This window comes from Thunnus thynnus, chromosome 13 (assembly GCF_963924715.1).
Source record: "Thunnus thynnus chromosome 13, fThuThy2.1, whole genome shotgun sequence".
In the NCBI taxonomy this organism is placed as follows: domain Eukaryota; kingdom Metazoa; phylum Chordata; class Actinopteri; order Scombriformes; family Scombridae; genus Thunnus; species Thunnus thynnus.
The window spans coordinates 7,352,731-7,593,211 of NC_089529.1; the positions used below are offsets into that span (position 1 = coordinate 7,352,731).

Here is a 240,481-nt window from a genome sequence, read left to right on the forward strand (position 1 = left end):
CAAAATCAGGAATTTCTGATCCACATGTCCATGTATTGCATTAACCAAAGGTGCATAATAAGGCAAAATAATAATAATAATTTCTCAACTTCATTCATTACCATTCAATTCCAAATATTCTGAAATCTGATTTACTTTCTAATATGAATTCATCTCTGAGAACAAGAAGCGACCAATAGTGTCTTGCAACAACAACGTTCTCAGTTGTGCTGTAATTGTAGCATTTAGTGTTTAGTCATTGCAAAGGATGCATCATTGTAAACACATCTGTCGTTTGCAGATGCTGAACATCTTATCTGCAACATACTTTTTATACATACACAACATGCAATGTTGTGTTAAAATGTGTCAGTGACAGATGTTTTTTTTTTTTTTTGAAAAGTAGCTCAAGTGTGTGCTGTGACAAAGACGACATAGAGTTTTGTTAAAAATTAGACAAATTAGACTAAGCTTTGGACAAGATTTTCAACACTTAAATTAATCTAATCTAATCTAATCTATCTAAATTAAGTGGTTAGAAGTCAAGACTCCGAATGTGTTCTTAATATTTTACCAAATGACATCTACTCCTTTATGGCTGCATAAAGAGTTTCAATATGGACTGTCATCCAATTATATGAAACATAATGAATGTTCTAGTATATATGAATATACAGCATATAAGTGGTGTTTTTGACTATTTCTGTCAAGTATAAAAACTTTGGTTGTATATTTGAGCTAAAGATATGTAGTTCTGGGACAAGAAAAGTTCTGCTATTGAAATAATTCCTTGATAATGGCATGCTGGCTATAATGTTTTGACATGCACTCCAGCAGTGGCAGGCTGAAGAGCAAAAGATCCAGCTCTGGCAGTCTGCAACTACTCTATTATATTCTAGGTTGCAGCAGAGGGCCACATAAAGATTACAGATCAGTGGTTGTGTGATGCCCTCTTGTGGCTGCAAGTGCATGACAAAACAAGCATGACGGAGTCAAAGCAACACAGTATGAAGAGTGCATCTGCAACAACAATAATAAACAATAAAATAGCATAGTACTATATTTATTGATTGGACAATTTCCACAGGACATCAAAGACAGTGAGTTTTACTAATCTTATAAATGTTGCTACCAAAAATAATGAATTAACATTATAAAAATGAATGACTGTAAGACCACAGCGATACACTTTGAGACAACAAAGACGTAAAAACATTAGAAAGTACATATGCTTTCCATTATTCAAGTCCTATACATCACTTAAAACCAAACATACAGTACAAGGATATCAAAATAGACACATATATATTATTATAAAACATGTTTCAAACTGCATCCCATTTGTATTGAGGAACAGAACACATACCATTTCTTATCAAAATAATATCTTGTTATCCAACACGTAATCTACAAATTCCACTCCAAATTTGTTGTGCAATTTTCACTGAAATCTCTCTTTTTTTTTAAGGCAACAATAGGACAGCACCACAGATGCAACCACTGGAGTTACAGGTAGGTAGTATCAAAGGCCACAAACACCCTCCCGAAGATTTTACAAGTATAATTTCAGAAGAAGACAAATGACTACAGTTTTGGGTCAAAAGTTGCAGGTTATGATCCTCAATGGCCTTCCTGAGCAGTAAAAAGGAAACTTAAAGAATGGTGTATAAGGATTCATAAGTCATCCATGATTAAGCCTGGCCTTTAATATTATAAAAATTTAGTTGATTTAATGTAAATAGGTTTTTAAATAACAATAGTATCATAAATACTTATCACAACGATATACCAGTCTTCAGATGAAAGACTTTCACAGTGACTCTTTGCAAAGCCTCCACAAATGTTCTTTGCATAGTTAATTGATTTTCTGATAGTAAACGCATAAAAAACTAAATCAGAGTGTAAAAGATGGTATCTAATCAATATGTGAGGAAAGTCTGTCATTTGCTAACAGAACAAAGTGCAAAATCTATACATGTTGCTGTGACTAGCACATATTCAAGATCGCTGTTAGCCTTACAAACCAGTTTTTATGCTTTTCTGATGCCGCTTGCCACCAAGGTTTCTCGCCTGGTGGTTACAAACGCCTGTTGTTTTTCATAATAGGCTGCCTCATTAATAAAAGTGGGATAGACGGTTCCAGAGCCTTGGTAGTGGATGGTCTTCCCATCAAACGTTTGGAACATAGGGTCACCGGGGTTCAGCGGCTCCCAGTCGCAGTCCTGAAACAACAACAAGCAACAACCACAGAAGAGTAACTTGAGTGTGTTGCTCCAAGGAAAACATCAACCAAGGATTTCTCATTTCCTCTTTCATAATATCTTATATTTACAGGTGCAATGGGTCAAATATGGTTTTTTTTAACCTGCAGATTGGGGTGCACCATGGCAATGATGTTTCCGTTGGCATCTCTGGGGTAGTCGATCCTCTCTGTGACCCGGAAAACTTCCACTGTACAGGGAGGGAACTCCATACCTAAACAACACACAGCACACAACATCTCTGATATTGTAAGCATCTTAAAGAAACCTGTTGAACACTGATGAAAAATGTGACTATCACAAAAAAATTCAAGCATTTTTAGCTTTTTGTAATACTTTTTCACAAGGTCATATTATCCTCAGAATCATGGCACTTATTCCACTTGGAGGAGAAAATTTTTTTTCAGTATTTTCAGTTATTTTGAAATAATGGACACAATCTGAGACTTAAAAAAAACCCAATATATTAACATAAGTAAACAAAAGTTGATGTTTTATGTGGGATACCATGATGTCATGTGATTTAAAAAAAACAACAACTGTATATGCAAGGCTGGATTACCAACCAGGCAAAGCGGCCCAGGGGCCCCAAAAGCCCAGGTTTGCTCTATATCATTTGGGTCTATTTTATTAATCAAAAAAATGTAACAAATTTGCAGAAGTAAAGTATAATATTAGCTATGACTGGTCTTCCGTCTTGTGGTCCTGGTCTTGAGGAGGGACTCTTTTATCAAATTGCACACACAAAACTGAGGGCCGGGTAATATCATTCCATCATAGAGTACTGTAAGACTGCAACCAACAATTATTTTCATTATTAACAGGTCTGACAATTGTCTTCTTTAATTATCAATTTATTGTTCAGGTGCTGGAAGATGGTAGACACTGCCAAAATGGCCCAATGCAACCTCAGAAACAACACAGGAAGGGCAGTGCTTTTTGAGTTCAGACTCAAATGCTTTGCTTTGCAACCTAAGTGAGACCACTCAGCTGTATTGATATGCAAGGTGCAGCATGGGGGTTCCAAAAGTCATCACCATTGCCGACTGAATCTATGCGATGGTTATTCTGCAGAGGAAGTCATGTCGAACTGTAACAGCAATGTAATCTCCTATAGCTTAAAGAGTTGTTTCGTCATGGTGCTCAGCTTCAGAGAGCAGGAACACCAATTCATCACCATGCCAGAGCATTCATCAGCACCAGTGTGGCCCCACGACAGAAGATTACCACACTCATTGGCAGCCAGACCCTAATGACATGGAAACTGACCAACTCCCAACAAGCAGGCCATTCAACAGCAGGCCAGTCGGGGGAAACCAACAGAACTGCAACTCACACTTGGCACAGACCGCTTGTTTACGTAAAAAGGGGAAGGAAAAGCTGCTTTGCACCTAAACATGCAAACACTGTTCCATGTTGTGGGGAAGAAAAGGGGTAGAGCGGAGGCGAAGATGAGGCAAATGCAGATAAATTTAGACTTCTGGGTGTAGGTAAATCAGACGGGCACCCATGAGTTATATGTCATTTCTCGTCTAGTTTCTCATTATACTGACAGATGTACAGACTGACCATGAAGTTACATAACACACAATGAATGAATCATAATATTAATCATCCCCAAAGAAAAATTCTAGAGACAGTGTAGTTATTTCCTGCAAAAATGGCCTCTTGCCATATAAACGTGGTATGTCATAACTTACATTTTTAAGCTGCTATGGTCTGCTTCCCCTACCTTCATTAAACAGATCGATGAAGTCCAGGGCATGTTTCAGTATTGCCCTCATAGCTTCAAAGATGTTACTCCTCAAAACACCTTGAGGCTGAGGACCCACTTCCAGACCTGCAATAAAACAATCAAAAGACTCATTTGCACATGTAAAACTATTTCCCACCAACTGAATGGACACCTTGGGAATGGCTTAAACGTTATTTCCTTTGTCCATAGTCTCCCTGAGCGATTTGGCTGTTCTTGAGAGACTCACCAACAGGGTGCTTGGCTACAGAGCGTGAAGTGGAATATTTCAGAAGAGGGTGTTCATTCAGCAGAACAAGACAGCTGGCTGGAGCGATGGCTTTCTGCAACACAAAAGCAGCAAAAACAAGATCTAGCAAAAAAATAAAAACACACCTTAACAAAGTCACATGCGTCACATCAGCCAGCTGTCTTAAGCAGAGCTACTTTAACTGTGAGTGACTAGTTTAAGCTTCTGCTCAACAGAATGGAATTAAATTGAAAATGACATTTGCACCAACTCACATCGCAACAAATATGACACATGCAATAAAAAGCAAACAAACTCAATGACCATGTGCATGAATCAAGCTTAAGTTGGTAGTCTGTCTTGGTAATCAGTAAAGGCACAAAATCATTTTCAGCACAAACAGCACTGTGATTCTTGTCTTCATAATTTATTGTTGTCAATTGTTGTCACTATGTTCTCCTGAGTTTAAGCTGTAGATAATTCAAATAATAGTAGATTGTTTGTGTTTATTTGTCTTGACTGAGGAGTCTCTGAATCAGTGGAGGACCCGAGTTGACTGCAGGGCTCCAACATCTCTCTGCTCAAGTCCAGACAAAGTCATCAGTACTGTCCTGTGCATTCTCCCCATTCTACAACACATATTATAGAAGCCTGCCTTTAGTCATTAGACGAGGCTCAATCCCTGTTGAGGAAACCAGTCTGACTCCGTTTCTGAGCAGAATAATGATTGCTGGCAGTTACCAGAAAGTCAGTCAAAGAACTCAAAGTTCAGTTTGTTATCTAACACACAGCAAAGAAATGAGTCATCATACAGCTGATGCTTGGTGATAGTATACTGGGCTTTATGCATTTCTGTGTAAGCATTTTGTGTTAGAACACGTTGCTCATAAGCTCTGTCACAAAGATACTTTTGGCTTTTCTTTTTCTCCCTGGTGTTGCTCTGCATGCCTTTGTTTTGTGCTGTAGAGCAAGAAAAGGAACAAGAACTAATAAGACACCTTGCACAATATATTCCAAACAGGTAAGCAAGCTAATGTAATGTTTGCAAAGTGAGGTTTGTATTTTTGCCATAAAGCAATTTGCACATTGCAGCAATGTGCCAAAACAAATGTTATGCTATATGTACCATCATCAAAGGCCCTGAACACCTTTGTGTATGTATATGAAACACATAAAGGCATCTTCTCACACTCATCTGCCATTTGTGGCTCAGAGAACATAATAACCAAAGAAAAACAGGTGACCCTCGGGTGTGTTTGGATGGTTGATCCTTTAGATGAGTTTGTCCAACACGTAAAGGCAAACAGATCATGACATTATTCACATAGGTTAACTGAACCTCTCCAAAGAGAGCTAATTTTAGTAAAACATTGACTCTTCAGCACACACAATGATTTGGAAGATAGATGTAAGAGGAAACCAGAGACACAAAGTCTCTAGCTGTCACTTTCTCTCTTTTTGAGAAGTTTAAAAAAAATGATACATGTTGCATTCTGTAAATTATGGAAATGGTTACAGCAGCAGATCCCCATAATAGCTAATGCTACTCCTACAGAGGTGTGTTTGTGCTGTGAGGTGTAAAGATTCAGTCAGATTTTAAACCTCTCTCCGAGGTCGTCACCTTGATGTAGTTCATCATCTGCAGATTGAAGTGGTCTTTGGAGCTTTCCAGAATTAGAGTGGAGCCCATGTTGGACGTCGTGTTGTGGAGGTCAAAGATGACATCGTAGGCCTCTGGGCTTCCTTTAGGTCCAAATATCCTGTTGATCTCCTGAGCTCTCTTCACCTCGTAGGGCAGGTCATCTCCCTCTAGGGCACTGCAGGGCACATGCACACACACACGCGCACACACGCACACACACATACACGCAGCATTAGAAAGCGGTCAATCAAAGAATTCATATTTGACGTCATCAGATTTATATCTTATCAGAAAGTTAGGCTGAAAAGAACAATGAACAATGAAACATGTTAATGATTTACACAAAGGTGTGTACTTGTCCAAGATACCCTGTAACACTTTTACCTAACTGTTCTGTCTCTGTGGATAGAAGCCTGCATGTTAACACAGTAACTGTGTGGTTAAATTAGAGATCATCTACAACAAGCGTCAAAAGCCCAAAAAACAAGAATTTCCTGTTTATGTGGTGAATGTATGCATTGTATTTCCAACAGTTTTTCACGTGTGGGTAACAGGAAAACATTAATAACTGTGACTGCAGATGATTACACCTATTTTGTTGTTAATGTAGAAAGTCATGACAGTCATTAAGTCTACACTGGGACACAAAAGCTGGATTCAACAGGACAGTGGCCTCCTTTTGTGAGCATTCAGAAGAAATTTAATCCACTTTCTCCACTTTCTCTTGCATGTCGGCACTAAATGATCCTTGAGAAGTTTGTTTTGTCCCCCGGGCTAAGCTTGCTTTTTTCCCTAGACAGACATTACACTGTATATGCTCTCCACAGAGAGAATGAGAGCTGCCCTTTTTCTCTCTCTCTTAGCTCTTTTAAAGCATTTCAAAATAACCCCTAGTCTAGGACATTCTCCAAACTACTGTAGAATAGCACCTCTGCTGCCCATATTGTCTCACCTCCCTCACATCTGCTCTTTAGACCCCATTTTCAGCAAATATCTGGTATTGTCTGGACTGCCGGCACATCAGTACACAGGCATAGTGTCAGCTACAGCTGATAAAGTGGTCTCCAACATACTAAGTTAAACTGAAATGACACACAGTCACTAAATATGGGGAAGAGCAGAGTTGTCTGTCTATTTAAGTTGAAGAAAATGACACTATGTGCTGTTTTTAGAAAGTAGTTAATCTTCTTATACGTTGCCTTCAGAAAGGCCAAACAGTTTGTAAGCTGGAGAGCGCTGAGAAGATCTTTTAAGAGAAAAAAAAAATCTGCACGATGAGGCAGTGACGGTCACTTCCCCCATACGATGAGAGCTTTCACAGAGACACTACTGAAAAAATGTTGTATATCATCAGAAATCCTTCAATAGTATCACTATTAAGTACACTTGTTGTCAATCTACTGTATATACTCACTATCCAAAAGTACCGTAAACACCACAATATTCCCATAACAGGAATATCAGTGATACCATATGATGGCAAAAGGTCAAGATTGAATAAATAAATAAGCCCACTTAAAAATATCATGGTGATAATCATAATTTCCCCTCTGGAAACAACAAACACACTACAATAACCTTGGGAGTGTTATTACATTGTTCCTATTATGATTTATGAATAGAGATGCTGTTATCCAACCACATTAGTAAATAGGCTGCTGTGCGTGCTCGTGCACACTTGACTGTGTGAGCCAGGGTTTGCATAAGACTTAATTTTACGCTGTAGTGCACACACAAAAAAAAGGGAGCGAAAAAAAATCGTCTTAAATCATTTGCAGCTCGGTCACGTTTCGCTCACGTTTTTCCTGCTGGCTGGCAGTCAGCTGAAGTCCAAGAGGAGGGGGCACGCTGCTCGGCTGTTATTGGCAGAGGCGCAGGTGAGGGGGGTGGGACGGGGTGGGGGTATGGGGGGCATGGACGATGGTAAACACAATCACACAATCACACACACACACACACACTACCTGTGATAATAACAGTATGATGGAAGTGTCCACGTGACTGTTTTACTGTAGGAATTCCTACAATAAAAGAGTATGAATCCTATATTCAGACGTCCTACACCTTGTTTACGTCCACACCGCGTTGTTTTTCATTCTATTGTGTTAACCATCATGTTCTCACTGAGAGATCCCAGAATCTTTTCCTCATTTGTCTACCAGAGCACACACATAAATGGTCAATTATGTCAATAATGTTACATAATTTAAGCTGTCATTACATTTTCCATCACATTTCCACTCACTGTGGCCCAGATCCTTTAACATAGATGGATCCTTAAGGAGATTCCACTGGGTCCCAAGCACAATAATTAGCTCAGATTTTAGTCATTTCATTCGCAAAAAAACTACCGTAACGGCAACATGTACTTACAGTAAGTAAGACCATTCACACAATGTCAGAATTTACAGCACTAGTATGCAAATGTGCCATGTTTTTTTTCAGTAGACCTATAATATTGAGCTCAAAACCAAATCCGAAAAATTAATTTTGTGGATCCGTGCCATGAAACAGATTGTGTTCAACACGTGACAGCAGATAGGAACAACAGCACCCAGCAGCGACACTGGCTATGACAGCAGGTGTGTGTTGTGTTTACCTGAGGTTTTCTGGTGTGAAGGCTCGGTTCAGATCCGTGTCCACATATCTGGTGCATTTCTCCACAGCCCTCGGGTTGGTGATGAAAGGTTTGGTCACGACCCCTTTCCTCTGTATCTCGGCGCTATTCTTCACCCACAGGTTCACGAGCGTCACGCCGGACATCTCGTTCCCATGAGTCCCTCCGAAAATCGCTACTCTCCTGGCCTCGTTCAAACACACGCTGTTGTTATAAGAAGACATATCTAGACAGAGAAACTGTGCAGAGCCTGGATGAAGACACGTTGGTCTCAACGGCAGAGGAAAAGTTTCCAGCTGGAGCTTCGCAGCCTCACTGTTTAAATGCCCACTGTGGCTGCGCGCTTACGTAACGTGCCCGCTGGGCTGTCACGATCAGTCACCGTGCGTAAAAGGCGCTGAGTTGTGCACGACATCTCGAGTTGCAGGCTAAACTCCGGTCAAAGAGGTTAGTCCCATTGACTGAATCCAAATGTCCAGACGCCACCGCACTTGCAGACTCGCGGACTTTGCGGGCGCGTTCCCCGTAAGTCTGCGGGTGCTGAGAGCTGTTCAAACCCGCATTTTATCAGGTCCACAAGTGCCCTCAAGCAGACTTTCTGCAGACTTCCAGAGTCCGCTCAGGGTGCAGACTTCACCATACCTCCCTCGGAGAGTTACCCCTAATCCTGCAGCAATATAGGCTATAAAATGACGATGTAAAGACAACTACTAATTATTATTATCAATAATAAAAACAACAACAACAACAACAACAACAATAACAATAAGCTTTGTAAAATGTGTACTTTTGATGACTTTTTTCACTTTTGTTGTGATGTAGTGAGGTATAATGTATACACACAGAACAGGCCTATAGGCTAAATAAAGTGGATTTGTTTTTTATAATCTGCTAATGTAGACGGGCAAAGGTTGGTTTTTTATCGGTCTACAATGTAAAGGTGCTTAGTTGAGTAAGTAAACCTGCAGTGTGGAACTTTTACATATAAGTGAACTTCCGTAAGAACTTGCCAAACAAGTTCACACAATGCTCATTAAGTTTATCACCGCCAGATAAATCTATCTGTATTTCACAGTACATAGTTTTTAAAATCTGATGTCTGTGGCGACTTTCCCGCGCTGGCGCACCGGAAGTGCTGGTAGTACACATTTCTGTGGCGGAAAATAGATATTTACCTCATTACTTCTGCCCTGGGGGTGGGGGGAACGACCTGTATGCAGGAGACGACAGCGTAGAGTGTTTTTGTAATTACTCACAATTCCAGAAGGGGGAGACAAAGGTCCCCCACCGCAGCTTCAATCTGAATATAATATTAGCAGTGTTCAGCAGGTCGTGCAAACGGGAAATCTCGCTGAGCACTGTGAACAGATTTGCTAAGTAAAGCAGCAGAGACTGCACATATCAGAACCATCAAGAACCCAGAAAAAACACTTTGAAATGAGTCACAGGGTCAGGAATTTCAATTTATCTCCATGGAAACACTTAAGGTTGAAGTCCCGTCTCAGTGCATTTTATCCCCTCGCGGCTCAGCGCCATCACAGACTTGATGTGCCGACGGTGAACATGTCACGGTACTGTAACTCACTGAAGTCTGCGAGGGCAAGTCTGCAAGTTTGGATTCAGTCTTTGTTTACCTCATCACTGTCAAATTAATGGAAAATACTAACTGGTTTCCAGTGACGTTCTTCTAAATAAAGTGTAATCAATGTTACGGGAGTGTTCAAAGTTAGATTTGACTGGACACAGTACTTCCGGTCATTACCTTCAAAATGAAACTGACACTTGAGAAATAACTGAGTGGACACAAGATGAGCACTTCAGGAGGAAATGACTGAAAGCACAATCACAGCGTTTCCCCCCAAAATGTCCACGTCACAAGATGTGCAGCTACATAATCTGCAGGATTAAGACTGAAACAAGGCTTCCGTAAAGCATAAATAACATAAAACATGTACCTGTTCCTATAGAGGTCTCAAGATACCATTTACAATTGCAAATAACAATTATCTTCAATATCGATTAATGTGACAATTATTTTCTTGATTAATCGTTTTGTTTTAAAAATATTAGGAAATAATAAAAAATGCAAAGTGAGTCAAAGGTGATGTCTTCATATGTCTTGATTTTCTGACCCAGAGATGATTAATCATAACATCACACATTTTTGCAAGCATTAGCTGAAATGAGTAAAATGATTATTTGATTATTAAAATATGATTGTTGATTCATTTTCGGTCAATCATTTAATTGACTTATCAATTATACCACTATTGATCCTCCTTATTAAATTTATAGCGTTCATGGTGTAGAAATAGGAGCAGACAAATAAAATTATTTTAAAAACTTTGACCCATCTGAATTGTGCAAAATGGAAAATGTCCATATTTGGTACATTAGTCTGTCAAAAGTGAAGTGAGCCACAAACACGCAGAAGCACAATCACAAAGGAAATACCAGAGAATGTTCCTTTCTTCAGAAAGTATCCCTGAAAATGTTTTACCCATAGTAATGGCACAGTATTACCCATTAACCTCATGAATGGTTCTAAAGCTGCACTTTGTTACAACTGCAAAAAAACACTGAGTCACTCAGACAGAGCAGATCATTTTCAGTAAAAGAGCAGAGGTGGCTGACATGGTGGAGCGGTTTCCTCAACAGTGTTGAGCAGCCCGAAATTTCCAGCACAGAAACTGACAATTACACCCTCATCATCATAAACCCTTTGAACTTTAAACACCATTAACAGAACAAGCACAAGTGTAGGGTGTAAAAAAGCGCTATCGTACCTTTGCAGCCATGAATATATTACGCATCAAATGTATGTCTATCATTTCTACTCAAGGAAGAGTTGCAGTGCAACATGCTCAAAACTATGCAAGAATAAGAAAAAATAAGTTTCTAGTGGTAAGAAAACTAGAAGAAAAATGACCTTGACTTTTCTTCCAAATGCCAATTAAATGTTCAGGTTTAAACCAATAAAGTTAAATTAAAAATATAAAATAAAAAGCATTGTCTAACAATTTGTTCCACAGTCAAAGAGTGTTCACAAACCAATTTATTTCAAGTTTTAATTTTCAAGTTTAGGAAAAGGTTTTCCTCCAAATATTGTAACTTTCCCATTCTGGAGCTTTTCTTTCAAAAAGACAAAACATTCATGGTTTGTTATGGAGTGTTATTGCTCAAGAATTTATCTCAACACCAAAAAGGTTGAGAGCCATGATAGTAAAAAAAAAAAAATGCTTTGATACAAAACAAATTATATTAAAAAACTGTCTCTGTGTCTTTGTTATACTGTTCATCTTGAAACTTAATTATTTACAGCTGCAGCAGTTTGTTTTGTGCATTCAGGTGGTCAAACTTCAGTGTTTTCTGTTGATCTAAAACTAATCAGTGCATGAGGAAGTCCTCACTCAGATTATAAAGTCTCCTCTTCGCTTTTATGCGCTTGTTTTTACTGATATTGTCTGAAGAGGACATTTCAAAACGTGAAGGAGAGTCAGTGTCTGGTAACATGGAGCTACTGGATATGAAACCGGGGACAGCAGTCGGATTATTTCTTTCCTTCTTTTCCTTCTTTTTATGTTTATGGGGCTCTAATTCAACAGATTCAGCCAACGATTGCCCCTCCGGCAAGACGTTATCAGTGCGTTTCTTTTTCATTTTCTTTTTCTTGTCTTTGACATCATTTAATGTCTGACTTCCAGGTACTTCTGAAGCTGCTATGTCTGCTGTTTCCTTGGCGGCTTGGTCAGAAGTCCTGCTATCATGGGATCTTTCAGCACTGTGACCATGTTCGTCCTTTGGATCCAGAGGAGAGGTGAATTGTTTTTTCTTGTGTGAAGTCAGCGTGAATATTTCTGATTCAGCATCTTCAATGTCAGTTGGTGGATTCTCTTTTATTTTTTTCTTCTTCTTTTTCTTCTTCTTCAACACAACAGCCTCATCAGTTTGCAAACATTCCACATCAGCTGCACTTTCCGTGGGGGTTACCGGCTCACTTTCCTCTCGCCTCCGTTTCTTCTTCCTTTTCACCCCACCGTCAGTAGTTTCGGGCAAATCGCTCTGACATGTTTCGTTTGGTTCCTCGAAATCCTGCTCGTGACCTTTATCTGACATCTTCCTCTTCCTTTTCTTTTTCCTGACCCCGTCGTTAGACTCTGCGACAGACAAATTTCCAGCCATTTCTGCTGATTCTGTCTCGAAAGCACCGGCGCTGACGGCAACAGCTTGCGAAGGAGAGCTTTTATCTTGGTTTGTTTGAGCACAGTTTCCCTCTGCATCAGCAGCAAGGAAGGAAGAGGCCCTCTTCTTTTCCTTTTCCCGCACAGACGCTGAATCATGTATTTGTTCCACAGTGTCTTCTGAAATATGTCTGCTCAATATTTCACTCATTCTTTTCTTCTCCTTCTTCTTCTTCTTCTTTTTCTTGGTCACCAGCTCAGCATCTTCGTCTCCAGTTGCTTTCTGGGTTTTGTCAGCAACTTCCCCAGGAGACGTATCTATCCCATCACACACATCGAAACCTGTTTTTTTCTTCTTCTTCTTTCCTGCCAGAGTTGCAGCATCATTAGACATGCTCACATCTACACCATCTTCTTCTCCAGATTGAGTAGCATCATTAGAGGAGGACTGTTTCTTCTTTTTGTGCTTTTTTCTCTTCACACAACTGGAGTCTAACGTTTCTTGAGAAGCTGCAGTATTTTCTAAACAACTCTCATGTTCTTCTAACTGATCTAAAGTTGAATTCAATACTTCCTCTGCATGTATAACTCTCTTTTCCTTTTTCCTTTTCTTCTTTTTCTTCTGTGTCTCAGCATCATCAGCGTCATTTAGAGGTTCGGCAACTGTGCCGGAGGATAACTGCTCAACATCCTCCTCTTGCTCACTGCTTCTTTTCCTCTTTTTCTTCTTCTTCTTCTTCTTCTTCTCCTCTGTCCCGTCACTCACCACATTATAGCTCACTGAAAACACAGAATCCTCCTCCATCCTCACATCACATTCTAAATTACCACACTCATCCTTTTGTCCACTATTTTCTACTGCAACCTTATTCTTGTTTCTCTTCTTTTTCTTTTGTTTTAAAGGGGGTATTTCTCTCTCATTGACACCATCTTCCACACTCCTCTCTCCTTCCTGTCTCAGCGTGTTGTCGTCATGCAACGAGTTCTCCATCTGATTGTTTTCATTAATCTCCAGCTTGCCGCCAGCCTGCAGCGCCGGGGAACCTGCATCTGTGATTTCCACATTCTCAGATGTTGCAGCATGCTGAGCTTCAGGCAGCTTGTCTTTACCGCCGTGCTCTCCTTTCTCTTTTTTCCTCTTCTTTACCCTGCTTTCATCACCATTGGTGTCCCTTATGAGGTGTGGGGGACTTTGCAGGAGATCTTGGCTTTCTCTGGTTCCAGATTCGTCCTCTAGTTGACCTGTTTGGGACGTATCATCTATGTGAGAAACATCAGCTGTCACAGTGGCCGATATCTCTCTGTCCAGCTGCGTATACTCCACTGGGCTTGTAGCATCACTGTCGTTATGAAGCTCTTCCTCTCCTGCGTTTTGGTGGAAAAGATTCCTCTTGCATCTCTTTGTTTTTGGCATTTCAGTTTGGGCCACAATGTTCCTGCCACTTTTTATATGTTCGTCACTCATCCTGTTTTCCGCTCTACAAGAAGACGCTCCATCGTCTGTGCTCTCTGTATCTGAAGGCGATAACGTTACCCTTGATATGGATCCCTTAGCTGGCATTTTATGCAGCATCTTCCATTGCCTTCCTTGTGACATTTCTTGACTGGCATTACTAGCTCTCCTCCTATTCCTCTGTTGTTTTACGTGGTTGTGTCTCTTCTGTGGAGTGTTCAAGGGTTGTGGGCACTTTGCTTTAGATGACAGCACAAAACGTTTCCTTTCCTGCAAGATAACACACAAACACACACACATTAGGTCCAAGTTCACACTCGAGAAGTGCTTCGGGATTCAAGATTCCATGAGTTACTTGCTTACCACCACTTTGATGTCCTCATCATCAGACTTTTCTTCTTCTCCTCTGTAACAGTAAAGATGTGATTAATTACACATGTCACTTCAAATAAGCATGAGTACTCCTTGAAATAAACTCACTCTGACAACGGAGGTATCTCCTCCCCGTCCACATCTACTGTTAGTAAAGATGACTCCAGATTATCTCCTCTTTGATAGCTCTCCCACAGCTCTCTGACACATTTAAAGAAGCCTCCCATCCCAAAATTCTGTAAACAGAAAAGACTTTAGAACATATACAACCCCCCCCAAAACCAGACAGCTAAAACATGCATACTGAACTCAACGTATTGGTTATCCTTACATGGAGCCTTGTATTCTGCTGGACAAACAACAGATTGCTCTTGGGCTTGCCCTTCCTCTCCGTGAGGAAAGGGAAGCTGTATTTTGGCAGTCTGTATTTCTTCTCTCTCCTCTCTCTGCCATCCTCTCTGTGGGGAGCGAAGCATGAATCCTCACCGTCCTCTAGATCTCTGGGAGATGTAGGGTCTGACCTCAAGGTGGAGTGACGCCGCCTTCGTGACCTCACAGCCTCAGGTACCGACTTCTGAGTTAGAAACAAGCTGTCCCCTGAATCACTGCAGAGACACAATTACACATTCGCAGTGTCAGACTGGAGCATCCTCAGGCTGCTGCAACACAAATAGGGCTGTTACACGGGTAGTTGCATCATCGCTGTGGCATTAGAGCAGTGGTTCCCAACCTTTTTGGCCTGCGACCCCTTCAAATAAAGTCTGCTTGGACCTGTTGTGACATGTTGCATTGTCTAACAGTTAAGTTACTGATTATTGTCTTGATTCATTTGTTAATCGTCCACAAAATGTCAGGAAATAGTGAAAAATATCTGTTAAAGATCCCCACAGTCCAAGGTTACATCTTCAAATGTCTCGTTTTGTCTGACTAACAGTCCAAAACCTAAAGATATTCAGTTTATCATCATGTCATCGATATCATCACATTTGAGAAGCTGAAACCAGCTTTTTTTATTTAGATTTTTGCTTTAAAAATGACTAAAATGATTATTCAGTTATCAAAACAGCTGCTGATTAATCTAACGAATTGATTTACCTTGCAGCTCTAGAAAAAGGACTTTTTGTTTTATGAGAATGACTAAGAGGCTTGAGGAGGTAAAATACAGAAATCCACAAGAAATAAAGCAAAATTAGAAGAAACCTTGACAAAAAAGAATCACACATTTGTGTCAAAAATATGTGGATCGATAGGATACAGAAAAAAATTCTGTGTCCTATCCTGTCCTATCATCTCGCGCCCACTTTGATTAATCCAGCGACCTCTTGTCGGGGTCCTGACCCCCAGGTTGGGAACCACTCTGATGATTGAGTAACATTGGTACCTGTCGTTAGCCTCTGGGTCCTGTCTGCTCTGTCCCACAGAAGACTCAAGAAACCGCGATATCTTCTCCACATAATCCGGAGGAGACGTTTCCAGCACAAAGTGACATGACTGTGATGATACCTCAGTGATGGCATCTAATCCACTCCTCTTTACAGGATGATGCCCTGCCTTCATCGTGCAACGCTAGTTCAGAAAAAGATACTAGTCACGGAAGTGGAGATTGGTGATACATTTGAGTCGATTCAATCTCCTTGATGCCTCCAACGTAAACACGCAAGAAACGAGTTGATTCTTGCGGTAATTGTCCGCTACAGATACATGATGATGTATAATTATAAATAAGAAAACATTCCTCAAAACACATGTGGCGGTATATAAACGTCATCAACGCGACGAGTGATCACCTGACCAATCACCAAAGAGGAGCAGAAGTCACCGAAATGAACGAGAGAGTTCACTGTGTGTACTTCTGTGTTCGACTCGATGCTGATTTTCACACAATCCAGTGATTCAAATGGACGAACAAACTAACTGAAAGCTTCACGAAAAGCTAGTAAGTAGACCATTGAGTTAAGACTTAAATCAAACAAACAAATTAATCTATTACTAATTTATTACAATATTACCCGTGAACAAAACGTTTATGAAATCTAAGCAGTTATAACTTAATCTGGCTGCACAGGCGAGGAAACACTATGTGGGATATCTATCTTGTTACACTTTACTCTTTGGTTGTACTTTAACCAGCCAGTAGATGTACCCGCTATAACAATCTGCTTCTCCTGCACTCTACAGTCAGCTGTTTTATGTCCAGCTTACAGTACAGTTATGGCAGATATCAGCAAAACTGAGAAGGTCCAGCTGCACACACCAGATCTGGAGGAACTGCGGGGTGGTAAGGACTTCAGCTTTGATATACAGGCAAAGTGACAGGCATGTTTATAATGCGAGTAATGTGTTGATAAAGAGAGAGTAAACACATTATTGCTGGTTGCAGTATTACAAACAGGACTGGAAACCAACTTCGCAGAAGTGCAGGTTTGTGTTGTCGAGTGTCCAGATCTCACCAAAGAGCCCTTCCAGTTTCCTGTCAAAGGTAAGAGCCATGTGTATTTCCCAGTGTGCACAGTTTTCAAATGTTCTAAAACTATGCCACACTATACATGTACATGCAGAATCCCATGAGAAGTGTAAAAATCACATCTCTCTAGCACGCCACCTACTGTACATGCATACATTTTAGCCACTGGCTGTGGATCAAAACACTGATTTAGGTCTGAAATACTAGTAATGCATGTATGCAACGTTGTACCAATGATCATGGCAAGAAAAACCTGTCTCAATGTTCATTTTGGCTCCTGACTGTAGTTTTAAGACAGACTTGAACAAATATGAACCCGTCCTTTAATATCATCTCTTTCCTCACACTGTAGGCTTGTGTGGAAATCCTCGTATCACTGATGTTGGTGGTGTACCGTACCTGATCCCCTTGGCTCAAAAGCACAAGGTAGTTTTTTCAACCACTCACAGCGCAGCATATGGAAATGATGCATGGAGATGATGTGTAATAACTGGTGGTGAATGGGACTTGTCATACTGTCTTCCCCTTCTGTCTTCTCAGGAGTACAACATGAACACTGTATCAAAGGAGCTGGAGCTGCCGGGAGCGTTCATCCTCGGTGCAGCAGCTGCTCCCTCCAGAATCACTGGGATGAACGCGGAGGTTAATCACCTTTACCACCAATACTTTCTGTGTCAGGCAGCTAATAGCAACATGTTGGCGTCACACCATCGAATTCTGATCAAAATGTTAGAGTGAAGTAAACCATAACAGCTGACCAATAGGTGCTCCAGATACTGAATTGTGTATAGGTTCGTTTTCAGCTTGCTCACTGCTCATTTTGTACTATTTACACTGTATTACACAACAGCTCATGTAAACAGCTAGTCACTGCAGCCACATGTCCTCCCAGTGAGTGAGATGCTGAATCACTGACCCTCCCTGCAGAGAGTGACAAATAAATCTTTAAAAAAAACAAAAACACTTGAAACACAGAAGTTGACGGAATAACTGTTCTCGTTCCCAGCTGATGCCTCTGGTTCTGACTGAAGCGGAGGGAAGGCCCGCAGTGAACAGCAGCTACTTCTCCTCCATCAATCCAGCCGATGGCCAGTGTTTGCAAGAGAAATACAGCGACAGATTCTCCGGCTGCAACTTCGCACTGCTGGGCAATCTTTATGCTTGTGAAGGGAGGTCCGGAAAGGTAATTAGACTTAATGGATCAAACAAAATCTACAAGTGGATGATGGGGTTCCTGCAAAAATGCATTCTCATTATTTACTTTGGTTTTTGGCAAATAATGAACTTCTCTGGTTATATATGAACCCAAACACAATTATCTGGGTGTCATTAACCAAGTTTTTGTGCATGAACTTCGGCCTTTGGACATGTTTGCTCCCGACATATGAAAGAAGAAACATTAACAAATGTAAAGTGACTATACAAGCTGAGTTGACATGTTCTCTTCATGTGTGCCCCCTTAGGTCATAGAGGTGAGGGCTAAGAAGAGAACAGGAGGCCACAGTCTTGTGACGGCCTTGAGGAAGACTCTTGAAGATCGTTACCCTGATAAAAGCCTGGCTCTGGGAGGCACCTTCATCATCCAGAAAGGGAAAGCTAAAATCCATATCATGGCAAGTATTGTCAACAAGAAGCGACTGATTGTTACTGTCAAGTTTCAAAGGAGGAATGGGTCTCTGTTCTCTGTGTATCATGTTGTTTTGCATTTAAATGGTTGTTCATGATCACTTGATTGTTTTCTGAGGATGCATATATGGTTGCCTGTTGCCTGGGGTTACAGCCAATTCCTTTTTGTCACCTGTTATAAATGGCCATCATTTGCAACAGTAAAAAAAAAAAAAAAACATTGTGGAAGCAAATAACACTTTCTTGCCTCACTGTCAAGTTTCAAACATTGATTAATTTCCTTGTGTTGACTCATACATAGCCTAGAGAGTTCTCAGCCTGCCCCCTCAACACCAACGATGAGGTCAACAACTGGCTCAAGCACTTTGAGGTCAGCGCCCCACTCATCTGCCAGTCAGTGCTCGTATCCAGAGATCCTGTAAGTAAAGCAAACACACTCATCTCAATGAGACAGATGAGATAAGATGAGTTCATGATTGGAGCACATTTAAACACTTAAAAAAGGACCTTGTATCTGGTTACAACTGCATTATAGTGTGTTATAAACAATTTATGAAGTGTTTATATACTGCTTATAAATGCTAAACAAGGGGGGTTAAAAGTGTTACTCTGCTGTGTGTTGTGTATTCAGGGTTTAGACTTGCGTGTGGAACATACCCACTGCTTCAGTCACCATGGAGAAGGTGGCCACTACTACATAGACACCACACCCGACAGTGTGGAGTACCTGGGCTACTTCATGCCTGCAGAGTTTGTCTACCGCATCGACAGGCCCAAAGAGACCCACACAGTTGGACGGGATTGAAACACAGTATAAACAGCAGCACAGCATCTCTTGATCTAATCTAAATTCATCAAGCAGCATGTGATTTATGTTAGGTCCTATGATTTATAAAATCCCACAAAAAATTTACAATGAAAATGATTTGTTAGCATCATTTGCTCTCATAATTCTTCTATTAACTTCTATTCTTCTATCTTCTAATAACTTCAGAAATTTTCATGTATTATAATAAAAACAATCTTGAATTTGTCTGTTTTGGCTCTTTTTTGTTTGTTCACATTGAAGTAGTACATTTTATTATTTGGGTAAATTCGGGTCCTTGAACCACATAGACTGCCAGCTCCATCATGATAAAATATTGTGCAAGACAAGTCAGACTAGACAGTCGCAGTAAGTAAAGACAGACAGAACTATCACTTTACACACTCATGGTCCTCCTATACAGTGGTTTTCACTTGCTAACCCTCTTGAGGACAGGGGAGGTGTTTACAAAATGTGCTTGATTGACATCTATCCAACTCCTGCACGTGTTGAGGTGGGATAGCAGAGATCTAATCAGCCAGAAGTGAAAACACCTGTGTATGTTAGCTATCAGAACCATACAGAAGAGAGCTATCAGAGGTTACATATGTATAACTGTAACCCTCATCCTGGTTTTACAGCCAACACTGGTTAAGTTATCCCCAGAGAAGAATTGTCATTTCTACACTCGTGGAACAATGTATGACGTGTGAACTACACATTTAAGGATTTACAAACCCACACCTTTATCATTCTCACTTCCCACTTCATTTTTGTCATGAAAGCAGTATGAACCCCATCACATTTGTTCCTCCCAGAATGAGTTTTAGTATTTTTTTACTCTGTTTCCCCAATTCTGTTTCATACTGTCGACAAAATACATTTTTAAAACATACCAAATTTTAAAAAGGTTTCAGGCGATTACAATAGGTTATAGTAAATAAAATATTGTATTGTGGTTACATTAAATGTAATTGGGAAAGCAGTATCACAGTTTGTCACTGTTATGATGGAAACCTTTGGATTTTACAGTCATGGTTATTGAAAAATGTCCCAAGATATACATTTAAGCAAAACATATATGTGAAAAATGAATTATTATGATAGAATGGTTGAAGGATTGCTTTATATATATTTTTTCAATTGCACATGGAAAAAATAGTCATTGTTGACAACATAGACATAAAAAAGAACACATTTAATAGTTTAACCGCTTTGTTGTTTCCTGGGGAAGAGAATGTACAGTTTGGTTTCATTAATGGAAGTAGGTGGTATTGGACAATATAATTACTATCTATCTATCTATCTATCTATCTATCTATCTATCTATCTATCTGAAGTAGATGTTAATGGGAATGGAGCATTTTTATAATATGGTGTAAATAAAAAGTGTGTCAAAGTCAAAAAAGTCTCTCTCTCTCTCTCTCTCTCTCTCTCTCTCTCTCTCTCTCTCTCTCTCTCACTGTCTCCCAAATTCAAATTCAAATTTGCTTTATGTCACAATATCTGTGACAGCAGCAGCAAAGCATCAAGAGTTGATGAAACAAAATAACATTAGCATAACATTAAGATTGACATGTATTAATCATATATAGTATATCTATGTATCTATGTGTATATACGGTATATTCCATGCATGTATTTGTGTGTGTGTGTTTGTAGATATAATACATATTGGGCAGCAAGATATGCCCTGTCTCCTTCTCCTGTGAGTATTTTTAATTTTGAGAGGTCATTAAGCTCTTTGAAATGTGAAATTTTAGAGTTGAACTTGCATGTTTTCTCTCTCTCTAGATGACCGTGTGCAAACACCGCCCTCTGCTGACCTGAGCAGGTAACACATCATTTCCCACAATGCTGCTGCCGCACCAGCCCGGAAGTAAGACGTTTATTGACAACATGGCCGCTGAATTGGGTCTGGATTTGGAGAAAATAGGAATTTGACAGCACTCACCGGGGCTGCAGCAGTAACCCGTCTCCCAGCTCAGGAGTGCACGGAACAGATGCGTGTGAATGAAGGGAGCCGTGAACCCACGGGATGGTGTCAGTGAGCTGAGGAAACGTTTCAGAGTGTGAAACCCGTCATGTCGTTTTTCAAGAGGAAAGGTGAGGACGCTGCAACGTCAACGGCAGCTAGCAGCAGAGATACTCGGCGGAGGAGGAGAGATTGAGGGTACTCCTCGAAAAGATGTGACTAATATGTGGCCGAGACTGCGGCTGCTAGTTAATTAGACAGAGACAGGGATGCCGTGGTGTTTGTGGAAATGAGCTGTCCCGCCGCCGCTGCTGCTCACCGCAGTAACACGGCTAGCTTAGCGGTGGCCTCACTGTCCTCCTACCCGATCAGACGTTAACCAGGGCGGCATTAAACACACCGCAGAGCATACACATTAGTACGTAGACGTGAAAATAGTGCTTCTTTATGGTCAAAAGTCTCTTATTTGTGATAGCTAACACTTGACACAAATGTCGAGCTGTGCTACGGCGGCTAGCTTTATCAAGGCGTTTCTCATACATACAGCCTCAATGAGCAAGAAATATGAAAAAGATAAAAAACAGTCCGTTATGTCTGAGTCAGAGTTGATGGTTATCATGAAGGAAATGTGCGTTGTTAGTCCTCATTAAGAGCCCTTAGCCGAAATGTTAAGCATCAACTTCTAAGAAAGAGGAGCGGATATGAATCGGACTTGTCCATTAGCTATTAGACATAAACATCATGACCAGGCATTATTTCAGGCCAACCCTCCTATAGTTTTGGCCACCAAGTGAAAGAATAGCCACTGCATGACGCAAAAATTGTGCCCTTGACACAGGGAAATATGTTATCCAGTTTACTATTGCTCATGTCCTTAAATGGTCCTTACTCACCTGCACAAAGCCTCACTGACTCTACCTGTTTGCTGTGCTGCTCCAGTTACACCCATTTACTAAATGATGAGGGACAATAATGACTTCCAATATATCAGTCCTGCAATAACTCCTACTTTTCATGAAGGTTGTAATGTTCAGTTTTTGTTCGGAGTGTTTTAGAGAGGTGTTTATTCAATTTCATGGTCATTCTGAAGGCTGTAGTTTCATTATACTGTGAGGTTTTTCTAATATTTTGTCCACGTTTGTGTACTCCATTAGGGTAGACTATTAAAACACCGATCAGTATATTGTAAGACAGTTTTAACAAAAACTAAACATTACAGTCTTCATGAATGTAGGATGTATTGCAGACCTGTTGAATTAGGCTGCATTTGTTCGAGCTACTGTAGGTGTACCAAATAAACTGGAAACTGAGTGTATTTAAAGAAGCAGCAACACATTTACTCACTAAATCATCCCAGTTAGATTACAAGAGACATTTTCACTGAGCCTTGCTTTGATAAAAGGGACAGAGAGGAGAGCCAGTGATTGTGAAATGGATTTCAACTGAAAAGTCTGCTCGTGTTTCATTCAGGAAATCAGCACAGTATCTTCACTGTCTAATCTGGCCTGCAGTTGTTCATTTTAAAGAGTGAGATTAGTGGTCAAAGCAGCTGACACAGCACATCTTCAAAATTAGGAAATGTTGCAAGAGTGCGCTTATAACGCTCTAAAGTAGGATTCAGGACTGACAGGAAGTGGGTGTGTTCTCGGGGATAGGCATGGTTGAAATGTCGTCAGTCAAATCTGTTTGCCACAAGTGAACATATTTTCATTATTACAATGCTTTTAATCTTAATATCTTCAGGTTGGTCATTCAAAGGTCATTGTTGTTTCTTTTAGTTATCTTGATCAGGAAGTAATCCATACAAGTTTTCCTTTATCAGTTTTAGCCACCTGTTGTTCAGTTAAGCATTTGTTTGTTTATAATGGGCCCATACAAAATTTCTTCCCATCTGTCTTTGTCCTAAAGCGCTGAGATTAAGCTCCTCCTTTTTTTTAAAATTCATTTTTATGTCCAAAAGTGAAAGTGTTGTTTGTTTTTTAGAACATCTAGAAAATCAATTGCATCAAGCCATCATGGTTGTTTGAGTTTTTATTTAGAGCAAAGAGACTGGTGCTTCAGTTAAGTACTGCAAAGTTTTTTTTGGAGCTCAGACTTTTTCACAACTCTTTCCTGTGCCTATCAGTGCCAACCAACTCTGACTTTTTGGCTGACATGCATTCACAAACATCTGTCCAAAATGTCTCTCTGAAAGATTATCTTCTGTACCATTTGCCCAAGTCTTACGGTCCATTATGTAATGTCATTGCTTGAAATTGATACTCGGCCTAACTGGTCTTTGCAGCAACAACCTAATCTGAAGATATGAATGTTGAGTCACTCTGATCATGTCTGCCAGTGTGCATTCATTCTACTGTAGTCTGTGTGTTTCCTTTTTTAATTTGACAGTTGGCCACAGAGGTTAGGAGCGGCGTCAAATATTTGTCTTGTTAAATAATTTTACAGTAGATCACAAAATTCTAGCTCACCCACTTGGTTGGCCTGTTTGCCATCTGAAGTTAGGATATTGTTTACTTTTTTTTTCTTTTTTTTTAATAGAAAAGCAGCAACTCCAGCTGTCTCACAGTCAACTCCACTCAGCTGAAGGAAAATCTATCTTTAAACTTCTGATGAACCAAGGTCACAAATCTTGTGAGGGGCTCTTAATGCCGATGTCAAGTATGAAAGCCCTCTCAGTTCTGCTTACTATATGGTGTGCAGGACTGAGAGTGCTTTCACATATCAGAACACAACTTCCCTATTTATCTCCTTATTCATCAGCAGCAGCATGGAAGCAGGTCCGCAGTAAATGACGTGTTTACATAGCATAGTTATTCAGGGTTGCTTGTACAGTATATCAGTTTCCTGACTATGCCTTTATCTAACTAGATAGTACTTTCCAGTCAGTGACACCACAGGAACCTTTCCCCTGACTCCACAATCACTCTTGTGTATGATTTTTTTTTTTTAAACTTGCTGGTCTCACCCTGTATTGTGAATGAAAATGCTGTACGCTTCTCCAGTAACAACACTGCTCTCATCTTTCTCCCCGCAGCTAAAAGCAAAGAACCTGAGAGAGTGACAGATGCTAAAGTCAACAGAGGTGAGTTCATCTTTACCTCTGTGATGTTATGAAAGTGTCATACAGTGTTGTTGAATTTGGAAATGTTTTGTTTCATAGAATCATTGAAAATTGTATGAAAACACTACAGACCTAGTAGATAATGTTCAATGATATCTGTGATGTATTAGCTGACTTTTTGCTTATACATGTTTTTGTATCTGTGTGTACTCAAGACTGAAATTAACATTTTCAAGGTAGTGATTCTTGCTTAATTTGGCTTATGTTTAATCATCACTGGTTACATTGTCACAAGGACCCACATTTTGCCCTTTAGCTATTAAGTGAAAGACAGAGCACGCAGTCAAATGAACACTGAGCGAGTCTGTCTTCTCAAACATGTCTCGCACCCCTGAGGCATCTGTACACAATGTGTGAGCTCTTTCAAAGACAGTTATTTCACTTTAAAAAAAGACCTTTTCATATAAGTCACCCTGATGTTGTACATTCAAGCCACTCAGGAATTTGACATTATTGTACTTCGCTCACAGCTCCAGTCAGCCCTCACTCTCCATCACTAGGACTAAGGAACCACCATGCCATCCAGGAAGCTGCGGGGCCCAGCCACGTGGCCATTAACGCCATCTCCGCCAACATGGACTCCTTCGCTCGAGGTCGCACGGCCATCCTCAAGAAGCAGCCGAGCCACATGGAGGCTGCGCACTTCGGCGATCTTGGTACAGAATTCACGTGTTGTACACTGTTTTTAGTGATAACATACAGAGGCCAAATCAAACATTTCACCATTTAGATTTAGGGTGTTTGTATAAATGTAACTATGGAGTTATTGTTGTAGATGGAAAACCAGCAGTTTGTTTTTTTCAAATGGTTAAATTCAAAATACAGGTTTTACCTCAGTGGTTAGTGCAAGTATTTAAGAAAACTTCATTAGTTTATACTTATTTGTTGTCTTATGATTATCACCTTGAATTTCCAGTAATTTTGCTTAGATTTGGTTAAAATGAATGCAAAGTATAGACATGAAAATGACAGCATGTATGAAGGGTCTGCCAAATAATAAAAGCTTGACATACTCAGGCAAATGAAATAAATGAGAAGTAAATGAAAATGAACAAAAATGAACAAATGTTTGCAATAAAATTTGCATAAACCATATGGAGATAATTAGGTTTGTCATAGTAGGGTACTGTAGCTACAGTATGCGTGAGTGTGACAGTTGCATCACTGAAATGGCTTAAACAACCCACTGTCTTGTGCAAGGGGGAAAACACTTCATTAACCCTATAAGGCACTCACATGACACGAGCACCCAGACCTTCAGCAACACGCAGTCCGTCTTCACGCGTTGTCACACGGTGAAGAAACAGCTCCTCCCTTTTTTTAATCTAAAATTAGATTGTGTGTTTGTGCGCAGGGTGCCGTGATATGAGGCAGCGAACGTGTAGAATGACTGACATGTTGAGTGACAGCAGTGGCAGGAACTGTACGAGCAAGTTGTCCAGAGAATAGCAGGGTTGAGTCAGACAGAGGTGGAGGAACCTGTGCCACAGGCCGGACAACAAAATCTGAATGAAACACATTGGGTGCCGATGATTTGTGGGCTGCAGAGATTCAATAGGAGGAGGAGAAAGGAAGAACGTCAGTGAGGAGGAAGGTGTCAGTGTCAGTGTCAGTTTGTAGGCAGTCGTGGCAGTTAATCCTAGAGCAGGTGGTGAAAGCCGTACCGTCCTCAAAGCGAGTGGGACTTAAACATTCACAGGTTAGTAGCCTGTAGGACTTGAGTGGCAGCATGAACCACAATGTTGGACATGATTCTATGATTTCTCTCGTCTCCTTTGATCGTGGTTGAAAGAGTATAGAGTAGATGAATCAGAATCAGATTTATTGCCAAGTAAGTTTGCACATTCAAGGAATTTATCTTGGTGTTGTGCACAATAATCAAAAAAATAGAAGACAAGAGAAAAAAAGTATGTACAAAATGAGATAAATACAATTACCACAAAAGACAGGTGGTATACATATATAAATACAATTTTACAATAAAGAATAAGTAGAAATATACTGTATGTGAAGAGAGCTGTTGAGTTTGGAATGTGCAAATGTTCACAGTATAAGCAGTTTAGGTAATATGCAAGTGTAATGATACAAATACAAACGGTTGTGTTAATGTAATGCACCATGTTAGATGTGATGAGTTCACAGATGTAGAATATAAGATAATAGATTTCACATTAATATGATGTGCAGTCACTGTGAGTGGGAGACCAGCTGTAGTTGGAGAGGAACTGTTCTTGTGATATGAGGTTTTTGGTCAGGATAGACCTCAGCTTCTTGCCGTAGGGGGATGTTTGAAAAAGTTTATGTCCGGGTCTTGTTGATGAAGCCAGCTGCAGTCGGGAAGAACCTGTTCTTGTAGTGTGAAGTTTTGGTCAAGATAGACTACAGTCTCTTGCTTGAGGGGAGAGTTTAGAAAAGGTTTTATGTCCTTGGTGGGAGGGGTCGGCCATGATCTGCTCGCCTTAGTGTCCTGGAGGCGTGTAGATCCTAGAGGGACGGCAGGTTTTAGCCATTCAGCCTCTCAGCAGAGCGAATGATACACTGCAGTCTGCCCTTGTCCTTGGCAGTGGCAGCAGCGTACCAGATGGTGATGGAGGAGGTGAGGATGGATTCATTGATGGTGGTGTAGAAGTGCACCACCATTGGCTTTGGCATGTTGAACGATTTCAGCTGCCACAGGAAGTACATCCTCTGCTGAGCCTTCTTGGTGAGGGAGCTGATGTTCAGTTCTTACTTGAGGTCCCGGCTGATGATGGTGACCAGGTAGCGGGGAAACACCACTGTGTCGACTAGGCAGTCACACGGGGTGATGGAGGTGGGTGGGGCTGGGCTCTTTCTGAAGTCCACGACCATCTCCACTGTCTTTAAAGCGTTGAGCTCCAAGTTGTTTTTGCTGCACCAGGACACCAGATGGTCAATCTCCCGCCTGTAGGCGGACTCATCCCCATCAGAAATGAGCCTAATGAGGGTGGTGTCATGTGAAAACGTCAGGAGCTTGACTGACTGGTGACTGGAGGTGCAGCTGTTTGTATACATGGAGAAGAGCGGAGGGGAAAGGACGCAGTCTTGAGGGGAACCGGTGTTGATGGTCCTGGACAGGAAGTTGTTGATCCACCTGCAGGTGGAGTCGGGCATGTGCAGCTGGGAGAGCTTGTCCTGCAGCAGAGCTGGGATGATGGTGTTAAAGGCAGAGCTGAAATCCACAAACAGGATCCTGGTGTAGGTCCCTGCAGAGTCCAGGTGCTGGAGGATGAAGTGGAGGGCCAGGTTTACTGCATCATCCACAGACCTGTTGTCTCCAGGAGTGGGTCGGTGATGGTTTTAAGGTGGGACAGTACAAGACGCAGATGTGAGGAGGCACTGCAGATTTTGAGTGGCTTTGAAAAGATATGCAAATGAGGCTGGTGTTTTTGATGATGTGATGCAGACACAGATGCCGCGCTGGTTGTTGTGATTTAAACAGCTTTCAGTGTCAAGGTGGCCTTGACTGTGTGATCTTCAGGAATGTGAAGAGGCAGATAGATAAACAACTCGCTGGGTGACACCTCTTGAATTTTATCAAGATTCAAAGCTTCAAAGAGCAAACATAACATCACGAAGCTTCTGCCCACATCTCACTCGAACTGCAGATGATGTGCTCAGATTTCATAATCAAGCAAGTGTCGGGTTTGTAGTCAATGAACATGCTGCCTCGTTTATTTTGCTTTCTGGGTGTGTGTGTGTTTGTAGTAGCTGTCCCCCAGGATGGCGGATGTTATTCAAACAGACAGTCTCTATTTGACACATTGTAAAGTCAAATACTTCTCTACAGGAATCTGATTACAATACATTCCATGTCACCGTCTGAGAGCTCAGACGTAGCTGGAGTTTGAGTCTGGTGTGATTTGACTGCCAAAGGTTGCAGGAGTGTCCACCGCCGGCCACTTCATATACGCATGAATGACAGGATGGACACGAGACACAAAGCATGATTCTGAAAAATTTCTTTGGGTTAAATCATCCGTGAAATTACATAGTCTAAGGCCACGTTCAGACGGAGTGCTGGAAATTCACGTCTTCAAAACAAATATCCAGGAGTTTAAATTCAGCTCACAACAGCCTTCAGTCTGGACTAAATTTTCAGTTGAAATGGGAAGGTTGAACACAGAAAATCCACCATTTACCTTTCACTACATCTTCCAACTTCCATCAATAAAGTACACAATTTATCTTCTTCAAGTATGAAAATTGAAAGCTGTACATTAAAGAAAATGTAGTGCTCAGTCTGGTTTTAAAGTGGAACTATTCTGTTTCTAATCTGTGCCTATTTGTGCCCGTGGCATATGAATGCAGAGGGTTTTGGTTTAAGTTTATATAGTGTCTTTAATAATATTCGAGCTGTCTGGACACTTGGATTACTAATACTTGTATGGATCACTACTATAAATGTATATGCTTCAGTGATCTCAGCCTTGCACACAGGAATTTCTACTATCTGTCCACAAGACCCTACAATTCATAAATTATCTTGGATATCAGTGTTCTTGTTTCCCTCTGTGTAATGACAGGTTTCTTTTTCAGTCAGCATAAGTACTTGATAATTAATGCACTCTTTTAAATTGAGATAAATTACATTGAATTGCACAGCAGCAGATTTGTAAAGCATCACATATCAGGATTGTCTTATGTTGCTAGAAATACACTGTTGACACTTATTAATAAAGTCTATAATGTGTCTTTCTGAAACCTATAGTTACCTCTGCTAAGTTTATTGCTCTGTTGTGTTTGTATTTGTATGTTCCAGGTCATTCCAGTGTAAACTATCAGCCCCAGGAGACCCGCTCTCGGCTGTCCAAGACGGTAGACCATGTCCTTCGGGACAACGTGGCGATGCCCCACTACATGCATTTCATGGAACTACAGGGTGCCGACCACCTGGTTCGGTTCTGGTTGGAGGCCGAGAGTTTCCGCTCCACTAGCTGGTCCCGGGTCCGAGCACACAGCCTCAATTCTGTCAAACACAGCTCCTTGGCCGAGCCCGTCCCTGCTTCTGAAGGTGGCTCGGAGCTCTCAGGGCTCGCCCAACACACACCCAACGCCCTCACCCGGGACTGTAGCAGTGAAGGCACTACAGTGCAGTCAGAGCAGCGGGACTCCTCCAACACAGAAGCAGGCCAGAGACCCGGCACCCCTCGAGCAGAAACCCCCAGCAGGCAGCCACCGTCCAGGACAGGGACTCCCTACAAGTCAAACAGCACCCTGCGAGACCTCTCAGACAAACTCATGAAAAGTGAGTCAGCTTTACACACGTCTTTCTCTTTATATTTCTCTAATTGTTTATGTTTTTCCACATACTGTACTCAGTGGCCTACTGCTGCCAAGTCGAATTAGGACGTTTTAAATTCATAAAGTGAATTTTCATTACACTGATGGAGAACGATTATGAAAAGCAGCTTTAATGACTGTTAAATCTGAAGTAAGTACTTTGTACTCTAGTGGCCCCAGTGGGCAACTAGATTGTTTAAATCTTTGAAAGTTTAAAGAGCTTCGTGCAGAGGGATTGTTTGGGGATGATGAGGAGAAACTTCTTTTAGCTACTGTTTCATTTCCCTCCACTTTGTGATTCAGAATTATCTTTTGCAGCTCTAAAACAACTGGAGAGAGAAACTACCTATCTTGTAGCATCACTAGATTATCAGCTATTTTTATGTTTTTTCAGGTATAGAGAAAGATGCAGTTACCATCTTCACTAAGTACATCTCTCCAGACGCTATGAGGCCTATCCCCATCACAGAACAGATCAGAAACGACATAGTTGGTAAGACGCATATCAGTGTAATGTAAACATGGTCTGTTTTGTTGCATTTTTACCAAAGCCCGACTGATTTGAGTTAATTCCTGTGTTTCCTCTGTGTAGCTAAGATATGTGGAGAGGACGGCATGGTGGACCCAAACTGCTTTGTTATTGCACAGGTGGTAGTCTTCTCCATCATGGAGCAACAGTGAGTTTCTATCTGTTCATTTTCTAGAAGAGTTAATAGTCACACAGAAAGGTTTTCCCCCTGTTGCCATATTTTGACATTTAAGATTAAAGTGTCTCCGCTGTCCTTTGTCGTTTTACCACCTTGACATCCACTTTAGCGGCTGCATTCACCTCCCGCTTGCTCTTTCATTCCCAGGCACTTCAGTGAATTCCTGCGGAGCCATCATTTCTGTAAATACCAGATTGAAGTGTTGACTAGTGGTTCCGTGTTCCTAGCTGACATCTTGTTCTGTGAGTCAGCTCTCTTCTACTTCTCTGAGGTGAGTGGGCCCAGTGGTTCCCAAAACATTGTTTTACACTGTTACTGTTAAACAGTTTTTGCTCCTGTCACAGACAATCTCTGCCTCCTCTTGACTCCTTACTATATACTTGTCCTCTCTTGCCACTGCTGCAAGAGGTTCTGTGGGAATGAACAGTGACAGTTAGTTTGCATATTTATCTATCTATCCTAGAGGGAAACTCCACTGTCACAGCATCAATAAACTCAGGACACAGTAACAAACACAAACAACTTGTGAATGCTCTCTTTACAATCTTCTAGCCTGTTGATATATTTATATGATACAGGGGTGATAATTATGTTAATTTGACAGAGTTAGTACACATACAGTGAATCATGACAGACACTGTCAGTTGATTTGTTCCATCTTCTGTATCTCCGTCCCTGCAGTACATGGAAAAGGAGGAGGCGATGAATGTATTGCAGTTCTGGCTGGCGGCAGACAACTTCCAGAACCAGCTTGCAGCTAAAAAGGGCCAGTATGATGGTCAGGAGGCCCAAAATGATGCCATGATCCTATACGATAAGTAGGTTTTCATGGTGCTGCTTTGCTGTGCTGTTGTGCTCAGAAATACCAGTTGTTTTTGTCAAAGGGATGGGGTTTGACTTGAAACTGTTCAGTGTTTACTGTGATGCTGGTTTTCCTGTATTAAATGTCATTTTCTTAGAATTACCGAAGGTCATATGGATTCGCTCTATTGTGCCTCATTTCAAGTCACAAATTTTTCAGTAAAGCTATTGAGGTTTTTTTCTGAACCAGAAGTAGTATTGTAGGTAGTGATTGAAATCAATATAAGTACCCTCATCTGAACTTGTTCATTGCTCTGTTTCCTTTCCAGGTATTTCTCACTCCAGGCCACCAACCCTCTGGGCTTTGGCGACTCTGTGCGGATGGAGATAGAGTCGAATATCTGCCGAGAGGGAGGCCCTCTCCCCGACTGTTTCACCACTCCACTCAGACAGGCCTGGACAACCATGGAGAAGGTCAGATTCTCTAAAAGCCACCCACCAAGGACTCCATTATTTTCAATATGGGTTTTCTCTTCTATTCTTTCACTACGTGAGGAAATGTAGAATATGCAGCTACATAAACAAAAGCAACCTAAACAAAGAAATACAAAGCCTTCAGTTCAGTTTCATTGTCCAGCAAAGTAGGAGAAAATTGTGATATTTTAAGATTGTGGTTCAATGGCGCTTTTGTCTGTACTCCATGAACTTCTTTCTTGAATTTAATTGAAAGGTTTTGTATTGTAAGTCACTGACAACTTGTCCTGTTACACCACTGACAAATGCACCTGCTTTAAGTTAATGAAATAGAAGTTGAACACTGTTGTTAGCACATAAAGGTCAGTAACAAACCTTTTAACTTGTACCTAGAAATATATCAGAGAGCTCATTATTTTCTAAGAGTTCACCCTGTCTTGTGTTTGCGCAGGTCTACATGCCAGGCTTCCTGTCTAGTAACCTTTACTACAAATACCTGAGTGACCTCATCAACTCAGTGCGTGCGGATGAGTTTGTAAATGTCAGCACTCCAGGTCAGGGTGGGCCTGCGGACAACGACCGTCCAAGTTCAAATGCCAGCGAGGGCTCTCAAACTCAGGTGACCCAAACCTTAACCCACATCTTCAGCCCCCGCGGGGGTGTTCTTCTGTCTGCTGACATTTAGACCTGTTCTGCCTCATTAGATGAATTATGAAGATATTTTTGTTAATGCCAAAGGGTCGTGATCATTTAGTTGTATTCCTAGAGAAAAAAATGATGTTACTTGTAATGCTGCCAAACATTCAGTTCATGGTATCTTCACTACAGCATGGTGTCAAAAAGGCAGCGATAAAGATCCTGAAAAACTTTGATGAGGCGATAACGGTGGACGTTGCCAGTCTGGACCCCGAGTCCCTGTACCAGAGGCCATATGCTGGGTGAGTGTTGCATATCTAATTAGGCTTTACACTAGTTAAATCACCTCATTTATTTTTTGCTAATTTACCTCAAGTTCCCTTCTTGTCTTTTACTTTTATGTTGCTCTCCTTTTAAGTTTCTTTGATTTTCAGACTGCTGTTTGGATTTAATGCTCCCTTGTGAAGTGTTGTCATGAGTGTACTTTGAAAAACAGAATTCAAGAGAAGGATCATACTGACAGACAAAGCTATAATATGTCAGATTTGATTTTTTTCTCCATAGAAATGTCAGTTATTGAATGGATACACACAGCTGTACAGGGATATGTACATGCTTGTGTATGTGTGTGTGTGCACCTGAGGCCCACTTTTGTCCCATTTGCTCTGTCTGCTCTGTTCATTGGTCTCCTCTCCTCTGTCTGCTCAGAAGGATGACGTTTGGGAAGGTGAATGAGCTGGGCCAGTTTATCAGGGAGGCAGAGCCAGAGCCGGATGTGAAGAAATCCAAAGGCATGATACACTCCCACTTTTTTCTCTCCTCTGCCTGTTAGACTCTCTCTGTCTTAGTATTCTGTCTTTGCCCTCACTCTGTCATATTTTATCTCATTCTCCTTGCAGTAAAAAACATCTAGCTTGTGGCTGTTTCCATTCTCCTAACAGCTCATAGCCTTCTGAAATATTTAAGAGCATTCCCTTAAAAAAAACAGCATCCACTACTCTTAGATTTCAGGGACACAAAATGACATAAAATATCTTAATTTATCATGTCTCTGAGTGTTTTCTCAAGGACTACAACAGAGTCCCAGACATGTTGACTGCAGAATAACTAGCACGAACATCGACTCTCATTCAGTACCGTTAACTGCCTGCTAAGAAATTATTATTCACATTTCAAAAGCAGAATCTAACAAATCACTAAATATGTCAGGGTTATCTCACCTTGAGTTAATTTTGAGAGCACTTTCCCGGAGAAAGCCAGATTAGCCTGTAGCTTGTAGCAGGGTATTCAGGTCAGTTTATGATGTCTGCTTAACAGATGTCGTCTCTTTTTGTCTCGCTCGGTCTTCTCTCTCTCTTCTTTTAGGTTCCATGTTTTCTCAAGCCATGAAGAAATGGGTCCAAGGCAACTCAGATGAGGTGAGACTACAAAATGTTAAAATGCTCATAAATGATTCAGTGGTCTGAGGCTCATGAATGGCATGTAATCAAATCCACTTAGCGGATGACGTATGATTTATTAAATAATCTAATGAAAAGCCCGTGATGAATTAAAGTTGTTTGTGCTGTGACTCTTGCTTTCAAGGCCCAGGAGGAGATGGCATGGCAGATTGCCAAGATGATTGTCAACGACGTTGTTCACCAGTCAAACCACGACAGCCCTGGCAAGTCCACCAAGGTATAAACTCTCAGTCAGTTGTCTGTTTCCTGTGCAGCGATGTGTGAAATGACTACAGTTCTTTTCTAAGTGTTTTCTTTTGTATGTTTGCAGTTATGACCCCGCTGAGGAACCAAAGGACCGTCACTCCCTGCAGACGCCGGCCAAGCTTGTGACAAACTGTACACAGGGTTCACCCCGCAATGAACTGCATTACTCTGAGAACGAACAAGGCATTTTATCACCTCCCCAACCACCGTGTGTGTGTGCGTGTGTGTATTTGTGCATGTGTGTGTGTGTGAGCGCGCGTGTGTGAGGCTGTGAGCTTGGGTGAGTAGTTGTTAACGCATGGGCTAGTGGAAAACTTGAAATACATCATTGTTCCAATCTTCCAACTCCATAACACTATAAAGGTACACATGTCATCGCCCAAAGCAAAGTCAAGTAAAGTAAAGCAAAGCAAAGCAAAGCGCATCATCTTGAGGTCACCTCTCAACTCCTGAGGAAGGAAACATTCAACATGACACTGGCACGAAGAGGCAGCATGTCAGTCAAGACCATTACTGCGTTGCTGTAGCCATACTGTTGAAAAATGTCTTATCTCGGACCTATGGAGGATGTCACAAAGACTGAATTACCCCCTGATGACACACCTCCCCACACCTTTTATAACCATTCCTTGTTTTTAGATGAAATTCTCTCCTAAGGGTCAGCCACTTCAGGCTTAAGCAGATGAAAATCATCGGTTTGGAGTGTCGTACAGTTTTTGCATATGCTTCCCTCATGCCTGGAGTTGTTTTGTCTGCTATTCACTGATGTAAGCTGTCCTACTTTGGACAATTACGTACTGTAGAACATCTGCAAATGTGACAATGAAACAGAGAAGGATCTGATTCTGTTCTTGGACTGGCCGACTTCCTATAGGAACCTCCCGGCACCTTTATAAAGCTTAGAAGAAGAAATACTCCCTAATGAACCGAACTGCTCCAATTGTGATGGAAAACTCCAATCTCCATGTTCTATATATATATATATAGTATATATATGTAGATTTCTGGTTTACCCCATATATTAATGTTAGTCCTTTTTTAATGGTGGTTTTTTTTTTGTATGCATCACTGAATCAAGCGTCAGTGATGGCTAGACTGGTCAACTGGATAGTGTGCTCAGTGAATTAAACTTTTTTTAATTTCTTTTGAGCCTTACCAAGATGTGGAAAAGAACCAGAAAAGAGTTTTGGTACTATGTACCACTAATGTTTTCTGACATGTATGTGTACTTAATCTATAATATATTTAAATTGTGTTTGATTTAAATACATATATTATGAAATGTTTTTGTCTGTGCTCTTTTTAAAAACAAAAACATATTGTAGCTGAAGTGCTGGTGTAATACTGCAAACTGTGGTTATTTTTTTTGATACAGTTAAATGTATTATGTTTACAGGAAGACTGACTTGAAAACAGTGTTATAGTTCAAACATGGGGAGAGTAGTGACCCCAGTACTGACAGCTTTAGGGTGGACAATCATCACCCTCCACCAGGCGGGGGCAGTGTTGATTGCAGTGCTTATGTTAAAGCAAAACAAAAGACGCCCACTGATGAGACTGTATATGATTTCTAACATTAAGAATACAACTTAAGTTATGTCTACTTTTCTCTAACAATAAGGCTACTCTTGGAGTAAGTCTACATGTCCAGAAAATCCACAAATTGTAAAATATAATTGAAGTCAAATGGCTCAAAGTTGGCCCTATGAATGTATTTTTAGAGGAGTCATTGTTGTCTCTCACTGTGTGTGAACAATTAATGGTACAACAGCTCTATATCTACTCTGTAAATACCCCAGCACAGTTTACAGCCAAATAGATTTGATTTACAGCTAATTTGTTAATTGTATGTATTTTCTCCTGGATAACACTAATCTACTAAAGCTAATTAGAGTGCCACATATAGCTGTGTGAAATTCATTTCACAGCATGTTTGCTACTTGCTGCTACAGCAGCTGACTGTGGTTTCCAGACTGAGGACACCTGTACATGCAGAGTCTGTCCACCTAAATATAAACCGACAGTCCCTGTCTTGAGTTCTGATTGGCTGGTATAATAATTGACCTACACACACTTGTAACTGCAACTTCTATTGTACATTTAGATGCTGTGAGGTATTTTGTTTGGGCAGAAAATACCATTTAATTGAGATTAAAAATGTTAAATTAATATTTTAATTCACTGTTTTTATCACAACAATGTGTCTTTATGAAATCAGTTAACATAACATTGTGCTTTAACAAAGTGCAGTGTGAATTTGGACAAACACCTGCTCTGTCAAGTGAGAAGAAGGCAGTGTAGGAAAATACTGGAAATGAAGTTTTTTACCTTCACAATAGAAGTAATGTTAAACAAGGGGGTCATAGAGGATTTCTTGCCACAGCTCTAACAGAAACATGTAGTGTACCCAAACAGACTGAATTTAACTATCGACATGTACAGTCTGGTTCTCTTAATCCTCAAACAAGTCACATTATGAGTTGACTTTGTGTTGTTGTGGTTGTGTGACAAAAACCTGTCGGTCTACCTGGATGTTTACATCCACTTCTCCAAAAGATCAACTTGTTTGAACTTGTTGATACACTTGAATGTAATATATTAACACACCACACTAGATTATTTCACATGATCCATCAATGCATCAATTCATTTTTGATACATGGTGATTTTTTGTTTTTCCATAAACTCAAGTTAGGCAGGTTTTCATTAGATATATCTTGAAGCAATTATCTTATCAGGCTCTAACCTGTCCTACCAACAAAGAGCTGGGATGATCCAATTGGACTTTAGTGTTACAAAATATTTAACATACAGTTTTGTCTCTTTTGTTGTTGTGAAATATTCAAACCCAACACTCCATGCTCTTTTATTGCCGTGCAATTACATTAGATGGAAATATTCTACATGTGCATCATTTTACACCCTTTCACCCCAAATTCAGCTCGACATATTTGGTGTCTTTGGAAATGCTGGGATCTCCATGAGAATTTACAATAAATTTCTGTGGGTCTGAGTCAAGTCTGGTTGGGCACAGCATGAGTTTGTCTCGACTAACCCACCAGAGGGCTGCTGCTTATTATGTAGGAACACAGTGAAGTTTCCACAATCCCTGTTGTGACCCACATCTCCCACTTTCTTCTGCCCCACATACTGCACTGAATGACAGCAATAACTGACCCAACCAATATTTCAGCTGACTGAACCTCAGCCTCCACAGAAGCAAGATGAGAGCCTCATTAGGGGGGTGGCGCTGGACCACATCTGGGCCACATTTTGTCCCCATAAGGGCAGCTGTTGTTGCTGTTGATAATATAATTGTAATTGAGACATTTCTCTGAAAATATGAATTATATTCTAACATTATTCCTTGATTTGCTGTGAAGGCTGACTGCACCGTCTCTCTCTCTGGATTTCACTTTGAAAATCACATCCGGAAATGTGGTCTTTCTAACCCCAGTGAGCTTGACGCTGTCCAGACGCACTCTTTCTGAAACGCAAAGTGCGTTGCTGTCTGTGTTGAGGCAGAGCAAGTACCTTCAGAGGAGCAAAAGGCAGACAGCGGTACAGGGAGATGTTTCTGTCTGTGTTTCTGGCTCTGAATGAACCTGCTCCTCCACCTGCACCGGCATGTCAACTGCGCAACCAGTTTTGGGTGTGACAAACATCTTGCGCGCGTGTGTGTCAGATTTGGGCATTTTTCCAGCCTGAGTGGACGCGCGGATGACTTGACTTTATTGTATCATCATCACTCCAGCTGCTGATGTGTTTTGGACGTTTTCTTAGTGTTTTCTCTTTGCTGACCAGATGTTCTGGACACACACGCGCAGGGCTGCGGATGTCCAGTGATTATTATTATTATTACTATTATTATTTGCTGATGTAGTGTTGATCAGGGGCTGAAGTTGAAGTCTGCTCTTGAAGGTGTGAGCTCCAAATGCATTCGCTCCTGGGCCGGGAGAAGAAAGAAGAAGAAGCCGGGTTTGGGATCGATCTGGGTCTGTCTCCGGGCTTTCTGCCCCAAGCTGCCACGATGTTCAGCTGTGTGGGCTGCTTCTGGGTGCTCCTCTCCTCCGCTCTGGTCGCCGTCTGCAGCTTCAGTTTCATATCTCCTGCCTGGATTGTTAAAGACCAGCTGAGGAACAACCACCAGCACCAGCATCACAACAACAACAAGGACTCCGTGAGCTTCGGCTTGCTGTGGCACTGCTCGGAGTCTCTGGATCACATGTACCGATGCTACACCTTCGGGGGACTGGGTAAATTTGCAGAGATCCCCTCCAGCTCCTGGCAGGTAAGCGTGCACACCCATGTCCGACACATGTGGATGGATGTGAGGATGTGGGTGGGTAATGCATGGCAGGCTGTGTGGCATCACAGGATCCAGGAGAGAACTGGGAGCAGGGCAGCGATCTTTAATGAGTATCTTACAGCAAAAATGAACAAATCTGAGCATCCAGACTCAAGCCTAATTACTGCTACTGATGATTTTACGAAATCAAGAGAATTACACCTCATTGAAATGTCTCTTGATTTAAGATATTTGATCAAACAAGATGATTTGTATCCATAATAAGTCATTCATCTAAAAAAAAAACACATTTTTAACTTATAATGGTAGTTTAAATGACTTGTTATAATGTATATTTCCCAATATCTACTCATTCATCAGCCTCATAAGTTGTTTTTTGGGTTTTTTTTGTAAATTCTGGGCTCAGATGAAAAAAGTGACCCTGCCATTCAGGTGAACTGACATCTCATGATGGAACTCTGTACTCGGTCACATGCTGTAGGCCTACATACACGCTGCACACGCCATATGTGTCACAGTAACTTGAGTGACGCTACAACATTATTACTGTGGCTCTGATGCTCCTCCTGAGTCAGTTTCTTTGAGGGAAAAAAAAACACATTTGGGGTGATGCAGAAGAAATTACTGATCTGGGGGTGTATCATACAGAGCAGCATCTGCAGCGCAGCATGGCAGACACTCATCAAAGCTGCTAAAGTGGCACTAGGTTGGCAGGCTGCTCACTGATCGGGGCTCCCTACTAAGCAGAAATTTCATTTTGGTCTCTTCTTGTCAAATTGAACCCATTTAGCAAATGCACGAGTGGCTGTTTTCCTACCCAATGCAGTCTCCCCACATACGGTGTAAACAGCTGCGGGGTTATATCCAGCAACAAACATCCTCACAAATGTCTGTGGGCCAGTGTGGATCTGTTTGAGACTTAAAAAAAGTTTGGAAAAGACTGCTTTGTTATCAAATCAGATTGTTTCCCAGTGCCTGAGTTAGAAATACAATAGGCCTTGTTAGGAGATTGTATCTGGGACGCTTACTGTTCATGCAAGTGGTGGAATAATTTATTTCATTATTACAGGAAAGCTTTTTGGACCCCCAAGCTTGGCAACCCCCACTAAAAGTCTAAAAAAAAAAAAAAAAACCTGCTACAGAATACCAGCCACCTCTGGAGTTACTGTATGATTTATGTATGAGGGGGAATTAGCATTTGAAAGGGAGATATTAATAAGTGGCTGCTTGGGTGATTGTAGCAAGTATCTGCAAAGAGGGAAGAATGCAACGCCTGGGATTCTTTTCACAGGGAAACACAGGTGTTGAAACTGCAGAGACAGATAGAGAGCAAACACAACAGAGACTTGGTCCTCTGTATGTATCTTTCATCTCATTCACATTCAAATATCAGCCACTGTGTGTCCTTCACTGAATCAAAGTTTTGCTGCGCTGTGTTTAAGGCTCATTTGGCTAAAATCAGCAGTCACTTTGCCAGTTGTCAGTAAGTCAATTAGCGAGTCTTCCAGTTATGAAGCTTTCCTGCCAGTGTGTTAGTGAACGCCTGGCTGATGGAGCTGCTTCTCTGCGCAGGGCTACACGTGTTATTACGGCGGTGAACCCGAGCGCACGATCCTGCTCCCACAGCCATTAATAAAGGTGAAGGGGCCATTAAGTTTTCATCAGAGCCACTTTATTACTCCACCACTCCTCGCTGATGTGCACATCATTTTGCTGATGCCTTCCATTTTCAACTTGTCAACAACCTGCCTGCACACAGAAACACAAATCTGTGTGTGTATGTGATAAATACACAGACGCAAGCCCCAGAAGCCATTAGTTCCACTCTGTGTTTGTGTTGGAGTAGAAGAAGACAACTATTAACTGTATATTGAGCTCCATCAGAGTGGAAGGGTGTGTGCTCTTGGCTCACTCTGAAGAGTCAAGCTGAGCTCTTGTTGATGCTGTGTGAGTGAACCAGAGAAGGACAGGACAGGACAGAGGAGGAGGAGGCTCCCAGAGAGACTGCCCTACTTGTGCTGGAGTTTCTGTGGGGTTTTCTGTTGCTACTCCATGTTGTCAAAAGCTTTTCCTTGGAACGCGCTGCTTTCCAGTGCTGCTGGCGCTTAGAAGCCCAGTGCTGTGAGCCGTCGCCAGGCTGGCAGGGACGGTTTAAGTTCAGCTACTGAAAACTGTTTCTTCTACATAGTGGTTTTCCATATAAATTATTCCTCGTCGCGTGTTTCTTCATATCACACTGCTGGGGTCGGGTGATGTAGAGTAGCGGCAGTGTGTGAGCGTGTTTGCGTACGTTTAATGTAAGTGTGTAGAAGTCAGTGGAAGGGTGAAAGCGTGTGTGCTGCGGTGGTGCACGCCAGGTTGGACGTGTCATTGGAGGAGCTGTATTGTGAGCTGCTGCTAGGTAAAGTGTGAAGGAGGAGGAGGAGGAGGGCGCCTGCCAGAAAACATTTTCACCTTAACTTGTTAAGAGCTTATGTGCTTCCAGCTGCTCCACAGCACTAAACACTGGAACTGGATTAGCTCGGCCTCTGTAGTAACCAGCCAACAGCTCAGACACTACAACTGTGTGTGTGTGTGTGTGTGTGTGTGTGTGTGTGTGTGTGTGTGTGTCTGGGCAAAGAGGTGCTGTGTCTGGGTGCTTTTGGATTGTTCTGTATGTGTTTTCTGTCTCTGCTGTGCTGTGTGTGTTTGGGCTTCTCATACAGCACGTGCCCACTGCATGTCAAGGTCGTCTTGTAGCCTAAATGAGTGGTGGCCGAGCTCCAGGAACACTGATTGGAAAATGTCTGAGTTTGTCCTCATCTTTTGTTGGTCTGTGCAGGAAATGGCAGCATGTCAAGGCGGAGATTCTGGGCTGTGAAAAAGGGATGTGATTGGCTTCCATTGAAATCCTTTAACACACTAGACAAAACAATCGGCCCATGTTGTCTCTTCCACGTGCCAAGAAGATGAATTATAGACGTTACTGGAGATGTTTTACCATGCCTAATTGCCAGCTACCTATGAAGAACACTTACTGGTGCATAAACCCTGCTAGATGCTCTAAATGTCATTTCACCACTCAGTGAGCCAGAACTAGTTTTAAGTAGACAGATAACTCATCTAATGAAATTCACATGTGATTCCTTTGTCTGGCTGCTAGTCAGCATTTGTCTTTGCCTTCCTTCATTTAATGTTAATATCAAGAGATGGTTACACTGTGAAAATAAATGTTAACGGGAAAAAGGATGTTACAGCTGTATTTTTAGTCTGTTGTTTGTGTGTGAGGATTATTTTAGGTTATTTTACACCAAAAAGTGTTGTAACTAGTTTACCTTTACTCGTGTTACATTCATTTGATAGCTTTTGTGCACTTCTACTTTTAAAGTATTTAATTTCACCTTTGATCAAGTGCATTTTTATCAGAAACTAGACAGCTGTGGAGCCGTTTACAGCAAACAGTCAACCAGCAGAACAAAAGAACAAAATAGTAATGCAACTTTGTTAATTTTTGACATTTTCAATGATTCTATCTTAGGTGAAAATTATTAGGGGAGTCAGAGAAGGAGGAGGGTGTTATAATTTTTCTTTTGGTTGAAGGGTAGACTGACTTTTTTGGGAGAGCAGGAGAGAGACTTATTTTTTCTTGTCATTTTAATTCAGCCTTCCTTTGCAATATAGTTAATAGTTGCATCAAAAAGACAACTTTCACTTGAACCACGTTTCATAAACATGCACTTTGCCATAAGCAGAGGACGGTCTCTGTATGCTTTACTGTCTCTGTGTCAGGGTTTTATTAACGTGTACATTGGTGGTGCCCATGAGAATTTCCATTAAGATATTTAGGTTTAAATTGAGGTACATGATTAAACAAATTGTACCAATCTAACACTGTTATATAATTTTGACAATATAATATATTTAGCAGGTGCCTCTAAGTCAGGAGGAGGGTTCAGTGGTAACATTAATAATGCTAGGATAGGGAGGGCCTTGCTTTTTTACAAAGTGAAAAACAAGGTTCTGTCTCCCTCACCGCCCCAATACGTTTTGTACAGTCCCTTAAAACAAAGTCGTAAAAGGTTTATCCTAACCTTTTGAAGTCATGAAGATCATATCCAACAATGACCCAGTAATTCAATAACATTTAGCCGAAGCATATTTTGAAAAAGGTACATTTGACTTTTGATCAAACAGATTTAAAAAAAAGTACTCGTATATAAAATATCTGTGAAATAAATATCTTTGTTACCTCAAATAGGAGATACTGTATGTGAATGCAGACAATACATTTGTTCACATTGTACTAAATCTAAGACTTCATCAACTCATATAATATATAATATAAAAATTTTAACAGATAAGATAAAGTTCTCTGACTTAAATAGACAACATTAAGACCATGACATGACCTATACTTCCATATTTCTTTTGTTATCCAGAAAAAACAACAGTCAAGTGAATGCACTGTTATTAAATATTTCTCTTTTAAAGGACCAGTATGTAGGATTTAGTGGCATCTAGTGGTGAGGTTGCAGATTGCAACTAACTGAATACCCCTCCCACTTCTCCTCCCCCTCCCCCTCCAAGTGTGTAGGAGAACCTACGGTGGCTGCAAAACACATGAAAAATGCGAAAAATGTGAAAGGCTCTCTCTAGAGCCAGTGTTTGGTTTGTCCATTCTGGGCTACTGTAGAAACTTGGCAGTGCAACATTGTGGACGCCGTGGACAAGGATCCGTTCCCTATGTAGATATAAAGGGCTCATTCTAAGGTAACGAAAACACAGTGATTCTTATTTTCAGGTGATTATACACTAATTAAAACATACTTATGAATATTATATTCCATTTCTGCCAAGTCTGTTCTGCTAGATGCCGCTAAAATTCTACACACTGCACCTTTAATAAGGTATGATATATGCCCTTCAGACCAGAGCATGATGCTCCTGGTGGAGAGCAAGTTCAGGTAGAGATTCACTGGTGTGTCTGCCGTCTAATATCAGAATGATGGACAAGGTCTGGCCTTTATCTGTCTGAACAACATGAGAGAGAAATGAAGGGTCTGTGCTCTGAGTTGGCCTCCACTGCGGGGGCCAGAAGGTCCAATGACACACACATACACACACACACATTCCCAAGAGACTCAATGTATTCGCTGCCACTTACTGACAAATACACCGGCTCAACAGAGGACCCAGCAGACTAGCAGAGGGCTGTGAAATCTCCGCTGAACAGAAAACCATCATTTCGTCCTTGATGCAGGCTCGAGTCGCTCCTTAGATTTAGTGTAGCAGTAAAGCTCCTCTCTCCCCTCTCTGCCTCTTATAGCCTCTCTCCTTTAATGCTAATGGGGAACCTCTGTGGTGAAAGCCATTTGTGTGGAAGTGTGTCTGCCTGTTATAAATGATGTTATGGGGTCTAATGCACATGTTGTATTCCTGCTTCCCCGTGGGGAGTCCACTGCCCGGTTTGCATGAGAGACAAAGACGGACTTGTCTGGATGCTTTCTCCTGCCGACCTCATTCTGTTCAGAGCTTCATGCGCAGCTCTTACCACAGAGGCACGTTCACCACGTACACAAGTATGACATGTCAAAGTGATGTGATGCACCCACACATAAACACGCACATATTTTTTTTTACACGCACATGCACGCACACGGTGAGATGAAAAGAGTCAGAGTGACGCAGACATGTTAACTCACAGGAAAAAAAAAATGCTTTCTCACATATCAGCGTGATCAAAAGAGACATTGATGTGATGTACAGTGGCTGTCCATGTCAGCACTGAGGCAGTAATTAGGGGTTCAGGGAGGGATGGCCGAGGGACATTAGAAAAGAAGAGAAAGAAGTAGACCCAGTGTGTTATTTAAATAAAAATGCTTCTTTTGCTACCTTCCAAAAAACTCAGCTATAACACATTGTCCATGCTAAAACAAGGCTGTATCCACTCAAAACCAGCGCCCCAGCAAACCGCCCCCGTTCACAGCACAAAGGAGCCATCATCCATTTTCACACTCAGTAATAAACTGAACTCTTTTCAGCTGATATCATAAAAGGAAATCCACTTGTAATGTCGCGGCCACCAGCTCCAGCCTATTTCCACTCTGATTCCCCTGTGACCTTTAGCCCAGCCTCTTGTTCGCACACTTACCTGTGAACAGAAAAGAAAGAAAAGTACAAAGTACATGGCATGGACCAGAGGAGGGAGCGAGCACAGGAGAGACACGGGGAGGTCAAGAGTCGTGTTTTACTACCGTCTCTTCTGCCGGGTTGTTTTTCAGGTGGCTGGTTAAGAGCAGAGCTACACATCATCTCGCTGCTAGTGGTGGCGTGCTGCCTGGCAAAGCACATAGCCCCTGCTTTATGAGACAAACACATCCTTGGCCCCCACGCTCAGCCTTATATGAATTAGTGGTGTTTTGTATTTAGTTGTCTGTTCACCTTGACTTATACCAGGTACATAAATAGACTCATTGCAAAAACTACAGTGTAGAGAGCAGGGGAAGGCGCTGGAACTGGAAAGAGAGATAAATGTTTGGTCCTTTGACAGCAAGTCTTGCGTGAAATGTGGTGTGCTGACTTATTATCATACGGCGCATGTTGACTTCAAGGCCACCTTCTGACTGGTGACAAAATGAATGGTAGGCAGTATGTATACAGAGGAGCTTTTTAAAATGATAGATTTGAGGATGAATGGGCCATTTGGATGGCATCCTGATTCTCGTTTTTACCCCCTCACATGCTTGTGTGTTCTCTTGTTTACCCTTCTGAACTCCCAGTGTTAACGGCTTCATAATGCATTTTGACTACAATATCTATTAGAATGAGTGAGACGCATATAAAGATGTGCTGAGATATCAGCTTATCTTTTATTTCACATTGGTCCAGACAGTGTTGTCTGCCTCTGATATGAGCTTTTGGAGAATTTGTCAATACCCTGCTGACGTCTATGGGAGGCATTTAAAGGATTGTACTACGGTAACTCTGCATTAATTACAAAACATACATACTTTATAAAGCTGCTCATCCTTTTTGAAAGCACATTGTGAGTTTTCACATTGATTTCCTTCCAAACAGCTTCTTGTTTCAGTTTATGTCAGCACACAATGAAAGTTAACATACAGAGACTTGAAACTTGCTTGAGAAAGGTAATCCATCGCATCACGTTGCCTTTATTTACAGTATTTGATCAAGTTATGTCATTATTGAATTCATGAAACAACCAAATTCACACGATCAATCTCAAAACATTCATTTTATACTGTACTGTTTGTCTTCTGGGTTTAAATTTGTGATATACAGCATACAGTAGCTCTTAACGTAATACCTTTTGAAATCTCACACTGAAATTTTGCACACAGTGTCCTTGAACGCCACGACAAGTAGGCTCGCAATGCCTTATGTGTTTCAAGAACATTTCAAGCCTCTGCAAGTTGAATTCATATGCTGCTCTGAGAAGAATAAAACCAATGGCTGCCTGGAAGGTAGGAAATCATTTTAAGACGCTTTTGAAAAAGTAGTTAACTCAGTTAAATTCAATTCACTTTAATGACCACCACACGGCTATCCTGGTGTAACTTGTTACTGGAACAGTTTGTAATATCACAAATACACACAGCACAAGTTACAAATGTGAATGGGAAATATGCAAAATGAATAGTATGTTCCTTTAAATTGAATTGGACTCCTCTCAGTTATGCATTTCTTACTGTATTGTTGCTATTAATTGCAATATTTTAGTACAGAGCGTTTGTATCTCCTGGTTTTAAAATGCATTATGCACATACTGGGAGCATTACAGGGGTCTTGCTCAAGGACAGTTTGACATGTAGAGGTGGAGATTGACCCACAAACTCTACAGTAATGGCTGAGCTGCTCTACCACCTGAGCTACAACCGCCCACTAGATGTTTGTCCACATGATTGAAAAATAGAATTTATTCATTTTTTTTAAGGAGTCACTTCTGCTACCTTGAGGTAGGGTGTGTCTCATCTAAATCCTGCATCTGTGGATTTTGTCACAAATTCCTAGATGTAAGATTTTGGCCGTGTGTGTGTGTGTGTGTCGGCTGGCTTTCGGAGAGGGGGGAGGGAGTGTGTCGACAGGCGGAGCAGGGCAAGAGGTCAGCGCTGCATACGGGAGAGGAATTGAAAGTGCAGAGGAACAGCTGTCCAGATGATGGATAGAACAGGTGGCTTCGAGAGAGATGATGAGGAGGAGAGAGGGGAACATGTTGATCTGCATATTATACCCACGGAGGTGAAATAGAGAGGAAATCAGTCTGGCTGAGGAGGAAAAGGATTTATGATCTCATCAGCCTTGATGGATGGATGCTACCTGCTGCGTGTGATCATTTTCTGCTGCTTTTTATATCTGGTAGTTGATATTCTCAAAGGAACTGGCACAGCAAAACACTTGCTCTGATGATGTGCACCTCCAAAAGACACTGATGGTCAAAACTGTGATTTACTCCGCCGGCAGACAGGAGAATGTTTATTCAAATACTGGCTGAATTCCCAACCGTGCGTTTATCTCTCTCTTATGAATTATACTCTTTGCTTTGGTGATATTTAAGACCCTCTGATCAGCAGTTCCCAGGTAGACACAGTGAGCTGTCTTAGTGATAGGAGAGCGGGAGTGATGGGGCAGCGGAGCGCTGTTTCCTTCGCCGGGAAACGTGCTGAGTCAGCGGTCTCCGGGAGGCCGCCGTCCATTTGTTAAGCGGCCTGTCACTTCCACCGCCTCCACTGGGGATCCTGCGGGTAGTTTATGTATTGATTTAACAGGGAGCCTTTCTCCATTTTTTAACATAAATGATGGCTCACTCGGCTCGATGCATACATGCCGGCTGTAGCCGTGCGAGCCGGCCTCCTTCAGTAATCAAAGCACAGGGGTCGCAGGTAAAAGAGCTCAGGCATACCGGGAAAAACACTTTGCTGCTTTCATACAGTAAGTCTACCTCCACTTCACATCTTAAAGCTGTCATTCTGTAGAGGGCAATGTACTAGGAAGACTTCTTTAAGAGGTGAAGATACTAGTTAGATGGAATCAATATATTTTTGTGATTTTTTTCCACTGTGGATGGATATAGTTTTGCTGCTCCACTTTTTCGTTTCTCTCTCAAATCCTGAAACATCAAAACATAAAGCTCCTGGGATCCAGCTAAGCTCCGAAACATAACTTCTCTGTTGAATCCCGGAGCGAGTTGTGCAGCTTCAGAGAGGAAAAGTCCCACGTGTGTAGACTTACTCAGAGTTATATAAAAAGCTTTAAAATATCATACTCTTATAAGCTCTTAGACAGTTTAGACATGTCATACATGACAAAAAAAAAAAGATAGCCCTTGGTTGGGACATGAATTGCCAGTGTTCCCCTCAAATGTTTAAGTTTTGGGTCAGAAGAAGCCTGCTGGTGTGCAGAAGGGAATTGCAGCATCTAATCAGATTTTCTGATCTTTCTGTGGGGAGTTCTGTCTTACTAGTAGAGGCGAAGACTTTCTTCCTCTCTCACTCAAACTATGATGATAGAGGCGGCCTAAAGGCTCATGTGGGAAACATTTATCACCACTCACTCACACAGTCATTGGGGTTAATGTTTTTGTGTATTAATGGTTATGTACTAGATGCATTTTTAATTTAGCATTAGCATTTAAGTAGCAGTCCCTCTTCTTATCTTGAAGTAATGTGAATTTTACTATGAATCAATTCCAGCCAACTTCACAACACAATATACTACAGCTGTGCATTGTTTCAGTTTGATAAATGGACAACAACATGTATTATTACCGTCTAATGTGATTGGTTTGGATGATACAAAGGCTTTCTCTTAGAGTGATGCAGATTGTCTCCAAAAAAAACAGCTGAGGGGGGAAAAATATTCCTCAATAAAAAGTTAATTTCCCGAACAGTGAAGAGTTTGATGTTGTGCTAATGTGCAGCTCCAAAGATGAATATGGGAGGATACGGGTAAAGTCTGACATTCATAAGAGAACATAGATGTATAATAAAGTCATTTGGATGCAAGTCAATTTGTACATCAGTGTAACATCTCATATTGAAATCTAGATTCTCGCTTTTAAGATTTTGGTTCAAGTGTTGTTCCTGCTCATAAATATAAACCCTGCAAGGCTACAAGAATAGGATTCCTGCATTTGATATGTATTCCCATGCAGTTATTAATGACTTTAATAAAAACTGTAGCTCCTAGCTGATCATCTCAACTCACCATTATTCCTGGAAAACTCCCTTATAGTCGTACTCTAAAACAGAGAGATTTTTATATATGTTCATGCAGTTTGGGAAAACACAGCACAATAAATGGTAAAAAAAAACAAAACCTGCTGAAATCTCTGATCAGTGTTCACCCAGCCAGACAGCAAATCACAAAAGTGAGTTTAATTAGTGACCTACTGTGTAATGATTAACTGTCACCATGTAAGCAGCTCAGCATGTTGTTGTCCAGTTACATCATTCTTACCCTAAGTCTCTGTAGACCAGACTCTGAGCTCCTTAACATGCTCTTTCAGTCATGAGGATGATACTTTATCAGACTGATGCAACTGTGATTCAGACCTGGTAACACACTTTATTTATTAGGCCTGTGGATCTCTACTTTCGTCTTGATTTGTGTAAAAAATACGCTTAACTCAAAGAAGATTCCTGACTTTTTTTTTTTTTTTTTACCGGCAAGAAGGTCTAGTGCTGGTTACCAATTCAACTCCCGAACTAAAGATGTTAATTAAACTTTTCTAAATATTGCCCTATAGCTACATGTTCATTTTTGGGGTCAGTGAGTTTGCTGTAATCTGAGTGTAACATGGACCAGTCTGACTTGCTGATGAAATGAAGCAGAGTGGTGGAGGCAGATATAGTAGCATTTCCAGTTGCTACAGTACAGTATGCATGAATTATGAAATGTGCACTTGGGACCAGCGGTAGTGCAGATCATGCATAAATGCAAGAACAAGCTGGGCTGTGCGAGTTTTTGAGGGTGTGAGTTGTGTGAGAGGTTTGCTGAAGGACGGCCTCTGCTGAAGCCCACACGCTCTCTTAAACTGCTCTATTACAGGTGGAGGAGGCCGGCCCACGTGGTCGCATTGTCTATAAGTTAGACTTTAGCCATAGACAAACTGATTTTTTTTTTTTAACTGGGGGGAGGTCTGTACTTGTAATCAAGCATAAATATGCAAGATTCATAAATATTAAATCCAAATTCTAAAAAAAATCGAAGTAAATTACCTCATTTTTCTGCAAACTCACTAGTCATCGGGGAATAGTAAACCGGTTCAAACTGGACTGTTGAAAGTAACTCATTCTTAAGAAGATGCTCTCTTCTACAAATCATTTTCATATAATCAGACTCTTCAGATTAATTTATTGCACTACATCATGTGATGATACAGTTTTTCAGTCCCAATATTTCCATATAACTGGCCAAAATATAACAGCTGTTGTTCAAATGTGGCTTGACTAACAGGCTAACATGTTGTTATCAAGCTAAAACAATCCTGTCAATTCTCATCCAGATAAGTTGCTTCTTTGATGAACTTATCTTGAATCTTGAAGTGCTCTCTACTGAAATAAAAGCACCATGAGTTGAGAGGGAAAAGTGCTGATTATATGATTGGAGTTAGATGAAGTAGGCGTGTAGGGAAACCTCCCAGCATGCACTAGTACAACAGACTCATGGACATTCAGCACCAGTCAAGCATTTGGACACACTCACTTGAATTAGAAGGTGTGTCCAAGCGTTTGACTGGTGCTGTCAGTCTCATTCAATTTGTATTGCTAAATTATTACTGCTGTTATTGTGGTTTACATCGAGCTTCACAATGTTTCCACTATTTCTGCATTTCCACTACTGTTAAGTAATTAGATAGCTAGCTCACTGCAAAATCTCATCATAAACATATTCTGATTACTCTATACTCTGGGTTCATGCTCTAAACTAATGTTGTGTTCGTTCCTTTTTTAAGTGTTCATCATACTTTGTTTTGTTGTATATTTTATCATGTACCTGTATAGGTGTTCAGTAGGTAACTCGTTGTAATTAAAATGATATTTCGCTAATTACACCTGCAAATATTGGTTCCTCTATAAAACTGCATGTTCTCATCTAAAATCATACTTCAACATTATATTACATTATAAACAAGTGAGTTGTTTGTGTCTCACACAATGTGTTATCATTATAACTGTGATAAGTCTGCACTTTTGCAGGTTTGGGTTTAAGGACTTGTTGCCCTGACGACAGTTTGAGATCAATTTTAATCTGGACTCAAATCATCAACACTCTAATCTGTTCTACAAGCAATAATTTGAGAGAAATCCTCGCTCTATACCCTGTGTCCTCATTCACCTCAGTTCAGGAAAATTGAGTAGGTGAGTCAGTGCTTTTTATTATGAGGACTTGAGTCATACATTTTGTCTACCTACTGGACTGAGTGAGCTTCAGCCTGATAAACAGATACTAGATGAATAAGTCATCTATTGTACAGATGGAGCCTTTCTGTATGTGGGCTGTAGTGTTATTATGCCAGTGTGAAAAAGTACAGTATTTCTTTTTTTCACTTTAAAAAAAAGGCAAAGTGCTCCCCCCTCTCTCCCCCACATCTTCTCCATATTTCTCTCATACTCCTCCATCCTCTCATCTCGTACTCTCCCCTCAGCTCTCTCTTGCTCTCTCCTACGGTGCCAATGTTTTTTGATGTAAAAAGATCAACCATAACTTCTCCTTTTGTACGCTCTGCTGTTTGTTGGGATGCCAAATATACGTTAATTCTAATGAGCAAACATGTCGATTAACAGTCATCATCTTGGTTTCTTTCATCACTTCATTCAAATTTTGCTTTTCATCCATTTCTTATTAGCATCTGCTTTCAAAGCCAAGAGACAAAACAAGACAAATTCCACGACTCGTGTCTTTTGAAGAGACTGAGGGGAGGAAAGAGTGGAGGGGGAGGGGAGGGCGTCGGACACAAAAGTATCATTTGCGCTATAATTCAATTACAGCATCTATTGAGAGAGAAGAGAAAGGAGAAACTTTGCCCGGGGTTTCTCTCTTTCAACTACCCATCAGCCCCCACCAACAGCAGCCCATTATAGGAGCTGAACAAACCTCTGGCCGGGCTCTCAGGATGCCATCATTAAACCGGCCTGTGAGGGATCCCATATATTTCAAACCAGCTATTTGATCCTCCCATCTGATCTGATCCGCTTGTGTGATCTATTATGAAGAAGAGTGCGATGGAGAAGAGAGAGAAGAGGCGATGTTCAGAAGTATCTCAACCTGTACACCCCCTCATCCCCTCCTCTCCTTCTCCAGGATCTCAACTGTGGTTTAATTGAGAGCAGAGAGAGCGATAAAGAGAAAAGAAGCAGAAGAAAAGGCTTTTGTGTTGCATCCTATTTGGATATTTTGCCCTGCAGGTATAGTAGATGATGACTCTGATCTGAGGCGGTAAAGTTTGGAGGCAAGAAGGAGGTTTAATGATCTCAATCTCTGCAAGCCCTCTGCTTTGGTCAGGGAGGTGCGGCTGTGTGAGTTGTGCATAAGCCTGCTGCTCTCATCTCTACACTGTGGGGAAACAGTGAGAATCAGTCATGTAGTGCTGCAGTGTGTGTGTGTGTGTGTGGGCAGGTGGTGCTCAGCAATGCCAGATGGACACTTGATCATTTGTCACACAATTCTTGATTAACCCATAAAGATGAACCCAGTGTATAAGCCCTCATCGACATCATCAGTGGATCATTGAGGGAATTTATGTGTCTCTTTAAGTTTCTTTAGCTTTTGATCTTTACAGCTTTACAGTATTACAGTATTTTGATATGAATGGGACTGCAGGGCTGCAGTGCTTCATGTAGTTTTGAAAGAGAGGTATTTTTCACGGAACAATGTGCCTAAAATAGAAGCTTTTTCTCCGTGTCCTATAGTCCTCCATCACAGTCTCTTACATATGAGTCATTGTCTGTGCTTCTCCACCTGAGGGTTTCATAAAGATGATTCTCCTCTGGGATGATACCAGCGTGCATCTATTTCCTCTCGCTGCTCCGCGGCTGATGTGAAACCAGAGCTGTGGTTTATCCCTTTCTCCAGCAGCTCTGGGACTTGAGCCTCACTGAAGTTTTTTGGCAGGTTGGCAGGTACCCGAGGCAGCTTATATTTGTACAACTTCTATTCATAGAATGAAATAAATCTTATTCTTTTTGAAAATGAAGAACATGATGGAACATAATGGTTTTTACTGTGCAAAGAGCTCCAGTAATCTCTCTCCAGAGTAATCTGTGGTCTAATTTTCTCTTTTGTTGGTGTACAAACATTTAGGCTGCCGTTTTTACCTTTTTATTGGCCATACAGTTCATTTAGTTAAAATCTGAGAAGCTATAAAATAAGCTATGCTATGGGGACATTACAACAGCAGAATCTATGTTGACAATCACAGTTGGAAACAACCTGAGAGTAGACTGTGAAGTCAGAAGAACACTGGGAAAAAGAGAAAAACTTCATTAGCACCTCACTCCTAAGATATTCACAGTTGCATACAGTCCTGATTCAGGGCGTATATGCAGCTGTCATTATTCAAACTCACACATGACTGGAATATGATCATTTATATTGGAGACATTGCACTGGCTGATAGCAGTCTGATAGTGATTTGTTCAAAGTGACAGGTCATAGTGCAGCTTTGGCTCACTGATGAACAATAATCTGGGTTTATTCATCACCCCAGAGCCCAGAGGTGAAGTTTGGTCTCCAGGTGGTGCAGCAGGTGGCAGTTATTAGTCTGGCAGGGAGGCAGCTGCCTGCAGCTCTCAACCAATCTCAGAACCCATCAGCTATCGTCTGACGACGATTTAGCCTCTGGGGGCGATGGCCAATATTTCGGGGGTTCCGGTGAAGCCAGCGGATATCCGGATAACTGATAACAGATAACGGATAACAGTTATTGGATATTGGGACCAAGACTTCCTCTTCTGTGCATCAGTCATTGTTTACAGTCTGATTAGCAACTTGCGAGATGCAAGAATGGAGTTGGAGTTGAGAGATGATGTCTACTACTGGATTGTTTCACAAGTAGTCAGTTTACACTCAGTTAACAGTTTTAAACGAAACAAACATCAATACTTTTTGTAGGTGTTTTAGGTCCAGATGACATATTGGTTCTGCCTCTTTCGCTCCCCACACGGACTGTTTACCTGCATTCAACCAAAGCATGTTCCTGTAGGAATTCCCAGAGTGGAAACAGAAACCAGAATGCTTCTGATCCCAAAATCTTGTCCCTTGCCTACAGATTCTGCATTCATATGCAGATATCTGTTTATAGAGATTAGCTCTGGATAAACTGGAACCACGCCAGCTACAGTGGACTGCTGTGGGCATGATCAGATTAACCTGCAAGGGGGCCCAGGGGCAAAAATGTGATGTTTCACTATATCCTCACACATCCAAACACCAACCAGTACTCCCATGCTGGAATAATACCACCTGGCCCCAGGTTTGCAGTATTAATTATCTTGAAGCTATTTGATTAAACACAACTTTCTATGGGCCACGTAAGCACTTTATAATCTAAAATTATTAAGGTTGTAAAGCTGTTAAAGCTAAACTTTGATAATAAAGGATCTGTCTTGATATTGTACTTTATAGTGGTGCAAGTTCCCACCTTTCCCGGGCCACTACCCCGGGCTAATCCAGCCTCAGCTCAGCTGTGGGTTGAGAAGAGAGATGCCTTGAAGATTGTAACGCAGTGTGTTCATACACAGTAGGGTTTCTGCTTTCAATACAAACACACAGAAAAAAAGCACTATGTTTGGTTGATAAATACAGTCCACTAGACAGAAGTTGGAGTAAGTTGGAAATGACAGGTTGCGGTTGTGTTCTTGCAGCCTCTGGAGATTCTGAACCAACTTCCTGGCCTGAACTGTGATCCAGATCAAACATTCACACGATATACATACTGTACAGTAAATGCCTAGAAATGTGAAGTATAAAGGTGTGTGTGTTCTCTTGCCTTTGGTGTGTTTAGGGGTGTTTCCTGGGCTCATATATGGCATTCCTCCCAGTTCATTCTACTGTCAGTGTGTGTGTGTGTGTGTGTGAGTGAGTGTGAGTGTGTGTGAAAGCGACACTCTGACTGTACGAGAGATTCTCACCATGTTTTCATTTAACATGACACCGAAGACTCAACACCACATTAAAGCATTGCTTTGCAGCAGGGAGCGTCCTGTCTGGGTCCCTGGACGAGAACACTGGATGTCTGATGACAATAAACAACTTTCTAGTGTTACTGTGTAACTTGGATGAGAGAAACTGAACACTGATACTATAAAGGAATAGTGTTACCAAACATAATTAATGTCACCATTCAAGGCCCAAAATAGAAGTAATTAAAACTATGCCAGGTAGTAGTGTGTACCCTTTCTGTGACATTTGGCAGAACAAGCACCAGGACTTAAGTAACATGAGGCCAAAACAGCTTCAGTAAGTCGGCCCATACGGTGAGATTAATCCAGAAAGTTGGCTACTTCAGACATTGGCTCAAAAAATCAGCTGAAATGCAAAAAGCAGTCCCTCAGAGCCTCGTTTTTTAAATTATTTAAGTATTCCATTTTTAAATTATTAATTTTAATGTCATTACTTTGATAAAAAATTCATTTCTCCCCATACATAATGACATTAAAACTGGCGGTCGATCTTATGTACCTTACCATCACAAAATTTAATAAAGTTTTCCTGTCTCACTCAGTTTTTTAAAGTTGCAGCAGGATAGGTTCTTTAGTCGCAGGATTATAGAAGTTTATAGAAGATTCTAGTCAACATGAACTTCAGTTTAACTTCAGGTTACCTGCACTAGCAAACCAGAGCTAACCAAACGGCCGACCCTTAGTGAAGAAAGAGGCTGTGGGTAACATACAATATACACTGGCACCAAATTGCATGGTAATACATCCAACTGTTGTTTCAGTCTGAACCACAAATGTCTGGTGCTGGTATCACTAGAGGACAAGTCAGGTGACTTCATCCTCCAGGCACCATGCATATCTGTTCCAAATGTCATGACAATCCATCCAACAGTTGTTGAGATACTTCAGTCTGGATCAAAGTGGTGAATCTACCAACTAACCAACTGACAGACCGATCCATCTCCATCACTAAAACTAAAACCCTGAAATGAATGATAGGACAACAAATTTAGGAAACAATAGAGGACATAGAACTGAAATCATCTGAGGGATTTTCCTTCCAAACTACTGAGACCATGCAGATAAAGAAAAGATAAAGAAAGATGTGTTACTGCTGGTGTTTTTTGGCCTATGTAATGTTGTGAAGGAGTGAAAGTATGTGTGAAAAGTATCTCTTTCTTGCAAACCATTGCTTGGATACACAACAGGAGGAAAGATTGTGAAAGTACACCACAAATGTATCCAGTATGGACACCAAAGGTCTTATTCTTGTGGAAAAAAATCTCTCTCTCAGAATGGATTCTCTTAGATTCTTGAACAAATTCACGGAGGCAGACTTCAGGCAAAAATTGATACAAGAATGAGGTTAATCTGAAATTCAATGCATTCTGGTACAACTGATGCATCCACAATATGATCAATCTTTTTCATCAAGAATGTTTTGTTAATGTTGGAAATTATTGACTGATGTTTACAGTTGTCATACAGTTTTTGTAGCACATTAAACACAGAACATGATATGTTCTGGGGAGGAACCACTCTTTAAATGGGCCCAAAAATAAATGAATGTAGAGGCACCTTTTGCATTTTGACCTGAACCAACAAGTGTTTTCACTGTGGCCGATAATCTTAGCAGCCTATCATACTTGTTGTGGGATTTTATATTATATCACAACCTTAAACCCTTACAATTATACCCTTACAACAAAAACAAAGGAATTCCCCTCTGAACGTACATGTGTTTGTATGCTAACATTGAGTGACTCTCTATGTGAGTCCCTGTGGGTGTGTGTGTGCTTGAGAGGGAACAGCTAAGTGCTCCTGAATGTCACATCCTATCTGCAGCCCGTCCCCAAGGTACAAATGGACACTCCATCCACTTGTCAGGTGATTAATCTCCGCTCCCATCCCTCCCTCATCTCCTCTCCATCTCGTATTCACTCTGTACACACAGCGTCGTCAGCCATTCAGAGGACAGTCACACTCACATATATGCACACACACACACTTACCGTACGACACTCCCTCTCCCAGTCTCCTCCCAGTGAAGATCAATGAGGAGACGGATGTATTATTCAGCACATTAATTTAGAGGTGGAGGGAGCTTTTTGTCTTAGTGCTCTGGCAGTATTGTCAGAATTCATCTGAGAGATGATGATGTTGCACAACAAGCAGAGAGAAAAAGTGAAGAGTAGAAGGGGAACGGTTTACAGAAACTGGACAGGTGAAATCAGCTGATTGCTTATGTGTGATGGAGCAGAAACACCTCTGGTGGCGCTGAGATGTTCAGGGAAGCTGTGTTAAAGCACTAATGGGCTTCTAGAGGCTGAACGTGTCAAGGCCGATGCTTTAGTGTGACCTCTGGGCTCTCACGCTGCTGAATGCTGATTAGAGATGGGAGAGCTGAGGCAAGCACACGCAGAGGATGAGACAGCAGTTGTGTGCAGATGGCATACCTGTACACATTGACAATGTACACCAAAGCACACACACACCTACACACACAAACTTGTCACATCTGCTTATCGGTGGATCTGCAGTGCTCTCACCTCACCCCTTGTCCTCCATAAAGGCGAGGCGTTCGATTGTAAAGTGGTGAGGTTATTTCTGTCAAGGGCCGGTGCTGAGCATTAAGGTAACATTCTCCTCGCCCCGGCACTTCTGAAGAGCAGAAACCTGTGTGGAAACATTAAGCCATTCAGTCCAGACTTGGGAAGGCAAAGTGCGTTTAATGAGACATGCCTTGCCATCTCCATCTTGTAACTCCCAATTGAGGAGACAATGAAATTTCATTGTCCTGTACAGTGTAATCCCTGACTTCCTTAATGTAATTGGAAATGAAAGAGTCCCCTTCAGACTGCCCCTTTATTACTCAAAGCAGCTGTATAGAGGGGTTTTTTTTGTTTCAGCGCAGTTATTGGGCTCCAACAGGCTCAGGATGTGGACCATTTATTGTGGGAATCCAATAAAGTTTCTTTACGACAGAGCCAGGTAGTCTTACAACATGTGTGTCAATGCCTTTGGCCCCTAGTTTTATCAGCATTGTAACACTTGTATGGTTATATTAGCGGCTGCTAGAGGCTTGTTACTCGTATTTCTGGATTAAATGATGCTTGTGGGTCAAGTCCGCCAGTTATTGTCTGTATTAATTAGGGTGGTGATGTAAAAGTTGTGTCCTTGTGCCTTAAGTCACAATATCCTGAGAGGATTGCTTTCTAAATCAAGTTTTCAGGCTGCAGCAGAGTGAAAGACAAAGAGATTAAGATAAGTCCTTCCTGTCTTCTGCCAAATGAAAACTTTGATTTCTTCTCACCACAATTCTCTACTCTTTCAACCCCTCCCCCTCATCGCTTTCCACTCCGGCTCCAGCTGTTGGGGTGGATCTACCAGTTATTCACACATAATTGCAATTTATTTAGGAAGCATCACTGAAAGGACCAGTGCAGTTAGCAGCTCATTTTCTACTAAATTAACTTGCTCAGAGCGACTAGGGCCTCCTAAGTTTTTCTGTATTGTCTGAGTTAAAGTGGTAATGATTATGAGTTTGTTTCATCAGAACACACTCACACAGAGACACAGAGTTGGGAGTTGATTAATTGGGACACCATTAATTGAAATGCTGGTTGTTTTCTGTAAAAATAGCTGTGCAGCACTCTGATAGCCTTTATTAGTCTCTCGGGCTGTGTTTAAATGGCACACAGAAAATGTCATGTGTATAAATCTATTACAGCTTGCAGATAATTGACTGAAAAAATGGGCAGAATACACAAATAGCAGCTGGATTTATAGCTTACATAGGGAAATATTTATATTTACAACCATTTTCAGAAATGTATTTCTCTCTTTGCCCTCAAACAGTCATGCATTTTTATGCTAATCATCTTTATCAAACTTAATTCAGCCGATCACAACGTGCCTCTTATTGTTTAGTCAAAGTAGACCTTATATAACTGAACACGGCTGTCCTCCCCCTCAAAGGCTCCACTCCCCTATATGACACATGATGCACCTTTAATGTGTCACAATGAATTGAGAACAGCAGGGTGGGAGGTAGGCTGCACACTGGGAGCCCACGAGGCACGCCGAGATCAAGCAGCAGGGAGAAAGGAGACATTCCTCTGCATACATGAATATCATTCCAGCGAGAAAGGGAGGAGAACAAAGACCACCGAAGTTAATGGCTTTTCTGTATCTGAGTGAACCGCTGTGTCTTCTCTGTCCTCTTGTAGTCACCAAGTTCAAAACAGGAAGAACAAGTAGCAGGAGTAGCAGAGATAAGAGTTCTTGTTGGCATAATGTTTTTTCTTTACTTACCATGTCCTTTTTTTGGTATATTAAAGCAGCTATAATCTATATTTTTGTAGTATCAATGGATCTCGTAACTGTGTGTAATGTGAAAGGCGTTGCCGTAATGATGAACCCGCAGGTAATTATCACCCAAATCTGCCGTTCTCCGCAGCTCTCAAGGAGCTTGATGGCATCTTTCAGCTCATTGTTTTGGTTTTAGAGCCCACAAACGTGCTGTTTTGGTTCAGTCTCACTGCTCTCAACAATTTGTTTTTGGCTGCAGCTTGCAGCTATTTTCAGTGAAAAGCTCTACAAAACCACAACACATTACCTGCCCAGCACGAAACAGCAGACAGGCAAAATTAGCAACTAGCTAGTGAACATATAGTGGAGCATATAGCTGCTAAAGAGACAGATATTTCACTCAGGAGTTGGTGGAAGCCAAAAAAAGAGCTAAAAGAAGATATTGGATTTTCATCATTCACCAGGTGGCCAGAAACACAAAAACAAATGAATGCTGATGTTGCTCCATATCTGCTCGATGTGTAAATAGGCAGTTGTTTGCTAACGTGTCCTTGGCACCTTAAAAGGTGATAATGTGGCACGCCTACTGGTTGCCACATGCACGGTGTGACGCATGCCACACACCACATAACCGCAACGTCCGTGTTTCAAATCTGGCAGTGGACTTTTGTTGGTTGTCCCTCCCCATCTCTCTCCCCCTTTGTTTCTTGTCATTTCTACACTGTTGCCATAATAAAGGCATAAAATGCCCCCCAAAAAATCTTTAAAAAAAAGGTGATAATGTATGAGTGTTGTGTTCACAGCTTGTTTCTTCTGCTTCTAAGTGGCCAGAAAATAATTGCTTTGAAAGGGAAACCACTGGTGTTGCTAAATATAATCAATCTCTAATGCTCAGGAGTTATTACAGTATGTGATGATATATTTTACTTGGTGTACTAAAGGATTTCTTAGATTTCCTAGAATGCCTTTGATAATAATAACTTTGACTGTACCTGAACTTGTTAGTTCAGAAAAAGGAAACACAAGCAGGTAAATACCTTCCAGGTGTATTTATTCAGCTGTGTATATACTGGATGTGTTAGTGTTTTTGACTGTACCCAAAACTGTGGTGCATTCTGGTCTGTTGCTGCCACTTTGGTTGGAGAAATTGGAATCTCTGCTTCTTTTATGATTTTATGATCTGTGTTTTATGATTATTCAATGGTGCTGTTGTTAGTACTGAAAAAAAGTTAGAAATAAATCTTTCTACTAGAGTCTCTTTCTAGGGTTTGACACTATCTGACAAAATGCTCACTGTGAATGTTTTAAATTACTAGAACACTTCTAGTAATCATTTCTCCCTGTCACTCTATTGTAGCTGCTGGAAATATTTTGATATAAAGTCGTGTTGTCCACTTTTCTCCAGCTGAGAACAATTTCACTGCTTCACACCAAACACCATTTGGACTTTATTGTGTTTGCTGAAACTTAACTATTCTCATCAACATCACCACATGTTTTTATATTTATTGTTTATACCTTGTGTCTTCCTGCTGGTTATTTTTCCTCCTCCTCCCTTCATGTCAAGTCAAGTCCAATTGATTTTATTTATATAACCCAGAATCACAAAGGAATTTAAAATCTGTAAAGCCTATGACACCCTTGATTCAGAGAAAGAAAAAGTCAGGAAACGCAACAGTGGAGGGGTCCCTCAAGGACAGGTGGACATGCATTAGATGTTGTGTGTACAAAGTCGACAGAAATAACAAGTAAAATGACACTATAGAGAATTATGATGATAATATTAGGTAAATAGAGTGCAAACACACAGTATATAAAGGAAATAGATACTGGAAGAAATGCAGATGTGGGAAAACACTGGAAGGACCTCTCTCAGGAGGGCGTGTGGCTCAGCTTTTGCAGATAGCAACCTCTGTACTCACTATGAAAGTGGGGAAAGTAACTGATTGACTAAGCTGGTAATGCGCAGAAATATTAGTGCAAATGATCTGACAGACTAAATTTATTTGGCAAAAATGAACATTGTGTTGTTTGCAGTGAGCTCCCATTGTTGTGCATCTCCGTCTGCTGTCCTCTGGCTCATCCCACTGCTGACCACCGATGTGATAGTCAAAGCTTGCATTTGTTAATATCCAAACAGTCATCACAGAGGAAGAGACTATACTGCTAGATGACTGACAAATGATCAACTGTGCAGAATTATGATGACATTTGAGTCATAGATTAAATCAAATTAAACCTATAATCTTTCTCTGAATTATTTGCAATACAATCCTGAAGGAGTTGTTCGCATTCTGCACATGCTCTTCCTTTGCTTAATTGCAATGGTCAAGGTGCCCTTGTGCAAGGCACTTAGCTCCCAGCAGTTCCCAAGGAGCTGATCCGTAACCCAGCTGTGAACGTGAAGAAGAACACACGTTCAGCAAAACCTGGACAAATAAAGGTCAAAAGAATAATCACCATCATTGCCACTAACATCATAGCACTTGAATATTCTCCTGCTCCCCTCTTTGCCTCTCTGCCAAACACCCAGAACAAGCTAATTAAATCTTCTGTCAGGCATGGAAATCGCTCTGCTTTCATCCTCCCTCCATTCACGTCAGTCACATCAGGGACATGCATAATGACACGTGTTTTAGGGCTGTAATTCCCTAGTGCGTGTTAGACATTTCTCTCGGATCGCCCCCGCCTGCATGCTAATCACTAATGTGGCGCTGTTTTCTGACTGCGGCAGTGTCTGTGTGTTGCACTTGTCCAAGAGGGACATGTTTTGAAAGTGTCCAGGAGGGTGTGTGGCAGCTTTGTAGTGAAGTGAAGCTGGAGAGTCACTTTGAGAAGCTATCCACATCAAACAGCACCACCAAGACACACAGGTTGTAGGAAACACACTCACACCTACACACAGACACACACACACAGACACACACTCCCTCAGGGCTAACGCACTATAGGGCTTTCAAACTTACCTGCCACTCGTCCAGGAATGCACACTTTCCCAGGAGACTCTTTGTAAGAGCAGAGTAAGAGGCCAGCTTAGCAGGTTGAGTGAAAAGCCGTCAAAACACTGACAGGATGCTGTGTAAAGAACTTAAATTTCTCACAGCGGAAGAATTAACATGCCTGCTGCTTTATGGAAGTGGTGATGTTCCATGTCAAATGCATGGCAGACATGCTAGTACAAATTTACATGTTTGCACACATTTGTACAGCTCATTAGAAAAGGTGTGAATGAATCTGTCATCTGCGTGTGTGTAGTAGTGCTTCTGTTTTGCTCCTCTTGCTCCCAGCATGTGTGTGTGATTAAGCGAAGATGTAATGAATAGGGACAGTGCCCTGTTGTTTGGCCATAGAGTGCTGTTTTCCAGCTGAGAGAGCCATTAACCTGTTAGGAGGATTGACTGTGAGATTACACAATCTGCCCTGACCAAAACACAGACTTCTGGCTTTTGGGAGTGTTTTCAAATGTAGCAATGAATCATAACTCTTTGACGGGAAGGCAAACACAGACATTTGTTTGTGGCTATGTTACAAAAGCAGCCTCTTTTCACAGAGTAGAGGAATTTGCAACCACTTGTTGTGCAGCCAGGTGTCTAACACAGTAGTGTCTGATTTGCTTTCAGTGAATGAATCAGGTAGTATTGATCGTTTAGTTAACAAAATGTCAGAAAATAGTGAAAAATTCTCGTTATAATTTCCTGCAGCCCATGGTCATGTGTTCAAATTGCTTGTTGCCCAAAATCCAAAAATATTCAGTTTAAACTTATGTGTGACAAAGAAAAGCATTGAGAAGCTGGAACCAGTGAATGTTTGGCATTTTTGCTTGAAAAATGACAAAAATGGTTGATCGTTGCAGCTAAGTTAAAATAACAGTGTTTTGTGTGTGTGTGTGTGTTCTTCAGACCAGTGCGGTGCTGTGTTCAGGAGGTTGCGCTCTGCTGGCTGTCAGCTCCCTCTTAGCCATCATCACCATCTTCCTGCCCAGTGGAGGATGTGAGAGGAGGATCTGCACCCTGGCTGGATACATGCAGATGGCTTCAGGTCAGTACAGACATGAATACACACACAGCAGCATACACACACTAATACTGGATACAGACAGATAGTACGGAGGACTTTCTTCTCACAAATAGCTAATAACAGCTTGTTAAGTCCTGCATCTGCTTAAAATTCATCATTTCAACACTCTGCATTGCCCCTGTGCCTCCCGAGCACGAGGCATTCTGCACTATCTCATCTTCCTTCAGTAGAGCCTCTCTGCAACAAGCCCTGACAGTGCTTCCTATTACCAGAAACAGTAAAAAGAAGCTGACTTTGTTGCCCATCAGTCAAAACACAAAAAAACAAAGGAAACAACTGGAGGACAGCTGCTGCTAGGCAACCAGAGTCTGCATGGCACTCGTAGGGGTGAACTGCTGAAGGGAAGGCGAGGGTAGATTTAGAGCCTGCTGTAAAAAGACAATTACGCCTCCTTAACACAGGTCATTGGTTCAGGGCTACATGTGACTTATCAGGCTGCCGCTTTCATTCAAACAGAGAAGTAGTCTCATAAACAAAGCATGGTCTTGTCAGCACTTCGGCTTTAAAAACCCATAATACACCACGGCTCATGTCACTGCTCGGTAGCGGCCTTCACACTCTTGCCTTGTGCATCGGACCATTTTAATGGCTGTTGGTACAAATGTGAAGCATTTTTCTAATGTTAAATGAGAGGTTCATGTGTGCTTTAGTTAAAGCAACATATTTTCTTATACGTGTCGCACCTTCACATTTTCCGTTGAGATACTGTGCATTTGCACTGTTAAAGATAAAATAGCTGAGCAGCAAGTCAAAAAAATGCCGTTTTCTGCCTTTTCTAAAGCTATTCATGCACCTCTGATGCCTTTTTGATTTAGTAAGTCTCAAGTCACTTCATCTATCCACTCTGTTTTTCAGGTCGACTGATTCACAAACCCTTAGTTGTTTATTTTTCCCTCTCTAATTCATTTGGCGTCAGCAGCAATTACGTAGCCTGTATACTGAGTAGCTAATTTGAATCCCTGCATGTGGCATTTAACTAAGCATAATTAGAAGCTGAATTAATTGGGCAGGTTAAATCTTTATTGACAAAGCCGGAACTTTCACAGGGCATGGTTAATGGTGTGTTTTAAAGTGGCGCTTATTGCTAACAGTCAGACCCTCATACTCCTCTGTCTGACTCCACAATCAGATCAATGTTGCTCTGGGAAGATGAGAGGGAGTCTGCAGCAAAGCAAGAGTGCTGAGCCTCTTGTGAATGTGTGTGTGTGTGTGTGTGTGTGTGTGTGTGTGTGTGTAATCCTGTTCTGTGGTGTAGAGCTGTGTGTCTTTCTCAGTGACAAACTTTGCTAAATAACAATGCAAAGCGAGGAGACGGGCCTTTGTTCAGTTTCCAGGTCGACTCTTGTCTAGATAGACAGAGGTTTCACAGAGAGCCCACACAGCCCTGAGGAGGGCAGATCAGAGGAGTGTTTGTTTTCCCAGCAATGCAAGTATGTGCATGAGTGCTATCAAAGTGGCCTGATAAACTGAAACAAGTAGATTAAGAACAATGGTTTTCGTTAGAGTGTGCATATTATCAGTGTTGCTGATGCCTGTTTTTACTCCCATGTTTTCTACAGTATCTCTGACAAATGAGGCAAAGGAGACGTGTGATGTTGTATTACTTCACTTACAGTATTACAGTATTAATATAGTAGTAGTTACTGTATGAGGGCTGAGTGTCACAAAAATAAAAAAAGAGATCACATATCAAATAGGAAGGGAAGGGGAGGTTTATGAAATGTTTGTGAAATGTAAGCAAAACATACACAAAATGTATGGGCATAAATGTCACAGTTTTGTGGGTGGAAAGTTAATTTGCATTTTTAAGTTGATAGGATTGAGTAATGCAAAAGGATTTTAGCTAGAGATGCAAGAAAATCATCATGTAGTAACGTGGTAGAAATTATTGCATAAAAATTGGCAATAGGTGAAAAGAGATTTTTTTTCATTAGATATTGGGTTTAATTACAGTCAGTCATGTTGTCAGGATTCATTGCTGTAGTCTGTTGCACTTATGACGATGTTGCAGATGCATGTGGAACAGTAACAATATTGTTTTCATAATATCTGTTTGCTATATGTTAGCAGTATTATAGTAGACCGGTGGTTCACAAAGTCACTGGGGTGCTTTAAGGACAGTCTGAGACAACGGAGCTGGCCAAAAGGATGAGGGTTAGGGTTAGGGTTAGGATTAGAGTTAGGGGTTAGAGTCCACCTCTAAAACTGACACTTGCTTTACAACATTTGCTGTATCACTTTTACTACATAGCTAGAACATGGGAGGCACAGCCCAGGAATGTTTGTACATTCTGTCAGAAGTAGAAGCACGTAACCTTGTGTCCTTACATTCAACAGTTCTGCACACACAGCAGAGGGCTTTTCGAGGTAAAACTGCCCAGCTCTTTGCTTTCTCAGGCCGGTGGTCCCATGGGTGAAGTCCAGAATTAGATGTGAACTTGCTAACCCCTCCACTGGTTTAGCTCAGCACTATATCAAGTGGTTCAGCTCCTGCGCCACCGAGCGCTGCCACCATCAATGTTTTACGCTCCGAGAGAGGGAGGCAGAACATTTCTGTGTGCCTAGGCGGGGAGCTTTTTCTCCTGTCATGCATATTTTATCGGCCTGTTCTTCTTAGTGGTCAGGATCCATAGGATTGGATGGCTCTTTGATTCGAGCAATGTGTGTCTGTGTGTGTGTGTGTGTGTGTTTGTGTGGAAAGAGTGAACAGAGAAGGAGACTTGCATAGACAGATTTACTTATCAGGGTAAAGAAATACATGCAACCATTACTTTGCACATAATTTTATGCATATTATAGATGTACAAACATGCACAGGTGTAAAAACACACAGCTGCAAGCTCACAAACACACCCACTCATTTATTTCATGAGTGTTACTGAATTTTATTTGAATTTCTGTGTATTTAACTTTCTAGCATTCCACTCCTGGGTAACATCAAATCTACCCTTCATTTTTGCTTTTTTACTTCAGTTCATATGCTGACAGAAGCAGCTGAAGACCACGTTGGGGTTTCGTCGTGCAACAACACTCAGGCAGATTCTCACAGTGCAGTTATCTGTTCAGGGCTGAAGACACGTCACACTCCGCTGAGTGTACAAGCACTCACTGCACAGACAAGCGTAATCTCAAGCTGCTTTCCTCCAGGGTTATAGCCATATTAACATATGGAGATCATTTACATTACATGCTCACACGAAAACGTTGGAGAGATTTTATTTGCTACCTTGATTGCCTGTTGTTTTCTCTTTTTATTGATATGACTGCCAGTTCAAAAAATGTTTTAGTGTGAAAATGGTTCTTTGGGAGTCTGGCAGGTTGAGGACTTAAAAGGTATACACCTAAAGCTGTGTTTTTCTGCTCTTGAAAGAAATATGAACCACAGAGTGTTTTTTTTTTTCTTACCTGTATAATCGAAGATGTTTGTGTTGCTCGGTCTGGAGCAGCAGCAGCTTGTGGTGTTTTGTTGTTACACAGAGAGATAAAAGGAGAGCAATGGCACTCAGTAATAAATGGGGAACCACAAGTGAAATCTGGCTCTGCTTTGAGCAATGAATTTGGCAGTGCTATTTGGTGACATTTTTTAAAATATGAAACCCAAACTGTTTTTTTTTTTTCTGATAACAAGGAACCCTGTAATTTAAGAAATATTTCATGTGCCGCAACATGAAAGTTTTCTTGTATGCTTCCCAAAATGTCAAGATCTTATTGAAATTCTTTTACCACAAGACTTCACACGTTGAGGAAAAAATCAAGTTTCCCAAAGTGGAAGCTTAGAAAAGTAATTTTTCATCTTAGATAGACATGAAGTCCTGAAGTAATGGACTTTTTTATGCTCTGATTTTCCTTGTTGATGTACAAAGCCTGGTATGTTATCTGAACATATTCTTTGCAGCTATCAGTGATTATAGTATTTCAAATTCTTTATGTCAGTAGTTCACAACTTTTTTGGCTTGTGACCATTTTAAACAAAGCAAACTCAACATATTTCTATGAGCTGTGAGCACTTTAAGAGCAATCAGATTTTTAAAATATCATGTACATTTCCATATTTATATCCTGGGGCTATATTGGAATATCTTTGAATGATTTACAGTAAAAAAAACCCCCTCTTTATTCATCTTATACTGACCCTTTATGCAACCCCTCAGTTCAGCCTCTGTCTGAAACAGGCCATTTTAGCTCCCGTCTCTTTAAGACTCCCCTCCCGATGAGCCCACTCTGTTCTGATAGGTTAGCTTCCAGAAGCTGCCCCTCAGCAGACTTCTGCTGGCTCCGGAGGCTACATCAACAAACCATGAAACAAACTATAGTAGAAGGATTTCATTTCTTTTTCTTTCTTTCTTTTTGAACCCGAATCAGATCCAGAATATGTGAGTGGACAACGCAAACAACCTCCAGAACAATCATAGAAACAACCTTAGCAACAAAGACTACAGAAAGGATGGCTGTTAGTGGCCATGAGTGAACAATCTAATGTCATCATGAGGAGGAAGTAGAGGTAACTTTGCAAGCAGAGCATTCAGAGCAGGTTGAAGCCCTGGCTTTTGGCTTGCAGGGAGCATTTTAACATACATTCACATCAAGTTTTGGAACTTTGACCATGTTTAACATAGTCACTCAACATCATAACAGTATGAAAATAACAGAAAATCACAAAAAGCATGATATATCCCCTTTAAGTCAAGAGGTAAAACTTCAGTATTTCACAGTCAGTTGACCTGAAAATGATGACTGATACATGATTTTATATAGGAGATATATATATTCAGTATATATATTTTTTCTAGTTAGTTAAGTATCCTGCAATCACTCAGATTTACTTTGGGGCCCTTTACAAGTTCCCAGGAACAGCGCTGGGCTTTGAAGCCAATTTCACATGATGGCCAAACTGTGGAATTACAACTTCCAGGTCCACCTTTGGCCCAAAAAGCATTTTTCCTGCACACAATCATGAGAAAAGGAACGGCTCTAAAACAGTGGATACATTTTTTTGAGCATCACAATCCCCGCAAAATGACTCGTTTCACATCAGAATTTGATCCATTCGGTCCGATCACATTTCAAAAGTCTAGAAGAGCCACACGATTGAATTGTTTTATCCACATTCAAGTAAGCCAGAGGGCTAAACTAGAAGTTAGCTATCTCAGCCTGCAGAAGTTTCTAGTGGGCATGCTCTATGGGTGCATTGGGCCCATAGAGTTGCACAGTATGTTTTCATCCAGGTCTTTACATTGGGAAGTGGCTTTTTTGGCTTCATGCACCACTGAGCAACTTTCATAGGAATGAATGGAACCCTCCGACACTGTATCCAGTTATCTTTTTGGCCCCTGACCCTTTAGTGGGAAACCACTGATTTACATCATTATTTGATATTTGGTTCATTGTGTGGAGAGGCAGGTTGAGTTGCTCATGGACACTTGGCAAACTAACCTCTTGTTGTAAAACAACTTGAGAAACAATACTCTTCTGATATCTGCAGATATCACAGTACTGTGTCTCAGCCTCAGGACTATATTTATATCAAAATCGTGACACTTCGGCTGCTCTTGGCCATGAATGAATGGATTTTGCAGTCACAGCAGAATGAATGAAAATGACTCTGTAAGGGAATGTTATCATTTGCTCAGTGGACCAACTTTTGGCTCAAAAAGGTTTCCAATTTGCAGCTAAACTCCATCCAACCCCAGCTGCACCCGCTGAATATTTCCCTTTGAAGATTCCCCCTATGCGACTTTCTGAAACTGTGCCTTCTTATCTGCATCCCCATCAGAGAGAGTCCTTCAGTGTTTTTACCCCGACGTTGGCTGCTTGGGAAACGAAAGAGAGCGTGTATTTTTGTGTGTGTGTGTGTGTTCCCTCAAGCACATACACTCACATCCAGTTTCATTGTGCTGATGCTGAGGAAGCCCGGCCTGCTGTGTCAGCTTTCCCTTGGGCAAAGCTGCTATGCAGATGTCCTCCGAAGCATGGTGATGAAAATAGGAAGTTGCTTTGATCAAAGCACCTGCTGTTTTATTTCAGTGCTGCTGTCGCCGCCGGAGCCCATATGGTACCTGTGCCAGCTGTCAATCATTTCTCTGATACAGATGAATACATTTTCCATATCAGGCTGGATTAGAGCTGCAGAGTCTATTAGCAGAACATGTCCCTCCAACAATTAAATTACACTTTGTGTGTTTTCCTTTCATCGCTGCGAAAGGGAGGATGATTGAACCATCATTTATGTCACCATCAGTATTCTGAGTAGTTTTCCTCTAAAAAGTCTCAGACTGAGTGAGAGAACTTTTCTTAGAGAGCAAACATCACTGAAACATTGTTTGATTATCTCTGCCATCTTTGAACCGCTTCCAGCTGCCTCCAGGCATAAAATCTAGCCAGTGCTGTCCAGTTTTCCATATTTCTGTGTGACGGGGGCAACTTTGGGTTAAGCTCCGTACTCAAACTGATGTTTTTGAGTTTTAGTCTTTCATGTCTGTTCAGGAGGCCTCTGCTCCACCCTTCAAGCTGCTTCCCTCTCATTTAATATGCTGTGTGTCTGAATGTGTGTGAGCACTGCTGTAGTAAATCCATGCTCCTTTTTCTGACCTATCACTCCTTCCTCTGCTTTTTTCTTTCACTCTCTTTCTCTCAAAGGAAAAATTCACCACTGTGAATATGATGATTTCTTAAAACTAGGTCACCTATGTTGAAGAAATGTGCAATTATTTTTGAAATCGGTGCCCTATGACTAGAGAAAACTGAGAAAAAGTTAAAGGGGAATCCTACAACAACCAAGATGCATTGTGTGTGTCCTGTCCAATCTACTGACGGGTGCGTTTATGGGATGCAAGTTTCAGAGACAAAGTTAGTAAGAAGCATTATATCTCTTTACTCATCAATTCTGGATATATTGTACTGGTGTGCAAGGATTGGTACCAGTGTGATATTCAGCCTTGTATCATGAAACTAGTTTTCTTCCAAATATGCTGATATTTTAAAGTATTTAGTAGTGATATTTTAGTAGTGATATTTTAGATACTTTTGCCTATCACAGGTGTAACATGGTAGACGGAGTTTTTTTGGAGACTCACCTTTGACAGTTTTTGAAGGCTCCACTACAGAAAATGAGGAAACTTAGTTTGTAGTCTAAAGCAGATCTCCAAAGTCTTTGCCAGCAAATCATTGGGGAGCTCTGGGTGCAGGCAACATGGAGGGAAGTTAAACATTGTTAATTTGCATATACTATTCACATTGTCTTAATCACGATCAGAACCCCAAACCTCTTTCTGCATGTTCTCTGTCGATCACTGGTATTTCATTCTGTTTCATCATGCGTCGGGCCGGCTCGAGGCTCTCACACGCCTCAAAGTGTTTTTTTTAGTAGGGAGTCTAGAACTTTTTCACCACCGAATCTCACAGATCTACCAAAGAAATCAAAGACAGAAAAGTCAATTTAACTTCTACACACGCTATGTTTTGTCTGTGTGTGTGTGTGTGTGTGTGTGTGTGTGTATGTGTGTGTGTGTTGACAGAATGTGACCCAGTTTAGATGCAGTGTGATGCTGACATTGTAACCTCTTCACCTGTGACTCACAGCATGCTGACAATAGACATTCAAGGAGTCTTGTCAGTCACAGTGTTCGTATGTTTTAGTGTCACTTTTTATTTAATCAGAGCTGCATCCTGCACACACACACACACACACACACACACTCACACACACACACAGTCTAAACATTTTCTCTGAGTTTGCGCTCTAGTTTTACAAACTTGTTAATTAAAAAAGATGGGAGCAGATTTACACTGGAGAAGCACCACACAGCCTTGTCTGCGAACTCGACAAAGCATTTACAAACATGCAACATGTTTGATTCATTTGTCATCTGTGTTACAGCAAATGGACCCAAATGGATAAACGAGGCCTAATGTCTACTGAATCAGCCTGTGTGTTTGTGTATTTGCGTATGCTAAGCTCACTCATTGGTCAAATCTGATGTCTACTGTAATTATGAGCATGGCGGCACTTGGCTCTGCTCGCTCACTGATACATTACCCACAAAAACCACAGTAATTGGCCCACCAGTCAATTAGAGCTGGACTGTGATTAAGACTGAACTTTCATGCTGTCCAATTCATCTACTTTCTTTAATTTACTAGAGAGCTCTCTTACAGACTTTGCATTGAAGCGGCTGTCTCAGATCAACAGTTCTTTTTTAAATCTATCTTTAATGTTGCCTTTTGAAAGCTGTGCTTTGATATTTTTCCTCCACATCAACTCTTGTGAACTCGTGTGAAGAAGCAAGAATACCGGCGTGTTTCAGAGATTTTGTCCTCTGATATTAATGTTCTTTACAATATTAATTAACCTTCCTTATTATCTGTATATGCTGGAAACCCTTATTACTGTATCTCTGAAACTGAAACTGCCCAAGCGTGTGGTTACGCCTCCCTGAGTCGTATCACGGTAGCAAGCAACAAATGACATGTTGACAGGAGGAAGATGAACAGAGCTTGAAAGGAGAGGAGGGGGAACAGCAGCACTTTCTTTTTTTGTTTCTTTTTTCCAGTGGACTGGCTGAGTCCTTTCCCTTCTGTCAGATGGAGAAGAACCGTCGCAGGGTCCAAAAACATGTTCGGCTGTTTGTTATTCCTCCCCTTTCTCCCTTCTCTTCCTGTTCTTCCGTCATCCTGCCATGAAAGCCCCGGTGAACACACTCACATTCGCACACAAACACACTCAAAGAACTAGTGGCTATGCATATTGCATGAGTCCTCCACTTCTGAAGGCCTCTCTGCTTTTTTTTTCATTTCGCAACTTACAGCAGAGATGATGAGGTGGAAGCCAGATTCTGCACTTAAGGGCTGCTTCCTTTCTTTACTGCAGGAAAACAGACCAGAAGCTGCTTATAGGAAACCTGCGACTTAAAGATGCTGTGTGCTGCAGTTTAAATCATCAATATGTAATTCTGTAATATCTTTGTGCAGTTGAGAGCAGGAAATTAATGAAACCCATTGCCTATTGATGTGCTAGTGTTTCACTGTAGTCAGACCACGTTTCCCATAAACCCTATGGCTTTATTTTACTCTCCGCTTACTTGACTTTGCTCTGCATGTCTGACTTTACAGAAGACGTTAAACATTTAAACTCAATAAAATCTGAAGTTTACTCAGACCCAACAAATGGAAAGTTTTGGGAACAGTCTTCATTAAACATTATGTTTGTACTAGATAGTCTGACTGCAAAGGGAACTGAATTGTCACCTGTGCTAACACTCTGGTGTGTGCCCTCGATGTTCAACTTGTTTTTTACTAAATCTAAGTAGATCTAGAAGCTTGCTGGTTAGTCACGCCAACAGACTGGCTCACTAATAGTCACTGTAATACAACTCTACACACAAAGTAAGTGTGTGTGTGTCTGTGCATCTCCTAGGAATTCCCACTAGTGCCCATTTGATATGAACAACAGCCTGGATGACTCATTGTTGTGTCTGTGGTTGTTGGATTGCAGCTGCTTTAGTCCTCCACACTGGGCCCTCAGCCGTAAACATACACACACACACATACACACACACTTGGATGAATGTTTGTGGGTGTGTATGTGTGATGTGTGTGTGTGTGTGTGCGTGATTATGTGTGCTTTCCTTTCAGTTTCATTTCTCCTATGTCGTTTTATCCTCCTCCCTCTCATGTGGTGATTGATCCTCCGCTCAGAGGCTTCTCTTGAGTGCGCGGTGATGAGTGGGAGCCGGTGCCGCGTTGTCATGTTTTTGTTTGTGCCATCTGTGTTGTTGGGAATTAGCTTTTTGTAGGCAATATGAAGGGTTGAGACCGCCGGTACCTGTCACATACACACACACACACACACACATACGCACACACAGACACACACAGGCAACATGATTGATTAGGCAATGCTGCACAGTTGCTATTGCTTTGCTTGTGTTCATGACTTCCTCATTTACATGAGACAAATGAATGTGTTTGCTCTGCTAAGTGAATTAAAAATACTGCTTTTGAGGATTGTGTGTAGGTGTGTACATGGCGTGTATGCTGACCAACCTATTGTTCCTGTACAGAATGTATACTGGATGAAATCAAGTTGGGAAACAATGGTATATCAAAATCGTGACACTTTGGCTGCTCTTGGCAATTGTCCTATCTATTTTATAACACTGACAATCACAGCTTTACTGAAGCTACATCAATACATTTCAGGTTTGAAAGGTTTTAGCAGAATTTGCCCCTAAATCATCTTAGCAGTTATGTAATGAGAGAACAAAAATCAAAAACTAATATCTATGTTAAAGGAATAGTTCAACATTTAGATCAACATCACTCTCATCTGTCAGTTAAATATGAAGCTACAGTCAGGAGCCGGTTAGCTTAGCTTAGCTAGACTGGAAGCAGGGGAAACATCTAGCCATTCCATCCAAAGGTAACAAAAACCACATACGAACACCCCTAAAGTTCAGTAATTTACATGCCATATGACTTCATGCCAAGCTAAGCTAAGACATGAGAGTGCTATCCATCTTCTCATCTAATTATCAGCAAGAAAGCAAGTAAGCATATTTCCCAAAATGTCAAACTATTTCTTTCAGTATACTAAAGGGGAACAAAAAGCTCTACAGTTTAAGGGTAAGCAATCACAACTTAAGTGCAGCAATTTCTGTTATTGCTGTGTACAACGCTGATGAAAAGCACACAAAATAAGACTGAAAAATAGTATACTGTTTGGAACTAGCAGGGACTGTTTTCTCTGTATGTGCCGTTGCTGATCCTGCAGGTCTGTGCAGAAGAAAAGAGAAGAACAGTAGCGATCCAGGACACGTTTGAGCTTTCAAGTGTCACAAGCAGCACAGGCAGAGAGAGCTGTAGAGGGAATCAGCTATCAGCAGCAGCAGGGCGACTGGAGACTGAGTGTACATTCAGAGTCAGCTGGATAAGAGACACATATCAGACAGATTCAGTGAAGATGGTGGGGTATATAAAGAGATAATCATGTGTAGTAAGGCATTGGTAAAGGGCGCATCACCTTTTTTACGAGCAGGCAGAAGACATTAGGACTGACAGGAAATGTTTAGACTCAAACACAAAGTGGTTTTGCCCCCTGAGGATTGCTATGAATCACTTTATTCTCCTTTTAAAAAAAATGCTTTGCACTTAATGGATGTTTGTTCGTTTATTGCTATGGTTTATGTTAATTTGATGCTGAAGTTGCCGCATCAACATTTGCGATGAAGCTGCACCTGGTCCAGTCCTGAACCACCTGATGCATGCATGCATGCAGCAGCTACACTTGATGCATTTGCAGCAACATGATGATCCTCAAAGGCAGAGTCACGCTGGAATGTTTTACTTATGCATCACTTCTGTACCTCAGGAGTTTGAGCCTATAAACACTGTACGTCAAGTTGAATTGATCCACATATCGCAAAATGTAACGTTAGTTCAGGCAGAGCAATGAAGCCATGCTTGTATTGTGAAAACCACAATCCCTGGGTCATATCCAGCTGTCTTCTAACACCCAGTTATATTCCTGCAGGTGCTTCTCATGTGCTTTTTTTTGGGTAGTGTTGATTTATCCAATATTTAGTGATCACATATATTTATAAATGGGGATTAGTTCTCCCAAAAAAGTCCTAGTTGCTGCTTGGATTATATGAGAGCTCATCAAAGAGTATTTTCATCTTTGTTCAGTTTTTGAATTGTGAACCCTAACGCACCAAATAGTTAACACAACTGGTAAAGAATCGTTGTCTTTACATTTTCACACGTGTTGCACAATAACTTTTAGGTTAAGACAAGCAAACTTCATCTTGTTTAATCAGAATAGAGATTTTAATGCACCACTCAGTCTCTGATGTGGAGCTGATGAGGCATGATGAAGTGATGAACACACAGCTGCTCTCAGTGCTTTCACATGTTCGGTGAAAAGTGAAAGTGAGACACGCCTGTCTGTCCGCTCAGCCTGGAGACCTCAGCATATTACACCAGTGAAAAATGGCTTTTTAAGATTATAGAAGCCAACTGACCTGGAGAGAGAGAGAGACTGTGTGTGTGTGTGTTTGTGTGTGTGTATTTGTTGTAACAGATTCTAACATACCTCTCCGTCTTTGTCAAAAAGTGGTACCCACAGGTGCATGTTGCTCTACTTGACACACACACACACAGACACACACACACAAATACACACCCATGAAAGTAGAGAGAGAGGACTCTTGACCCCTCTGGGCCCCCATACAGTTGGCCCGGTGCCTCCTTAAATCAAACACACACTCTTGGCCCTTTTCCACACACATGCTGACTTGGTTTGACTCTGTCTGAGTTGGTGCATCAGCCTAGCACGGCTTGGATTTGCATCTCCATGCAACAGGGCTACCCTCTTGAAGGTGTGTCTTTAACTGATGATGCGCTTGTCTTGAGTCGATGATGATTAAAAGCAGCGTCCTCTTTAGCGCTGTTTACCGTGGCACTGTGTTAACGGTTGTTGGTAGCCAGCTATTTATCGTCATGGATTTTCAGGCTGTTGTTATGATTTTTGCTTGAAAAACAGTGACGGGGTGACGAAATGGATCTAGAAAAGGAAGCTACCATTTGACGTTTGAAGAGAATGGCGAGAGAAAGAAGAAGAAAAACCAATATTGTGCTTGCGTACAAGTATAGGCTCAGCCACCAACAACAACTCATTGTTCAGACGGTGTGTAAAAAAGTTTCTTTGTCATCATCTTCATTCGGTTATATCTGTTACTATTTCGTGTACTGGATAGGTTTGGCTGTATAATCTGTATCTACATGTAACTAAGGTGGCTAGCTAACATAAGTTGGCTTCACTGCCTTCGTCCTCACAGAAATGCAGGTAGACAAATGGGTGAGTTCACACACGTCCGGAATGTTCTCTCTCTGTCTGACTTACACTGTATATATCACACACACACACACCTTTGTTGTCGGCCCTAAAGATGTGTATCTCTGGCTCTGTGGAGGAAGAGGATATGATATGTGCATCACTCTCTGAGGTTATTTGTAAGCAGCTATCATATCTCAGCATGAAGGTAGAGCTCAGATCAGTATTCTGGGAGAGACCACAGCACACACACACACACACACACACACGTAGGTGTTGTAAAAGCAGTCAGTTGTGGATGGTTCTTTCTCCGTACATCAGGACCAGAGTCGCATATTATTCTAGGCCCGTCCACATGTACACACACACACTGACAGAATGTAATGATTTCATCGATCATTTTTGTAATGAAATCTGTCCTCATGTTTTCACCTGCTGATCCACTTCTTCCATGCTATCGATCTATCTGGAATTCGAGGTGTGTGTGTGTGAGTGTGTGTGTGTGTGTGTGTGTGTTTACTTCTATAAAAATGACACATGGGTATTTATTTATTAGTATTTATCTTGAATTACTGGAAGGAAATGGCTTTATTTTCTCAGTGAGAGCTGCATATGGCTGCTTTTTAATGACGTTTCCATTATTTTGTCCAACTCCCTGACCTGCAGAGGACTTTCAAGTTAAGTGTAATAAAGAAAATGTGTTTGTTCTTCATGATAGTAGCATTTTATGAAACCCAATAAGGTTTGTGTAGCGACGTAAAACAAACACACCCTCAACCCATACAATTTCCTCCTAATTGATATGTCGTGTGTGTTTTGGGCTGCTCCTGCAGCTCACGTTGACTGATCTGCTGATGGGATGGATGCTCTCAAGCTTGTGATCTAATCTGTTACAGCAAAGGAGTACACACAGAAGATAGAGAGGATAGTAGAGAGAGAGAGAGAGAGAGATCTCTGTCTCTCCTCTCTCTCTCTCGGTCCCAGCACATCCCTCACCTCGCTCGCCTCCCTCTGATTGCAGTTTAAAGAGGGCACCTCACAGGAGCACACAGACAGGGGAAGAAGACAGATGGGGCAAGCAGCCCGTCTGGGACCAAACAGATTAAAGCACTGGTCGCCCCACCAGCCTCTCATGTTCATTTCATTTCTCTCATCGTGTGACTGTGGGGTCAAGATGAGGCTGCCGGGCAGGAAGTGAAGAATAAGATGGGATCACCCTGACAGCCACATCCCTCAACCACACCCTTTATTGTATGTTTAATTGTCTTGTTTTCGTACCCGACTTTGGCTCAGTTGTCACTGGGAAACAAAACATCGTCCTGTGTTCGGCCATGTTTCATGGATATTCTCTCATAAACAAACCTCTTGCCACAACCTATACTGATTGACTTTCAAAGGATAATTCTGATTTATTACAATGTGGGTCTTATTTTTGTAGTTTTGGCTATAATTCCTATCTGTAATAAAAATATTGTACTGTTCAAGTTAATTGGTGAGATCTGGGAAAATCGCTAAAATGAAGTCAGATGGGGCATGAAACATGATCATACAGGTTGTAAGTAAAGCTACAGTGTAGCCAAACATATTTGGAAGAAAAAAGTGAACAATGAAATGATTAACTATAAACATCCATCACAGTTTACATGTTTGTGGATGTTTGGAAAAAACATTGATGGATTAACACGCATAAGATATTCTCATGTTATGTGTACATCCCTTGGTGTATTTATGCAGAATTGACACTGGTTTCTGCCTGACACTATTTCTTCTGTAAATCCTAACATTGCTTATTTTGTTGAAAATGAGTCTCGATGTTCTCATGTGAACACAGAGCAGCAACTAACTTACTGTCCACTTGCGCAAGGAGATAAAAACTCTTTACGCAGAGAAAAATCACTGAAGGGTGCTGATTCTGAGAGGCAGACAGGTGAGACAACCTGACAGTATCAAAAACATGACGTATTCATAATATGTTCAATAAAACACCAAAAATGTCCTGTGTACGGAGATGGTTTTTTGCAGTTTATCATCAGTCCTTGATCATATCAATCATATCAATTCAACTGCTGTAATTGTTTCCACACGTTGCAGATCAAAGTTTTGAAAATGTGATTCTGCATCTGTCAGTGTTTCTATATACAGTATGCTGTTTGTTCTAAACATGTTTGTTCATACATACATGTATGCCCCCCTCCCACACACACACACGTACACTGAAAACCTGTTTGTTTCCTGCTTCGGCATGGTGATGTCATGTGTTCCCAGATCTCAGTGATGACTGTGTTGTTTAATATCGTCATAACTAATAGAGACAATGACTAAAACTACAAAAATGAGACCCAAGTTGAAACAAACCAGACTTTTCTTTTAAGGAAGTATAATAATAATATCAGTGAGGATTAGTATTTTTTGTGACGAGGTGTTGGAGGCTCTGAACATCCGTTAATCACACCTCTTGTAAAAACTGCAAAGCCTAATCACATAATCCGTCCAGCTATTTTCTCCATTATCCCCTCTCGCTGACAGGCAGATACAAACAGCCTCAGTAGAGGCTAATACTGTATCAGCGGGGCTGAATTGTCCATCCAAGGATAAGATGCTCGCCATCTGCTGTGTTTACACTTTCAGACTTTCAGACCGTATTCTTTTGACAGTCTTTGATGCATTAATGATTTCCCTTGTCTCCCTTCTCTCTCTTGGTTCGGTCTAGCCCTGTTTACTCTAGAGTTATCTGCACTCTTTCATCACAGCTGGAATTCCCCTGGTCCTCAACTTCTAACCAAAGCATGTCAGAGAGACGGGAAGTACGGAGAGAGAATATATTTTTGGCAGAGTTTGAGAAACCCAGGCTGTCATTCTCTTCTCGTCAGTCTAATGCTGTCGAACAGTGCTCATCTTCAGAGCCTTTTTAAGATCACCTCTGTGGAAATTCTGCTTTGTTAGGTGGAGAGAAAACAAAATTCATGAGCTGGATTTTAACTTTTGCAGTATTGTGTGCAACTTAACGTGCTGATGCTTCAAGATGCAAAAGCAGACGATGACTTGCTGTACTGCTGTTATCAGATTGGTTGCTGAATCGGCCATATAGCAACAGACTGTGATATTAAAAGCAGCAGAATGAGATGAGCTGTTCAGCTCTATACTGTAGCATTTCTTACATTTCCAACAAAATACGCAAGTTGTCAAAAAAGGCAGTTTTTAGCACCTCTTGTGATGAGATATGAAGTGTGGAAACTGGCTGCAAATTGCCTCTCTTTCTCTCTCTCACGTGGAAGCAATTTAGCGCCGGGAAGCTTCTCAGGCAGGAGACATAGTGGTAGAAGTATAGTATATATATGAGTATAAGTGATAAAAGTAGTCTCTTGTGAGAAAACAAATAAGAAAGACAAACAAGGTAAACTAAACCAGACGGAGAGAGAAAAGAGGGCGAGTGTAACATTTTGGAAATCTCCTTTTTCTTGTTTCTGGGGGGGCAGAGCGGATTGTATCTGAGAGAGCACAGCTCACATTCAGCAGGAGCAACAGGAGCAGTAGGCGTCATCGGCTCCCAGAGCCTCCCAGCACCCTCAATCTGTCACCACACATTCACACACAGAGTGGAGAACTCACACACGGAGCGAACACATCTGTGTGGACACACCTCGACCAAATCTATTTTTTGTTGTTTTCCATGTTAAGAAAACTATCTGATCAGTTTTTTGGCAATATTTGAGTTTTCTTCTTATAAGAAGTTTCCCCTAATGACTTAAAAAAAAGCTTAAAAACAATACGTTTGGATTGAAAAAGGGAGGCTTTTTACACCTACATTACGCTTTCATTCGTCATGCATATCTTATATGATGAAATCCTTCTGTATTTTCTAACAGAGACAGCCGTTGCATCTTATTCCCTTTTTAGAATTTTATTCATATTTTATTATTTTTCTTTTATTTGTAAAATATAATAACTTAAAATAGAATTAAACATAATATTCATATTCACAGAATCATTGCCAAATTTGCCAGATAAAAAGGGCTTTAGTGATCCCTGAAGGGAAGCAGAAAAGAATATAAGTTGGTGTTTTATTAATAAAGGGCATGAATAAAACAGTAATAAAGGATATAATGCAAACTAGGGCATCAACATTATAGTCATGAAATATAGCTTCACGACTAAAAGAGAGAAACCATGACGGCTTTTGACAGATTTACAGATTTGATGTAAGAATTATATACGGTTTGTCGTCAGTCTGCAAACACAAGGGTCTCTGTGATGGAGATAAGACTTTTAATGGGAAACAGAGGTGACACTGAGGCCCTAATCCCTCTATCATCTCTGCTTTGCCCTTTATAGCCGGGCTGTTTAACACAGTCTGGGCACGCAGAGGCCAGAGGAAGTCAACGACCCTCATGAGAGGTCACAAGGACAATCAGCACTTTGTATGGCTGAGGAGAGACACGTTATTCATCTAATCCTGAGAGAAATACTATCAGAAAAAAACCATAGTTTGACTGCTGCTGATCGTGGTATAGCACTTTCAGGTTTTTCTATCCTAGAACAGAATTACAGCCTGTCAGCAGAACAAACGGCCTCAGTCGAGCGAAAGGCCTTCAGCGAGAAGAGAGAGGGATGTTTTCTCTGTTGGAGGACCTGATCGTGATTTCTGCCCCGTCTTTACAACAGCGGGCCCTCCGCTCAACGTCCACACGTCGACCGCTATTTCAGAGAAAGACGGAGAGACCAGAAATGCTCCTGACAGCAAGAGTGTGGATGCAATTATCACCACAAAGCCTTACTTGTGTCTCAAAGCAGAGAGCGAAAGAGCTGTAACAAGCAAATGATACTCGCTTGCAATTTTTTTTCTCAAGAATATGTTCCCCTCTCACCCTCTGTGCTTTGGCTCTTTCTTTCAACTCTTCCTTTTGTTCCTTCCTCTTCTGACTTCACCCCTTCCCCTCCCTCCATTGTCTCTTCATCTTCCCTCCAACCCCCTCCCATCCTCTCCTCCCTCACCGCCCACCCCTTGCGCATGTCGTCTCCAAGAAACCTTTAAAATTCTCTGAAATTGAAATGTGCCTGGTGTCCTGCCCTGCATCGAGGACCTGAGACTGAAAATAAGTGTGGTTCTCTTTTCAAGGTTTATTGTTTTCTCTCTATGCAGGTGTCGATTGATGATCTCTTACAGTTTACACATATTTACAGCTGTTGCACAATTTCTCATCCTTGTGTGTTACAGTGTGTTACGGCACTGGACTCCCATGCTTGTGCTTTCCCCCTGTCGTCTCTGTGAGCGTTTGCATAATGCAAACACTGTGTATGTACGTGCTGTATAAGGAGAGTGCCATTAATCTCTGTGTCCCGTGAGAACTGTGTTGTTTGTGTGAGTAATGAGCGCTGTACGTCCACGCTGAGTCTCTGTTGTCTTTAATTGGTGCAGCGTGACTCTATTAGAGGGATCCAGCGTAATTAACGTCTTCTCCAGAATGGTAATCCAACCTTACTGCTTCATAGGCCTGACTTGTTAAGCAGTTTGAGGGGCTGATTTGCTCAACGGACAGCTGATCAGTGATTGAGAATTTAAGAGATTTTAATTTTTGTCGACTTTTACCGTCACCATTATGTATCGAAATGTGTCAAGTCGTGTCTGCTGTGTAGGAATGTACTTGTGTTTGCTCTGTGCTGTGTGTGTGTGTGTGTGTGTGTGTGTGTGTGTGTGTGTGATCTGTGTGTACGCCGGCAGCTTTTTCATACGTGTTACCCAGGTGTGTGAGAGAAGCCATACGGAGCTGATAAATAATAATGATACTCCCGTCTGGCCCCCCCCTGCAGCTTTTTAATCAGTACCTCGCACAGCCGCCTCTCCGTTTATTTGCTTGTCTACGCACAGTCGGGCTGACAGCGACAGCAGACCACAAATGTTTTAAGCAGTGTAGTTGTTCAGTGCTGGTTGGTGTTGAATGCCGCCACCAACACTGAGTTTGTTTTTAATCTTTATGATATTGCAGTATTGCATATACTGTATATGTTGCTATTTCAAGCTGTACCAGACAGTCTTTTATGTAGAAACACACCTGTCTTGTTCACATGAACCATTACTTGGGGCTGCAACAGAGAGGAGCTTCCATCCTCTTTGACATGTCACAATGACCTTTTTTTCCCACCTGAAATTCTGCGTTGCACACAGGAACTAAACTGAAAAAGAAAGTAAGAAGTTTAATTTTTAGGGCCCTGAAAACTCATTTTCTCATTCAGCTTCCCTACCATGAGTGGTTATATGCTTTTGGTTGTTACACATGAGAGATTTCTATATCTTGTTTTTTGTTTGGGCTATTCTTACTGGTTTGAAGCTGACGAGGCTCAGCTGGATAAAAAAGATGATGTCATTCGACATTGGAATGAAAACCTGATATCAGTTGGTAGGTTGTTTGATCAATCAAATCTGATCAAACCACACCCGCACAGTCCTGATGAAGCAGATTACTTGAGTTTTGGACTGTTAAACTCTCAATAAATAATACCTAAAGTTAGTTATTTGGACTTATCATAAGCTTATTTAGTCGTGAGTTTAATGTAATAGAGAAGTACGTTAGATTTAAAGTTTTCAGGGCTTTAAGAGCCTGACTCCAGACTTCACTGAACTCTGCAGTTTAAGGCCTGAAAGAAATGGTTTGGATGACATCTCTGAATTTTGAGGACAGTACTGTGTTTGTGGTTCTTACTGGTAAAAGGGGATCCATTTAATCGTTTAATGTTGGTCCACAGCCTCTGATGACTCCCTAACCTCTGTCTGATTGTGTCATATGACACTAAGCAAAGCATACTGGCCATATGATGCTACCATCCACTGCAAAAAACAAGCTTAAGTCTGATAATTATGTGCTTTACCACTGTTACATTACTGGATAATGAGGATAATGAAGTGAAGTTTGCAGCTGGAATACAAAATCAAATGTGAAAGTCAATAATAGACATTTTGTCTAAAAGCCCAGTGGTTATGAGTAGAATAAATAGATGAGTCACACATGAAATCTCTGGGTATTATTTCGGAACAGTGTGGTGCTCTGTGTGTGTGTGTGAGATGAAGCCCTGATATGTGATCTCCCTCCTGATCAAGGTGACTTGGATGGGTAGTGGGTTTTGGGTGAGGCTGGGCAGGCTGCCCGGATAAAGATGTCAGGCGACGCTGGCAGGTTTGGGACCGCTGTGCTCCCTGTGATATCACTGGCAAACACACTCCCATGCTGAGCCATGCATCACACATACGCAAACACAAACATAGACACACCCGCACACATGTACACACTGCTAGTTCAAATAGTCTTAGTCCCTCTGTTTGCATTTCTGTTTGTTTTTGTGTTAGTGTTTGTGCATGGACAGTCTGTGTGTCACCGCCAGTATCTTTTCACGCTCTCTCTCTGATGATCCGAAGCACAGTCGGCTTGGCACAGGCCTTGATGTCACTGTCATGCCAGCGATCTGAAATCTGAACCTCCCTGCTGCCCGTACCAGCCCGGGGAGGGGAGGGATGGAGGGAGGGATGGGTAGAAACAATAGAGAGCTATAAAGAAATTGAGACGTGGAGAGAAATGGAAGCAGAGGACAGGGAGGAGAGGACGGAGAGACAAAAAGGAAAGAGGGAAGGTGCTTCACCTCCTTGACATGATTCCCAGATAGGAGTGTGTGCAGATCAGCGCTCTCCTCCTGCCTCTCTGATCTCAGTTATTTCTCTATCCAGGTGACGAGGGTTCACTACAGAGGATGAATGGCGAGGGATAATCCCCGAGCTCACAGATAATCAACTTACACTCTCACGCTGCTTGTCAGCTCGCTCTCCATGTCCAGCTCCACTCTGAGTTATTGATCAAAAAGCTTTATTCTTGTTTATTCTACTCTGGAGCTTCACTCAACCTCATTTTATTTATTTATTCAGTCGGCAGGATGGTTGGGGTTTTTCTCTTAGTGTCTTCTCTGCTTGCGAGGGCCATTAAGCATCAGGTTGTGGTCTAGTGTAAATAATAGGACCTGATATGGTTAGTGGGTTCTGTGTGTGTGAGAAAGAGAGAGAGAGAGGGAGTGTGTGTGTGTGTGTGTGTGTGTGTGTGTGTGTGTTTGCTGTGCATTTCATATTCATCCTAAAAGGGGTAATGAGGTGGGAAAACTTAATGTGTGCATATGTCTGGTTGTGTATCTGCATCCTCAGTCTCACTCTACCCTTTGCCTCACCTGAGATGTTCACACACACACACACACACACACACACACACACACACACATACACACACACACACATACACACACACACATACTGTAAAATCTCAAATGAAAGCTAGTATTCAAATGTGTCAAATAAGGCTCAAATGTATAAATAGTAAATTTATAATGGTCAACACAATGTACAGTTCCAGCACTAATTCCAGCAGTTCAGTACAATAAGTCATACTCACTCCAGGTTCTGTGAGTGAGGATGACATTTTGCCATTAGCTGAAATATTGGGATTGGATGGTTGGATTTCAGGTTTAAAAATAGATTGATGACATCAACATCACTGGAACTTCAGATAATGAACAAAGCATTGGAGGAAGAGGTGCAACAGATGCGGTGATTGACGAGGAAAGTGGGTCACTGCGAGCTGCTAATGCTAAAACGATGCCTACCTGTAAGAATATGGTGAAGGATGCTAATGCTACTTGTAAACTGATGCTTAAAGACCCCTCCAGACATGTTTTGAGATGTATGTAAAATACTCTACTTTGAATAATAATTTGTGTTTAAAAAACTAAAAGTTAAAAAGTTTAATTATCTTGTTTAAGTCCTTAAAATGACATCTGTTCCCTCTATATTGTTAAAAGTTCCAGATCAAGAAATATGCAAATATATTTTATCTCAAAGTTAAATTGCTGGACACAAGATGTCTGCTTGTTCACTGTAAGTTCAAGTCCATTCTAAGTGTTTGTGCAATGCAGGCATCAAGTTTCCACATCAAGTTGAATATTGGACCAAGCTTGGCTTCCAAAGTATTTGTGATGTCACAAATCATGTTCACAGGCCTGCCCCTTAAAGCTGGATTTTCAGTGAGCTCAGAGAAACCTTTCACTTTCAGCAGATGAATGTGAAAACAGCCTTCTACTGTCAAACTCTGCACATACTTCATTCTGCACAGTGAAGCTCAAACATCCAACTGTAGGAACAAGAAGAAAAACACATTTTTGAGTGGAGGGGGACTTTAAGTGCTACAACCCATGGTGAAGGATGTTAATGCTACTGTTGAAGCGGCTCCCTGCAGGGCTGGTATATTGGACTACTGGATGTCTGTTTTTCAGCATTTAGAGATCATGCTAAGAAAATTGATGCTACATAGAGTGAAAGCTGAGCATTTTGCAGTGTTACTTTAGAGACAAAGCTGATGACATTTCCCATAAATTAGACTCTGAAAAGAGAAGACAAGTTAGAGAAAACAGTCAGGGTGAGACTGAGGAGTGTAATTGAAACCATAGTATTTGGTCGCCCCTTTCACAGCAGACATTTTACTAAGAAACGGGATTTGGAGTAACTTCAGGTTTAACTCTGGGTTTCAAGGGTTACAACAGTAGTTCAGGGATACATCACCATGGTAACTTATGCTGAACAGCTAATCTGCTCTGGAGCAGCAACTTCAGAGGATCAGATCACAACCTGTCAACCCCCCCGACCACTGACCAATCAGATGGCTGAAAAAAAAGGAGTCATCATTCCTACAGGATACCGACACGAACAAAAGTCCTGAGTTTACAATAAAGTGACAACTAAAAAAGAGAAATATATATTTTTATAGGTCAGTGGAAACATTTTGTTGTTCCAGGCTTTTTATTTCCTCTCTGGTTTTAAAACAGAGCTCCTAACAAACAGAGAGATCATTCATGAAACTAAAGACATAATGATGATGTTAGCTGCATTTTAATTGTGCAAAGTTGATTTTATGGAGTGAACAGCTGACAATGTTAATGATTTTACACTCTGATTCATCACTGCAGTCAGAATAACATGAGACAACTGTGTGATGATAATTGGAAATAAAAACGAAAGATTGTCTTTTATTAGAAAAGATTCCACACACTGTTAATTTGCTTCCATGATTATAAATTTAACATTTGGGTCAGACAGACTTCATCAGTCATTAACTTCTTTTCCACTCTTTACTTCAGTTGCAGAAACAGTCTGGCATTACTTTTAGGTTCTTTGATGTGACATATTCAGAATGTTTTCTTCATCAACCAACTAAATAGCAAAACATACCCACTCCATACTTAAGTCATGTATAGTAATTCCTACATGTATTTTAAGCCTTAGCCCACTTTTAATATTTGGAAATTATTTCTAGTGTTTCCACATCTTCTTATTCTGTTGTATGATTATAGGCTCATTTACATTTCATCTTGTTGAATGGATCTTTTTGCTGTCCTAAAGCAGAAGTTTTCTGCAGGTACTTTGTCTCATCAAACAAAGTACTTCATTCATGGTTTTGATGATGTTGCTTGTAAATAACAACCCTGCCTCTTTCACATGGACGCGCTTGTAGATGGATAGGAAAACCCAGAGTTGACTGAGTTGATAACCAGCTTCATAGCGCTGGTTATCTGGACGTCCAATGTTACACTCAGTGAAGCCAGCTAACGAAAAGATATCCTGGGTATGTTGAACTTGCTTCGTAATACAGGCCCCAGGAAAAGCACAGGTGTAAATAATAACATTAACAATGGCTCTGTTCCATTAATTTCCCCAGTAAGCCATGTCAGTGAGTGAGCATGCACAATACCAGAGCGCCAGAACAGGGTCACCTAAATGCAATGCAGCCATCGTTAATGTCATTATTCCACCTGTGCTTTTCCTGCTTTGACAAGTCAAAACATTAACAATGGCTCTGTTTTATTCAAATATCCCAGTAAAGTAAACACATGACAGTGTGATGGAAAGCCAGCATGCACAACAAATAAATTCATTATTTTTATAGTTACACCTGTGCTTTTCCTACTGTGACATGTCAAAAAGTCCTGTTAACTAACCATGAAAGGGGATGATTGTGCCCTTTGAGTCACTGCAGGGACTGTTGAGTTTCATTAACAGAAGTTTAATAGCTTTAAAAAACATCAACCTGCTGAAGTTAATTAGTGAATGAAAATAATGCAGCGGAAATGTACATTATCCTGAATTTTATAAGACAACAATTAAACATGGAGGAGGTTTGGAGCAAACAGAATCAACGGCAACTTCAAACAGTAGCAGATCACAAAATAGGCATGTTTTACTAAAAACATATATATAATATAAACATGATATAAAATGGGAGGAATTAGCCATAAAGGTCTGTCCCTCATATACACGTTACAATGAAAGGTTCTGGTTCTCTTTGCAGTTGAGGTAAATAAATGCCACTATTTACTGTATCTGTCTAGAGTTGAATGAACATACAAGCAAACACTGTCACCTGTGCTTAGTTCTCTACTGCCTCACACACACAACATGACTCACTCACCCATGGCTGCATGTCACATCCACTAAAACCTGTCGCTCTTCATGCACACTTCTCATACACACACAAACACACATGTGTCCTATCCCCACCTGGTGACAGCAGTGATGCCAATTCCCTCTGTCATGTACAGTCAAAGCCAATCACACACGCTTCCTGTCAAGTAGTGCCAAGGCTATGAACCACGTAACAACCGTATCAGTATTCTGTGTGTGTGTGTGTGTGTGTGTGTGTGTGTGTGTGTGTGTGTGTGTGTGTGTGTGTGTGTGAGTTTTCATTGTGGGCTCATTGTGCAGCATTGGAGTGTCTATAAAGCGGAGATGGATAAACAACTCTCCTTTGTTTGGCCCCTAGCATTGGCTGCACACATCCATTCAGCAAAAACACACAGTCTGTCAGTATAAATGGACACACACACACACACACACACACACAGACACACATGTTTATTGCCTATGTTCAGTTATCATCTCTATGATGACCCTATTTCCCCCTCAACTCAGCATGGCCTACACTTGGCTATAAAAACATCCCATTTAATATGTTCCAATTACAGATCTCTCCACACACACACACACACACACACACACACACACACACACACACACACACACACACACACAATACAGGTGGGTTTGTTTGCACTAACAAGACAAGGGAAGAGATTCAATCAAGAAGGGAGGCTTGACTTTGTGATGTTGGAGAACAAAAGTGCCATTAAACAAAAGAATATTTATTTATTTATATTATAATTTTGAACCAGCAACCACTTGTATGCTAAGGACTCTTGACTTATACATTACCATGACTGAGATCTGCTGTGATTTTGTTTCAACATGACCAACACCAACTGGAGGACAGATGGATAAATGACTCCAGTGCAGCATGACTCTGTTCACAATTTAATGTAACTCATGCTAAAGCTGCTCTTCACACGCTATCCTTGTCTTTAGTGTGTATTTGTGTGTATGTGAGAAAACGTGTGTGCCTACGTTTGTTCGCCTTATCGTTATACAGTGTTTTTAAGCTTGTCTCTAAATCCGCCCCCACATAAACAAAGTGTGTGTATTCAGGGATTCTTAATGATCGCTGTCATGGATCTAAACGCTGAGGAGTCTTTGGAAGCTTAAACGTCATCAGTATGCAAACACACACAAAACAATAAAGCTTTCCGAGCGGCACAATGTTACTCTCAAGACATCAGCTTCATATCACTGCTTCCCAACAAGCGCAGTGATTAACCCTCTCTCCCTCTGAATCTGGCTGACTAAAACAGACAGGGAGGGTCTGTGGCCTGGTATTTAACTGTATTTGAGGAAATTACACCCACACACACATAAACATGTACACACACACACACACACACACACAGTATGGTAGGTTAATCATGTGTGCTTTCCGCAGATGATCAGAAAACAGACTGAGCCTGCTTCTTGAGATACAGAGCTGTATTAGCTCCAACTGGTAAAAACAGGGACGCATATGCTTCAGAAATACAAATACCCTGAGGGTGTGTGCTTGTGTGTGTGCATGTGTGTGAGTATTTATTAGCATCTGTTGGTTTCTACGTGTGCGTGTGTGTGTGTGTGTGTGTGTGTATGTGTGTTTCCATGTCAGAATTATGCTTGCATGTGTTCGTACTGATGTGTTTCGATGTTATTACAGTCCCACCATGACTTTTCAGACAGGCTGCAAACTTTACTTTGAAATTGTATATAGTTTTCTAGATGTGAACAAGAGAACAAAAGACCACATGTCTTAAAGATACAATATAGAGTCCAAGAGTAAACAAGACTAAGACAAAACAAATCCCAAGATTGGTTTAAGTGTAATAACTTTGGTGATCCCTTAATTTTCCATATAGTCAGATGTTACTTTGTCTAATATGACCAAATACCCGCAAATGAACGAAAATCCCATCAGCCTCAGCTGTACTTTGTGTTAAGTGCTGTGTACTAATTGGTAGCCTCATAATATGGTGCACTAACATAGTGAACATGGTAAACATAACATAACGTAACATTAACATTGACATGTTAACGTTACCACTGTGATCATTTTAGCATACTGACTTCAAGATGTAGCTCAAAGCTCTGCTTTGCCTAAGTGCAGCCGCAAAGAGCTGCCTGTGTGACTGTACTTCATTTATAAGTCAAACTCTGTAATTTATATGGTCAATGGCTTTAAGCTCATTAATTAACCACAAATCAAATCAACTGACATAGTCATATAAATAAGTGTTCGTGTTGCAGTTTTGAATAGCAGTTTAATGTAATGCTATTGCTTAAAAGCTGTAACATTCTCGTCCCTCTGAGAAAAAAATCTGGCAAAGGAAGTGAACAGGAATTGCTTGGTAGCTGGAGGTAGCATGTGAGGCAATAGCCACCACAACTGAAGAAGAATCACCAAAAAGATCAAACCAAATCTCAACCTTTTCTCTATGACGAAAGGGCTCCACTGCTGCATAACTTTACCACTGCTCTCCATCCATAAAGTGGCTATCAACTCTCTGATCTGTATTCCCAATGGCTGCAATCTATCATTCCCTCTGTGTCCTCTGTCCCTCTCATGCTTACCATCTCCAAAACCCAATTTCCTGTTCTCTTCCTTTCCTGCTCCTGTGTCCAGACACTCCCTCAGTTTAGGAGGGGGTAAAAGCTGGGAGGTAGGATCAGAGGAGGTCGGTTAGCATTGTGGGAAGAGAAGGTTCAGAGGTGAAGAAGAGACTTATGATCCCTGTCAACGCTCACTGTCACCGGCTCACACTGAGAGACAGAGCAGGGAAACCGGACTCCATGAGATGTCTTACTCTCTGCTTGTTAGTGTTGGTGCCACGCTCTGTGGTGGGTGAGTGTGTCCGTATGAGATTGGTGGCGATTATGGTGAAGGAGAAGGTGTGTGCATCTGTGCTCGAGTGTGTTTGTGTGTTGTATTTACACAACATATCTTTGCCTTTGATAACTGCCCTTAAGTCATTGATGCAATCTCTGCAAGCCTCTGTGAAAACAGAGCGTGGGCCTCTTTCTTCTGATGCACAGCAGATAGTCACAGCTCACAGAGAGCTCAGAGAAGCAAAGGAGAAATAATCAAAACAACAGCACGCTACACGCCGCATCACATCCTTGACTACTGGAGGCAAGGGGAGGAGATGTAAGCAGGTGTGTACCCGGCATGTGTGTGTTTGAAAGAGTGTGTGTGTGTGTGTGTAGTGGGGGGCGCAGACAAAAGGGCTGTGCAACATCTGGATGCCGGTGATAGCTCTGCTCACATGCGTTACGAGCCAAATTAATCAAACCTGGTGGGGAGACTGTCGTGTGTGTGTATGTGTGTGTGTATGTGTGTGTATGACGTGTATTAAGAGTCGATCCACGTCCCGGACAACCTAGTGCCGACATATATAGTTATCCATGTAGGGTCGAGGGATGGAAAGAGGAGCGGAGACGGAGGGAGGAGTGAAAGTATAAAAATTGATGGGTTGACGTCGGCATGGTGACTGCGCTCGATACTGGAGTTGGTCCTAGTGAGAAGAGAAGCAGACACATTATGTTGTCGCCTTCTGAAACTCTTTTAGTCCCTTCAGAGAGGAGCTGTTAACCACAGCTAGCTTCTTTTACACTCTTCATGAACACAACACAACACAAACCAAGACAGCATGCTTACTGGTAGACTGATGGCCATGACTGTACATTGCATTGACTGTAAAAATATTTAGTCATTGCTCTACATTCTTTCTAGATATTTAGCCAGTGAGATTAGTTTTAGAGGTCAAGGAATGAGGCAAGATGCAGGGATTTGGAAATAACTTTAATAATACTATTTGGTACTCCTTAATGTTCACAGTCTTGGTCTATGAATGGTAATGTCAGCCATTTTGTCCACCACTTTGGTCCAGACTGAATTATCTCAACACCTATTGGATGGATTTGTATGAAATTCTGTACATTCATGGTGACCAGAGGATGGAGCCTAGTGATTTTGGTGAGCCCCTGACTTTTCCTCTAACGCCACCATGAGGATGACATTTTTGTTTTTTAGTAAAACGTCTGGACTACTATCGGATGGATTGCCATAAAATTTGGTCCACGCGGTGGCCAGAGGAAGAATCCTAATGATTCTAGTGATCCCCTGTTTCCTATAGCACCACCAGTGGGTAAAGTTATTAAAAAATACAGTGAAATACCGCAACATCAACGAGGTGGATTGATCAAAAAAATATAGATACAGAAAATGTCTCAACAACTACTGTAGCTTTTTTAGCCACATTGGCAGCATGGCTCTAAAGATGTAAATGTCAGTTGGTTGGTCAAGACTGAAATATCGAAACAACTATTGGATGGACTGCCATGAAATTTCGTACAGACATTCATGTTTCCCACAGAATGAATTGTAGTAACTTTGGTCATCCCTTTCATCTAACACTATCATCAGGTCAAAATTTGTCAAATACTTTGCAACTAATGACATTTCCATCAGCCTCAACTGTACTTTGTGTTTAGTGCTAATTAGTTAATCTTAGCATGCTAACATGCTAAACTAAGTTGATGACCATGGTAAACATTACCTGCTGAACATCAGCATCATCATTAATAATGTCATTGTAAGCATGTTAGCATGCTGATGTTAGCATTTAGCTCAAAGCATCGCTGTGCCAAAGTACAGCCTCACACAGCCACTAGCATGGCTGGAGTCTTATTGTTGAACACTAAATTACACTGAAGTTGAACCACTGGGTGTGCAAGACCCAAGTTTGCAAATCACTGAGGTAGAAGAACCGTAAATGTATTTAAGCCAGAAGTGTTTCTTCCCTTCCCCCCTCCCCCTCCTCTGACTGTGATGGTATTGGGAAGGCAGCAGCGACAGAGCAACCATCACTTATTTCCCGACTTGGCTGGAGGGTCGATAAGAATTAGCATTCCCTTCTAAATGAAACCTCCAGGGATTTACAAGCCGCTGTTCCAGTCACCTGTCTCACTTGCACACAGTTGTGAGATAGCTATAAAATACAACATTTTAAATATTCACCTCATAGATGCTACTTTCTGTTTGATATGATAATGATTCAACCTACAGTTTACTCAATTCAGTTCTTTAACATTTCACACCTAGGAGGTAAAATGTTTGTGGTTTGTGTGAAATAAACAGAAGAAGAACTTTGCCGTTACCAAGGCTCTGAACTCCACTGTTTCTGTCTCTTTCATTCACTGCCTACATACAAACTATGACGATGATGACATTTTCTGAGGGGGGAAGTTTCCTCTGTGGCCTTGCTCTGTCCCATGTTAATGTGAGTGTATTATATCAGCATTGATTTTCTCCCCTGCATTCCTGCTATCGACACATGAATATATCACGTTAACTGCCGAAGCGCACTGGGTCAGGGGTTTCTGCAGTAGTCAATGCGGCATCGGGAGGAAGATAAAGAAACTGTACAGACTCCATTCTGAGTCGAGCCAGAGGAGTGTTTGGCTCACAGCTCTTTTATGTCTCTCTCTCTTTGGAAAATCTTTATTTTTTTTTGCTAAATCTCCTTCAGTGTTGTACAGGGCCTTCTTAAAAACAAATCTATTTGTTGAGTTTGAGGTGAAGTCATATCTTTTGTTTGTTGGGAATCACGTAGGAGTTCACAGGAAATGTGATTTATCGACATTTTTAAACTGTGAATCAGAAGCAAACGATTTTTTTGTCTTACCTTAAAAAAAAAACAAGATTTTCAGACTCATCACCACACTAAACTGTACCGCTGTTAAGTGTTTTTCATGTTGGAAAGTCCCCTCAGATGAATGGTGTGTTTATTGTCATTATTTATCTCTCTCTCTTTTAACCATCCCTCCCTCACATTCTCTCGTCTGTTGATGAGGGCAGGTAGCGCTGACGACTGTGAAATTGAATTAAGTGTGCCTTCCACCCCCCTTTCCTCCTCCTCAACCTCCTCTGACATGCAAAGGTTTTAATGATCATGAAGCTGGGAAGCATTCCAAATGGCAAATACTTAATTGAGAAAAATGGAAGGGACAGCGGTGCAATTCATTTATCTAAATAGAGGAACGTGGGGTGCGGAGGGTCGTCCCGTCTTCAATTTCTCATTTTTTTCTCCCCACCTTCAGCCACTTGCTCAAAAGGGAATGTGTGAAAATTTCATTTGGTGAGGTGTGGGACAAATCAACATGACGAATCTCTCCGCTCACCTTAATTGTGTTTCGCTCAGCAGAAAAGCAGACGGGGCGCTGCTGGATGTTGTAGATGCTTTTGGTCATTTGGAAAAGGTGATGTAGCAAGCTGTAAATTGATTTGATTTAATGCAAAAGATATTTGTTGAGAGTTGAAGAAATATACCAGCATGGTGTGTAAAGTGTCTTTTGTCAGAGCTTTCAAAGATTATTCATAGCAGAGTGAAAAGTTAACATGTCCGGGTGCAAAGGGCTGACCTGGTAATGAACCTCTCATTAGTGACATCATTAGCTGCCGCCTCCCACGGTTTGAATCACACCTCAGGGACGAGCCTGTGGATCCACTTAAATCACCTCAGAGCTCCGTTCTCCATCTCCTCTCTGACTCTGGTTAAGGCCGTGCAGGGCTCCCTTCGCTAAGGCAGGGGTTAATGTGGGTGACCTTCCCCCCTCACCCCTCCTCCACTCAGCCCTCCGTCTCCCCTACCAGCTTGGCTCAGCCCATCACTCCCACCAGCCAACCTGGCCTAATCTGTGATTATGTGTCAGGCAGGAGGCCATTTATTCCAGATTAATTTATTCATCTTCCTAGTGTGGTTTCCGCTGCGGGGGATTGATGGCGCAATATATCTGAAGAAAAGAGAGCAGGAGAGGAAAGAGAGATCATCCATTTCTATCCTCAGCTCTGTGCAAAGGGTGGATATCAGCTTGTTTTACCGCCAACGTCTCCCCTCCCCTTCATGCTAACCTCCTGGTCAGGCCGTGTGTGACAGACAATTAATCAGCCAATTAAAGAAAAAAAGTCTATGAATCTTAGTAAGGTTCATTGGCTTACATCTTCATCTCAGTTATAATTGTGCCTTGCAGATGGGTCATAACTTGCTTGAGGAAATTGGAGAGTGTCAGAGAATCAAAGTCTTAATCTGAGCGAATCCTCGGCTCTTCCACCTCCTCTGTACTCTTATAAAGACATACCCTGAGGTTTTGGAAAGTCAGCCCTTTGATCAACTTAATGTTGCGCAGCGAGAACATTGGTAGCTTCTTCACGTCTTAGTGTTAAATTTTCTAGTGCTATGTTGCTCTTGAGATTATGTAAAACTAGCTGGTGTCCTCCATTGCCCTTAAATGTTACTGTGCTCTGTAGACAAAGACCTTCAACCAGATAGTCCTGGTTCAAGCCTTGGTTTTGGCATCAAAACAGTCATTTACTGTTTGTGTGCGAACTGAGTTTTTTTGTCATCCACCGTGTTTGGTCTTAGAAGGAAAACAGTGAGTGCAGAGGGTGCTGAGGTGAATACTGAGCATTTGTGAGCCCATAAAGAGGCTTATTCATTCATCATGGTGCTGATGAGCAGCATCAGGCCATATGTTTTGTTTAGAAGGGTGTCTAGAGAGTGGCAGCAGTTTATTTTATGGTTTCTCTCTCCTCCTCCTCTACAATCCTCAGCTCCTCTCTCTCTCTCTCTCTCTCTTTCCTGCCTATGGCAGATGTTCTGAGCTTCTTGGTATAAAGGTGAAGTGGATCTCCAAGACTGTGATGGCTCATTACAGAGCTCTTCCAATCCTGTATATGTGTCTTAGCTGGCTGATAGGAAAGGTGGTGGGTTTTTGTAGAGGCACACACACACACACACACACACACACACACACACACATGCACACACAGGCAGCCAGACACCTCGCTCCTCTTTCTTACACCTAGTGGGCTCTTGAAGCCTGTCTGCATGTTTTTATACTCCAAGTAAAATCTTGCAGAGGAGATGTCATTTCCATGACATTCCACTCTATGTCTATTGCTTGCTCTTGCTTTTGAGGGCCTTCAATGAAGGCGTTAAGGCCGAGAGACAGCCAGACAAGCAGCCAACTGTCAGAGGGGTGGGAGGTTGAGGAGACTTTTTAAGGTTGCCCTCTGGCTGCCTGTTTGATGGAGCTCCCAGGATAGCACTTGAATAGGGGGATAGAGGAAGGCCTTGCCTTGAAGCTGTACTTTTGTAGAGGGAGGGGAAATTGGTTATGAATCTGTTACACCCATTTAATCCCATTTAAACCTTCACTCTTTTATTTGTAGTCCCAGCTGCAGCAACCCAGTGGTTGTTTTCAAGAAGAACAACCTCTCCCCACTGAAACATTTACCTTTTCCTTCCTCTCAGTCTAATTGCTGTGTGAAAACGTTCACATGTTCCGCCTCTTCTTCTGAGCTCTTGTCTTTTTCTTTTTGCACCCTGCTGCAAGATCTCTCCATGGTCATAGGCATATTGTCAAGGCTGTTGCACTTGTTATGATTTGATTAAATTCATAGCTTTTTATACTCCCCCGCTTATTGTAGTTTGCAATGGGTATGTGCATAAGCAAAATACCTCGATGTCTCAAGTCTGCGTCCAGGTTATAATGGGAGTGTTTTTAAGTGAATGAATGTGAGGCGATGTGATGAATAAAAGTCAAAGATGAAGAATTTTTAACAGGTGACGCAAGGATGAAAAGATCTTAAAAATCTATTGCTTCATCTGGATGCTGGAGTACAAGAGAGATGAAATGACGACTTATTGAAAGTCAAGTCAAACATACTTCCCTCATCCCTTCCTCCTCTCTCTCTCTCTCTCTCCCCTGTCTGTCTTCTTCCATCTCTTCCTCATCACTCCCTCTCGGAGCTGCTGTCTTCTCTCTCCTCCGTCCTCCCAGATGTGCCACATTAAATCCACAGCTGCTGTCCCCATTAATGTTCACCGTCACAGCTTGCACACCCTCATTTTCAGCTTTTTCTGCCCCCTCACCCATACATAAGTGTGTGTGTGCATGAGAGAGAAGTGCAGCAGCTGTTAGCCCTCCGCTTCCTAGTAAAAATATAGTAGCAGTGGTGTGAGGAGGGGAAAGCAGCAGATTTACTCATTCATTGAGGTGTCATCAACAGCAGCGCTCATGCTTGTCCGTGACTCGTGCACGCAGACACACACACACACACTGACACACACACACACACAGCATCAGCACTACTACTCCCTTTCCCATTTAAAACTGCCCTGCCTGAGAAGATTTCAATAATCCCTGCTCCACAGTGGGTTGTTTTTCCAACACATTGCCCTGGCTATTTGAGCCCGATGGACGATATCTGTTCTTTACCTCCAGGCTCCCCCTAAGCCCACAATGCCCCCACCCCCACCGCCACCCCCACCCTGTTAAAACAACGTGTAGGTAGTTGTATATCCCAAAATATAGATATAAAAATAGATAAAGAAAAGTTCAAAATACAGCATCTAGCAGTAGTGCTACATTTTTAAAATTCTCACTGCATACACATTAATAATTAATTTGTTTACTTAACAGCTTTGCCTCTCTTGTAATTACGACTTGCTGGTTAATATATAAGTGGTTTTATCCTGGGCTCATTAAAGCCTGCGGTAAGTATTAACGCACTAAACTGATTTGTGTGTGAGTTTTGTGCCTTTTGCATATTGTAGTTGTATCTCTTTGCCTATTTGTTCTGTGCACGTCTCTCTCTCTCTTACCCTCTATCTCTCCTGCTAAAGACGGTTAATTTGAATGTGGAGGGGAGTAATTGAAGGTCACACCTTTGTGTTGGCTGCCCGGCTTAATGAAGGCTGAAACAGTCTTCTGGAGGAGTGCAGTTTAGAGGATTTTCATGCACTACACCTGGGATTGCTGCTGCAGACAGCGGTGATCTGTGTGTAATGGAAATTCCATCATTTCTTTCTTTCATTTTCATAGGCATGTAAGGGCAAAAGGGGCTAGTTTTAAAGTGGCACTCCACCAATTTTACACACCAAAATCAGTTTCTGTGGCTCTAGAGGAGCTTTGCCATGTCTGATAAATTGACCCTGTTGATGTCATCAGAGGTTATCTCGAACTGGGCTTGAACGGCACAAGAAAGATTACAAACTGGAGGAATGAAGTTTAAATGAAACTATCCAGTTGCACTATGGGAAGTGTAGGATCCATCATTTTTGGAGCTTGACCAATAATAAGGGCTAAAACTCCCTGAGTCCCTTAAAGCACACCCTGATTGAAGAAATCTGCAATTAGCATCGTGTGACAGCCAAAACATTTCAAATGTTGCCAGATAGAGTTGGTGGTGAAGTCTTGCATACTCCTTCCTCCTCAAATTGACATCTCATTTTTTTAGAGGACTATATGGTCCTCTTATTGCTAATGGCTGCCACTTCTGTCACATCTCTTCCTTGCTGTTGACAGGATGTTTGCTCTAAAGGATTACTGCACTGGCCAGGGAATCCTCATATACGGACACAAACTGACACACAGGCGGACATGTGCACACACACAAACACACACACACACACACATAAATAAACTGCAGTGAGCTGTAAGACTGATGTTGAATGTTGGACATGGGGAATACAGGACTAAGGGGACCCATTGTATCTGAAGCTGTGACCCAGCCCTGCCTGCCCCAGATAACAGAATTACTGCAAATTGAACTTTTTTCTCTCACGCTTTGCTTTTTCCTCTCTCCAAATCACTCTATCTTTCTCTCGCTGCCCATGTCACCGTCTCTGCTGCTTTCTCTGGGATTTACAACTTCTCAGAAAACCATCCTCTACTGTTCTGCCTGAGCCCGCTGCCCCCGGAAGAAAGAGAGGAGGAGGAGGAGGCAAAGACAGAGAGGAAGCAGGAGTGAAAGAGAAGAGATGCAGACAGGCACAAAAAAAGATGGATGGCTGTTGAGCAGAGTGATAAAGAGCAGGAAAGAGCGACAAATAGAGAATCAGAGGAGAAAGCAAAGTGAGACTGATGCGTATGGAATGAAACAGAGGATGGAGGTGAAATGTTGGCAACAGGAAGAAATCAAGTGAGGAAAAAGACTCAAGGGAAAGCTCTGCACTCCCCCGCACCTTCCTTAATTAGGAAATATAATATTGAGAGGATTGAGGTGGATCAAATGCGGGAGATAATGGTTTTATCTACGGCCACCACAGAATTATGGATACAACTGCCAAAGACCTTTCCAGGTTGGCTACCCGCCGAGAGTGAGAAGAGGTGCAGGAAAGAAAAGCCTGAGGCTATGATTTGCAGAATAGAATTTAACAGAATTGTATGGAATACTCTTGCATTATTAAACCGCCTATTAAAGTCAGAAAAGGAATAGTGTCTATTAACATAAAAGTAGATTCAGACCCTGAAGGGATGGGCAGACACAATGATAGAAATCCATCAAACTAAATGCTTTATTGTTGAAATGATTTATGTGTGTTTGTGTCTGTTTGCATGAATTAGTGAGTTTGAGTGAAATAAAACAAGGCTGCAACCAAGGATTATTTTCATTATTGATTATTCTACGTTTCTGTGATTAATTGAGTAATCTAGTCAATGTCAGAAAGAGAGAATCATGTTGTTTTGTCTGTCCAACAGATGAAAATCCAAAGATATTCAGTTCAGTGATATGAAAAAGAGAAAAGCAGCAAAAACAATCACATCTTAGATGCTGGAACCTGCTTGATTAATGACATAAACAACTAATCGATTCTTAAAATTTTGTGTGGTGATGGATTGAATGATTGATCTCATAATTGTTTCAGCATTGAAATAAAATGGTATTCTCAGGCCCGCTTCCCACAAGCGGTCACACCCATATGACCCTCAGCCTCTTTGGGGATCAAAGGTCATGACTGTTGTCCAGTCAAAGCAACATGTGCTCCGGCTGATAGGACTGAGGATACTCTAATGTTGGATCCTGGTGCTCCATCCAGAGAAATCTCTTTCACGGCAGCTTTAAGTACGCCCTGCGGAGCCTCCGTGGTCTCTTCCAGATTATTCCCCTCTCTGATTGAATTCTAAATAGATTCCTCATCCATAAACCCTCAACATTCACAGTCACCTTGAGTATTACAGCGGTGTGTACGCCATTCTTATATATACATGTCGCTCTCCATCCTTGCAAGATACCATTAAATACAGCAGTTAGTATTATGATAGCCTACTTGGAATTCATCTTTTGCACTTGAAGGAGGACTGGAGTGGAATGCGAGTTCTGACATTGCACACAACATTGCGCGGGAGACAAATCACAGAAAAACACCATGTGTCTGTCTTTCCCAGAATTCAGTGAGGGGAGTTGACCAGAGTGGCATATGTTCACCACCCTGGGTTCATTTTGAGGGTTTAGCTGCTATTTTTATTCTCCCCCACACTCTCAACTTCTTTGCTTGGTCTTGGTTGCTTTTTAGTCCGCTCCATTTCCATCCCTTTCTGTCCTCTGCCAAGTGGGAAGCTGTTGTCATCGTAACCACAAGTGTCTCTGACTTTCTCTCTCTCTCCCTGTCCCTGCTCTCCTGTTTTTCTCTGCCTGCATCTCTGTCCGTCTTTCTCTCTCCCTCCTGTGATGTGATAAATATTTATTTCCACGCCTCTCGAGGAAGGGGGGGGTTGGGTGGGTGGTATGGCAAGGAGGGCTTGAGTGCTTTTTAAAGAGCTAACGGAATTGGAATTGGTGACTGGTGCCCTGGTACGAGGACAGAGCGCACACACACCCTCAGAAAACAGACATGCATGGGTTGAATGGAAGGGAATTGATTGTGGCGGCAGCCCCATGCTTTTTTACAAACCTGTCTCATTCACAGAGGGAGACTCACCCTCCCAGGGGGGTCTTCAATATCTGTTATGGGTGGATGTGGAGGCCTGCGCCATGTGCCAGTCAATTTTAATCATATAAAGCTGTCTCGGCCTCTCACTGAAGGAATGCTGGCTTTATATTTCACTCCTCCTCGCTCTGCTGTTGAGCCTGAAATCGGGTTTTGAATCATGTGTGGAAGTTTTATGAGAACAAAGGGCAGTCAGAAACCTTAAACTCCATCTGATATATGCAGGATGATACAGATTGAAGCATTTCTCTATCAACTTTCAATGTTAGAGCATACTTTCATTCTGCAGTTTGGAGTAATGGACGATGGGTATTTACATTCTTGAGACATCTTCATGAAAACAAGGTCTGGCAGTGCTTTCCTGAGTTGTTTACCATGAATTCTTGTTTTTCTTCTGCTTTCTATTTTAAACTGAGTGCCACAAACTCCTAAGCCCTCCCATACTGCTCTCCCCAACCTTGTCTTTCCCACTGTTTCCCCCAGTAGGCCACAATTACAAATCTTCCTCCCACCATATGGGCCAAATCCTATAATAGCTTGAGCTGAAAGAGGTGTGTTTGCTCACAGTCTCCATTCCTCATTCGCACAAAAATTACACGCATTAGTAGCTGTGGGACAAAGCAGGGCTAAAGAGGGGGGACCTCTTTTAGGCTGCAGTGTGAGATGGTGCTGGGCCGGAGAAGAAGCTGCTGTTTTGCATTGCAATAGGCTGATAGTGTGTATGGATGAAGTCATGGGGCTGGCTGGCCATCAAACAGAGCCTGAATGTGAAGGAGGCCGGGCTCCATGGCTAATTGTGTTACCCAGAGAAAGCCCGGGCCGTCCTGTTCTCAGCCATTGAGTGGAGGCGCTGGTTTGAAGCCTTTCAGGAAAAGGTAGAATGGTCCCCGGGTTACTGAATGGACCCTTCCAGAAACTGAGAATGGCTGAGAGACAAAACGAGAGGAGGAATGTGATTATTGGATTGGTCCCTCTTTCACAGAGAGTAAACTGTGTTGGCAAACATACAGTTGAAAGAGTTCACTGGTGCTTTTGAGAAACTGATACTGTCACAGCCGAATGTGTGGTGGTGCAACAATGGCGCTAAACCATGGTGACAGAGTGAAAATGTTCATCACTCCTCGGTGCTAACAAGTCATGGCTATGGTCACGATCAGCTTTTGATTACCTTGTATTGATCCTTAATAGAAATCTATGTTTACCACTGTACTTTTTTGCTCTCAGCCACCTGGAGCCAGACTCACCAAAGGGGACTGACATTAATGACCTATCGAATGACCTCTTTTGATACAACTGCTGAAAACAAATCTCCCTCTTGCTATCAATCTATCGTCTTTCTTCTGTCTTTTTGTCCTTTTCCTTCACTTTTTTCTCTTTGCGGCAATAATTTACAAGGACCATGAAAATACTGAAAAACAGAGGATTTACACCCACCATATAAGAGTCTGTGTCTCTCGGACAGTTTGGTGGCGTCGCAGGATGAAGCACCAATAACCTGCTTGGCTCCCAGTATCATCTCCTCCACCTCGACTTTGCTGACCTTGGGTGCTGGGATATTTAACCACAGATATCCTTGAGCCCTGCTATTTTTATGTCTTTCCTAACCTTTTAAAAAATGTTCTACTCGGCCAGTGCCTCAGTTTATAATCTCCATCCATCTCTGTCGGCCGACAAATGCACCTCCGAAAGACATAATCGGATTTCGATGGCATTAAACAGCGAATAGCTGCAGTCATTGGACAACCTGCTAGTAACAGGTTTAGAGGGGAACACCACATTTGTCAAGTGTCAGGGCTGAGACCTAAACACCAGATACGGACATGTACTGTACACTTGCTCTCTAGTCTCGTAGGAATTTACACAAGCTGTTTAGATTGAGGGCGGGAGCTGTCTCATTTCATTTACTGTCAAGCTGGACTTACAAGTTAATAGGTTTCCTTAAGCCGAAATGAAGATTTTAAATGTAAACTCACTCAGGAACAGGACCTCTTGCCATGAGTTCATGAGCATTTATTGACAAGTAAGAAATCAGAGAAAGTGTTTCCTTATGTACAAACTGTCTATTTCCTCCTGCCTGCCTAGTGAGTTGTGTTGCCTGTGTTCAGCTGGTGATATTCATTTCAGATGTCTGTATTGTTTGTTCTGGAAATGAGAAATATGTATCAGACACGAGGCGATGTCTCATTCATCACTGGCTCCCACTGTCCGACTATCTCTCCACTGAAGACAGATAGATATGGCAGAGTATTGTCTATGGCTGACACTGTTGTCAGAAACGGTCATTGTGGATGTGAATGCGTCTCATTCCCGGGACAGATAAAGCAGAGCCCTCTTTCTTTTCTCTGTAATTGTATTCCGTCTCCATGCACTGCTGGAGATGTAAGTACTAGATGATATGAGTAATGAAAGTCCTGAAATGAGATGCTTTCCTTTTTCAAGTGTCATGCACAAACTTGTTTGTAGCTGGTTGAGCGGGTGGATGGATTATTTGTGTGTGTTTGTGTGTGTGTGTGTGTGTGTGTTTAAGGAGGGGGAAACAGTGATCGGTAATCATTTGGAAGGGGGAAATGAGGCGCCTCATCAATCACAAGGTGTTCGTTAAAGGTTACGTCGCCACATCTGAGGGAACGTATTCAGCCTTAGCGAGGGGAATAAAAAAGTAATTATCCTTTATCATCAGCCAGAGGAGACTTGACATAATTAGGTTTTTTTGTTTGAAGTTGATTTGGGCTTCCTGTCCTTGGGGATTAAATATATCAGACAATCATTCGACTGTTCAGCACCCATCGGGCCGTACTCATCTCCTAACAAAACCTGAGACAGGAAGTTGTCCACAGCTCCCTCTTTCAGCCACGTCTATTGATCAGCCGTGACTATCTGCGTTCCACCTGAGCTCCTACAATTTATCTCTTGGTTCGACTGAATTCTGCTGGTTGTCATTTGTACTCTGTCTGAATGTGTTGCATCTTCATGACCTGACGTAAAATGCTTCCATTCCTACAATAACATGATGTGAAGGGGGGGGGTTCGGGGGATGGCAGGGAAAAAGAATTTCCCTTCAGGCATCAATAAAGTATCACACTGTACATTAATAAAGCTATGTTATTATTGGTAGGGCCACATTACTCAGACCTCATTTTCACAATAGCTCCATCTTTGTAATTAAATAGTACATATCAATTTCGAAATGGACATGCAGTATGCTCTGATGGTGGAAACGCTGCTGTTCACAATTGCTTGTGTTTTACTGTTTTGTTATATTGATCCAGAAAATGGTTAGTAGTTAGTGTTGCTAATTAATTTAATTGTCTTTTTTGTCTTTCTGCCTATAATCCGAGTTTCACCCGCTGTCCTTCTTTGTTAACCCTTTAACAAATGTTAACTTGACCCTTGTGAATTAGACCCTTATTTTTAAGGCAAGGTTACCTTGTAAGACTGCTGGATTCTCAAGATCACAACATCATGTGAGAATCCATCTTGTCAGGCTTCAAGTTTTGCACTTGTGTCTGAACCACTGGTGGTTCGGACCAATCAGCATCGCAAACCCAGCTGCCTTGCAAAGTAAGATGGTGATAGATGAATGGTTCATCCAATCACCTGCCAAGGATTTTTTGAATGTGCCTGCTCTTATCCAAAAAATTTCCATGGACGACTTCTCAAATGGTTCTGTGTAACAAACCATCTGGCCTGTCAGGTTAAAGACAAGGCATTATTGTTGAAAATGACCACAAGAAATGAAGAGATGAGTCTAATCTCTTTTAAAGACACATACAGTATATTTCATGTTTATACATGTATCCATGTAACTTTTCATTGCTTTAGCAGTCTGTGAAAGTTTTACATAGTCCTTCACAATCAGTAGCATAAATTAGGTTTTTAAAAGTTTTACATTTGGCTTTTTGTTGCAATTAAATGTTTTATTGATTGTTAGATTTATCACTGTTGCCACCTCGATGAATACTCAAGGTAACTACACTTAAGACTGATAGATTCATATGTCACACCATCTGTCTACAACTTTACTTTAAAAGTGCAGGCAAATTTGTTTTAACCGACAACTACCAGTGTAAATAACAGTCCTCAGACATCCTGGCCACAGAGCCAGCTGTAATGATTTTGAATTACAGGAGGACAAGGACAAGGTGGCTTCTCATCCCACCATCATGAAGCTTCTAATTACCTGCCATCTCCCTTTGTCTTGTGGATTTCACGCTGGGTTGTAAAGGCAGAGAGAAAGAGATAGAGGAGAAGAAGAGTTATGGAAAAGGTGGCAGAATGAAGGAAGGGGGTTGAGAGACTGTAAGAGAAAGAGAGAGTGAAAGCCAAGTGAAAATCCATATACATGATTTATACTAGTGCGACTGTGCGCGGTAGGCAGGAGTTATCTTTTATTTATGAGGGCATCAGCGGCAAAGCGCCCAGATGTTAAGCTGTGTAGGGATCTCATCTAGCTAGAGTCGCTCTCTGGCAATAAAGCTAGAAGGTAGGCTGTTCGGAGCTGGGGAGGGCTGCGTAAGGATATGTGTGGAAGAGATAGACGAAGCTTTGTCCTCTTTGACAGAAAGCTTTAGGCTAGATAGTTGTGGCTGTAAGCGAGAGCCTTAAAACTTCAGTTAGATTTGTTACAATTTGTTAAACTAGAAACCCATGATAGAAAAAAAAAACCTGAAGTGCTAATGGAGTCATTTACTGGACTGGCTCATTTTCCACTGCTCCATTATTTATCTGTAGAAGACAAGACACGTGTTTTTTTTTCTCCTCTGTCAACAGCTCATCAAAGAGACGCTGAGGATTCATTATGGAAATGAAGCCCTCATTGTCAACCTCTGCAAATCAGATGCAAGATCTCCACACTGAGCATCATCATCATCAATCTAACCTCACATTAACACGGCCTGGATATGAAAAACATGCCTCGTACTCTAATAGCACTAATAAAGATGGTTGCTAATGTTGTACCGCAGCCACCCATGGGTGGAGGTTGCCGACAGGATGGCTCACACTTTACATGTTTCTAAAGTCAAAAGCTGTTTTTTTTGTAACATGGCAGTGTTGGTGACAAATGTCTCACAGCCTCAGGGCCAAGTGCAGAGAGATTTGTGAACTGTAACAGAAAGGGAAAGGTTACGCTCTGACCAGGTCACCCAAACCCTCCAGCAACCCAGCGGGTGCAGCAGTTGTGTTAGTTTAACTGTAGCTTCCATACAGCTCCAGCAGTTTTGGTTGGCCTTAACCACATTTCAAGCGTCATATAACCCCAGTGTGTTCATTTCATCACATACAAGCACAATAAGCCCTCATGCTGCTTTTGAGCTTCTCTGCAGTGTGTACAGTATGGCTCTGGTTCTGCAAGCTCCTTATAATGGAGGCTGTGATTATATTTACCAAACCAGCCTAGCCCTGCAATGTCAATGAAGATCTCATCCATCGGCTATGAAATAAAATAATAATGGACTGTCTGTGTAGATGACCTTGAGGAGTGACTGAAATGAGACAAAATAAAAGGCAGTATGACTGAAAATATTTAGTATCAGCTTAGGAAAACAAGTTTGGTGTCTTCGCAGGGAGACCATGGGGTGCGATGGGGGGTGTTAACTTGCCCTTCCACCTCTGCTCCATTATCTCAATTGAAGCAGTTAGTTACAGTAAATGGACAGTATTAACGTGACACTTCTTGGCTCCTGAAGCAGGTGCTTATATAAAACGCTTTCAATTCCAGTGCTGAGCTGAGGCTTCTTAATAGCTCAGTCCCTATTAGCAATTACTGGAAATGAAGAAGGTTTTGCCAAAGTGTTCTTTACTGCCAGTTTGGGATTTTAAAGTATCTTAATCTACGTTAAAGAGATCAAAAGGGGAATGAAGGGATCCCCAAACATTTCCAGTTTTCCACATGAGTAACCAGGGGCATCCAAACTGTTACATGCTTGATAACAGAAATCCATATAGCTTTCACGTCAGCTTTCTGCTGCTGCTGATGAAAGGTATAATCTCAGTTCCTGACAAATAGGGACTGTCGTCTGTCTGCTGGAGGAGCGTTTCAGTGTGTGCATGTGTGTATGTGTGTGCATGTGTAACACAGCAAGCTGAACGCAGGCAGACAAAGAGCCACTCCCTACTGGATGTGGAAGGCTGTTGTGTAGATGCACATCATGCTGAAACACTGAGGAAAGGCTGTGTCTCCTAAAATAAAAATAATATTCCACAGCACAGGGGATGTAGTGTAATATATGACATTTTATTGTTTATCTTCTATCATGAGACTCTTTTTAATATCAGGAACTGTGATGCACAGTTTTCTAGTCTAAATTAACACAGACAGATCTCTCTCAGAATGATTGATAACAAAGGTTCCTGTTTGACTTCTCATCACTGCAAATGTGAACATCAATTAAAGAACTAGAGGTGATTTTTCTTACCTAAATATTTATAGTTACATACATCAATATCAGAAGAGTGTCTACCAGTTAATTATTTTTCCATATCGCCCAGTCACAGCCAGTATTTTGTTAAATTTGAGTTCCCCGACTCTGGCAGACATATCTCAGGACTGAGGAAATGCAGACAAACACAAGTTTAATTCAATAATACTGGACAGCATACAGGTAGTAATAGTTTTATATCTAGATTTTACTGGAAAGCTGAAGTTTTAATCCTTGTCATATTTTCACTAGATACAGTTTGGTTGGGAAGTTGTTATAAAACTGCTAAATTACAAACCTCATCAGACTTTATATCCGCAAATGATGAAACACAGTGGTGCTGGTATCATTAAACTCGCTTCTTGCAGAGAGTTAGATGTGAGGGTTAGCTTAGCTTAGCATAAAGACTGGCAGCAGGGGAAAACAGCTAGCCTGGCTCTGTCCAACAAAATCCTGCTACCAGCGCCTCTAAAGCTCACTAATTAGCATGTAATCCCAGTTTGTCCAATCTGTATAAAAAACAAACTGTAAAAATGACAGTTTTTGGTTTTATGGGATGTTATATGAGGGACTATTTCTTGGCCAGGAGCAGAGACTTCCCGGACAGTAACAAGACTCCAGGAGAAAATTTGAATAAAGGAAAGTGAATTATAAATATTTAATTGAATAGTAATGGCATTCAATTTCAGCTGTCAAATACAATTTTAATTCATTTATTCAGCAATTTATTTGACATAAATCAGCAGTTCAATATGAACATGACAAGTTCAAATATATGTAAATACAATCTGACATTAATCTCCTTCCACCACCCTTCACTTCAGAACCCACCTGCCCTCTATTACCTCACTTTCTCACTTCCAATAAGAAATATGTGGGAAAGACAAACCATAAGAAGCAAATATGCAGCAGCGGACGTTAAATCAGATAAGTATGGAGGAAATGTTTAGATCAAGCTGCAGCGAGCCTAACCTATAGCCAGGCTGCTGTTATTATATCACCACTCACCAGACAGCACATCAGCCAGCATGGCATTTACTCCCCATGGAACCCCCCATTATCATAATATCCCTGGGTTTAGCACCCCATCCCAAAGGCCAATGAGGTCTCCATCTCACCACTCTAATAATGGAAAGTGCCTTAAAGCCCCACAAGACCTCCAGGTCTAGCCTGCTTAGTACTGGGCCATTAGGAATATTGTGAGGGAATGTGATACATGTGCATCTGTGTTTCGAGTGTGTGATTGTGTATACAGTATAAAAGCAGGGACAGATGTGAGATGGGAATAATTCATTTGCAGTAAATGGGATTTCAGTAGGAGCTTGTGTTGTTGACAGTTTACTGTAGCCGCCTACCGCGGTGTGAATTATTAAACAGCTTTGAATTCCTATTAGTGGTTGTGACAGTAGAGCAGGCCAGACAAAGAGCTGGACTCACAAACAGCTCCCACACACACACACACACACACCAAAAAAACCTCAGAGAAACAGTTACATGTTACTGAACTCTTTCTCATAATCACACAAAACTGGGCAAAAAAACCCCCACACTAACTCCAACACATTTTTGGAAATTTGTTTCGAGCAAATTAAATTAGTATTCACACATTTAAAGTAAAACAGAATTTAAATGGGGCTCAACATCAACTCCTCGCAGCCTGGCTACACACACACAGAAAACAAATACACACATATAACCAACAAGACTGAGGAAACAGCACTTCGCAAGTCACAGCAAGCCTTAATTTAATTTCCCAATGTTTGCTTTGACGTGAGACAAGGTCATTTGCATTTCTGCTCTGAGTGTTTTTTTAAGCTGCTTCTCAGCCCACCAGTAGAGCAGAGACACACGCAGGACAAGGGAGAGGCACAAATAGGTTTAAATTTTAAAAAGCATTGTGCGGCTCTGTGAATGTGTGTGTTGCAACTGCTCGAGGTTGTCTGTGTCTACGTCTTTGTCTGTCTCATTATACAGATACACAAGGTTACAGCGGCTGCCTGCTGGGTGTCAGTGTGTGTTTGGTGCAGTGTTTTACTGTCTGTTCTCAGCTTGCCACATGAACATGGGCATCGCGGACAGGACTATTAAAAGCCAAGGTGCGCTCTCGACCGAACTGCCTGTCAACGTGATTGGTTGGCTGTTTGTAATTGATGGAGCCTGGCCCACAGGCCAGCCACCTAAATCCATACAGACGGTTGGGAAGGATGAGATGGCAGTGGGAACATGGGCAGCAAGAAAACTATTACACACACACGCACACACACATGCAAACACACACACACACCCCCTACTCCTTGTTTAAATGGCTCCCCACTGTTTAAGACCCCATCGATCAGTTAGTGAGCGTGTGGCATTTTGACTTAAACCGTGCATGGATAATGGGCCTGGCAGGCATCATACAGATAGTGGGACAGCAGCCCAAGGAATTGGCAGAAGGGGGGCTCATTAATCTAGAGGCGTGCCGTCATGCCGTGACATTGCCAACAGGCTGCAGCTGGATTGAGGAGCATCTGGAGCACACCCTCCCATCACTGGTCCACCCCTCCTTTGGAGCAGTGGTCTGGTCTGGTCTGGTTCATTTTACTGCCAAGGCAGATGGTACGTTTGGGGGTTACAGGCTGGGCATGAGATGTGCATGGGCAGTGATGTGGGTGATGGAAGCACACAGACATGCTTTGGCTTGCGTTGGGCATACTGGTCATATTTACTTAGTGAGGGAGTGTAATGTGGGGTTCATGGTTGTGCATTTTGGGTGCCATTATGGGGCTGGACATGGGGAAGTTTTGGGAATTGATAGCCTGTAGAGACTTTCTGCATAAAGCCGGGATCAGACTACCCAATGTCCTGAAATTGACCTGATCCAACAGATGGACAGCACTGGGCATGACAATTTGTGCTTTTATCCTGTGTAGTGTGTCATAGGACAATGAGGATGCGTCTCATGGCCAATTGACTAGCATGTCAGAATTTCTTTGCATGCGCTCGCCTGATTTGACAGCTTCTACAACGTGCTCTGTGATTCTTTGGATGCTGTGGTTGTCGATATTCCTGATCAAATCCTTGCAGGACCATGATCACCTAATCTAATATAGCGACCATCTTGAAAGACATAAATGTCAAGCAGTCTGATCATTGCATAAGTTATATGCACCCTTAAAGCATGCAGAAGGTAATGTCTACAACTCTAAAAAGATGCATATCACACTGGTAGGTACTACTGGGAAGCATCCAGCAAAGCAATTATTGGCCAGTTGGCTTTACAGATGGTTTTATGGTGATATTTAATCCACACATTCATCACACTCTGCTGTCCAGATCTCTGAGTGCAGGTCTGCATATTCAGTTTGTCTTGTCTGTTCAATCAATGACGGCCCTGACGGGGTCTCTCACCTCTGTCTGGTTCTGCTCCTGCAAAATCACACCGTCATTACAGACTAAACACACACTCAGTGGTTCCCAAACTCAGACATCAATAAACTAATCACACACACAGTACAAGCCAAACGCCACGTCAATGAGCCGCAATTGCAAATGTCAACGCTAATGAATGTAAATGTATTCAGTGTAAACCTACACACACCAGTTGAACTGTTGGAGGGCAGAAAGGTGGAACAGTGAGCAGAGAGATGCGCTGTCTCTCAACCAGATGGCTTGGATTCAGTTTGACAATCATCCTCACTGCTGATGTGTCCTTGAGCAAGACTCTTGACTCTCTACCAGATCCAGGGTGCTTTCTTGTAGTTGAGCCTGATCTCTGACCTTCAAGTGGACATGGGAAAAAAACTTGTCTTTTGTTATAATGGTATCTGACTCAATAGTTTTGTTGTCTTTTCTAATTATAAGGATTCTTTTCTGCACATACACAGTCTCAGCACATCACCTCTCATTAGCCAAGATGGGCACCAAATTGAGCTGCTTAATTATCCCAAAACAGAGTGAGAGGAAAATTGCTAATGACAGGGAACACAATCCAGATTAAAATAGAGCATACACGCAAGCTTCTGTGCGTGCTCTTGTGCACACATACTGTATATCTGCGTATGTTTAGCCAGAGCTGATTCTTCTAAATACAAAGTGTTGATGAGGATAATCTGGACTACATATGGCTGCATCCTTGTAAACAGCAGACAGTTGCATCCTAATTAACCCACAAAATTAGAAAAACAGGAGGCCACAGTTTGCGCGGGTGTGCTGGACCAGTGCTATCAAAGAGAAACCTTATTGCAGTCTCATTGCTGGGACCCGAACTGTGGAAGGAGACATTTGATAGGCTGACTGTTCTCGCCACGGTGAGGATCCTCTGAGCCAGTCCTGTATTGTATAATCTCAGTGGGGGGAATTGTGGAGGAGAGACAGTGATGGTCTCATAACTGCTTTTTAGTGCATGCTAATGGATAATTAGGCATTTCATGACTAAAGCTGCATGGTTATTCTCATTACATGCTACTCAGTACTCCCAGAGTGCCGTAGTGTTATGCTGAGGATGGGGAGAAGTCGCACAGTGAGAAAGCCCAGCTTGGTTTTCAGTGTCTCACTGGAAAGTGTTATATTTAGTCTGTTTCTACAATCTAAACGCTAACTGTATTAGTTGGTTATTCATAGCTGTTGGATTTAATGGTTTGATAATAGGAACACCCCCATCTTACTTTCAATGGATGTTTATTTGACTGTTCAAAGTCTTTCTCTCTGACATGATAGAGGCCCCATAGATGCTTCTGTCAGCTTAAGTCCTCACCCAGGCTCTGGGTCATTAAAATGCTGTCTGTCAAACACCCTCCAAATTAGACACAGCGCCATTACATTTAAAGGGACAGTGTGTGTGTGTCCCTTGGAGTCAGTGTGTGTTTAAGAGAGAGAGATTGGGGGGTCGGGGGTTTTCTGCTGTTGCTTAGAGATAAAGCTGCAAATGGAGTAGCCACTGAAGATGTTAACCAGTCTTTGTGCTGTGTGATGAACACCCCAGTTATCATGATAATATGACACAAGGGAACCCAACACAGTGTTTATGTGAGTTTGTGATCAGTGTGTGTGTGTGTGTGTGTGTGTGCAGGCACAGGGTCACAGGGGCCTGTAATAACAGAAATCTTGTGTGTTTTTCTTGGTTTCAGTTTGCCGTGTCACTGTCCTTAAACATGGGGGTTTTCCAGACCTGCATGAGATGCTTTTGGGATGAGGGAATGTTTGTACACAGTGAAGATGTTAGGTGCTGCTTTAGGATCTTAGTAACTAGGGCTGTGCCTTGTTATTAAAGCATGACCAGTCAGCTTTGCACCTGGCTTTGTCTCCTGCCTATTCATCCTCTCACAGGCAGCGTGACAAGCAAGTGGCCCTGCTCCTCCCTTTGGTTGAGAATAGCTGCAGCTCCAAAAGAGAGCAGAATTTTTAAAATGTTTTCCTTATATTGAGTTTTTTCTCCCCTTGAGCTACAAGTGCCAAAAGGCCACAGAGACTATTTGAGTGGAGATAAAACTGTGTATGGATGTGTGTTTGCCTGTTGAAATCTTAGATTAATGCTTTTATAAGATCATTTATATCATAACTTCAACATATTACTGGATGACCACATTTTAAAATTTATACCAGAGAGTTTCTACAGGTGTGTTTGTATGTAGCTTGCATAAAATTTAAAAAAATATTGGGAAACAGAGCATTGTGCACGCTCATAAAAACACGCACTAAACCAGCTTCTGGAGGGAGACAACAGCTCTATTTACGCTGCTCTGCTTTCCTCACTATTCTCTCATAGCAGCTTGCTAGTGTGTGCGATCACCTCACCATGCCAGCTGAGCGGCCGGTCCCAGCGGCAACCAGTGGACAGAGATCTGCACTCAAGCACAAAAGTACCAACCAACTGTTCAATTTTGGCCAATTGAAGCCAAACCCAGACTTGGGAGATTAGTAGGATTCAGGCTGATGAGTTTGATCTCCCAGTGTTATACCCAGCGACCTCCCCGCCAAGCCCCCACCCACCCAGTTCACCTCTCTGACCTCACATCCCAGGGCGATGATGAGTTTCTCTCCTCCTCCTGACAATTTGCTCAGCGGGCTGGCCTGAACAAGAGGTGTGAACTGGCAGAAATTGCATCCCTCTCCACGCCAAATATGCTTGCGAGTGAATTACAGCTTGTGTTCAGTGGCGGCTGAGGTATATTCAGATTTTTGCTTTTGTTGGGTGGAAACATCAACAGCATCAAGATCAGTGGAACTAAAATAGAGACAAATTAACTGGATTCAGCCGATCAGGATTCGTAGTAGTATTTGGACCCCTTCTGTCATACTCTGAAAACTTTTACCTAAACGCTTTTGTCACAATTACCCAACCATTACACTCACACTAACATTCTCTCACTGTGAGTCCACTCCACCTATCAGCGTGTTGTGATTGTCGTGATTGAAGGACAATCAACATGTCTGTGTGTGTGTTTGTAGGGGAGGCGGTGTTCAAATTGAGTTTTGAAACCATGCGGGGCAAACCAGAGGGGTGCAACCAATCAGAGAACAGTGGTGTTTGCAATTATGGGCACACCTTGTGTGTGTGTGTGTGTTGACATACAATACTATAAATGATTCATGATGCCATTACGTTCTGTGAAGCACTCCAAAAGGATAAGCAAGCTGTCAGCAAAACAAAGGATACTGAGTCTGTAGGAGGTGTTTTTTAGTTTTCATAATAATTCAGCATCAAATTTCAACTATGTGGCCTACAAATAATGATACAGGAAGGTGTTGGTGTTGGTTAAAAACAGTTAAGTGCCTTTAGTCCATGATCTTTAGATTCCTTCTTTTCTTTTTAAATTTTTGCCTTTTAGCTTTCTCCACTACATTTAAATGTGCTATTTGATCTATTTGAAATATATGCTTTAAACACACACTAACAGTAATATACAATAACTTATCCTTCTCTTTACTACAATTTCAGCTTTGCCTGAGTTACCACTATCTCTAGATACTTTCTCTGTCTGTCTGCCTGTCTGTCTGTCTGTCTGTCAGGCTGTCAGTTTTGGCATGATACATAGATGCTCAGAGAGCAAAACAATAAGCATGTGTTATTAGGTCCCGGAGTCACGCCTGAGTGAACAGAGGTCACCCTTTGACCCTCACCACTGACACCCTGCGTGTGTGTGTGTGTGTGATCACATGAAAGACAGACAGAGGACGAAGCATTAAATAAAGGAGAGTGAGGCAGACCGTTCCTAAGAAGGGCCAATGCACATGCACACAAAGGCCATTGTGTGCGTGTGCGTGCGTGTGTGTGTGTGTGAGGAGCTCAACCACCGCTGCTCTGACTGCTTTCATGAAGGCTGCTGAAACTAAGGAAATGCTTTCACCACATTAACGCTCCTCTCCATTGTGTCTCGGTGGTCTTCTTGATTACCTCTCTGGTCAACCTCGTTACCTAAGCCCTCATTTACAGATCTGAAAGCATGTGATCGATTGAAGGAGAGACGGAGGCCATTTAACAGCAAAGGCTGAAGGCAGATTTGTGATTGGCTCCTTAGATTAAATAAGAGATGTGAGTGATTAAAGAACAGGATGAATGCTCTGGCTTTGAGCAAGAAACTACAGAAGTCTGATGAGAAGACACAGGGCGAGGTTGAGGGGAACTGCTAAAGTCCCTTTCTTGCTCCATTAGCACGAGCAGTGCTGCAAGAGATGTCATTAAAATGTGTGTGTGAGTGTGTGTGTACTTGTATGTGTGTGTGCACCTAAGTGTCATAGTTGGCAGAGGGAGGAAGGGAGAAGCTCATTAAAGATGTAAGAGATGCAAGATCAAAGAGTTTTAAAAGAATACACTGAGTCGAGGAGAGACCGACAAACACCAAAATAATCAAAATGATCCTGGTAGATCATTTCAGTTCTCCATATATGTGAAATATCAGATGACGGGTTGGAAGAGGAAAATGGCACAAACAAAACAAATAACAGGAAAGGAGAGTAAAAGTCAGGTAGCCCGCCCTCACAAGATGCACTCTCTACTCTTTCTGTCTGCAGGCCCTGCAAAGCTGGGCAGACTAACCAACAAAAACAAACATTATAAATCAGTGATAGGACCTGGAGCCTGTACTACAAAGCAGTACTACTACGAAGCCGGCTATCAACTCAGTCAACTCTGGGTTTTCCTGTCTAGCTACAAGCATGTTCATGTGAAAGAGGCGGTGTTGTCAATTACAAGTGACATCATCAGAACCATGAATGAAGTACTTCTTATGACATGAGATGAAACAGTGAAAGTACCTGCGGAAAAATCCTGCTTTAGGGACAGCAAAAAGTCATATTCAACGATATGAAATGTAAATGACAGCCTGTAATTATACAACAGAATAAGAAGATGTAGAAACACTAGAAATAATATCCAAATTCCTTTAATTGGATGACGAGGAAACCATTTTGAATATGTCAGATAAAAGAACCTAAAAGTTATGCCAGACTGCTTCTGCTACTGAAGCAAAGAGTTTAAAAGCAGTTAATGACTGATGAAGTCTGTCTGACCCAAATGTTAAATTTATAATCATGGGAGCCAATTAACAGTGTGTGGAATATTTTTCTAATAAAAGACAGTCTTTCGTTTTTATTTCCATTTATCATCACACAGATGTCTCATGTTATTCTGAGCTGCAGTGATGAATCAGAGTATAAAATCATCCACACGGTCAGCTGTTCAGTGGCTGCTCCTCTCCCTTATCACTTAGCCCTGGTTTCCAACGTTATTAGTGTTTTTGTGTTAAATCACTAATTTCAGTCTAATGTTTATGTTAATTTATCAGTCATGTTGCACTAATGTAAATGTGTTTTAGTTGAATAGTTTGTGTTTCATAGTGTTTTATTTTGTTGAAGGGCTTCGGTCCTGTTAATCTTTTGGAGTTTTGTGATGGTGGGCAGATCGTCTGCTTAATCAGTGACAGTGACAACACGTGTGTATCATTAGCTGCACTAAACAGTGAGTCACTGGGCTCTGTTAAGTTCAGCTAGGAAGGAGTTCTGTATTAAATTACGTTGTGTATAATTTGGTGCACTCATAGCTGTGCGTGTGTGACCATAGTAAATTGTGATTGTCAGCAGTAACAGAGAAATTCTACATCAGTGTTGTTTTATAAGTTTTAAAAGCTTTGTCTAGGTCACCCTGTGGTCACCTGAGTAGATGGTACGTTCCAGTCAGGTGAGGCTGAGAAGGTAAAAGGCTGGTCTCTGGTCATTGAGACGGAATAAGGAGGAGAGTAGGTGGCAGCTTGCTGAGGCTGCAGATTTTATTTGTTTGGTCTTTGCTCAGCTTAAGTTATTTTTGTTGAATTTCCTGGGGTTCATTTTTGTCTCTGTTTCATCAATATTTTTCTTAACAAATATCATTTTTTGTGCACGTACCCTGGCCTGCAGAGCTGCTTTTTGTAACATCCCTTCAAAGGTTTCCAGTGCCAAATACCATCTTCTGCCTTTCATATGGGGTGACGGCACTACAAACTATTAATTAAAACCATAAGAAATCACTAACACGACATGTGGTATTCCAGAGAGAAATAGCAGCTAGTAGCAGTAATAACACTAACCCACACTACACAATGCTAGCTCCTATGTAGGGGATAATGAAGTGTGTGTACCAAACTATCAATGGGCAGCAAAAGTTAAAAGCACAGAAGCCTCCCATGATACACAGGTAACGTTAGCATTTTTAAAACAAGTTAGCACATCGGCATATTAGATACGTGTAATGTATACAAAACTACAATGATAACAAACCATTAGTGCATGATTTAATAAGCATTACTGTATTCATCAGATCAGAGCTGTTTGTGCTTATCTGAAATGTTATAATACATTTCCATTCAAAGCCATCAGTCTGCAGCTTTATCAACTCTATCAGCAGTTTCTGTGCAAAACCATCTACCACCTTAACACCATTAAAACACCAACACCATTAAAATCCAGGGCTCTGACCAGATAGCTACATGCTAATATGTAATCCTGCTGTGAGCTAACAGTGAGGTTTCCTTTCTGGGAATATGAGTAACTTCCACCAATTACTTTTTGTGATTCTTCAAAACATAAAAACAACTTCTGTTGATTTCTCTTTAAGCTCTCTGTCAGTCTGGTTTGTGTTCTACCCCCTTCATGCACATCAATTATGGTAAGTGGCTGAATCTGGTGGTTAAGAGAAGAAGTTTGGTATAATTCACACAAGATATATTTATTTTTTGTGTACTAAGCAAATGCGGTGAGATGAGTGCAGTGTAAATTGTTATGAATATGTTTTTGTCCAATAAAATTACTAATAATTATGATATTGCTAGTCACCTGTTAACTGACTAGTCATTCTCCTAATCCTTCATTCAACCTTTAAACCAATAACGGAAATAGGAGTGAGAAAAGGCTAGAATAACAATAAAAAAAAGATTCAAAAAAAGAGAAAAGGAAACCAGAGCCAAAGGAGAGAAGCCCATCTTATCTGAAGGGTTCATCTGTGGCAGGCTGCGGTGGTGCTCCATTTCTTGTAATGAGCTTGATCCCAGAGATCTGCTGATCAAATGATCCCCAGCCAGCGGCACTCCAATTTGAGAGGCCAGCCAACAGTGGAGGACGCAGCCGCCACAACCGACGCAGCCCACAAAATATAATTTGTGGTGACTTAAGACAAAAGCCTCCCTTTTGTTCTCCTTCCCTTGGGGTACTGTGGATTTCGACACTTCTGAACAATGGCTTCAAGATGCAACTGAAAAACGTGATAAAATGCTGTGGAAATCACGTACACAAACACACACACACACACACACACACACATAGACACATATAGCTGAGGAGTGTGGTCTGTTTACTCTTTTGGAAATCCACAACAAACAAAGACACTCTACTCCTAATAAGATGCATTCAACCAAGGCTGAGCTTAGCGGGGGAGTACTGAAACACACACACACACACACACATAAAGCTGTTAAGATCCCTGGGCAGTTTTACAGACTTCTGCCTGAATGTGACTGAGAGGAAACATCCAATCTTCTTTAAAACCCCGTCCTCTACATCTTCAGTGTGTGTGTGTGTTTGTGTCTGAACTAAAGTATGTCTTGGCTAAAGCTGTTTAGATGCTTGTGAAGATACATTCTTCTCTTGGGCTTTACTTTACATGGCACCTACACACACCTGCGACAGCCTATCACTGTTGTGACAGACATATTCGTCATATACAGTAGCAGTCCTGTCTGGTCTGGATTCCCTGCTGTGCCCCGTCTCTACCTCAACCTGATTTATGTTTCCATCCTGAACCTACACACACACACATGATTTCCCACAACATGAGGAATACCTGCTCCACATATACAGTATATACACACACACATACACGCATGTCTGTTCCAGGTCTCCCACTTGGTTGACTGGTGAGGTGAAGGCTGAAGGTAATGGTTTCCATTTTTCCTTAATGCCAGTGGGTCAGGGAGCGATGGCAGGGCAGAGCTTCATTACAGCAGCCCAGCAGGCCCCCATATCTCCTGTAGGGATTCATTATGTTGCTGCACCCTCCCTTACACACACATGCACAGACACACACACACACACACACACACAACCCGGCTACATCTTGCACTCTTCATAAAGATTTCTATATGTTGTCAGATAATGATCCTCTAGGTTTGTACCAAGCAGGACTCCTCTGTTCTGTGAGGCTGCAACATCCTCTTTCTAGCTTTTTTTGGTAAAAAAAGAAAAAAAAATGTTTATACTCTTTTTGTTTCAGTGAAGATAAGTTTGTTTTTAATATTAGCAAAATGTCTTTCAACAAGAAAACATGGCTAAACACATGGTATTTTAGAGCATCTTCTGCACACTGACATGTAGCAGATGTGAAAATTTCGCTTTGTGCACATAGCTGAGTCCAAAACCAATATCGAATTGTGCTTTTTCACTGTAAAAACTGACACAATTTATTTCCACAGGCAGTTATACAACCTGTGATAGAAAAGGTTTTCTCTAACACTGTGATTATATGGTTTTATACTGTAAAAGCTCCTTAATATTTCACAAAATAACCAAAATCAGCTGTATTGAAAAAGTATTTTCCAGCAGGTTCCTGTTTTCAGATCTTGGATTTTAAAATGTTATTCTAACAAATCAAACTATTTCTTTGAATCAATAAGTATATCAACTACTACGCAAACCATAGAAGATCCCTCTTTTTTCTGTGTACAGTCCACCCTCTCGTCCTCAATCCAACACTACTGCCAGAAAAATACACACTACTGAAACACACATACACACACAGATAGAGATCAAGATTCATATAAACAAGGACATTCATGTATTATTTTCATATGTTCTGTGTGCAGACTGCACAAGCGACACAAAGAGGCACATTTGCAGCACGCACACACACACACACACACACACACACACACACACACACACACACACACACACAGACTGATTAATGGGAGTTCGTATATAGTTGCTGCGCCCAGGTGCAGGGCTCCTGATCTTCTTTTGTCTACAGCAGCCTTGTGCACATCACATTCATAATGATCCACTTTCTCTCTTTCACTGCTTTCATAATCAACATGCTGCCATGGTGACATTTTTTAAAACTGTCTGTGGATGCAAAATTAATTTACACAAAATAGGTGAATTCCTCTTGCAGGACTTTTCACATTTTCTCACTTGAATTACAGGGTTGTGTGTGTGCTGAGTGAGCTTTATAACCCCAGGACGTAGGAAACCCATTCAAAATACATTCTGCAATTTGAAAAATGCGCAGCAGTCAATTGGAAAATAAGTACCCTGTTCTTAGCCAACCTCATGAATTCATGCATTTTGCACTTTTCATTATACCTGCTGTGTTCTACAGTATATTCTATCAAAGAGCTAGTGTGGTTGTGTAGATGTTTATTCAATAAGATCCACTACATCTTCTGTGCTGTTTTCATGCATGTGTTTAGAAAAATATATGTTTTTTAATGAAAATAACCTTAAAGGGACAAAAAAAGTTGAACCATTTCCTCATTTTGTAGCTTTCATCTGCTTTACATAAAAGGTACATGACATCAATCAAGGCTTGTAACATTCATCACAGGCTTTTCTGCTCTACCTTTTCTCTTTGTCTCTATGACACACAGATTTGAACTGTGATGCCACAGCACAGCTGGATGTACAATGCACCTACCAGTGTCACCAGGTTGTTCTGACTTTTAAGGCTGACATTCCCTGTTGAACCTGCGGCAGCTACTGAACCCAGGAGACGTCTGGCTTAAGGGGCTTAGCCTCAGGGCCAAAGGCTGTCAACACAAACATGGGGTTAATGTCAGACACACAGCCGTACACACACAAACACACACACACAGACATCACCTTTTGCAGCCGTCCACATGCAGCACGAGAGCAGACCTTCAAGTTTCAGCAGATAAACCGTTGTTTCCGTCCAAACCACGGACTGTTTCTTCATACGACACACTATCGTCGCGGCGAAAGCAACTCTTCACAGTTGATTGATGTCTTCAATCTAATCGGCAATTTCTTTCCAGTATTATTATTATTTATATTCCCATCCATGCATGTGAAGTACTTTGTCTCCCATGCTAATTCAATCTGCGCGGTGGGTTGGATGGATTGAGCGACAGATTAGGTTTGGTTAGGTTGTACACTGACACAACCCCATGCTCGCTGTGGGCTGCCTCATAAGGGATAAGGAAGTCAAGGACAAGCAATTTGTCTGAGGTGTAAATTAATTTACAACATAAAAAAAAAAAAAAAAAAAAAAAATAGATGGCGATATGGAAATGGAAGTAATTAAGATGATAGATTGGATGCAGCGTGTGAGATTCATGTGTCATCGCTACAGTGCTCCCAGGATGGAGATTCACAGTCATAATCGTGGGTTTAGATGGCTCAGCATGCACACACAAAGTCATCTTACGAGGCTGTGAAAATGGTGTCCATCTTTTTGTAATTCTGTCATTCTTTTGTTGTATCTTTGTTTTGCTTTCTTTTGCTGATCTGCATATTATCTTATCTTCTTCTTTTAGCCTTAGTCAACAATTGGTATTTATGACATCATCTTGTTGAAAAATTGAGCTGCAATATCTCCTTATCCCTGTTACTCAAAATAATCCACACACCTCACTGTCAGTGAGTGTTATTTGTGACTTGGATGAACCCACCTTTTTAAAGGAAAAAATTTGGTGAAATACACTTATTTGCTTTACTTAGATGAGAGGATTGATACCACTGAGAGGGGCACCAATCTTCTCATCTAACTCAGCAATAAATCAAGTATATTTTTAAAATTAATCTGCAATCTGTTTACAACACCGCCTAGCCTATATTTCTTTATCTGTGGAGAGTATTCACAATATGCTCTCATACTTAACTGTTGTGTTATCTTTAGTTCTCTGTATCTTATCTGTGTCATTGTCTTTGTTGTTGCAGTGCCACAATCATTGAAGCTTCACTTAATCATCTAATATAATCTCCCAGATGCAAAAAGCTTGTACGAGTCAAAATCAATTAAGAGTCTATGAGACTAAACAAAACATCTGCATGCCCAAATGCATTCTGTACTGCGGGCTTTAACCACCTATGCAGTCCTGTGTGTGTGTGTGTGTGTGTGTGTGTGTGTGTGTGTGTGTGGAGAGAGCAGTCTGAACGACTGAGTGATAAACAGACCTATTACTGAGCTCTGATTGACCAGTCCACAGACAGGCCTGCTCGTTCTAAAGATAGCAGAAGCTATTTTATTGCCCTGCTAATCTCTCCCAACTCACTGTATTTTATTTCGTCGACTTTCTCTTTCTCTCCCTTTCTTTACTCTCTCAATCTTTTATATCTTTTTTTTGTGTGCAGAGCTCAAGGTCAACAGTTTTTTTTCCCTCCACTGACATTAGTGGACCATTTCCACTGAAAATGGTTTGATTTTCTCTTTAATGAGTTGCTTTCACATAGACTAAAACAAGCTTTGTAGACTCAGTGTCGGTTTGTCTCACCTCTTTGTCGTAATTAAACAAGCAAACTGGACCATACAAATTGAATTTCTCTGTCCTGTAACAGCTATTGTTTATCACAGCTGACTGATCATTAGATTATCTCATCATTGACTATAACTTTCAGTTTTAACGGTTTCAGATTTTCCCCCTTGCCTGGAGGATGTGTCCTTTCCAGTTGGACCAGGACAGCTCAGCAGCCTCTCAACTGTTTTCTTCTTGTAAACCTCAGTATGGTCTCATTTTTCCACAAAAGGGAATTTCCCATCCTACAGTTCTCTGTCATTCTTCTTTTGCACAACAGTCTTTGAAGAAAATGGAGATAAAAACACATGAACATCACATGAGCAGATGTATCTACCAAAACACTTAATTCAATGTTTTTTTTCTCTCGTCCTTAATATTTTCCAGAGACATTTATTAGGAAGATGTGTTTTAGTTGCCGCTGTGTACATGATCACCTTAAGCCCAACCTTTCGAGAAATGTACTAGGTAGTCGGAGTGTCATTAGCATAATTTCCCAGAGGCGCACTGAGCTTAATTATCAACATGGCTGTGTGCAGACTAGAGCACAGCTCATCACATTAGGATGGAGTCCCTGCTGTTTATGCCCACGCTCCGCCAGGTCCCAGCTGACTACCTGGAGATTCATTGCTGGCACAGCTCAACTCCCAACAACTCAGAAACTTTCCTCTTCCACAGTATCATTTCTCACCTTGAGGGCACGAGGGGTCGAAATAATGGAGCAAACTCGATGCACATTTAGATACAAGACTCTGGTGGACCATCTGTTGCGGTCTGTGTCCACAGCTTTGTTATTTCAACTGATTCCCTTTTAAAGATGGTTGGTTTTTCAGATGGAACGCTCCGTTGTCTGTGGTCTTCTCAGGTGTGCTCACACATTCTTCTGCTGTTCCTTTATCTTTATCTGTGGTTTCTCCTTAATGCACAGTCGCATCTATGATTTGGCCGTGCCTCTGCTTCCTTCTCCATGCTGCCAGACTGGAGATCGAGGAAAAAGTGTGTGCTCTCTATCTGAGAGAGAAACAGAAATTATCCCTCCCCATCTCCATTCGCCTGTAGATAGAGGAGGAAATGGAAATACTCCTTGTGTGCAGCCTGTGAAAAGCCATTTTCCTACAGACACACCACTGTTATGCATTGCCCTTTGTTATGCTTTCACTATGAGACAGACACACACACACATCTCCAGCAAATACAAACAGTGATTAAATTATGCAGTTTAGACACTAATCTTTCAATTTCTTTGTTAAACCACTGTTGAGCCAAGCATTGGCCCCCTACTCTCGTTACAGGGGCCCCTCTTTACCTGGATAGCCACATGCTCTATATGTATATATATATGCTCTCTTGTATGTGCCATGTATATACAATATAACAGTGTGTGTATGTGGGTCACGCTATGTGTTTACTGCCCCAGGCTGCTGCTGTAAATCAGCACCTCATCTACATCAGCTTGCCTGATCACATCTGTGTTATTATTATCTACATGGGACCAGACAGAGAGCAGCTCACCTGTTCTATTCAGGGAAAATGCTTACTCGTGGAAAAATAAGGGGGGGGCAAGATGATAGAGGATATAGTGGGGAAAGACACCGTAGAGAAACAGTAGTTCTGATGTATAGCTTTGGGCCTGCATCTGTAATTAAGCAATACTTCTCAGCATTTTCCAGCATATGTTTCCTGTCACTGTATTTCATCAATGACAAACATGGCTAGCAACTGAAACAAATGAGCGCTGTGTCGGCAAATCAAGATTTATTAAACGCATTTTGTTGTTGTTGTTGTGCATTCGCCTACAACTTTACCTGGAAGAAGGCAGGCGTTAGCTTTGGCAGAGAAGAAAAATGTGTTTTTTTTCCCCTCTAGTTGGTGTGTTGATGTCTTTGCTATGCGAGGTAATGTGACATCAAACAGGTCTGTGGTTATGTAAGGCCACGGTCTAATGTGTGTGCTCTTTCATGTGTCTTTGAAGTGAATAGTAGCAGCAGATAATGTCCTGTTTGGACCGCAGCCAGATAAGAAGTTTCTTTCAGGAGTGAGAGTAAAGTGACACAGAAGGATGCAAGTAACACCCAAAGATCCGGTTTGATTCTGCGCTTCTTCTTTTAATGTTTTTATATTTACACGTCTGACTGCTCTCATCCCAGTAGAGCTGGTGGTCTCCACCTGACTGTCTGTCTGCCATGTAGGTCAGAGAAGATAAGCAGGGCATTAGTCTCTTCTAATATATTCTAGTCCGCTCTTGCTGGCTGCAAGGCTTGAATATATATTGTGTAACCCGTCCTGTCTGATTTTTTTTATTTCAGTGTCTTTCTCTCGCTGACGTCTCTTTATAAAACACTTTAAAGTGCCTGTTCCTCGATAGAAGAACACACACAAGGCAGCATGTTAGTGAATTAAGCTGCTGCTGACAGAATCTTCACCCTGATCCTTACCAAGGTTTAACAATACTATATTTTTCAGACTTTGAATCATTCTGCTTCAGTACACTACTGTACACTGGGTTTTACTGCATGGTAGTTGTATAGACAGGCATCTCTCCGTCTGGGCCTGGGTGACAATAATCAGAGCGCTTAATATACTGTATGTAAGTGTTTGCCAGAGGGAGCAACTAGACAGATGAAACCATGTCAAAACAGGAATTAGGTAGCGCTGCATATACAGTAGGGGAGCCACCCATTTCCAATGAGTTTAATTCAACCCTTCCCATTGCTAACCAAATTATGAGAGTCAGCATGGGCTGGCAATAGAGTTTGATCCAAAGCAGAAGGCTTAGCCTTGTAATAAAAGGAGCCACGAATCTCACATAATGGAAATTTTTATTAGTAATATCTTGGGAAGAATAAAATTGAGGAATACTACATAGGTACAAGGTCTGTGAATGTCAGAGGTTGCAGTTTATTGGATTTCTGGCTTGTTCTGACAAGAGTAGATTCCAGGATGACCACCGCTGACCTCAGACGTTCACATTAAAATATGACAAGAGTAATCTTATGATGTGTGTTTTTCAAGGTTTTTGTAAGAACCTAAGCCATTTTCTGAGCAAGAGGCCTGTGATGAAATTGATTCAGTGTCACACTTGGACGCCAGGTTATCACACACCTTCCTGCTCCACAAACCCATTCAATCTCAGTCTCTCATTCTCACCGCTGTGAACCTGTTTCGCCATCTCTGGGAGCAGCTTTCCATTTCTCGCTACACCACTGAGAAAGAGATTCAAGGTTAATTTAGTTCATTTAGTTGGTAAAAGCTGCACTGAGCATTTGAATGGCAGCACAACGCTTTCTCCTCTTGTTTTATTTAATTTCACTTCTCTCCCCCACCTCCCTTGCCACGGATGCACGCAATAAAAACCTTTACAGAAAAATTGAGAAGCAAACACATAAAGGTATTTACTATTCATTATCGTACACAAAGGCCTCCACAGCCTTGTAGCTACCTGAAAACGGGCCAAATCTCATGAACAATGAAATCTGGTGCTCTTGGAAGCCTCTGGCTGTTTCGCCTTTCCAAATCGATATCTTACTCAAAGTCTGAGTGTGCCTCAAAGCTGCTGAAGTATGCATTCAGAAAAGTTGTCAGTCATAAGAAACACAGTGAGTTTTCAAGGATATTTTTTCAAAATTTTAAGTATGTTAAATGGTAATATCATGGGTGAAAAAGTAATTCAAGAAACTCAAAAGAATGTAGTACTACAGCATTAATCAGAACTGCCATTTCAGCTTCATACCTTTGTATGAAGCAGAAAGCACAAATTAATTAAACACAATAATGGCTAGCGACTTTAAATATCTGAGAAGCATCTGTTTGTTTTGTCATCTGTTCTGTGAATAAACACACACCTTGAAAGATAATAACCCCCTTCCTTTGCCCTCTGAGAAAAGTTTGCAATGAAACTGGGACACATTAGTGTCCAGCTAACTCCATTATTCACCGTCTCATCTCTGAGCCATTATGATAGCTTCATGGACTCAGCGGTACTCAGCAGTCTCATCTGATTGGGGCTGACTCACTCACTCCACACCTCTTCACTTTTATTCCCCTGTTTGGAGAAAGGTCTGGCCAAAATAGACTCTCCTCCCTGTATGAGTTCTTACAAATGCAGAGTGTTGATAAAGGGTTGGAAGGTTAGTAAACTGTCTGCTGCTTGGGTCTATTAGAAGATAAAAGATGGAAGTACTCGTAGCGTTTTACCGCCTGGTGGCTACTGTGTGGACAGCTTTTTAAACTTCCAAGAAATTCAACTCTGTTCGAGTTAAGTCAGAGCTGTACTGACAATGATTTTAACATCTTTGGTTTTGATTCCGTTACCCCGGTTGGTTTGGTAATTCTTCTCTTTTTCAAGTTAGAGGTGACTCAGATGTTCTTTGTAATTCTTGACAAAATGTGCAAGTTTTCTGCTTTCATGCGATCTCAGCAGCTGCTCTCCTGGTTGCACAAGTAATGAACACTTTCAGGCTTCAGTCTCCCTGCATGGCACTGTGGTGTCATGTCAGACTCTTTCATCACACTGTCCATTCCTCATTGGATTAGACCACCAGGCCATGTAAGAGCCAGTTGAAATGAAGCTTGTCCACCATAAAGTGGAAACTAGAATGCAATTTCACTTTTTCTCTTGCCTGAATTGAAGTTTTGTCACAAAACATAGAGCTCATTCTTCTGCATATGTCTCCCGTACAGTGTGTAATACAGGCAGTCATTAAGACATGTAAATGCATGTCAAGGATACATTGATCAGTTTTGAGTCTGATGTGAGGTTGATTTTACAGCTTTTCAATTCTTTTCTCAGTAAAGGCTTACAAAGATCCAGTCAGCCCGAACTGCAGCTTATCTGATCCAGACAACCACCCCTCATCCTGCTTACCTAACACTTGTTATAGACTACAGCCTGGATTTAATTCCTGTATTGATTGTTTGGGAGTAATGCTATGTTGTTCATCATTAATCCATTTGAGGTTTGGGCCCAAGTTTGCTTTATATACCATCATTTCAGTGTACAGTAGGAGGGAAGTGGGTTTGGGTTGCAAGCCTGCGCCTGTGTCTTTGTTTCATCCACAAAATCCAATGATAGTTTGATAAAGAAGGTCATTAAAGTGTCATTAGGCAGGGAGCTTTGAGACGCCGGGCTCCTGCAGATAAAACATGGAGCCATTCTGAGCGCTGGGAGGGCTGAGCACGGGGTTAGGTCTGCTGAGAGTTACACCCTCAATGAACTCCACAGAGACGCTACAAGAGGCTAGACGAACCACACTCTAGAGATACTACTCCTTCACCCATTCACACCTCTTTGTCTGTTTCTTCCTCATCATTCTGCTTTTCTTTGCCTCACAGTCAATTCCAAATCCCCCAGTGTGCAACTAGAACATCAGCGAAAGCTTCCTACCTCATCCTTGTTCTACGAGCACAATCCTCCCCTGCCCACACAAACCATCGATCTGATACTCGTACAGCTATTGCACTGAGGCGCTCGCATGACGCATTGTTTTCCACTAGCCATGAAGCGGCTGCCCTTGAAAGTAGGAAAACCGTCATCTCGTAAAATCAATACAACGTAATAAAAGATATGTTTGTTGTGTTTTCTAGAGAGCTACTCGCTTTCACAAGTTAAAGCTTTTCCAGTAACCCCACAGCTCTCCAAAGCTAAAACAACTATGACACCTGGCATTGTAATGGAAATCCAGCCGGCACTCAGAATGACTAAGAGCAGCAATGATAGCCTGTAGCGCAGTCGATAACTGCTTGGCAGCATGGGTTGGGAGACTTGACTCAATTTGTAAAAGTGAGCTGCTCTCTGGCTGTATGGGCACTGAGGAGAGCGTCTGAGAAAGCTGATCGCCGCAAAGCGCAGAGCAAGCTTCTTTTTTTTTTTTTTAACGGAGCCCTGGAGTTTTGAAATGACGAGTACAAATGGATTTAAGGAAACGTGAATCATTTTACATTTGAAGGTTTTGTCAATTACAGGTCATCACGGCTTTTGTTGTTCAGTATATTAAAAGCATTGTTCTGCCACTGTTGGAGTTAATAAAACTACCTGAGTTGTGATTTATTTTCATGCATGTAACGCAAGGCAACAAATCATCAAGTCTCAATGCAAATGGGGGAACTGTAACACTGGGGAAGCATCTAAATTACACCCTTGACTCTCGGTCAGACTGTTAGTCCTTTCTGCAAAACCTCTACTGCCATCAAGTGGCTCTCTGTTGGCACATCAGTACAGTATCTAGCCATGAGGGTTGGTCCACTCAAATTGAATAAAAAAATTACATTATAAAAAACACGCAATTTTTTATCCAGAGTAAAGAAGACACAATTTCTTTTTAATGTTGTGAGCACCACACATGACATTCTATTCACCTCCATTGTACTCAGGCGTAGGCAAAAACAGATATCTCAAAACTTGGGCAAATAAAACCAAAACTCTGCAGGGCTTCATACCACTAAAAAAAGTGAGACAAAGTGCTGGTTTACACATATAACCTTTTAAAAGTTTGATGTATATATAGATATATACATTTGATCTTGTGATTTTGTGTTAAATGTTTCCACAACCAGCCTATATGAATATTCAGTATTGTACACCATCTAATGTACTTTGTCTTGTATCTTCTCTACAGTGTTCATCATGGCTGCTGGACTGCTGGTCTACCCCTTTGGCCTGAACTCCCCACTGGTCAGGTCCTTCTGTGGAGACTCTGACATCTACTACGCTGGCGAGTGCCAAATCGGCTGGGGCTACATGCTGGCTATTGTTGGAGTTATGCTCACTGTCTTCTTGCCCTTTTTCGCCAAATATGCACCGAAGGAGCAGCTATCTCCCACCCCTTTGCCCACTCTGTTATAGTGCATTGAAATGATGTCTTTGTTTTTTCCCTCCTGACCACTCTCTCTAATCTGGGCTTGATGTCATGGAGAGATACCTGCATCCCGTTTTTTTTAAAGGTGATGCTGTTTGGGAAGCCTCACTCAGTGAAAACTGAAGCTGACACTTAACAACAAACACTGTCTTCCTGCATCTTTTATGTAATTAATTCAAATTCAGTTCATTTAAAAGAAATGTTTCATGTAAGAATAATACTGTATGGTTATATTTTTAACCCTCAAATCTATCATCATGCCATCATGAGTTTTCCATGTTTGAGTTATCTGTTTTCTTCATGTCAGTTCTGGAGATGCAGTCAGAAGATGAAAGGACATTTCACACGATTCAAGAAAATTACCGCAAACATAACAAGTGCTTGCTAAAAATTAAAGTGTTTTCTTTCCTTCTTTTCTTTTGTGGGTAACAAGTTAACATATGTAACATTCCAAAACAGACTGGAAGTTGTCAGCATTAAGAGAGAGGAAGGAAGCATGAGGTTATGTGGCAGTATGACTCGACCAGTCAAATAATATGTTTCATTAAGAGATTGTGAAGAACATTAGACACAAGGGGAGAGCCACTTGGCGTGGTCGAAGACTGAGGATATTAATGGATCTCGATTAATGGAGCTGTGATGGATTTGCATCTTTTGACAATGTATTGTGCTGAGGCGTTTGGACTGTACATATGATTTGGACAGAGCTGAGGTTTGAGGTTTCAAAATAATACAGAAAAGAGAACTCTGGTGCTTTGAAGGATTTTTGCTGTTTAGACTTTTCTGCCTTTCAGTCTTGTGAGCAGGCAGTGAACCAGTGGGAGTCAAGAGGACGTTTTAGCTTTTAAAGACAGTGCTTTCAGTTACTGTCACAAAGAAAAGGACACTAGACACAGCATCTGACCTGCCGAGAGGACAAATGGAAATTTTTCTCTTCTCCAAACAAGGACGTGAATCATAACAATAAGTAGTGGTTTCAAAGCAGTGTTGTCAAAAATTTAATGTTGGGATACTGCATCCTTTTGTCAACCTTTTCCCCAGAATTCCTTGTGTAATGTAACTCGCTAATTTCTGTCTACAACACACAATACTAAACACTCAATTCAGGACAAAAATGATTGCAAAAGGCAGGGAGATGTAGGAATTTAGTCAAAAATGCATGATAAGATGGACTTTGTTAATGGTAGAACAATTGATGTAGATTTTAATGTGATCTGACCAACTTGTGCCTTTTAACATAACTAAGACAACTGTTTAATACGATTATCAAGTTATCATCTTTTTCTGCTGAAAAATGTGGATCCTGTTGTATGAAGTGTTTTTTTAATTATATTTTGTCCTCTCAGTGGTAAAGTGTTTCTCCTGTACTTGATGCAGTATGATCTCATTAACTTGAGTAAATGTTCTGGAAGAAAAAAAGATGATGTCTTGTAATCCTTGGAGGCAATGGCAGACAGAAGGGAAAAAAGGAAAGCAATGTACTTGTGTTCAATTATGCCCTGAGACATTTTTGGCAATTAACTAGAAGAGGAAAATCACTTGAATTGCTATATCAAAAGGTTGTGACATGCAGCTAACAGATTAATTCCTGGCATCCTTGTCTTATGTGATTTTGAATTTGAGTGGTAGAGGAGGGAGCTGTACAAATTGAACTTTGCCTTTAGTTATCTGTGCTGAGCTGACACATTATTCACATCATGTGTAAAATGTGGCTGAAAATAATTAGCTCCTCAAATAAGCTAATGTGTTGGTGTGTGTTTTGTCACCCCACTTCTCCTTTTAAGCGCTGGCACCATCCCTGCCATGTTCCAAGGACAAAATGTCTACTTCTCCACTTACTGTTCCCGTACACTGCCAATTTCATCAAGCTAGACTCCCTTTTCTAGTGGGTGTTTATGTGCGTATTAGTGTTTAATGGGTTGGATTCTGCTAATGGGTTAAACTTTAAATACTTCCCAAGTTTGGGCTCCCATAATGACATATCCTGACATTAAAGGTATACTATGCAGGATTTTCCTGAAAAACAATGTATAGACTCCCCCACAATCATCACTTATGACGCACTAGAAGTGTGTGGTGGAGTATTTATCTACAGAGACTCTGCCCTCTGCCTGTATTTTTTTATTATTTGCTGTGTTCTGGACGCTTCTGGGCATCAACCCATGGGCAGTGGGTGTGTAGCCGATAATAGCACGCAGGGTGTGAGGTTGGGACTGGTAGTGTAGCAACCAAGTACATCGCCGTTTCCGTTGCTCCACTCTGCTCCACTCTGCTCCGCTCTGCTCTCTGTCTCTGTGTCGTGGATGTTTTAAGAGCTGCAGGTCTGTGTGTCTGCCTGACTGAGGGCGGGGCTGAGCTACACACATGCAGAGCAGAAAGGCCACAGCGGACAGGATGAGGCTCTGCATTCACACAAAATCCGGCAACATGGCACCTTCCTGCAGGGTTGTTTATTTGTGCTTTACAACGTAACCGCTGTGAAACAATCAGAAAACAACATTTTATTTATCTGATTCATGGCTTTGTTTTCGCCAGCACCGCTCGCTCTTTTCATTCGCTCTCTAGCTTGCTCGACCACTGCTGCTCTCTCTCTCACTCGCTCGAGCCGGGGAGGAGGGGCCAACTTTGAATGCTGTGTTGACAAACACCAACCGACAAATCCTGCATAGTATACCTTTAAGAAAATTACCGTGATTATGTTTTCATTTTTGGAAGAAGGTCAGGAAAGAAATGTTGGTATTGTATTGGACCTCATACTGTGCTTGACTGTGGGAATGACTGGCGTGATTGCACTGGACTTATTCCCCTATTTGTTGAACCATTGTGTGTAAAGTCTCAGCACTGGTGAAACTGTTTTGGTAGAGTAGAATTATTGTTTTTCCATTGTGATGTTTGACTGTAAATAAACTAACTGTACTTGATATCACATGTTATTCTTAACTGCCCCATTTTTCAAAGATATATTTTGAGATATTACCTCATCGTGTTTGCTTTACCTGAACTAACCTCTAAACAATGTTTGCTGTTCTGTGAATTTTCTTTGTAATAAAAATATTTCATGAATTACAAAAAGAGAGGCTTTACTTTTGGTTAAAGTTTCGGTTAAATTAAACAATTATTTTTATATTTGTTTCACAAATAAATACAAGAATATCTACACCAGAACATGCAAGAGAATTAAACTGTTTAAGAACAAATTAATTTTGTTTGCATACAACAAACTCATGGCAACAGCAGGTTACAGGTAAAAACTATACTAATACCTTGAAAATGCTTGAAAATGCTTTTTAAAACCACTTCTACTCATAACAAGAATTATCTTTTACTGTATAGCACTTGACTTGGCTCCCATGAACCCTAATTGAACCCTCATCAAATACTAGTGTACATTCTTCCAATCAGTCTCGCACTGCTCAAGATATCTATTCATGCTCAGACTTCACTGAGTGATTTGACCAGGGCCCTCATTTCAGCATCGCAGGCTTTGACAGCCTCCTGAGCGTTCCTGAGCTCTGAAGGCAGGCCAGGTCTGACGGACACACACATCAGGACATCTCTGCTACGGTCATAGTTACCCACACAGCGATGAATTTGACCACGGATGAGACGGGGCAATTCCTGCTCCTGTTGAACAAGAGGCAGAAATTAAGTCAAGACAGATTCCAGTGCTATTTTTTGTAATGCCAATACTTTGAAAATTTCCTTGCCAGTATTAAAAGTATTCAGTAATTCCTCAAGATTTTGAGTTTGATTAGATATATTCAAACCAAGGATATTTATGATGGTGATATCATGTTCATGTTAACAGGTTTACTTGTTAGTATACTTACTTACAGGTGACTATACAAAAAAAGTACATTTTAATAATAACAAGCCTGGATAATACTAAGCAATTTTAATTTATTTTTATCTGACTGAAGCTGAGAAGACTCAAAGCAAATTAATGTGAGTAATTTGACATTGTCCTATGATAAACTCAAGAAACATTCATTTGTATTTACTTCTTAAGAGAAAGTGTTTATTCCCAACTCACATTTTCATAGAAGATACACTGCACAACCTCCTTCCCATCTCTCATGAGGAAGTTCTTGGCTCCGTGGTGGGCCAGTGTGACTGCGGAGTCTAGAGTAGCTGAGAAAAGAGCACAGGATGCCAGATTAATAGTGTTTAAAAACACTAAAGTGAGCATAACAAAGACAGCAGTAACTCCAAATCAGCTGACCAAATATCTCAAATAAGCATGGGACTTTGTCTTTAAATTGGCTCCAGTGTCTCATGCCATTGATAACCGCAGTCAGGATCCTCAGTGAGTTCTCAATGGCCGGCTTCATTGGAAATGTTACCTGCTGAATACAGGAAAAAAAATTCAAATGCTGCACTTGTCACTAATGCTACAGTGAAACATTACTGGGAAATTAGAAATTTCTGTGTATTATTACATATTTTCTATATATTTTTCTACCTGAGTTTGAGTGTGTCGTGGAGTCTGAGGTTGATTTGTGCTCCTTTTTCCCTCAAAGGGGGTATTCTGTGGCCCAAAGCTATTTGTAAATTTCCAGGAGTGGTGTTGTGGCTGCACTGTGTGAGCAGAGGGCCCGCTGGGTGGTTGGACATGATGAGGCAGAGATCTAGACTGCTGGGAATACTGATGTGTGAGATTAGGCGGTTTGTAAGATGACTGCTGACCCATCTGAGAGAACCCAGTAAGGGGTGTTTGCTTGTTTTGTGCACTCTCACTGCTGAGGGGTGTTTGATATTTGTTCTGTCTGAAATTAACACTGGAGCTGGAATCCTGTTGTCTCACTGGGTTGTTGGGTTGTCCCATCTTAGAGCTGAAAATGAAAATAAACCTCCTACTTTCAATCAAAATATAAAAAAACAGTCCAACTTAAACAGCTTGTGGATCTTATTTTGTCATAAGTATTTCGGGATGTTCAGCATTTTTTTGTTTTTTAATGTATCATGACAAATGGATCAATGCACTGACTACCTTGCTAATGGTCAGAAGATCAATAAATCATACCTTGTGTTTCCAACTTTGTATGGATGTGGTATGGGTGCACAAGCTCTCATTGTAGGAGCAAGTCCAGGAGCAGGTCTACTACCATACTGCTGAGGCTGAGTAGATTGTGGGATAACCTGTCTGTTCCACTGGTGACTTCGAGGAGCACCAGAAGAGGGACCTGAGGCCTGATAACATCCATAAGGACCTGAGAAAAGGTACATTCTCAGATGAAAATTTCCATAGAAATAGCAGCCTCCTCTTCCCGTAGCTGTGAATTGTTATCTTACTTCATGGGGAGACTGTTTACAATATTGTTCTTTATTTTAAGTAAAATGTTCTCAAATGTGTGATTCAACAGTCAGACATTGAACAACATTTGAAAGCAAGGATTTCATTTCTTTAACACATTTAAATGCCCTGTATAAGCCACACTGTTGAGGGTCAAACATTACTGGTACAGAGAAAAAACATCTCAGGTAATGATTTAAGACCACTTGTTATTTAAAGAGGATTTATATTTTATTTGGGTGTGCTGACACCTAGTGACTGAAATACAGTAGAATCTAAAAGAGCCTGACTGAATACTTCACCTGATGTGCTGTGAGATGTAGCCGAGCTGGTGCTTGCCATGTATTCAGTGTGGGAAAAGAATTCATTCTCGGACGGAGCTGATGTCAAAGGAACTCTGTTTCTTTTCTTCTGGTTAAACAGCGGCACAGAGAGGCAGCCTGATGGAGAGGAAACAGCAGAGGAAACATATCTGAACATATCAGATTTCTCAGTACATTATGCCAAGTAATAAAATACTCTACTACTACTTGATGATTCTATAAACATACCGATATATTTAAAATATTATCAAACATATTAAAATTGACTTCACTCATTATACTTGAATTGTATCTTAAAAATACACCCTAGAGGAAGCACAGCTGCATTTTAAACATTTCTATCCATATGCCATTATGATGACAGGACCTTTCAGAAATCAAAACTAATTTGACTTCTGATAATCACCAGACTCATACTACTCACTATAATGAATAGTAGGCTATTTCATTTCCAAACTGATTAAGATGAGGAAACAGATACTAGCCTGTGGATTGTGAAATAAGATTTTACAAACCTGCTGTGGGCCTGGCTGGCTGGTTTTCTTGTCTCCTCATTATGGTTGCTCAGAAAAAACAGCTGTGGTTTGTATTAGCTATACGAAGAAATTCACCAAATAAAATAGGGGAAAGACCTTATAACTGATGTCCTGGTTAGTGTTGGTCACTCACTTGGTTCTAAAAAGTGAAAACAGTGGTAGGTTAACTCAGTTAGACAGACTTGACAAGTTAAATAACTAACTTGAGCTAAATATTTAGACAGCTAATTTAGCTAGGAGCTAACCTACGATTACAGCTGTAATTTACAGCTAAGTTACAATTAATAACAGTTTTTACCATCGACGAACGATTTTACGATATGTAGCGAACCGATTTGTTTTCTTTGAGCATTGTACATTAGTTAGTAACCATTTTTGCTAGGGAAAGTTCACAAAAGTTACAACAATTGCACCAGAAATTTACTTTCCACTGCAGCACCGAGGAGACCGACTCGCGCCAAAAGTCACTGGTGACGGATGCTGCGTTCAGGTTCCCCCAGTAAGCTCGAGGATCCTACTTACAACTCAAAGGGGATTTAGGTCGATAATAACAATTATTTATTTATTTATTTATTTAATAACCCACAGCGCTTGTTTTTGGTGCAGCTGTGAAAAGGAGGGGGAAAGTATGCTAGACACATGTCATCGATACTGATATACAGTACTCCTTCAGATATCGTGGTGTACAGGTATCATATCTTATCAAGAGCTCCTGATCTTTAGAAAATTTAAAAGGAAATTGTCATCACATTTAATTCATGATGTCTAATTATTTCTTGACACATATATGTATTTTGTTTCTCATGTATTTATTTGTTTTTATTGGATTGCTGTCCACTGATTGGTTAGATTTTATGTTCATTTTGTGTGCTTCTTGTTGTCATTTATTTATTGTTGTATTTTCCTAAATTATGTTAGTGTTGCCCCCCTGGCCTGGTGGGTGTCAGGAGGGGTGTGTTCATACACCCTGCAGCTTTATGTGAAACAAAGATGCAGAAAACTTTAGTTTGCGTTCAGCTCATAGACTATGGTTCAGCTCGACTGCAGGATTTATTCTGCAGTACTTGCCTCTACGGGGTTTTAGGTTCCTCCCAAGCGCTAAGCGCCCTCTAGCGACCTGTTTAAGCATCGCACTGACACGGTAACAAGTAGAGTACAATGAAATGTGGAGTTTAATTACAATTTGACACAATAAAATAAAATGAAAAATATAGGGGTGTCTGTTTTTAAACACATGTAACTCATTATTTTTGCAATGAACTGTACGATAGTCCCAATGACTTTTTAACACCTTTTTTATGCCATTTTTAATTCCTGTATATACATTTTTAACCTTTTACACTCTGCATATTTAACCCTTTACATTAGCTTAGTTTTTTGTTTTATTTTATTTTTCTTTTTTTGTTATTGTTTGTTTGTTGATGAGAGGTCCGTTGTATAAGCTTGTGGCTTTTTGACCTCTCCTGTCACATATTTTATCTTTATTATCTGGATTTTATGCAGTCTTATGTCTGTGCAAATGAAATAAAATAAAAAATAAAATATTGATGTTATTTTATGCATCAAATCGTGTGCATTCACCACAATCTTTTGCTGACATGACGTCAACACTCTTTCCTAAAACTCACACCCTCCCAACTGGTGTGGTCACACAAAAAAAACATGAATATCACATTAACATTGCATTACAAGTACTGCATTGGATGCATACACACACACAGAAAAAGAAAATATCAGAGGTACCTCTGAGTGGCCTCAGTAGCATGTCTAGTGCACTGATTGTACATCTCCTTAATAATTTTAAAATTTGAGTTAAAGTCCCCCTTCACTCAAAAATGTGTTTTTCTTCTTGTTCATACAGTTGGATGTTTGAGCTTCACTGTGCAGAATGAAGTATGTGAAAAGTTTGACACTAGAAGGCTGTTTTCACATTAATCTGCTGAAAGTGGAAAGTTTCTCCGTGCTCACTGAAAATCCAATTTTAAGCGGCAGGCCTGCGAGCACGAGCCTTTGTGATATCAAAACCAGTTTGGAGCCAATCCTGGTCCAATATTCAACTTACACAAGTGTGATGCAAACACTTGAAGCCCCCAGTGCACAAACACTGAGAATGGACTTTACAGTGAAGTAAGAGACATCTTGTGTCCAACAGTTAAACTTCTGAAATGAAAAATATTTGCATATTTATAGATTCTGGATTTTTTTAATGAGGGAGAAGGAGTAGATGTCATTTTAAGGATTTTAACAAGATAACTGAACTTTTTTTTGTGGAAAAAACATATCAGACATGAATTATTATTCACTGTAGAGTATTTTATATACATTTTAAAACATGTCATGAGGGGATCTTTAAGTTTGCTCTAGCCTACTACTTTTGAAATGTAGGTACGTCTTTTTATGTGTAGGCTCTCTAATCCAGTAGGTTACTTCTAATGCAATACTGATGTGATATTCATATGTGTGCCGCATCACCACTCCAGTGATGATGATAAAATAATAAGACATATTGCCCTCACAGGTATATAATCAGTTATCCAATTCACACCCTCACCTTTACCTGGGGAAGACCATTAGTGGTTGAGACGTTGTCATATCCATATAGAATTAAAGAAGAACTGGGAACAAGATTGAAGAGTATGAGCACTTTCTCAGTCTTTTGCTAAGTTTAATTTTGCACACAGAAAAAAATATTGTTAGGATTCTAATAGTTGTGGCATTACCATCCCAATATGAACCTGAGCCTGCAAAACAGGACCCATAAAAGGTATCCAATGTCCAAAAATGCAAGTGTCAGTCTCTCTCAGTCCTCCCTGATGGGATCCTCAAGCCACAAGAAAGACACAAAGCTCCCAACTGTGCCTTAATCCTTATCAAATACCTGGAGTGTGCTAATGGTGAATATCTGCAGAGGAGCAATTACATTTTTCTGAGCTTCATCTTATTTATATGAGTTTACGTGTGGTTGAAATGCTCTGCTCATCTGTGGGCTTCTGACTCCTCATGGTGTTTCAGTGGATGAACTACAGTGAACAGATGACATCTTGTTCAAAGGTTTATAAGAAAACAGAAGGGCAAAGGCTACAGAGCTACCAGTGCTGCCCTTCCTTTTGCACAAAGCCTGAGGCTCGCTGAGAGTCCAGAGGACACTCATTGGTCCTGACACACATCGCTTCTCTGTCTTGTGTGTCCTCGGTCTAGGAATCCATGGCAACAGCAGCATGAATGGTCTATTCAGGATGGCCTCCACTACATCCTTTGCCTCTGAGAAACTATTGATCAGCAAACAACTTGTGTAGTTATTAGACGTTATTTACGGTGAGAAAAAAATAACAATTTCAGTCACTCCTTGCTATCCTCTGTCATCTCAGCAGCACCTGTCTTCTCTGAATCTCTTTCATCTCTCATGTGGAGTAGAAAACCAATTATTCAGTTACTGAGTCACAATTGACTCTTAGGTAATTGAAACCTGTTTACACTTTATATCTGCACATAATCGGATGTTACTTTGTCTCAGTATACAAAATGAGATTATGACCAGAACATTGTCTACATGGGGTTCAAATTTTCTGTTTCCCAGCCAGATTTACATCTCATTTAGCAAAAGAAACCTTACAATAACACAGCCTATGAATAATGAATAAGTATTAAATAGATAATGACACAGTATGGCTTAATATATTTCCATAAAACCACATACACTGCATAAAATTTATAGGTTTCACTAATGGATGTATTATATTATTTGTGTTAACATTCTGCCGAGAAATGACTGGCTTCAGTCAACATAACTCTTCCATTAAGCACCAATGGCTTAAATGAATGGTTCACAATGTTTCAAGTCTGTCTTAAAACAACAGTCAGGTGTCCATATGAACAGTGAAAGAGGTTTTCCTCGCTGTAATCATTCCTCCTGTTCATACTGGCTATTAAAAGATCTTCTTCAAATGTGCTTTCAATGTAAGTAATGGGGGCCAAAATCCACAGTGTCCACAGTTATTCTACGCAAAAATGTATTCAAAAGTTGATCTGAAGCTTGTATGAGGCTTCAGCAGTCTAAGTTTGTCATATCAAGTGAATATCTGCCACATTTAGTGTTTTGGGGACCAAATTCCCCCTTTGTGTTTCCCTGTTGATCTGCGGTGGAAGAATAATAACAAAAAGAGGGACTCTGGCAACAAAAAGACTGTAATATTGAAAGATATCTAGTTGATTTGACTAATATGAATGGCTGGAACTTAATATTAGCTTCCGATGAACTTTAGAAAAAATTCACAGAAGGAGGCTTGTGGATTCTGGACCCTATCTATTACATTGTAAGTGCATTATGGCTAGTATGAACGGGAGGAATGATTACAGCAAGAAAAACTTTTAAAATGTTAACTTGGGCACCTGACTACTTTTTAAGACAGACTTGAAAAAAGGTGAACCCTACCTTTAATGAATGTTCACATCTTATGTCACATCTAACACATCTACGAATTTTTTCCATCATCTTCTGGAAGTTTCTAGCGGTCTATATATGCCCACATGGGTGAAAACGTAAGTGAGATCGTTGATTACGGGGTTTCTTCCTCCCAAACTGGCAACCTGCATGTTGTTCAGGGGGAGGCGCTCGTCCGTAGTAGCTTCTGGAAGGAACCTCATGCTTGCACCATGGAGAAAGTGAGTGTCCTGCAACTCTCTTCTTAATGTTATTTTACAACCTATATGATAAAGAAATATCGACGTATTCCTCTGAGTTACTTTAAACTTAAGTGTCTTCACCATAATAATTTGGAGATTAGTGTAGCTAAACACCTCTTCACTGTTTGCTAATATCATATAGCTAAGCTAGCTTGTAAGGTTAGCGTCAGTCCGGTAGCAGTGTGTGGTAGCTTGGGTTTAATGGTGTTATCCAATGCTAGATATTATGCCAACGCTAGATATTTTGCCAACGCTAGTCTGCAATGTAGCCAAACTTTCAATTGCAGAAAGTGCAAGCTTAGCAAAGTTAGCTGTTAGTTATTTTGTGTGCTGCTGTGGCTAATTATGATTGTACTCGACAAGGTTAGCTAGCGTTAACGATAACTGTTAAGCTAATGTAGCTATATGACAGTTTGCTGCTTTATCATTGAAAATACCACGGTAAGGTTTGCCTGCCACGGTAGCCGTTCTATGTAAATCGCTAATCACTAGCAAATCATCGATAAGATACTGCCAAGTAACCCCTAAGCCAGCAAATAGCTGTTTAATAGCTAACATTAGCTATCAATAATGAGGCGTCCGACAAATGAAAGCTGTAAGTTAATTGCGTCCTTTTGTCAAAATATGTCAGAGGATCGACAGCTTAAACTGCGGAAGTGAGTGTAAGTTAAAGCACATGCTGCAGAAGTATTTTTGGATCAGACCGGAGGATCATTCTCGATGCACACGGTGCCGCTGTCATGGCTACAGCCGTATTTCGTCACATGCGTGCACCGTGCAGGTCAACAGAGAGTGCTACATGGTTACAAGTATGCTGCTGCTGTGAGGCATGATCCATAGTTTTACATGGTCACTTAAAAACCATTCAGAGAGAACAAAGCAGAGTCACTCCATCAAGGCATTACTTATCTTTTGCTTCAGTGGATCTTTGTGGTTACCTCAATGTTATGCCATGTTTAAACTTTAAAATGCTGTCACATAAATGATTTAATTTTAGATTGTCAAAGTGGAATAAGACAGTTGGCACACCTACAGTGTCTCCATCACAGACACTTTGATGACAAACGTTTTCCCATTAAATGTGCAGTGTAATAGCCTCACGTACCACAGCTTACAGGCCAGACTTTCTAGAGGTGGATCTACTGGTTTGTGAATATGGATTTTGCATGAATTCCTAATGCTTAAAAGACAGACAGTATCCAGAAGAGAGCATCATCATCAACAACCAGGCTGGTATTCCAAGTAGGCAGCGGCTGACGCTGCTTAGGATCAGGGATACTACTTCTGACTAATTTCACAGATTTATAATTTGTCAGACCTGCAGCTGTTTGGTTAAAAATGAATATGCAGGAATCATACAAGATTTTTTTTTGTTTTTATTTCCATTAGTACAAACAGAAGTCAAAACAATTGACTGACTTTGTATTTACTGAAATGTACCGTATTTGGCCCGTTTTTTATTATAATTACGGCCTAGAAAGTCATTAGAAAGTCAACATTATTCTTCTCTTCTGTTGGAGAGTCACAGAGGCCTAACCCCAAGCCATGCCTGTAAACACTCCTTGTTCTTGGCCTAGTATAGAATTAATGCACTATTAGTGTTGTCACACAGTCAGCAAAGGAATCCAAGTCTATTCAATTTGAAGTCAGAAAGGAAGAAGAGCTTTTTTAGAACAGAGTGCTTATTTCTGGTCTGTGTGTTATTGATCCTGTCTAAGTCACATACTACCACAGCAGGTACTTTAGTGACAAGAGGTCTTGGAAAACAATCTGCATCCTCACATGCTTTTTTTATTTCAGGGCACAACTCATCTTTCTCTCCCCTTTTTCTTGTAGCATCATTAGTGTCTTTGTTGTCTCTCAGATTAAACATCCCAATATGCCAAATTACTGTGTTTAGTCAGAATAAAACCCTTTTTTTGAAACTGACACTTTCAAAAGTGTAATTTTCTTCACCGGATTTGGATTTTTATATTTAGAGTAGCAGAGTAGATTACACCTGAAGGGCGGTGAATGTGCATTAACAAAATAAAGCAATGATAAATGTGTTCTGAGATTGTCACACCACAGAAAAATGTGCAGTTAACCACCCAGCCAAATTGGAATGATAAAAAAATGGCTAAGTATATAAAATTAGGTTTCATGATCGTGGAAATATAAGCAGTATTCTCTGCTCTGAAATGCTAGGGGCACGTCTGCTGAAGATGCTGAAAGTACGGCCCAACTGAACAGCCTCTGAGTTAACAACGTTCATACCAAACTCCTGTATAAAAATATTCAATTTAAAACAGACCTTGTTTGTAGGTGTAAGGCAAGCAACGTGGATGATATTTTGAAAAATAAAGTAACATTAGGAGCCACTGTTCAATTTAGCACATATTTTGTAGGTAAATGTGGACCTTTTTCAGTAAAAATATAACTTAAATGACTAGTTAACAAGCGAACCATCACCAGTCATCGTTATGTTAAATTGTTGGGGGTTTTTTTCAGTGGAATTGCACTTAACGTTACTCACACCTCTGCTGAAATGTCCTTGGCAGCTTTATTGTAGCCGTCACCCTTGGAGCAATTGCCTCTCACGCTGTGCTTTTTGGTGAAGTGCTGCCCGTCAAACGCTCTCGCTCTGGCTGAGGACCTCCCAGCCACACAGCCGGCGCTGAAGCTGAAGCCGCGGGCGTTGGCTGTTGTCGGTTGCTAGTAACCCCTCTTAACTCATAGAGCCACCATTTCAGGCCTGCCCAAAAAATCCTGAACACAGAAATGGTGAAAAACAGTTTAATGCTCTAACACCACAATTCACTTCTATGTAATTCAGTCATTTCACGTTTTCAGCAATTATTTTCCAACATGTAAAATGTGTTTGAAAAGAAATCTTGCTGTGTGACTGCTGCACCTGTCTGACATGAACAGCTGATTTGTCCATTGCTTTTTAAGTTGTGGCAGCTGTACAAGATGTCTGCTCTTTAGTCAGATCTATATTGAGGAACATATACATGTGTCCTGTGTAAGAGCAATAGAGCATGAAGAGCAGGAGAGCTGTAGTATTGTGAATTTGTCTCTTTATGCTTCACTTATTCGTTTCGTCCTGGCTCACAGGTTTCAGCATTAAAAGACCAGGGCAACAAGGCGCTGAGTGCAGGAAATATCGATGAGGCCGTACGTTGCTACACTGAAGCGTTGGCCCTCGACCCTTCAAACCACGTCCTGTTCAGTAACCGCTCAGCTGCCTACGCCAAAAAAGGCAACTACGAGAATGCTCTCCAGGATGCCTGTCAGACCATCAAGATCAAGCCTGACTGGGGCAAGGTGAGATGATGATTGTTCTGTCATTATTCTGTTGACAAGATATTTAATATAATGATCAAAACTAACATGGCAATGTACAATCTTTCAATTTTGACCATACAGGGCTACTCCCGTAAAGCTGCAGCGTTGGAATTTCTCGGCCGATTGGAGGATGCGAAAGCAACTTACCAAGAGGGAATACGGCAAGAGCCAAGTAATCAGCAACTAAAGGAGGGTTTACAGAACATCGAGGCCCGGCTTGCAGGTAGAATCTCTTATTATTGTACATGAAAGGGCACTGATGTGAAAACTATGTGACTCACTTTACCTCCTACGTGAGCAGAGGATTTAGAGATGGTTGCTGACAGAATCACTAATGCAAAATCACATTGTGAGCGCTCAAGTTTTCAGAAAGGGAGTGGGAGGTCCACTTGAGTGTTGCTATACATTGAGTCAATGGGCAAGTAGTAGATGGCACAGGAGAGAAAGCCTTGATGGATTCAATCCCAGGCCTGTAGAGGATGCGTGGGAAGCCTGGATGCTGTATAGATTACACTAATGAACATCAATTTCTGCTTCACCAGAAAAATCAATGATGAACCCCTTCGCCATGCCCAACTTGTATCAGAAGCTGGAGAATGATCCTCGGACCCGTGAGCTCTTGTCAGATCCGAGCTACAGAGAACTGCTGGAGCAGCTCAGGAACAAACCATCAGAGCTCGGCACGTATGTGCATTTTTCAAAAATTTTCAGTTTGAACAAAAATTATTTTCTCATAGACTTGTGTCTTGATGCTGGAATGAGAATCAAAGGGGAGTAGGTCAGAGGTGGTTACTTTCAATAGGCTGAGAATTGTACAAAAACTCTGTAAAAGTATTGAAGTATTTTTGTAGTACAAGATTATACAGTATTTGTAGGCCCACTGTCATTCTTTATATTGTGATATTAGTTGTTGTGGATCTTCAGTGTTGTCACCCAGCTGTTTTTAGCATAAAAGGGAAAACGAGCATTAGCCCTGAATAGTGTGGTTTTAGAAATGCATTTGTTTGCTCGACTGTTCCGCAGGAAGCTGCAGGATCCCAGAGTGATGACCACACTCTCTGTGCTGCTGGGGCTGAACCTTTCAGAGATGGAGGAGGAAGAGGAGCCCACACCCCCTCCTCCCCCCAAACCCAAAGAGACTCAACCACCTCCTCCCAAAGAGGAAGACCTTCCCGAGAACAAGAGAAAGGTGCATCAGTTCAGAATAGTTTTTACATTAAATGAGTCACTTCTGATGAATCTATATTCTGAGTTTTATTTAATCCTGTAATTTGCATTTTTTTAACAGGCCTTGAAGGAAAAAGAACTTGGGAATGCTGCATATAAGAATAAGGAGTTTGAAAAAGCGCTGAAACATTATGAAGAAGCTATCAAACATGACCCTACCAACATGACCTATATTTCTAATCAAGCAGGTACATATTTTCATTCACATGTTGGAATACCAGCCTCACATGTTTGAGCTTATTGACCCACAAAATGCTTAAAATGAACAAATAAGTCTGAATTTTGATTGTATATAAAATGAATCTATGCGGTCCACCCAGAGAGAGATTTTATTTTTGTATTTATGTCATCCTTTTAAATATCTGTGTGAAAATACATTTGAGAGTACGGACTGAATAAAGTCTGTCAGAATGGTGCATTTTGCAGTTGACTTTCAAGTGTTGGTAGAAGCACTCTGCCACTGGGCTGACAAGCCGCTAAGTGAATCACTCAGAAATGCGAAATGTACTGAAATATTGACTCAACATTAGTTTGGCCAGGTTTTCAACCAGAATTGAAAACTGATGTGACGTATGACTTTTAATTTATAACTTAAATGTTAATTGTGTATTCTTTTTTTCTTTTTAATATCCCTTCAGCGGTGTACTTTGAGAAGGGAGATTTCGAGAAGTGCCGGGAGCTGTGTGAAAAGGCCATTGACGTTGGCAGAGAGAACCGAGAAGACTACAGACAAATTGCAAAGTGAGTTCTGTATTTTATTTTATTTTTTTTTAATTATTGTTACTGGAGTGAATCTACACACACACACACTGCCTTTCAAGCTAGGGGGCAGGATTTGGGATTTTGTGTATCTTGCAGGATTTGGAAGTGATAAGGCTACAGAAAACATTTACTCTAAACTGGATGGGTACCCACATGCTGCTAACAAGCATTTGATAAGAGAACTCAGTTGTGTTATACAAGAACCATTGGATGGCAGTGTTGATCTGTAGCTTCCTACTACAGACTTGCAAAAGATGATGTGGAATTGGGACTCTAATTATCTGTCCATCAGAGTTTACTAAAATACTCTTTTCCTTTAGTGAACACTTCCACGTTCTGAGTTCTTGAGTTTTTTTTAGTGAGGAAACAAGAATTATGTCAAATCATTGCATTCTCATGTATGAACATGTTTATCATCATCTGTCTCCTCCTTGTCTTTTCATAGGGCCTTGGCCAGGATTGGCAACTCATACTTCAAGCAGGAAAAATACAAAGAAGCAATTCAGTATTTCAACAAAAGCTTGACAGAGCATCGCACTCCAGACGTCTTGAAGAAGTGTCAACAGGTGCAGTATTCAGACAATATTCATTCATCCATCCATTCAAAGTTTTAAGTCGTGTTAGACCTACATGTGTAAATGTGACTTTTAATATTCAAACTGATACCTTGTTGGATTCTGCACTGGTTAGTGGTGTGATCGGTCTGAAAATAAATATACTGTAGATGACCGTTAATTAGAACATAATTAGGTGTTAAATTGGCTTCAACTTTTTTCTGACCTTAAGTTCCTTTTATTTCTTACAGTCAGACCATAGTAAGTCATAACATGTTGGCTTCTGGTAATGAATGAATGGGCTTGATTTACTTTCTATAAGTAAAGTAAGACAATTTGTTATCTGCTGTTTGGCTACATGATCATAATGCCTCTTATCAATTGACTTACACCATGATACTGTTGATTGGTTCTACAGGCTGAGAAGATACTGAAGGAGCAGGAGAAACTAGCCTACATCGACCCTAAATTAGCCCTGGAGGAGAAGAATAAGGGCAATGACGCCTTCCAGAAAGGTGTGTGCAATAGTTTAAAGTGCTCTATGGTTAGGATTTGATTTGATTCTTATTTTATGAACTTGCACGAAGATTTACTCATTCTTTCCTTCTCACAGGAGACTACCCCTTAGCCATGAAACATTACAGCGAGGCCATCAAGAGAAACCCCAATGATGCCAAACTCTTCAGTAACAGAGCTGCCTGCTACACAAAGCTGTTGGAGTTTCAACTTGCCCTGAAGGTACAGTGCATCCTTACTAAACATCTTCATGAGTTTCTAGCCTGACAAAATAGTGCCTCTGAATTTTATTGTACCTACATAAAATTAACTTGATGATCTGTTTTATTTGTCAGGATTGTGAAGAGTGCATCAAACTTGAGCCCACCTTCAGTAAGTAGAAAACTCTGTGTGAATTATCATTAATTAAGATTTGCTTGAGGAACTTAAATGAAGGAGTGTTTTATACTATAACTGTTTAAGTTTAGATTCAGGCCAAATCATTCTGAATTTACACCTAATTTAAGTAATCTGTCCACAGTTAAAGGCTACACACGTAAAGGAGCTGCTTTGGAGGCCATGAAAGATTTTTCAAAAGCCATGGATGCATACCAGAAGGCTCTGGAGCTCGACTCTTCCTCAAAGGTATTTTACAGGCTGCTACACAGTTCAGAAAAGTTTGGAAATTAATGGGGAAATAAATCTGGAAATTTCCAGGCCTTGAAAATTTTAAATATGACAAAAGATTTAGGAAAAGTATCTAAAAATACTAATGTTTTAACATTATATTACATTTTCCACTTCCACAAATTACTGATATTAATAATAGGTCATTCAGGGTTTGGGTGAAGTCTTATTTCATAGTAGAGCTGCGTACTGTGCATTGATTCGCTCAGTGCCCTTGCCCCCCCCCTCTCTCTCTCTCTTTCTCTTTCTGTTTCTCTTTCTCTCTCACTCTCACTCTCACTCTCACTCTCACTCACTCAATTCATAAAGCTTTATTGGCATGAATGTCAGCTTAACAATATTGCCAAAGCGTCAAAGATAATACAATTCATTAAATACTCATCCACTCTGGACCTGGATTGTTGTTTTATCAATACTTAGCTGGATAACTGACGCTACAGTTATAAACTAAAGTGTCTGCTCCATGAGTTTGCAGCAAAGAGTGCATGTTTTCGGCGAAATCCTCCTGCTCTCTGTCTGCTCTCGGTGTATCTCTCCAGATGGCATACGGGTTGCTCCGGTTCTGGTTATAATCGGCACTCGTGCCTGCGTCAGTGTGCGCTGCAGACTGGTGTCAGCACAGCAACACACACTCTTTCTCTCTTTTCCTTAAAGTAGCTACACTACTTGTAGAACACATTTTATTTTACAAAACATATTGAAATACTTTTTTAAAAAACAAAGTTCCCCGATGCTTAGGCCCGGCGGGTCAACTTGCAATACATTGGCGGAAACCCTGCAAGTTATCTCTGATAAGTCTATGTTCGTAACACAACACTGTCAAAATACAGCAGGGTTGTCAAGATCAGCTGTACATAGCTGCGTCCTATTTGCAGTGGAGCACCTCATATATGGTATTACTGAGCCACAAACAGACTCTAATTCTGTGGGAAACATTGGGTCATTACTTGAATTCAATTTTTATTAACTGCTAAAACTTTGAAGAGGTTTCTCTCATCTCATCCTGACTTAAACTCATGCTGGAAATATCAAAATTGACAGAGCACACACGGACAAGCCAAGATGTGATAACATTTCACTATTACTATTTACAGTTTTTTTTACTTATACAATATTTATTGAAGTGGTCAACACAAATGACTATGCAATTGTTGTTTTTGAATTTAACACCCAAAGCAGTAAAAACTAGTGTGACCAGATATCTGCCTTTAAATAGTTTCAATAATTCATCACCACTCTGAAAACTAGGGGGTTATATATATTTTTTCAACAATGAAACTATCACTGCTCAACTTACACATGATATTTTGATTGCATGTTATCAAAATGTGAAAGATTTGTTTACTATTGTTACATGCATAAGTTTTAGTCCTGCTGTTTCAGATAAGACGGCAACCAATGTGAAATCTGAGCAAAAACTGAGCACCAAAATCAATGAATCAAATCAAGATCAGTTTGAAATACTCTAACAGTGTATTAAATCCTATCCATACCTGCTGTGTCTGATTCTTTTTTTTTTTTTTTCCTCTTTTGCCCTCTCTACATTCAGGAAGCCACAGAAGGCATGCAGCGCTGTATGGTCAGTCAGGCCATGAGGAACGACAGCCCTGAGGAAGTGAAGAAAAGGGCCATGGCTGATCCTGAGGTGCAGCAGATTATGTCTGATCCAGCCATGCGCATGATCCTGGAGCAAATGCAGAAGGACCCTCAGGCGCTCAGCGAGTAAGTTTCTGTTTTACTCTCTCTGCATTTAGAGAATATCGTGCGAACATCCACTAAAATGCATGAAAATGTTAATATGTTCTTGTTTCCTGTTTGATCCCCAGCCACTTAAAGAATCCAGTTATTGCTCAGAAGATTCAGAAACTCATTGATGTTGGACTGATAGCCATTCGCTGATGAGAGACAAGAGCCAGATGTGTGAAGAAACTCCCAAGACCAGAGTGGAACAAAATGCAAATCCCTCCAATATATTACATCCTCTCTTTACATGCCTTCAAATTCAAAATGATATGTCCTTAGTCTCACTGAGACTTTGTGTGTATGTTTTTTGTTTTTATTTTTAAATCAGTTTCACTACTTTTACATTGTATTTAAGAAGGCATCTTGTATGTCATCTAGACAACTCCAGGACTCCGACTCCAACTTCTTCTGGAAAAAAAAAAAGAATTCATGTGTACAGATGCTTAAATACATCTTAAAATAAACATCACGATACAGTACACCAGCACGATCAGTGTTTAAAGGGGAAATCCACCCTAAATCAGTTCACATATTCCTATTAGTTCATGGAAGTGTTTGAAGGAAACGAAACAAAATAGAAGAATTTCTACACACAAAACAAGATTGTAATGTAGATCACAAATTGAAATTCTCAGCATTGGTTACTTTTCTTGGCTCCTTTATCCTCTTCAAGGCTCGACTAAACATGTGGCTGTGAAGTTGAGGAGTCTAGTTTTCCTCTGTGCCTCTTTGAGTCACCTCCCACACCTCAGGTGCAAAGCTGAGTCTGTCCCGTCTACTTGCCACTTACATGCAGGTTCTGGATCTTGTAAGCAGGTTGGATATTATTTTTGTACATATCCAAAAGATTTGATATTAGTTTTCAAGCATCGCTGTCTTTGGCTTAATGATGGTATGTTATTGGTGTACTGTTAATATCAGCAAAGGGATGGACACTTTTCTTGAGCTTTACCTCTGTCAGTTGATTGTGGTGGATAGATGGAGCTTGACAAATTGTAATGGGGACTAGCAAATACTAATTGCCTTGGACTCAAGGGCTAATTTTGCCATGATAAGACGTAAGAGTGATCCTTAATGGTTTATTAAATAAGTTCATGTATCAATTGAAGCAACCATGTTATTGTTTCTATGTTAAAAATGAAAATCTTGGAGGTAAAGCTCTGTGCCAGTTGAAGTATCAGTAAAGCTGTCAGTCAACATCACAGGAATACTGTGGAAAATGCCAAAGCATGAGGAGTTGACACAGGCAACAGGAGGTGTGTTAATTCAAGTCCAAATAGATACTTTTGGCTAGCCCCAAATTTTAGTTTCCTGAGCCTGAAACTAGAGGGCTGCACAACAAAATGTGGCGATTTACCTGGTATGAATATTTCAAGAAAAATGGGAATAATGTGACAAAGGGTGGATTTACCTTTCTAAGACAGCAACTACTGGTTGAGTAAATGGGGATAATCTCACTTCATATGCATCTTTAATGTTTGTCGGATGAAGTCCCAGTGCTACCCTGTCACTAATGTGTTTTTCACCCAGCAAGGAAATTGTTTAGGTAAATGGTGCCAGCCTTTTCTGATTGAAATTGTAATACCTATCATTTGTTGGCTTCACACATGCTGGTGGTATTTGTCCTTCTACAGCGGCAGACTACTCAGCCTCTGTTTTCAGAGAGGAAATACATATGTGTTAATATTGCTATCGACCATTATGCCACACGTGGCTTCAGATACCTCAAAGTCACAACATTGTCATAATATCTCTGCAATGATCTCCATGAGGGACTCAAATATGTCAGAAAAGAATTTTAACACCTTTTGTTTCCACAGTAGAATTGCTCCAACGGGATTTCTCTATTCCTTGTGGCACACAGCACAGCAGAAATGCCCCATTGTAATCAAAAACTATATACAACAAATGTGGATCTGTCACATGATGTAAAAGAAACTGTCCCAAGAAGTGTAATGTACTGATGGAAATCAGTTTTACTGTGGAATATACAATATCTGAATGTATTTGAAAGGTCAGTGGTGGCTTTTTTTTTTGTCTTGTGAGACCAACATCATTGACATTTGAGTCAGTGCAGTAGTAGTACTAATTTTATAGTCTGGTCATAGGTAATGTAATTCCAACACCTCACAATACACACATCATTTATAAGTACAATGGAGAGATTCTGAAATGTGGCCTTCATAAAAGCTAAACACTTGTAGTATAGTTATGCTTGGACTTGTTGCAACATTTATACACTTAAATGAAGCATAAAATAACATCTTAAACACACTGTTAATAAAGATATTGATAGATTGTGACATTTTATCTCAAACAATTTCTCAGCCATTTTGGTAGTTTGTATTCTTATATTACTTTGTTTTTTATTTTTTGAAATTTATTGAACATTTTCTGGTACAGGATATAAATCCTCCACACCAGACTCAACAAACAAAACAGTACTACTATATACTTGTTTAAAATAATAATTTCACAAATAATCATAAATCAGCTTTATAATGATACAAAATACCCTATGTTGACCAGAATTTATCCAATATATTTATATTATTTAAGAGTCATAGAAGGAGCCTGCAATACATCCTCTGGAAGCTCATTTCATGCTTTTACAGTATGAAGTGTGAAGACGTTTTTTTTCTCTTTTAAGAGAAACATTAGTGGGAATAATTTTAAGGAGTTTCCTCTTTCCTTTCCTCAGGTGGATGACAGGCTCGCCTGTGATATCATATATTCTGTGAACAAGCTTATAGACCTCAATCATGTCTCCACTATGTCTCCTGTATGGTAAAATTGGTAAATGTAGTTTTCTTAACTCTCCTCATATGACTTCTCTTTCAGACCTGGATGTAGCTCTTCTCTGAACCTTTTTAGTTTTTTAAATTAAAGATGAGATCAAAGATTTATATAATGATAAAAAAAACTATTAAATGGAGTTATTTATATGGTGAAGAAATGTAGGCCTACACCTAATTGATTATACTACAATTGAAACCAGATCGGATCAGTATGCAACGTCGCCCCGCCCACACTGACGTGTCACGTGACTGACCGTCGCCCAGGTTGTGTCGAAAGCATCCTGGTGTTAGCAGTTAGCTAGCAGCTGACAAAAACAATAAGTGAGCTGTAAATATCTTTAACATGGACGAATCATGAACTTGGCTTTAGTGGAGACAAAGAAGATCAGGAACTACCCAAACTGGCCTTTTACCAACATGGTCTGATAGCTGATAGACGAAGAGGCCATTTAACACCGCTAACTAAAACAGCGTTAACGACAGCTAACGTTCAAAGTTTGACGGGCAACAGGAGCAAATGCGTTAGCTAGCTGCTAGTTTGCCAGTTTACTACAAACCACAACAGCTGGATAGGTAACATGTCTAGTTATCGTAGCAATTTTGTTAACTAACTAGCGGTGTACGCACTGAGTAATAACGCGTCGTGTCTGTAAAATTAGCGAAAACGTTATAACTGAGTAACGTCAGGTAACGTTAGTTAGTGAATGACTGCTAGTAATGCTAACGTTAGCCACTTAAACTTCAGGGTAACACATATGTGACAGTTACTCAAAATCAGTGTTGAATGTCTTTGTCATAGTCAGTTGTGAAATAAAGCGAATGATTGCTTAACGCAGTGAGCAGCTACTATCTGATAACAACACGTCTGTGGTTTTTTTTAGATTGATTTCGGCCAATCACATGAGATAAATAATGCGAAACACCAGGATGTCAAGCGAATCGGGATTAATGTCTGGGCAGCAGTATTGTGCAGGAAACACATCTGTCCGGTCATTTCGATAATCCCTGTATTCTCAGTAATGCAGCTACTGTAGATTGTTGTTTTTTAATAGCTGAGAGTTTAGTGTAACATCTTGTAAACACCAAAACATTTGGCAACCCAGTTCATCTTCGACAGTCTCTACAGGGTACAGTCTACTTTTCTGTAAGTTATGCCTGGGGACGCATCTGATAGTGGTGATGACTCCGATGCAAAAACAAACGAAACAGCCTGTACCGTCAAGCATCAAATCACCAATGGTAAGTCGAGCTGTGTAAACAGAGAATACAACCCCTGTAAATTGTAGTTAAATTCCATCATTAAATAAACACAACCTTCGTGAAACGTATACTTTTTAAATGTTGAACCTTTGTCAGGGATGTATTGATTGATTTGAACTCTGGTCATTTTTGAGGCTGGAGTTTGATGTGATGTTTGTATTATATTGTAATATGTTTATCATTTTTCAACTGTGTGCTTCTTCATATACAGTGGGTGGACAACATATTAGAAACACCATCAATACGATGCAGTACAATACAACAAACCCCAAAATGTCCCATAAAATCAAGTCAATACACAAAGTATTTGCTTCACATGATACATGATTCTATTTGTGTTTTTCATTGCTCAGTATATGTAGATCATAGACTGCATGGCCTTCAGCATAAGCTCAAGTAATTAGTCTGACAAGAGCTTACTGCAGCCATGTGCCGAGCTTTCAGAGCATCTGTGTGTCAAACCTGAGGAGCTTGTGAACAGGAGATGCAGGAGATGGGTGCACCGCCTTCAGAAAGGGATGTTGACTTAGTTTGTGGTGCTTCAGCCTGAATACAAATTTGATCGAGACTTATAGTGTTACTCTACTCAGAAAATCCACTCTGAATCGTATAAAGCAGATAACGGCTGCTGCATCTTCTCTCAGTAGGTTGAACATTTAAAGTAAGTCGCAGGTCTGGCCGTGTGTGGTGTTATAGAATATTTTTCATCAGCTGTCACAGGAATAATGTATTACTGTGCTTACAGTGATCTCATCAGTTGGGATGTAGATATTGATTGAAGTGAAACAACCATCAACGTTTTAATCTATAGCGTGTATATAGAGACTCTATTCTAGTAATAGTGTTGTAATACCTGCAAAATAGCGATAGTCTTCAAAAAATATATATATTTATATAACATATGAGTTTTTCACTTTTAGCTCATGGGTCATTCCCTGTCAAATCAGACAGAATCCAGGAAAGTGGTTGCAGCACAGTTTCAGATTTTGTTCAGAGTTTGTCTATATAATATTTGGATCCCAAAACTAAGGCCTGTAAAATATTTTTGTTCAATTCCTGTTTTTTTTTTTAATTTTTACACTCTCAAAAATGCCTTTTCTGGGAAGCCATGTTTGGGAATTAATATCTTGAAAACTGTTGTTCCTAGCTTCACCAAACTTTGTAGGATGGAAGACAAACATGTTCTCAGTATGACTGAACCATTGTACTGCATGCGTATTCATTTTCTATAAAGCCCAGGATTTGGAAAAAAGTGCAAAATTCCCTAATGAGAGTGATATTGAGGGTATTATAAACCCATTTTTATGCACCCATATGGTATCAATTATTTTTTCTTCAAAATACAATATTTTATTAATTTTGTGTCATTTTGAGGTCTCTACCACTAATGGACATGAAGATATTATGAATAAACCAAGGCGTGGTAGCATTTTTTTGGTCATTTTCATAGGATCAAAATGGTATATGGGGTAGCTAGTAGGAACATAAAAATGGAAATGTGGAAATAGCTTAATGTATGGTCATTTAGTGTACAGAATGCCAGTGTCTCTTCCATGTTCCCTTCATAGATACATGTGCATAGTTATGAAGGCATTGCTTTAACTCTAGGGGGAAAAAATTTCCATCATGAAGAAGCAGGGTCTTCCCTTATTATCTGTACCTATGTGAGTCCCCGCCTCTGAAATATTGATTGGAGTTAAGAAATACATGTTTTCTGTAGGTCATTAATACAAGCTATATTCTTTACTATCAGGGCATATAGCTTTATAACATGCACATTGTAAAACTACATGTATACACACATCCAACCTTTTATGTGATAACACATTAAGATTCTCCCACTGGAGCCTGAGAGGGCCAATTAGGATACCACTTATTCCTCCTTATACCAGAGGTTTTATCAAAATATTTCACTTATTTTCAATATCCAAGACCTTACTGGTGACACATTCCCATCTCAAATGCCCTCTATTCCAATGAACATACTGAAAACATGTTTATCCTTTATTTCTTACAATTCCTATGACACAGGAATTCAATAATCATGGAGATACTGAGGTGAAAAAATGTAATCCTGAAATGAATGTTTTTCTGCCAGAGGTAAAATATCTCTCAAATCTGTGTCTATTTTTGTATGAAGGAAAAACAGAAGGACATTGGCACTTTGTACCCTTAATAACCATACACAAGCAATTTCCATCTACATTTTAATGTTCCTACTAGCTTCCTTACATACCATTTTGGTCCTATGAAAATGACCAATATGCTACCATGCCATGTTTTATTCATAATATCTTCATGTCTTCTGCTGGTAGAGGCCTCAAATATTGGCACAAAATTAATAAAAGATTGTATTTGCAGAAAAAATAATGATTGATATCATATTGGTGCAAAAATGTGTGTTTGTAGTACCTTCAATATCACTCTCATTCAGGAATTTTGCACTTTTTCCAAATCTACGGCCTTATAAAAATAACATGGCATGCAATACAGGCTTTTAATGGTTTTGGCAAACAGAACATGTTTTTCTTCTATCCTACAAAGTTTGGTGAATCTAGGAACAATACCTGTCAAGATATTAATGCCTAAACGTGGCTCACCAGAGAAGGTGTTTTTGAGGCTATAAAAATGAAATAATATCAAGGGCTGAAAAAAATATGAAAACATAGGATTTAACCAGAAATATTTTACAGGCCTTGGTTTTGGGACCCATTCATCATATAGACAAGGTTTGAACAAAATTTGAGACGGTGCTGCAACAACTTTATCTGATTTGAAACAGAATGACCCGCATTGATAATCTCTAATATTATGATGATTTTGTCAAGTCTCTTGTGTAGACTGCTGATAGTCAATCTCAGTTCATGTGTGAGGCTAAACTGACTTGCTCACAATTAAAACTAAGTATCTCTTAAAAGTTAGACATATGTTTCTAATTACTTTAAGAGATGTTAATGCATTTTTTAAATGTTTGCAGTGTACTGAAAAAAAATGAGCATATTTGCTGTATGTTTTGAAGACGTTTTCTTCATTCTGCCACTAGCTAACCTCACAGGACACACTGAGAGGGTCGGCATGGAGAACTTTGAGCTGCTCAAAGTCTTGGGCACTGGAGGTAAGTGTCAAGTGAAGCGTGAAATATATGAAATACAATTATAAGTGTTGTCAAACCTTAAGAAAAACTTGAGTGAAATGTCAGTATGGAAAATACAGAGCAGACAGGATGTGTTTTCTTGCCATGGTTAAATATCTTTGGGGTAGAGTGTTTGTAATTGATATTCATAGCCGGTATAGAGAAAGCATCCCTGAGGACTTCAGCGCTGTGACAAAACATGTCTTTACATTCATATCCTGGTTTGGGAGTTGCAAATCATCAAGACAGCATGTCTAATATGCGGATGTTTAGAGGGTAGACCAGATGCTGTAGATGTCTTTGTTATTAGACCTCTGCCGTACTAAATACCTATGGGAGATATGAGAAGCGGCTTCTATCAACAGAACAACACCTGATTAAATTTAGTGTTCAGGAATGCTTTTGCATATATTTAGCTGAGTTAAATCATTTCTGCACCTGTTCACCTTGTGATCGTGTTTTGCAGCAGCTCCACAACTAATTAAGGCACAATCTGATGATGTTTCTTTGTTTGCTGGTACTTGTGGGGCTCTCTTTCAAGAAGTTATTGAATGACTGGAGGAAATATTTGTTTGTCTTTGTCTAGCTTATGGAAAAGTGTTTTTGGTCAGGAAGAACAGCGGCCACGATGCAGGCCAGCTATATGCAATGAAGGTGAGTCTGTAATATTGAACTACATGTGATCACAAAACTGTTTCTTGGCTCAAAAAATGAATCACTGGGCTTTGCTTTAAATCTAAGACAAGAAACCTTTTGAAATGTTTTATGTTGATGATGAATTGATTTTGTTTGTATTCAAAAGTATATGTAATACTTAATTTCTTGGGCACATTTTGTTACTTTGAAATAAACACATGAAGAGATGTCACTCTAAAAATGATAGGCAACAAAGTGAAGTTTGCTATAACTTAATACAGTATTTTTCTTCACCTGGTCTGTAGGATTAAATCCATTTAGGATGTGTAGGTTTTCCTGGTGTTGACTTAATATACTGATGGAAAACCCCAATCAGTCAAAATATAAGTACGTTTATTTTATATACTACTCTAGGTGCTAAAGAAAGCAGCTATCGTTCAGAAGGCAAAGACAACGGAACATACTCGCACGGAGAGGCAGGTGCTGGAGCACATCCGCCAGTCTCCCTTCCTGGTCACACTCCATTATGCCTTTCAGACGCAGAGCAAGCTGCATCTCATCCTGGGTGAGTTCTGGGACACAAAGGTCTAACCAAATATGTAGAACTCATGTCTCTTCAGTCTTGAAGTTCTGAATAGATGTTCTCTTTATGTTTCTGTGTATTACTGTTTGTGTGTCTGTTGGCCTTTTGTGCATAATGTGTGTTTGCGTAATTTTTGTATATGTCTATTCAAGCTCCCTGTGTATTTGTCTGTGTGTGTGAGTGCAGACTATGTGAGCGGCGGGGAGATGTTCACTCATTTGTACCAGCGGGATCACTTTCCAGAGGAAGCGGTGCGGATTTATATTGGGGAAATAATCCTTGCTCTGGAGCACCTGCACAAGGTGGGCGTTTCTCCTTCCAGTACTATAACTTCAATCTTCATTTATTGATTTTTGGGCACCAGAAAGCAGAAGAAAGACAAGGTGAGCTTAAAGAGCTTAGAGTGCAGTGATATCACCTTATAGAATTGTTATGTCTGACGTGTTGGAAAGCAGTTTCCTACTCACACAGTTTTGACGGAGCAACATTATCATCCTATTGGAATCGTGTTTCTCTCCATCTGACTAATGTTAGTCCCATATTTGGTGACCTTTTAGCTCTGGTTTAGTCACCACCACCTCTTTAGTGAAGGAGTAAACTGTAATGCTAAACTTTCTTTACCAGATAGTTGTTAAATTTGACATCAGTTTGATGCTGGGCAGGAAGTCAACTCTGTGCTATTGTTTTACCACCTGAAATACTCTTTAGCTCACTAAAGTTACCTAGTGGTTATCTAATAATGTTTCAAAACTACTGTAGCTGTAAATTTAGCTCTAACCTCAGGTGAACAACTGTGCCATTAAGTGATCTTTATGTCATCTTCTAGCATATGCACAAAGCACTGTATGCAGGGAAGATAGAGTGTGTGCATTTTCAAGGATGTTTTAGAACTTTACGAGTACACTCCTGAGGTTCTTATGAATCAGCTTAGTCTGTAACTAAGTAAAGACACTTGCTGGGCAAACTAGATTCACAGTTAAGCATTTAAATAATTAATATAGGCTGAAAACCATAATGTTGACTGTTAGGAATTGTTCCTTTGCATAGCATCAAGTAAAACCATGTAAATAACAGCACCTTTGGTGAGCTGTGTTCTCATTTCCTGAGGTAATGTTGCAATTAAGGGTTGCACTTCTGTTTGTGTAGCTGGTCAGGCAGTTTACTTTGACAAGTTTAGGAGTTAGACCTTTAGAAGATTAGAACTACTGAATGGGCTTGGAAAATGCTGTGATTACTGAAAACAATCGGTAGATAATGGGTCATTTTTTGTTTTCTTATGAAGATTTTTACCATATACTGTGCACAATGAAAGCCATCTCTGTTCACAAATCACAGCACGTACCATACAATTAACTGGTACGTATTTTTGTTTTGTTCAGCTTGGGATTGTGTACCGAGACATCAAATTGGAAAATATTCTTCTAGACAATGAAGGACATGTGGTATTGACTGATTTTGGGCTCAGCAAAGAGTTTCTGGTTGAAGAGGTACGTAAACACGAAGTGGGCAATGATACATGGAACGTTCGTCATTTGTTATCGCAATCTTAACAATGATTTGTTCCTATTATAATTGTTTTTACGGTCATACTTTATCTTCACTTTCTTCTTATTACAGAAGGAAAGGACCTACTCTTTCTGTGGCACTATTGAGTACATGGCACCTGAAATCATCCGGGGGAAGGCGGGACATGGCAAGGTAAAGATATGACAGTAAGGCAGCGAGCACTGGTTTCCAGTGTTCAGATAATTTTGGTAATGTTAAAGATTTTAAATGATCTCAATGAGCACCTGTGAAGTAAGGTTCAAATTATATATTTTTTACATTCAGTTTGATGATAGGCTACCTCATCTGCGTGTAATTTGTCCATTTTTCTTTATGTAATGTATTTTTAACCCGTCTCCTCCCTCAGTCGGTAGATTGGTGGAGCCTCGGGATCCTGATGTTTGAGCTGCTGACGGGAGCATCTCCTTTTACTTTGGAGGGAGAGAGGAACTCCCAGAGCGAGGTGTCAAAGTGAGTGCTGCTGACTCCTTAAAATATGTATCCAAATCTCAATCATCTTTATTCTCAACTCATAAAAATGATCTCAGCCATTGTGTTGAAAGTACCATTTACTTAACTTTTTTAACTTAACTAATTTGAGTTGTCTTAGTATGTTATGAGGGTGCTATGTTAATAAAATAGGACTTATTATCATCTTTTCCACCCTCCTCAGACGTATTTTGCGCTGTGATCCACCATTCCCCTCTATGATTGGACACACTGCTCAGGACCTGCTCAGGAAGTTGTTGGTGAAAGATCCCCACAAGAGACTGGGCTCTGGACCACGGGGGGCTGAAGACATCAAAGCACATTCCTTCTTCAAGGTTCCTCTTTCTTCAGCTGCTACTCACTCAAGTGCCTCTCTTCTTCCATCTGCCCTTTTTACTGATTCATAACTCTTCCCATCTGCTTTTTGTTTGCCCGACAGGGACTAAACTGGGATGACCTAGCCCAGAAGAAGGTGCAGAGTCCATTCAAGCCAGAGTTGAAGAGTGAACTTGACGTGGGGAACTTTGCTGAGGAGTTCACGGGGATGGATCCAGTCTACTCTCCAGCAAGCACGCCCCCAAGCACAGACCGCCTGTTCCAGGTCAGTCCTTGCTGTCTCAACCTGGACACTAACAAAAGCTGGATTTCCAATATATAAAATATCCATAACTATCATCTGAAAATATTGTCATTCTGAAATGCGAGCCTGATAATAAAGATAATAGAAAAGTGTGTCTTAATTCCTTTTTTATTAATAGAGTTGTGTGTTTGGATGTATGTTTTTTGATAATGATGTTGTGTTTTTTAGGTAGACTGCTTCCTCTATCATTCACAGCAGTCTACTCAGAGTCTACTACCTCGTCATAAACCCAACATCTCTTCTCTGTTTTTTTAGGGCTACTCGTTTATTGCTCCCTCCATCCTGTTCAATAAGAACGCGGTCATGGGAGACTTTGTAGAGTCCCAGATTCGTGCTGATCGACCAGGCTCGGCCTCTGTCCAACGCAGTGCAATGTTAGAGGTATGGATATTCACTTATAAACCCATTTTTGGTTAAGGTGTGAAGTGATTTAGGAATAAAGATATGTTTTAAGGGCAGTCTTGCAATGTTTTTGCAAGGTTACCTCACTAACATAAAGTGTCTTGACTTTATTTGAAGTTTTTCTGCAATCTAGACAGATGTGAAATAGCAGCTAAAAAAGGCTCAGCATAGTGTTTGTTAATCAGGGCAGAAAGGAAGGAAGAGACAAAGAGAAACTAGTTTTATTTAGCCTAGTTTATTAAACCTGCAATGCGGAACTTTCACATATAAATATCTACTGTTACATTCAAGCCCTTGCCAAATGTTTTCACATCATGCTGATTGAGATTTATCTGCTGATTGAGTTGTGTCAGATAAATCTGTCTGTATTTCACAGTATATGGAGTTTTTAAATCTCAGGTAGGGCACAACATTCCTGAACTGCCCATTTAGCCATTAATCGTGTGGGTCTTCTAGACTTTCCAAACGTTGTAGGACCTAATGGATCAAATTCTGACAGTGAAACGAGTCATTTCACGGGGCTTGTGTGGCGCTCAAAACAATTTATCCACCGTTTTACAGCTGTAACAGCAGATTATGGCCAGTGGTGTACTGGCATACTGGGACAAATCCCGGTAAGCAGGTGGGCTTCGAAAAAAATATGTTTTCGGGCCTGTGTACTGTCAAAACATATCAGTTTTTACCGGCCCTCTCTGTGCGCCTGTCATTGGGGGTGCGCATGAGAGCGTGCTGCATGCCTATGTCAAGCAATCACAGCCGAGCACCCCCCCTTTACTCTCACTGCCAGAAGGGGGAGAAAAAAGTCCTGCAAACCAGCTTTAACTAAAGTTGGCCTACCTTATTTCAAGAATTTTATCACAAAATAGGTGTTTTAAATCAGTGCAGTGTAATCCTACTGCACATGTCCAAACCAGTGGTTTTAAACTGTATAGATCTACTAGACAGGCTTGTCCTACATCTCCAGTCATATTCACAGTAACACTTGAAACATTTGCCTGTGCTGTTAGAGATAATCAGAACATAAATGGTATCTTTTTGGTTATGATTTCAAAGCCAATCTTTATGCAGATGACATTTTGCTAACACTGTCTAACCTAGGTGACTCAGTTCCTCATCTCTCCTCTCTGTAATCTAGACGGATGTAAAGTAGCATCTAAAAAAGGCTCAGCATAGTGTTTGTTAATCAGGATAGACAGGAAGGAGGGGAGGAAGAGAAAGTAGTTTAGTTTGTTAACCAAAGTTGGCCTATCTTATTTCACAGGATGTTTTGTCATATCATATCAAGGCTTATGCAATATGGAAGAAATATCACAATAATCACGAGGCTTTGTTCTGATATCAATGTGCAATATTATAGTAAATGTTTAGGAATGGAAAATCTCAGGTCATGAGACTGCCTGTTGGAAAGGGAAGTCAAATTGGAGCTACATATCATTTTCATTTGGCCTTCTCAAATGTTACATAATACATACATTTGACGTAGTAATTGTTTGCATTGCTATTGTAACAACAAAAATGTGTATCACAGCTCATTACATTATGTAAAACAACCCAACAGCGTGGTTATGATAGACATTGATATGTTGAGCAGTCAGGTTTCATGTGATTGTAAAGGCAAATTTTATCACTATATAAATCCAAAAATATTTGTTTGTTTATAACAAACCCTTGTTCGGTACATAAATGCTCATTCATCAATGTGCACCGAAGCCAGATCTTTGTGCTGGTAGCCATGTCTTATTGCACAAGAAAATAACTAATAAACACATCTCTCAGGCTTAAAGTCACACGCTTTCCCTTCTTTATTTAGGAATCCCAGTTTTTCCAGCACTATGAGCTGTGTCTCCACGGGCCACCTTTAGGTGAGGGTAGTTTCTCTGTGTGCAGGAAATGCAGACACAAGCAAAGTGGCCATGAGTTTGCAGTCAAGATCGTCAGCCGCAGGTGAGTCTTAGTACATGACTCTTACATAACTTTGTGTTTGTGTGTTTACTGTATCACTGCACCATCTGATTGTATAAGTGACAGAATGTTTGTTTCTTGTATACCTTTCCATTCTCCTTCTGAGATGCAGAGTATTAACCCTAGAAAGAATTTTGTGACAAAACAGACATTTTAAATTGGCTCCAAACCAGTGCTAGACAGGGTTGTCCTGCATCTCCAGTCATGTTTACACTAGCACTTGAACCATTAGCCTGTGCCATTAGAAGTAATCAAAGTAGAAATTAAAAATTAACATTAAAGATTTTACAGTGTCTGATCACTTAGCTTCTACCTGCACTGTATGGGGAACACAAGGGTTGAAATATTTAGAGATGAATGGTCCTAAGCTCTGGAAAAAAGTAAAAGACCTCAAGAGATGGATGAATTTGCCTTTATCATTATGGTGGAGAGCAGACGTGATAAAAATGAATGTACTCCCCAGACTGTCTTTTCTCATTTCCACCATTCCTCTAAAGTTTCCACAGCTATGATTCAAGGAAATTAACAAATTGTCTGGAAACTGGTTTTTAACAAGGTTTGGCAGCAGGAACGTATTACCAAATTGTGCCAATTTCTTTCTAATGGCAATATTATTGATTTTACTAGATAAATGCAGTATGATTTTAATGATGCCAACTTTTTTCAGTATATCCAGCTGAAAATGTCACTAAAAGGTTACATTGTTAATGGCATAACATTTAGCCATAAAGACACAGTGAGTAGTGATGGCAAAGGAACTGTTTTCAAACCTTGTCAAATTCTGTTGAACACTTTTGATAATTGTTGTACTAATAATAAAAAAAGGAAAAGACTAAAACTAAATAAACCTAGGAGTATCTCTCACTATAGACCAGTGGGAAAACATATTGCAGCTTTTATTATTTGTCAGACTATTTTAAGCATAAAGTTATTCAGTCAAAGGTTTTATTCAGGTCAGATATATATAATCCCCCACAAATGAATGAATTGTGTTTTAAATGGGTCAGAGTGGCAGGACAGGTACATTAATACATCTACTGTGGCACTGCCCCGCAGAGAAAACATTCTGCGCTGAGGTGGTAAGCTTTTTAAGTCATATGTTTTGTATAAATATCCCATTATGCCATAAATTATGTCTCTCAGTAAAGAGGACCACACTCATTCATTGGAAATGGAGAAAACCAAATTGTTTTCATCTGAAGAACTGGCTTAAAGATGATTTTGATATTTGACATCAATGGAACAAGCAGCTACAGATCCTCAGGGGCTGAATAATGGACATCTGACATTTTTCATAATTTTTTCAGTTGTTTTTATAGATGTTTTTCTTTGGTTCCTTGTCTGCTGTTTGAAACAATATGTACCATGATGATTTCTTTCCTCTTGTGTGTGTGGGCGTGCTGAGGATTTGTTCTCGTGTAGAGGGTGCTACTCTGTACTCTGTGCTGTTGGGAGGGTCGCAGGCTGGAGGAACTGTGAATCTGTCCCATTTGCGGCAGGATTGGGCCAGTGCCTTGAGTACCACCCACCCCTCACCCACTAACTGTGTATTATTTTGTGTATCTCTCTCGTATGTGTGTTTGTCTCAAGTATTGAACAGTGAAGTAAAATTGTTTTCTTTTGATTTTATTAGAATGGAGGCAAACACCCAGAGGGAGATTGCTGCTTTGAGGCAATGTGAGGCTCACCCAAACATCGTGAAGCTGCATGACGTCTATACTGATCAGGTACAATGGAAAAATCCAGGAAACCAATGTATAATGACATGTACAATTCCTTAATTAATTTAATATACTGTATGCACATTTGAGGATAGAAACTTTGCAATACTGGATATAAAGCTATCTGCAATGGTGAAAAATGTCATCACAACCCCTTCTTTTTGCACATCTCCTTCTCTCTCAGTACCACACATATTTAGTGATGGAGCTTCTGCAAGGTGGGGAGCTGCTAGAGAGGATCAAGAAGAAGAAACTCTTTGGAGAGGCGGAAGCCAGTCAGCTGTTACAGAGCCTGGTCTCAGCTGTCAGCTTCATGCACGAGGCTGGAGTCGTGCACAGAGACCTCAAACCAGAGGTGGGCTATGATTTGATGACTCAATTGATTTCCGTAAACATACAGAATCTCCCACTTAATTCAAAACAATTCCACTGTATCACATCGGATTGAAATTAAAAATCCATTTTTAATAATTCAAAACGAAACTCGTGCCAGTGAAGTTAGAAAGGAAGCCAAGGTGAGTAGAATTACTGATGAGAGAGAACGAGAGTGGGAACAAGAACAGAGTGAAGTTTTAATTATCTCAGTGTTTTTCCTCTGTGAACTGCATGTGTCGTGCGCCTCCAGGATATCTCACATAAACTGGCAGATCTTTAACCAACCAGTCTGATGTGTGTGAATGTTTGTGTGGTTATTTTGGGACAGCATTTTCACATGATTAAATAAAAGTAAACACCGTGGACAGTCGTGCATACTGTCTGCGCTGCAGTACGGCACAAAATGAAGGCTGCAGATTTATCACACATGTATCTTGATTTCAGAAGGCTGTCGGGATTTAATTAACTGAAGGACATGACTTTCATACAGTATAAAGCAGCTGTGAATGACAGCAGTGAAGAATCACCCATTTTAGTTCTGCACAGTGTTTTACTGAGCTGCCTGCTGTAATTACATAAACCTTTATCTTTGATGCTGATCTAAATGCATTTCCTGGTTTATCAAAACATTATCTACATTATTCTACAATTCATGCACATTTCCTCTCTAAGCATTTAGTTTGCGCTTATTGTCAGAATCACCAAATGTTGAATCATAGTCAGGTGTGTGATGTGGAAACAGCTCTTGTCTCACTCAAATATCCACAACTAATTTTGACACCTCATTTGAATGATAACACTTCATCATTGGCCCCTATTCCCACCTTTGTGCTGCATGTGCTGCAAAATACCAAACACATACAGTATATCAAGGTCAGGAACATACCAACTTGCAGTATTTAATAGTGGTATTTAGTGCTCTGTCAGGAAAAAATGAGGCCTGAGTGTAAAAGGTAAAGAAAAATAAGTGGATGATCATGTTTCTTGTCGGTTTATCTTACAGAACGTGCTGTTTGCAGATGAGGGAGAGAGCTCTGTGCTGAAAGTGATAGATTTTGGATTCGCCCGCCTGTGCCCCGCAGGCAGCGCCCCCCTGCAGACTCCTTGCTTCACGCTGCAGTACGCTGCACCTGAACTTTTTGAGAGCGCAGGATACGACAAGGCCTGTGACCTCTGGAGTCTTGGGGTCATCCTGGTAATTTCACTCAAAACTGTTGATTTGATCACATCAGACAGGCTAACTGAAGTGCTCATTACTATCTGTGTGTGTTTTTTTTACTATCAGTACACCATGCTGTCAGGCCAGGTGCCATTTCAGAGCGAGCAGCAGGGGATGACCTCATCGTATGCTGCCGACATCATGCAGAAGATAAAAGAGGGAGATTTCTCATTGGATGGGGAGGCCTGGAAGGGTGTGTCAGAGGATGCAAAAGAGCTTGTGAAAGGTATGAGATGTGGTTTGCTTTTACTGACGCATGTTCTGATTCTGTTTCTGTCTGCACTGTTGGCAAATAGCATGGTGGATGGCTTACAGTGTTCCCACTGTTTTCTAGCCGTGAGAGGAATGTCAATGCAAGTCAGCTTGTTAGCCCGCGTCATTATCTTGTTCTCTTGTCTGTGTCTCTTTCTCTGTTTTAACCCTTTGCTCTATGATTTAAGGTCTACTGACAGTGGATCCAGAGATGCGTCTCAAACTCTCTGATCTGAAAGAGAACAGCTGGCTGCAAGGCGGAGCATCCATGTCCACCACTCCTTTGTGCACTCCAGATGTGCTGGAGTCCAGTGGGCCCACTGTCCGCACCTATGTCAACGCCACCTACAAGGTAACAGCATTGTGTATTAATGTCTCAGAGTTTTTGAAACAATATGTTAAGTGCGTGCACTTAATGTGTCTCATCTCACTGTCATTTTCTTCTCTCACCAGGCTTTCAACCGCGGTAAGAGAGAGGGCTTCTTTCTGAAAAGTGTCGACAACGCTCCCCTTGCAAAACGACGAAAGCTCAAGATGACAAGCACAGGTGTAGAGACCCGATGGAGCTCATCCTCTTCTTCCTCTTCTTCTTCCACTTCCTCCTCCGCCTCTGCAACACCATCCAAAGCACAGCCAAAGCAAACTGTGACCCCAAAGCAGAGCTAGCCTAAATGGCAGTGGGGAGGAAAGTAGAAAAAATGAAGTGGTATGTGCTCATACTGGCAACAAGATGTCCTCCAGTGGTGATACTGTCACCCAGTTCCAAAAAACATACTGACAAACCAAAAGACTGGTTTAGGTTAGCGTTTAGGTTTTCAGCACAAAATTGAATTCCACTTTTTACTAACATGGTAAAGCAACTTCATTCATCATGTCGTCGTGCATTATTTTCCCCAAACCACACATGTATTTTGGATGTAAGATGAGATGGTAGAGGTCTAGTTTGGCATCTCTAAGATGTACAGAAATTGGTTGCCTTGAGAAAAATGAATACATATTCAGTATTCGCTCACTATAATGTGGTGACATCACACACTAAAAGTTAAAAATGAGACATTTACCTGTTTTCACTGTGGGTAAGAAACAGTGCCTGGTTATATAGGGATAAAGGGAAAAAGGAGCCATAAATGAGCAGAAGCCATATATACAGCAAAGCAGTGAATATATCAATTGAGCCGGTGTGAATACACACTTAATTTGCACATAGCAAACGAGTAGTCCTTCCAGTAATTTGCAGATTTAATACTTTGATTGTATCTAGTTATTTTTAACTTTGCCACACATAATGATTTGGCCACTGCTTTACAAGTGCTTTGCCACATGTAGGCACTCTGCTCTGTAAAGATAGCGAAACGTAATTTTTTTTTTTTTAACTTTTCTAAATTGTTTAGGTTGGTCAAAAATAATCTAGCTGTTTGCACTATTTGCAGAGAATGTAAATGATCAAATGGTTGAAAAGGAAAGAATATTTCTGGACTGAGCGCTGAGGGAAATGCTTGTGATATGTAGAACCTTGGAGATGGCAAAGGATGATTATTGCTGTAGTCGAAATCTTCTCTATTGAATACAGTTTTAACTGTGTGATGATCTTCAGTCCAAAGGACACTGACAAAGCAGTGGCACCTCTAATACACTACCAACTCTACAGATCCCACTGAACACAACACGGAGCTCATGTCTTGATACGCTGCTCCGATGATGTGTTTTGATAAACAATCAGTTTGATTTGAAGTGGTCGCAGTACTAACTAAGTGTCCAACAGTAGCAGCACCTGTAACAAGAGATGAAGACACAGAAGTAGTCATGAGATACAGAGCGATTTTCTTGTCATATTTGCTGTAAATTACTCGCATTATTGTGCCTGTCTGAGGATTTCTAGCATGCTAATCTGTTGTGATGATGAATTATAAGAACATTTTCTATATTTTGGTATTTCGGGCTCATTAAGAAAGTGTCACTCAGAATGTTTGCACGTAGATTGGAGCAAAAATTGATTTAACTGATTTTTGAGTGCACATTGTCTTGGGCTGGTGATTTTTAAAAGGGTATTGCAGTTTTCTATTAGCCTATCAGACCAGCGCCAAATGCAGCTATTACAAATAAAATCAGATTTGATACAGTGAAGTATTGTTGCCTGTCGATTACGCTTTGATTTTAAGATTTAAGTTTGTTGTCACCTGGGCTGCATAGGTCACCCAAATATGTCTTTTTACAGATGTGGTTCAAAATATTTTATTGCTTTGAAATGAAAATGATGTTATACAATGATACACTTAATCATGACTTTAAAAATGGTTCTTTGGAGACCATCCTGCGAGAGCTGTTGTGTATATACTCATCCTTGATTTAGAGCAAAAAATGATGTCTGTAATGATTTAATGGTATGGTATAGTCTCCTGATGTAATTATGTTTTTATTGGATTTTTTTTTTTTTTTTTTACATGTTGCACAGTTGATCAATTAAACACATTTCAGCTTTAAAGGTGCTTTCACTGATATTTATTACATGTAATTGATTTTAATGCTGTGGTAATGGGATTCATGTGAAATTGGCTCTTGTTGTGTACCAGCACCGTGTGTGTGTGCGTGGCTGTGTGAGAGCATGAGTGGCGCTGGGAGATTGGTTGTACTGATATTTCTGTACCAGATGAAGCATTATTGCAAGTTACTGTATTATTTTCTTGTTGTTGTTTGCTGCCTTTGTCTTTTTAAAAGGTAACAGGTTGTTTGTGTTTGAAAATTGAACATTTTTACTTAAGAAACTGTGCTTTTATTGGTGTTGATATTCTTTTGTTGTAGTAAATGATATTTTTCTTCTCTCTCTCTCTTTTTTTTTTTGAGCATTACTATTTTACTGAGATGCACTGTCACTGATGTCATAACTGGGAGTTTTATCTTTTGCACCAAGATTTTTTGTTTGGTGCAAAATAAACTACTTTTAAATAGATGGTGTGTGTGTTGTCTTGAGTGCTGATATTGTTTTGTAAGTGATTGTGATAAGAGCGCTCATTAGTTTGAGGACTGTCAGCACCAATTACACTGAGATGCATTAATATTGATGGTTTTTTTTATTGTGAACGATTGGTACTAATAGAGCTTTTTAACAGCAGACATTTTGACATGTTAAAGCAGGAAAAGCACAGGTGCAATTAACGACATTAACGATGGCTGAATCCCATTTATTTATCCCAAATTCATGACGCTGCATTTGTGCATGATGGTTCACCTGTATGGCTTCCTTTGACACTTGAATGGAACTGAACGATCGTCAATGTTGTCAGTTGCACCTGTGCCTTTGCTGCTATGACAAGTCTAAATATGTGCTGTGAAAAACATCTATTGAAAACTTCCACTGGACAAAAGTAATTCCAAAAATGTACCTATTTCATAACAGAGGGAGGACGCTTTAATCAATGTCAAAACAACATGAACTAAACAGTGAAGACAGCCGTTTATGAACTCAAAATCTATGATGTTATTCAAATGTATCTCAAACCCCCTGTCAAATATCTTATATACTGAATATCTTTTTGCAATAAAAAGAGACATTCCTAGTGAAAATTGGTACAGTTTATATGTTGTTAGAGAGAAAGTGACCACTATGAGTTGCTGAAGTCAGATAAGGGGCTTTAAAGTTACTTCACACTAGTCTGAACAACTACTGATACCACCATATTGCACAAAAATGATAGGACAAAATTAGATGTTAAGCAAATTTCTGAGCATATTCATTCATTCCTCAGCTGGGTTGTAGAAAAACTCTTCTGTGAACATGGCTGCCTTTCATCTTTAAACACTGCTGCTTTGAAACCAGTCATAATCTTTTGATAGTTAATAATGACATTTTGATAGATATACTAGATAACAGACCATTCAAACACAGTTGATGGGGGACATTTATGGGCTGAAACATAACAGCAGACTGATTTCAAAGATGCACAATAAACTTCTCCAGATTTTTGAAATTATGTTTTGGTCATGAATTGTTTTTAGTGTATAAAAAAGTTCCCAGTACTCAGAAGGTCAGAGTTCACAAAGGTTTGTTTTTGTATGAAAACCTAATTGTATTTCATTGATCCATATTTATTATCCACCATTTACAGAAAACAGCGTCATGATGAGTGGAACAGCACCTCCGCAAAAGAGGTTTGTTATGTGAGGTACTTGAGACAGGTGATACAGACACGCTGAAGACTTGTTCCAAGTATCATTGTGAATTAGTCAATCTTCAACTTGATCTTCATGTCAAGAATTATTCTTGACTTTCTTGAAATTCCTGAGCCTCATAATTGTTGAAATCTTCAACAGGAAAAATAAAACATATATTTACACTGTTTGTTCAAACTGTATGTAACAGGACTGGCAGGAACAGCACAGTCTGTGGAGTGATTTTAATCTTTTAACAGTGTATGAACAGCCACATACATGCTGGTTTATACACGCACACATATGGCCTAATGACCCTGCAGTCGCTAGTAGGGAACTATAATATCCCATTCAGTGTAATGAGTTTATTGTACCATTAGGTGGCTGCTGTGTGCTGTCCTGTGTTCTTTGTGTCCGCACTGACATAAGATATGACTACTGTATGTTGGTGTGCTCAATGAAATCCTGTGTCATGTGGAGCAGAGCAGCTGGACCCAAATGCAGGAGACTGCAGGCAGAACAAAGCTGAAGAATAACATCTTTATTCTGGCTCAAGTGCAGGTAAAATAAAACTGAACTGAACAAAACTGATCAACAAAGGATCAAACAAGGCTGAATGGCAAACCAGGACTTAAATACTAACTGAACTAATGAGGATATGAGGTGCAGGTGGGGAGATGGGTGGAGAAACTCAAGTGGAGGAAATCAGGAGATGAAAGGAAGAACAGGGAAGAAGCTGACTGGCTGGGGAAAACAGCGATCAGGGCAGGGCTGACGAGGCTGAATCCAGGGCAGGTGTGGAGGGAAAAGCAGGCTGGGGAGAAAAAACTCAAAAGGCAATAGCTGCTCTGGGCTGGGAACACGTCAAAAACAGAATTTCATCCATGAGTAAACTAAAAGCCTACAATATAATCATGTACAATCCTCCTGATATATAAACCGTCATTAATCAAGCTGTCGCAGAATTACATAAATATAACTTAAATAAGTGCACAAGTCATACTGAGCAAACACAGTAAATAAACTTCAGCATTACATTGCCAACCTAGGAACCTTTACCAGAAAACTAGAAACATAAATTGCTGCTGGCATAAACATGAACCAATAAATCTGTCAAGCGGAGTGGTCTGCATATTAAGGCTGCATGTAACATAAATTGGACAGAAAGATAACTGTTGCTCTGAGTTTCAGTTCACTTTTGCACTTAGCAACAATATCTCAAGTGGTCTTTAAATATAATTTGCAATCTTTCTTATCTGTCCTTTTCCCATCAATCCAGTCTTAACAAACAGGGAGAAAGGCCTGAGGGCATCTGGTGGACTGGTGGAGGGACACGGAGCCAGACTGGGACAGAACCATAACATTGTGATATATTTAAAATACTCAATATTGCATTACTTGATTGTTCAATGAATATTCTGTTATGTGCTACATTTCAGACGACATGACAGTTTGAAACACTGCTGAGGACAAGACACCGATTAACAGCACAGAGGACACAAGAACAGGACACTGCCAACACAGAGCAGGACAGAAACGGACACAGTGGTCACCTAATGATACAAGACCTTCATTACACAGGCCAAGACACTAAACTACACAGTCTCACTAAATTTGCACCCTTATTCATTTACCACCAGACCAGGAGTCTGCAGAGTCACTGTACAGTCTACAAACTAGAGAAGCACTGACAGCTGAATCAAACATTTCTGATGACATGTTTTTGCTTTATCTGAAAAATTCCAAGAAAATGAAATTGTTTAAAGCTGGACTTTACAGTGAAGCAGGAGACATCTTGTGTCCAGCAATTAACCTTTTGAAATCAAATATATTTATTCTCATGATGATGATGCTATCTTGCTTATGTTTAGCAGGTATAATCAGTAGGCGATTTGAGGGGGGGTGAGGAGGGATATCATCTCCTTTTTTAGCAAAATGACCAAAATGCATTCCCCTTGTTAACCTGCAATCCCCCCTCTCCAACCACTAGTAGCAGAGAGAGTGATGGGGTAGAGGGGTTGTTTAGTTGAATAGGTTCGTCTAATCTGCCTGACTCATTGATCCTTTATCTGACTGAGTTTTGTGCAAGTTAGAATCTATGGCCCCAACCATGACTCTGAAATATCAGTAGCCTAACTGTGCTGTGTATTGATAAATCCATGGTGCTGTCCATGATGCTGAAGAAGCAGATGGATTTGTAATTGCATCTTTTTCTCTCAGTCCCGCCCCTCTGTCAGTTTCGTCTTGGATATATAATATTTTCTAAACTATATACTATAAGTACTCAATTCTATACTACATACTAGCCTATATACTCTTTAGAGTAGTGTCACCTTCATGATCAAAGTGACAAGTAGCAAAGTGTAGCTGTGGAGGAGCGAGAGGATCATATAGACACAATACTGCCTGTAGTATTCCCACAATATTCCTATATTATTTTTATGGTTATTCAGTAGCCTCTGTGCTGCTGAAAATACATCCCCAGACCAAGCCACCTCTGTAACAAAATATTTTAGGGGAGAGATGACTACAGATATAGTTTTTAGTAAAGATGTTTGGTGTAACTTGGGAGTGGAGCAGATAATGTGACTGAGGTAATTAACCTGCACTGACCGCACTGCGCTCAGCTGCTACAGTTACATAATTCAAGGTAAAGTTTATACTGTCAAAACTAGGTGTGTTCTGAAAAATAAGCATTATTAAAATGTTTAATGTCCACATCCAGTAAAAAATGAGGCCTACACAAAATATGTATTTAGCCTAATGGCAGTTCTATTAAATTGAAATTATAATCACGATTAAAATATCAAGAATTAGGCTAGGCCTATATGATAATCCTGCAGTCCTAGGGTTTGCTCCCATTGACAAGACCTAATGACAGCACTAGATGGATAGTTAGGTTATCGCTGAAGTGATTACAGTTCATCTTGAGGGGAACATGAATGTAGAAAATTTAATGGCAATCCATCCAGTAGTTGTGGAGACTTTTCACTCAAAATCACAAATGTCAACCTCATGGTGGCGCTAGAGGAAAAGTCAGGGGATCACCAACATCTGTGTGATTCATCCCCTAGGGACCATGAATGCCTGTACAAACTTTCATGACAATCCATCTGAAAGAGATATTTCAGTATGAAGGTGATATTGTCTTGTTGGTGATGATGCATGTGATAACACAAAAGCATGGAGAAACCAATAAAACTGATTGGCATGCTTTGCAGCCTGCATTGATCGTTGGCAGCAAGTGAATCCCCCGCTGAGCCTCTGGGCTAATCAAGCTCTTCGCTTCACATATTCTACAGACTGTGGGCTGCAGTGAGGGCTACTGTTACTGGCATGGCCATCGCTTTCAAACGGATGCACTTTCTGAAGGGCAAAACATTTGTCCACACAGGAAGAAGCAAATGTTTACTCCTAAAACTCACACATTTTCATACAAAGCAACATTGAAAGCCAACAAATGGTGGGAAGAAGCAGTTCTGTTGGCACAGTGAGCTGAAACTATATTTAGGTTTTGTAATAAATTAAATATTAATTTGGAAGTAGAATTAAAATGTTATCGTAAGCATATTAACAGTTTCGCAGACACCCACAGAAAGTGCCAATGCAATGCATTTCCTTGTTGGTACATCTTAAAGGAATAAAGTACTATAATGTATTTGTGTGTCTGGCTGCATGTAGCAAACAGCTCACCCAGGAATGATAAAATATTTGTATATATTTATATATCAAATGAAAGCCTGGAGGAACGACTCTACTGTTGCACGTCTGCAGTTCAGTACTGAATGTGGGAGAGGAGCTGCTGTCCACTCCAAGCTTTATGTTAAAGACTATATACCAAGTGTTTTAACTGATGGGAGTGTTTAATGAAATATTTAACAGGCTATTAAAATATGTGGTTCGTGATAATATATAGTATCAGAAAATGTTGCTCATCAAGGACCCACAATTAGACTTATTAGAGAAGTTTCATGAGTTCTGTCGCAGTCCATGGTTGTGAGTGCTGCGCCATAAATTCCACACCACCGGGGGTCAGTAGGATGCTTGGCACCGACAGCAAAAATGCCACAATGAGCAATTGAGAAGCGATGGATAACATGAATATAATGTGTCATTGAGCCATTAATCAAATCAGTCCCTGGGTGGATGATTTGCACATGATAAATGTAATATACTGAGCATGACAAAGATGGATCTGGATGGAACGCCTGTTCAGAATCATCAATTACAGTCCATACGGCTTGGGAGTGACCTGAGAACAGAGTCAGAAGGCAAAATGGGGAAACATTTTCTAGTAGCACCATGATGCTGCAGGAATTCACATGTTAAGTTTTCAGAGCTGATACAGACATGGTCTTGGATTCTTCTATTAAGCAGTTTAACTGTCACAAAATGTCTTTATGGACTTCACAGGGAATCAAGGGGCATCGAGACACAATATTGACTTGTGCTGTATGATGCAAACTGTACAGTATTATCAGACTGGAGAAAAAATCTAAAAAGTTTCATATTACAAGAAGATATTTAAAGGAACACTCCAATGATTTTTTTTATTTTAAGATTGGTCTGATTGTCATGGTGAGCACTACTCAGCGTGTGAAAATAGTTTTATAGTATCTGTTGTGGCTCTGGAGGGAGCTCTCTAAAGCATGAGAAAATAATCCTAATGATGTCATTAAGGACACTGAGTTTGAAAGATGAGGGCATTTAACAGACATGCTGGGAAGGTCTAATGAAAGATACAGTTGAGTTGCATTATGGGAACTGCAGGGTCCAGTCCTTTTCAAACTTGACCCATACTAGGGACCAAAAGTCAGGGTACTTCGGCCTCTGCTGCACCAATTTTTCGACCATTCTTTTTTTCAGTCTGTCTCATGCAAGTACCAAAACTTTATGTGTGTACAATATTAAATTGGTGGGGTATCTCTTTAAATACAAAGTCATCAATTTCTCTGCTTTTCTGAAGTCTTGTTGCTTTAGCAGGGTAAATTAATGTCTGAGCAAAACAGCAAGGAGGGACAATAAACATGACACAGTACAGGCCTTGCTTACTGTTACTCATGTCAGGTGATCCCCAAAAAGTCAGAGATTAAATTTTTAACTGGATGATCGTGCATTTTTTGTCTGGGTTTTCATTAACCCAAGGGTCAACATATTTTCATAGCTTCCAGCCTCCTTTAATTGAAGTTAGAAATTAAAAATAAACAGGAGATTTGAACCTGGGGGTGACAGTTGGTAGAATAATGTTAGTATATAAATGAATACTTTTCAGCGAATGAGTGACTCCTCTTCCTCTCTGTGTTGTGGGTAAAAGTCTCAGTACACCTAAACTTTATTAAAATTGCTCCATGGCTTTCTGAGTTCATCGCTGGTCGCCAACCTTATGTTGGAGGATGAGCAAGAACGATCCTTTGTCGTGTATGTCTGCTTCCTCTCTCTTACTTTTGTCCTCTGACTCAGTGGCATTTACACAAGCAACTTTAATTTTGCAGTAGCTAACATCTGTGAATACATCTCAGAAATCTGACTCATGTGGTGCATACTGAGCTGCTTTCACTTAATCATGCAGGTCAACCTATAAAATACTGTAAGGATAAAGATATATATTTCTCCAGCAGCATATTTCTTTGTTAAATTACCCGTGAGGATAGCAAAGGGGCTGACGTTGAAGTTTAGATTTTTGAAGAAAAAAAAGGAGAGAACAGACTTGAGATGCCCTATGAATATGTCGACACAATAGGATTGCTGTCACTGAATGCAGAAGAGGAACATAGTAGCTAGAAAGGTCTTTATTATGCATTTTTCGTCACCCTACACCCTTTCACCTCAGTGGTAAAAGAGCCTTCGCTAACTGACAGGTTCTCAGAACAGAAAAACTGTGTATTGATTCAGTAGCTAAAAAGGCATTTTCAATTCTCGTACCATTTAAACAGCCTCCCCTACACTTTTTACTCCACCAATTCCATTAACCTCACGTTCCCCTCTGGCACCCATCACCCCTCTCACTGTCTGTTAACCCTGTCCGCTTTATTCTCATCTCATCATTTCTTGTTCAGCTGAGATATTATCATTACCTTTCCTCACACGTCCATCTTTAGGCGTGATTGTGCTGTGATACAAATGCCACTGTAATCTTAAGTGTGTTGTAAAAAACGTAAAATCACCAGCGGTTATATCCACAGGAGAGCTTTCCTGCCAGTGATCCACTTTAACAAGCCTGTTCAGACTGTTATAGATTCAGTTGGCAGGGAGGGATGCCATGTACAAACAAACAATCAGAGTCTGTTAAAGAAAAAGGTAAACATCATTGCAGTATATAAAAAAGCCACACAGGAACTGCAGAGGGGCAAAATCTGAGAGGATGACGAGGCAGCTTTTAGACATGTTGAATATCTCAAACTAAGAGCGTGTTGTGTGAAAGCAGCTTTCACAAAGAGGAGGAAGGAGCAGAACAAAATGAAGGGGGGTAAAAATCATGGCGGGTGCACTGGCATGATTTCTTAAGCTTTTGTGTAATATAAATTATGAGGCATATCTATCTCTCCGGCATTGTTAAGTGCACCTCCCCGGTATCTGATCTGCAGGGCTGCGAGCAGTTTATTAAAAATGGAAGTCATTATAAATGAGCCCATAATGCTCAACCCTTTCAGGAAATCTTAATGGATCCCAGCCTATCTCTGACAAGGTTAAACGCTTGAGGAGACAGCCAGAAACGTTAACAGACCAGATTATGAAGAGAGATGAATACTAACCATCATGTGCTGTGGATTCAGCTGGGACAGTAGACACAATCATGGATAAATTCACTGAGCATGTTTACAAGTACTCCAGATATAAACAGTTAGAGAATATGTCTGAGCCACTCAGCCTTCATGTTATTGATTCTTCATAATGTGTTGCACAGGAGACACAAAACCTCTGAAACCGACAAAAGGGCTGCTGTTTATTTTTGCTTTATTTTTGTCTCAGCATTCTCACTGTACCTCCAGAGAAACTGAGGAACATCAGTAACGGCACAAAATGAAAATAAGCAAAATCCTGCTGATTAAGATCATCAGTCAAATTGTTGGATTACCACTCATGAGGTCACGTAGAGTCAGGTGAACTACAAAAATGTAAATGTTCTACCAGGATGAACTGTCGCTTCTCCACACAGAATATGTCCTTCAGATGACACCACTCAGATGGTAAATTTAGCCTCATTAACTCTGCATAACTCCAGTCAGAGGAATTTGCAGGTAACTGTGTACAGTTCCACGACATGAGACTGTCTGAATAATACATTATCTTTGTTTGTTTGGTGAGCAGCGCCTTTAAAGTCTTAAGGATAAGCTGTTCGTATGCATCTTTGATGTCATGCTCACACGTTCCCATGTATAATGAATAAATATAATCTCAATATGCTCACAGATGCCATGGAAACTGTGCTTGAGTTGACATCATGGAATGTGAGCACAGTATTTTTAGAGTTTCTTGTAATTGGAGTATTATCTTGGCTGGGCTTTTTTTTGTGAATTTAATGTTTACATGTGCAAAGTCAGACAGCCACACATTTGGTGAATTAATGTGAGAGACATTTTCTTATGAGACGTCTTGAACTCTGCCAGACTTGGTGGTTCAAAACTCCTGGTGTGCAACCAAGATTTGTTCAAACCTGTGTAGGTTTACTTTAAATTAAAGTTCTCAAAGATACTAAATATATGCTGAATTGGAGGAAAAATATGTATAAAATGAAGTGTAAGACAGAATACTTCCATTTGATGGAATGGTGCAGCCATAATACCATGGTGTCTTAGGTTTGAATATTTAACTCAAAGTAAACATCATATAGCTTTAATGAAGGTTGGAACGAGCAGTTACTGAATATATTTGTGATACTCTCATACAGTGTGGAATGTTTTCTGGATTTAAATAAATTTAAAGGGAGCGGATGCCCTGCTTTAGTCGTCAGGATATCAGACATTGAGGCTGTGAATGGCCAGTCTGCCTTTTAGGACACAGGGCTTTCAAAAGGACAACTTGTCAGGCATTATTATGTCTGTCTGTGATCTGGGTCAAGCCCCTGTAATGCATGAGTGCTTTTACAGGCGCACACAAGACAAACATGCAGCACACAGGACCAGCATTTCAGAGGAAACACAATCAGCTCTATTGTGGAGCCTGCACTGCTCTTATTAACAGTCTATAAACTGCTCTTAGCTGATGTCTATGTATAAAGCAGCCATCAGAGCGCCTACAGCTATCACTCAAACCTCACAGCGACAACGCGTTCACAGGTCACACATGTGCTGAAAATGGTACAAACAGCTGAAGGAGACATGCAATGCATTCTTGCCCTTGTGTGTAAACAGCGAAGCATAATAATTACCATTAAGATACTTCATAGACTGGATGCAGGAGGAGTTGTGGTGGCAGTGTGTGTGCGTGTGTGTGTGTGTGAGCGTGGCGATGGAGGGAGATGGAGGATAGGGGGTTGGAGGGGCTGGATAATGCACGATGATGGAAGAAATCTGTGTTGCAGTTGCTTCATTATTAATCTAGTTTCTCCTCGTGCTCAAAGTTATTTCATGTATTGCTTTCTGAGGCTTACTTGCATAGATATAAGCAGATACACACTCCCATGTGTGGCGAACTTTTCTAAATTGAGGAGAAATTGATAAATTGATAACTTGAAAGAGTATGCTTAGTAGCCTGGCAAAGAACACTGCACAATCCAACACTTTTATACTGCGATCAAAACAGTTTGTTCCAAACTTTAAAACAAAGCAAATCCTAGAAATTCTATTGACAGGATAATGCTGGTGATATTTTTTTTATTGTCAACAAACTCCATGAAAAGACTGAAAATCAACAATGAATTGATATTTCTAACAAGTATGTATAGTATTAAGCCTGATAAATCTTATTATTCTGTACAATAGAGCTCATTTGTTGTCCAAAAACTATTAAAAACACATCAATGAGACGTACTGTTACACTGGGCGACATGTTCCTTCATTACCAAGAACACAGGAACTTAGTTTATTTTGAATTGATCCCACATACATGGTCCTGCTGCTGAAAATACTCACTAGAGCACCAAATGTATATTATTCTGCAGCTGAAATGATTATTCACTCTTGTAATTTTGCTAAATACTACAGCGCCCAGATGTTTTAGGAAATTACTTAGCCTTTTTTAAAAAATGAAAATATATATTTACATCATCAGTAGAAGCAAATGGCCACTATGGTCATCTTCTCTGACTTAAATTATATTTCATTTCTGAAGACCTAGACTAAATCTAAGCCTTTTTAGCCACTTGCCTCCTTGCCTGGATTTAACCAATGCTGAGCTCAATTCAGCAGAGGATCATTTACTGTAAATGTTCTGGTATAAAAGCAGGAACATCTGTCCCTGGTGATCTTTCTGATCCCTGGTAATATCGCTGAGGTTCTGGCAGATGTTGCACCAAGCAGGATAAATGAGAAAGGTGTGACAGAAAATCAACAACAGCAGCCACATCCAGATCTGTTCACACAGCTTGGCATGAAGCCATTTATTGCACCAGGGAGCTGGACGCAGTTCTGACCTCCTTGCAAACTCTGGAACGTTTCTGCCTCCCTCTGTCATAAAACCGTTTCACATAGGTTAGTGGAAATAAAAGACTATATCGCACTCGTGACTCCCTGCCCACATGCAGAGCAGATCGCTGGATCGATAGCTGCCCTCAATTACTCTCCCCAGTGGCTCAGGCTGGGAGCACGAGTGCTGTCAGTGGCACTGAAACTGTTCCCTCAAATAATGCAGGTGCCTACCATTTCTATCTCCTACAACCCAAGACCCATTTTTACTGTTAACTTTCAAATAGCATCTTGATGTTTTTATTATCTGCTGATTGTTTATTGCCAACCACTTCACTTAAAATTAAAACTATTTCATGATTACTCTAAACATCACTTGTTTTGAAAGAGACTTAATTCATATACATAAGTTTTATAATAGTTATCTGCTTATTATTGAAGTCCAAAGGCCAAAGAATAGGAATGCTGAAGTTGTAGATCAGGTAGAGATAAAACGTACAACAGAACCACATTGGACTTAGAAATAGGATCTATTTGTTGAACAAAAAAGTAAAAAACAAAACAAAATTATATTTATAAAATTTTGAATAAAACAAAATCTTTACTTAAAGGCCACCTATTATGCTCATTTCCAGCTCTATATTTTTATTTTTGGACTCCACTAGAGTAGCTTTGCATGAGTCACAGTTCAAAAAACTCCTTATTTATCTTATACTGGCCCTTTATGCAGACCCTCAGTTCAGCCTCTGTCTCTTACAGGCAGTCTTAGCTCCTGTCCCTTTAAAGCCCCCCTCATGATTAGCCCACTCTGTTCTGATTGGCCAGCTTTCAGGAAGCTGTCGAGGGGCAGCTGTATCAGAGTTGTGTTAAGTTGCCACCGATGAAAACCCAAAATTTCCTGCTTTACTGCTTCACACTAAAGGCGTTTAAATGACTAAATAACATGAGACTTTTACTGTGAAGGATTTACAGGAAATTAAATGTGTTCCTCACTTAATTAGCAGAGCTTTGTTAGCAGCACTCAAAAACGGTCAGCACAACAAGATATGGAAATATTTGGAGCTCTTTGTTCAGCGGATCAGTTAGAAAAAATGCAGGGAGGAATAGTACAAACAGAAATAGCCACAGTGATGATGATGTTTGATGAACAGCTGCAGACGACCAGCACAATTCCAACAGGTAAACAACTTATTTTACTTTTCCCTGCTGTGTAATGGAAAAACACTCACAGTGTGCCAGCTCGACTCGAGTCATGGCTCGGCGTGACTCAGGGGTGGAGCAGCAATTTTAAAAGTGTGGGGGTACTAGGGGTGGGACTGTACTGCAACCCCCTGCCTTCGGCCCCCATTCCAGTCTCCACATCATGCCAAATCAAAATGAATGCCATGGATTTCACTTTTTTTTCTACTACTATAGTTGTTATTACTATTTATTACTTAGACCATATAACTGCAACAGCTCAGGAGAATTTATTTAGGGTCTGGTAGCAGTTTACTACCTATATCCAGTTATTTATATGTATAATTGCTGGACTGGAGCATAGCTATCCTTATTATACTTCAGATAATCACAGAGTATCATTTTCCTACTTCCTTATACCTTATAGACATGAAATTAAACAAAACTTGCGTTCATACAGATCAGCAGATCATACAGAGAAATCCATCACAAACTGACGTCAGCTTGGGCTGAAAGTAGAAAAAACTGTTGGAAGCCGAGTGGTCAGAGCAGTCTGAAGCCGGTGCTTTTTGCTCACAGGGATTACTTCTACATATATTTACCTCATTATTTGACACTTTGGCCATGTTTAATATGGACACCCGACATTGTAACATTATATATATATATGACTGAAAATAAGGAAAAGCATAATAGGTTCCCTTTAAGGTCCAATTACTAGTTTTTTCATTTACTTAGTTTTCCACCACATTTCACTTGACAGAATATTGATGTTTCAATCTGTGAACATGAAAATGCATTTTTCACAGAAGACATTTTGACGTATCAGAGTAGGAAAAGCACAGGTGTGAATAATCAAATGAATGATGGATGAATTTCATTTAGCTGCGGAAGTTTCAGAGTCCTGGTATTGTGCATGCTGGCTCACAGTCACACTGTCATGGCTTACTGGGACACTTGAATATAACAGAGCCATCATTAATGTCACTAGTAAAACCTGTGCTTTTCCTGCTATGACAAGTCAAAATGTCTGCTGTGAGGGAAATATTAGATATTTTCCCTTTTAATTTTCAGCTACATGTTTAAATACTGCAGCAAGCTAAGCTGACATACATAAAGAGTCGTGTTAGTGAGATGACAACTGTTTATTGGACCATTGTCAACTGGATTTAGTGGGTAAGATTAATACAGTTACAATCCACAACTTTAAAAACCAGGGATGTAAATAAAACGCTATGCTTATTGCTGATTTAAAATGATTTAGAAATCCATTAATCATTAAATGTATAAAATGAAAAAAAAAATAACAAATGCTCATTGCATGATGAAGAAGCTCTAACTGTAATTGTAAATCAACAAACCAACTGAAGGGAAGCAAACAACCAAATAAACACCATTTTAAAAACAAATAATTCAGTTTTTGTCTGTTTTTAAAAAGCGTTTGTAGCCATTTGGGAGGTGAATTTTGTTAGATTGTGTTAGCTCTTTGCTGTGACACATCATGATAGATACCATATGTTGTCCACTGGTGATGCATGAGGAGAGAGGGTTTCCTCTTAACACTCACTCACATACCCCAACAGTATGCATCTGTGGTGATTTTGTCTCCCTTCCCTGCCTCCAATATCTCTGTCCCGTATGCTGTGGGACAGAGTAAGTCAGCTCAGCGGGGTGGAAAATTAGATCCTTAATTGGGAATCATCAACAAGGAATCTTTGATAAGTAATTTAACGAGTCTTCAGCAGTTGTGGGGGATGAGCTTTATGTTGAGAATAACTCACCCTTGATAGTCTATTAAAGGATAAGGCTGGTGATGTTTATATTTTTGTTATTGCCAACATCTTAGATGGAGAGACCCAAACCGACAATGTGTTAATCTGTCTCTCACTGCTTTCTGACTTCTTTATCCTGCTGTCTGTGGTACACAAATACATGTTTTCATTTTTTAAAAAGGCTCAATAATTTCCCCAAACATCTGGGCACTATTTAATCAAACAGGAGTAAATAGTGTATTTGTTGGGGACTATTTTCAGCAGCTTATTTGGGGAGTTAGTGCCCATGTTCTTTATAATTCAGGAACAAGTCACCCAGTGCAACCATGTGGCTCATTGAAGTGTTTTTAATAGTCTTTGGACAACACGTGAGCTTTATGGCACAATGAATGAGGGATCAGGCATTGGATAGACACACAACACTTGTTAGTCGGATCGATTCATTGTTGGTTTTGATCTTTTCACAGGATCTGTTGCCAAAAAAACAGAATCTCAACAGACTTAGTGCTGCTGCTGACCCTCTAAACATGTATTGATGCTGTGCACAAACACCTCTTTAACCCTGAGTTTCTCTCACCCTTCTTTTCACTATCTCTCTACCTCGCTTGCCATGCTGTGCCAAGTTGCTCTGTGCCAAGAATGCTTCACATCTGCCTCTGCAGGGTACAAATGATGGCGGCGATGTGGATTTAAGAATGTGTGCCTCTGTAAATATTTGGTTGTGCACCGGTGAGTCCCGAGGGGAAAATGCCACTCTGTTTGGCAAAATAACAGGAGTGCAGACTCTCAACAGTAACCCCCCACCAATCTGAAGGAGTCCAGCGTGACAGTAAGTCCTCTCCCCCAGCAACACCAGCAGGAAGAGGATCCCTGGAGTATTTAGTGAAGTAGGAGAAACAAGGACAGACATAATAGATGAGACCAACATCACTTTTATAAATATAATCAAATTACCCACAAGGACAAACAAAATATAGCAGTTAGGAATGATTAGTTGCCAAGTCATGTCACTTAAGTTGAATTTGACAGCTGCTCTGGGTTTAGTCGAGTGGTCTGACTGTTCATCCAATAAAAATGACTGTTATCGTGCTATAATGGGTCACTACCCGTTGCAGTACGGTTAAATGGTTTGTTGATTGCATGAATAGGAAAAGGGGATATTAAAGTCTAGAATGAAAAATTTAACTCTTTCCTCCACTCCACACCTCTCTTCTTTCTCCTCCTGTTTAAGTCCTGATTGACATGGTTTAACTAAACCATTGTTTATTTTATGTGTCTCTGATGAAGAACATGTAGCAGGATGAATGGTTTAAAGCGAGTACAAACATCAAAATGTCTATATAAATGACAGAGGGGGAAAGTGGAATCGTGTTTATAGTTTGAGGCTCTGTAGAAAGGTGATATGGTTGGAAAGCTGACATTGTAATAATTCTCACAAAATATATGTATATGACTATGAAACTTCAGTTATTAGGGAGTCCTTTGAACATAACATGCTTTCCTCAGTTTTATCTCACTGTCTAAAATTAGATAATGTGACAAGTAGGGAAACTGCAACTTCAGTTCTTTAATCTTTATACAGTAGCAAGTCTGAATATGTAAACACATTTAAAATGAGAAAGGCTTTGAGCCATTCATAGTAAAACTGTGAAACAGCCTACTGTTGCAAGCTGTATGCTAAATTTATTATCCACAAATTATCCTGTGATTGTGTTTTATGAGGTACTTGTATTGGGTCTTGAGGGTTTTTGCAGAAATTTACTGCAATGATTTACCCCACCCCCCCTGAAAATGAATGAGGTATATAATTGTTTCCATTCAAAACCAACACTCAGGAAGAGACTGACAGTCATGTGATACTTCACCAAATGAGCAAAGTTTTAGAACTGAAGTGTCCACAAGATACTGTACTGAAGAAATACTGTAGCTGCAGTTTGTTTGTCCCATTAGATTTCATTTCTAAATCATATGACATTGGCAAACATAACATTGACATATTGTCACCTTTATAGTTGATATGCGTAAGTTGTTAGCAAACTGTTGCCTTTTTACACAGCAAAGGTGGAGCAACATTATTATTCATTATTTGGAGTCATGTTTCTGGCCACCTAGTGAATGTAAGTCCAACATTCACTCTCTTTTAGCTCTGTTTTTGGTCTCCACCAACTCCTGAGGGAAATATCTGTCTCTTTAGCTGCTAAATGCTCTGCTACGTTCACCAGCTAGTCGCTAACTGTGTCTGTCTGCTGTTTGGGGCTGTGCAGGTAGCATATAGTGGGTTTATCAGAGCTTTTTCCTGAAAACCAGCTGCTTGCTGCGAGGAAATGCTATGCTATGAGAGCCTTGAGACTCAACCAAAACACTAAAGTTGTGTGCCAGAAAACCAAAATAAACAGATGAAAGAATCTATAATACTCTAAAGAGCTGAGAGAAGCCACAGAGTCAGGTGATAATTCTCTGTGGGTTTGTCGCTACAAGTGACCCCTTTCACACTGCACACAATCATTTGTGCTGTTGTTCTAGAAATATTGATTATAGCTGCTTTAAATTGATGTCGTACTCTTTCTTAGTATTGTTTTTATGTCTGTGTGAAGTAGCCACTGTGTTTGAAATATTGTTTTACGTGGAGGGTAACATTTGACATGTTTCTGGCCAGACCAGAAACAGACTAGATCAGGTCAGACCAGGTCACAGTTACATGGTGCCTATTGACCACTGGCTCTAGAGGACAGCCAAGTGATATCATTTAGTCTGCCATAATGACTGAAGAGACTTGCCAGATGAGCCAACTCTTTGCCAACTTGCTTTTACCGCTGACATGTGTGACCCTTAACAGATGCAGCTTATTTGCTGAAGTGCAGTGATCATTTTTTGATGCAGACTCCAGCTTATTTGTGTGTCTGCTGTTGCTTAGCTCTTTTTTTCTCTCTGGCGACTGAACCGTGACTCCACCCAACGCCACGTCAACTCCTCAAATGTCATTCATCATTGGTGGAGTCAGCTTCACCAGTCGACACAGCAATCAGTGTCTCTGTTTTAACCCGAAAACTAATTTCTTATGTCCCCTTCTCCTCTATGGCCCTACTTCTGAAATACCCCCACTCCCCTGTACATAATACATCTTCTTTCTCCCTCATGCACTCAAATTTTCTTGTTTCTTTTATTATAAATGATCATTTTTGCTACACAGGACGATTTGTTACATTCATGGTCAGGCCTCTGTGGCTTTGACTCTTGCTCTTCTACTAATGGTCTTACTAATGCTTAGCTTTAATGCTGGCTATCCGGGAATTGAAGCTTATTCTAGCTTTACACTAAATGCAATTTGCCTTCTGTATGAGAACTTAAGCTAAATGACTAAATGTAAATCAGGATTGTCCAATTTGGAGCCTTTACGTATATCAGTGTTTGTTTTCTACTTGATGATTGTAAATAGAGAGATGGTAAAATGGAAGAGAAGATACAGCAGAAAGATGACACTGCATTTAGTGACATTATCAATGTGAAAATCTTTAAGCAGACTCAATCTGACAACAAGATTATCTGTGAGATTTCACAGCATACACAACTTCAAATTGCCTTCTTGAATATAGCTTTAAGATTTCAGTGACAACCCTTGGTGCAAAGATTTGGTCCATGCTCTCTTTTCCATTCTGACACGTTCCTGTTTCAAATTGCTGTCAACAGCTGCATCAATACCGCACTTTCATGCTGGGGATGGAGAGGCGTGTTTCCACACCAGCTGCTACAGCTCAGTGGGCTGTTTTTCTTGGGTATCTTGACATAACTCTTTTGGTGCGGTCATTAAGGTTTTGTACCTTGCCTCACATGGTTTCCAAAAAGTCAATAAGAGCCATTGAAGCTGTTGTGAGGCAGCAGTATGAATGTAATCAATGCCAGTTTTCTCAACAGTGTTCACAGTTTTAGAGGGTCTTATAAGTTAAGAAAACACAGGAATAAATGCACTTTTATTTCTTGAAAAGACTCCCTGTTCATGGTGAATCACACCCAAAACAGACTGAAGACCTGTTTAGAGGAAGCTAAGTGTAATATATTTGTAAATTAACTGAACTGTGGATTATTACCAGACTGGTTGATTGCAGTGTTGATTAAATGACAGTAAAGACAAACTGAACTACCCGTCATTACATGTTTTATAGCCTGACAAGACATGAATATCACAGTTGGCCGTCTGTTGAGGCTTTTTGCAAAGGACTGGATGATAATGATTTCTGAACAGAGACACTGCAAACGATTTTCAGCCACAAATAACACAGCCATAAAAATCTTTTTTCTTTAGTTATTTACATTCCTTCCATTACAGAGCAAACGAAAACCCACCATTGATAGGAAAAAAACAACCTAAATGTGCAGTAAAACCAATGGTGATGGCTTTTTACGTGTGTACACCTTGTGGAAGTTGTAGCCAACTGTATTCCGTAATATAACGTCCATATGCTCCTTCTCTCTCCCCCTCATTCTCACTATCTGCTTCTCTCCTTTTCCCACTGGGTGAAGGAGCTATAAATTAAAGTGGGGAATTACTGCTAACTGTTGGAATAAATTAAGGCGCTTTTGCGTCTGTAAACACCGTCTGACTGCGTAATTACACTCCCACTCCCACTGAGACGCCATGGAGAGGGAGGATAAGTAAAAAAATGCAGAATAGATGGAGAGCAGTGGCAGTGGGAGAGAGAAAAGATGAGCAAAATGTCACAGTGGAGTGGGGGGGGGGGGGCGATATTAGAATCACTCCTTTACTGAGTCTTGGATGCTGGGCACTCCTACAGATTAGGGGGGAAATGTGACTTTGAACATAATGGTCTCAATCATATTGTCAATCAAACCACAAACTGCAAAGGTTAAAATCTCTGCTCAGTATTCGGGATGCTTTGGTATGGAATTACAAATCTGAGCAATTGGACCTTGTGCAATTTTATCTAAAAATAATGTGTTGAACATCACGTAACACTCAAGCTTTCACTCAATCTGCAATCTAATTACAATATGGCTATGTTAATGGTAAATCACATTTAGCAGTGCAATAGCTCAATGGATGGACTGAGAGCCACTTTATCACAAAAGGATCTTAGCAGCTGGCTATAACAGGAGCCAGATACCCACAAGCCTTCAAGGACAGTAACGTCATCAGCCTGAGTGTCACAAACCACAGTTTCCGTGTAGCCTATTATGAGAACCAGACAAATTTAATTAACACATTTGAAAATGTGCACCCACATCAACTGCTGACAGGGAGTCATGCGCTCGAACAAGGTTGTTGACATTAACCAGTACAACACAACTGGTGTAGTAGTCCTCCCAGTGTTTCAACATACAGCCCAAGCAGCCAACTAAATGAAGGACACACAGCTCAGCTCATCTTACCATTTGATTGTATAGCAGCTGGAATACATCAACAGTCAGCCTGCAGAGCCACTGAAACGGCCGGACCTGCCAGCACGACCCCAGCAGTGATTGGAGACTATCGATGACCTGCATGCACATAATGGCAGGTGGCTCCTCTGCAGCACATGTCTAAAGAGCGTGCACATTCAGCTCAACACTGGTGTTGCACAGTTTGCCAGGGGCATGCACCTTCGATAAGCAACAACCACAAATAAGCCTTACTCATCAATCAACACGTGAAAATGATCTATATTTTTATGAAATCGCACCAGATATCCAGTCACAAGGATGGAAAAGGTTAGAGTTTTGTGACTCCACATTTCATAATCAGGGTAATGCATACTATTCAGATTGGGATTATTAGGCTGCATATTCCTATGCACACCAGATCAGTGTCTGCACATAGAGACAAGGCCCATCATAGCACTGAGAAACATCACTCCTTGGATAGGTTTAGTCTGGGTCTCCTTGGCTTTTTGTTGAGCTTCAGCTCTCAGTAAGGAGAACTACATTTATAGGTTACTCACTCCACCCAGTCACTTCAGCTGTCTGTTCAAAGGGCTAATGTTGTCATTTTTTCCATGCTTTAACACTCTCAGATGCTACAGTAATTGTTTCCCAGAGAGACACTGACATAAATTTGATGCACACAAAAATACATCTAATGCACCGCCAGCACTGGAGTGCATGATGGTATAGCAAACTATAAGTAGCTGCATTTTCATTTTTCAAGGTCCTGCTGAATCATTAATGTTATACACTGAGGAGCCACTGATCTTTGCTTACAGTTCTGCCTTATATGTATAAAATTCTGCTTTTCCACAAAAATCACAAGCTCTGCTTTTTTATGGAATATGATCGAGGGGCGTAAAACAATGTCAAATCTTCAGAGCAGCACATTTCTTAAGTTGACATGTGCACATGTAGGGAGAGCGAGGCTAAAGCGGTGCCACATCTAATCACACCAGCTGATTCATAGAAAGCTTTCAAGCTGACAAGTATTGGTTTTTGATGCACAACTGAAATGTAAGCAGCTGGTCTGAGCTCAGCCCCACCGGTGGGATTCACAACACTCACACTGCTCGGTTCCTCCCACAGTGAGCAGTGGTCCACATCACTCTGGGGACTGTAGCAGATGTCCAACCAATTTGAGGAGCACTTTGAAAACACACTGTCAAGGCTCGGACTAACAGTGCCATGATTGGACAGAATCATAACCTGCTCAACATGCTGCCCGGATCAGAGTGAAGCTCTAATTAAAAAAAAAAAAAAAGAAGGAGAAGAAAAAAATAACATCCATCAGTCTGACAAAGACGGACTGACTGAGACCAGGAAAAAAAAGCTGTGGGAAATTGTTGGTTTTCAATATGCAAGAGACTCCTGGTGATATTATTCATTCATAAAGATGGATTTCTAGACAAAGACACTGCAGGTATGTTTAAGGCAGATACTATACAAAAAGATAGATAGATAGATAGATAGATAGATAGATAGATAGATAGATAGATTTGACATATCTATTAATAATCTATATTGCTGTGTACTCAAGTTCACATTACAGTCAATCAACAGGGAAGAGCTGAGAGAGAAAGAGAGAGAGAGAGAGAGAGAGAGAGAGAGAGAGAGAGAGAGAGAGAGATTTGAGGAATATGCACCGTAGCTCACTGTTATTCAAAGGACATATAGCCTAGAGGAAAGGCTTTCACAAATGTGTTCCAGCTTCCTCCTCCTTCTCCTTTAATCCTCTCCATCCTTTTACGCCTCAGTCTTTCTCCTCTCTGCTCCTCTTCTCCAGCGTCAGCCGTCAGATTGTTGTTTCTCTCTCTCTCTCTCTCTCTCTCTCTCTCTCTCTCTCTCTCTCTCTCCCTCTCTCTTTCAGAAAATAAAACACGTTTCAGCGTCTCGAGGGCAATTTATTCAGTGCAAATAGCGGATATAGCTGAGAGCCAGCATATTTTGCAAAGGTGCACGGATGAGCAAGTCGCGGACCGGTCCGGCGACTAATTACCATAATAAGGCGCACAAGTTCGCCAGCGCACGTTTCGTTTCTCCGTATCTCCGTGTAGCCAGTGCCGCAGCGGGGAGATAATCGGGCGGAGGGAGCAGTTACAGAGAGGAGACACAGAGACAGAAAGGAGCTGGCAGCGTATGATCACACGGGCTATCCAGTCACTCATCAACTGGAGCATTCGTAATTGCGCTGACGACAACATATGGGAATACAACAAGGCGAGATTGTGGTCACACCTGGTTCTGGAGGACACCGGCGGACCCGTGCGGGGAAAGGGCGGCCAAACCGGAGGGACTTTGCATCAAACACAGTGGAGAGAAAGCGTGGCATCCGAAGCACCATCCGGTAGGTAAGCCTTCATTGATGTGCACGGACTGCCAATATGCTTTGCATCATCTGATCCGGCAAAATTTACACCTCGTCAGTGTTTTATTGCGCCTTATAGCCCAACAAGTATTTGACACATTTTTTATTGTGCTTGTGGCACGGTTGAAGAAACAATTAGGCCTGTCTGTGAGACAATACAATCGACTCTTTGCAATTGCCAAACCACTTGATTGAGGATGCGGGTTTCAGTGAATGGCTGGCAGTCAGATGTATAAGCAGTGGATTGTGGTTCGAAGGCCCACTGTGGATATAAATTCAAACAAAGGAGAAGACAAGATAAAAGCAACAGGGATTAGGCAATGATTGGCGCAGGTCTTCATGCAAAGAAAATAAAACTGCACATTGAAGCTGCAAAATGTAAGTTGACAGCTGTATTGTTTTCAATGCCTTTGCGCTTGTAATGTGTATTAACTGGAGGGAAGGTCTGCGTTTTTAATTGCAATTAGGCAGAGAACAATGGATCTGCAAAACAATGCTTTCAATCAGCCTGAATGTACTCAGATCCTGCTCAGCCCCCTGTTCTGGTTTGGGGCTGAATATTGTTAAGTTGGTCAGGTGAGTCCTCGCTAACCACGCCCCCACCTCCAGGTTTCCACTGACTCATCTGACAGACACATGTGGACAGAATTACTGCATGCAATACTCCCGCAGCAGCGCCTCCCAACATGCATGCCTATTATTAAATTGGCATTAAGTTGGTAAGACAGTTGGATGTTATAACGCCACAAGCTGAAACCAGCACAACAAATCTTAACATATAAAATATAGAAACACTGTGCTTCACAGGATCAGTCAGATAAACAGGGAAGGGCTCATGTATCCAAAGCATGTAACCCTCGCTGAGCTAATCAGGAAGGGTATGATCTGAAAACAAAAAATGGAAATAATGCAAAAAGCATCTTGTTACATGTCATAATCTGAATCAGAATAAAAGTCAACACTCGTGCATGCAGATATCCTGTCTGTTCCATACTTCCACTCGATTTAATCACCTTTGATCAGCTAAACCAAATTTCAAAAACCAGTGTTTGATCATGGAAGCGTTTTGGGAGGCGATGTTGAGCAACCCACTGTGTATTACAACCCCGTATCCAACTCATTGATTAATCCTTCATGCGGAATCTTAGATTGAAGGTAGATTTGGCAGAAGCCCGCAGAGGGGAAACAAAACAGGATGAGAAGGACCCATGTGAATAAGGGACTGCAGAGGCTTGAGACATGCCTGCTGCAATAACTTGATTTAACCTGCACACATGGCACCCGGGCGATAGACAAACAGATGGCATCTCCAAAGGAACTCATCTTGTGAAAGTTGGAAGAGATATTCTTGGATGGACTACCCTCTGACACGCTGGCACCGGGGCTCACGTCTGGCAGTCATGGTGAATGGCCTCGCTGATTACACCGCTCAGTCTTCTAACTTACCGGGATTTTTTTTTATTAAAAAAAAAACAATCCCCTCAAACTAGATTCACTGTACAGTAGCTGCGATGCTCATGCTGCAGAGTGTTGCTGAATTGATTTGCATGGCTTCATCATACATCAATAGATATGCAGGCAATTGAGATGATTTGCAATTGCATGACCAGCTCAGGCACAATGCAGCCTCTTCCAGTGCTATTAGATGCCCGGTCATTAACATGGAAATTGAATAGTGTGGCTTTCTAATTCGTTCGTTTGTAGATAGAGCAGGCACAAAATAGTACAAGGTCTTTGTAGTAGGGGGTTCTTTGTGTTGCATTTTTAGTGGCTTGTTTTTTATATTTGTTGATGTGAAGTTACTCCTTAGTAACTGCAAAACCCAGATTACACATTATTTTGAGAGCACAATACTTTTTATTGCCTGTCAGATACTGGACAGCATGTTAATGTTGCTGTTGTTCCAGTTCTTTCAAAGTGCATCCATGGATGCCATAGCTACAAATGTCTCTATGGCTGCAGTGCTGATCTGCCTTGTTTATTACTTCAAAACATTTAAATCAGTATATTGTGTCAAATGATTAATGTCTATTGTAAGCAGCTATGTAATAAGCAGGGTAATGTATAGGGAGCCATTCACTATTGCATTTTGCCTTGGGGCTTACTTTCAATAATGACCAGCTCGCTGTACGTGTGCCTTACTTGGCAACCTGTAGTAGATCAGAGACTGTTGCTGCCAGTGATAAGCCAGTCCCAAATCATTAGTGTTCATTTCAACTGGCTGTGAATGCAAAGTGAGACTACTTACTGACATTTGACTTATTGATGTTATTGGCGTTTGACTGATGTCCAGATCATTTTATCCTGATCTTTGACAGATTAATGTCAACACGTCACATATCAACAGGGATATATCATGTGAAGATCTTTCAAAACAAAGAAAATGGTGCATCAAAGATTTTACAGAAGCAAGATGAAACTTGGCTTCAAAACCGCTGGAAACCTTTGTCTCATGATATTTTGCTCTCTTTCAACTATGATAGACTGCTCAGTGTTGCCACAAAACAAAATCATACAGAAATGATGCAGATTCAGCCCAGCTAAGCCAGGTGTCGTCAGCTACGGTAGGCTTCTTGCTCACACTGGGAAATATGTGAACTTCCTGTCTATAAAACATAACAGCATATCCATTATATTCATGACAGCACAGTCATTACAGGAATGACAGCCTTCCCGCTACCCATTGTTGCCATTACAGCTGAAAAATTGATGGTTTGCAGTGTCTGTGGTGGGCAGTAGGTGGGAACCTGTCAGAACAGACTGGAAGCGGACTGAGAAACGGGATTAAAACAGTTTATGGAAATAAGTTGAGTTTGATTATGATGAAAAGCACCTATACTCACTATTGACTCATATTGTTAATTGCAAGGTAAGTCATTCCAAGAATCCCACAGTGTTATTTTCATGTTATTTTCAATGGCAAAGTGGTAAAACTTGATGATTAAGGAGATTCATGAGTACTAATTAGTATTAGTCTTTAACAAAATGGAACATTTATGAGCATGTGTTAAAATGATGGTACGAAAAGGACTATTTGTCCTGAAATATAAGCGCTCTTACAATTGCATAGCAGGGAAACTTAGCAAAAACCTAAAAGCGGGTATGAAAAAAAAATCACCATCTTTTATGGCTAAGGTATTTCTCAAGGCCTTTGTGCTCTCAGATCTTCTCCATCAATAATCATATTAATGTGGAAAACTGTATTTTCTCAGCAACTTTGCAGCTTCTTTTCGAAATCTAATTTCAGCAAAATGTCTGTGGGCATACACTAGGGGACTTGTCATTTTCTGAAAGCATTTTGCATCCACTGTTTGTGCTGTTTTAATGAAAGCCGTTCTTGAGCCATTTGCCATTTGCAATAGCAGGAACAGAAACACAGTCCCTCTCTTCTCCACAGCTCCAAAGCCCTAGAGGGGGAGGAAGGAAAGGGAAGGGAGGGCTCTCTGCAACCAGTGAGGCCTTTGGTGTTGGTACCCTTGCCACAGGCCTGCGCTGAGCTGGACAGCCTCTATCTTTGGCTATGAACACAAATTAATTAGTTGTACATTTGCAGGGTAAACAGCACGTTGAACTACTGCTGACAAAACTGAGGTTCATTGGATCAGTGTTAGTCAGCTGGCTGGGAGACAAGAGAGGGACAGCTTGTGACATGATGTGTCTCTACCTCCAGCTAATGGAGCCACTGCATCTTCATGGCCCCGGTCTTAGCTCAATATCCACTCACAATATCCATCGTTCTCTTTTTCATGTTCTAAAGTCTCTCATTCGGATGATAAATATCCATCAAGTTCATTTATATGTAAATTAAGGTATTGCATCATCTTCTTTGTGCGACTTTTCGTGCAGCCATTAGTGTATTTCATTGCAGAGGAGTTGGCAACATTGTCTTTCATGGCTTTATCCAGACATTTATTGTAAACTTCCTGCCATCCTGTGCAGCAGACGCCTGAGTTTTACGAGTGCTATTTATTTGGCAGAGTGAGAATGGCGATATCAGCACATGCACTCCAAACCCTAATCCCTCGAAGGCAAATAAAAAACAAATGAACATGAAATGGACATTTCCAATTGTTCCCTAATTGCTGTTGATTGTTGTAGTGTTGATTGCAAATTAGCATGAAATATGATATACAAATCAATCAGTATTAGCCAGCAGAAAGTTAAACATATTTTAGCAGTACGTGGCCGTCACTGTAAGTAATTTAATTAATTGATTGTTAATTTAATTTTTGTTTTGTTTAATTTTTTCATAAAACTAAAAAGGAGTAACTCCATCACATTCACATCAGTTAAAGCCACAGCTTCTCTATACTGGCTCTATTTATGCATCCTAGCATTTAACAGCCACCTAAGAAAATAAGTCTTTTCAGGTGCCATGATGCATGAAATGGACATTCAAACATGGCATTTTACATGCCATTTCCAAGAATAAAAATGTAATGAAGTCAAGCACTGAAAGCCTGCAAATGGGCCATAATGACCATGAGTTATTATGCCTATGACACAATGCACAGTAAGCATCCGTGCTGACGCTCCTTTAAGTGACACTCAGTTTTGACATAAAAGGAAACAGTTTATAACTCATCTTTTGAAGGAGCAGGTTTATAGGTTCATATATCTTAACGCACAGCTGAGAAAAACATAGTTAATCTTTGTTTGAACAGACTGAATCGAGGTGTAATGGCTGTTGCTCTTCATAAACGTGAATAAAGTAAGATGTGAAGACCAGGCTTGTCTAGGTGAGGGGGAGAGATCTCTGTACCTGTAAACCTAGGCAACACCCTTGAGTCAGTACCATGTGTTTATGCCTGTTTTGTGCCTTACATTGTCAGCTGATGATAGTTTTTATGTTTGCACTGGGCAGTTTGTTTGAAGCCAGAGGGATCAGCTGTTTCAGCTTCCATGGAAGTGTTGCAGCCTATAGCTGAGAAAAACATGTGAGGGAGCAAGATCAGTGATTCCCAACCAAGGGTCCTCGTATCTTAGTGGGTACTTCTGCACTTACTGGAGTACATGGAAAGGTTGCAGGGTAGCTTGAGTAGTTGGGAAAAAAAAACGAATTATGATTTGATGAAAAAAAAAATTGAGTCTATAACATCTGAACACCAGGTGTTGTGATTAACACTAGAGCAAGAAAACTAGTTAGTAAGCAAATATTAAATAGTGAGCTAAAAGTAATGGATTAATATCAGAAATAGATAGAGATATCTACCCTGTAAAGAAAGGAATCTCTGTATGTCTGTGTGTATGTCCTTTGCTTATCTCTAACCGTTCACCTGATTGACTCCACACTTGGTGGGTGTATGGCTGTGGAACAAAGGGAGTGCAGTATTGAATTTGGTGCAATTTGCACACGCGACACGTTTAATATCAATAAACTTTGAATAAACAAGCGAACAGCGAGCTGCTCAGTTCCGCATCTGAGTGCAACCGGGGTTGTTTGATACAAACACCATCACATCACAGTGGGGAACGAGCACACAAAGGAGAAAAACACTAGCCAATAGGAGCGTAGAGCGCTTCTATGGTTCAACCTCTGTTTAGTCTCACTGGTGAAGTCTCTGTCTTGAATAAAACCATTTAAGTTATTGAATCTTTATCGTTTAAATTGATACGTTTGTTAATTGATACATATATATGCTTAAGAAATAATAAGCAATCAGCCTGTTCCAATCAGGCACGTTTTGAATGGGCACTGCACTGGTACAGTTGAAATAGATTGCTAAAGATATATGGTAGAAATAGATAAATAGCTAAAAAGAATAGATAAATGGTTGAAATAGATAGCTAGCTAAAGTTATGGATAGGCTACATGTTTGAAATAGATATATCAAGATATATAGTTGAAATAGCCAAAGGTAATGGATAATAGTTTGAAAAGGTAGCCTAGCTAAAGTAAAGGATAACAGTAAAATAGATGCTAAATGAAATAGATAAACAGTTGAAATATAGTTATATAGTTGTGGTATTAGGACAGGGCTGTGGGCATAGGCAGCATCTGACAAAAATGGTTGGGAGCCACTGGCCTAGATGATAACCACCAGTGTTATATCTGCTGTCATTGTCCTACAACACATAGACATATTAGATCACAGGCTTTGGTAAATATGCATAAGAGGAAGGTTAGGTTTAAGCTCATATTCTAAAATTGAGTTTAAGTCAGTGCAGGTGCAAAGATGAGAGATTCATGATATCACTAAGAGGACCAGACATGAACTGCTCTCCCTCCCCTGCTATGCTTCAGTCTTGCTGTGTGTGCAGTGCATATCTGTCACTGATTACATCAGCTGTGATGCTGATATAGCTATTTACTGTGGTTTTGGGCTAAAGAAACATAGCCTCCTGCATTCATTTTGTCTTTTTGAGTGTTTTGTATGTCTGCCATTTTGACAGAAGAAAAACCTCTTGATGTCCCAGTCTTTTCACAACAGAAAGCGTTCACTGAGACCAAAAATCCAGTCAGCGGCCTAATTCATTTACTCCACATAATCTATACAAATTTTCAATATATTTTGGTCTTGCAAAGGTTTACCGCCAAGAGTAACTGAGTTTCTCTACTTCGGCTGTGCATGCAGAGTGATCAGTTCATCCACAGATGAAAGCTCTGTGCAGATGAAAGCTTTGTGAGGATGTGGGGTCATCAGCATTGACGTTGTTCAATATAACAGATATCAATAGCTTGAAGCTGCCTGTGAGAGCTTACTGAGCTGGAATAAAACCACGGTTTGTCCATCTCAAGAGAGCCTGTGTTGCTCCACCACAGGCAATATTATTTCCTCCTTCATAAAGCACTGTAGATTGCGTGTTCAGAGACCGAAAAAGCAAACTATGTCCTCTCTCAATTTTAATTTGTCCTTCACTTTAATAACAGGCATTGAGTACGTAGATGCAGGAGAAATAACATTCATATTGTATAAAAAAATCAAACCCCCTACCTGTTTGTGTGAGCACAGTTGTCCCATTGGCAATATGCTCTTCTGTGAACTTAATTTGTTATATTCTACACATTCTAGGTGCTTTTTACCCCCAAACACACTAGTTGGGTCAAATGAGCCCATGCCAGCATTTTTGAAACAATATGTAGCTTATAACATGGAACCCAACTGCAATCTCACACAGCCCTGAAATAATATCTAATTTAAGCCTGTACAGGTTCATGCTGGGTGGATTTATGGAGTATTGTTCATGTTGTGTACATCAAATAAATCTTATTGTGGAACGCAGGAGGTACTGCAGGAGGCCTAAAGTGAGGATAACATGCTGATAATTATTATTCGCATGAATGATTTAAAAAATCACAATAGCGGTTTCTATTTAAAAACATTTAGAAAATTTTTGAGATCTCAAATGCAAATCGGCAGCAATTAATGGTGGTTTTCCTTTATTGTGTTGAGGCTCTAAATGAGACGTGCAGCTTTCTGTGGCCCAACAGTATTGACATTTGTAGACACTAAAGCGTTTGAATCCAGCAGACATCACAGAATGTGTCTTCTAATGATTAACTGATCTGTTAAACCCCTTGTACTCTGTAAATCACATGAACCAGTGTCTTATGAGAAGTGTAAGCATTCATACTCGGCTCCGTTTGTTGGCGGTTCAGTCAGAAGACATTTGGTTGAAAAATATACACACAAATTTAAAATTGTGAGTCAGACTAGCTATAGAGCGCTACTCAGTTGTACTGTATGGGCCAAAAATATTAAATATTAATGTTTCCCATGAGGTGGAATATGAGTAAGTTGTATCTGCATGTGCCATGCCCAGTCTAGTGACATGAAAGGCTTCAAGAAATTTATTAATCTGCAAATCTGCTGCAGCAGAGCAAAGAATATCAAGTAACTTCATGTCAAATCCCATGTACAGTATATGCTGAGAGACAGTATTTTTAAGCCAAACCTCTGCACACATGCTGCTTACACTTTTTTTTAGAGTAACTAAGCTGAAATTCTCTGCGCCGCGCTGTGGCTGCATTGATTGATGTTCCAAAAATCAGAGGGAGAAGTCATGACATCAGATTTTGTACAGTGTGTTGGTAGTGCAGCAGGCTCTATTAGGCGTTCTCAACAGTCTTTATTCATCATTAAAGAGTAGAAAATACTTTTATTAAAAATGGAGTGTCCATTTTTCTTCCAAATCAGTATTTACCAGTAATAGTAGCACTTATGGTTGGATGGTAATATGACAAGGAGCAACCAAAGAGGCCTTTAAAAATATGAATGACTTCATTTACTTGCTGCAAACCTACAGTCTTTGTACTTGGCTGGAGTGCAATGCCAAATGTGGCGTCAAGAAGAAACCTTTCACATTACATTTTTCACCCATATTGACGAATTTGTATTTGCGTCACATTTTGTCATCGCTGGCATAAAAAACCAGGGCCTGTGCCTGCCTAATTACAGGAAAAACTGAATCTGAACCCAAAAGGATGCATTGTGAGGGTCTGTTGTTTTCTGTTTGGGTTAAAATGTGCCTTTTTTGTTTCTCATATGAGGAGCTTCTCTTTGTACAGACAAGCTATATTTTTTCCAGTCTGTCCTAATTAGTCGGAGGAGTACTGTAATGAATACTGCAACAGGCTGTGGGTAAACCTGTAGCCCTCTGCAAACAAAGCAATTCAAAGTATGCATAAAATACCACATTGTTGTATATGGTTAATATCATGGTAGACCCTGGGGTGCACTCACTGGGATTAATGCATTAAGATTCACTGTGTTGTGGCCTGCATATTTAATAATTTTACCATCAACATAAAAAATGGTTTCCTTTCCATATCACGCACATTCGCTTTCTTTTCCTTCAGCATTGTTTTCTTCTTTTTCGCCTCTGATGTCGACCTCTTTTCTTTTGTGCTGCCATGTTTTTTATTATCATCAGAGAGACAAATGAGAAACAAGAGAGAAAGAAAGCCTTGGGGCTCATGTCCTCACATCGTCACCACTCCCTTTATCTCTCTCTCCACTTCTGCCCCCTCCCTGTTCTCTACCCTCCATCTTTCCGTCTTCCTGAGTGACAGCTGGCAGCCAGTAGGGTACAGTGGGCATGCCAGCCCAAGTGCAGATATTTGCCAACTGACCTGAGAAAATACACATTTGAACGTGACTGACTCATGCGTGCTGTAGCTCTGCATCTCTCGTTGCTGTTCTTTTTTGGACAGCTCGAACACACGCAGTACACATTACAGTTCCTGCTGCCCATGGAGCTTCGTGATCATTAAAACGTGCAACAGTATGTTCACGGAAGGCCTGTAAATGAATCCGTTGGGACGGAGTTCAAGGCAGAGGCCATGCAGGCAGCTGCCATAAAAATCAACCTTGAACGCAGCAGTACGTGGAGAAGAATTGATTAGAAAATAATAATTAACATGTGGATAGATGTTAAATTTAGATGGATTTTTAGTTGATGACAGATTGATGTTGACATCCCTAAAATTCATTCCCGGTATGTGAACTTATTATTATGAAAATGTCTATATTTATTGCTTCTGGAAAGCTACTACAATTAGTTTCTCTTTTGTTTTGACTGGAGCAATAATTAAACTCTGCTTTGTTACTCATGTGGCCCCTTTTCCTCCCTTTAGCATTGTCCTTCTCCCGCTCCTTTATATTCAGGAGCTTTATAGCTCACAGCAAAAGGAAGACATCTCCTGTAATGACTGTGCAATATGCAAACAGCACCTTTTATTATACAAACAGCGTGTGCCGTCCCACTCTCCACTATCTACACCCCCCACTACATATCAGCTGCTGAGCTGAGTCTTGAATATCTGAAATTCTGACTGGTGAATGGTGTTGAAAACAGGAGGAGCAGCCGTTACCATTATATTATTCTTTCATAATTTCCCCTGTTTTCTTCATTTTCAAGCATTCCCAAACGGAAGACAGCTTTCCTTTCATTCCTTCACCCTAAATAGTAAGTGACATTTGGGTCAGGTTCCCTGGTTGCTGTAGACTGAACAGCAGCACTGAAAATCCAAGATCTGATTAGTGTTGTGTGGAGGCTGGATTGCTGCATTTTACAACAATCTATGGAAGTGCAGAGGTCAGTGATTGCAAAGAAAATTACAGTACACAAGATTATATAAAACATACACAGAGAGTAAAAGAAAAGACGTGTGCCATACGAGGGTATTCATATACAAGTACACACACACACACACACTCAATATCTATGTGTAGACGTGTAATCTGGGATTATTATAGTACAGAAGAAGGGCATGACCAGCACTTCATGCCCTGCAGAAATACACAAAATGCATAGAAAAAAAAGAAAGAGACAAAACACAAGGCTCAGACTGGAATCTTGAGGGATAAAGCAAGACAAGCCGTAATGAAAAATCAGGGATACAGAGATTTGTTGTTTTGCTTTGATGGGAGAGACGGACAGAGAGAGAAAATCAGAGTCTGAGATAGAAACACCAGCAACAATACTCTGCTGGAAACATAAAACAGTTCACAGACATTTCTCTGACGTGTATGGGAATGTTGGTGTCGCCATTAACACCAGTAAAGATGTTAACATGCAGCATTCTAACACTGATTACTACCATTACTCCAATAACAGCTGAGACATTTGTATAATTATCATAACAAACAGGGCAGCCACCACAAGGCCTTTACACTACACACGACATTATGTGTCACTGTCTTACGCTGGAAATCTGATAAACTGCTTCATGACACATGAAGGGAAATTGGTGATGATCGGTGGCACAGGACAGGAAGAGAGTGTTGCTCTTCCACTGGCAGAATAATTATCTCCTACATCTTTGAATCACAACTTTAATTTCTTAATCTATTAATTAATCTATTGTGGGGAAATTAACTTTTTCAAGTAAAAATGTCAAAAATGAACGGGTTCCAGTTTCTCAAATGTGAATATTTTCTGGTTTTCTTGGTTCTCTGTGACAGTAAACTGAATATCTTCGAGTTTTGGACTGATGGTCTGATAAAATAAGACATTTGAAGATGTCTCTTTGGTGTCAAAGAAATTGTAATGTGTATTTTTTGCAATTTGCTAGCATTTTATACCAAACCATCAAGTTATTTGCAATAATAACTGGTAGATTATATGATCATGAAAGGAATCGCTAGTTGCAGCGATCCTCTTCAGTAAAGTGACAGATAACACATTTTGAAGTAGCATTTTAGCTCAAAACATCACGCACTATTAGAAGCATTCACAGCATTCGCAGACGTTGTATTATTTTTATCAAGGTTTGCCCTCATCTATTCTTATTTCTAATTCTTTTTAGCCCCCCGGCTAACATCCATCTGTTCATAGTTGTTTGGTTGTTTACAGAAAAAGAAACAAGAAAGAATGAGGGAAGTTGTGTACCAGCAGTCTGTTTCACCAATGTTGCAACAGGCAAGATGTGATTTGCAACAAGAGATAATTTCCTCTCGTATTGATTTTGACATATTTAACCAATCAAATAGAACCCCATACTTGCCGCCCATGCGTAAAGATATGAGAGGACTGAAGGACTCAGAAATGTATCTGCTATTTGTAAGTGACAATCATTTGTGAAAGGGTCTTTTTCACCATTTGCGATCTCTTTATAAACAGTGCTCGCAAATTACTTCCATGAAACAGGCCCTCAGAACCAGAGTGGTGCATTTTGAGCATATCAGCCTACTGAGGCGGCTCCACCCTCTAGTCATTTAAGTCACACTTAGGTTTCAGTGGTCATTGGGATTCCTTTTTACGAGCTCGCTGATCAATCAGTCATGTAATTCAATCCCCCGGTCAATCATGTTTAAATGAATAATTCACAAACCATCACAGAAAGCTCAGGGAAATGGCTCACATGCAGAGTCCTGCCCTTAAACTGCAAAGAGAGCTGAATGGAATAAGTCCAAAATAAAACTGGATGCATAAAAGGAGAGTGCACATGTGTGTATCACTGTGGCGTGTTCACACACTCTGTGAGCAAAACGTTACAGGAAATCTGTTTATGTGGCCAATGTGAAAAGCTGGCAACAACTAGTCAACAGCCAGACTGATTTTCATACTGTTGTGATTTCAAGCTATGATCAATATGTGCAAATGGAGAAATGAATGTGGAGCTTATTACAGTTGCTCATAGCATCTCAATTTTCTTAAGCTACATGAATAAATGTGTGCAGAACAGTTAGGAGTCCAGGGTTGTCCTGACTAAGGAGTTTAAGACGCTGACCATGTAATTCCAGTATCCCCAGTTGGAGTCTGGTTGTAGCTCAATAAAGTTTCACAGCTTTTTGTCATTTGCGCTGAGAACAAGTTGCTGTCCTCTCTGATTGCCATCCATAGAATGGAAATACTAACAAGCAAAGTCAGCACAGGATAAAAACAGAATGGTGGAGAGGAAATCACTAAAAGTGAATATAAAATGACAAAACTGTAAGAGCCTGTTGTGCAACAGTACTGCAAATCTGTACCATGCAGTAACAGTGTGTAACACTAGTGTGTTTTTGTATAGTTTAGATGTATACATTAGCAACAAGCAATGAAACAAATGTAATCAGTGGGGCAGCTGTAGTAAAGTCTCAGTCAAACCCTCATAATCACTGTTCTGCTTGACCAATTAACATGACACCATCATCATCATCATCCATCCATCATCATTGGCATCGCAGTCTCGGAAGACCATTGATTTCTTGTGCTTGGAGTAAGGTTTTGGCGCAGCATCTACTGTGGCTGTGAAGTCCAATCCGTGAGAGGCAGACTCTGCTGCAGATGTTACATGTGTAAGCCAGCCACGATGACATCAGACATGATACATATAATACATATACTGTATGTTATTGACATGTTATATTATATTATATACATTTCCACATGGTTAACATATTTACCTCAAGGACCCATAAACCTCACACATGATCATTTCCTGTTTTGTGTTTTTTTTTTTTAAAAAAAATAAAAGTGAAGATTTCTGCTCACAGCTTTATTTTTCTTGTGATTTTTCAGTTTATTGTTTCAGATCGGTGCTTCCCATTTACTGCTTTGTGTTCTGTTGGCTATGGTAATTGCTCTGGTAAAGCAGCAAATACATACATAATTTGACTGTTTAAACGTTGTAGCTGAACAAGACCAGAACACAGAAGCAATCAGGCCCTGTTGCACCGCCCACAGATTACAGCAACACATCAGCCGCTCGCAGTGTGGACGCCCTGTCAGGGGGCAATAACCACCAACCCGCACAGACGGGGCCCAGATGGACAGGTTTACTGTTTCTGATTTCCATCCCTCCTCCTACCACTGAGCAGTCCTCTCTCCGTGCTTCACGCTTTGTGCTTTGTGAAATGAAGTGCGATGATCAATTGCGCTGAAAATTTTGCCGAAGGTTTAAAATGGAGTTCTGTGGCCTCGGTCTGCCTCCTGAATTTTTTAACTTTCCTCTGTGCAGAAAGAAAAATGGCTGCCCTTTATGGAACAGCCTCAAGCAGTTTGATTGTTAATACTGTAGGTGTTTAATATTACAGAAGAGAGTTGTTAAATATATAAACACTTTACAGAACATTTTATAATGTATGAGCTTTTTAGAAAATTGCATCAAGCCCTTTTTATACTAGTATCTGATTTCTCTATTTTTTTAGTAATGAAACAACAGTTTTTGACCCCTCCGGGAGTCCTTCATGTGTATTTTTACAGTGTGAGCTTTCACAATCAGTCATATGGCCATGGATCACTTCCAGCACACACACTTTCTGAGAATAAGGAATGAATTGCGAATAAAAAATATGCCAGGAAAACATAAAATTTCTTGACATTGAGGTTATTGGCTTTGTGACTAGTGAGCAGGTTTATGGCAGGGAGCTTTTCAAAGCCTAAAGGAGACAAAGAAGCTAATCTCACTTAGAACGGTAAAATCTGCTATATAGCTAATGAAGTATTATACTGTGGTCAATGAGGTAGAGGCACTGCAGAGAGCCTACGCAGTGTGTACGTGTGTGTGTGTGTATGTACAGTATGTGTGTGTGTGTGTGTCAGTGTACTTTGGTGTATGAGTGGGGGTTTGTTTGTCAGGAGGTTGCGGTGATAATGCTGGCATCAAGAAGTGAAGTCTTTCAAGGGAGAATGAGCATGTACGTCAGGAAGAGTGGGAGAGAGAGAGAGGTGTAGATAGTGAAGGAAATATAGAGACCAAAAAAAGAAATAGAAGGGTAGTGAGAAAAGCAGTAGCCTACGCATACTGTGACAAGAATGTTATCCTGTAAGGATCAGTGTTTTTTTCAATATTTTAGCCTTAACTGCTAATTCTATAACGCAGGCTGTTGAATTTCCATCACTTTCAAGCTGTTCTCATTCCCAGGTCGTCAAATACCGATGCTTTGTCACAGCCCTGGGCGTCGCAAGGTTTTCATCTTACTCCAATGTAAACCCATCTGTGTCATTATTAGACTATTAGATTATTAGATATATTAGATTATTAGCATTTTTCAATGTGCAGTATCACAGCAGTTTGTGAAATTTAATTTATATAATGTATTTCAATTGGAAATATCTTTCGTACCTGCACTAACCATTACAAAAACAACTATGCAATATATGTTTCATGGTGTGATAATGCTATGTTTAAGGTCTGGTTAGGTTTAGGCACAAAAACCACTTGGTTAGGGTTAGGGAAAGATCATGGTTTGGGTTAAAATGACATGGTTGGAGGCAGGAAGCAAATAGTGGTCTCTTGAAGCAAAGTCCAGCTAAGTACACTTCCACAACCTCAGAATAAAGACAATTTGTCACCTTATATAGAAGTCATTGGTCTCTTGGCGTCTATTTCAGACGTTGTGGGAGTTTCAAGAAGTCTAACCGACTACCCTGCATGTTGAAAAATGACGCTAAGGGGTACCCAGTGCATTAAAAAGTGATGGTGAGGGGTGTGACAAACGGGCTTTTTTTAGTGTCTTTTAGCTCAATGTTTTGGTTTTCCAGCTCACAGCTTAATGGTTTTGGTTCACCCTCACCACTCTCATAGTTGTTTTCGGCTTTAAAAACTCACTGTACACTACCTGCTCAGCATCAAATAGCAAACAGACAAAATTAGTGACTAGCTGGTGAACACAGGAGAGCATTTAGCAATAAAGAGTCAGATATTTACCTCAGGAGCTGGTGGAGACCAAAACAGAGCTAAAAGGAGATTGAATATTGGACATTAACCAGGTCACACAATTTCAGATGTTGCTTCGTATCTGCTTGATGTGTAAATAGACAACTGTTTGTTAAAGGTTTGCCATATCAACTTTAAGGTGATAAGTATAGGGTTGTGTTCACAACCTACTTCTGTTGTCCCCATGTTTCAAGAGTCATGTCATTTGATATTCATGCCGTACAGAAATGAATGAATTGGGGTTTTTCAAAAGCCTTCAGGACAACTGTGCATTGATGGTTCACGTCAAATCTATTTGCTGTTTTAGAGCAATTACAAGACATGGACATAGGAGTTCACAATAATCTTGTGTATAAATTGAAAAGTTTATTTAGTTCTGTAAAATATTGTCAGTGTGAAGATGTTCGGACACAAGTCAAGGTTGAGTTGCTACGTAGGCTGAGTCAAGGGCATGTAGTCTGAAAGATGACAACTATATTTTCCTCAGCAGGAGAGCAAATGTCATCAGTCCTAAAAAAATGGCTGAGCAGCAGTGCTGTGGTCAGAGGTCACAGGAGACGGTGTTTACAGAAAGATCTTTTTTTTTCCAGAGACCTAATGGTGTTTATATGGAGGCCAACAGGTTTAATGATTGGGAGAAAAACTGGGTTAACCGACCAGGAGGATCCAAGGCAAAAATACAGAATCCTAGAGACTCAGTCAACCCCTGCTACTGAAGCTGCTGGTGATTGGCAGTGTCCACTCTGTAGACTGTGCACGTACACTGACCACTTCAAGAACTCACTTGGTACAGTGCAAAACCTACCATCCAAGTTGAGGAAACAAGAATCAAACCTCCAAAGTTTGATTTGAAAGTTTCATTTTCAAAATGTCAGATTTGGCATCTTCCTTACTTAATGCTTATATATTTTGTCTGTATGGGGGCAAATAAAATTGCACATAAAACTGTGTTTGTTGGGGCTCTTGAAAATCTGAGTCCCCAGGGTCAACTGAGGATACCCCAGAGGCTTTTCCCATCAATGATGGAGGATGCCTCAAGAAAGTAACTCCTGCTCTTCTCATTGCTGTCTTGGTTTCTGCTGCTCTCTATTTATCAAGTCCTACTGTATCATTTTATGCTTCGCTCTCTTTTCCTATTACCTCATGTACAGACTGTATGGCAGCCCATGGGATATGTCAACATGCAGACCCATTAAATTATTAGACCTCGTTTATTATTAACTCTGTTGCATTCACAACTGTTGCTACAACCTTTTAATATTCATGCAGCATGACTGTTCCCAACTGATGCTAACAGGACCAAGTGGGATCAGATTTATACAGTCACACACACATGCAGAATAAGACAAACAAGTACACATTTTCACATGCAGCTTTTTAATAATTACTGTTGCTATGGGTCATTATATAGATGCACACGGTGTACAGTAGAATGATGAATGCACACAGAGGGATCTTTTGGAATGGTCAAAGGACAGAGTGAGTTGTTCTGTGCAGCAGCCTGGTCAGATTGACGTGGCCAGTTGGAGCAGCTTGGGCTATTTCTGTACTTTTTGGTCCGAGCTCGCTGCAGGCAGGAGAGGCTGGAACACTGTCTGCCTGGCTGAGTGGTCGAGTGAGGGCGACCCATCACGCAAACAGGAAAGACTTTTTAGAGGAAACATTTTAGAAGGTGAAAGCTCTCCCTGAACTGCACCTCCTGTGTGCTGCAGGCCTCTGAACAACATGAACATATGGTAAAGCTTCCAAAACTGAAAATGGTCACAAAATGTAGTTTGGACGGTGATAACATGGTCTGTTGCTCTCTCATGGGGCTGTAAATTTGTCATTAAACAGGCCATCCAGACATGAGTCATCTGCGAGATTAGTCTTTGTTTTCTATGTGCCCTCTGTCCCTCTCTATTCTTATCCTGCGTAATTTCCTCTGTCTCACACGTTTTTTTTTCTCCAGCATGTTGACCTTGTCCCTTATTCCACCTTGTTCGATTGTGAGATAGTCCACAATGTGTGTGTGTGCGAGTGCATGTGTGTGTGTGTGTGTGTGTGAGGGGACAAGAGGAAACATAGAGGAGAGAGAGAGGGAGAGCAGTGAGGTGTCCAGCACTTAAATTGCCTGTTTATTTCCAGTCATTGCATCAATTACACCGATACAGCTTACAGACGAGCACACTGAGCGTGTTTGCATGTGTGTGTGTTTGTGGGTAAGATGGGGATGGAATAGAGAAAGAATTAAAAATGATAGATATGGAAATTTTTGTGCTGTAGTATGCATTTTCTGGTTTCATGCGAGTCACAAAAAACACACAGGGGGCAGAAGAAAACTCAAACTGTATTCTGATTGTGAATCATTTGACAATCAAGGAATTCATGCATAAAGAGCGTACGTCTGAGTGTAGAGGAGGCTGCATGGGTGATTCTGTAAGTGTGTGTTATATGGGGTCGGCCAGCGGCTGCCCTGAGATCAGGAACGTGTTCCTCTGCTCTCTAGGGACGAGGGGCGTGTCTGTGACAGGCTGCAGTGATTAGTGGAGCTCGGCGGACAGAATTTATCAGACTCAGCCGAGGCCGTGGACCATTTCGGCCTGCAACTCTGCAATTTGTCTCCCACTTCGCGTCATATAACAGCCCCAATGCGGCTTGCATGTGCACATTTGCAAAATTGCACGATTGAGCCTTGTGCTTTTCTGAACATGCCTCCGATTGTGAGGTACTATATTTGAATGGTGAGATGATAGCAAATCATATGTTTGCATGACAAAAGCCTTTTTTATCGCAGGGAGATGTATTGCTGTGACTACCCTTTGATTACTGCTTACTTTAGTTATTCTGTGACTTTAAATGCATGTTGCATTCATAGGTTATGGGAAAACAGGCTTGTGAAGAGATTTATCTCACCAACAAGATGCTGTGAAGAAGTGCTGAAACAAATAGTCGATTAATTGATTAGTCAGTCGAGAGATGATTAATCAGCAACAATTTTACCATTTTACCAAGCAAAAATGCTGACATTTCACTGAGGACTTGCTTTTTCTTTGTCTTATATCATTGAAAACTGAGTTTGGCACTGTTGATCGGACAAAACAAGCAATTTAAAGATACTATGGGGCATTTTGACCCATTCTTAAAAATATTTTAAAGATGAAACAATGAATTGATTAATCAAAAAAATAGCGAGAGATTGATCGCTAATGAAAACAACCATTATGTTCTCCACTGTTATGAAGCCATTAGGTTTCCTGTGTAGGAAATGTCAAAGTAAATCCATGTATTATAAGAAACTACTTTTAATCAGCCACTGAACAGCCAATCATACTGGCTCGACTCATTACTGTCAAAAGCAGAGAGCATGAAAAACATAGATGACAGATTTAGTAGCCTGGCTCCATCCCGCTGGGATGCATACACATTTTTTATGGTAAGGGAAACAATTCATCACAGGGCAATTCATCAGTGGATAACTTTTAATTAATGTTCAAACGTGCAGACCTTTAAAATGGCAACCTCAGCTCGCTCCCTCTCTCTCTCCTTCTCGAGTGTCCGCTCTGTTTGTTCCCCTCTCCAAATGTCCACACACCTCTTCTTCTTTTTCTTCCTTAAAGTGTGGTTGGTGTGTTTACTCATCCGCTTTCAACACTCTATTTTCACAGCTTCTCTTTTTCTCTCCACTCTATATTCCCTCCATGTTTACATTAGTTTCACTGGCAAGTCCTGGAGGCTCAGTCCCTGCCAATATTTGTGTTTTGGTGAATGCTGCCCCTTATTTCCAGCGTTTTATCATCTTAACATCTCTCCAAACCAGCTCATTTATTTTCTGACATCAGTTTTTTTTTCTCCTTTCCCCTTTCTCCTCTCTCCTCTGCCCAGAATTAGCAACATCAAGGCTGAAAGTTAAAAGAAATGGCCGATCAGTGAGCGCAGTGGAAGAGGAACATATTGGAAAGGCTCAAAATGGAGCCGGCACAAGCAAATTGGATAGTCATGAGCACAGAAGCGAGCCTTGATGTAGCAAAGTACACATTATAGGGAAAAAAAAGAGAATCCGACAGATTGATTCTGAATGAAATTAAAGAGGACGAGGGGGAGAATGAGATAGAGTAAATTGAGCATTACATACTGCATTACAGTGTCTCTTAATTAACCGTGTAAAAGCTTTCTTATTAGGACTGATGCACTCCTCAGTTAACGAGGGAAGAGAGAATGCTCTTTCAGTTGTCATTGAGATGGGCCTCAAAGGAAAAAGTGAAACAGCGAAGCACTGAATAGGAAAGAGCGAGAACAACTTCAGGACAATGATAAAGAAAGGTCCGAGCTAAGTGCTCTCGTGAAATCATCTCACTCTTGTGCTTTCTGTCTCAATTATGTGTCATCTTTGTCATCCCAGTCCACGCTGCTCTCCGCCACCTCCCTGTCAGTGAATAGACATTATGTGCAGCTGCGTTGAAAGTCTGATCACATCGCGGGGTGTCTGTGTGTGAGAGTAGTGTGTGTGTGAGTGTCAAATCATTTCAGCTTCAGGTTCTGCACCTTTTACTGTCTATCACCATTAAATCACAGTGAGGTATAAACAATTCACAGCACACACACACACACACACATTTGCATCTTTTATTTATATCCAGATGGAAACAGTAACTTAAGGATGTGCAGTAATAACAGAGTGAAACAATGACTGAACGTCAACCTAGATGCCTGACATTTTATAGTGTAGACATACACAAACATGCAAATACAGATTATAACTTGAACAAATTGTTCAACATTTTGGTAAATTAGTTTATTTGTTTTCTTTCTGAAAGAAGATTAATTCAGTACATAGAGTCAGAACATGTTTAGTCCAGCTGCAAGAAATAACCCCAAAGCCGACTCCCTAAAATCCCAGATTGTCCTTTTTACATTTCTGTTCATGTAAGGGTTAAACAGACATGATACATGATGTAAATAAGACAGCTTTAGAGGTGTTGGTTAAGGTATTTTTAACTTTGGACAGAGCAAGGCTAGCTGTTTCCCTGTGCTTCCAGTCTTTATGCTAAGCTAAGCTAAACACTCCAGCTTCATACTTAAAGCAGCTATAATTGATATTTTTCATAACGTGTCAAACGACTGTGTGTAATGTGAGAGGTGTTGCTTGTAGAAATAAACCTACAGAGAATTATGAGCGACTCTGCAGCTCCCCCCGGCTTTACAGAGTTTTATAGTTAGTTTAAGCTCATTATTTAGCTGTCATTTGGCTAAAGCTAGGTTTATGCTCGATGAAGTGTCCCCTGCGCAACGGTGCGCGCACCGTTCATTCATCAATCATTGCTTCTTTCGCATCAAGCATGAAGGCTCTGAAAGTTGTTGTGGCGCTTGGTCATGCACCTCTGAATTGTTTTAACTAGGTGCGTTCTGCGTGTGGAAGCGCAGACATGAGGATGTAGTTGAAGCTGTATTCACCATTGAGATGTATCTCTGCATGTAAGGGACATACCTAAGCAGATAAATTCAACAACAAGCTCCAGGGCAGTGCTTGTAGCCATGTTGGATAATGACATTCTTCTGGTAACACTTGTTGAGTTCTTTCTTATTCACAGAATATTTTGTTTGTACATCCTTGGTGCTACAGAGAATAGTGCAATGAGTAACGCGTTGAGCATAAACACCTCTTTGCATGCTGGTAGCTCACGTGCCATCTGCAGGGGCCTGCACCACAGCGTATAAATGTGTATAAAGTATAAACAGTATAAACAAGGCTTTAGACTACAGGAGTTTTGGGTTGATTTATCCCCGATTCACCCCTCCCGACAATTGGAGGAGAAATCTGGTCTGGGACCTTGGTCGGTACTGATGTTCGGCCCAGATTATCTGGTAATGTGAGGGGTTTACAGATGCAATCGTAAAGCTCCAGAACTGCTCATCGGGGTCACCCCAATAATTTAAAACATGTTTGATATTTAGGATTTAAAATCTGGATGATTATGTTACTACTTTCCAAGCGGGACCACAATAGCTAATGAAAGAGACAAGTCTCAGCAGCAGACAGTAAAGGTAAACATTCTAGCCCTTGAGGCTAACGTTAACTAGCATACTACTGTTGACAGATATTAAAACTGACAGTTAAAATCTCACCCTCAATTCTCACTAAAGAATCGACAACCCGTGTTGTCCACATCTTCCCAACCAGTTTTTGTTTGTTCATTGTCTGACTTGCTCTTTTCCACTAAGAATGTAATGACAGTCGTCAGAATAGCTAATACCAAAATATTTTTAGAAGGGATTCAAATGGTAACATAGCTGCTAACTAGTAACGTTAGCAAGCCCAAACGTAGCATATGAATTTGCTGATATGGGGCTGAGTAACAGTATGTTAACTTAACCATAATAAACAGCATGGCTACTGGCGACTATACTGGCACTTCTCAACACGGGTACACACACGCCAACCCAGTTTCACAGCAGTTCGTGAAGTAATCATAAAATTTAATCTATAATCTCTTTAATCTCTTTAATAGATCTCTTTAATCTAGATTTGTGTGCATGGACAAATTTTCCATTTTTTTGTGACACTCAGAATGACTTTCAGTCATTTGGAAGTATCTTTACTTCCAATACAGTCCGTCCGAAAGTATTTTCTTCATTGTGTAAAGGTTTTCTTTTAATGATATCTTTTCTCAACACAAAAACACGATAGTGTCCTTGATAACTCAGTAATACGATAGGTTAATGTTATGGCCATCAGTTTTCATTATTTCTCCTTCGATTCTGAGAAATAACGTTTTTTGTTAGTTTTTGGTAGCGGTAGGCTAAGGAAGAGCATTGTGTTGTGGGTGGATGTGACACGTTCAGCTACTATTTTGGGTTGTCTGTCGTTGGTGGGCTTCATTCCATTTCAAACTGCCACCGGGCAATGCCATGTTAAGAAAAGGTGTTTCATAACCTGTAATGTTGCTCATTTAATTTATATTTCCAAGAATATGTGGCTGAGGATATTTAACTTGAAATCATCTTTCTTAACACAGACAGTCTTCCTAAATTAATATTGAGCCACGTCATCCAATAAAGCACTCCAACATTGTGTATGTGTGTGTGTGTGTGTGTGTGTGTGTGTGTTTGTGTGTGTGTGTGTGTGTGTGTGGTCTGACAGACAGAGTTATCAAACTGGACTTTACATTTCACATCCCTCATTTAATTCCTGCACTTTTCACTTTCATATATTTCATCAAACAGGACTTAAGATTGTGCATTGCATTCAACCTCCATAATTTACTGTTTTTTTAATTTACTGTTACATAATTTAATTATTTACACATTTGATTGTGGCTTGTCACCTTCATATATTTCATACACTTTATTTCTTTGTCCGAAGCACAGTCCATGTTTCCTTTGTACAGTCAATATTACATTTCAAGTTTTATATCCCATTTCAAAACTATTACTCTTCCATTCTCTAAATAGATTTTAAATTTTCAATTTAGTTTTAATATTATTTGGTTTATTTCATTATTATTATTATTCTTGTTGTTGTTGTTGTTATATTGGTACTAATAAAAACTAACTTTTGTTTATTTTTATTCTTCTGTGTTGTGAGCAAATGCCAGGACGCATTCTTTGTATGCTTGCATTGGCTAATAAAACAGATTCTGATTGAATGGGCTACTGTATGTCATGCTGACATAAAATCCCCAAACCAAGAATTATAAAGATACTAAAAATCTCCACAACTGTGCAAATAGTAGACTATGCATGCGTCAGTATTTGATGACCTGCAGTGTTTCCCCTAGGTTGACTGTTTTGGCCTGGCGCTCGCTATTTCACTCAACTACTCATTCACCCGCTATGCACAAATATTACGCACTGCCCTATTACTTAGAGGGAGCTATGCTACCAAGAATTTCCCAGGCAACGATACAGAGGTTAACTCACGTTTCGGAACAGTGCTGCACAGAGGCTCCCAAACACTATTGATTTCTGAATGAATGGATATTTGGCGTTATTTTTGGCATTGAAAAAATATTTTTTTGGCCTGGCGGCCCGCCAGGCCTACTGCTGCCGCCAGCAGTATTGTATTCTCTGAAGGCGATTCATTTGGTCACTATTACCACTAAAAAAGAAAAAACAAACAGACAAACAAAAAGCTTCATTTTATATTTATTGGGCCTTCAAAGTTCTCTGAAACTAGGCATGGCATGCCTTTTGTCTATGAATTGAGAAAACTTTGTCATAGAGTGAAATCAAATAAATCATTGGAAAGGTCTCAGCCTTGGTTAGGTTTAGGGTTAATATGTCAGTATGAAGATTCTACATGGCTCCTGCTTTGAAATACGGACTGTTGTACCTTGACCTTGGTGCACATTTAAAGGTATATAATTCAGCAGAAAAAGTGGCTACAGACATGGGACCAACTGTTATAGAGAGCTCTTGACCTCAGCTATCATATGAGTATATATGATTGTCCTCCATTTGGACTACTGCTAATACAACGCCACTAACACACTGTTAGCCTGTTACCGCCAATGTTACTGAGAAAAATACATAAAACAGCTCCTAAGCTAATTAAATCTGTATCTACAGAGCTGTGTTAGTTAATCAGGGATCCTTTCTAAGAAATGGAGCAAAACCAGCTGCATCAGATGCATCATTGCATACAAGCTGGAAATAAAGCTGCTATCACTAGCTAGCTCAATTCACTCAACACTCAACAGTTCATAAAAACTCAGATTTTAATCCTGCTGCTTTGGTTGTTAAACTATCACATTCAGTCGATCTTTCAGTCAAACTCAGGTTATACCATGTTTTATGTGAGCAGCCCGCTTTCAGAAAAGGACAGCAATATTAAATGCACACAGTAAGTCAGTGGATCCTCTGGTCCTCGTGATTAAATGTTGAGCAATGTAGTGGTTTTAGTAAAAATGAATAACAAATGAGAAAAAACAATATAGCGTCTGTGCTCCCGAGTCCCGACTGATAAAAAAAACCGCAGGCACGAAACATACTCCTAAATGAAATACATTAGTTTGAAAGTTGTTCTGAGTGTCACGAAAAAAATGGAAAATTCGTGTCCATGTACATGAATCTATAGATTAAATTTTGTGACTATTTCACAAACTGCCGTGAGACTGGATTGCACACACAAACACACAAACACACACACACACACACACACACACACACACACACACACACACACACACGCACACACAGCAACGCTATCACAGGGGAATGAATGTGCTTCTAGTGACTGTCAATGCTCTGCCTGCCTCCATGTTTTTAGTGGAGACAGTGCATATGGTATATTACTCTCTATTACACTAGTAGAAAACAAGCACATTTCAGTGCATTTTGAAGTTTAGTCTGACAGCTGTCTTATTGCAGTTACTCTCAGGTTGCTCAGCCAGATCAGATCTGCAGCAGTCCAGATGACAGACAAAGAGTGTTTGCTCAAGCAGCTGGGTCTGAGTCAGCACATTTTACACACAGCAAATCTGCAATAGCAGCTCTAGCAGTCGGTGGTCTAAGATCAGACTAAACGTCGGTCTGGGCAGGAGCGACTGTGCTGATGTCATGGTGATTGACAGCTCTTGTTAAGGGCAGGATTTCTGAGCAAAACAGCAGTTCAATCTTATCAAGGTCAATCGGGAGGCATTTGGCAGCGATCCAGTCGGTGATTTCAGCTAGAAAATTGGAGGTATGCAACCCAACCTGTGTGTCAGAGAGGGGGAAGCAAAAGGTCAGTATAAGTGTTATAGCAATGATGGGAAAACTTATGGGATGTGGTGACAGCGCAAGTGGTTTAGGTGTAGAGAAAGATGAGGGTTAGGAAAAAGTGGACTCGTCATGATACCTGTAACACAATGTTTTCTTAAAGCACTGAGTGTTGGCTGGATGATTTCAGGCTGATTTCAGAGGCAGGGACTCTTTCAACAACAACTCTTGCTTTCGATCAGTTCTTTTTTTAAAAGCCTTGCAGTCAGACAGACCTGTCTCCAAAACAATAACTTCTAATTTCAACGAAAAAACTTACACTTTAGGGAAGAGCAATGAAATAAATTGTTGTATGTCTGGCTTCACAATCTCTGCTTCGGTCTCTTCCTATATTTATGCCACTATGTTTACTTAGTAGCAATAAATTAGAGGTGTTCCTGTTATGGCTTGTGAGTTATGGTACTGTAGTTCGATGAATTATGACAGCTATTTGGGTAATAAAACTTCTGCTATGTTCGTTGATGTTTGCTCATTGCTGTCACAGGTGTGTAAAGTTGTTTCTTTGGCATATACTGTAAGTTGAACATGAGTACCACCAAACCTTGATTTGACTCAATATGCTGCACCGACACCTGATTGTTTAAATCATAACTCAATCATATACCTGATGGTGTACTGGAATTGAACCATAGACGAGGTGCACTGTCTGCTCAGCACATATTTTGACAACTGTTGGCATTTGTTTCAGTTCCAATTCGGTGGCAAGATCATATTTCTAACTCAAAGTACAAGTTTTCAGTCACACCTGTCTGTGTATTTATCTTTTTTTTTCTTTTTTTTTTTCTTGCAGACAGCTTGTTCTTCAGTAATGGATCTTCTTTTGAATTTTGAGATTATAATGTTACTTTTTTAGAATATCACCCACACAGAAAGTTGTTTATGAGAAGTATAACTAACATAACAAGACATTTTTACAGAGTATTATATTTCTACTCAAAGCTTGTGCCAAAGATCAGTGCCGTAAGTCATAATTTAGCTGATATATGAAAAAAGACATAAAAAGTGGCATAAAAAGACGACTTGACCTTGTTATTTTGGTTATTCTTGAAAAGATTTCTACAGAGCTCATTGGATGTGGCATGTTCAAAAATGTAAGAAGAGCAAATGTTAAAGGAGCAATATTCTGTATTTTTAGGTGTCTGATCAGATGAGGTTTGGTTTCTTGACATGAGGAGTAACTGACTTGAAGGAGGACGGCATGCTGTCACAAAGCAGTCGATGTTAGTTGTGAGAAAGACACTTGATCAGCATCCCTGTGAAGGATAGACGGTGAAATCAGGGTGGAAGGGGCTGCTGGCAGAGTTTCAGGGCCTTGCCCGGGAAAGTGAGTGAGGTAGTTTGGAGTTGGGAGCTTCAGATGTCATTGACCATTTTCTTTTCCGAGTAAATGACAAAATCCTCTAATAGGAGGTGTGAGGTTAGAGGCAAAGACTTGGTGTAAGGTTGCTTTGGTGCAAAACTTTCATGTTAACATATTTTAGCTGAGATTGATACCATTCTTTAAAGCGTTTCTTTGAACTTGATTCAACAACCTTATGACTGTCATGGTGATGCAATCATCGACTCAGTGGAAAGGAGTTCAGCATCAAGTGTGATGGAAAATCAAAGGAAAAGTAATGGGCTTCTGAAGTTTGCTGACTTTATATTTTTGTAATTGGCATTAAAACCACTTAAACAGCAATTCAGTCCGTTTTTTTTCTATCTAGAGTGTTTTTGATTAGACGGCGTAACAGTCATTACAAACGCACATTTGATTTATTTGGAATGAATACAATGATAGTTTGGTAAATGAAGAATAAATCACTTAATCCTCTAAACAAGGGCAGATTAAGAAACATAATACAGATATAAAGTGAAATACTATATATGAGAAACAGTAGCAAACATGATAGACAGAATGTCATGCAGAGACATCTGTAACGGCATTACAGTTTCATCAGAAAATGTGACATCTTGATTGACATTGGTGGTCAGCTGTGATCCTCTATGATTTTTCTGTCATCTCTTTCTCCACAGAGAGTTGATCTGAAACCAGTGGTGGCATGTAATCGACAACCAAACTGAAAATAAAAACGCAGGAGGAAGAGTTGCTCTTGTTAACAGTGGGTCCACACCTCTACACAACACGTCCTGCATCAGCTTCCCAGAGTTTATGGACCGCATGTCGACAAGAGCCGGAGAAGATACAACTAGCAGACTTTGAAGGAATCGTGTCGGGAAGAAGAGTGCAAATGGTGCTGCAGCACCTCCTTCCCTGGCAGCCCCACTTCAAAAAGTAAGCTTAATGTTATTTGTCGAAGTAACTTATTCTATATTTGGACAATAGATTGATGTATTTGAGCAGTTATACCTTTTGCTATATGTATTACTGCATAATCAAAGTATTTTCCTCTGCATTTGAATTTGTCACTGATTGAAGCACTCCTGTATGTGTGCTTTGTGTACTTCATGCTACTTTAACTCCAGCCCCAGTTTGTGCCTCTCATGTGTCACTGTCATATTTGTGTCACAGTGGTAAGCATGCATTTCTCTGTTTCTCGTTCCAATATTTTTATTTTATTTATTTTGTTATTGTTTTACAAAAAGTGCAGGGACATATGTCATTTCTGGCTACCTGGATTATACATATAACAGTTGCAACTTGGAAAAGGGGTTAAAATATGTTTTTATCATGCAGCAGACATAATAGTTTTTCATCCAGATGGTCAGAAGAGTCTTTGAGGAGTCTGAAAATATCCTCAGAACAGCGGCAAGTGTTGTTAAACGACCTTCTGGTTTTACTTATTTTTCAGAGAAATGGATGCTTAGCGCAGTTGCTCAAAAGTAATCAGAGGCACAAACTGGGGCTATTTTATCACCATGTAATGTGAATCTAACTCAATGACCCTTTGTACTGGGATAAAAAATTTGAAAAGAAGTAGACTACAACAGACACTCTTTTATGAAATGCACAAAATACAATATAATTACTGCTTGGAAGTAAGAAAACCGTCTCCGTGCTTGTAATTTTTTTTATCCTTTTCATATTGTTATGGGGAATCCATTCTGGCTCATTGAGAAAGGAAAAAAGTTATGAGACTTGAACGCTGTAGCAAAAATAACCCAAGCCAGAGGAGCACCTTGACTGTACCTCCTTCTCAAATAGTGGCAGTAATTAAATGAGAGATAAATGAAGTCGTTAAACAAACTAACACTTATCACTGGTTAAACAGTGAGCAATAAAGCTCGATTACCACCCTCATTTTCTCCTTTTGGGCAGGAGGCAATCAGTAAAGGTTGCTCTAAAAGCCGGCACCCATTAACGAAATATACTAACTAGCTGCTATTGGTCAATGCCTTGATGTGGACTGTATCTTGTGACACCATGACTGCCTCAATTTGTCTTACAATTCCAAAGTGTGTTGGTTCACAAGGGCAGGATTTGACTTTTTTTCTTCAGTCAAAGATTCAGTAATGCTTTGCTAGTATCCAAATATAAGACATGATTCTGTTTGAAAAGTGAGATTACAGTGTGTAATGATAATAATAACATTCTAATACAAAATTTTCCGAGATTTATCTGCTAAATCAGGAAAAGAAATTACAATATGTTCTGTTTTGAACCCAGTCTGAGCGGACTTCAGGGGTGAATGTGAGGTCATTGTGTGGTTTCATAAGAGAGCGAAGAGTTTAGAAAAATTGTGTTAGGCGTCTAAGGATTCAAGGCAACTTTTGTTTAAGATCCAAACACTCCTACAGCTGATATTTCATGCAGGAGAAACCCACACACACTGGGAAGTCAAGTGTACACTGCACAGGATATTTTCTGAGCCCCGGAGGCGGCCGTATGTATTTATCCACTTTTGTCTCTTGTATGTTGAAAGATTAACGTATACAGCTCTAAGTGCGACAACGTATTACCAAGATAATATTTACTTCATTATTAACATAAGCCGGCATGCATACACCGGTGCCTTTTAAACCACAACTGCAATTCTATTACACATGGAGAGCTTTCCTCAAATGTTAAATTAGATTTATTTAATGGCTCTGTAATTAATTTTCTAAGTTGCATTGCTGCTGTAATTTCCTTTTGAATGAGGTTTTATGAGACATAAGTGGATTGTAACTGGATGGTATTTGCCACCATTTATTATTTCAATAAGTCAAAGGAAAAGAAAGTATTTGTTTTCCTTTAGATTTCTGTTTGGAAGATATAAAGATTGTTTAAAATGGGATTAAGTAAAAGCTGCATTAAGAGAAAGTCATACAAAGGGAAGAGAAAAAGAAGGAGAGATGCTGTTACTGACTGAATGGAAAGGAATAAAATATGCAGAAAAATAAACTCTGGTTAGAAAAGAAAGAAGAGGAAATGATGAAATTCACATCAACATTTTTGACACTCGTAAATGAAACACAAACAGGTGACAAGGCAGATGAAAGCGAAAGGAAGACATGGTTGTAAAGGGGAGCCATGATGATGAAGCCGAAACAGTCTGTGAATTTGTGAATTTATGTAAGAAACTGAGAGAATCTGGGTCTCCGTCAACCCCCTCATAGCTCCCACAAGCCACGTACGTACATGAGAGGAGAAAGTGAGACGAGAAATATGTTTCTTCTGACTGTTTTTGTTAAACCAATGTGGACTGAAAGTGAGTCCTCAGATGTTCAGGCTGTGTGAATGAAGATGTAAACAGGCATGCTTTCATTTTGGAAAGTACAATATAGGATTTGATGTGTAAATTGTTACTTGGAGGTCGTAGAAGAGAATAGAAGTAGATGAAAATCAATGACAGCGAGATGAGAAATACGGTAGGCTGGGAGCAACAGGCTGCGATCATGGAACCAACATGTGATGGAAACTGGTCTTTACAGCAGATCCACCTCTGGTATTACTGAACTATGATCCTGTCAACCAAAACAAATTTATAGTTATTTCTTAGATTTTCTGCTCTTACTTTCTATTTTGGTGGATTTGGGGTAGGATGTGAATTTTGCTTTAGAGCTGCAACGACTAATCGATTAGTTGATTGACAGAAAATTAATCTGGAACTATTTTGATCATCAGTGAACCGTTTTGAGTCATTTTTTAAATAAAAAATACTTCTGAAAAGTGAATATTTTCTGGGGTTTTTTTAGCCCTCTATGTTAGTAAACTTTAAATCTGTGGGTTGTGGACAAAACAAGACATTTTAGGTTGCATCTTGGGCATCTTTGGGAAACAGAGAGTGATGTTTTTAGATTAACAGATTAATCGATAATGAAAATAATCGCTAGTTGCAGCCAATTTGGCTTTGCTAGGTGTGTGTTACTGATAAGCAGCAAGTTACTGAGGTTTTCTTCAACGTCCTTAACATCGTCTTCACCATCAACAGTCTGTACCAGCATCAGAAACTTGAAAGGGGAAACACAAGCCACCAATCACTGTTGTTTCGTTCCAGATGTGGTCCAGATGTGTAGCGCAAAGGCATTGTAGTAATAATCTTTCATTTTCCTGGAGGAATTACCAGTTTGATGTTAAAACAAAAAAACAAATGTCTTCACTGTGATTGTTTATTATGATTATAATGCCAACACTGTGACAGCTGCCTGTAAGAAACCAAATAACGCTGTCTGGGTTCCTCAAATGGAATAAGTGCAAAGAATGTAAACTTTTTATTTTCCACCACTTTTCATTCAGATATAGAAAACAAAAAACTTGAACTGAACTTAAACTAAAAAGCCCAACTTGAGTTCCCGAGAAATGTTAACTTTATTTTTGAATAAATAAATAAAGCCATAAATAGTAAGCCTGTGGAAATACATAAATAATAATGAAACTGAATAAATAAAAGGATGAAAGATGCAGTAATCTTTAGTAGTCGCAGGGCGACTACGCCTCGACTAGCAGCTGCATCAGGTGTGTTAGCAGCAATGAAATGAACAGTTAAGACTCAGAAGCACATATGTTTTTCACATCATTTAAGCTGTGGTGAGATGGCTGAGTTTTATGTTTAGAAGCGTGCTCAGTTGTTCATAGCTGTTGGCCCTCCAATATGGCTGCCAGACACAACCTGGCAGCCCAGTAAAGGTGTCAGGGATACAGAGAGGTTTTTCATTGATGTTGTATTTTCTTTTTCATCTTCTTTTCTCTGATGTGGAGGTGAATTTTCACCCTGAAAGCACAATGCTGTCTTGTGACTCAGCTGCCTGCCTCCCACAGCCTTGTATTTATATTAAAACTTGTCAGGGTTGAATTCAAATTCAACCAATTAAGCTAACCAACCTCCCTCTCTCCTTTCCTCGCAAATAAAAAAAATCCAATCAGAATCCTAGCTGAAGCGTGACAACCACAGCCTTGACTTAAAGGCAGGAGATAAATTTGCCTTTATAAGGCCCGTTTAAAATGATCAAGTTCGTTTTCTCAAAATGGAGAGTCCGTCCTTGAGAATAAACAGTTTCCTTTATTTTATGTAATGCCAACATTACTGGAAAAAACAGCAACATTAAAAGCAGGGCAGATTATTTCAGAAGTCAGCGAGGTGATCAAAGACCGGAATATGACCACTGACACAGACTGACACATCTAAAGTTTATTTGCCAGCCAGTCTGTCAAACTCATGCTATGTCACTGTATCATCCACCAATGTGACAGAGCAGCAGATCTTCCATTAAATACCAAGACCTTTATTTTAAATTGGATTATAGATCAAATCCAGCATGTGAGTCAGCTTTTTCATTTCAATTAGCAAACAAAGCCAGGGAATGCTTGCTTAAGAACATTAAAATCATTTTTATCTATTCTGGTTGAAAAATAGGTTTAAATTTGCAATTGTTTGTTGGATTTCACAGTGACGTTTTTAAAACGGGACAATTATTTTTGTAAAACTATCCAGTTCAGTTTTGTGAAGATGACTGATTATTTTACTATAATGCCCTTGAGAAACCTGCTGGATTACATTATTGATCTCAGTTAGCATGCGGTACATTTTGAACATAACCCTCCCAAAACCCTACCAGCATCATGTAAGATTTGTTCTTACCCTTGAACACAATGCAGGAGCATATTGCTTCAAAAGAGCTGTGGTCCTTTTGTTAATGCTGAAAGGATTTACCTGTAATCTGGCTGTCTCAAGGAAGAAACGCCGAGCCAAAAGTATTCAGGGGCAGCTGCAGCTGCAGTGGAAAGGACAGGGGAATTAGACTGGTGGTACGACAGAACATATAATAGTGCTGTAAAGATAAAACATGTTATAGTGCTGTAGAGCTATATGTCAAGTCACTTCAGGGCCCTGCAGGCTCATACCCACCAGCAAACAAAAGCCTCTAAGATGAAGACATATCTCCAGCTGTGAATTATGTGAAGCACTCCATAGATGCTCTACAATCTTTATTACTTTGCTACAGCATATTTTCAAAGCAATATCTGCAGCTGTACACAATAAAAACTGTCGATTTGTAGGTCAAACATTCATTTGAACTGTGCTCTTTATTTGTTTGTGTTCATTATACATTTGACATTTATACGGCAATTGGACAAAAACATGCAAAGTCTTTAAAAATGATTGACCTGTCACAAAGTTGACTATGTGTATCGAAAGTATTTACGTTGTCTTATGTAAATGTCTCGACTCCAGATCCATTTTTACACGTATGATGCATAACTTATTTGATACTGAATTTAATCTTTGGTTTGTTTGTACATGTAACTGAAGAATTTAAGCTCTTGGTGGAGTTTTTTAATAACATAATCTGTAATAACACAACAGAAAATGCAGGCCTTTTTATTTGAGTGTTAATATAGACTATATGACAAAAACAAGAAAAAAAAACCAACAACATTTTCTTCCGGAAACACAAATCTTTTATATATGTCACATACCCGGGGTCTTTGTGTCAGCAGCTGAAATGAGAAACTGCTGAGTGCAAATCCAATCACTCCTTCATGCCAAGAAATGGGTGCATAAACCAAGAAAAAAAAAAAACTGATTGGGGGGTGGTTCCATTACGTATTTAGCCTTTAACATATTATTCATTCTGCCTCTATAGCATATTCACATGGCAAGAAGAGAAGATGATAAGAGATTTAAAAGGATTGTAATGCATTGGCATATCAAATAATTCATAAGTATAGCTAAGAAAATTTAAAAATTTAAAAAAATTACACAGGGACTCATTTGGTTTGATACCTTTATTCAAGATACTTGAGCATTATTTGTGATGATGACAGTGTTATCTGTTTATTTTACATAAAACTGACAATGAAGATCTTGATGTTGCCAATGTGAAAGAAGCAAATTGTGGAGAGCAAAATATTTCCATATTATTGATGCTGTGGTGCACATTTGTGCCTTGTTTGGGGATTAAAGTCAATTTTTTATCTCCATGTTTTGATAGCTTGAAGATTATAGTGTATTATTGCAAAAACAGCATCTATCAGCCACAGTATTACAGAAATATTATACTACACACACAAAAATGAAAACCCACCTCTCCTCTGTGGCTCCAACAACCTCTGCGATTAACCAAAATGAATAAGCCAAGCCTCTCTGGCCTTGTGTACTTCTCTGTCTCAAACCCTCGATTTATTTCTGTCATCACCATAGCCATCATGTTTTTGTCATCCTTTCCACATGTCCAATCTCTAAATCTAAAATAGGACCCATAGACATGGCATGTAAGATAAGCTTTGGGCCACTATTATCTTTTCCCTGCCATCAGTAAAGTGGATCTCGTGATACATCAGCAGCCCCCTCAGTCATCCAAAATCCGGTTTTCCAGATTTCCCAGCCCTATCCCTCTGTGGGGGTCTTAATGGGGAGATGGGATTCAAAGGTCTTGCTCAAAGCTGCTTTCTGTCACTCTCTCCATCTCACTCTGGTTTTTTTTTATGTAAATCGATCCAGTCTTGGGTTCCAGTATCAGATTGGGGGTTGTTGTGTGTGTACTGTACTCTGCCTGAGGCGGCTGGCTGTCTGGCTAACACATTACCCCACATCCATGCTTTACTCCCCATATACAGATCAGTGAAATGTAGACTGTGACCATATAGATTGTGCACATATGGGTTAATGTCTGCAATTTGATCATGCATGGACAGACAAACACACAGTGCTTTCAAACCAGAAACATTCACATACACAAAGAGCTGTCAGGTGCTGTTTATGCTTTTACATTATTCTCTAATATAGGAGGCAAAATGAGTAACCATGATGCAAAAACCCCCTGAAATGTTTGTCTGCCGTAGCACCTGCTTAATCCAGAGAATAACAGCTCAATATGCTCTATTAATCCCTGTGGCTCTGTGCACTATTTCAATCTCACACCACATCTATCTTGTTTTTAAAGAGCTGACCCAAATACTCCAACATTCAAGGGACTCACTGCTGAAGCTCCTGGGATTCAAAAGTCATCCATTCTTTAGCACTACTCAGCCTCTCACACACACACACACACATGCTCACACACTGAAACCTTATGAACATTTACAATACAATACAGTATCTAGCCTTCTTGGCTTTGAAATGAATTCATATCAAACTGCACATAGTGTATAAACAATATCAGCTTTTAAAATTTTCAGAAATCATTTTACTCTCCAGGTTCCACTTAAAGTGCACTGGCACCACTTCACTGTGGCCAGAGGACTGAAGTGGAAATAGGCACAAAAATGGATTAGTGGTTGTAGGTGAATTTATCAGGGTATGAGAATATTTTGTGGAGCAACACACAAATGTTACTCTCACTAAAGATCAGTGAGCGTGAGAGTTAAAGGGAAACTTTGCCGATTTTCAACCAGCATTGTACCTTAACAATGTGGCTAGTATATGCAAATGAACAATGTTTAACTTCCCTCCATGTTGCCTGCACCCAGAGCTCCGTGTTCATTTGCCGGCAAAAGTCTGTTGGGTGACGCAAAACGTGTCATCCGGTGGACTTTGGAGATCTGCATTAGATTACAAACTAAGTTTCTGCATTTTCTGTAGTGGTGCCTTCAAGGACAGTAAAATGTGGGTCTCCCAAAACACTTTGTCTATCATGTTAACTAACGAAAGGGAAAAGCAGACACTAAAATATCATACTGCTAAATATTTTAAATTATCAATATATTTGAAAGAATACTAGTTTCATGATACAAGGCAGAATATCGTGCTGTTGAATTAGACACAAGAGAGTGTAGAGGAGGAAGAGACCACCAGAGCGACGTTACAGCTGCAGCTAAACTAAGCTAAGCTAAGCTAAGTTTCTCCATGATTCATCCAGAAGAGCTGAATCTAACACAAAAAACAACTAGCTTTACAATATAATGTTGGAGCTGAGATGTGGCGCCACTGTTACAATTCATGTGGCTGAATATAGTGCTGTGTAATCAGACAAAACAGAGTATAGAGGAGAAAGCGAACATGGGAGCTATAACTGCGGCAGCCTATAGAGAGGCACTCGGTGAGTTTGAACTGATCCGCATAACGTAACTAACGGTGCGCTGATGAACCTTGCACACCGGTATGATAGAAAAAATGTTTTGTAAATGAAAATAAGCCTCAGTAAAGAAATATTTTTTTTGGTGCTCTGCTGGCAGTATAGGGAATCTACAGTCTTTTCTCATTTTCTTTAGTCATAGGGCACCAATTTCGAAAATAATTCCACATTTCTACTACATAGATGACCTAGTTTAAAAGCATAATATTAACAGTGGTGAATTTTCCCTTTTAGAGATCATTTGGCAGATGGTGACTGACACAGATCAACATCTGAAACAAGAAGAGAAAGTAAAACTTGAAAAATAAGAATAACACACAGTATTTTTTGTCACAATGGCATTATTATGCATTTATTTTTTTATTGGTAACGTTCTAAATTTCAAGTCCAATATGAGATGTAAAAATATATTAATAATACAGTAGAACAGATGATTTCTGTAATAATTTGCCCTGTCAGGGTTATAAATGTAGAAATCTGTGAACAATATCTGAATAGAACAGGAAAAAGTAACATAGAATACCAAAGTCTATTACAAATGTGTTATTATTCTACATTGTAGACAGTTGAACTAGAAGAAAGTTTGTCTTGAACTTAATTTTAGTCTTAAATGATCACACCTCCCACCTTTAAAATTGCCATTTTTCTCAGTGTTGCTGTCCAGGACTGAGCAGAGCAGGGCGCCAGCAGTGAGATAAAATCAAGCAACACATTCTGCTGCAGCCAAAATATAAATTGCTTTCAGCCAGTCTCGATTTCAGTCATCCATTTTCCCATGTATAATCCCGTTTTCCCCTGAAAAAATAGTTTTCTGAATTTATCACCTCCTTCAATGCTTCTCTGTTTAATTTTGATTGAGGACTTTACAGATTGCCTTAGTCTGCACAATTGTAAGTGGAAGTAACTCAGTGGAGAATGAGAATGAAAATCCTCCATTTGTAAGAAGAATTTACAAAACATTTTGATTGACAAATGATTACTTTTCCATTAAATGATCCCTGACCGACCATGGTTGAACAACTGTTGGAGTGTTAGGTGTTTTTTCAAACAGCGATTAATTACACTTGAAAATTAAAACAAATGTCAACAAAGTTGATTCTCTAGTTTTAAATATTTTGGTAATGAATAAGCACTTACAGTACAGATGAATGTTTGCAAATATATTTTCAACTAAGTCAGCTGCCAGCAGAGTTGCCATTTGTTTGGTTAATTATCAGCTTACACTCTTGGGAATCCTGTAATGTGCATGAGAGCCGAATGACTCTGGCAGATCACCTCGAATTTGTGTGGAAATCAATACTGCAGCCTGAGTATGTCTGCAGCTGTGTGGGCCTTAACGCTTTGACTAATGGCCCTGGTTATTGAAGACTACGATGGGCTCAAGTTGTCACTGACGGAGTGTTGCAATTTACCAGTTTCCAAATCTCTGTAGTCAATACTGTACTTACTGTTATGACATCTCCCACTTAATCAGTAGCAACAAATTACAATGCCAATCAAATTCTAAGGACAACTTAGGTAGATTCCCACAATACATTTACATTTGTAGTGACTGCAAATGGTTAATTGTTATCACATCATCTACATTCAGCTGCAGATGAATTATGAATTATTACTATACAACTAAATTAAGAAGGTATGATTTGTGGAGAAGTTTTAATGAAGTTTTAAAGTGTCCATTGCCTTCCTGACTGCTTAATTAGAATTTAGCTCTTGAACATGCTGTTCCTTCTTGATAATGAAAAGTATCTTCAGCTCTGTCTGGCTAATGCAGCCATCTGCTGGCAACTCCTAATGGAGTTATGGAGCCTCTCAAGATCTCTTAAATAATTTAGAAGTTGAGCGTATCTAAGACTTCATATTTATACACAAGGCTTAATTCTAAATGTAGGATTGAATTTGTCAGTTCCAGGGTTGCTTTTCCTAAGACTAATTGTTCAGTACAGTACACAAAGTTTAGTTTTATGACTGTCTTTAATGTTTGATTACTGTATAATTATTGCAATTATTTTTGTGTTCTTTTTGGCTGCTAATTGATGACAGAATGTTGTGAAAGGCTCAAGATTCAAGATTACTTTATTTTTCCATAGGGAAATTTGTCTTGGACATAAAGGCTGCCACATAAAAATTATATACAATTTTAGTGCAGTAACGGACATGAAGTGCATAGTACACACAAGTGCAGACATGAAATGCATTCAAGTAAGTGCAACACATTCCCTCATTTCACACCCTTGTTATGTCCTGAGTGTAGGAGATTCACTGATAGAAGGATGAAAGAGTTTTTGTATCTATTCAGGCATCTATTCCTGTATTTAATTGGAACCCTGTAGCGTCTACCTGATGGTAACAGTTCGTATTCTGAATACAGGACATCGGAGAGGTCAGCAATAATTTTCCTAGCCTGTTTAACTATAGTCTTCTCAAAGAGCATTTGGAGAGAGGGATGCTCCCTCACCCCCATCACTGTCATTGCTGTGTGGACCAGTCTGTTTATTTGTGATTTCAACTTAACTGATATGTTACCAAACCAAGCTGAGATTCTGTAACATAATATACTCTCTATCATAGCATGATAAAATAACATCATTACCCTGAGTCTGTGCAAAACTTAGAGTTGCTGTTGGATCCTAGTGATACAGAATTCACATGGACATTCCAAGACATATTACAGTCAATATGTACACCCAAATATATTTAAGAATGAAACTGGGTAATACAAGCGTTATGGACCAGTATTGGAGGATGATCCCCCATATGTCCTTGATCAAAAATAATTTCTTCTGTTTTCTTGGAGTTTACAATGAGATGATGGTCATCACATCATTGTACAAACTTTTTAACCTCCAAACTAAAGCCAGAAACGCCAGTGTCTGTATCTATAAGTCCCAAGATGGCATTGTCATCAGAAAACTTGACAATAAACGTGCTGGGATGACTGCTGTACAATCATTTGTATATAATGTAAAAAGAATCAGAGAACTCACGCATCCTTGCGGAACGCCTGTGTTATTGACATTAAACTCAGATAATGTCTGGTTTACTTGGACCTGCTGGGTCGATTTGGTCAAAAATGATACCAGACATCTGCCTGAGCTTACTGACAAGGATGTGTGGCTGCAGGGTATTAAAAGAATAGCTGAAGTCTACAAACAGCAGTCTGGTATAGGCCTTGTGGTTTTCTAGGTGTCACAAAATAAAGTGTATTGGTATTGTATGGTTAGTATTGTATTATCAGTGCCATGATTTTCTTTATAGGCAAACTGATAAGAATCTAGCTGTCCATTTATGTTTGACTTCAGCTTCCACACCATTATCTTTCCCAGACACTTCATTATAATAGAGGTCAGGGCTACTGGTCTATAGTCATTATTTTCCTGGGGGAACAGGCTTTTTTGGAAGAGGAGTAATGATTGCCGTTTTACAGAGAGATGGAACTATATGTGAATCAACAGATCTTTGAAAGACAGAGACCCAGGCTGATGTAATTTCCTCCGAACACGTCTTCAAAAGGAAAGCTGAGAAACCATCAAGGCAAACCATATTTGCCTTATTGGTGTTTGTGCTTTTAAATAGTCTGACTTCTCTGGGGCTAATGTCTATCCTTGGAACACAATCATCGATTATTATGGTGTTAATGACACTTTCACGTTATAAAGAGAAATCATGTAAATCAAACTTAATGTAGAAATTGTTCAAATCATTTGTTATTGTATTGCCATCTGTTGTGTGCAGTGGTTTCCTGGTGGAAGTCATATTTGTAATAGATTTCATAGTGGCCCACAGTTCCTTCAGCGGTGGTCCACTTATGGCTCTAGCTGTATGTATGTTCTGGATATTTCCATAGCATTTGTCAAGAATTTTACTGTTTGTAGTGTCACATTTAATATACTGTTCAAACCCAGGTAAACACATTTCAAGTTTGAAATGGATGAAATCCCCCAAAATGAGCATAGAGGTATCTGGTGTGCATTGCAACTGTCTATGCACACCATGTCTATCACAATGTTCCTAAACTCCCTTGGAAGGAAGAACAGCCTGAGACTCAAGCATAATAGCTCAATGTCCAGGTTACAAATAGCCTCTTATGTGGTGTATTGCCTACACCATTTATCATTAATATAAACACATAGTCTGCACCCCCCCTTGTCTTAGCTGACTCAGAACTCCTATCAGAATGTGCCTGGGAAAAGCCATCCAACTCAACGATTGAGCTAGAAATATCCTGATGCAGCCAAGTTTCTGTAAAAACCATGATACATGATTCGTGGTACTCAAAGCAGGTTCTGGTGTAAAGTTTGAGTTTGTCCATCTTATTCCTCAGGTAGTGTGCTTTACTCAGGATCATCAATGGCAAGGGTGGAGGCTGTGATGGGAATCACACAACCATGTTTGTACATCCCCCTGAGGATATGATTAATAATTGTGAAAAAAATCTTGTTATTTAGTGCAAGATGTCTCTGTAGCTTGTGTTTAGATATGATCATTGTAGTTCCTAGATTATAATTTTGAAGCTGTTAAATGTTTCTGAGCTCATGAAATTTCACTGAAATCTCCTGTGTCATTACCCGTGACGTTTCACTTATTCATCAGTGCTGACTAATTTTTCTTTGTCTTTCAGGGTGGAGGTCAGAGGATTTCAGCTCACCACAACAATTTGAGGATTAATAGCAGACCTGGAAAAGAGAGACAATGCCTATGTTCACCATTATGGCACCTGTAGGTGTAGCTAAACTGCGGGCTCGGCCCCTCCTGCTGTTTCTTTGCTTGACACTACGTGCTGGCATGCTTCAGTTTGTTGCAGCCACGATACAAGGTTACATTGGAGAGAGGGACATGATATGCCCATCTGTGTGCAGATGTGATGAGGATTTTATCTACTGTAATGACCGTGGCCTGAGCTCCATCCCATCACTGCCTCCTTCTGCGTCTGTCCTCTATCTTCAGAACAACCACATAAATAACCCGGGCTTGCCGACTTCCTTGGAGCGCCAGCTTACTGTCCGCGTGGTCTACCTCTATGATAATGAACTGGATGAATTCCCAATGCACCTGCCACCATCGGTCCGTGAACTGCATTTGCAGGACAACAACATCCGCACCATTCCTCGTAGTGCACTGGCTCGGATGCCCTTGCTAGAGAAGCTCCATTTGGATGACAACTCTATTTCCACTGTCAGCATTGAGGACCAGGCCTTTGCTGACAATCCACGGTTGCGTCTACTTTTCCTTTCACGCAACCACCTGTCTAGTATCCCCTCAGGACTGCCTGCCTCTCTGGAAGAACTCCGTCTGGATGACAACCGAATCTCCACTATCCCAACCCACGCCTTCCGAGGCCTCACCTCTCTTAGATGTCTAGTCCTGGATGGGAATCTTTTGGCAAACCAGCGCATTGCTGATGACACATTCTCACGCCTTTCCAACTTGACCGAGTTGTCCTTAGTCCGTAACTCCCTCCAGACCCCACCTGTCAACCTGCCCAGTGCCCATCTACAGCGCCTGTCTCTACAGGACAATGCCCTGACTCACATGCCACGTGGTTCCTTAGATGGCATGCGCAGGCTGCAGAGGCTAGACCTGTCAGGGAATAACCTGACCACCCTGCCGAGGGGACTGTTTAAAGACCTGGACAGCCTGGGTCAGCTGCTGGTGCGAGGTAATCCTTGGCACTGTGGCTGTAACCTGCGCTGGCTATATGACTGGCTGCATGCCCGCGGTAACTCTATCACTGTCAGAGGTCTCACCTGCCATGGGCCTGACAGAGTGCGAGATATGGCTTTGACAGACCTGGCCAGTGAGATGGAGGAGTGTGAGGTGGTGAGGACAGCAGGTACCAGAGACAGAGTGGGTGGAGGTGGAGTCGATAGCTCTACCACCAACACCCCTCCACAGGGCTCTCTCTTCACCCTCCGCTCAAAGCGACCTGGCCTGGGGCTTCCTGACTCTGGCTTAGACTACACTCTCAGCAGCAGTGGTGTGGGAAAGAGCCTGGCCCTCAATGTGAAGCCTCTCTCTCACAACAGTGTCCGTGTAACCTGGAGCGTGGCCCAGCCCAGCTCCTCCTTCAGGCTGAGCTGGCTCCGACTGGGTACTGGTAACGCCATGGGGTCTATCACAGAGACACTGGTTCGGGGCGACCGTCGGGAATACCTGCTCACCTCCTTGCAACCGCGTTCCAGCTACATTATCTGCATGGTGCCCCTGCCGGCCAGTTCAGAAAGCAAAGGGGCAATTTCTGGAGACGCTGACTCTGATGAAGCTCTGGTGTGTGCAAAAGCTGAAACATCAGATGTCAGCCTGTTGGAAGAGGAGGAGGATGAAGATTCACAGCAGATGACAGTTCTGCCTCTGGCAGGGATTATTGGTGGAGCTACTGCCATTGTATGTTTGGCTCTTATTTTTGGCGTCTTCTGTTGGTATGGACATAGGAGTGGCCATTTGTGTTCCCGTGACCATTATACTCGCAACAGCTCCCGAAAAAGCAAGAACTATGATGATTACATTGAGTCAGGCACTAAGAAGGACAATACCATCTTGGAGATCCGTGGTCCGGGATTCCAGATGACGCCTATGGCAGCTTGCCAGCCAATGCAGCCTAAACCCCTACAAGAGGATTACATCATTCATACCATATTCCCCTCCAATGGCACTGGCCTGTACAAAGGTGCCAACCATGTTTCTAATGCAGGACATGGCACCAACCGGGGCTATAGAGAAGGAGGAATCCCAGATATAGACTACTGTTATACATGATGTACTGTACCAGATCCTGTTCACAGTGTTATTGGTAAACTGTATAGATGCACAATTTCCCTTCGCATGGACACTTCTGAAGCACCCCTCTGTGCCTTCTTCTTCTGGTCTCCCATTCCAAATTACCTGCTGTTCACTGCACTGAAAGTACTGTATGTGATTAACTGGAACTGAAACCGTGTGGGAACAGTTCACTGCAGGAAGCAGCAGCCAATGCCCCAGGTGTAAATGCACAGCTGACTGTTTCGTCACCATCTTAGTAATGGCCTGTGTATGTTTTCCTTTCTGCTCTCTCCCTGTGACATGTAAGCAAAGAATGTATACACTGTGGAAAGGTCAAACTCAGCGTAAGTGCAGGTAGAGTTCCTCCTCCAACACACAGGAGCCAAAACTGAAAATGGATTAAGAAATGATGTTAAACAGACATTTTTCGTACTCATTTCCTGCTCACTGGTCACATACAGTATAAAGTCTTATCAACTCATTGTTCCAAATGCCTCAACTATATTGATGTGCCCTACCAGCTATTCAAGGAAAGGGCTTTGTAAAGCTGTGAATTGTTCTATTTCAAACAACCCGTTAACCACTTGTCTTAAAGTAAGCTTGTTATTACCTTATTCAGTAGATGGCAGGTTGAAGATCTTATCATGGCTGGTCAGCCTTGGTTATACCTCTCAAGATCATTCACCTGAGTTCAGCATTGTAGTGTTGCATCAGATGAGATGCAGCACAAGCGTGTAGATAATTTACTTAGATACCGACTGGGCTGTGTTTGAAAAATGCTTTGCAATTTTTATCAGTGTTTTTTTAACCATAAAATCCTGCATAACTCTCTTTATTTATTTATTTTGTTCCTTATGTGATGTTTTTTTGTCTCTGCTAAAATTACTTTTAAAATTTTTCACCCTCATGTTCTTCAATAGTGATGAAATCCAGCTTTGATGAAGACGGTGGATTGTTCCATCCTAAACAAAAACAAAATACGAAAAGTGAAGAAAATGTTCTGATGGTTTTCTGCAGATTCATGTTATCCTAAATGCAGCAGAGTGAATTCTAAAGTAAAACTATTTAAAATGTGTAATTTGAAAATTAGACCCCACCCAAAGACTAGCATGTCCAGTGAGACAGTAGAGACCAACCCCAATCACCCCTTTCCCATTTTGTGCCTGTGTGCTTAACCTGTATCTGCAGTTGGTGACTTTTGGTTATGAAATGTTTCCTCCACATTCTTGAAGTGACGAATGAAAATCCAGACTGGACAAAATGCTAATAATGGGGAGCCTCCTGTATGAGGCAGACTCTTGTGAGTGAACCTCAAAATGAAGGAATGAACTGTGAATGAAACTGAGGAGACTCAAACCGCATCACTGTTGACCTGCACTGTGGGGCAGCGGCCAAGCTGTGGGTGGGTGGATGGACTGGTGGGGGAGTTTGGAGGTGGGGTGAAGCTGACTCCTCAGGGAGGGGAGTTCACCAGTGTTTGTTTTAGCAATGGTGAAAGGCCTCCACCTATTCCACCTCTTTTATTACTGAGCAGCACTAAAAATGTAAATGTTTTAGCACTTAGCAGAGAACAGGGATAAATGTAATGACAGGCACAGGGAGGGTAAAAAAAACATCTCCAGGCACTGACAAAGATGCAGAATTGATGGCTCTGGCGCGATGGAGTTCACCCATGCATAAATCTGTTTGTCATACTCAGCTTCTCCCCTTGGGTTTAATATTGTCCATCAGTTGTTTACCACTGTGTTGCTTCCAAAGGGGGAAACCAATTGTGCTTCCTCGACTGTTCTGTCCGCTAGAGTTTTACACTGGCGTCAGAAAAAATGTCAGTGGAATGTATATTTTATCTTGCGCCCAAAATCACTGGCTTAAACAAATAACATCTTACTGGCCTGGCTAATTCTGTTTTGGGGAATGTTGATATAGTGTAATTGCTATTTTATAGTCGGTCTATTCAAGACACGTACTTCCTCATCATTTGCATAAATAAAACCATGGCCATAGCCACATGAATATTTTCTCTGGTGAAATTATAGAAAGTAATGGTGCCATAACTTTGCGTAAAAAAAAATATGTGAACCTGAGATATGTGTGGATTTTGCTTTATAAATTCATCTTCAGAGGGGATCAATAAAAGTTTTATAATCTTGTTATTACTGCAACCTGTCATTTCACCTCATGCCTGAAGAGATGGATTTTTCTTTAACCCAGCGTGACTTATTCTTGAACTGAAAGTAACATTGCAGAGAGGTTTTGGTAGGAGATCAAAATCTATCCCAAGAAGCTGGTTTCATGCACAAATTAGACCTACATATTGTTTTCATTTGATGACGGTAGCACTGGGATAAACCAGTGCCAGCTACAGCCTGAGGCCAGACACTTGGAAGCAGCTGAGATTATAAAATGGAGCTGAGAAGAGACAATAGGCTGCTGCCCTCAGTGACCTATACGTTTACATGCAGCCTGGGACACAAGGTTGTATGAGCCCAACTCCAAATGAAAAATTTCATCAACACATTTCAAATTAGATAGAGTAATCAGCCAGCTGTGGCTCAGAGGTAGAGCAGGTCGTCCACTAATCAGAAGGTCGGTGGTTTGATCCAGTCCACATGTTGAAGTGTCCTTGGGCAAGTTACTAAACCCCAAATTGCTCCTGAAGGCTGTGCCATCAGTGTGTAAGTATGTTTGAATGAGCAATAGATGAGCAGGTTGGCACCTTGCATGGCAGCCTCTGCCATAGGTGTATGAACATGTGTGTGTGAATGGGTGAATGTTGGCATGTAGTGTAAAGTGCTTTGAGTGGTCAGTAGACTAGAAAGGCGCTATATAAATGCAATCCATTTACCATTTAGCCTCCAATGGGTTGAAATTTCAGTTTGACGACTTTGCCTGTGCATCTGCTGGATACCCCTCAGCTACCTCCGAATTCCCAACAGCCACTTGCTAATTTAGTAAAGGAAAACAAAGCTGTTTCATTTGCAGTACAAATTAGCTGGCTAACTAAAGAATGAAGGATGCCGACATTAAGCAACCCAACATACAAATACTCACATTCATCTTTGTCAGGGCAAATAACAATGTTTTATTGTAAATTGGATACACTCATCTATTACATTATTCTTTGCTATTGTGCATATCAAAACATTTGTCAATTACATCATCGCAAGGTGTAGACACAGACACAACGAGTCAGATTAACTCCTCTGCTTGTACAGAGCAAACATTGATTGAATTGAAGTGGAGAACCCACTACACTGTACCCACAGTCATGTTGTGTTTGGCTGTGTCAGAGGAAAGCTCATTCCTAAAGTCTGTGGTCTGAATAGGGGAAATACTGGGTGTTGGACTGAAAAGGCACTCAGGAGAACCACCAGCTGTGACCTTGAGGTACAAAACATTGGAACTCCAAAGAGTTTTTAGTCTCCTTTTGTTACTTTACTGCCATTGTATTGTTTTGTTTCATTTTCCCTTTCAATACAACTTGAATTTCTTGCTGTCACACATTTGATTGCCACATAACTACAGCGTGGCGCCATTTATTATCGTCTAAGCCCATGAGAGTGTGGTGGGTCTGTGAGAGATTTAAGGAGCATTACCACAGATCAACAATGTAACTTCTGTTGCAAAGCAGTGTGAACAGTTTGTAATGGTGGCTGAATTCCCCATGCAGAGCGACAGAAGTTGATTGGATTCGCCCCTCCTCAACATGCTGGAGTGTGAGTCAACTCAACGCAAGTTAGTTAATTTCAAGTGTGACAGAAAATTCTAAAGTCTACAGATACCCCACAGACTGACAAGCCGAGAGGGAGCAAAACATCTGAAAGCATCTTGTCATATCTTTATTTCTCCAGCACATCTATTAATAAAAAAGATAAAAAAATTACACCTGGTTTTAAGTCATAGAAATCTGAACAAGGATAATTGTAGTTTTCTTAGTTAAAATAACCAATTTATTGTGGAAGCCCTCATCCCCCCAAAAAAAGAAAGAAAGAAAGAAAAAGAGGAGAAGCAAGGGAGTCCTGTGAATGTTACCTTGGAGGACAAGAAACTTCCATCCGAAATCAGTGGAATTACGGCAACTGTTCTGTAGCTAAACTGGGATTGCAATAAGAAAGATGATTCTTTGCTATGGTCTCCAAGGAAGGCTTCTCTGCCAACAGTACATATGTCTCTGCTGGTCTTGGACAGTGATCTCGAGGACCTTTTGTGCTCACAGAGATGAAAGAGTATCCTATTGTCATGGTCAGTCGGATCACAACTCAAATAACTGTGACCTGAAGGTTGGGCGGTAACTTATTTCTTGCCTCAGTCCTGGACGATTTAAGACCATTCTCTGTAAATCTTATTGTGCAGCAAGTAAAAAAAGGTGAGGAAAATGAAATATGAGCAATATGACAGTGGAAATGAGGACAAAGGGGGATATTGCAGAGAAAGAGATCGTGGAGATGTTGGCAATGGGAGTCGTTGAGGAGTCTCACAACAGATGGGCTTGCTTTGTCTGTAATGCGGATGGTTTAATACTGTTTTACCAAGATTTCAACTGTTAAAGGTTGATAAGCTTGCAGTCTGATCATCTTGGATAAGCATAATATAAGACCGCCTTGGATTTTGTAAGAAAAGCCTTGTCTGAACCGTTAAGACCCTGAGGAGAAGACTGCTCTGGCTACAGTCACAACACTGTCTAAAAGTAGAGAAACAAACTGTACTGGTGGTTTTTGCAGGGTAAGCAGCATACAGTAGTCAGACTATAGAGTTGTTTTTTTGAGTCACAATAGAGCAGTCATGGACCTCAAAGAAGAAGCTGGACCTTTTCTTCCTCTTGTTGCTTCATCTTTAAATACAAAATCTAATCTAAGAACTCTGTGTGCCCTGTAGTATAAATAGAGAAATTAGTCCAAGGTCTCAAAAAGGTCCTCTGGAAAACAAAGAAACACAAGGTGAAGAACATTCAGTACTCTCTGCACCAGCAAGAACCTCAATGGTGTATAATGGAAATACAATACATGCTCTTGAACCTGTCCTTGCTTCAACTGAGCTCTAATCACTAAATGTGATGTGTTGGTTAATCAGTAAAACCACAGATGGAAGGGAAGTAAAAGCAGGTTTTTAGTTTTAATGGTCTTACGGTATGTATTTTTCTATCTTAGCCTGTAATTTGATTTTCTTTAAGTAATACCCCAACATTTATCAGCCAGGAACCAGATCTCTTGCCTTCAGACATTTTATTACAGCACAATGATCCTACAGTAATACTATATCTTCTGTTATTCTTGTCTGTTCCAAGGTCCCAGAGTCAACCTGATTCTCAGAAATGCTTACAGCTTTAACCTGCAGACACACAGTATTGTTTTCTTGCTATTATTGTTACTAGATAACCTTTCATTCTTTAGTTTTAATTAGTTAATGTAGGCAAAGGAATCGAGACGAGATGTTTGTGTGTAGGTGTGAGAGATTTTTCTCTGCAAGTGGATTGATGCAGAGCATTATCAAAGATAAATGTGTTGCAGCATAAATCTACTGTAAGTAGCCAAACATCTGTATGTAAGTGTGCTATTCATTCCAAAGTGGTAGTAATGATGTAAAAAATGATGTGGCTCAAATTACCAAGGTGGTGCTCCAGACTGGACTAAAATTACATTTTGTAAAGCAATTTAGCCAAGCTGTTTTGCAATTAAGAATCTCACTGACTCAGTTGTTCTGGATGGACACAGATAGTAAATATATTCTACAGGAGTCACTTAATAAAACTAATACCATTAAGAAAAAACGTATTGCATGCTGGCATTTGTGCAACATGACCACTTGAAGTTTTTAGTATTCCTGCCAAACACCTGCTGACAATCACAGGGATTGCAGTTGGCAGGTGTGGACAGTTGCTTGTGGTCTGGCAAGGTTTGCATGTGTGTGTGTGTGTGTGTGTGTGTGTGTGTGAGAGAGAGAGAGAGAGAGAGAGAGAGAGTGTGTGTGTCTTGCTAAAAAATAGTAGAGAGCACAATGAAGCAAACTTGTGGGAATCTCAAATTCCTCTATATTTTGTCAAGATTTCCAGGAATATGGTGCACATCAGTGTCATCATCACATCTCATCAGTGTTACCCATCACCCACGGACCTATACAGGAGACCCACTGCCAAAACGGCATGTGATCATGATTGTAATTTCAAATTTCAGTCAGACTTTCAAACAGGATTGTGTGTTTTTCTTCAAATTTAAAAAAAAAAAATCTCCCCTACTTGACTGTTAGCAGGAGTGCATCATTTTGTCTTTTCTTGTCTAACCATATTTTCTTTGTGTGTTTTTTGTAAATGACTGCCTCTGAGTGATCACACTCTTCCTTTGTTGGACTCTGTGTTACACTGAGGGAAAATTAAATATTTTGTAGAAAGGATGTCTCGTTGCTATGTGATTAAGCTAATTTTGGTTTCTTAACAGGTTGGGCTTTGTTCCAAAACACTGCAGCACTATAAAGTATAAATTACATTTTAAACAATGAGTATTTTATTCAGTTTATTATGATTCACTACATCACAGGTATCAATGCAGTGAGTATATTTCACCTTTTAGGATGTTTCTTTCTGCTTTCATCTGTGCACAGATTCATTCCTGACAAGGAAACACTGGATGAGTGCAGAAGAACCATTGCCTTCCCTCTCATAGACATTAACACACCAGCCCAGCTGTTATCATCATTGTGACTCCTTTAAGCTCTCCACCACCTCATTATACACTCATATATGAATAACTATTTTCTCATACACCTGTTTTGTTACATTCATATTGTAAATGCCATACACATTTTCATATGCTAACATATAATTCATAACGAATGTATAAGTTATGCAAAACACAGGTAACAATGAAAGGAGTGGCTGCTGAAAAATGTTGGCAGTAGATATTTATCAGGCAGGAAAAAGAATGATTGTGTCATAAAATGAAGCACAGGTTGTGCTATGCTTAAGCTTTTCATATCCTGGAGAAAACAGCATCTCTCAACAAGGACGCTGACCCTGCTGGATATCTTAAAGAGGTCACCCATTTCACCAACTACTTTGAATTTACAAATTTGTAACAACTCTTTAGTCTCTGACCTCTTAAGCGCAATCCAAATCTTATCCGTCTCAATAGTTTTATCTTTCAAAAATCTCAATGAAGATGAACTGATAACAGACCATGACTCAGAGAAATACTGCAGTCATGACAAATTCACAATGACTACTCATCTTTATATCAAGAGTTATTTTCTGTTCACGACAGATCCAGTGAAGTGTTCATTTTTAATCATTTGAGACTCAAGCGGTGCTTTGATATTGTCAACACAGCCGTTCTGATCAAACACCTGAAAGGTAGGTGGTACTGACACATCACTTTAATGGTTCATCTCCTTCCACTCTGACTCAACATATCCATTACAGTGATCAAATGATTGTCGTCACCTGCGCTAAAAACAGCTGTGTCCTCTTGGGGTTTTGTTCTCATCATTTCCTCCCTGCACTTGTTCTCATGAAGGAGCAGGAGGTGTGACGGACAAACCGGCAGCAGCCAAACAAATGAGCAGGGGATTTAGGATGACAGCTGTCTTTGGTGTTTGTTAACTATGTTTTGACACTGAGTGGTCAAGTGCAAATTTGAGCTCAGGTAAGCTGCGCCTTTCAGATCCGCTGGGGGAGGAGTCACAGATGGCTCAGCATAACTCTCAGACAGCTGCTGGACATTATATCCAACCAGGGTGTTCAGGGGATACAGCCAGCAAAGCCCTGCATCCTGACCCATATAGGAAGGGACACAAAAAAGTTATGAGTGTAATAACTATAGGATCTCTTGACAGTTCTTCTCCTTCTGTCATAAAGAACAATTTTGGTGAAGGATTTGGTAAAGAGGGCTTAAACAGTAAGTCAGCAGTGTTTCAGTGGTAGGAACATCAAACCTGAGCTAAAAGTGGGCTAAAGACACTGATAGTTGGTCAGGATCTGATTATCTCAAGCACATGGGTGTCAGAGAGTGAGTCAGTCCACACCTTGAACAGCATAATAAAAAACATATCTGACTAATTCTGGCTTAATGAAAAGTAAGGAAGACTAAAAACATTTAGAAACCAATTTAATGCCATGGGCAAACGTATTCATTGCATATCCTTGGAAGTGTAGACTGGTTTCTATACCAGTGTACATGCAAAAGAAGAAACCTTTCTAGTTTAGTGCTTAGCAGCTACAGACAGGTGACAAATTAAAAGAAAAACCTGAATAAATGAATGGAGAAAGATAATGAATGCAGATGCTTCCACACAGGTGCACTGCATTGTACAATTAAGCAATTAACATCCAATCATGCTCTGTGGCATGTATAAAAATGCTGAGCATGCCCAGTTTATTCTGATTATGTATCAGGATTGCAAGAGGAAAAGATCTAAGTGACTTTGAAAGAGGGTTCATTGTTGGGGCACAGATGACAGGAGCTTCAGTTACAAGACCATTCAACTGGCTCATGTTTCAATAGGAACAGTGACTAAAGTGACATCTGTATTTAGATCTATGGGAAAGACATCAGAAAATTGTGGCACACATTTGATGACTGTGATGCTCATACATTAGTGTGATATGTAAGGAAAAACAGAAGAGCAGCTCTTCCTCAGGTGACTGAGAATGTCAATGCAGGACGTGATTAGACTGTGTCAGCAAGAACAGTAGGGTGGCAGTGCATAAACCCCTCATTACAAAGATGAATGCACATTTGAGAGTTCAGTGGTGCAAAAACCATAGGCACTGGTCTACAGAGATGTGGAAAAAAGTGATATGGTCAGATGACTCATCCTTCATTATATTCTTGACAAGTGGGCAAGTGCATGTGTGGCATACACCAAGAGGGGAGGGTATGCTCGACCCCTACAGTGAGGGGAACTGATGTCTCTGTTATGCTGTGGGGGGCATTTTGTTGGCATGGTTTGGTTCCACTTGTCCCTTTAAACCAGGCCCAGACTACAGGAGTTGATTTATGGCCGATTCACACCTCCCAACAATCGGAGGAGAAATCTGGCCTGGGACCTTGGTCGGTATCGATGTCTGGCCCAAATTATC

At 40.5% G+C, this 240,481-nt stretch overlaps 9 protein-coding genes across 14 annotated transcripts; 6 read left to right on the forward strand and 3 right to left on the reverse strand.

Annotated features, from left to right (window-relative positions):
* Window positions 1–1,026: 1,026 nt before the first annotated feature.
* aspa (aspartoacylase) lies at window positions 1,027–9,085 on the reverse strand. The gene is made up of 6 exons (XM_067607571.1): window positions 8,464–9,085; window positions 5,844–6,039; window positions 4,223–4,316; window positions 3,973–4,080; window positions 2,345–2,454; window positions 1,027–2,201 (listed from the first exon to the last, which is right to left on the reverse strand). Exons 1-6 carry the CDS (start codon window positions 8,703–8,705, stop codon window positions 2,010–2,012), a joined length of 942 nt encoding a protein of 313 aa, XP_067463672.1. The 5' UTR covers window positions 8,706–9,085; the 3' UTR covers window positions 1,027–2,009.
* Window positions 9,086–11,516: 2,431 nt separating this feature from the next.
* Window positions 11,517–16,242, reverse strand: LOC137195309 (eukaryotic translation initiation factor 5B-like). Its single transcript, XM_067607567.1, has 5 exons — window positions 15,869–16,242; window positions 14,819–15,092; window positions 14,596–14,723; window positions 14,479–14,521; window positions 11,517–14,385 (listed from the first exon to the last, which is right to left on the reverse strand). Exons 1-5 carry the CDS (start codon window positions 16,042–16,044, stop codon window positions 11,869–11,871), a joined length of 3,138 nt encoding a protein of 1,045 aa, XP_067463668.1. The 5' UTR covers window positions 16,045–16,242; the 3' UTR covers window positions 11,517–11,868.
* Window positions 16,243–16,314: 72 nt separating this feature from the next.
* c13h11orf54 (chromosome 13 C11orf54 homolog) lies at window positions 16,315–19,610 on the forward strand. Of its 2 annotated transcripts, XM_067607569.1 has the most exons (9): window positions 16,315–16,423; window positions 16,666–16,765; window positions 16,868–16,966; window positions 17,304–17,377; window positions 17,492–17,593; window positions 17,958–18,134; window positions 18,415–18,564; window positions 18,879–18,995; window positions 19,209–19,610. In XM_067607569.1, the coding sequence occupies exons 2-9, from the start codon at window positions 16,699–16,701 to the stop codon at window positions 19,380–19,382; spliced, it is 960 nt and encodes a 319-aa protein (XP_067463670.1). In that variant the 5' UTR covers window positions 16,315–16,423; window positions 16,666–16,698; the 3' UTR covers window positions 19,383–19,610. The 2 variants fall into 2 exon arrangements, with proteins under 2 accessions (XP_067463670.1, XP_067463669.1); XM_067607568.1 differs by lacking the exon at window positions 16,315–16,423 and having other exon boundaries at window positions 16,595–16,765.
* Window positions 19,611–21,240: 1,630 nt separating this feature from the next.
* akap10 (A kinase (PRKA) anchor protein 10) lies at window positions 21,241–35,389 on the forward strand. Its single transcript, XM_067607572.1, has 15 exons — window positions 21,241–21,488; window positions 24,392–24,439; window positions 24,949–25,134; window positions 29,259–29,744; window positions 30,174–30,272; window positions 30,372–30,456; window positions 30,634–30,757; window positions 31,168–31,304; window positions 31,617–31,761; window positions 32,213–32,380; window positions 32,590–32,699; window positions 33,106–33,188; window positions 33,763–33,815; window positions 33,982–34,074; window positions 34,168–35,389. The coding sequence occupies exons 1-15, from the start codon at window positions 21,467–21,469 to the stop codon at window positions 34,171–34,173; spliced, it is 1,845 nt and encodes a 614-aa protein (XP_067463673.1). The 5' UTR covers window positions 21,241–21,466; the 3' UTR covers window positions 34,174–35,389.
* Window positions 35,390–36,908: 1,519 nt separating this feature from the next.
* LOC137195314 (LHFPL tetraspan subfamily member 7 protein) lies at window positions 36,909–131,227 on the forward strand. The gene is made up of 3 exons (XM_067607577.1): window positions 36,909–38,394; window positions 62,783–62,921; window positions 128,062–131,227. The coding sequence occupies exons 1-3, from the start codon at window positions 38,038–38,040 to the stop codon at window positions 128,286–128,288; spliced, it is 723 nt and encodes a 240-aa protein (XP_067463678.1). The 5' UTR covers window positions 36,909–38,037; the 3' UTR covers window positions 128,289–131,227.
* A 176-nt stretch (window positions 131,228–131,403) lies between these two features.
* Window positions 131,404–134,982, reverse strand: LOC137195313 (spermatogenesis-associated protein 22). 3 transcript variants are annotated; one of them, XM_067607574.1, is made up of 8 exons: window positions 134,878–134,982; window positions 134,433–134,592; window positions 133,897–134,034; window positions 133,325–133,511; window positions 132,764–133,133; window positions 132,524–132,647; window positions 132,335–132,432; window positions 131,404–131,925 (listed from the first exon to the last, which is right to left on the reverse strand). In XM_067607574.1, the coding sequence occupies exons 2-8, from the start codon at window positions 134,470–134,472 to the stop codon at window positions 131,734–131,736; spliced, it is 1,149 nt and encodes a 382-aa protein (XP_067463675.1). In that variant the 5' UTR covers window positions 134,473–134,592; window positions 134,878–134,982; the 3' UTR covers window positions 131,404–131,733. The 3 variants fall into 3 exon arrangements, with proteins under 3 accessions (XP_067463675.1, XP_067463677.1, XP_067463674.1); XM_067607576.1 differs by having other exon boundaries at window positions 132,524–132,644; window positions 134,867–134,939; XM_067607573.1 differs by having other exon boundaries at window positions 134,867–134,939.
* A 3,987-nt stretch (window positions 134,983–138,969) lies between these two features.
* stip1 (stress-induced phosphoprotein 1) lies at window positions 138,970–149,937 on the forward strand. The gene is made up of 14 exons (XM_067607579.1): window positions 138,970–139,115; window positions 142,233–142,442; window positions 142,545–142,686; window positions 143,006–143,147; window positions 143,487–143,652; window positions 143,752–143,878; window positions 144,329–144,431; window positions 144,898–145,018; window positions 145,425–145,521; window positions 145,620–145,744; window positions 145,858–145,894; window positions 146,043–146,146; window positions 147,738–147,910; window positions 148,015–149,937. Exons 1-14 carry the CDS (start codon window positions 138,981–138,983, stop codon window positions 148,085–148,087), a joined length of 1,755 nt encoding a protein of 584 aa, XP_067463680.1. The 5' UTR covers window positions 138,970–138,980; the 3' UTR covers window positions 148,088–149,937.
* A 1,032-nt stretch (window positions 149,938–150,969) lies between these two features.
* On the forward strand, window positions 150,970–167,893 carry rps6ka4 (ribosomal protein S6 kinase, polypeptide 4). The gene is made up of 18 exons (XM_067607578.1): window positions 150,970–151,968; window positions 155,033–155,104; window positions 155,709–155,776; window positions 156,173–156,323; window positions 156,528–156,643; window positions 157,721–157,828; window positions 157,959–158,039; window positions 158,254–158,357; window positions 158,560–158,710; window positions 158,815–158,976; window positions 159,271–159,396; window positions 161,228–161,361; window positions 163,013–163,106; window positions 163,285–163,455; window positions 164,479–164,670; window positions 164,761–164,920; window positions 165,135–165,298; window positions 165,400–167,893. The coding sequence occupies exons 1-18, from the start codon at window positions 151,881–151,883 to the stop codon at window positions 165,610–165,612; spliced, it is 2,355 nt and encodes a 784-aa protein (XP_067463679.1). The 5' UTR covers window positions 150,970–151,880; the 3' UTR covers window positions 165,613–167,893.
* A 21,051-nt stretch (window positions 167,894–188,944) lies between these two features.
* On the forward strand, window positions 188,945–233,796 carry flrt1a (fibronectin leucine rich transmembrane protein 1a). Of its 3 annotated transcripts, none has more exons than XM_067607581.1 (3): window positions 188,945–189,372; window positions 216,232–216,490; window positions 229,274–233,796. In XM_067607581.1, exon 3 carries the CDS (start codon window positions 229,345–229,347, stop codon window positions 231,406–231,408), a length of 2,064 nt encoding a protein of 687 aa, XP_067463682.1. In that variant the 5' UTR covers window positions 188,945–189,372; window positions 216,232–216,490; window positions 229,274–229,344; the 3' UTR covers window positions 231,409–233,796. The 3 variants fall into 3 exon arrangements, with proteins under 3 accessions (XP_067463682.1, XP_067463681.1, XP_067463683.1); XM_067607580.1 differs by having other exon boundaries at window positions 188,945–189,368; XM_067607582.1 differs by lacking the exon at window positions 188,945–189,372 and adding an exon at window positions 213,530–214,180.
* The last annotated feature ends 6,685 nt before the right edge of the window (window positions 233,797–240,481 follow it).

Coding starts and splice junctions, on each gene's coding strand:
- aspa (XM_067607571.1), bottom strand. CDS start 8,705: ATGTCTTCTTATAACAACAGCGTGTGTTTGAACGAGGCCAGGAGAGTA. Junction 4,317..5,843: donor AGATGATGAACTACATCAAG/GTGACGACCTCG, acceptor TTTGTGTTGCAG/AAAGCCATCGCTCCAGCCAG. Junction 2,455..3,972: donor CATCGATCTGTTTAATGAAG/GTAGGGGAAGCA, acceptor TGTGTTGTTTAG/GTATGGAGTTCCCTCCCTGT.
- LOC137195309 (XM_067607567.1), bottom strand. CDS start 16,044: ATGAAGGCAGGGCATCATCCTGTAAAGAGGAGTGGATTAGATGCCATC. Junction 14,724..14,818: donor AGCAGAATACAAGGCTCCAT/GTAAGGATAACC, acceptor TTCTGTTTACAG/AATTTTGGGATGGGAGGCTT. Junction 14,386..14,478: donor ATGAGGACATCAAAGTGGTG/GTAAGCAAGTAA, acceptor GTTATCTTGCAG/GAAAGGAAACGTTTTGTGCT.
- c13h11orf54 (XM_067607569.1), top strand. CDS start 16,699: ATGGCAGATATCAGCAAAACTGAGAAGGTCCAGCTGCACACACCAGAT. Junction 16,766..16,867: donor TCTGGAGGAACTGCGGGGTG/GTAAGGACTTCA, acceptor TGCTGGTTGCAG/TATTACAAACAGGACTGGAA. Junction 18,565..18,878: donor AAGCTAAAATCCATATCATG/GCAAGTATTGTC, acceptor ACTCATACATAG/CCTAGAGAGTTCTCAGCCTG.
- akap10 (XM_067607572.1), top strand. CDS start 21,467: ATGTCGTTTTTCAAGAGGAAAG. Junction 24,440..24,948: donor AGATGCTAAAGTCAACAGAG/GTGAGTTCATCT, acceptor CTTCGCTCACAG/CTCCAGTCAGCCCTCACTCT. Junction 30,758..31,167: donor CTCTCTTCTACTTCTCTGAG/GTGAGTGGGCCC, acceptor CCGTCCCTGCAG/TACATGGAAAAGGAGGAGGC.
- LOC137195314 (XM_067607577.1), top strand. CDS start 38,038: ATGCATTCGCTCCTGGGCCGGGAGAAGAAAGAAGAAGAAGCCGGGTTT. Junction 38,395..62,782: donor TCCCCTCCAGCTCCTGGCAG/GTAAGCGTGCAC, acceptor TGTGTTCTTCAG/ACCAGTGCGGTGCTGTGTTC. Junction 62,922..128,061: donor ATACATGCAGATGGCTTCAG/GTCAGTACAGAC, acceptor TCTTCTCTACAG/TGTTCATCATGGCTGCTGGA.
- LOC137195313 (XM_067607574.1), bottom strand. CDS start 134,472: ATGAGGAGACAAGAAAACCAGCCAGCCAGGCCCACAGCAG. Junction 134,035..134,432: donor GCCAGCCAGGCCCACAGCAG/GTTTGTAAAATC, acceptor CCTCTCCATCAG/GCTGCCTCTCTGTGCCGCTG. Junction 133,512..133,896: donor TACATCTCACAGCACATCAG/GTGAAGTATTCA, acceptor ACCTTTTCTCAG/GTCCTTATGGATGTTATCAG.
- stip1 (XM_067607579.1), top strand. CDS start 138,981: ATGGGTGAAAACGTAAGTGAGATCGTTGATTACGGGGTTTCTTCCTCC. Junction 145,522..145,619: donor CAATGACGCCTTCCAGAAAG/GTGTGTGCAATA, acceptor TCCTTCTCACAG/GAGACTACCCCTTAGCCATG. Junction 145,895..146,042: donor CAAACTTGAGCCCACCTTCA/GTAAGTAGAAAA, acceptor ATCTGTCCACAG/TTAAAGGCTACACACGTAAA.
- rps6ka4 (XM_067607578.1), top strand. CDS start 151,881: ATGCCTGGGGACGCATCTGATAGTGGTGATGACTCCGATGCAAAAACA. Junction 157,829..157,958: donor AAGAGTTTCTGGTTGAAGAG/GTACGTAAACAC, acceptor TTCTTATTACAG/AAGGAAAGGACCTACTCTTT. Junction 161,362..163,012: donor GTCAAGATCGTCAGCCGCAG/GTGAGTCTTAGT, acceptor TGATTTTATTAG/AATGGAGGCAAACACCCAGA.
- flrt1a (XM_067607581.1), top strand. CDS start 229,345: ATGCCTATGTTCACCATTATGGCACCTGTAGGTGTAGCTAAACTGCGG.